Source organism: Cetorhinus maximus, chromosome 9 (assembly GCF_964194155.1).
Source record: "Cetorhinus maximus chromosome 9, sCetMax3.hap1.1, whole genome shotgun sequence".
In the NCBI taxonomy this organism is placed as follows: Eukaryota; Metazoa; Chordata; class Chondrichthyes; order Lamniformes; family Cetorhinidae; genus Cetorhinus; species Cetorhinus maximus.
The window spans coordinates 134,191,123-134,479,480 of record NC_135887.1 but is presented as its reverse complement, the minus strand read 5'-3'; the positions used below and the strand labels follow the sequence as shown (position 1 = coordinate 134,479,480).

The following is a 288,358-nucleotide window of genomic DNA, read 5'->3' as shown; positions in this document are numbered from 1 at the left end:
TTAGTTAAGTGAATGTAGAAGCTGTGAAAATCAAAGGATGTCATAATGAAGGGCTAAAACTTGGCTTCAAACCAGATTGACAATTTCAATATACAAGTGTGCCCTGCTTTTAATGACTAACAAAGTGGATGACTTGTTGCCAGGCTTCTAATAATGCCACCCTAAAGCTAACCATTGGCAGATTCATATTATTTTTCATGTTAAGATTTTATATCCCAGGGTTTTGTTCAATTGCTTTTAGCCTTAGGGTGAAATTTCATCAAGCATTATTTTCTTGGAAGTTGTTATTTACTTCATTCAAGTTGGGTACAACCCCATGAAAATACAAATTGTACATGGTCTGTTGCAAGGAAGAAGCTAAATGGACCCTTTCCTTATTCCATACATTGTCATTCTCATGTCGCCACTTCTATAGAAAGTTCACCGATGTGGTAAAAAAAACACAGCCAATTGAGAACATGCCACATGTTAAATAATAGGACACAGTCTGTCCAACTCTGAAATCAGCTTTTGTGTTTTGAACTGGAATTTAGCATGTTAGCCTGATTTTACATCCTCTGTAAAGCATCTTACAAACTGAACCATGGAATCAAAAAATTGTATAGCACAGGAGGATGTTACTCGACTATAGTGCCCGCATTCTCTGAAAGAGCTGTCCATTTTGCCCCATTTGCCTGGAGCTGGAGATTCGTTTTTAAAAAATTTTTTAATGGGATGTGGGCATCGCTGACAAGGCCAACATTTGTTGCCCCATCCATAACTGCGCTTGAACTGAGTGGCATGTCACACTATTTCAGAGGGTAATTAAGAGTCAACCACATTGTGGTTGTGTATGCGAATGGTCTGGTCTCAATGGCTCTCCTTCAGAATGAACCCAGCCTATATTTTCCTCCTAACTGTGATGACATTGCTGATACATGTGGCTAATTGGGAGTATAAATCTACATCCCTTTTGTCATGGATGAAATGTATTTACTCTCTTAATGCCCATAATCAGTATGTTTTATAAGGAAAGTGTATTTTCTTACTCTTGGAATGTGTATTCCAATTAAATAATTCAGCAGCAGGTTTTTGTGAGTTCAAAATAAGGAAGATTATTTATTCTCACACACTTTTCCTAGTTTATCGTAACGATAAACCGTGTGTGCGCACACACAAAGATTGGATACAGATAAAGATAGCGCACTTTTACAGTTTGCAATTAATTCAGTCTCTGGTTTACAGTTTACGATGTCTCATGTAGCAGGCCTATGGTTTCATGAATGGAATCAATGGTTTAAAGTTGAAGTGAGGGTCTTGTACAGCAAAGGGTTCACAGCAGGTTGTGAGGTTTCTCATCATCCAATATTAGGAGTTCGGCTCTCAGGTAAACGTTGAAACTGGAAGAGGTTAACTACTTTGGCTTGCGGCTAGTTTCAGAGTCTGGCTCTCAGGTAGTCTGATGATTAATGGTTCTCAAAAGGCAAAGATGGCACAGCCTTTCTCTGCAGCAGAACTACAGAACTCCCCCTGACTCCACCAACCCTGAACCCCAACCCCCAGGCTCCCACCTGACCCAACCTGGCTAGCCCCCATCGCCCGACTCCCCCCCAATCCAACCCCACCAACTTACTGCACCCACCCCGCCCCAGCCGAACCAACCTGACTAGCCCTGACCTGACCAGTCCCCACCACTCCATCTACACTACCTGACAACCCCTGCCAACCCACCTACCCGCTCAACTACCTCTCCCCCGACCCACCCTGACCCCTACCCACCTGCCACCATACCCCCTTACCCACTTAACTCACCCATCCCACTACCCCCTTACAGACTTATCTTCACTCCATAGCTTTTGAAAGTAGCTTTGGGACATTTAAACTTACTTACCCGATCAGAGCAGCTAGTGCCGTAAAAAGAGGGCTTGCCTCTTCTTCCTTCGACCCTCCAGTGCTACAAGGAAGCTCTTCAAGGGACCATTTCTGGAGAAGCCAGGATTGGAAGTCCTAGCCAGAAATGCAGGGCTCCGGACTGGTGGAAAAAAATCTAGGAGCAGAGCGGTAATCCGACAGTGATCGCCGCTCTTGGCTAGAGTCAGGCCGTAGAGTCCAGTAGTCCACTGATCTGTGTTTTAAGTGAGCTTTGAACAATGGCAGGTGTAAATTCTGCTGATAACATTCATCTTGGAATGACCATTCCAGGGGGGAGGTTATTCAATTCAGAACTTTCTGGAAACTTGACGGTCTGTGTTGAATAAGGCAAAGGTCACCTGACCCCCTTGGCAGCCATCTTAACAATTCATCAGTGTTCATTTGAAACAAATAAAAGACAGCTCCAGGAGCCTCCATGTGAGCTCAGTCCATGTGTAAAGTGATGAATGTGACATGCCTTTACTGGGCATGACACTTTGTTCTACAAGCATCTGGTGGGCTCTCCGCTCTTAAATGTTGCTTTGGGAGCACATGAGCTGCGCAAATTAAGTGACCATTTAACAAGCTAAATTTACCATAACCCAAATTTACAACATACCTTGCGAGATGAGAATGTAAACCTTGAAACCTGGAGCTCATATAAATAGTTACCTTTATTGTTAGGTAACTGATCCAAGCATAATTCTGAACCCTGTATAAAATTCCAGTGAATAAAACCACTTCCCAGGCAGTAATTATAAAGAATTTATTTTCCAAGCATAATATTTGAATGTTAAATCCTTATAAAAATATAAAATCTTGCTGTATTACCCACTTCCCAACGGCCAGCATATGAAACATCATAAGTCCAGGTTCCGCCCAGACACAGCGGTACGTTCAACAAGTCAAATCCATTGATGTTGGATTAGATGGACTGAGGAAGAAAGATTCTTACGTTGGCTCTTTCACTTCAACTGACCGACGTCCCAATTTGTCAGCGTTGGGTGGAATTTTACGTCAACGGGATTTTACGTTCCCACCGATGTCAATGGGAGTTTAGCACGGCTCGCTGCATTTTACAGCCCCATCCCCACCGTGACAGGGCCGTAAGATTCCGGCCAAAGTTATGTAATTTCACAATGATCTTCCACAGCCTCTTACAAAACGGTCCAAGTTACTTTAAGTTAGACATAAATCCAAGCAATTACGGGCAAGGGGCAGTACAGTACCCTAAAGTAGTCTCACTGGCACAATTTTCATTGTCGATCTCACCATATTATTGCCGCTGCATTCATTGCATTCATTGCTCTGATGTTATTGTCAGGTGGACCTGAGGTGTTTCAAAGAGACAAATGATTCCAGAAAAATGACAATCGTATTGTTTTGATAGATTGCACTGGAGATAGCTGTGATGATTCTGTCCAACGCTATTCCGGAGAATTCTGGCAAGCTGCTTTTTAGTTCAATTGCTGTGGTTGTATCGCACCATAATAAATTCTTTGGCTCCAAGGCTTGAACTGAGGCTTGTCAATTTTCATGCATATTTTATTATTTCGTGCACCCATTCATGCATGTCAGTTATGTCTGTTATAATGGAAATATATCGAAATCAAATGATCTCTTTGTGCATCAATAGAGGCTAAGGATCAACTGTTTCAGATTTAATAGAAACTCAGTAGAAATGTATCCTATAATGGGGGTTATGTGTGTTTCATTTTGGGAATTAGTGCTGAACTGTTTGTGTTCAAATTGATTTTTAGCTTAGATACATCAAATATAAAATTCCATTTTCTGGTTGAGAACAGCTTTCATGATACTCACTGTGAAGGGAGTTAGACTATTAGAATTTAACAGACTGTGGTAAAGCAGTTCCATTCAAATTTATTTATATATAAAAGAGAGAGAGAGAGAGAGAGAGGGGGGGGGCGGTTAATGAGGGATTCATGTTGCCATAAGAGGGAAATGTTTTGGCTGCATTTAGCAGCCAAGAGAAACCACAGCCACTTATCCTCTCACCCCCTCAGTCAGAAGGTCATGGGTTCAAGTCCCACTCCAGAGACTTTTGTGGCGGGGAGGGGGGTGGGGGGTGGGTAGGAGGTAGGGGGTGGGGGGGTAGGAGGTAGGGGGTTGGTGGGGGGGGTAGGCGGTGGAGGGTTAGTGGTAGTGTCACTGGATTAATAACCCCAAAAGCCCACATTTAATTCTCTGGGGACATGGGTTCAAATCCCACCATTGCCAATTTTAATAAATCTGGAACGTCAGTAACGGTAACCATGAAACTGTTATCAATTGTCATGAAAAACCCATCTGGTTCACTAATGGCTTTTAGAGAAGGAAATCTGCCATGTGACTCCAGACCCACAGCAATGTGGTTGACTGTTAACTGCCCTCTGAAATGGCCTAGCAAGCCACTCAGTTCAAGGGCGATTAGGGATGGGCAACAAATGCTGGCCTCACCAGTGACACCCACATCCCATGAAAGAATATATATTTTTTTTAAAAACTGAATTTAAATTCCCTAGCTGCTATGATGGGACTTGAACTCATTGTCTTGGGATCATTAGCTCTTGGCTGTGGATTACTAATACAGTAATATAGCCACTATGCTACAATCCCCTCCATCATAATATAAAGCATTTCAATATAACTTTCCATTTCAGAGCACTGTGGACAAAGAATTACCTTTACACAATACCTTTGACATAGAAAAATGCATCCCAAAACCCTTCACGGTCAAAGATTAGATACCAAGCTAAAGGAGGAATTCATAAGAAGAGGTACTAAGAGTGTGGCCAAAGAGGTTTGGTTATTATAATTGATAGAGTATTATCCCATTATCCTTTCCAGTGTTTTTATAAACATCCATTTTGTATTTCCTGCACGCTTGCAAGCCTAGAAATCCTCTTAAACCCAAAACCAAACGATTTCTTTCTGCCAGCATTTGTTTGTTTTGGACAATATGTTAAACTTAGCTTTTAAAAGTCAAATTACTGGAGTTTGTTTGATGGGCTACTTGATGTGTATGTAGCATTTTATTACTAACTGGCTTTTATTATTTTTGGGTACCTTTCCCGAGATGAGGGTAAGGGAGACTGCTACTGTGGCCCTCTCCAGGAAATTAAATACTGCTGCCAAGTCTTAACCTTCCCTGCACTCTTCTCACTGCCCTCAGATAGCTACCTCCTGAAGAGTTTTTTTCTGCCGATTGTTACGCTCGTGTTAAGCATTTCCTCCTTTCGATGTGAAAGGAGAGGTCAGTGTCTTTTTTTCTGTTGAAAGTGCTAGTATTGTTCTGTGTCCTCTCGAACTACGAATGAACTGTCCTAATTTTAAAACACTGCCTGAAGCCTCATCAGCCTGTATCTGATTACACATTCATGGAAGATCTCTTCCCAAAATATTTCCACTGGTCCCCCCACCCCGTTATGGTACAGCCTTCAGTTTGATTGACCTTTAAGTGCCGAATTTCCGTTTCTGGGTTTTCTACTTGCACATGTTTGGTGCATTCTTTATTCTGTGAAAGACGAACATTTTATAGATGGGTCTGCAATTTTAAATTAGATTATTTCACTCCCCAAAGAAGATGCGGGCACTGAAGCAGCGGGAAATTTGCAATGCCTTGCAAAAACAGCCTTGTATCCTGTGCCTGCCAAACCTTGTCCAAAAGCAGACTTGTCAAGCAGCACCAATAAAGAGCTTTCATATCAAAACCTATGAGTGAAATTAGACTTGGGCAGGAAGTGCAAAGTGGGTGACAGGGAATCAGCCGCCCCTGTTAACACCGGATCTGAGTGTCGTTTCGTTTGCCTTAATAAAATGCCCCTTTTTCATCTCTGTGTCAATTTTTGCCCGACCATGCTTCTGTGTGGCAGAACGTTGTGGTGTTAACTGAAGTAAATCCGGCCGCCAATTCGCTGGTTCTTACCTTACTTCCCAAGGTAAATTTCACACCCCCAGACAGATCTTTGAAAGTGTCCAACCAAAATTGCAGTTGATCCAAGATATCACACCAAATATGCTCATTCTTCCCCAGAAGATGTTTGATAAACAACGCTCTTCTGTTTCACCGGTATCTTGACTTCTTTCGGGGTTGTTTGATTTTTCATCATTTGAAAAGCATATTTACGGAAGTTATGAATGTGATCATTTGAATGACAAATTAGACCAGAGTTCAAAATGAGAAAATCCATTCAAAGATGGTAATGACAGCTGAAGTGGAGTACAAGGAAATTAGATACACAAAACAGGATTAAAGGATTTGCTAAAAGCCTATCCCTGACAATCGGAAGCTGTAGCTGGGATTTTCCGTGCCCTCCAGCTCCGGGCGTGTTCGGTAGCGCGAGCGGACAATATGGCGCGATTGGTTTCACAACGGCGTGAAACCAGTTGCGATCGTCCGCTCAGCCTGCCAATGGTGGGCTCTCCACCACCGGGCATCGGGGATCTCATTGTAATACATCTGCAGACCATTATAAGGCCAGCCCGCCGGGATTGTTCCCTCCTGCAACCGCTGGATCGTCCGCCCACGTCGGTGGGATAACACGCCGACGTGTTTCATAACAGCACATAAGCCACGTGCACCTGACGGGCTGCACTTCACTGAGGAATTCAAGGTTTGTTTGCCTACCTTGCTTCGGGCAGCACTCGCAGCCATCAGCGCCAGGCTTCACAGGCAGCGCCACATCACTTTTAGGGGGGCTGGCGGGCAGGTCTCAGCCTACCAGACCAGCAGTAAGGCCGGGCTGGCTTTTCAGTGGCTGAAGGGCTAGTGCTTGCTTTGGAAAGGAGGAGAGGTGGCCTCAGGCAAAGGAAGAGGCTGCAGGATGAGGGCTGTACTGGGAAAGTGGGGTATCCCACGGTGTGTGTGGGGGCTCATGTTGATCTGTGCAAGTGGCCTCAAGATGGTGAGGGCTGAGGAGGCAGTCTCCAGAGGAGATGAGGCCAGATGGGGTTGTGAGGGTATGTGGGTGAGAATGGGTGGTGATGTCCCTTGAGCTGGCAGTGAGTGAGATCCCAGTGAATGTGTGATGGACTTGATTGTGTGAGTTTAGAGTGATGAGATGGTTGCTGCACAGATGAGATCATTCATCCTCTATCTGCATTGGATGGCCAACCTCTTCTGTGCAGCATTGGCACTGATCACCACTGCCATCGCCTCCCAAGCCTGGTTGGCCACGCCGCTGCCCATCCTGCGGCCAGAACGGGGGTAGAAGATATCGCGTCAGGCCTCCAGGGTGTCCAAAAGGCATTCCAGTGACACGTCACTAATCCTGGGGGCTGAAGTCTTTTTGCCTTTCGTGGACATCTTCCCTGCAGTAGCCCTGGGCTGGAAGCCCTGTGATGTGTGCGGGCAGCTGGGCTTTAAATATGGCGCCTGGTGTGATGAAGCGGCGAGGTGATGGTGTGGCGGGCGAATGAGAGCCTGCCCACCATGGAAACGGCATGTTTCCCGGGAATGCATAACTAATGCATTTGAGTTTGGGAAGATACGGATTTAAAACCCATCATTGCAGCCGGTGAGTGCTACCGCACTTAGGACGGAATTGCCCCAGATTTGCCCTGTGGCTTGAGCTCTTAGGGGATGGAATTTTCTGCTCCCGTTGGTGGTCGGTATGTTTAGCAGTGTGAGTGGACAATATGGCAAGAAGGCAAAATATCAGTTTTACATTGTGGTGAAAGCACTTTGCGATGGTCAATGATGTGCCACATTTCAAGCCGTCCAACATTAGGAACTTAACTTGAATACATTTTCACCTGATCATTGTGCCTGCACGCCATAATCATTGCTCCACATCAAATTTACCCCCCGCATAGATGTCACTTCAGAACAGCGTGATTTACCACTGCCTTTAAAAGGCGTGTACCTGGCGAGCTGAACTTCAAGGGGAACTCAGAGGTGAGTGCACACAACCTTGCACTGCAATGGGGGAGGACTTGCCTGAGGAGGAGATGGAAGAGCTGCACGTCTCCTCCAATGAGGAGGGCATCAAAGAGGATGAGGGTGATGAGGCCCTCGGATGCAAGGATGCGGGCGATGAGGCCATCGCACTAGCCAGCCGAGGCAGGTACGCTCATGAGGCACTTATAGCCACTAGATTCATGGAGGATGATGATGACATGCAGCGAGGACACTCCATAGACCTTCACATTGCCTCTGTGAATGTCTGGCTCCTGTCTGGCTGAGGGCAGCTCGCATGCACTCTGTGATCAGGATCATATCATAGAGAAGCAACTTTAAATGCATCTGATCCTTTGTCTGCGTCCAGCACCTGCTCCCTTCAGGAGCACACCAACACCAGACGCAGATGCTGAAGAGATGGGGGCCAGCCCCACATCAAAGGTGCTGAGAGCACACAGAGAGAATGCCGGAACTCTGTGATATCTGCCCACGACACCCTGGCAACAATGACAAGCACCATCGAGGCGCAGGCATCACTAATGTGTCCAGTGAGTGTGAGGTTGGACCATCACTTTGGTCTGAAGGTTACACATTGCACAGAGAAGAGGCCCTGGACTGAGACACCTGCCCTTAACTTGTGCAGGAACCAAGGTTTCACATCTGAGTGACATAAATACTGCTCATCAGAACAAGGAGCCATAGACAAGGAGACATTCTTGGAAGTTTATTTACAATCGTGAATATTATGTACAAATGGTTAACACCTGTGCCCACACGATGCAATTACATCTCCTTAACCTTCCTAACCCTGCAGCTACGTCCTGGTGCCCCACTGACATCCACAATGGAGGTGGAGGCAGCCTGCTGACTGCTACACCCTGTCTGTGATGACCTTGGCAGGCGTCCTGGGGGGCTGAGACCTGGAGAGCCCCAGCCTGCTTTGAGTGTCCTGCTGTGGGCCAGCTGCACTCTCCTTGGCCTGTGGAGCTGGATATGATGGGGGGTCACAGGAAGAGGGGATGTGCATCAGCCGGACATTCCTGGAGTCACCTGGGTGGATTGCCCTGTGGTGTTGAGCTGCTGATCCTCCTCTCAGTGGGTGCCCAGAGGCCCCTGGCTGACTCCTTGAGGAGAAGGGGAGGCTGGAGTGAGATCAAGCTGCCCCACACCCCTCTCCCATTGACATTGTTGGAGGCCAACTATAACATCAGCAGTAGAGTGCAGCCCACACAGCAGTGCTGGACCGATGTCCTGTACCAAGGTCTCCATGGCAGCCATCATCCTATCAGTGTTGACCCCAATGCATCGGCATGATGGCGCGAATACTTCAGACCTAAGGTGGGAGGGCTCCTCCATTGTCCCTTGCAATCTGAGGAGTGCACCAGGCATCCCTTCCTGATGTTCCCGTGATTGTCTTTGCAGCTCCGACAGCTGAGTGAGGACCGAGTCCAGAGGCTCATCATCTGACTCGGACTCAGCAGATTCCTTGCCTCCAGCAGTCCTCTCCGAGTGCTGGTGACCTCGGATGTCCCTGCCTCCCCTGCTGTGCTCACCAGATTGTGACCCCGAGGCTGCTCTACATCCAGGTCCCTCCGAGGTGTGCATCGCTGCGCTGGGGGAGGGTGTGTGAGCGCTGTGACAAGTCTTCAACGGTGCTGCCCCCAGGGTCCTCATCCGAGGTGCTCTCGGCACTGGGGCCGGGGTCAAGGTTGCCTGAGGGAGACATGGCAGATGTGTCTGGGAGAGAAAGTGGAGATTATTAGTGTTTGGCAGCCACGTTACACATGGATCAGTGGACCCAGAGTAACATTGACAGAACGATAATGTGGTGCAGGATTCTCACGTGGATGTTTGCCACCGACCTCACTGTCACCGCAGGAACGGTCCATGTCCTCTCCACCCAGCTCCAACATGCAACTCTCGAATGGAGTCTGGCACTTCACCACTTCACCAACCACCCCACCCCACCCACCCCACCCTGGAGTCTAGGACCTCTCCTGTTGATTGCACACAATCTTGTCCTGCATAAAGACAGATGGAGAGAGTGAGCAAAGCGCATGTCAGGCCACATGAGAAGGATGCCAGGCGTGCGTGTGCGCTGAGTGGAGCCATGGACAGGATAAGGAGGCAGTCTCCGGAGGAGATGAGGCCAGATGTAGATGTGAGGGTGTGTGTGAGAGAGTGAGTGGTGATGTCCCTTGAGCTGGCAGTGAGTGAGATGCCAGTGGATGTGTGATGGGCTTGTGAGTGCGTGAGTTTAGTTATGAAATGGTTGACTTACCCTGGTGGCATGGATGAGATTATTCATCCTTTTTCTGCACTGGATGGCTGGCATCTTGTGTGCAGCATTGGCACTGACCACCTCTGCTATCATCTCCCAAGCTGGAGTGGTGAGACTGATGGGCCTCCTATAGCCAGAGCGGGAGTAGAGGACATCGTGGCGGGCCTCCATGGCATCCAAAAGGCATCCCAGGGATGCATCACTGAATCGGGGGGGGGGCTGCACTCTTCTTGGCTTTTGGGGCCATGTCTTCACTGGAGCAGCCCTGAGCTGCGAGCATTGAGAACTGTGTGTGGAGCTACAGTTTAAATATGGTGCCCGGAGAGGGGAAGTGGCAAGGTAACGATGTGGCAGGGAAATCAGAGACCACCCGCCAGTGAGTTTCCTGTGACTACATAATTTATGAGGTGGGAAGGGGATGACATGGTGCGAAAATCCGCCATTGTGGCTGGTGGGTAAAATGTCATTTTTCATACCCACTACCACACTTAGTGCAATTCTGGGATGATTCCACCCTTGGTCTATGCTAACACTAAGTCCAGAGAGAGTACTACAAATGGCTGGGATTTCCAGCCCCACCCACTGCCAGGGTCTTCCGGTCCCACCAAAAGTCAGTAGATTGTTGGCTGGGCCACTGTATCCCCCCCGCCAGTCCAGCCAAGGCAGGGCCAAATATCCCAGCCATTGTTTGAGGTGCCTCCTTTCAGTTGAGATGTTAAACTGAGGTCCTATTTGCTTGTTTAGGTGATTGTAACAGATCCCATGATACTACTTGGAAGGTGGTCGAGGAAGGTGTCCTGATCAGCATGTATCTCTCAGCTAAAGTTACCAAAACACATTGGAATATATCTTGACTTTGCGCAAATTTCTATTGGCTTGAATGGAAATGGAAATTGACAGATGTAAGATTGGCTGTTGAGTCATTATCATCCACCTCACACTAATGCAGAACTACAACATCTCATCAGTTATCTAATTGGCCTTTGCAGGAAATTTACTGTATGTAAATTGCCTCCCTGGTTTAGCCACAAACAGTGATTACATTTCATCATCTGTGAATGTGTTTAGGAATGTGAAAAAGCACTGTGTAAATGCAATGCTTTTTTTTCCTTTCTGACAGTTGTTCTATCATTTTCTCTCCCTGCTTCCTTCAATAAAGTTTTGATCCTATTCAGCAAGGTGAGAGCTAATATGTTTGTAAATGAAGAAATCTCAGTGCCCTTACGGTATACGGACAGGTGGGCAATGTGGATTGTTTTCAATACAGATATAGGGCGAATTTTTTCACAATCGAGGAGGAGGGGTTTCAGCCAATTGCGGGCAGTTAAACCCCCTAGAAGTGATGATGTGTTGGTACCTTGACATCATCCCATCCACTTCTGTATTTCAGGGGAGTGGGGAACTTCTTTGAAACTGTCAGGTGTGTTATTTAAACACTTGCCTGTCTGTTATTTTCAATAATGCATACACAATTTTGGTTTTGAAGCTTAAACTGAATTGCCTCCAGTATGAAAGCGCTCATTGAAAAAGTTTGAGAATAACCTCACTAATCTTAACATTACGGGTATTTTAATGTGAAGAAATATTCAATTGGACGATAAAATAATTTAAATTGGCAGGTCATTTGTTTCCTTGGACAGGTAATGTCACCCAAAGAGTGATTACAAACTTTCTCTGTGCTACAGACACCAGCGCATTCTCTGTCCAGTTAAGGAGAGGCTGGAGTAACATACTCTCATTCACCAGACAGTAAACATTACAAAATTCCAACAATGTGAACTGTTTTGGCAACTCCAACAAATCTTCAAACTACAGCAGTCTATAAACATTCTGGAGCTTACAGCAGATGGTAATGATCAAACAAATATTAGTATAAAAATAGAATTACATTTGAGAGCTCATAATTGGTGCACTGGTTTCAAAACAGATCCCAAGCAATAATGTTGGTGGTCATAAGCAGTCTGTGATCTTTGACATAGCTAGAAATTGTTTTGAATATGCCGTCTAGTAGAGTGTGACTAATATTGTAAATCACTGAAGAACAAATGCCCTTCAGCTGCAATTTTATTCTACCCATCACTTGATGGTGCAATTATTCAGTACCTCCGGTTAAAAAGCAATAGTCCTCAATAGAGTACTGTACAAGGCTCAGTGTTAACTTTAACTTCAATACAGAGTCAGCCGACATGCCAGGAGAAAGTCATATAGCTTTTGGTCATTTTGTCTTATGAATTATTGTAAGTTATCTATTAAATAATGGGAGGCTGTTGCTGGCTGTAAAGCTCTTATATAAAGGCATATATAAATGACTGAGATTTTAATCTTATGGCTTAATATAGGCTGAGTCACATTCGTAATGCTGCATCCAAGCTGGTGACTACTGTAAACCATCACCCACAAAGGTGGGTTTATAAAACTGCATTTATCCCAGATTTGGTTTATTTTCCCCATTGCAGGAGCCAACGACTTGCACATATCCCTCTTCAGGCAGAAAAAGGCAAAGTAGTCCAGAGCACAAACTGAATGGCAGTAAGTGGCACCATGTGATGCAGGGTAAACTTGAGGTGAAATAGTGAGGTGAGCGGACTTAAGTCAGTTTTCCCTTTGCTTTGGAAGCTTAGCTGGGGAAAGGGGAAGTGAAGCAACTTGAGTGCCAAATGGCCCTGGCAACCAAATGAAGCTTACCACCACACCAACCCAAGAAGAAGCATGAATTGTCAAAAATTTAAATCAATCTGAATTTAGTCTATTTTAATTTATTCAGAAAAATAACAAGTTTGCTCCAATTTGGAAACCGAGGCACTTGTTGCTTTAAGAAAATCCATGCAAAACCGTTTAGTTTTTTGGCGTTGCAATTCCCATGTATGTGGTTGTCCATCTTGTACAAATCATTGCATGAGTCGTGCGGACTCGAAACGTTAACTGTGTTCCTCTCCGCAGATGCTGCCAGACCTGCTGAGTTTTTCCAGGTATTTTTGTTCTTGTTTTCATTGCATGGTTTGTCTGATAGCGCTGTTGTATTGTAACATGGAACAAAACAATGGTTGGTTAAACTAACGGCTTGACCAATGCGACTAAAGTTCCCTGTAAAAGCCCTTTAAGAAGCTTACAGCTGCTTTCATTGGCATTTTAGGTTGGTCTTTCAGATGTAACCCCCACCCACCCTCCCCATTCACTAGCCATTTGTTTTAAATTCACTTACATTTGTCTTATCCGAGTTCACCTTGATGCTTATTATTAGCTTGTGTAACATATATTTTACTAGCATTAATCCCTATCAAACTACTACTGTACAAAATCAAAACAATATTTTGTTGTTAAAAAGAAATTTGGCATTTTTTAAATCTGCATTGGCTGCGTATGCTTTCAATTTGACTTTAGGTATTGCAATGTAAGGCATTCTTTATTCTTTCATGGGAGGTGTGGGCATCACTGGCAAGATCAGCATTTGATGCCCATCCCTAATTGCCCACGAATTGAGTGGCACATCCTATCATATAACAGTTATTATAATAGGAATCATACTTGTTTAGAAATCAGCCCTCAGTACACAAAGGATTCATTGTATTTCATTTAAAAAAAAGGTCCCATGAGCTGCAGTTGGGCCATCCAAACCTGCCCCTTAGAAACATCATCCAAAAACATGCTGCTTTTCACATGCATACTGACAACACCCAGATCTATTTCTCCGCCACCTTTCTCAACTCCTCCGTCGTCATGAAATTATCAGACTGCTTGTCCGGCACCTAGGGCTGGATGAACAGGAATTTCCTCCAACTGCCATGAACACCTTAATCACAGAAAATGATTCATCTTCAAGGACTAAGAAATTTGGGAAGAATTTGTGTTTTAAAAGTCACTGTCCCTTAAAGGGTTAATGCAGGACACTGATTGCTATTCCTGGAAAAAGCACCCTTTTACAAAAAAGGGTAATTAAGCAGTTAGAAAAAAAAAAGGCTGTAAACTTCTAGATCCTAGTGGACTCTGTACAAAGGAGGGTCACATGGTTTTTTTATGGTTCTGAATAAAAATCATGCCTGGAAGACTGTGTTTTAAAAGTGGGCTTTGGTTTTGCTTTGAGAAGAGAAGGACCAACTGCTTGAGAAGGAAGACAGTCCAGAGCCAGTGTACAGCCGAAAGTGAATATAAGTTGCTCCTAAGATGCCCTATTTACTGTAATATCCCTTGAGTATCCCATGGGTCCATCAGAGTCATTGATTGTTTCAAGGATCAGTGCTGAGAGACCAACTGCATAACCCCGACGCCATCGCCAACTCCACCATCTATCCTTTGCCTTTGAACCATTGACTTTTAATATTTGGCAGAATTCCTCCATTTCTATTTTTATTTCATTTTAGTGTGTGTGTGTGTGTATGTGTGAGAGAGACTTAGGGTATCTCAAAAGAGTAATTAGTATAATTCCATATTCCATACAATATGTTAATAAGCTTTGCCTTTCTATTTGACATGTCTGGTTTTATAATAAACTAATAAGTTTGTTGCTTATTGAAAGAAGCCTGGTTAAAGCCTCATGTATTCTGGGTAACAGTAGTGAAGGTAAACAATTGGCCACATTGGTGAGTAAATTAAACTTTTAAACTAATGGTACAACCTGTGGAGCAGTTGGGCTAGATCAACTACACACCCCTCCCATCCTGATCGTAACACAATTAATATCGGGAATACCGAAGCTATTGTCTTTGGACTCTGTTAGAAATTTTGTTCCCCATCTACTGACTCCATCCCTCTCCTTGGCAATAGTCTGAGGCTGAACCAGCCTGTTCATAACCTCAGTGTCATAGTTGACCCTGAGATGAGCTTCCGACCACATATCCACACTAAGATCGCATATTTCCATCTTCATAACATTGCCTGATTCCGCCTGCCTCAGCTCATCTGTCTCTGGAACCCTCATCCATGCCTTTGTTACATCTACACTTAACTGTTCCAAGTCAGTCCTAGCCAGCCTCCCACATTCTACTTCTGTAGACTTGAGGTCATCCAAAACTCTGTTGTCCATGTCCTTACATGCATCATGGTGTTCACCTATCCACCCTGTGCTTGATTTGCACTGACTCCTGGTTAAACAACATCTTGATTTTAAAATCCTCATCCTTTCTTTATAAGTCTGTCCATGACCTTGCCACTCCCTATCTCAGTAATCTAATCCAACCCCACATACCATTGAGATATCTGTACTCCTTTAATTCCAGCCCCTTGACTATCCCTGATTTTAATCGCTCTACCACCAATGGCCTTGCCTTCGGCTGCCTGGGCTCAAAGCTCTGGATTTCCCTCCCTACACCACTCCACCTCTACTTCTCCTTCCTCCTTTAAGGCGCTCTGGAAAACGCAACTTTTTTGATGAAGTTTTTGGTCATTTGCCCAGATGTCATCTTATGTGGCTCGATGCCAAATTTTTGTTTATAACGCACCTGTGAAGTGCTTTATTCCATTAAAAGGTGCCATTAAAAAATTGTTGTTGTTTTTGTTGTTGTAATTGACAAAACCTCCAACTCAAGGTACGACAGTATGAGAGCAGCTACTGTGTCCGCTGTAATTCGCAAGTATATAATGATGACAGACTCAATGACGACAAATTATCTTTGGACAACCAGGCTTGTCCTTCTGATAGTTTTAAGATTGTTGAAGACTTTTAGAGTCGTAGCCCTCTGAAGAACATTGACATCAGCCTGTTGGTTAACAGTTGACAATAAACATTCTTTAAACTCACCAGTAGCTGGAAAGGCTCCTAATGCTGGAAATGTAAAATCAATTGACTAAAAAACTTGCAAGTACAATACAACCAGCTCTGCATTGGTAACTGGACTCCTATTAAAAATTTGGATTTTTTTTTAAAACAATAGTATCCAATAATGATTAACTATTTCAAGTTATCATAACAATAATTATGATTTTTATGTTATATTTTCTGTTTGGCGTTCGGTAATAGGCTCATTCCAGTCCATGGTTTGAAATTTAGCACATGGGATTAGAAACATGGTCAAATGTTTCAAATGGGAAGATGGTGGAGTGGTGATAATGTCCTGGACTAGAATTCCACACTAGACCCAGGCTAATGCTCTGGATGCATGGGCTCAAATCCCACCGTGTTGGCTGGTGGAACTTAACACAGCGAGTGGGTTAGGGTCTGGAATACGCTGCCTGGGAGTGTGGTGGGTGCTGGTCCAGTTGAGGTGTTTGAGGGGCAATTAGCTGATTATTTGAAAAGAAACAATCTGCAGGGTTAAGGGGAGAAGGTGGGAGAATGGCATCCGGCTCATTTGGAGAGCCGGTGCAGACACCAAATGGCTTCCTTCTCCACCACAGCAATTCTGTAAAATTCAGAATTAAAACAGCTGCCCGAAAATATTCTCCTGTGACGACAATTGCCCTGAACCCGTTAAATATCTTGTGTTTCATTTTGTAATAAGCATTGTGAGCATTTTCTGAACAAAAGTAATCTGAGAAAGGGAAAGTCTTCAATGCTTACCTTGATGAGATTAACGTTTTAATAAAATAAAGCAATGCACCAATTTAAAACACATGCACATTGAAAGCCCAGAATTGAAGATAGATCTGCAGCCAGTAATTAGTTCCAAACCGTAAAATTTTGAAAAACAAACCCAAAGGGAGTATTTTCCAACTCATGTATTGTCTTGGGAATGCACATTCTGACATGCAGTTCTGCTCTGCTTAAGATTCATAAAAAGTCTCATGGATACGACTGGCAGCAGCTTCTGGGTTTTACAATAATTTTCCATGAGGTTTTCACTGTTCGCAGATTGGGTGACCGCTTTTTGGAACACCTCCGCTCAGTCCGCAAGCAAGACCCCGAGCTTCCTGTAGCTTGCCATTTTCATTCACCATCTCTCTCTCAGGCTCATGTGTCTGCCCTCGGCCTGCTGCAGTGTTCCAGTAAAGCTCAATGCAAGCTCGAAGGGCAAGACCTCATCCTCCGATTACGCCCTCTACAGCCTCTGGGCTCAACACTGAGTTCAACAATTTCAGGCCATGAACTTGGTCCCCATTTTGATTCTATTTTATTGCCATGTACTGATCTGAATCTTGGGGCAGAATTTTCTGCCTGTCGGGTGGGTGGGCCTGACCCAATCTCCGGTGGGCGGGGAGCCGATCCCCGCCGGAGAAGTGGGTCCCACCGCCATTTTACGTGGGTGGGCCAATTAAGGCCCGCCCAGCGTGACGTCCAGCGGGAAGCGCTATGCGCTCCCTGTGCGGGCAGGAGGGGGATTCCCCAAAAGCGAGAGTGCACTCTCTCGCACATGCGCATGAAAGAGCGCACATCTCCCTGAGGCTAAGTGCAGCCTCAGGTAAATCGCTTCCACGTTGAACAATATTAAAAATAGAAAAAAAAAATTCTCTAACATGTCCCCCTCATGTGACAATGTCACATGAAATGGGACATGTTCATAATTTACAGATTAACTTTATTAAAATTTTTAAAACCCTGCATGAAACCTCATCCCGCCGGTGGATGAGGTTTCATGTTTTCTCTATTTGCCCGCCGGGGCTCCTGGCCGACCCACCAACCTTAAGGTTGGACGGGCAGGTCCTTTAATTGTTTAAATGATCCTGTCAATGGCCTCAATTGGCCATTGACAGGTCGGCGGGCCTACAGCTGATTTTGCTGAGCCCCCGCCTTCCTGAAAATTTAAATGGGGCGGGATGACATCGGGGGTTCTGCCCAACATCATCCCGCGTCATTTAATGCATCAGCGAGCAGGCCCCGCCCCCTGCTCGCCGACTGCAAAATTCAGCCCTTGGTTTTCATGTTTTTGCTTTTAGACAGAGCTGTTCATTATTCTGGCATTCACGCTTACTCTGGACAAATGTCTTGTTTCTTTACTACAATAATTACTACCCCTTTTCCATAAGACTATAAGACGTGGGAGCAGAAGTGGGCCACTCAGCCCATCAACTCTGCTCCGCCATTCAATGAGATCATGGCTGATCTGATAATCCTCAACTCCACTTTCCTGTCTTTTCCCCAAAACCCTTGATTCCCTTACTGATTAAAAATCTGTCTATCTCAGCCTTGAATATACTTAACAACCCAGCCTCTACAGCCCTCTGCGGTAAAGAATTCCATAGGTTGACTACGCTGTGAGAGAAGAAATTCCTGCTCATCTCTGACTTGGCAGCAAATGGCGAGATAACCAATGAGGGGGAAAAACCTTGTCCTCACCAATCTACCCCAGGCGGATAGATCTACCCCAGTCGGGTAGATGTGTCCAGGTGACATGTTTGAGTCCTGCAGTGCAGTATGAATTTATGACCTTCTGACCTGAAGGCAAGATTGCAACCAACTGGGGTACTTTGATCATTGTTCATAAATAATAATAGTATTTAGCAAAAACTGATTTCCCCTCTGTCTCTCTAACCCAGGGACCACTGGAATTCAAGCCTATTGGGACAGATATTGTTAGTGCCTGAAGACATTGATAATAAATAAAAATAAAAGTAAAATTTTTAAAAATGTTTTCAAAAATTGCATTAAAAAATGGGTAAAAGGGGTGCAGTGGAATTGGGGAGAATAATGCTACACCTCCTGGTTTGATTCATGACATTTCAGTACAGTATGGAGGAAATGCTGATGAGCCACCTTTTGGATTGGGGACATCGGATGAGAAAGATCCCATGCGCTACCTGAAAAAGACAGAGAAATACCCTGGTGCTCCAGGCAACAATCCTCCATCAGCCTACATCACCAGCTGGTTAGTCATCTAATTTCTCAAGGGCAATTGTTGATGGGCAATAAATGCTGGCCTAGACCAGTGAAACCCACATCCCATGAATTTATTTAAAAAAGATCTTGTGTGATAATTGGCTGTTGTGTTTTCTTACCTAGCTTCAGATGTAATTCATTGGGCAGGTGCTTCTGGTCGGTGAGTGGGGGCGGGGCCCGCTCGCCGATGTGCAAGGTGTGTCCTGACGTCACCCCACCTCATGTAGATTGTCAGCCGAATGGGCTGTGCGCCCGCCGAACTGTCAACGGCCTATTAAGGCCATTAAAAGCCCATTAAAAAACAAATTAACATGATTCATGGACCTGCCCGTCCAGCCTTAGGGTTGGCGACCAGGCCGGGAACCCTGGCGGGCTTCGGAAAAAGCATAAACCCTCATCCACAGGCGGGATGAGGTTCCATGAGGATCTTTAAATTTTTACGAAAGGTTTCGATAAAAGTTATGGACATGTCCCAACTCATGTGACAGTGTCACATGAGGGGACATGGCAGGGAAATTTTTCAAACCTCTTTATTTCAAATTTTAAATCAGAGCTGATCTCCCTGAAGCAGCACTTAGCCTCAGGGAGATCTGTGCACTCTTTTGCGCGCATGCACGATGGAGCGCACTCCCGGCTGAGGGAATTCCCCCCCCCTCCACCCGCCCGCCCGTGCAAGGAACGCACAGCGCTTCCTGGCGCACGTCACGCTGGGTGGGCCTTAATGGGCCCGCCCACTTAAAATGGCTGCACGCCCTCTACTGGGGGCACCGATCAGAGGCCCATCCGCTCCCACTCTTCCCCCCCCCCACCACCACAATGGGGGGAAAATGTTGGCCATTGGTTTTAAGCAATTCAGGGTGGCGAATGTAATGTGGTGTTCTAAAAACACAAGTTCTTTCATGGGATCGTAGAATCTTGTAGTACATATTCTATCTCTCTGAGACAGTGATTGACTAGGCCCCCTGCTCGCCTGCCTTATCTTTTTTTTTAAATTTTTAAATAGATATTGTCCAAAAGCAAAAATATATTTTATAACGGCATCAGAACCATTTGGAAATTTAACAGATTGAGGAAAATAAACACTGAAGTACATTTTTTTCCTTTATCTGTTTGTGGGATGGGGGCACCATTGGCAAGGAAAACATTTGCTGCCCATCCCTAATTGTCCTTGAACTGAGTGACAGTGTTAGGCTGTTTCAGAGGGTAATCAAGAGTCAGCTACATAACTGTTGAGCTGGAGTCACATGTAGAGTAAAGATGGTATCTGGGGTCACATGAAGGCTAGACTGGCAGATTTCCTTCCCTCAAGGGCATTAATGTTTTTACAACAATCAATGATGGTTCCATGGTCACCATCATTGATGCTAAACTTTCGATCTGATTTAAATTCCACCAGCTAATATGGGGGGATTTGAACCCATGTTCCCCAGCGCATTAACCTGAGCATCTGGCCCAATGATATTACCATTACGCCACTATCTCCCACATATTGGCTTGATTACTTCCATTTGAGATCAAGGCAAAGAAGTGGCAGACGGAATACAACGTGGAGAAGTGTGAGGTCATGCACTTTGGTAGGAAGAATAGAGGCATAGAATATTTTCTAAATGGGGAGAGAATTCAGAAATCTGGAATGCAAAGGGACTTGGGAGTCCTAGTCCAGGATTCTCTTAAGGTTAACTTGAAGGTTGAGTCGGTAGTTAGGAAGGCAAATGCAATGTTGGCATTTATTTCGAGAGGACTAGAATATAAAAGTAGGGATGTGCTGCTGAGGCTTTATAAGCCTCTGGTCAGACCACATTAAGAATATTGTGAGCAATTTTGGGCCCCGTATCTCAGGAAGGATGTGCTGGCCCTGGAGAGGGTCCAGAGGAGGTTCACGAGAACGATCCCAGGAATGAAAGGCTTAACATATGAGGAACGTTTGAGGACTCTGGGTCTATACTGGATGGAGTTTAGAAGGATGAGGGGGGATTTGATTGAAACTTACAGAATACTGAAAGGCCTGGATAGAGTGGACGAGGGGAAGATGTTTCCATTAGTAGGAGAGACTAGGACCGAGGGCACAACCTCAGAGTAAAGGGAAGACCTTTTAGAACAGAGATGAGGAGAAATTTCTTTAGCCAGAGAGTGGTGAACCTATGGAATTCATTGCCACAGAAGGCTGTGGAGGCCAGGTCACTGAGTGTATTTAAGACGGAGATAGATAGGTTCTTGATTGGTAAGGGGGATCAAAGGTTACGGGGAGAAGGCAGGAGAATGGGGTTGAGAAACTTATCAGCCATGATTGAATGGTGGAGCAGACTCGATGGGGTGAATGGCCTAATTTCTGCTCCTATGTCTTATGATCTTATGGTCTTATGAATTTCATGACATCTTAGCTCAAAAATAGCTGTCAGACCATTCTGATGTTACAGCCCCTTGTTTCCAATGGAGCCTCTCTGGTTTACATGCAGATCACTGATGTCACAGAGCAATTTAGCAAGGAAAGAAACATAATTTGAGATTCTCCATGGCTGGGCATAGAAAAATGATATTTTTTTTTAATGATATTTTTTATATATTACTTTCTACTCTAAAACAGAGGATTGCTTAAATCAACGGCAAATTTACCTCTTTTACTTTACCTCTTCTTTGAACCAATGAACTTTGATAAATGGACAATGGATAAAGGTTATCCGAACTCTAATCCCAATACAGTTATCAGTTATGCAAATTATGCGAATCTAAAACTGTCTACAGAAACAGGCAATGATGTGCAATATAAAAAGCGAAATTAATAACAAGAAACCATAATGCATACCTTCATTTGGCACTAATTATGAATAAAACATGATCATGTCTCCAAATAAAACCCTTACATCCAAAGAAATGCGTCTTTGATTCATGGGGTCGCTGCAATCTGAGTTAGAACCTATATTTTGCATGTTTAAATAAAAGAGAAAAGAAACAATATTTCAAAGTGTAGTTAAGAAAAGTCCCATGGTTTTAAATATTACTAATTCTGTAATCTTATTTAACCTATTTTGCAGATGTGCAATCAGATAAGTGTGTTTTGTGGGCTCCAAAAATTATTATGTACTCAGAGGGTTAAACATAGAAGAGGTTCAGTTACTGAATGGGAAAAGGTATTGGTGAAACTATGTAAAAACAGAAATAAAATGATAAACACTGACTTTTGTTTAAATATAATGATAAATATGCAACAAACAAGCTGTCTAGAAAAACCCAATGCACGCATTGGAAGTGATACCTCAAAAGACACAAGATCATTTAACCCCAAATTGGTATCATGTGGAAATATTGGATTTGATATCAAGGACTTTTCCCCAAAACCAAGGTAAGTGAAGACGAGCCATTGCCAACCACAAATCAATAGGAGGTGGTTAATATATTTAATATTGGAGTGATCTTAGCCAAAAACTTTTGAAGAGCCCCAATATCATTGCAAGTAACATGAAGAGTAATATATTTCCCAGTAAATGAGTGCTGAGTAAATGCCTGTATAATAGTAGTATTGATATCACAAATGTCATCCATCATCAATAATGTGCGCGGGTCAATAATTTGCTTTTTAAGGTCATTGTTTATTATAATACTTTGAATAAAACCCCTATTATTTAGTCCAAACTTGTATTCTTACTTACTGCGCGATAGGAAAATGTCTATCAAATATTCAGATAAAATGTCATTCTGCCCCTCCACCATGGACAGTGGCACTACAGGTAAAACTTAGCTGTTCCAGTGGAAACAACGCACTTTATAAATTAGAGAAAGAGTGGGTTGTGGAAGTGATTAACTTCCAAATAATCTAATTTTCAGATGGCCATCAGCTACCGCAGTTTGGTTTTATGAATCCACCTGAAACTTGCACAATTTTCATACAGAGGTGATGGTAGTGTAATGGTTAGTACTCCAGGGGTCTAGGCTAATTCTCTAGGGGCACTGGTTCAAATCCCGCCATGACAGCTGGTGGAATTTGGATTCAATTGAACGCTGACCTCTGTAATGGCAGCCATGAGGCAATAGTTGATTTTTTTTTTCTGAAATCTGCCATTCTTACTGGTCTGGCTTACATGTGACTCCAGATCCACAACAATGTGGTTGACTCTTCTTAACTTTCCTCTGAAATCGCCTAGCAAGCCATTCAGTTCAAAGGAAATTAGGGGTGGGCAATAAATGCTGGACTTGCCAATGACACCCACATCCCAAAGAATAAAAAAAACAGTCAACCATTATTTTTGATTCATAGTTTGCTTATGACCCTTTACAATGTAAAGGTCTTCTCTGTGATACTGTGCATTAAGACCTGTTGATCTCCATCCCAAACTGCATAGATATAAAAAAAAGTTGTGGGGCAAAGCCATGAGTATTTTTATAAGTATTTTCTTTTATCTTCCTTTCTGATTATTTGTTCTGAAGCAATATTACAAATACATTCATCTTTGTATAATTAACCATCCTCTAGCAACCACTAAAGATAAATGCAAGCAATGGAATACTCGATAAACGGGAAGTTATATCTAACGCTAACTGGAGGAGCAGCGCCTCATCTTCCGATTAGGCACTTTACAGCCTTCCGGACTTAACATTGAGTTCAACAACTTCAGACCATGAACTCTCTCCTCCATCCCCACCCCCTTTTTATCCCCTTTTTTCAATATTCTTTTTCATTTTTATTTTTTATCCACTTATTTTTATTTTTATTTATTTTCATTTTGATTCGTTGTTTTATCCCCACCTTTTGTCCTATTTTCAATCTTTTTTCCCATCACCGTCCCCTCCCCCATCCCACCTCACAAAGGCCATCTGTCACTTGTTCATGTTGTTCTTCCCAGAGTGCTTAACCTTGTCCTGCTATTATCACATTCTGCTTCCTGACCTTAATGCCGCCATTAGCACTTCCTTTAGCCAGTATCACTACCATTAACACCCCTTTGTCCTTTTGTCCATGACATCTCTGGCAATCTCTCCTTTGCCTCCACTTATTACTGGCCTTCTACCCAGCTTCACCTGCTCCACCCCCCTTAAACAGCATAAATTTCATCACATTTTTACTTCTCTTTAGCTCTGAAAAAGAGTCATAAGGACTCGAAACATTAACTCTGTTTTTTGTTTCTCTCCACAGGTGCTATATAGACCTGCTGAGTTTTTCCAGCATTTTCTGCTTTTGTTTCAGATTTCCTGCATCCGCAGTATTTTGCTTTGATTTAAGTTATTGAGAGGGGCTGAGGAAGTGAGAGACCTGGGAGTGCATGTCCACAGGTCCTTGTAGGTGGCAGGACAGGTGGACAAGGTGGTCAAGAAAGCATATGGAATGCTTTCCTTTATTGGGCGAGGTATTGAATACAAAAGCCGGGATGTAATGATGGAACTGTATAAAACGCTGGTTAGGCCACAGCTGGAATTTTGTGTACAATTCTGATCACCACATTACAGAAAGGATATAATTGCTCTGGAGAGAGTGCAGAGGAGATTTACAAGAATGCTGCCAGGGCTTGAAAATTGCAGCTATGAGGAGAGATTGGATAGGCTAGGGTTGTTTTCCTTAGAACAGAAGAAGCTATGGGGGTGACCTAATTGAGATGTACAAAATTATGAGGGGCCTAGATAGGGTAGACAGGAAAGACTTGTTTCCCCTAGCTGAGGGGTCAATTACCGGGGCGGGGATAGGTTCAAGGTGATTGGTAGAAGGGGACATGAGGAAAAGCTTTTTAACCCAGAGGGCATCTGGAATTCACTACCTAAGTTGGCGTTTGAGGCTGAAACGCTCATCTCATTTCGAAGGTACCTGGACCTGCATCTGGAGTGCTGTCACCTGCAAGGCTGTGGACAAGGTGCTGGAAAGTGGGATTAAAATGAGCGACTAGTTTCTTTTTCCTCTTTTTGGCCAGCACAGACACGATGGGCTGAATGGCCTCTTTCTGCACCGTAATCTTTCTGTGGTTCTACGGTTCTTCTATGACTCAGAACGTTGGCTGTACCAACATAACATGTCTCACAAAGGATGTGCACACACCCTGACCCCCCCCATCCCGATTATTCTTGGTGGCGGAAATTCCCAACATCAGCCAGACCAGACTAGTGGAAAGTCTGATTGAAGATCGAGATGAGCAGCCAGTCCCAATGGCAAGAAAGTGACAGGTTTCCTATCTGCAAGCATCCAGCTACGAAGTAGCAAAGGTAGGGGCTGAGCAATAGTCACTTAATATATTAGAGGAGGGAACATAAAGTGGGTAAGAATATGTCATTTTAAATGAGACCATTTTAAGATTGATGGTCATACTACTTCACAGAAATTAAATCTTGTGATTATTGCACAGTTTCTTCAAAGAAATCTGGTTCTATTTACAATTTGCCATGATCAAAAGCTCTTCACATAACCCAAAAAGAAATGAGGTTTTATTAGCAATAAGCTCAATATGTTAACTATAATGTATCCACACAAGAAATACTACACGAGCGTGCCAAGGCAGTTTACTGTTTTTAACTAGGCTGAAACTATAGGCTCAGTTCCACCAGAACGGGTTGCAAAATCAGCAATCTTTCATCCTGGCGTCAAATAACATGAGTTTAGGTTTTCAGTATTTGCTATTAACTAGTCATTTTTGAATCATTGGTACCATCAGGATAATTTCTTTTGAATTATAAAATAGAACTTCAGTTAACTTCCTACTGTAAAACAGCTGTAATTTCTGCACATGTTCAACTTCTCCAGTTTTTATAAAGCTGGAAAATTACTGACATAAATAATAACTTGTCAGAGGCCAGGTACGAACTTATTATAGGAAAGGAAACTGCAGCTTTTCCTGAGCCCAAAGGACTTCCACTTACTTTGACTGGAAAATAACAACGTAACAGTATTGACTCCTGGGAGGCTGTCTCAAGCTAACTCTCAACCACGGCAACTGCAGCATTAGATCCAGCCTATTACAAAATACATTTTTAAAGACCCCCAAGTGGATGCAATTTGTTTTGTTCTAATATTAGGGATTAGCCATAAGATTGGAGAACACTAGCTCAACACCACCTTCTCAAGGGCAGCTAGGGATGGGCAATAATTGCTGGCCCAGCCAGCGACGCCCACAACCTGTGGATGATTTTTTTTAAAGTGTTTTTTTTTCCTTCATGGGATGTGGGCATCACAGGCAAGGCCAGCACTTGTTGCCCATCCCTAATAGCCCTTGAGCTGAATGGCTTGGTAGGCCATTGCTATGGATCTGGGGTCACATTTCCTAAAAAGACATTAGAGAGCCAGTTGGATTTTTACAACAATCAGTGATAGTTTTATGGTTTAACGTTATATTCCAGATTTATTAATTGAATTTAAATTCCACCAGCTGCCATGATGGGATTATGAACCCATGATTCCCAGGGAATTAACCTGGATTTCTAGGTTACTAATTCAGTGACATTACCAGTACTCCACCATCTCCCCAGCTATTGAGAAGTTGACGGACCTGCTTTTGCTGTGTAATTAGTTCAGATTTCCAGCATCTATATTTTTTCTATTTCTCTTCACCTTTAAAATTTAGCCCAGCAGCGTTCTCTGCACATGCATCCAAACACATACAGGAAGAGTCTCTTTGTCACAGACTGTAAATGACCCACGGTAGTGCTTAGTTAGCTAGCACGATAACTCCAATCTCCCAGTTATGTATTAAAATACTGGTAGATTTATACTACAGGCTCAGCATTGATGACAAGTGATTTGAACTCTGCACCTGTTAATTAACTGGCATTGCAAATCTGGAGTCAGTGCCTCCCCAATTTCAGGGCTAAATGGAGTGTGTCTCCCTGGAGAGTAGAGACTCACACTTCTGCTTTGACACTATATAGAGTTTAACTCTAGTGCAGCATGAAATATGGTTTAGGAATATAGGAACAGGAGGAGATCATGAAGCCCATCCCACCATTCAGTCAGATCATTTCTGCTCATTACCTCAATTGTATTTAACTGGTTTTGATCCCAACAAAAAAATTATTGAAGGCAAGTCTTGAAAATTAAATTTTGAACCAGCACCACCAAGGTTGTGAGGGAGAGAGTTTCTGCCCTTTACCTGAAAAGTTACTTCTAATACTAATGGCTCTTGTTCTAAATTTCCCCCATCAATGGAAATATTGTATTTGTATCTACCCTATGGGAACCCTTTATCATTTCAAACACGATGGTGTAGGTGTAGTGGTATTGTCACTGGACTAGCAACCCAGGAACAACAATCTGGGAGCCTGGGTTCAAGTCCTGCCACAGCAGATGGTGGAATTTGAATTCAATAAAAATCTGCAATTAAAAGTCTGATGATGACCATGGAACCATTGTTGATTGTTGGAAGAACCCATCTGGTTCATCAAGGAAGGAAATCTGCTGTCCTTACCTGGCCTGGCCTAGATGTGACTCCAGGTCCACAGCAATGTGGTTAACTTTTAAATGGCCTAGCAAGCCACTCAGTTGTGTCAAATTGCTATTAAGCCTCAAAAAGGAACGAAACCAGCTGTCACTGACAATGGCAGTCTCAACCCTGCAAAGTCCTCCTTACTAACATGTGCAAGCTAGTGCCAAAATTTGGAGAGCTGTCTCACAGACCAGTCAAGCAACAGCCTCATGGAATCATACCTTATAGATAATGTCCCGGACGTCACCGTCTCTGGGTATGTCCTGTCCCACCGGCAGCACAGGCCCAGCAGAGGTGGTGGCACAGTGGTATACAGTCAGGAGGGAGTTGCCCTGGGAGTCCTCAACATCGACTCCAGGCCCCATGAAGCCTCATGGCATCAGGTCAAACATGAACAAGGAAACCTCCTGCTAACTACCACGTACTGCCCTCCCTCAGCTGATGTGCTCCTCCATGTTGAACACTGCTTGGAGGAAGCACTGAGGGTGGCAAGGGCGCAGAATGTACTCTGGGTGGGGGACATCAATGTAGCACCACTACTGACCAAGCTGGCTGAGTCCTAAAAGACATAGCTACTAGACTGGGTCTGCGGCAGGTGGTGAGGGAACCAACAAGAGGGAAAAACATGCTTGACCTCATCCTCACCAATCTGCCTGCCGTAGATGCATCTGTCCATGACAGTATCGGTAGGAGTGAGCACCGCACAGTCGTTGTGGAAACGAAGTCCCGCCTTCACATTGAGGATACCCTCCATCGTGTTGTGTGGCACAACCACTGTACTAAATGGGATAGATTTCGAACAGATAGCAACTCAAGACTGGGCCTCCATGAGGTGCTGTGGGCCATCAGCAGCAGCAGAATTGTGCTCAAGCACAGCCAGTAACCTCATTGCCCACATATCCCCCACTCTACCATTACCATCAAGCCAGGGGATCAACCCTGGTTCAATGAAGAGTGCAGGAGGGCATGCCAGGAGCAGCACCAGGCATACCTTAAAGTGAGATGTCAACTTGGTGAAACTATAACACAGGACTTACTTGCGTGACAAACAGCATAAACAGCAAGTGACAGACAGGGCTAAGCAATCCCACAACCAATTAATCAGATCTAAGCTCTGCAGTCCTGCCACATCCAGTCGTGAATTGTGGTGGACAATTCAACAACTCACTAGAGGAGGATGCTCCACAAATATCCCCAGACTCAAAGATGGGGAAGCCCAGCACATCGGTGGAAAAGATAACAAAAACAAAAATAAAAATAGCTGGAAAAACTCAGCAGCTCTGGCAGCATCTGCGGAGAGGAACACAGTTAACGTTTCGAGTCCGTATGACTCTTCAGCAGAACTAAGTAAAAATAGAAGAGAGGTGAAATATAAGCTAATTTAAGGGGGGGGTGGGACAAGTAGAGCTGGATAGAGGGCCAGTAATAGGTGGAGATAGCCAAAAGATGTCATAGACAAAAGGACAAAGAGGTGTTGAAGGTGGTGATATTATCTAAGGAATGTGCTAATTAAGGGTAGAAAGCAGGACAAGCAAGGTACAGATAGCCCTAGTGGGGGTGGAAAAGATAAAGCTGAAGCATTTGCAACAATCTTCAGCCAGAAGTGCCAAGTGGATGATTCATCTCAGCCTCCTCCGGAGATTCTCAGCATCACGGATGCCAGTCTTCGGTCAATTCGATTCACTCCACGTGACATCAAGAAACGGCTGAAGGCACTGGATACTGCAAAGACTATTGGGTCTGACAATATTCTGGCAGTAGTACCGAAGACTGGTGCTCCAGAACTTGCCGCACCCCTAGCCAAGTTGTTCTAGTACAGCTACAGCACTGGCATCTAACTGGCAATGTGGAAAAATTGCCCAGGTATGTCCTGTACATAAAAAGCAGGATAAATCCAACCCAGCCAATTACTGCATCATCAGTCTACTCTCAATCAACAGTAAAGTAATGGATAGGGTCATCAACAGTGCCATCAAGCGGCACTTGCTTAGCAATAACCTGCTCACTGACGCCCAGTTTGGGTTCCGCCAGGGCCACTCAGCTCCTGATCTCATCACAGCCTTTGTTCAAACATGGACAAAACAGTTGAACTCCAGAGGTGAGGTGAGAGTGACTGCCCTCGACATCAAGGCTGCATTTGACTGAATGTGGCATCAAGGAGCCCTAGCAACACAGCAGTCAATGGAAATCAGGAGGAAAATCTCCATTGGTTGGAGCCAGACCTAGCACAAAGGAAGATGGCTGTGGTTGTTGGAGGTCAGTCACCTCAGCTCCAGGACATCACTGGTAGTTCCTCAGGGTAGTGTCCTCGGCCTAACCATCTTCAGCTGCTTCACCAATGACCTTCCTTCCATCATAAGGTCAGAAGTGGGGATGTTTGCTGATGATTACACAATTTTCAGCACCATTCGCGACTCCTCAGATTCTGAAGCAGTCTATGTCCAAATGCAGCAAGACCTGGACAATATCCAGGCTTGGGCTGACAAGTGACAAGTAACATTCGTGCCACACAAGTGACAAGCAATGACCATCTCCAACAAGAAAGAATCTAACCATCGCCTCTTGACATTCAATGGCATTACCATCACTGAATCCCCAACTATCAACACCTTGGGGGTTACCATTAACCAGAAACTGAACTGGACTAGCCATATAAATACTGTGGCTACAAGAGCAGGTCAGAGGCTAGGAATAGTGTGACGGGTAACTCATCTCCTGACTCCCCAAAGCTTGTCCACCATCTATAAGGCACAAGTCAGGAATCTGATGGAATACTCCCCATTTGTCTGGATGAGTACAGCTCCCACAACATTGAAGATGCTTGACACCACCCAGGACAAAGCAGCCCACTTGATTGGCACCACAAACATTCACTCCCTCCACCACCGATGCACAGTAACAGCAGTGTGTACCATCTACAAGATGCACTGCAGGAGCTCACCAAGGCTCCTTAGACAGCATCTTCCAAACCCATGACCACTACCATCTAGAAGGACAAGGGCAGCAGATAGATGGGAACAACACCACCCGGAAGTTCCCCTCCAAGTCACTCACCATCCTGACTTGGAAATATATCGCCGTTCCTTCCTTCAAAATCCTGTAACTCCCTTCCTAACAGCACGGTGAGTGTACCCACACCACATGGACTGCAGCAATTCAAGAAGGCAGCTCACCACCACCTTCTCAAGGGCAACGAGGGATAGGAAATAAATGCTGGCCCAGCCAGCGAAGCCCACATCCCGTGAATAGATAATTTTTTTTTTAATTAGATTATCCCTCAACCTTCCAAACTGGGGTTTATGTTATTTGTGCTCATAATTTAATCCTTTAAGGCCCGGTATGAATCTGGTAAATCTATGTTGTACCCCTTCCAAGGCCAATACATCTTTCCTGAGATTTAGTGCCCAAAACTGAACATGGTGCTTTGGCTGTCTCTCAAGCAGTGCAGTTGCAATTTCGGCTAGGCAGGAACCAATCAATCAAGGTAAAAATGTTCTTACTGGGACCTAAACTGCAACTACCAAGCTGATAGATTAAATGTAAAAAAATATAGGAGAGAGCGAGAGAATCTTTTGTTACATAGTATGCTGTGAGGATGTGATGTGTACTGCCGGAGGTCATGAATGAGGCTGAAACCTCTTCACCGTTTGGGAATAAGTTAGATAGGTGAATGAATGAAAGGAAGAAAATGGATGTGGGACTAGGGTGGCAGATGAGATTAGAAAACAGCACAATAATAGTTGGATCCAATGGTCTGTTTCAGTTCTGTCATTTGTTTGTGATTCTGATCAATACACCTTTAAGCCTAGCAGTGTGAAACTCTCCAGAAACCTATTTCAGCTTTTTGGTTTACACTGCACCGGTGTAACTCCAGTCTATTTTAAAATTGTGTGTGAAAAGGTCTCTCACTCTGTAGAAATCAGCATAAGACTGGTCATAGAGCCACTACAGCACAGGAGAAGAGCATTCAGCCCAGGTCCATAACAGTTGCCTGGAGAACAGAACAAATCAGTCTCAATCCTGCACTCAATCCCCGTAGACCTACATGTTTATTTCCTTCAAGTGCTTCTCCAATTTCCTTTTGAAATTGTTCATCAATTCCACTTCCAGATTATTACCACTCACTGCGCAAAAATGTTCTTCTTCATATTCCCTCTGTACCTCATGCTCAAAACCTTAAATCTGTGTCCCCTAGTCCAATCAGCTATCGGGAACAGCTACTCTTTGTCTACTTCATCTAAACCTGTCATGCTGTTGTACACCACTATCACATCTCCCATCAACCTCCTTTTCTCCAAGGAGAACAACCCCAGCTTCTCCAGCTGTGTCAGCCCATTCTACTGGCCTAACTATGTCCTGCTACAGCCAATTGGTATCGTCCTCAATCTTTGCCACAATCTTCAATATCATCAGTAAATTGTGAAATTTTGCTCTGTATTCCAATATCCAACTCATTTATGTAAGAACAAAGCAACAACCCTGGCACAGGCCCTTAGGGCCATTTCTGCCTATCATCTTTTAGTCTTAAAATCAGCCATTTGCCACGACTTGTTGTTTTCTGCCTTTAAGCACTTTTTTTTAATTTAAACTAACACTGACCCTCCTATTCCCCATGAGCCTCGGTTTTGTTCACCAGCCTTTTATCTGGTACTTGATCATTCCCTTCATCAACCTGCTTTGTTACTTTATCAACATAAAATCAATTAGCTAAGCACGATCTACCTTTTACAAATCTATACTGGCTCTGTTTCATTAACATATCAGGAACCTGTTGATTCCCCCCACCTTTGCTAGTATTGATCAAATCTTACCCACCACTGAGTGGTCTGTAGTTGCTAGGACTGTCCTTACACCCTTTCTTGATCAAAGGTATCGCTTCTGCCACTCTCCACTCCTCTGGCACTTATCCCATATCCAGGGAAGACTATGCTAAGCCCTTCCAACTGCCTCCACCGTCACTTGCATTGTAAGCCATCCGGAGCAGGTGACTTATCCACTGTAAACACAGCTGGTCTTCCAGTACCTCCCGCCTATCAATCTTCACTCATCCATTACCTCTGCCGACTCCAATTCTACCAACATTTTGTCAGCATCCTCTTCCTTTAGCAAATGCTGATACAACGCACTTGCAAAGTACTCTAGCCTTGTCCTGTGCCTCTAGGCATACATCACTCTGTCCTTTAGAGCCACCTTACCTACCACTCACTCACTATTTACACGCCGCCCAAAGATTTTTTGGCTGATCGGTTGTGTTAACTGCCATTCCACCCTCTCACACTCTCTTCGTCAGCCTTTATTCTCCTCCCAAGTTAGGCTGCAATTCAAAATTGTTTGGCATTCTCATTTTACACGGATAAACCTGGCACAGGGCATATTTCATGGTGCTAAAGGTAGCTTGAAATCAGTCAAATCGCCCGGAACACTAAATAGGTTTTCATTTCAAATGGGCTGCAGAACCAGACCGTGGAGCTGAACATTAATCAAACCATATATCCAGCCAGAAGGGCTTCACACTTTCTAACTGGGCTGATCATTTTACTCAAAAACACTAAAATGAAGCGATACTAAAAGATGGGGTGTCGTTTCAAGCAGTGTCACAATGTCACACGTAATCAACCGGCGTTTTATTAAAATGTGATGGATTTTGTTTTATCTTTGGCCCTTTTGCAACAACTGGGATTAAAACGCCGCAGCTTTGCCTTTGCTGCATCGAGTAAACCGCTGCCTCCCAAAACAAAAATACAGAGAAGATTACAAAGTGAGGGAAAAGTTTGGGCTGCGTGTCTAAATGTTGTTAGTGGCATTTTTGACCTGCATTCCCCCACTGAAAAAACAATACGTTGGATTTTATTATAGAAAAATCGTACTTCTTTTTTTTTGGGAGTGACACCGATCTGAACCTTGAACTAATAAACTCCAAATTCATAGAGGGCTAAAGGTGAAAGTGCCCCTTCTCTCCGGCCACATGGTTTCCACAAGGAGCTGCAGCTTTCTGGGGTCAGTGACGTCAAGGAGCGCCTGACATGCCACAACTGACAGGACATGCCACATACTCACATCTGACTCTCAGCTCCCGAGGTTAATCTGCAACGCAAAGCTGGTTCAGGGTTCAGCATTGTCCACTGAAGTCAGATATGACTATTTATTTGAATGGCCGCCCGCGTCCCCTCTCTGCCTCGCAGACTAGGAAGAAGATGCATGTAATTATCTATTAGGGAGCAGAATGAAAACCACAAGACTTGATTGTTTTCACAGCAGGGCTCGGTACATCTGTCAGTGCTCCCACTGTTCTTTTATCTCCCCCAGTTTCAACACGGCGAAAATTAATAAAAACAAAAAAAAAAACGGGCTCACTTTAAGAAAGTTAAAAATGTAACCCTGGTGTTTATTTATTTTAAACTCTCAGGTTTTAATTTCTCTGTAACTATTCCATGCAGCTTTTCCAAAATGCATTGTTTAAAAAAAAATGCACGCACGCCTTTTTCCAATTCGCCCTGATTGTAGAGTTTTCATTCGTGTGTTTTGTTTTTGCATTATGTTGACCTTATTTCTGGTGTTACTGCTCCGATGAATCGTTACTCAAATCTTTGGATCGATGGATGAGTTCTGGACAATCCGTCGCTTGCAAAGCAAGCTTGAAACATCATGTATGTTTCAGTATACATGATGTTCAAGCCGGCTTCTAGTTTGTTAAAGTTCCAGGTAAAAGAGCTCGGACTGCAATAATTATTTATAGCCAAAGGATTTACGCTCCTGAAATGTTTGTCGGTGGCTTGGGATTTTGACTGTCGTGTGCAATTTATTTAATATTAAATATCATTACATGCCACTAAAACACCATTATTCATTACAAAATAAATGAACGACATTTTCTGCATTTCCAAGCGTTTTGCCTTAACCTATTGTTAGGTTTGCAAGATACATAGACACATGGAGGTGTGCAGATCATGATAGGGTGAGGGTCTTTAAATCATACGCTTTGTTTCCAAAGGCTTGCTCTTTCTGCACACACCCTCAACATTGGAAATTGGGGACATTTCTTGGACAATAACGAAATCACACGAGTTAAATTGACATGACCGTGGAGGGTAATCAGGGAAAAATGTGAAACAAAATTTAACAGCGAGCAAAGCCGTGAAGGGGAAAGACATGAATGGACATTTGAAATTATCCTTATGCTGTCGCCCTGATTGTCCGAGTACAAAGTTTCTTCAGAAATATCCCATTCGTTCTGGTTCAGTTTTGAGGCGGGCGCCGCAGATCCATTTAGTTAATCGGGCACTCGTTAAAACAAAAAAAAAACTATTAATTTAGGGCCTTTCTATTCTTTAGATTGGGCACAGAGGGGTTTATTTGTCCGTATATAATTTAAACAAACCACTTGCACCAAGAGAAACGTGGTGAAAAAAAGCCCACCTTTGGGAAAACCTGATTTTGGGATATGGTCTCTCCATCATTCTCACATTAATATGCAGACAATAATGTCAATTCAGATGTCCCACCATACTGGGTAGCACGGGATTTCATATTGTCTGGAGCTGGATTTCAATATATATATATTATTACATAAATCATAATCATTTTGATTAAAACGAGCGAGTAGCCAAAGCAACAGGGATTATAATTCACCTTAAAAAGTCCAAATAAGATGAAGGAAACTAATATAATAAGCTGGTGCAAAGCACTACTACCTTATAGTATTAGGGCCGCGGCTCGATTGTAAGGTAACTCGATGCTTTACACTAAATGAAGACTATTTGGCAAATACAAATTATTCCAAGCTGCTTTGCATGGCCCAGATTGGATTCCAAAATGCTGGAAAGACTGAAAGTCTAGACTGCCACAGAAAGTCCATGACGTTCACCAATAAAAGGGGATGAAGATGCGATGGTATCTTTAACATTTCAATACGACAATCATATTAAATCACCGTGGCAAGTATCTTATCAGATCTGACAAATGGTTTAAAGTGCAGCCTAAGTCATAAGCAGGGAACGAACGAAAATCCGAAATATCATTATATTAATACAACATTTCCATCGTTCAATATTTTTTTCTGAAAGGCGGCGTAACTACTTTAGTACAAAACGTCCCCAAAGTCGTTCTCTGCAAATTTGTAATTATATATTGTAGGATGCTTGAAATCACGATTTCTCAATTTTGAATTTCACAAATAAACTCAAAAAGCGAATATCCTTGGTTTATTTTTTGGAAAGGTGGTGGGAGAGGGCGGGGAAGGCAGTAATGAAAGGATTCGCCCAACATAAACCACAAAAGTGGCCTGAACACTATAACTAAAGGATAATTTTTTTTTCCAAGAATATTTTTAATCAAAGTTAATCGATGTTCAAATCTCAAAACATGTTTACACCGATGTTGCATGTTGCTTGGCAATAGCAAAGATCAAAGATTATCCAAGTGAACAACATTTGCAGCCTGTGCATCGAAGGCACTGGGACCAATTTTTGATCCTTTTTGAAGATTCTCCTTATTTTCAATTTGGAATTTACAGTTTATTGCTTATGCCCCTTTCAAAGTGGGTGGGTTGCGGGGTGGGGGGTGGGGGCAGTTGGGGGGTGAGGGGAGCATTTGCGAACTCCTAATGATGTTGCGCTTCAGCCAACCTAACTGGACATTTTAACATGAGGAGAGTTTTCAGCCAACAGGCTGACTTCAACTTTACAGCCTTGCTTCGCTGTTCGGGGGGTTTAGCAATGTTTCCATGTGCTCGTTCATATCCTTAGCCGGCAGCTGACTAGTTAATTAGGTGCACCGTGCGGTTCGGAATTGTACGCCCCGATATGAGTAGCATTGGGTTATTTTGTCGTTGTAAAGTTATCCGTCGTTAGCTCCCCTTTCTCTCAAATCACTGTTTGTCGTTTTACCTACATCATCCTACACACTAAAATACCTTTAACGAGTTAAATAAAGTTACCTGTAGCAACTTAGCTATATGTATTAGCAATATATCTGAAATACAAGAACTCACTGTCCAAGGAATAGAAAGAGGTTTTATATATGAGGTTTCAGAAATCTGTGCTCCCTTAGGGCGCATGGGCGTATATGAATGAGAAAACAAGACAATGTTGAATTATGTTCCTGCGCCCATTCTAAAATATGATAAATACATTTCCCTGGCAATTAACTGTAGATAATTGCTCCATATACTTATAGTAACAACCTCACAAATCAGTAATGCTCGTGTGGTCATCACTTACACTAAAGACAGGCAGAAGCATCTGACTTGGCGGCCACTGGCAGCAAATGAGAGCAAAACGAATAAAATCCGTACGGAAAACATTATACCCAAATACAAAATTGTAACTCATTAGAAAATATATCTTAAAAGCTGCAAAAGCAGGTTTGCCAACAAGAAAATAATTTCACACTGTAAACCAGCCTCTGGATTCGGATCAATAGCTAATGTTATCCGAATGATCGCTGTATAAGTATTTTTATTCAATATTCACAATGTCTTGTGGCATTCCTGCATATGTTGTATTTTAATTATCCCATTTATGCTGTAATTCTGTTTTATTTATTATTACATATACTGCACGCTTTATAATCTTCAGATATTGCACCTAACTATGCCAGGGATCGTTTTACTCAATGGATTATGAGTGAGAAGCCGCCATCTTTCCTATATGCCATGCAATTTTCCTTAAATTAGTTTTTGATATGCGCTTCCCAATTTCCTTACTGTTACTACTGTTAAAAGCACGCGTTCGCTATAAGCGCGCATAATGCAAACAAATATATCAAACCATGCTCTCCTGGTGCAAAGGGCTGATGAAATATGAATAAGGCACAAGAATTTCGTAAAAGAAGCTTAACAAGATGTAAGTGAGAAAGGAGCAACAGAGGAAAATTCAGATTTTTTTTTATCTGACTCTTTTCGGGAAGTCCTTTCAAGGGCTTCATAGTCCTTCCTAGGCATGGGATTATCTGTTGAAGTGCAGCCTCGATTGAAATCCAGAGGGAAAAGTGGCGGCCAATTTGCCCGCAAGATCCCTCAAATCACAATGGCACAGGTGACCAGGTAAATGTCTGTTTTTGTGCTGATGGTCCAAAGGGAAATGTTGGCCAAGGCGCCAGGAGAAATCACTTCTTTGGGCAGTGCGGTGGGATTCCTTAACATTCACTTGAGGGGGGACAGGCACGGTTTTAATTTCACCTGCCACGCGATTAATTCCTTTTGATTTAGAATAGCCCTAAAACATCGATAGTTGATTGAAATTGTTGGTCAACTTTGACCGTCTGATGTATGTGCAGGTTAATAATCCAAATTAGCAAGAAAAACGTTCTACATGCTCATAGGGCGTGCCAATGGTCAAATGACCATTTTCTGCAAAGGAAATTAAGTCCGGTAAAATTCCGAACTTTTCACTTCATGAACAGGTCACATGCTCGATCGGGAAAGATAAATGCGAATTCCGCGCTGACGGTATCACATGGTCAACGAGGAAAGCAATTTTGTTTGTTAAATGTCAAGTTCTGTTTACAGCGACTGGTGCCTTTAATGTTTACTGCAACAGATGGAGTAGCTGCCGCTGAATATTGTGTAATATGAATCACTTTCTAGGGACCAGAGTGTATGATTCAGTGATATATTTGATGGGAAACGGGGCTAAGTAAATTAGTGATGTTGACTCTCTACTGACCGTCCCCTCAAACCACATTTTGGGGGAAAAAAAATCTGCTTGTATTAATCCTGTTTAATGTCAGATATAGTTCATCCCATTTAAAGGTCATAGAGTCATTGAGGGCGCAATGGCGGCGATTCGGCCTATCTAGTCCGTGCTAGCTCCCTGTGGAGAAATCCATTCAGTCCCACTACATTCCCCACCCGCTCAAATTTCGTGGTCCTGTAAATTTATGTCCTTCAGGTGCCCAGTTTCCTTTTGAAATCATGCATTGTTTCTGCTTCCTCCACCCTCCTGTAAAAAAAAAACTCTGCCTCAAAGGGTGGGAGGGGAGATGGTGGCGTGGTGGTAATATTATTGGGCTCGTAATCCCAAGGCGCACTCTAGCAACATAGGCTTTTATTATTCGTTCGTGGGATGTGGGCGTCACTGGCTAGGCCAGCATTTATTGCCCACCCCCCAATTGGTCCCCCTTGCTCAGAGGGCATTTAAGAGTCAACCACGTTGCTGTGGGTCTGGAGTCACATGTAGGCCAGACCAGGGCGGCAGGTTTCCTTCCCTAAAGGGCCTTAGTAAATCCGATAGGTTTTTTTGAACAACAATCAGCAATGGTTTCAGAATTTTTAATTCCAGGTTTTTTTTTTCTATTGAATTCAAATTTCACCACCTGCCGTGTTGGGGATTTGAAGCTTGGTCCCCAGAGCAATACCCTGGGTCTCTGGGGTGTTACTCCAGTGACAATGCCAAGGCCTCCTGCTAAGGTAGTTGATGGAATCTAAATTCAATTTTTCAACAAAAAAATATCTGGAATTGAAAACTACAGCTTCCCCCCCACCCCCCTCCTCCCCCCACTCTCCCCCCAGGAACCATGTTGACATGGAGATTGTACCCCGGCCAGTCCCGCAGCAATAAAGCACTGCAGGGCGGATGACCTGCCCTCAGATTGACTGGCAGCCCCACCAGTTCTGGCAGCACCACGAGGGCATTAGTGGCAGCTGCCGGGGCTGCAGGTTTGGGGTGGGGTGGAGGCCAAGGCCTCGGATCCCTGGAGCTGGGTCTTGGGCCGGGGCGGTTTGGAATTGTTAGGGAGGGGGGAGGAGGGGGAGGAGGGGGAGGAGCAGTGGTGCGGGGGGTGGGGGTGAGTTTAAGAGAGGGGGCGGGTAAGGAGGAAGTGGGTGTCCAGCCTAAGGGAGCTTCATGAACGACAAAGGGGCAGCCCCCTGAAGAGCGACCCCCCCCCACCCCCACAACCCCAACCGCACCCCCCAACTTCCATCCCCACCCCCAACCCCCAACCCCAACCCCAACCCCCACCCCCACCCCCAACCCCACCCCCAACCCCCACCTTCCATCCCGCCCTTTAACAATTTCACGTTCAAAATCTGGCTTCCCGCTCCTGCCCTGCTGTCCACACTGTTAGGGTCACCAGGCTTGATCACAAACCTATTGAACCTTAATTGCTCGGTTTAATATGGCGGATGGGCTGCTGATTTGGGCCCCCGCCTGCCCCCCACCCTGTATTATGGGGATGAGCTCCGGGGTGGGTAGGAAGGTAGTGGGATGGGATGGGATGGGATGGGGGCCCACCCCATTATACATGCCCCCCGAGGGAAAAAAGGATTCTTGCATCACCCCTTCCCAAAATCTTTACCCTGTGTCCCCCAGTCCTTGTGCCATCGACTAATGGGTAGTTTTTTTCCATGTCTACTTTATCTAAACCAGTCAGAATCTTGTCCGCCTCATTCAAACCTCCCCTCAACCCCCTTTGCTTCAAAGGGAACAACTGCAGCTTTTCCAACCTACCCCCTCCCCCACCTCCCACCTCCCTCACCCCCACCCCACGTCCCACCTCCCTCCCCCGCACATCCCCCCTCCCTCCCCCCACGTCCCACCTCCCTCTCCCTCCTCCCCGTCCCACCTTCCTCCCCTCCCACGTCCCACCTCCATCCCCCACGTCCCACCTCACTCCTCCCCCCACGTCCCCCCTCCCTCCCCCCCACGTCCCACCTCCCTCACCCCCACCCCACGTCCCACCTCCCTCCCCCCCAAGTCCCACCTCCCTCTCCCTCCTCCCCCCCCAACGTCCCACCTCCCTCCCCACCCCACGTCCCACCTCACGCACCCCCCCCCACGTCCCACCTCACTCCCCCCCCACGTCCCACCTCACTCCCCGCCACGTCCCACCTCCCTCCTCCCCCACGTCCCACCTCCCTCCTCCCCCCACCACCCCAAACAATTCTGGCAAATTTCCTCTACACCCTCACAATGGTCCTCACATCCTTTATGAAATGTGGTGATAAGAACTGGGCTCAGTATTCTAGTTGTGGCCTAACCAGAGCTCAAGGTTCAACATAACATCCCTGCTTTTGTACTTAATGCCCCTATTAATGAAACCCACGATCCCACGCGATTTGCGAACCATATTCCCAACCTGTCCTGCCACTTTCAAAGATTGATGCACCTACACCAGCAAGAACACACCCCTCCCCCACCACCCCCAGCCCCCGGAGACCCTCTGTTCCTGCACATTCTTCAGAATTGTGCTATTCAGTTTACATTGTCCCTCCTTGTCCCTTCTGTCAAATGCATCAGCTCACACTTCTCGGTATTAAATTCCACCTGCCACTCGCCTGCCCATTCTGCTAGCCTATCCATGCCCTGCTGCGGGTAATTAGTCTCATCCTCCCGGTTTCCCACTCCTCCAGGTTTGGTGTCATGAGTGGAAACAGGTGGTTTTAAAAAACGTGTTGTGGGACTGCGCGTCTCTTAATTAGAGTTCCCAGCCTTGTTTTAGAATGAAACACTTTTCCAAAACAATGAAGAGTGAAAAATATATATCCTGAGGATTCATATTAACAATCCCAAATGAGTCCCTCTGAGTTATCTAACGCAGGGTCGGGTAAGGTGTACGAGTAAACTGTTTTTAGCTTAGGCACTTTTACATTTCACTTTGGAAAACTTTTCACCTGTGTTACGAGCAACGAATTCTTAGTTTCTTCTCAGCGTTCCAGAGGTGTGTCAAATTCATTCCCAAACTGCAATCTTTTGAACAGGACTGATGATATTCGAAAAGAGTAATTACACACCTGACCAATACTATGTTTAACTCGTGTGATCTGTGCTCGAATTAACATCCGCACAGGGCAGCCCCACCGAACTAAACCAAGTTGATGTTTGTGCATTCCATTAAAAACCTTGCCATCTGCTTTAATGAGTAATGGGGAGGAGTGATAAACGCGGGACACCAGCACAGTTCAGCACATCATGATAGCAGCACCATTGTCCCTCTCTAGAATGTCATAACATCAACCCCTCAGTATATATATCTTTATATATTTTTTTCTCATACCCCCCCTTGTTTGCTGATTCGTGGGCGAGATTTAACAGCCTTGGTAGTGTTCATTGCCCATTCAGCAATAGGGTAAGAGAGGGACATTACCCTTCTACTCACGTCCACCAGCAGAAACAGCGACCAATTTGCCCCATTGCCCTTACGCACGGCTGAGATCCACACAGGCCAAAAGCCAAACCACCAGGATCTTGCCTGACCGACACAGTTCAGTTAGTCTCGGTCATAAATCTGAGTGGAGTAGGTCTCCCTGAGTGGCAGCTCTGCTGTGTGCCCTGACACTACTTCCAGTCGAGTCTGATAATACTGTCACTGGCTGTACGGCTTCCCTCTTTATATAAAAAGGAGAAGCGGCTAACAGGCCGGTCAGCCTCGGTGGAAGGGCATTTCTTGGCAATCAAGGGATATGGGGCAGGACGGAAAGTGGACTTGATGTAGATGTCTAGGCATAATTTTATCCAATGGTGTGGCAAACTCAAGGGGCCGGGTGGCCTACTCCTGGTCCCATTGCATACGTCCTTGTGCCATTGGATGCAACAGAGTGTAAAATAAAGACCTGGGTGAATGATAATAGGCATAGGACGATCTGATAATCACCTAAGTGCATTTATTGGGCCCAGCCCGAATTGACAACGGAGTGCAGGATGCTGGTTATAGTGTGGTCTAAATGACATTGGGTGCAGCATTTGCCTTGATGACCGCGCTAATTGAGTGCATGTCACTAGGTGTAATAGAGGTGTCAGCTGTGGCTCAGTTCATAGCACCCTCGCCTTTGAATCAGAGGGCTGTGGGTTCATGTCCCACTCCCGGAAACCAAGAACTGTGATTGTACTCAAAAGAGTTGCAATCTGTGACTGTTGGTAACTCGAAAGAGTTTCCCTTTAATGTCAGCCAGCAAGTGGAGGATACTGGTTGCAGTGCTATCTGTTAACTGCGCTGGTTGCTGGGTGTATCACACTGGTGCAGGGCAGACCGAGAGTGTCGATCACATTGTGGAGTGTATGATCCGGGTGCGATGGCTACAGTGTATTACAGTCCAGGATGACAATTCTGATCCATAAATCATGATGTACAGTGAGTATCACGGGTCATGACCTCAACCAGCTGTTCCTCCTAGTGGCAGTTTCCCTTTTTCGCTCTGTGTACTTTCTATATTTCCCCATATAATCTAAGCTTAGCGCTAAAGATCCTCACCTCCCATCACGCAAAAGCTTCGATCTTTTGTATTGGTTTGAAATTAACTCCTCCGTTAGTTTCGGTTGCGGTGCTTGGGAAGAGAGCAGCCTACTTCAATCTGCTATTAAATTTAACTCAGAAATTTTCAATAGGGCGTCATCGACCTCTTCGGTATCACGATAACTAGGTTAACTAAATATAGTGATGCGGTGTTGCAGAGATATGTTGTTAATCTAAATTTCATCATTTCAGCCGCAGCTCTATAAGAAAATAACAGACGAGATGCAGGCTGGAGCGAAAACCTCTCACTCGTTTAAATTATTCACAATGCAAAACATTAAAAAAGGGAATCCCGGCTGCACAGAAAAATCTGATATTTTGATTATTCAATTTTAGCTAATTGATGATCACCGTCCAATTAAATCCGAATTTAAATTGCAGTATATTCCTGTGGAGTGAAGCATTGGAGTGCAAACTGCACAAAATATCTGGTGGTTTATGGAAACGTCAATATCAGCTTGATGTACACTCTGAGTGACTGTAATTATCCATAATTCAGCTTTATTAAAAACAATGCTGTGTAAGATATGTGCAGGAGTTTTTGTTTTTCTCTAAGGGCATTCGCATTCCATTATATACGGGCTTTACCTTTTAAATTCTGACCTCCTACAAGTCCCCGCCGATCTCTAAAACCTAAACGAAATCGATGGTGTTCGAGTCTGATCGCGGATTTTTCCAAAGTTTTTTTTTTGTCTTGTTTGATCAGCGGCTTCAGAGTGAGTGTGTGTGTGTGTGTGTGTGGCGGACCGGTCGCCAGCCGTTCAGCACATAACATTATCACAGCAGCTTCTGCGCCACACACGGCATCAGCATTTGCTCGAAATTCTACCGTCACAGCCACACACTAATGATCGGGTTTCCGTGCCTCACTACCGAGAGAGGGGAAAAACAGAATATAGGAACGTAGTTTACAATACTTGTGAAGTCCCGGGTTAATCAACCCAACCGCATAAACAGGAGAGAGTTTAACTTTCCAGATACTGACTGCAAATTTGGTCTAAGCGAGAGGCAATTTAAGGGCTGCTGACTTGAGATAATAGTATTGGATCCAGTACCACAGAAAATCAAATAGATCCCCAAATATTAATGTATTATTTACAACTAACGAAGCGAAGCCTCAAAAGAATCGGTTAACCTAAAATATGCCGAAACTTTCAAAGTAAAATGTTGAAGTATGTTTTATATGATCCTGTGACCTGTAGGCTACCTGGCTTTTAGCACTGGACTTGAACTTCAGATGACATTGGTGACTAACGTCCAGAAAGGATGATCTCAAGAAAACCGTGAAAGGAACGGTCGCTGTTGAGGCAAATCTGGTTATTACTCGACACAACGTGTATACACACATGATGTATAATCATTGTAGAATTATAATAATTTATAATCGTGCACGGGCAATTAGCTCGGTGACTTTGGCTTTTAATAGTCAGCTGAACAATGGATTCTTGAATAGGTGAAAAGAGGGCGGAATTATTCAATGGTGTAACACCAAGGAGAGTTAATTGATAGCATTAATTTACAGGCATCAACATTTACCAAACGGTGAATATCACGTGCGTTGTTGGGTTTATTGCACTGGCACATTCATGATTTGATGAAAATACATTTTTAGTTAATTGGAAAATCATTCCGGCTTTTTAAGGGTGAGGAATATCCCCCCCACCCCAACCACCAACCGCCGTCGTACGAATGAATAAACGCAGAATGTGTTTTTGCTCTTGAAATTCAACACACTGTGACCAGCAAAAAGGCCCCTTCCTTGCCACCGCCTAGCAATCTGCAGCCCGCAATTCGCTTTTCAATTCGCTCATATCGCTCACTCGACGAGAGCAGCTCGGCATCGAGGCTCAGGTGCGGATTGTGCGGTAAAAGTGCCCCCCGACTCCAAAATCCTACCACACAGCGCGTTTTATGAAATAAAACAGGATGAAAAATAATTTTAGTTGCCAAAAAAATGTGTAATAGAGCCAAGTGATATGCGAACAAATAAGGTCCTACAGTGTGATTGCGTTCAGCGCTGTTCTCAAAATTTTTAAATGTCTATTTGCAATGGGAACACCAATCGGCACACAGTCTATACATTTCATCGCAGGTTATTCTAACAGGTAAATTCCACATTGTTACATATTCCACATTATGTGTTTGGTTTTAAGAGTACATGTGCATTAATAAAGGATCATAATAGCATCAGGACTATATGTCATCTTTCCATATTGACCATCTCCAACTGTCTTGCTGAAATCGCCTGGTAAGTAAATCCTGAAGATTCGATCGATGATTCAAGGTTGTGTAATTTATTCCACCAAAAGTTTAAATCAAAGTTCGCATATTTCTTTGTCTTCTTTGACAACATTTACAACCTCAAACATATCATTAGCCTTTTGAGGACTGTTTTTACTCCTTTGCCAATATAAGTCCAAGCTAAATCAATCTTCTAGGATCTTTTAAATTCTGGTGTCAGCTTCATATTCACCACTGAACATTTAACGAACATAATTTGTGCATCTTTAATATTGGCCCAAGTGCAGCAACATTAAGGGCTTGAGAAATAAAGTGATCAATACTTAAATCATTACCAACGCTTTCTTTAAAGTAGGGAAGGTTTTTTTAAAACACATCTTAACTGTTATTAACTCTGGTATAATCCAGTTTAGCATCCAATGCTTGTTACAAAGGGACAGAAGGATATAACAGACGAGTAAATGTTTCTATTCCATTCGTTGATATGATGAGCTAGTTTAGCAAGATTTATCCTGCTCTATTCTGAAGAATTTAGCTTTATTAGGGTCACATTTCTGTTAAGAGCATTATTCCCCCACCACCCCCCACCCCCCACCCCAGCCTGTTGCAACTGGTGTTATTCAATCCCCGCTACAATAGCGATGTAACTGAAATCTTGAAACTTATATTCGTGGCCCTGATCGTTTAATACCTGCCTGCACCTGATGGAGCAAAAATCAGAAAAAGAATCAAAACTACCACGAGCGTGCGAGGAACTCCAAAGAATATAATTTCAGACACATTTTGTTACTTCTGAATAGTTCTTTTAATAGTATTATCTAACAGTTCAAACACCCACATTTTATCATTTTGACTTAGATAGCCTACATGCAAAACTGTTCAAGTTATAAATTCTAGTTAATAATCTCGTATTGCAGGTTATTTACCTGACTAGGTTGCCGCACAGGATGTACAGTCTCATGTTGATGGTTCATGTGATGGGCATTCATGTTGGATAAACTCGTTGGAAAGGTCACGCTACACAAAAGGTTTTTATTGTGCGCTGTCATTGAACAGAGAGACTCTTGTCACTTCAACATTACTTAAAGTCCTCGGTCCCCACAAATCTGTACCGTGCCTGTACAGAATTAACCCCCGGAGAACTCGTATTCATTTTTAGGTTCACACCATGCCTTTTAATGGTATTTGCTTTTGGGGAAGGTTGTGGAAACTACAGGCCATTGAACTGCGATTCAAAACACACACCAAAAAAAAATCACAGAGACTGTATTTTACCACAGACAAATCTTGGAACAGGTTCTCAGTCTCGCTGTGGCTCGAGGAGAGAACCTGCACTCGTTTCTGGAATGGTCACCGGCCACTGTCCCAGATTACTTATCTAGTGAGGTTCAGACAACGACATTTTAACAAGCATTTTTTTTTAACAAAAGAAAAGTTTAATTTAAGAAATGGGGGAATATTCCTCCGTTAGTCCTCCAAAAATGAAGATTTATTTGAGGTATAACACTACTGTAGCTGCTTCTCCTCGGCAGACATTTGAAAAGGAATGTGTAATTTTTTTTTTAAAAACTGGACTCTATTGTCTTATTCTTTGAAGACAAGAACCCGGTTGGTGATTTTTGGCCTCTTTAATTGGGTTGTATTGCTCTGGTCCTGTTAGTTACATTTAAAACTATTGCTACAGTTTCAACAGGAGCTGCTAAACATCTCCTGAAATGATGCAATGCGGAGACTATAGTTGGGTTTTAAAATGGCTCCCGTTATGAGATTAGCAAAAACCATTTTTTTTTTAAAAAAAAGAACTAATTCCATCATTTGTATCAGCGGCTGTAATTTCATGTGGTGGAGACTGACACATACTGTGGCAATGGAGGGTGAACATATCGCTTAAGTCTAAAAGATGCAGCAAAACACAAAGTGGAAACGTCCAAATAAAACTCCTTCGTGAGGACATTCTCATCTGCGTTGCATTTTCTATCTGTCTCCTTTGCGAGTGTGAATTTATTGACCAGTAAAATAGCCACCAAGATCTTCCGCTGCACTCAGTACTTTAATGATCTGAGAACAATCGTGTGGTGATGCCGCGGACAGTAAATGCATTTCACCAAATCGGGTTACAATATTGAAGTAATGATTTCTTCATTTTTTTATTTTTACGTTATTCTCAATTTTGCATTGTTGGTATATCGCAATGCAACAGCACCGCTATTTTTTCTAAAAAGAAAGTTTCCTGTTTTGTGCCTAGGTCATTACAAATACACAATTTATAACATATTAGTAAAAAAGTGGACGTACAAATTTGTTAAAGATGCTTGCGAACTTCCTCCAAGTGGTTTGTAGAAACGGGCTGTTACACACTAGATTGTCTGGGAAGGGGTGGGGAGGTGGGTGGGTGGGCGATGAGGGAAAAGGAAGTTTAAATCGGAACTTCTGAGTCGGTTTTCATTAGGACTCAGGGTTAACTAAAGGCAACCCCCCCAAAAAAAAATAATTAAAATTGGTGAATAGGCAAGTTCTCCTGGTTCGGCAACGAGAGTTTGAAGGGGTCCCTTAAACAGTTTCAAAGGGGGTTACACGGAAAGACTCAGGCTTGATCTCGGAGCATTAACAGAAGTAGCGTTTTGTTGAAATGATTTACCCTTGGGGCAGTCACGAAAATTGATGTTGGCGCTCGGTTAAAGTAGCTGTTGTAAAGTGTTTGGTCGGGTAGAATGGCGGAGGCGAGGAAAAAATATCCCAATTTCATTTCTCAAATTCTTAATTTGATTGAAGCGTCTTGAAGTCAAATTCCTTCTGATAGTGTGTGTGTCGTTTTTCGAGTCAATATCAGTTCAGAACGTTTTACTATTAATCACTGAGGTATAAACGGCGACCTTTTTACAGAATTAAACGAAATACCATTGGCATGTTCTCTTAGAGGTGTTTCGTGTGTGTACTAGCCCACTATTATAAATGATCGTGAAGTTTATAACTGCGCTGCAAAGTTCAGGCGAAGCAAGTACTTAACAAGGGCGTTACAAATCAAGTACAGCATGCCCATTAAATTGGCCCCGGTTGGGTTTTAAGATAAGAACAGATATATATTCATCCCCTAATTACATTACTGTCATGTGTTTAATTGTCTCTCTTTTGAAGTGTTTTGTGAGCAGATCTGACCTCCCCATTTATCTGATCTACATATTAATTGGGGCGGGGGAGGTGGGGAGGTGGGGGGGGGAGAGAGGTGGGAGACGCTGAGGGTCTGGGATATAGCGAGTTGTTACATCTGCAAGCCCCTGCCTATCACGAAAAACCCACAAAAGGACTCGAGTTCAAGTCGACTCCCTTCTGTGCTCCGCGGTTGCGAACCGTACGCCAAGCCAGCTTTGCTGCCCCGTCGGCCAGAACGCTTCTCTTTTAAGACAGAAAGCGCTCGAAACTTATTTTTAGGAATGAACGGGGAGACTTGCGTGTCTTATTGTGATATAGCGGGTATGGATTCGTATTATAACCCAGCTCCGCAGGGGAGAGAGCATCAACACTCTCCTTTTAGAACATTCCAGCCAAGTGACAAGTTCGGCCCCAACTTCCTGGCCAACAAAGGCCAAAGTTATGGTGACAAGTCGAGGACCCCCTTCCAGCAGGAATGTGAGCCATTGGACAACAGCATTCAAAACCCCACCGGCGACAGTGCCTTTAACAAATATCTGTACATGCAGAGCGCCGGCAGGACGGCCAAGTCCCCGGCGGAGAACAAGATTCAAGAAGGCAGTCACAACGGCGCCTTGATACCCTGCTATGGTGAGTCACCCCGCCGGGAGAACTTGGTTTGGGGACTCTGAAAATATACAAGCTCGTACTTTTATGAAGGGGTTGGGAAAGGGGGAGTGGGGTGGTGGGGGTAAATATTCGTCGTTGAGTGGAACTAAAAGTGCAATTTCATGTAATAGCGCTGTCTTTAAAAGGTTGGTTCTGTTCAGTATCACATTCTTCTCCAATGGCGAATTTATTTCACTATTTCCCCTTTGTTGTTTGGCGAGGTACAGACTATTGGATTTGCGTGTGTGCCTATGTATTTGTGTGTGTATATGTATCTGTGTGCATGTGTGTGTGTATAAGTGTGCATATGTGTGTGTGTATGTACGTGTATGTGCATATATATGTGTGTATGTGTGTATATGTGTGTACGAGTAAGTGCATATATATGTGTGTGTGTGCATGTATGTGTGTATATGTGTGTCTGTGTGTGTATATGTGTGTGTATGTGTGTGTGTGTATGTGTGTGTGTCTGTGTGTGTATATGTGTGTCTATATGTGTGTGTGTGTGTGCTGTCTATCCTTACAGACCATTGAACACATTTTCACTGTCAGCCTTTGTCTCCCGTGTTAAAAACGTTAGGCACTGACGGCGCTTTAAGCCGCTAGAAACGATAACATCTGCAGGCGATATGTGGAGTCTATTCAATAAGTGAAAATAGCTACAATGAAGGAGGTGAGGGTTAGTCCTCAGGAGCTGCCGACGGTTAAAGCGCTGACCTGGGGGACGAGATGTGTGTTGTCGTCGAGGACGCTGAGTTGCTACAAGCGTTTAGAGAGACGAGCCGCACACAATAAAAACCATTCATGTGAGACTACACTGTACAACATATTGTCCCAGAGACACACTCCTGTCCCCCTCACCCCCCAACTAGTTTCCTCCTGGATGCACCTGTGCTGTCTTCCACTTGCCACTAAACTGCCGTGCGAGTAAGGGCAATAACTCAAAAACAAAACCCGAGCTGATGAAGAAGCGGCGCCCCGAGTCGAGAGGGTCCCGGGTTACATTAACAACCCATCCATCAGCCGGGCTGGCCCAGAACAGGACAGGCGGAGGGCGGCCGCACGGCGGCTAACAGCAGCTCCCACATTCTCAACTCAGAGCAAATATCCGGCTCCAGCAACACCCCCCCCTCTACACCACCGCTCCCCACAACCTCACATCAAAAATCCAAAACTGCCCTCTCTCCCAAAACGAGAAGTGCTCGAGAAATAAGGTGACCCTTCTACCACAGCTTTCAAAACAAACACCGCCCGGTACAAGCGAAAGTGAAAGAACTGCGTCCTTTTTGACTGATTTATACCAAAAAGATTAACTTTGTTTTTCTCTTGAAGCGCCTTGATGATGTATTGAGTGACGATCGATCTCCCAATAGGGTCAATGTCACTTTCCATGTAGCCCAGGCTCCATTTCTCTTGTGTTTTTCATTACTGTGAGATACATTGATGTTGACTCCATGCTATTTTGATTATTCAGTAGTTGATTCACAACGACAGAAAAGCATTGGCAAAACATTGTAGCGAAGATTTACCATGAATATGTGTCAGGGACATCCTTCCTACACACTCCTGCCTTGTGATTCTTGATGTGTTCAGTCGGACCTGTTGTGCAACATCTAAAATTAGAGTTCGTTACCAGGAATATTACTAATTAACGACAGAAATGTACAATCAACATTGGGAGCTCATTCCAAACGGTTGCCCGCCAGATTTTGCTCTTGGTCCGGTTCGCTAAATGTCAATGCTCAAGGAATTTTGCAACGAAAACCAACTTAAAATCGGCAGTGTTGTTAATTACCGTCTTTTAATGTCCTAATTTCAGGATCAGGAAAAAAAAAAGAGGGTCGTGTTTATGTTCATTCTAGAAACGTCTGTTAATTCTCCGCTGAAAATTATTTTGCACCCTTTTTCGCGTGTTTTCAAATACTCGAGCGTTTGCTTTACAACAACAACTTGCATTTACATAGCCGTTTTCGATGGAGGGAGGGTGGGGGGGGGGGACGACAAACGGCGCTTCGCCGTGAAGTGCTGAGTGGAAAATCCGCACCCAGGCAAAGGAGGGTCCGATTAGGGGCAGAAGATGGAAGTTTCAGAAGGATCCCAAGTAAGGAGAAAGGTGAAGACGGGGAAAATCGAGAGCTTAAGAGTCTCAAGGCATTTCCCCCCCTCACCCCCTCACCCCTCCCCTACAGCCACACACCTCGCGGGGTGGAGAAAGTGGGGAATGCGTAGGAATTCAGAGCTGGAAGGGATGCAGAGTCTTGGGAGAGCTGGAGGAGGTTATAGAGATAGGGAAGGGAGAGGCCATGAAGGGACAGGAACACAAAGGCGAGATGAGAAATTCGAGGAGTAGCTGATCAGCCGGCCAGTGTAGGAGAATTTTGGACGGTCAAATTTGTAGAGGCACAAAGATGGGAGAATCCCAGGATAGTCCCGTCTGGAGGCAAAAAAAAAACACACAAGGAGGAGGGTTGCAGTAGCAGATAAATGATTGTCAAAGATACATGGTTTAAAATAACTCAATATTGCAATTTCGTATTTTGGGGCGTATTTCCGTGTCACGGAATTAATCATCTAATCAAAATAAACCATCGTTAATTCATCAAATTAGTGTTCACCGTTTGGCTGCCGTTTCACACTGATCTTTGCAACCGGTAGAAATGCTCGAATTAGGCTTTGTCCCCTGCTGAATGTGAGCCGCTCGATAAACCCAGCGCGTAAGACGCGGCTTTACGATTTCGTTACACACTGCGCACACAGGAAATTTCCCCCGTTGCCAGGGTGAAGGCGGCATTTAGCAACCCTAAAGCAATCTCCTTCTCGAACTGTTCTCGACTCTTCGATCTTGCGCGACCCTGTATTTTTGGTCATTTCGAACTAAAGCCGCGAATGTGTAGATCCAAATATCGAACAATCACCAGGTTACGGGCAAATAAAACTTAAAACACTCGGAAGCTGATTTGTGGAGACGGCTCGTTGGATTTTATTGTTGTCACCAACTGGGTAACCAACCGATTTGATACAATCCACTCGCCCACAACATCGCACTTTTGGAAAATTTCAGATTTGGATGCCATGTACTTGTCACCCAACTAGAGCAGGCACGCTCCAACTAAAATATCTTAGGAACGCATTTACCATCCATCGAAGTGAATACTGATTGAGAGCATTGTTTTATTAATGTTTAACTCTAACTGCTCTTTAATCCGAAGTATTCAGTGCAAACTCCTTTTTTTCCCCCCCTGGACTCTTTGCATTTTAGTGTTTATAACAATATCAAATCGGTTCTTTAACCGTTAATCACATTATTACTTCCACCCACAGCAGAACGTATACTAATGTTGAACCTGCCCTCTTTGCCCAACAGTCTGGCTACCGGAATAAGCCCTAAATTTGTTCCTAAATTTAAGTAACGTTAGCGTTTCCCAAAGCAGCGAAAGGGAATTAATATGCAGATACCTTGCGCGGTTTAAAGGGTAAAACACTCTCTCGGATAGACACTATCGGGTCCGTCTTGCTATTGGCTTAAGTTCGGGTTGGTACGGCTGCTACACTACAGAGATAGTCATTAAAAATCACCGGATACCTCGGCCCTGGACTAAAAACCACTGTAGAAAGTGCAAGTTTGTACCACCCAGGCGCTTTCTGTCTTCGTGTGTCGTGGAGTAACCCAAAATTTCTTGGCTCTAGATAGACGAGTATTTCCAACTCCAAACTTTACGCTTTTACGAATTAAGTCTCCTCATCTCTGCGGATGAGCTAAACCAGACATCTTCGTGTCCTGGCGGTATAATGCTTTGGGGATACCGAATGAGGTTTTATTGTTTGAAAGTGAAGAAATACAGAAGGTGGGGTGGGGGGAAAGGGCTTGACACAAGAATGTTAAAATTTTGGTCATATGTCCCCATCAAACCTTGTTACAGGACTGACACGTTACAAGATGCCTTAATAAACTCATGATGGTGCAATGATTCATATAACAAAATTGTCTTGGATGAGGACCAGAGTTCGAAAGCCAAATTATCTGCACAATATTAAGGGAGACATCACAGTACACAAATATTGCGCTAGTGCTTTTCCTAACAGAGCAGCTTCGATTTCACACTCGAAATGATGTGGAAAGAATTGAAAACAAGTAAATCCGTCAAAGCATAAAAGTGACCCCAAGATAACTGCTAAGGCATGTTTGGGTGCGGCCAGAGGCATGGTTTAGGAGGAATCGAACGCTCACAGTGCCCTGATCTTAACCCATTGCCCGGTTCCTCACTCCTGTGACAGATGCCCGAGCCCTCACAAGTGCAGTCAAACAGGAATCCAGGGACAAGGAGAAAATTAAAGCACAAAGTGACCGGCAGCCAAACACTTTAACCAACTCTTCGAGAAATATTGCGAGAATGCTAGATTCCAGTACAGTCTAATGACCCACGACTATCAACTAGTTTGCCCCGTCACTACTTTGTATACTAAAACACACAGTAGGGTAGTGGTAATGTTATTACACTGCTAATCCTGATGCCTAAACTTAATGCTTGAAAGACAGGAGCTCAAATCCCACATCAGGTACTGGGAGAATTTAAATTCAATTATTTAATCTGGAATAAAATGTGAGGGGCATTATTAATAATTGTCCTTTTTTAAAAAAAGACATTTGGGTCACGAGTGACCTTTAAGGAAGGAAATCTGCCGTCCTCGCCCAGTCTGGCCTACACATGACTTCAGGTCCACAGCAACGTAATTGGTTGTCACCGGCCATCTGTAAGGGTCGGGCAAGTTACTCAGTTGTACCGAACAGCTACAGAAAAAAAAACACTGTGGGTGTACCTACAAGGATGGCAGCGGCTCAAGAAGGTGGCTCATCACCACCTTCTCATGGGCAATTACTCTGGAGTTTATCAAGACAATTAAAATAAGCACCATGGGTTTTTTGATAACAGGAAAGAAAAACTGATGGTTCAATTTTCTTAGCGTTCTATCAAAACAGGCAGCTCGGCTCTAAGATTTTTTTGTAGCGCAAAATTACTTAAGTTTTGTAAATTTAGATTTCACCTTCACGATTTACAATGGACCAAGCCTGTGTGACCGAAATCTTTTGCCCCTGTCGGGGTACCACTCCCACACGGGAGCTTAATCAAGTGGGGCCAACCCTTGATTAAAAACTAAAAGCTAAAAGCTACTGCGGATGCTGGAAATCCAAAATTAGGCGCCTCTTGGGGGTTTCCCGTAACTTCACTTGGGTCTGGCTTTAACTTTAATCAGGTTTACTGAAAACCTTTCACAAATAGGATACTGAATTTTCAAAACCATGGATTCAAAGATGAAGGATGAAGAACCACAGAAACCGGGAGACTGAAGTTATACTGCAGAGGGGTGGGACTTGTGGATTAGCGGGTCACGCCGACAGCGGTTCCCTCTGAGGTCCGTGACAGAGGCGCTGTGCATTATTCGTGCGTGGCTCTCGGGTTTGAATTTAAAAGGAGACAGCAGGCACCCCGCCTGTTATTTTGACTCCACATTATAACGTTATCAATAACATAACATGACTAGGTGGTCCGAGAACCGGCGTGGGGTAGGTTGGAAAATGAAACCCTATCTTGAACTGGACTGAATCTGTATCAAAGCCAACTCCGGACCGTGTTGTGTTAGGCACTGGGCGAAACACAGGGACTGTGGGGCCAGAGAAGACCTTTTTTAAATTAATCTAACCGCATTGCTTGCTCCTTTCCAGTGTGCTTGAGAATCTTCCATTTGTGCCCGTTCACACCTGAGCCACTTTACATCCTGAACCCCGAGTCTCAGGCCCGTGACTGGAGAGCGAGGCTAGCAGGTCCATTACGCTGCTGACCAGAGCTCCCACTCTGGGGATGGTTTGCAGTTCGGACAATGGGAGACTATCTGGGAAGAGTGCACTGACAGTTATCGCTCTTCAGTCAAATCCTCACCTTATTCCGATTCATGCCCCCAGATATCCCTTAATGTGCACATAAAACCAGGAACAATAACATAGCTGGCCTTCGAATCATCTTCCCAGGTTAAGCTATTAATTATATATGCCGGCTAATAACATTTGCCAGAAAAAAATTGCTGTGTAAAAGTGCAGTTCCTATAAATAAAGTCTAATTGAATGATGTTTCATCAAGAAGCCCACAATAGTCTTTATCCTACATCACATCGTACAAGCAAATACATCAAGATGTCTGACGTGTGGATTTTTAGGTCACAAAGGGAGAAGTTATACGAAGGAAACCAATTAACCAACTCACATGGATCTAATATTTTGAAGTGACTGTTTAGAAGAACGATCCTCACTGCAGGCTTCACAAAAAGTGCATCCCACATTTTCTAAATGTGAATTAAATGAAGTCATGTAGTATGAAAATGCTTCTTTTTAATCGTTGCTTTTGTAGAAGAACCAACTGAACAACACGGAATGAAGCTAGACAAGGTTAGAAAGTACCTCAGCCCTTATCTTTTCTTTGGTACTATTTGAAGCTGAAGAATGGAACTCTCCCCATGCCAGGCAATTATGGCAGTGTTAGCATCAGGCACTGGCAGGCCAGTTAGGACACAGATACAAAGCAAAGCTCCCTCTACTCTCCCACAGCTGTCTGTTCCACAGAGTCAGAAAATTTCCAGCATGCTGCAATCAGGGTGATATTTTATCTATTAACATCTTCTGACCTCACCAAGTGACAATTAGTGCAAAATTAGGAGTGATTTTGTGCTGCCGGCTCATTAGGAAGGGTATTGGGATCATTCAACTGTCAGCTGTGGCTCAGTTCATAGCACCCTCGCCTTTGAATCAGAGGGTTGTGGGTTCATATCCCACTCCCGGAAACCAAGAATTGTACTCGAAAGAGTTACAATCTGTGACTGTTGGTAACTCGAAAGAGTTTTTTAGCGCACGCAAAATCATTACAGCCCTTCACCGAGGGCTGGCTTTGAACTCAGGCTCTTAAGTGTGAAACCACCTCTGTATTACCAGGCCTGTGTCACCCTGCTCAAACTCTGTCTAGATGCATTTCTCTTATAAGTAACCTGCCATTCATTCGTGCTTCTAATTTAACTGTTCAGTTAGGTCCTACCAGAAAAAAAATATTGAAATCCTTTACAAATTAAACATTAACATGTTACCACGACGCCCATGAGGGTTTGGTGACGTGCATAATTCTATTCACTGGGATGTTAGGAGACCACAGGTGCAAATGGCTCTTTTCCATTTTTATGGAGTATTTTTATTTCATGTTGATATTTCAATGCTTTGTGCAAAAAGAAAACACATTTGGGAAAGTCATGTGGAGAGTCAGTCATGTAGTTGACAAAGCACATGGCTATAAAGCTCTAAATCTGCCTGTTGACTCAGTCCTACTCTAGAGGATACTCACTCTTTGTTCTTCACTTTTAAAGTGTATTGCAATTCTTCAATTTTTTTTTCTCTAAAAGAAGATCTTCCTTAGACTCTCGGGTGATACCAGAGGATGGGAGAATTACAAATGTTCCACCTGTTCAGAAAAAGGGTGTAAAGATAAACCCAGCACACACAGGCTAGTCAGTTTAACCTCTGTATGGACAAGCTTTTAGAAACAATAATTCAGGACAAAATTAAAAGTTACTGAGCAAAGTGGGTTCATTAAGGAAAGCCAGCATGGATTTATTCAGGGAGAATAGCGTTTAACTAACTTGCTCTCAAGTTTTTTGATGAGAGAGAGGGAGAAAGAAAGGGGGAGAGAGAGAGGGGGAGAGACAGGGGGAGAGAGAAGGGGAGAGCGATGGGAGGGGGAGGGGGAGAGAGAGCGAGAGAGAGAGAGAGAGAGAGGGAGAGAGGGAAGGGAGATAGAGGGGAGGGAAGGTAGGGAGAGGGGGGCAGAGAGAGGGGGAGAGTGGGCAGAGAGGGGGTGCAGAGAGAGGTGGACAGAGAGAGTGGGGGAGAGAGAGTGGGAGAGAGAGTGGGAGAGAGAGTGGGAGAGAGGGGGAAAGAGAAAGGGGGAGAGAGGGGGGAAGAGAGTGGGGAGAGGAGGAGAGAGAAGAAGGGAGAGAGGGGTGGGGGGAAAGAGGGAAGGAGAGAAAGAGAGACGGGGAGAGAGAGGAAGGAAGAGCAGAGGAAGGAAGGAGAGAGGAAGAAAGGAGAGAGGGAGAAAGAGAAAGGGAGAAAGAGAAAGAGGGAGAAAGACCTGAAATGGAGGGGAGGTAGATGAGCAGTGTGGTTCAGTGAACAAGAGGGTGGCAATGTAAATATCGTTTTTAGATTTGCTTCATTAGCTAAATATGGATAAACTGAAATGTGACATTTTCCTATGTATTTTAAACTTAAAAATACATCATTGCAACGTTCAAATGTATTTAAAGTTATCCAGAATAATTGTTTTTAAATGTAATTTTTTAAATCAGCAAAACGTTTGATCATCTTTGGACTCCAAAGTAGAACAAAGTTTGACCAGCTTCTCATGCAAAACAATTCAATTCTTTAGGCTCCTCTGGTCCTGCTGAGCTGATTGACAGATGTAAAATAAGCCAACATGTATACAAGGAGCAGACCAGTGAGGGGGATGACACTTTGGGAGAGTGCAGCTTAGAGCAGATCCAGGGAACTGCGGCGCAAAGAACTGCACAGGGGGGCAGAACAAAATGTCGAAATGCTGTGGTCATGGGTGATACAGGTGCTTTGGCAACTGCCCACATAATGTGTTGCCTCCATAGTATCAGGGGAAAGAATATCACCGAGGGTGCATAAGATTGCATGTGGGGCTGGGGCCAGGGGGAAGAGAGATGGGGAAGATCTGGAAGTCATTGTCATCACAGCACATAAGGAGGCTATTCAGCCCAACAAGTCCATGCTGGTGGTCCAAATGGTTACTAATGGCATTGGAAGGAAAGAAGGTTGAGGTTCTGAAGTCAGGAGCTAGGAAGGAAGTTAAAAGGAAGGTCCTCAAAAGGTAGCAATCTCTGGATTAATCCCAGTGGCGAGCATTAGTGAGCATAGGAATTTTAGGATAATACAGATTAAAGTAGCAGGATAAGTGATGCAGCAGGGAAGGTTTTAGATTCCTGGGGCATTGGAACTAGTACTGATGTCAGGGTTGGGGCCAATTCCCTCTTGGGAAGGTTAACTAGTACTGTGGGAGAGGATAAATTTGACAGGTGGATGAACCAAGATGAAGCATTATGTACCTGAGAAAAGCAAATAACACCAGTGTAAAGAATGGTTCAAAAATAGGAGGAGATCAGATAGGCCACAAATGCAAAGCAGTCTAAGATGGGTTTGGAGGGCACGTGTGTAATTGCACAGAACGTGATAAATAAGCAGCAGGTACAAGGCATCACATAGGCTTTGATATAATGGGAATGACAGAGACCTGGCTCAAATGGGAGTATTGGGAACTTAATATTCCTGGCTACAAAAAATTCAGGAAAATGTTTAAAAAGGAGTAGGTAAAGTGACAGTATCGATCAATGAAATTATAGCACTGGAGAGGGATTGGGTAGTTGAGAGTTCAAAGGCAGCACCTATTTGATTAGAATTAAGAAACATTAAAGTTATTAAACTATTCAGGGTATACAAGAAGCTATCAAATAGTTGAAAGGAGATAGAGGAGCAAATTTGCAGACATATTACAGAAAGAAGCAAGAGCTGCAGGGGAATAATAATGGGGGGAACTTCAATTATCCTAATATAGAGTGGGATAGTAACACTTTAAAGGACAAAGCGAGGGGAAATTCCTGAAAGGTGTACAAGAATTTTTTCAATCAATGTGCCCAAACTAACAAGGAAGGGAGCAGTGCCAGACCCAGGCTCAGTTCTGGGGTATAAAGTGATGCAAGTGCAGTTTGAGCAGGAGAACATTTCAGGAGTAGTGACGATAATACCGAGTATAGAATATTTATGAATAAGGACAAGATGTGATCAAGTGTTAAAAAAAAATACTTAACTACTTGAGGGGGGGGGTGGCGGTGGGGCGGTGGTATGCTAACTTGAGGGAGTTAAAAAGGGATCTAGGTCAGGTGGATTGGAATAAGAAATGTGTAAATAAAACAGCAATCAAACAATAGGAGCCTTTCGAAGGAGAGATAGTTCAAGCAAAGAGTAGACACATTCCCATGAGAAGGAAAAGAAGAGAATCCAAAGCTAGAGCTCCCTGGATCAGAAAAGAAGTAGGGGTAACAATGAGACAGGAAAAGGAGGCTTATAGAAATTGTAAGATGAAGAAGATAGTAGGGAACAAAGCTGAATATATAAAGCACGGCAAAAGCATAAAACAAAGAAAGAGAGAGAGGAAATTTGAGGATAGGCTAATGGCTAAAATAAAAGAGAACCTAAAAACAAACAAAAAAGGGTCAAAGGAAAATGGGGACGATTAGGGACAAAAAGAGAGAGGGGGCATGGCTGAGTTATTAGATAAATACTTTATCTTTGATTTCGCTAGAGAAATGCTGCCAATGCAGTGGTAAAGGAGAAGGCAGCAGGGATGTTGAATAGATTACAAATAAAGAGGATGTATTAAGATGTTGGCAATCCTGAAAAGTAGGAAAGTCACCCAGTCCAGGTGGGGTAACTGAGCAAGATAAGGGGTGGGGGTGAAATTGCAGAGACTCTGGCCACAATCTTCCTTGGATACAGAAGGAATTGGGGGTGGGGGGAGGCTGCAAAAAACTGAAGGATTACAAATGTTACACCCATGTTTAAAAAAAAGGAGCAATAAACCTGACCACTACGGACCATTCAGTCTAACATCCATGGCGGGGAAACTTTTAGGAGATAATTATCAAGGACAAAATTATTTAGAATTTGGAACACTATGAGCTAATAAAAGAATGCCTGTCTGAATTTGTTAATTGCAAATTGTGTTTGAATAACTTGATGGAATTCTTTAATGAAGTAATGGAAAGGGCTGATGTTGTCTATATGGATGTTGAAAAGGCGTTTGACAAAAGGCATTTGACAAAAGCTTTGTTATTCTTTCACGGGAGGTAGGTGTTGCTAGCTAGGCCAGCATTTATTGCCTATCCCTAAATGCCCTTGAGCTGGTGGTGAGCCACCTCCTTGAGCTGCTACAGTCCATGTGATGCAGATGTTAGGGGTTGGTTTCCCTGATGTGGCACATACAATTTGGAGTTCACATTTCTAATCCAACTGCAAGAACTAGGAATGCACCATGTGGAGTTAATCCTTCTGGTTATAAATATAAATTCAAGAATGCCATCTAAAGAGGATTGTTTGTGAAATGTGAAATCCTTCACCAAATCCAGGTATCAACGAACATGATCTTCAACACATTTATTGCCATAAATCAGGATTTAAAAAAGTCTCTTCAGAATGTTCTGATCACAGCACATCTGGAGTGCTGAGTACAGTTTTAGTCACAAGGGCAACCAAATCATCTGGGTTCTAGAAAGTCATAGAGTCAATGAGCTATACAGCACAGAAACAGACACTTTGGCCCATTGTGTCCATGCCGGCCATCAAGCACCTATCTAATCTAATCCCATTTTCCAGCACTTGGCCCGTAGCCCTGTGTGAAGAGAGCAAAGAGATGGACTGAGTGTAAGACCATGAAGAATGGAAGTAATCAGCAAGGACCAGATAATGGAAGAGAAGTGTAAACCCAAGCACAGTACTTTTGATTATAATTGGGTAGTAGAATAAAACCTCAAGGTCGTGAAGGACATGTGAGCGGAGAAAATATTTATTTACACAGAGGGTGCTCGACAGCTGAAACAGGCCTTGCCATTATGATTGTTTTCCGCTTGGTACATGGTATGTTTCTAACGGCTTGGAATCTAGTACAGATTAATCAGTGATACATGCAGTCACATCCCAGTTAGGGTTTGGATAGGCTGTAGTTATACTGCCCCACTGATGATTTCACTTGAGCATCCAAAGCTGTTGCTTATTTGGTGGAGAGCAGAACACCAGTATGGGTGGGGGTGTAAATTTAAGGTGTGGAATTAAAGAAGGAGAACACAATGGTTGTTGGCATTTCTAGAAAGCCTTACCAAATTTACACAAGCTTCAATTTAAAAGAAAAACAATTTATCAACGTGTAAAATAACAACATACAAAGTTGCACCCAAACACATGTGATGCAAAGTGGAGTGTAACGACCAGGAAAAAAATACCGGGAAATTGCTGTGCATGGCCCCCACCTCACCCACACCTCACCCCTCTACCCCATGAAAGGAAATTGGCTGGATTTTGTTGGGAGGTACCCGATATCACATACGGTGGGACGGGGTTTGTGGTGGAGTGGGTGAGGGAGGAGGAGGGGGTAGTGAAGAATCAGGCAGTGTGCTGTTCTGTACCTGAAATCAGATAAATATACTACACCCTAGGTGCAGTCGCGATAGTTAAATCCAATATTGTTTCTCCTCCCGTTATCAACGTGCCCAACAGTCAGATTCCTGTGCCTGGGTTTATAATACCACTTCCCAAGGACACAAATTCACGGCCAGGGGGTTTGAGTACAGGAGTAAAGGTGTTTTGCTTCAATCGTCTAGAACCTTGATGGCACCACACCTGGAGTATTGAGTGTACAGTTTTGGTCTCCTTAACTAAGGAAGGATATACTCCCCATAGAGGGAGTGCAATGGAGGATCACCAGATTAATCCCTGGGATGGCAGGGTTGTTTTATGAGGAGAGATCGAGCAAACTGGGCCTGTATTCTCTAGAGTTTTGAAGAGTGAGAGGTGATCTCATTGAAATGTACAGAATTCTTACAGGGTGTGACAGGGTGGATGTGAATGGGATGTTTGCCCTGGCTGGTGAGTCTAGAACCAGGGGACACAGACTCAGAATAAGGGGCCGGCCATTTAGGGCTGAGATGAGGAGGAATTTCTTCACTCAGGGGATGGTGAATCTTTGGAATTCTCTACCCCAGAGGGCTGTGGAGGCTCAATCACTGAGAATGTTCAAGATAGAAATCGATAGATTTCTGGATACTAATGGCATCAAGGGATATGGGGATAGTGGGGAAAAATGGCCTGAGTTCAATGATCAGCCATGATCGAGTTGAATGGCGGAGCAGGCTCGAGGGGCTGAATGGCCTACTCCTGCTCCTATTTCCTATGTTCATCATGCACACAAAATTGATAGGACAGATTACAGCTATACTGTAACCTTTGAGTCAGTTTTGGGTTAGCAATGATGCTGGAGTGAGAGTATAACTGGTGCTGTTAAGCTAACATCTGACTCCCATTGGCACTGATGATGCACAAAGCGAATTGGGGAATGAATTCCTCTCTGCGGATTGATACTGACTTTTCCCAAGCCTTGTCTCGGTTTCTTGTTGCAAAAACTTAATCAAGTAATCGAGGGGTCCTTATTGTACAGGGCTTGTGTGGCAAAAAAAATACCAGCATGGAATCCAAAGCGTTCCAGTTTGCGCATGAACTGTGAAGGGGATCCATCCCTACTGGAGATTTTAAGTTCCTAATGCATTGGAAAACCAGCTGACTATGGTCCAAGTTCAGCCTCCAAGTTTAGAGCCAAGAGAAGCATTTAACATTGGTGTGCTCGGACACCCTTACGCCAGCCATCTTTGATAGGTGGTATCACACCACTTGTGTTTCAAGACTGCAACTCCAGCTCTGGCCAAAGCCATATTTTCAGTGTGCCCAGGCGATTCATTAGACTGCAGGGCAACCCTGTGTACTCACATTTCAATGCCAGAAGAAATTGCCTTGACTCCTTTTTCACTAACATGGAGTGTGGACTCTGTGGATGGGCCAGCAGCACAATGCATCTCACAAGAAGCCTTAAGTATAATACAACTACCGTCCTGGAAAGTCCAGCTTCTGGAAAGTGAAGTCAGTGTCCCTGATATCAACTCGGTTTGAACAGGATAGTTGCAGAAGATTAAACTCATGGGCGAGGTGACAAAGTGCGACTGAATAGCAAAGGTTTATAGTTTAAATTATACAGCATTGGGTTAACTTGAAAGAGCAGAACAGGACGCAGAAGTAATAACTTCCTCTGAAAGTATATTAAAGAAACTGGAGTTCGCAACATGTGCCAAATGTTAATCTAATCGTCGTTGTGAAGGCACATTATATACTGTACAATGGAAATGACAGTTTGCATGGAGCCCCGCACAGATACTGTAGTATATTACCCCAATGTAAGTCGGAAACAAAGCGTGGATCAGCCTTTGCGTTATTTAAGGATTAAACTGAGCATTCATCTTCGCTCGTGGGCGTTTGGAATGAAACCTAGGATTAATTTCCACAAGTTTATTATAGTTAACCACAGGTCCTTGTAACAACTGCACTCGTGTCAAACTCTAGCCAAATGGAGGTGACCGCAGTACCTCCATAGTCCAGCCTAGCTCAGCATCTCATTTACCACGACCGTCCGACGCTGGACATCTGTCCATCTCACTGAAACAGGCACCACTGGTGAAGTGCAGTTTATCTCGGCGAGGTAATGGGTTCACTTAAACCGCCCGCTTAATGTGACCGCAGGTAAGGGGCTTAGGACTCGAGTTTTAGAGAGAAAAGGAAGGGGAGGGGGCGTTCACAGACAAATAGTGTGGTAAATCGTAAATCCTAATCCACCACTATCGCTTGGAGAAGGTAAACCACTGGGCATTGTCTGCATAGAGCGGCATGGCCACAGCATTCATGCTGTGTTTTTTGTTTGAAACACGCCTACAAATCCTTTTTCCCTTTGTAAAATGTTCTGAATGATTGTGTCTCTGACAGTGAAGGACTGGGAGCGGCTGCACGCTCTACGTCCTTCCTGATCTTGCGATGTGTGGGTTTACTTGGGGAGATTGAGGACACATGGGGTAATGACGCATTTTCTTTTGGCATTTTCCGCTCCTTAAATCATAGGCTGAGAGGAGCTGAGCGGAGAGAGAGTTCCCGGCATCACTTTCACTTTAAAAAAAAACGCTGATAAAACCCATATTCACTCTTACTTCTGCCCAGGGATTTCCCTCTCGCTTACCCAGCGTTTGCACCAAAAGGGATTTTCAAACTTCGGCGGAAATTTCTGGCGAGCTGCTCAACTTTGCAAAACATCGCGGAAATTTGATTGTTTTTTTTTTGATTTTTGAGAAGTGCGGCACAGGCTAAAAGGTAAGTAATGGTCCTCATTCTCCAGATAATGTGCAGTTGGTCAGCCGAGGACAGGAGAGGTCGGTGGGCTGGGGAACTCTCTTTTGCAATCAGTTGGTCCTGTGCGATTATCTTTTGACTCCGATAGATATTGTTTAATAAACTATAGGGCCCCAGGGACTAACAGTCAGGAAACTGGAATGAAAAGTTCTGTGAAGTTTGGGCTTTTCGCACGGCCTACGCTATATGTTAGGCTTTTAAAACCACAATCCGGCTGCATGACACTGGCCAGGGTGTTCCAGACCCGTCCTGTCTCTGACGGGACAAGTTGAACGTTCACTGGGAAAATGAAGATTTTTTTTTTGAAAGGGCAGCAGACTCAAGGCTTTGTGATACAGCGGGTATGTAAAGCACAAAAGGGGAGATCTGGAAACTAAACTATTTATTTATTAAAATGTAAGGGGATATATTTCCATACAATGTTCAGATCATTTCGTTTGTAAATGTAACGGCGTTTAAGGAACCAAAGATCATTATGCCAATGTTGCTCAGTGAATGTGAACAATGAGGACCATATTAATGAGGTATCCGTCAGGAAGTAATGCTTTATTACATGGTTAAGGGCACGCATATACTCACTTTGGACCATCAGCATAAATTGCTGCATTCTGTACCTCCCGGGCCTGTAGGCTGGGGGACGGAATGTGAATCGAATGAGTTCGGATTTAGGACTGCACGCACTGGGACTCCAAGAGTCATCCCACAGCTTGTGTTAAAACACATGGGTCCCTACAACCACACTGCAAGGGAATTTACCTTTCTCCATTGGGTAGGGAGGGATGATTTGAAAGTCAGGGACTACTACAAATGTGAACAAAGGCAGTCGAAGGGGGTCTGTTGTGCTCCACAATATTCCTGGTATCTTTCTGTTTCGGTACATTCTCCAAAACTACTTTGGAAACATATTTTGAGTTTAGCAGGAAATGACGTTTCTTGGTAAACAACAAAATTATTCAGACAATAAAACAGGTTGGAAGGTGTTGCCAAGCAGGGAAAACCCAATTCTTTCCCATCCACTGCCCAACTCTTTCAAGTGTGTCAGAAATCCCTAGTTGAAAAATGCTGTGCCCGTGGTTTGAACATCAACGTTTCATATGGCCAACCGGACTTGATCATGGACGAATGCCTAAGTGAATTATATTAAATACAGAATGAGAGACAGCGATAAGGGAGAAATGGAAATTAACTGGTCCTGTTCAGCGCTGGTTGGGTTATGCAATTTTTCGGTTATAGATCCTGTCCAGGGGAGAGAAGCGGCGCCAATACTGATAGCTGGCGGTATTTTCACTGGATAGAAGACAAGGACATTGGTGTACTTACTCAAGAATTAAAATTTGTGTTAATTTTGGGTGGGGTAATGAACAATTTAAGACTGCACCTTGAAGGGCTGGCTCGAAAGAGAATAGACCGAAATTTCTACACATCACCCAAAATAACCTGAGATTGCCAGGCGACAAGATGTGTTATTTTCCAACCTTTTGTAGGATCGTGCATTCTTCCTGTTGAAACTCCAGGAAGGCCCACACCAGGTCAGTCATCATTGTGCAGGGGGGGAGATAAAGATCTTACCTTGTGGAATGAAGACCGAGCCGGCTGTTAAGGACTGGGATGCGTACCTATAAGAAACGGACGTTTGAGAGTACACGATGGTGATGGCTTTGAAGATTTAATCTGTTCTTGGAATAGCACAAAATATCCTACAAGTCATGGGCTACATCACATTTCTGGAGCAATTATATTTACCCCCTCCCGCCCCACACACACACACACAAACACACGTACATTTTGTACAGACATTGCTTTAACTGAAACAAGGTATTAGTCTCATCATTTTACGATTAGAACCCTCTAACTTTCCCACTCGCTGTTTTTCTTTAAACTAACCATGCAAATGAAAGGGCGCAGAATTGCAGCCAAGTTATTATTCTATGTCAAGTGACAATCATAGCCTGAAAGGTCATGTCTTTCCCCCTGCTTGTGTCGTGTTATGTAAGGAAACTTGGTCATGCGTTACTTTTCTCTGGCGTATCAATGAGCTCAGTTTCCAGGTGTAATGTAGAGTGGAGCGGAGCGCTTAGCAAGTTGAAAGTGAAATAATAATGGTCGACATATTCAACAAAGAGCCTTCGCTTCCCAGTAACGAGTAAAGCGGAAGGTGCCCATATGATTTAGGCTCTTTGACCGATGCTGGTTTGTATGGGACCCGCGGGTTTTGCTCACATCTCATTAGCAACACGAACTGGAATCGCGATAAACCCAATACAACCACACAGAGGGACGCAAGTTACCAAATCTCAGTCTTGCGGCCTCGAACAAATTTATGCGTTGGTTAACTCTCCGCACATGTCTCCCATTTCTTAATGAAACCAGTTTTATGATATAATACGCTGTCCACGGCCGCCGGCTCAGCAGTGAGTATTTGCCAGCGGTGTTCAGGTTCCCAGTTAACACTCCCAACAGCAGTGCCGCACGGTACCATTGCGTAGAGTGATACATCTAATCTGATAACGCATTAAAAACAAATGCTAAAGGAAAAAAATCCTGTCGGTGGATGACGGGGTTCAATCGGTTTTATTCGATAAGTATTTTAAAATGATAAATCGGACGTGTCCCTAGTACACAAATGCATGCAATACAGTCTTTATTCCTGTAATTCCAGAACATTAATGAATACAAATTCAGATGATGGCACAATAAGCAGCAAAATCAAGGTTTTACGTTGTTCGATCGCTCGTGTGGAATAGTATGTGCGGATATAGGATCGGGACCCTTTGGGTAAACATTCGCTTTGAGTGGACCTTCACTCTGTGAGCAGGGGACAGGCAACTAGGCCAGTTCCACACAGACCAGGCGCCACTTTGATTAGCATCTAAACTAAGTGAAGGACAAACCCCAGGTAAAACAAAAAAACGGTGAAGACACAAACCTTTGGAAAAAAAATTTTAAGCTGCAAATCAATGAAACGCCTTTTAACATTTTCGGGCAATATTTTCCTGACGAGGTCCCAATTTGTAATGTCTTGGTGATTGTGATTGTTGAGAAGCCCAGTTTCCATTGGGCTTGGAATTCAACACTCGAAAGGGGTGAAAAAGATTCGGGGGGGGGGTGTTATTAAACACTGGATTGCGCCGTCGGATAGGTATCAAATCTCATTTTGGTTTATATTCCCTCTTGCTTTGTGTTCAGCTAAAGACAGCCCTCTGGGAGAGTCGGACCTGCCTCAAAGCCCTGACCCTGCAGTGATGGAAAGTCCGTACCTCAGCGTGAAGGAGGCAGCCATGAAAGGGGTCAACACCGATCTGCCCAATCCCATGGACAAAGGCGAGAGCGACAGCAACAAAGGCAAGAAACGCAGGAACAGGACCACCTTCACCAGTTATCAGCTGGAGGAACTGGAAAAGGTTTTTCAAAAGACTCACTATCCAGACGTTTATGCCAGAGAACAGCTCGCACTAAGAACTGACCTGACCGAAGCTCGAGTGCAGGTAAATAGAAGATTCTCCCTCCCTCTCCCTCTCTCTCTCTCTCTCTCCCCAGGGAGTGAGGTTTATCAATAACATTCGGGAACACAATTGCCCAGTTTCTTTGTGAGTGGGAGGTGGGAATCAGTTACAAAAAGGCTAACGCAGCGAGGAGAAGCTGCGGTTCACTACCACTTATTAAGACCCCCCCGAGTAAACATTTGAAACAACTTTATTAATCACTCCCCACATAACCAATCAATTGGATAAGTTGCCCATATTTACTCGACACGACTCTCGGCAGTCACAGCTGTAGATATTTATAAAATTGCTTACGACATCGGTTGAATTCTAAGTTAATAATTGTGCAGAATCCTTAAAGGATATAACCAACAAAGAGGTTAATGGGACGGTTGTCCTTTGTTTTTTTTACAATTTGTGGATTCAATATAAAACTTGTTGCCTGCCATTGAGAGGGAGGCCACTCCACATCCCAGAATGAGGCAGAGCCTGCTATTTAAGGAGGGTCCAATACTGTCAGCTTTCGCCCAGGTTTTTATTGCTTTTGAAGGGGTCTCCGCAACTTCGTTACGCCAGAGTTTTTTTTTTAAAAAATTACTGCCGTCAGTTTTTGGAAAGTTAAAACAAAGACATTAGATGTTTTAAATTGATTGTCACAGGAGTCGGCTGTATTTGTAAAAGTGGATTTAAAAATCGAAGCGCAGGAATTTTATAAAGCGAAAAATTGAGAGGGGTGCGATGGTGCAAATGCGAATTTCCCGAGCATCCTGGAAGATGAGTGAGACGCTGCTGAGATGACTCAGGAGGGTTGAGGAAGATTAGGGTAACTTGTGTAAACGGTGCTAGGAAGGTAGGACGCCAATGTTTAAACACTGGGTGTGGAGTCAATTTCTGCTCCGTCTTGATGAAGTGTATGATCAGTATTAATGTAAAACACTTTGCTGATGTTAACGTGGTGACATGCACCATAGGGCATGTTGCATTGGACCGGGATCCAAATTGAATCTGGCAGCAAATGGATCCACTGCTGGCGGGAGACCTAAACTCCGGCATTCCAAACAGTATCCAGTAACCAATAGGGTGGCAGCATGTGGAAATGGTCGACAGAAGGCCCATTTTTATAACAGTTAGACATTTAAGTGACTCTCGGCAGCGACCATTAAATAAATTACCTAATCAGGGTTTCGCTTCAGGACTGAGTCTCAAACCAACCTGGAACATTATATATTTATATTTTTTACAAATAAACACATTTTACTTTTGGCCGGGACATTGCTTTGGGAGATTTATTGCATTGCGTTTTATCTTGTTTTTTTTCATGTTAAGATCTCTGCCAATTCCACAACGAAATTAATTTGGATAAAATCCGACCGAGTGTCCCCCACGCCTCTCTCAGAGACCGTACACTGATAAGCATCTTTACTGTAACACCGGCTCCACTCGGCTCTTGAGGCGTTTTCTTGTGAAATCCCATAAAATGCTTTTGAAAGCAAACAAACACACACACACACATACACACAAAATCCCCCCTTTCTGCAGAGACCAATTCACCGAAACAGTCGAAGTCTCTGTTGATCTGTTTGGACAAATTGTAATAATGCAGCCGTGTGAAGACCTATATATAGAACTGCATCAAAACTGGGGAATTAGAGGGAAGTTGGGACAGGAAATTAAACACGCAGTGAAAACATACCCCAGCTTCAGGACTCTCCCTTCAAGTCGTCGTATTTCCGATCTTCTTGGAGATAAAAGGTATCTGCTTTCAGCCTCGAGTTTCATGACTTCGCCTTTTAGATATTCCCCCACCCCCCCAAATCTGAAAAACATCAACCCTTTCACCTTTTCTTACTAAACACCCCCCCCAAAGATCATTGCAGAATAGCTTTTTTTTTAATCTTCATTTTTCCTTTGGTCGCGAGTCTCGGAGCTGGTTCCCAAACTCTTTGCACTGAGGAGTAATCGGAGCACTAACCCGAAATCAAAAGGCCCGGCTGATTATCTGCTGAAGGTTGGCCTTCACTTTACTCCATAATGTAACCCAAACGCCCAGCGCGGGGCTGCTGGAGGTTAACGAGCGTCCTGAAACCGGTGAAGTGAAATAGGCAACATGATCACTTCACTGCACCATCATCTTTTAATGTGAGAAGATAAACACTGAGCCGAGTTTTAAACCACCGCGAAACATTATTACATTTTTTTTAAGTTCCAGGAATATTTGAAAGCTTTTTCTTATTCTTGTTTTGTTTTTTTTATTTCCGAATGGATCAAGTGTTCCGATTATAAACTGATAAAGCTTTAAGGATAGGGCAAGTTCTGGGTTTGAAATGTTTAGACACCGGATGGCGTCCAGTGGGGCAGCGATTGGAAAAGTGTTCACAGCTTTAAACCTCACTGCTGTGCATTATTAAACATAACACCTTACACACACACACACACACACGCCTTACACCCACACACACACCTTCCACACACACCCACCCACCTTACCCACCTTACACACACACACACACACCCACCTTACACACACACACACACCCACCTTACACACACACACACACCCACCTTACACACACACACACACACCTTACACACACACACACACACCCACCTTACACACACACCCTACCCACCTTACACACACACCCTACCCACCTTACACACACACACACACACCCACCTTACACACACACACACACCCACCTTACACCCACACACCCACCCACCTTACACACACACACACACCCACCTTACACACACACACACACCCACCTTACACACACACACACACCCACCTTACACACACACACCCACCCACCTTACACACACCTTACACCCACACACCTTACACCCACACTGCATTGACCCAGTTTACAACTTCCTCTCGAACTGCCCCCTCTCTTCACTTACTGGAATTAAAGGCTGTTCAATCAGAAACTAGAAGCAGGTTTCGAGCAGTTGGATTTCCGTCCGATACATTTGACAAGCCGGCCAGCCGCCGGACTGAATCTGCAGCGATAATTTCTCTTCATTCCTCCCAGATTTCCGTCGCCCTCGGTCCACATTTACCAAACGGGCGGCTGCGAGTCAGCAAAGCTGCGGGATCCTTTTAACCTTGCACAAGCCTTTCTGCCGGTTGTAAATGAATCCTTCCCCTATTCTTTTGCGCGCGAAGATAAAATTGGATTCCCGGCTCTCTCTCTCTCTCTGCCCTTCCCCAGCTCTGCTTCAGATTAACCAGGCGGACGATTAAGTGATAGCGAAAGTAAACGGATGTTATAGTCATCCCGCAATGAAAAGTGCTCGGTTAAAATGGACTCAAGCGTCACATCAAAGGCAACATCCTTCTAGTTAAGTGCCAGGCAAAGCTATTAGGAAGTTTAATAAGCTCCGAGTGGCGTTGGTTCGATATTCAGTTAGAACTAACAGTTGATTAGTTTCCATTTATTTCTTGATAAACTCGGTGAAGAGAATTTGTCCATCTTACAGACACTTGTCAAGTTGTTACTGAATTTAAAAAACTGTTTTAGTTAGTGGGTCTGTTAAAAACTAATTAATCCGAAGTGGCGTTTCAGCCAGCCAAGAAATAAAACCTCTCCCAATTATTTACAACGTTAAACCCTCCGGGTTTAGCACAAAGTTGTCCATTCGAAAATTATTTCGGAGTAGCCAGATCAGTAATTTACAGCGTTAATCGCACCTTTGAAGTATATAATTAATGTACTTTTGAAACTGGAGCCTTTTGTTAAATGTACAGATTCGACTGCGGTACCTCTGGGCAATTAGGGTAAGACCCATAAATCAAGCCGATCGGTTTTTTTTTAGATTTTTCTGCTTGTTGCATTTAATGTGAATAGCCAATACTTCAAAGTAAAGTTGGAAGCTCACGACTGGAAGAAATCCCTGCCGGACGTGTCCCAGGCTGAGGCTGTCGTGCTGGGGTGGAAATGTTTGTCATCTCCCACTTGGCCGCACAGAAAATTATTTACGCCCGTTTCTTCCCTTGGGTTTTAGGTTTGGTTTCAGAACAGAAGAGCCAAGTGGAGGAAAAGAGAGCGTTTCGGACAGATGCAGCAAGTCCGCAGTCACTTCTCCACTGCCTACGAGCTACCCATCTTAACCCGGGAGAACTATGCACAGGTAGGTTTCACGGTTGCTGTCAGAAAGGAGTTTCCGAATCGCACGGTGCACACTCAGACAGCCACCTCAACCGTGGAAGTGAGTTAAGGGTAAAGATGCCCAACTCCATATTCTACGGGGTACCTCAATTCTGCCAATTGCTGCGCTAATTGCCTCGGCTTCCTGCGTTTGACTCTGCACTGGTTTCCAAGTTAAATACAATTGCAGCTAATATAATAACACCAAGTATTGTATTTCCTTTCCAACCAGCCACTTTTCATCATCCCGGAATTTGCAAAACCCTAGCTCCTTCGGAGTTGGGGAAAGCCAGTTGCCATAAGTACATTAAAATCGCAGTTCAGTTTGCCGAAGAGAGAGAGTGAAGTCTGTTCTAGGGAAGGGACACTTCCACTGTCAGCATCAAACAATCCTTCACCAGAAGTAGCACCGGCCAATAACAACAACAGCTTGTACTTATTTAACGCCATTAAGGCAATAAAACATCCCAAAGTGCTTCAGAGGAGCTGTAAAAATAAAATAAAATTTGACACAGAATCACACGAGGAGACATTAGAGCAGCTAACTAATAAGTTTGGCCAAAGAGGTGGATTTTAAGGAGCGTCTCAAAGGAGAGAAGGAGAAGTGTTTCGCGAGGCAATTGCGGTATAGGATCTTGCTAGCTGGAAGGACAGCCACAGAGGGTGGAGCCATTAAAACCAGGAACATGCAAGACACCGTGAAGGAGCACAAGTGTGGGGGCTGGGGGAAATGATCGAGATTGGGAGGGGGCCATGGGGGAATTTGATAAGGCTGGGAATTTTAAAATTGAGGCATTGCAGGACCGTGAGCCATTGTAGGTCACCAAGCACAGAGGTGATGGGTGAATAGGACTTGGTGCAAGTTGGAGCATGGGTAGCCATGTTTTGGATGACCATTAGCTTACTGAGTTAGTTGATGTTATGGCTGTATGTGACGTGTTGTCAGAATCTCATCCCAGGATCAAATGCGACACCAAAATTGGGAATAGTCTTATTTATTTTTTCATGGGATTTGGGCATCACTGGCAAGGCTAATGCTTGAAGCCCATCCCTAATTGCCCTTGAACTGAGTGGCTTGGTGGACTATTTCAGAGGGCAGTTAAGAGTCAACCACATTGCTGTGGGTCTGGAGTCACATGTAGGCCAGACCAGGTAAGCATGGCAGATTTCACTTCCCTAAAGGACATTAGTGAACTAGATGAGCTTTTATGTCAATTGATGATAGTTTCATGGTCACCATTACTGAGACTAGCTTTCAATTCCAGATTGTATTAATTGAATTTAAATTCCAGCAGCTGGAATGGTGGGATTTGAACCCATATCCTCAGAGAATTTGTCTGGGCCTCTGGCTTATTAGTCCAATGACATTATCACTATGCCTCAGACTATTGCCAGTGAGAGTAATGGAATAAAGGGAATAAAGATAATGGCTATTGGGTTCTCAATATTTGGTTGGAAATTGCTGCTTTTGCAGTATTAATAATTTAGTGACAATAGAGGAATCAAGAGAGGTAGTAGTGAGGTAGAGTATTGCTAAAAAGAGAGACTTGTTTGTTGAAGCTTTTTGTCTTGCACTCATCAGGACAATTTGCAAGAATATCAAATGTAAAGGAAACAACAATTTATACTATATGAGAAGAGAGTGATGATTTGTTGGCAAGTGGACTTTGATTGGTAGAGGAAGTTCTGTGGAGAATGTAATTGATGGTGCTGACAGTTAATTGCCAAGCATTGCTTGAAATTTAAACTAGATAGCTTGACAATGATTGGTCAAGGCATTGCCCTGAGGGATGAACCAGTGAATGGCTGTCACTTATTTTGTTTTATTTGCTGAAACAGGCACAGGCACAATGTATGTACACGTCCCTTCTGTTGTTATGATCTCCAGCTGAGATTACCCCTGGACAAGCCTGATCTCAGGGTGGAACCCAGCTTGATATATCCTAACTTTTATTTGTTTGTTTAGAGATGTGGAGAGTAGCTACTGAACAAAGTCACAGGAGTCAGCTGACAAACTTTTAACAAAAGAATAAAACATTTATAAAACAAGAAAATATGAACTATATTACAATGCTCCTTCACCCACAACTATACCTTTACAGATATATACAGACAGATTACAGATTATAAGGACAACACAAGTTACAAAAGCTATCGTATGCGTTAATATTCACAGTACATACACAGTCCACCTAAACAAATAAGCACCCTGTGGTCAGACATACCACAGCCTGAAACCAAGTGACAGATGCCACCTCAACCAGATGCTATGGATCTCTCCTCAACTTTCCCCAGACACTTGTCATAGCATGAGCTAACTGGTCTCACCAGACTCCATCTTTGACACAAGGGTTTCCAATCTCCATTCTCCAATAACTTGCCTTGGAATCTTCTCCCAAATCACGCTTTCTCTCAGACACCTTCAGCAAGGGTTCGCCTCTAGGGTTTCAAACTTTCCTTCCAATGTTCCTCTCTCTTGGGTCACCATAGGCATTCAAGCTGTCTCCCATGCACTCTCTCTCACTGTCTCAGCTGTCAACAGTACCACTGCTTTGCATGCCCAAAGCAAAGAGCGACAGACCTTCAGTTGGCTCTTTGGACTTTCTTGCCTCTTGCAAGCTGTCCTCACTTTAAATCTGCTTTCTGCAGCTTTTGTCTCTTTAAATCTGAAGCTTGGAGCCTTTCTCTCTGCCCCTCACTCTTAACTTCACTTAACGGGACATTTTCCAGGTTCATGTCCTTCCTTTGATGAGAATGTCTGCTTGGGACTTTCTCCTGTTCCACTCCCCTGGATTTTGGGATCCTTTCTTTAGCTATCAGTTCCCTTTGCTCCAGTCTCTCCTGGCAGCTGCTTTCAAAGCCAACTGCACTCGAACAGCTTCCAAAATCAAACTGCTGTTTCTAGCTTTTCCATGTGTGCCTGTGGGAGGGACCTGCCTCTCTGGACCCCCATTGCTAGGCAACAGCTCAATTCTTTGACTCTTATTTGTTTATCTTAGCAGGTAAATCTGGGGAGGGGATGGCATAGTGGTATTGTCGCTGGACTAGTTGGGGATTCGGGTTCAAACCCCACCATGGCAGTTGGTGGAATTTGAATTCAATAAAAATCTGGAATTAAAACTCTAATAATGACCAATGTCGATTGTTGAAAAAACCCATCTGGCCCACAGCAATGTGCTTGACTCTAGAAAGCCACTCAGTTGTATCGAATTGCTACAGTCTCAAAAAAAAGGAATGAAACTGGATGGACCACCCGGCATTGACCTAGGCACTGGAAACAACAACAGCGATCTCAGCCCTGTCAACCCTGCAAAGTCCTCCTTACTAGCATCTGGAGGCTAATAAGGGAGAGCTGTCTCACAGACTAGTCAAGTAACAGCCTTGCATCGTTATCCTCATGGAATCATATCTTACCATGGAATCATATCTTACAGATAATGTCCCAGACACCATCAGCAGGGCAGAGGTGCCACTGGAAGCCCTGGGAGTCTTCAACATTGACTCCGGACCCCATGTAGCCTCATAGGATCATCCCAAACATGGGCAAGGAAACCTCCTGCTGATTACCACATACCACCCTCCCTCAGCTGATGAATCAGTGCTCCTCCATGTTGAACACCACATGGAGGAGGCACTGAGGGTGTGGCAGGTGGTGAGGGAACCAACAAGAGGGAAAAACATATTTGACCTCATCCTCACCAACCTACCTGCTGCAGATGCATCTGTTCACGACAGTATCGATAGGAATGACCATCACACTGTCCTTGGGGAGACAAAGTCCTGCCTTCACATTGAGGATACCCTCCATCGTGTTGTGTGGCATCACCACTGTGCTAAATGGGATAGATTTCAAACAGATCTAGCAACTCAAGACTGGGCATCCAAGAGGCGCTGTGGGCCATCAGCAGTTACAGAATTGTATTCGAACACAATCTGTAACCTCATGGCCCAGCATATCCCCCACTCTACCATTGCCATCAATGAAGAGTCAGGAGGGCATGCCAGGAGCAGCACCAGGCCAGCCTAAAAATGAGGTGTCGACCTGGTGAAGCTACAACACAGGATTACTTGCATGCCAAACAGCAGAAACAGCAAGTGAGAGACAGAGCTAAGCAATCCCACAACCAATGAATCAGATCTAAGCTCTGCAGTCCTGCCACATCCAGTCATGAATAGTGGTGGACAATTAAACAACTCCCTGGAGGAGGAAGCTCCACAAATATCCTCATCCTCAATGTTGGGGGAGCACAGCACATCAGTGCAAAACATAAGACTGAATCATTTTCTACAAGTGGATGATCCATCTAGGCCTCCTCTGGAGGTCCCAGCATCACAGATGTCAGTCCTCAGCCAATTCAATTCATTCCTCATGATATCAAGAAATGGCTGAAGGCACTGGATAGCATAAAGGCTATGGGGCCTGACAATATTCCAGCAATAGTACTGAAGACTTGTGCTCCAGAACTTGCCATGCCACTAGCCAAGCTGTTCCTGTACAGCTGCAACACTGGCATCTACCTGGCTATGTGGAAAATTACTCAGGTATGTCCTGTACACAAAAAGCAGGACAAATCCAACTCATCCAGTTTCCGCCCCATCAGTCTACTCTCGATCATCAATAAAGTAATGAAAGGGGTCATCAACAGTGCTATCAAGCAGTACTTGCTTAGCAATAACCTGCTCACTGATGTTCAGTTTGGGTTCCACCAGGGCCACTCAGTTCCTGATCTCATTACAGCCTTGGTTCAAACATGGACAGAAGAGCTGAACTCTCGAGGTGAGATGACAGTGACTGCCATTGACATCAAGGCTGCATTTTACTGAGTGTGGCATCAAGGAGCCCTAGCAAAACTGGAGTCAATGGGAATCATGGGGAAAACTCTCCACTGGTTGGAGTCATACCTAGCACAAAGGAAGATGGCTGTGGTTGTTGGAGGTCAGTCATCGCAACTCCAGGAAATCACTGTGTCCTCAACCCAACCAACTTCAACTGTTTCATCAATGACCTTCCCTCCAATATAAGGTCAGAAGTGAGGATGTTCACTGATGATTGCACAATGTTCAGCACCATTCGCAAGTCCTCAGGTAGTGAAGCAGCCTATGTCCAAATGCAGCAAGACCTGGACAATATCCAGGCTTGGGCTGACAAGTTGCAAGTAACATTTGTGCCACACAAGTGCCAGGCAATGACCATCTCCAACAAGAAAGAATCTAACCATCGCCCCTTGACATTTAATGACATTACCATTACTGGAATCCCCCACTATCAACATCCTTAGGGTTACCATTGACCAGAAACTGAACTGGACTAGCCATATAAATACTGTGGCTACAAGAGCAGATCAGAGGCTAGGAGTCCTGCAGCGAGTAACTCACCTCCTGACTCCCCAAAGCCTGTCCACCAACTACAAGGCACAAATCAGGAGTGTGATGAAATACTCCCCAATTGCCTAGATGTGTGCAGCTCCCACAACACTCAAGAAGCTTGACGCCATCCAGGAGAAAGCAGCCCGCTTGATTGGCAGCACATCCACAAACATTCACTCCCTCAACCACCGATACACAGTAGCAGCAGTGTGTACCATCTGCAAGATGCACTGCAGGAACTCACCAAGGCTCCTTTGACAGCACCTTCCAAACCCATGAACACTACCATCTAGAAGGACAGAGGCAGCAGATAGATGGGAATACCACCACTTGGAAGTTCCCCCCCCCGCACAATTCACTCACCATCCTGACTTGGAAATATATCACTGCTCCTTCACCATTGCTGAGTTAAAATTCTGGAACTCCCTTCCTATCAGCACTGTGGATGTACCTACACCACATGGACTGCAGCAGTTCAACAAGGCAGCTCTCCACCACCTTCTCAAAGGCAATTAGGAATGGGCAATAAATGCTGGGCCAGCCAGCGAAACCCACATCCCATCTCATGAATGAATAAAAACACTCGTAGAAAACTTCATTAGAAATGCAGGCACCTTTTTAAAGTGAAACTAAAACTCAATTTGACTTTTCTTAACATACAGATACAGGAATATAAATCAAACTTAAACTTTAAAGCTAAAACTCCTTCCTAATACCTACAAATACCAATATAACTTAATTAAACTATCTTTATTTCCTAACACTGCCTGCCAAGAACAGGGCCCTGTGTATTAATATATGTAGCTTCCAGTACACACAAATGCACCACATTGCGAGCCTGACTGACAATTTTAAATTGGTTGTCAGCGTAATGTTTAGCACACAGGATTATTTAGTAAGTGTTGTCCAATCGCGGAATCACACCTAATGTTGGACACTGTGTTTTGAGTCTTGCATGCCCAGGCTGGTCCGCGTATGGTCTGTACCTTACCCATTGTGAACAGCGGCTGGGACATGCTGTTTGATATGATCCACCAGTCTTTGGGACGTACGACCTACATACCTAGCATCACACTGGCACTGAAGTTCATTTACCACGTTACTCATTTGTGTGATAGGCAGAACGTCTTTTTTGGCTTGACGGCAGCATCCTGTAAGTGGCAAATACCCCTCGTGTAGCTACTGCATAGTAGCAGTGCAAAACAGCTAGCTTCACCTGTTGCTTAAGTTTTGAGATACCTCACCCTTCCAGGGTAATCTGAGGCCGAAAGTGACGGCCTTAGGCTGTTCATGAGTATATGTGATATACAGAGCGAAATGATCTCATCAGGGTAGCCATTATCCTGCAGGATGTCTTTAATGTGCCCTATTTCAGCATCAGGCTTGCATGGTGAGCAAATGGCTCGGACCCTATTTAAGAGTTTGCTGATAAGACCAATCTTATAGTGCATGGAGGGAGAGAAATGTCAATGATATCAGTTAACATGGGAGCCAGGAAGGGAATTTGGGTGGTCAACATTTTAGTCTGAATAGAACTCAATGGAGCAGGAGGTGGGTCTCATGGACAAGGTGAGCTTGGAGAGGGAATGAAGGGAGATGGGAGAGAAATTAGAGAAAGATGTGAATTCAGGGCCAGGACAGCATGGCCCAGTGGGCTAGAGGAAAGTTGGGAAGTGGCAGAGGCGGTTGATCGGATGGTTTCAATCTTATTGACAAAGAGACCCATAAATGCCTCACACTTGTTGGAGGTTAAGGTGCAGGAGATGGGGAAAAGGGGTTTAGGAAGATGGTTTGCAGTAGAGAAAAGAAGCCAGGGGGCTGAGTGTTAACTTTGCATTCCAGGGTCATCCTGGGCTAGTGAGCAATTTTGGCAGATGAGAGCAGGACCCAATAATGTTTTATGTGGTCCAGTCAGGTTTGGCGTTGACTGACTAGACTGGTTGTCTACCATATCCAATAAAGTATGTGTCCTTTGGCCTCAAGGAATGGAGATGAAGGCTGTATTGGGGGATACAGCCAGGTTAGAGAGAGTGATGGTTTTAATGGAGACTAGGGCACCAAAGGTGAAGCTGAGGATATGGTTCAGCATATATGCAGCTGCAGAAATGTGGCAAATGGATGCTTAAAGGCTAGACTGTCAGTTGTACAAATAAAGACTCATTTCCTCTGCTGCAATAATTAGCATAAGCTCCAAATTCTGTATCGTAGAGGCCCTTCTGCAACAGAGTAGTTGCTGTTTCCTTAGCCACTCAATCTTTGGCCTGTTGTCTATTGGGATGTGACAATCAAGGTGCTTATATATTGACTATCCTTTAGTTTGGATGACATGAGAATATAAGAACCAGATGGGTAATCATGAAACCATTGCCGATTGTCATAAAAACCCTTCTGGTTCAACTGCTGCCCTTTAGGGAAGGAAATCTGCCGTCCTTACCTGGTCTGGCCTACATATTACTCCAAACCCTCAGTAATGTGGTTGACTCTTAAATGCCCTCTGAATAAGGGCGTTTAGGAATGGGCAATAAATGCTGGCCTAGCCAGCGATGCCCACATCCCATGAACAAATAAGAAAAAATAAGAAAAGGAGTAGGTCATTTGGCCCCTCAAGCCTGCCTCACCATTTGGTAAGGTCATGTCTGATCTTTAACCTCAACTTCATTTTCCTGCCCGACCTCTGTATTCCTCGATTCCCTTAAAGTCCAAAAATCTACCTATCTCAATCTTGAATATTCTTAATAACTGTGCATCTGCAGCCCAGTGGGTAGAGAATTGTAAAAATTCACAACTCTCCAAGGTAAGAAATTTCCCCCTCATCTCTGTTTTAAATAATTGACTCCTTATCCTGAAATGATGCCACCTAGCTTTGGTCTTCACATTCTCCAGCCAGGGGGAACAACCACTTAGTACCTACTCTTGTCAAGCCCTAAACATAGGCCCATTCTACTCAACCTCTCATCACAGGACAAGCCCCTCATTCCATAAATCAATCTAGTAGACCTTCACTGCACTGCCTCTAAGGCAAACATATCCTTCCACAGAGCAGGAGTTCAAAACTGTGCACTGTAATCTGTGTGTGAAAACAGCAACAATGTCAAGGTTTCTTCAGTTCATATCCTAATTGCAAATTTTCCCTGTGTTTATGTTCCAAAACCAATCCTTTACCTGCATACTAAAATAGCTGATCTCTGTTTTCATGGATTTATATTTCTGCTGTTGGAGCTAGTTTTAGCACTGTATGGGGCAAAATTCACCTTGGTTAGTGGAGTAAAACAGGTGATAGTGCAGTGGTACCCTAATTAACTCTCTGCACTACTTTCTTTACCATAATTGAGTGGAGTATAAAATGGGTCAGCACCGCCCCATCACCTGTTTTGTGCTATTAAACAAGGCGAAAAGGTGACTCTGTTATTCTGATGCCAAAATTGTAAATCCATGCAGATGTGGGAACCCAGTGCAAGGACGTCACTATTTCATGGTATAAATTGCAGAAGTGCCAAATAATAAGAACAGCCTGATATTGGAGTTATACATTAGCTACTGTTTGACACATCTGAGTGGTGAGAAATGAAAGCAGCAAGTAACAACGTCTTGTTATACTAAATATTCCGGGCAAGTAGAGCACTGTGCACTCTAAATTAATGTGGAGAAGTACAGGACTGGGAAGTAGAACAACTTATGTCACCTTTAATGTATTGAAATGTGTTTTAAGGCACTTCACAGGAGCATTAAAAACAAGTATGTCACCGAGCTACATAAGCAGATATTAGGTCAGATGACCAAAAGCTTGGTCAAAGAAGTAGGTTTCAGGAAATGCCCTAAAGGAAGAAAGTGAGGTAGAGAGGTGGAGAGGTGTAGGGAGGGAATTCCAGAGGTTGGGGCGCAGGCGAGTGAAGGCGCAGCCATCAGTGGTGGAGCAATTATAATTGGGAATGCACAAGAGGCCAGAATTAGAGGAGCGCAGGGAGGGTGTGGTGTTCAGAGAGATTACAAAGATAGGGGCAAGGCCTTGAAGGGATTTTCAAACAACGTGAGAATTTTAAAATCAAGATGTTGCTTGAGTGAGAGTCAGTGAGCACAGGGGTGATTGGCGAATGGGACTTGCTGTGAGTCAAGACGTGAGCAGCAGAGTTTTGGATGACCTCAAGTTTACGGAGGGCAGAATGTGGGAGAGCAACCAGGAGTCTGTCAGAATAGTTGAGTCTAGGGGTAATATAGGCATGGATGAGGGTTTTGGCAGCAGATGAAAACTCTAATTAATCTGGAAAGCCCCCAAAACTGCACTGCTCAGTTACCTATCCTCATATTACTTCAGGTATTGCTGAAAAAAAGAGACACGCCAAAGCTTTTTGTCTTGCACTCATCAGGACACTATGCAAGAATACCAATATAGTATCCTATTAACAATTCACTATTTTTCCACATTATCTGCCCAAGGAGTTTGGAGGTATATCTGCACTGTTTTCTGCATGAAGCAGTTAAATTAAAAAGGTTTGTACACCTTCCTTATAAGCTGCAGTGTGGAGTACCCCCTGCCCCACTCCCTGCCTCTCCACCACCATCATCTTCTGGAGTAGTAGCCTGCAACATACTAGGGTTCAAGTTTTCCGTCCCACCCCTTCCCCACAGCCTCCTCTCCTCCCCCCACTTAAACCCCGCCCCCCCACCCAACCACCACCACCACCACCACCCCACAGGGATGTTGAATGCTTAAATATCTCCCCTGAGTCTTGCTTTTGCCAAAATAAATGATAGCAGACTTTTCAATTCATCCCTCCCCCACCCAACCCTCATCTCCTCACAACTGAGGTGCTTTCAGCCTGGTAGTTAAATGCATGTGCAGATGTCTGGTCACCAACATTGAACTACCAGAGAAATATTTAAGCTTAGAGAAGAGTTGAGAGAGCTTTAATGGTTAACAAAAAATGAAAAAAACGGCTTCTTGAGATTGTGGTTACACAGATACTAATGTGAAGCTGAAGTAATGTAGTCCAGGTGGTTCCCACACCCTAAGCCAAATGCTGAATGGAACATGTTGGGCCTGGACTTTGATGAGTCTTTACCCAAACTTTAGCATGAAAGTCAAATGATTGGCAGCAGCTGGGAAGTTGTGGAGTGGAAGCCAGAGTTTCTTTGCACAGTGTAAACGCAGTCTTTGGGATTTAAGGATCTGGACTGAAATGCAGCATTGCAATAACATCACACTAACCTCAAACATGAGTGGAGTGGAAATAGTTCCAGTGCCTGACTCAGTGATCTTGGTGGAAATGGGCACTATTTATACTGGCACTCATTTTAAAAGAAAACCTGCTCCCGGTCCCCTTGGTACAATATACCTGCATCCCGAAAGCCCGGTTCTCGTGTTTCTGCAGAGGTTTCTGCTTCAGAGCAGTGTAGTAAAACTGGTGGTCACTGTGAACACTGTAGAGCGTTGCTTTAAACAAAATGCTACGGCAGGGCATTGAAGCAGAGTTAGTGTCAACCCAATATTCCATAACTCCATATCGGAGGATGATTGACAAACCCAGGCGATGGATGTGCCAAGTTTAGACTGAATCCCACCAATCAATGTCAGTAAAGTAAAAGCAAAGTACTGCGGATGCTGGGAATCTGAAAAAAAAAACTCAGCAGGTTTGGCAGCATCTGTGGAGGGAGGAATCAATGTGTCTGCATTGTTGAAGTTTTCATGATTACTAGTTGCCATTTTAATGAGTAATAAAATAAATTCTATTGCATGCCATTAGAAAAGATTTATTTGCACAAATAAACGAACATCATGAAAGATTACTAAAATGCAGATCAGCGTTCATCCTAAGACATTTGACTCCTAGGATGATATTCTTCACAAACCTAACAACTGGCGACAGAAATAACTGAATCAAATTTATTTTGAGTGACCTTTGCTCAGTACATTATAACTGAACATATGCATATACACTGTAGCTTCCAGTCTTGGATTAATAGCTGCGGTTTGAGTTCCAGTCAGAACTTTGCTTGGTTTATGCCTTGCTGGAACTCCTATTTAGGAGCGCCCTGGGAACACAAGTCTCCCAAAAGTTTGGAATTTAAATGTCAAGAGCAAATGCTCTGTAAACACTTAAATTAAGATCAGATATGTTTACAAAACTGTTTGAGGGGCCCAAAAGGCCCCAAGCACTTTGTCAAACAGGATAGACACTGCACTGAATTAATACTCTGGTGCAAAGTTCAAACTGCTTGAACTGATGCTAAACTGTGACAGTCAGGTATCAGGCGCAACTTGCTCCACAAAGACTACTTTCTCCAGGAGGTTTCACTCTTTCACTCCAGTGTTGGTCAAACCCAGACACTAAATTTGGTCTCCAATTACACTAACTGCAAGGTTGACAAGCAATATTGCATTGTGCTGATACTACAGATGCAGTTAAACGCACCTTAGCAATTTGGGTCGTGTCTGACTAGTGTAGTGCAGAGCAATTCCCTCCAAAGAATGTCATGCTATCAGTAAAAAGTAGGGTTGCTACATACCACTGCAGCAGCTCCAGTGTAACAGAAGCCAAAATGAGTCACATCCTTACTAGTCATCAGAACAAAGTGGACCAAGAGCCCTTGGAGGATGGAGTCTAATCTGTCTTGGTGTCAGTTTGAACTTCAACACCTGATTTGCACGACACAAGTTTATTGTAAGTGCAAATCTGAAGCTGTTTCATGCCAATGTTGAACTTGTAGGATTACTGAAGCCTTAACACTGCATTGATGTGAAGTTATCATGAGTGCTTCTTTATATTCCATATGATATCAAAGTCAAGCAGTGCAAGACTCTGCCCTCCAAGGAGTCTCACAGCTTCACTCTGCCTTCATTGAGTTCCAACTCCGAATCAAGTGTGCATTTTTGGTGCAAAGTGAAACCACTTGAACGAATGGTGCAGTTTATTGGGAACTTTTTTTGCCCCATGAATGGGACCATGCAGCATTAGGTAGCTCATCAGAGAATCACGATTGCACTCCCTGCAATTTTCTTTCATTGAAATCAATGGGTCAAAATCACAGGCCATCTGCTTGAATTTTACAATCTTTCTCATCCTTCAAGGTGACGATGACCCTGTTCATCGTCTAGGGTGTTTGGTAAGGTTCTGATGGGTAGGTAGGTGACTACTTAAGGTCGATCTGCTCCATGAACGTCCTGCTGAAAATAGGACAGGATACTGCAGACAATTGGGTTTTGAATGAGTTGCTGGCTCTTGATTTCCTCTCCTTGTGTTTTCTCTCTGCCTCTGGTATGTGCTTGCTTTCAAAGGAGGCTGCAACATTTTTTATTTGGTTGCGCCAGGTGCAGCTAACCTGGGTGAGCTTCTCCCAGGGCTCAAAGTCACTATCAGAACTCTTAAGTGAAGCCTTTAGAGTGTCCTTGTAGCACTTCCTTTGACAGCCATGAGAGTGCACCCCAGACTCGAGCTTTCCTTAGAAGATTTGCTTTGCTAAAAGCAAGTGTCAGGCATTCTGGATACGTGACCAGCTCTCCAATTAGCCATCTGCTGGAATCAAGGCCACACGGAGGAATAGGGCCTCTGAAACTTTGAGCATTGTGTAAATACAATTTGAATCTGCAATCAGAGGCTGACCTAAAATCGGAGCAAAATGGAACATGACTCTCGAGTCTTATTGTACACTGGAGTCAGTTCAGGTTTCGAAACAATTTACATTACACAAATTTATCAGGTGAATATAATTCCATTTTGCACCAATTAACAGTATAAATGCACTGTGACGGAACTGTTTACAATAAAATACAATCTGAATGGATCAAAATTCATTCACAGTGATTTGTGATAGGATAGCATGCACACGTGTTAACATTATTATCCCATGAGAGGGAATTCAATGATGAAGGGTTTTGGGTGCATTCAAAATGTTATCCTCCATGGCCTTGCTGAACATTGATCTACGATACACCAACTGCAAAAGCCGCACATACATTGTAGTTTGAGAACTGCAGTTCAGGTTTGAACTACCACGTGCTGGGGTTAGTCAGTCAAGTCTGGAGATCAAATCCATTTGCCACAGACCATGGTCACACGCATGGAGTAGAGTTTCTGTCAGCTTGCACTAGTGTGCAAAATAGGCGAAATCAGCGGAGCCAGCGTAAAAGAGCAGGGAATTTTAAATTCACGCTACATCAAGTATAAATCGTGTTTCCGCATTCTTTACTGTAGTTTAAAAATCGTTTCATCAAAGCCGCGTCACCCACAAAACAGGTCACGCCCTCAGATTGTAATAATGGGCATGACAAGTTTCCACCAATTTGAGGACTTTGGAGGAGGCTCTTTAAATTGAGCTTTTTTTTTTCCCCCTTGGGGTACACAGGCACCAGTAGGCATGGTTTATAAGCGTCTACATGTTAAAAAAATGTTCTAAAACTGACTAATGTGCAGCAATGAAACCAGTAAATATTCAACATTGTTTTGGAGCAATTTTCAGTGATTTAAAATCATGTCACTCACAGCTGGAGGCTTAGACACTTAATAAACCGCTTTTTTGTGCGAAACCCATTTTCTCAACTGTATCAATAAGCTGCACAAGGTCTTAAACATATCAATTTTTTCAAAGTGAGGAAAAACACGGTCACATTTTATTACACCTGGTTCATAGAAGGTCTTACATTTATTATGCACGAGTTTAAAGGGCAGAAACTGAAACCGCAAACTCACTTCAGACAAATGACACAATTTGTACCCAGTTTTTCCAATGGAATTCCACCCCATCATCTTTAGCGTTGCTGCATTGGGGTGTGACTGTCTAAGAGAACTCTGCTGCAACTATGTTGGGCGAGGAAGAGACTCGGTTGCCTGAAACCGTTGTGCTTTCAAGTCAGTGCATCCAAAACAGGACACACTCATGTAGAATTTCAATAAACCCAACATCTTGTGGCTAGTTAGAAGCTAGCTGAAAAATTAAAGAAAATAGCTGCGTTGGCAAATGTGACACGAGGGAAAAATGTATTCACACAACGTGTGGTTCAGGATTGGAATGCACTGCTTGGAAGTGTGGTGGAGGCAGGTTCATTCGAAGCATTCAAGAGGGCATTGGATGATTATTTGAATAGAAACAATGTGCAGGGGTACAGGGAAAAGGCAGGGCAATGGCACCAGGTCATAACGCTCATTTGGAGGGCCGGTGCAGACACGGTGGGCCGAATGGCCTCCTCCTGTGCCATTAAGATTCTGTGATTCTATTGGGCAGCTGATAACTTGTGAGCTTTACAGCTTCTTTTGCAATATGGGGGATTTAGCGTGTAGCATTCCCATGTCAACGCTGATCATGAAATGTATCATTTCAAACCAAATACAATATATTTGAATACACTCCTGATTTTTGTTTAACTTGCTAACACCAGTCCAACTTAAATTCTAACATTTTTTCTAATTCCATAATAGGAGTCAATATTTCTAAATGGTTGATAGTTTTATGCTGCTGCCAAATATCTGGGCAGTACAAATAGACTAAATTGCGGAAAATGGAAGGATGTTATTAAAATATTCTAAAGATTGGCTCCTCGGGGAATGGCTAAAAATTCTGCAGCTAATTCATGCCAAAAAGGATAGATATGCATTTGTAGATATTGGGTATAGATATAGTGTAGATATTTGTAGATCTAATTTTCCTGGATAATATGATACATCATTTTTTTGTGTTTAATGAACTGCAGCACTTTACGATCGGATCCAATTTTGAAGAACATCACTCTGATGCAATCTGAGTGCTCTTAGCAACGGGTAGTTTAAGATCCGAAACAGCAGAGCCAATACAATAATGGGAGCAGATTTTTGAAAATAAATGAACACAACGTTAAACACATGTGAAAGGGATGAGACTCCATAGTTCAGTAGGGATTTTAAATATCGTCTGTCTGGGTGTTACTAGAAAAAAAATAATGCATGGTCCATTTATGTTTTATAGATTAGAATCTTTGTAAATCTGAAATAGATTCCCGAACTCTGAATTCAAAGTTTTTTTTCTCAAATGTGCGGGATTCTTAGGATACTCTTTTTTTTTTAAATTGAAGAACTAACTTCTAAGGCTGTGCATAAAACATAAAGAAACCCGTGATGAAGAGAGCGTTTATAGTTTCTGATGTGCAGGAAAAGAACCCAAGAATTCCAATCAAATGCATTAGCAGCCATCAAACTGCAAATACTTAATCCTTTCAAGATGCGCATTGGCCTGATTGACAGTCATGTCCCGGGGTTGGTGAAGATAGCAACCATTGTATCGAGGGTTTTATTTTGGAGCACGGGAGCTTGACATGTCCAGCGTGGCGACAGTGGCTATTTTAGAAACAACATCTACCATTGGAGAAAGGATCTAAACAGCAAATCCCACTTAAGATGCCTGAAGATCGAGAATAGCAAATTCTGCAGCTATAAACAGAAATATATATATAATATATATATATATATAAATCCAAGTGGGAAAAGCCGGCCACATTTTCAGATTAAAGTGCGATTAAAATCACCGGAGTTCAATAAACACCTGCTAATGACCTTATTTATTTATTTAGTTTAAAGTTTATTTAGTGCCGAGTTGAGAGGAGTGTGTTTGAAATGAGCTAAATTGAGACTGATTACAAACACTTTAAAATGTGCGAAGGATGCTTGTTTATTTTTCCAGAAATATTCTTAAAGCAGGTTAATGTTCTGCAGTATAATGACCGGCGCTTGTAGAATGTGTACGAAACATGATCTAATGCTTAAAAAACGCAAGGCTTAGTTCGTTTGACTACAAAACACTTCGGTTTATTCTCCCTCCCTCTCCCCGCCCCGATTGCCGATCCCACTCTATCATAATAAATAGTTTTAAAATAAATTGACAACATTTGTACAATTTGGCGTGTCTACTGATCGCTCAAACACCATTTATTAAAATCAAACTTATATTGAGGGGTTTCATTTCGCCTGTTTTATTTATTTACATATATATATAAATATATATAAAAACACCGTCAGTCACAGGTACATGTCCAACCCCCGTGACATGAAAGGCATCTATTTTGTTGCTCATCATCAATTACACAGAACGGGATCACTGAGGTTAGAAGACGGTTTTACCACCAGTGTATCGAGAAGGGAAAAGTGCATCTAAGCCAGCTAGGAACCAAGCAAAATACTATTGTTAAATCATTAGTCCCACCAATACACAGCACACTTAAACTTTGACCTGAAAGGAATCAATTTTACAATGGGAACAAAAGCCAAATGCAGAGGGAATTGCGAGGAATGCAAAAAGACCTTCAAACATGACTAGCAAGCCGAAATTGCATTCCTTTGCAGCTCAGTCTGGCTGCACTTTACTCCCCTGCAAAGGCCCCATTTTTTTTTTCCAGAGAATTGCTGCAATAATAATTAAGTCTTTCCACTGACATATGCTGGTCAAAATATTGTATAAGTGTTATTCTGTAAAAATCATTTTATTTTACTTCAGTGGTGACCTACTCGTGACCAAAGTCAAATAATCTGGGTTGAAGATTAATCCATGATTTCCATTAGCACCACCCTCTTGGAAAAAAAAATCGATAAAGGGGGGGCATGTGGAGCTAAGTGATCTGGAAGGATTGAACACACATGACTACCGAGGCAAAAGCTGTATGGTTTAAAAGGGAAGTAGACAAAAGGACCATTAAAAAGTAGAAAGAGCAAGGGGCTTGGGTTGAAGGTGCCAGGTGAAGGTCTTGCTCATAGGACAGGTGGGATTGACCACTTCTGTACTGGAAATTTCACTGCCCAAGGTAGATTTCAGCTACAGGCCCCAGTTTGTAAACCTCTGTTAGCTCTTCCATTTTAATACTTTTGAGAAAGGAAATGCATTGCAAGAAATCATTGAATTTAGCATGTAACTGAGTACCATCAGGATAATTTGCTAATACATCAGGCACCAAGTCTGACACAACGTGAAACAAAAACAGAAAACGCTAGAGAAACTCAGCAGGTCTAACAGCATCTGTGGAGAGAAAAAAAAAAGTTAATGTTTCGAAAATTTCGAAAACTCTTGGAGTTTTTGTTTCAGATTTCCAACATCCGCAGTATTTTGCTTTTATCTGACACAACGTGAATTCCTTGTGAAAGGTGATTTGCATGATGATAGACATTACGAAATATTCCGGTGCTATGTTCCCCAGCTACGACTTCCAATATCTACCTGAGCGAGGCCAAATCTTTGTTTACTTTGCCGTTTCCAGTTCCTGTCCCTCAGAGGGATTAGTCCTGCCTTCAGAAAACAAGCCATCATCCACTCTTCTTTGGTTTTGCTTTTATTATCATGATTTAAAGAGCTCCACCACACATTACCAACCTTACCTTCACCTGTTAACTGCCTTGCGGTGTACCAACTGGCTTCAAAAAATAAACTCTAGTTTTTTTTAAGTTGTCAAATGAAATCCCTTATTAAATAATATGCTATTTTCTGTCTCATTTATCCTAATAATTCCACATCAACCAATACTAGAGCCAAAGAGGTGCATCGATCAATTAATTCACAGAATCACACAGTGCAGAAGAGGCCCTTCGGCCCATCGAGTCTGCACCAACACGTGAGAAACACCTGACCTAATTGAAATTGAATAATTTCAAAGTAAAGCTAAATTGGTAATTACAGCCTTATTTTTCTAACAGCCAAAACAAAATAGACAGAATACTCCAGTTACCAGTAAAATTTTAATGACTGCGTGGCTTCCCCACATATCACATAAATTTGATTTTCTAGTTACCTAATTGATTTTTCAAGTGAGGATCTGATGATTTAAATATTAAACTATTAACTCACTGATGTGAATTCTTGCATAAATGTTGACAAAGGTGCGAATGAAACAGACTAAACTGAAAAACACGTACATTTCAGTTTGTTACTAACAAGGGTTTTAAGGACTAGGGAACCAAGGGAGTTATTATGCATATCAGCCAGGGTTGAATTGAATGGCGCAACAATCTTCAGGAGCTAAATGGGCTAATCTTGTTTCCTATGTAAAATTCATCAAGACTTTCGGAAGCTTATTGTGGGGAAATCCAACATATGCTGCCTCCATTCCCCCATTATTGAAATGTTGCTCCTCCTCTTTTTTTGGATAGGCTAATACCAACAAGGCCACTTGCTTTTCTGCAGCTATGTTGCATAAAATTCATAACATTTTTCTTATTAAGGCTAGATGGTATAGTGCTGTCTAACAGTGCCTTTTAATTCTTGGGATCATTTCTTGGTTCCAGTCCAGATTGTGGGGATGAAACTTTTTCCTCCAGTTTCTATGAGGTACATATAACATAGCACAAATTCCAACACAATGTGGCAGGAATTGTGACTACATTTAATGGAACATTTTTTTAAAAAAAAGGGTATTGCACCGGTAGGTCCTATATTACAGTTCAAGTTAAGGAACAATACATGGTTAGAGTAGAAAGACCTCGTCCAGCCCCATAATACTGACCACATGTATGAAAGGCAAGTGGAATAGCACTCTATGCACTAAATGCAAGTCTTTTTTCCCATTCTCAATGCCCTAACCTCTCATCATGCTAAATACAAAACTTTACGCTTTTTAACTTGGCTCCTTAAAAATGTCAGGTATCGTACACAAAATGGACCGCTCACAGAGCCAGTGTAATGCTTTAGGCTATATTCTCCACAATGCACCAGCAATAATTCTCAAAACATGATGCAAAGAGATGTCAAATTATTTGAATGCAATACACCTGATGAGCAATTTCTTATTCATTCAAGGAATGGGAGTGTCAGAGTCAGCATTTATTGCCCATCAATAATTGCCCATGAGAAGGTAGTGGTGAGTCATCTTTTTGAACCACTGCAATCCATGTGGTGATGGTACTCCCATAGTGCTATAAGGGATGATTTTGATCCAGTTCAAGTACAATAATAGTCAAGAAGCTCAACATCAGAGACCAAGCAGCCCCCTTGATTGGTATCCCATCCACCACCTTAAACATTCAATTCCTCCATCACCGATGCAGCATGTCTGCATGTGTACCATCTACGATGCACTGCAGAAACTTGTCAAGACTTTGGCAACATCTCCCAAACCTACAACCTCTAGAACAAGGGCAACAGAGGCAAAGGAACACCACTAATTGCAAATTCCTCTCCAAGTCACACATTATCCTGGCTTGCGAATACATTGTTCCAATGCCATTATTGTACTTGAACTGATCCAGGCAATTGGGGAATATCATATTCCTGACTTGTGCCCTGTATATGGTGAAAAAGCTTTGAGGAGTCAGCAACTGAGTCACTTGTTGCAGAATACCCAGCCTCTGATATGCTATTGCAATCACAGTACAAGTGTGTCTGGTCCCTTCTGGTCAATGGCCATCCTCAGGATGCTGATGGTGGTAATATTATTGAACATTATGGGGAAGTGTTTAGACTTTCTCTTTTTGGAGATAGTTATTGCCTGGCACTTGTGTGGCATGAATGCTACTTATCAGCATAAGCCTGAATGTTGTCCAGGTTTTGCTGCATGTGGGGATTGAGGATAGAATGACAGAACAGTATTGGTCATTAGATTTCTACGGTTCTTTTGGGCGCAGGACACACTGGGCTAATGTTCATGGTGATGTTGCAGCTATCCTGGAACAGCTTGGCTGGAGGTGGTGGATAGTTCTGGAGCGTGAATCTTCAGCACTACAGCAGAATGTTATCGGGACCTGCAGCCTTTCTTGTATCCAGCACCTGCAGTCATTTCTTGATGTTCACTTGGAATTTATTAAATGGCTGAAGGCTGACTTCTGTAATTGTGGGGCCCTTAAATGTAGGCCAAAAAATCCACTCAGCATTTCTGGCTGAAGATTAGTACAAATGTTTCAAGTCTCGTCTTCAGCAATCATGTGCTGGGCTCTGCTATTATTGAGGATGTCTATATTCATGGAGCTTCCTCCCCCTGCTAATCGCTGATCACCATTCACAACTGGATGAGGCAGAACTGCAGAGCTTAAATCTGATCTGTCTGTAGGGTGCTGCTCCACTATGTATGCACGTAGTCCTGAGTTGTAGCTTCACCAGGTTGGCACCTCATTTTCAGGGTGTACCTGCTGCTACTCTGACATGCATGCTACAGTTTTTGATACCTAGTTCGATGATGGTGGTGGACAAAAATATGCTGAGTTAACATTGTGGTGGAATATAATTCTGCTGCTGCTAATGATCCACAGTGGCTCACAGATGCCCACCTTTTTGTTGCTAGATCTGTGCTGAATTCAGCCCATTTAGCACGGAGATAGTATCACACAGGTTTCCACAAGGACTGTGCAGTGGTCACTCCTTCCAACAGTCATAGATTAATTCATCTGCAACACGTAGATGGTGAGGACAAGGCCAAGTGGATTTTTCCCTGATGTTGGTTCTTTCACCACCTGCTGCAGGCCCACTCTATACCCTTCAGGACTCAGCCAGTTACTGAGCCACTCTTAGTGATAGATATGAAAGTCCCTCACCCAGAGTATATTGTGCCCTTACTTGAAGGTAATTATATAAACTGTACAAGATTCATTTGTCTTTCAAGACTATTAATGGTAGAATTTTGCACTTGCATAGAGTAAGCAGACTCTTAAACTAATGTTGGAAGTCTTCCTTTACAATGGACATACTGCACATTGACTGTGATCCTTTACTAACAGGATATCGAATGATTAGTCTTAATGGATTAAAATAGAGCACTTAAAACAAGCAAGAAAAATAAGTGAAAAAAGAAAATGTAGTGTGCATATTTGCAGGTTGATTAATGTTTGGTCTGTTCATTTTTCTTCCAGATACAAAACCCATCTTGGATTGGCAACAATGGTGCATCCTCTCCAGTGCCAGCTTGTGTTGTGCCCTGTGAAACGGTAACATCCTGCATGTCTCCACATGCACACGCACATGCACCAGGTGGGGTGTCTGACTTCCTGGGTGTTTCTGCCCCTGGGAGCCATGTGGGACAGACACATATGGGTGGTCTCTTTGGCACCACTGGGCTAGGAGCTGCCATCAACGCATTTGACATCAGTAATGAACCAGATCGAAAATCATCCAGCATTGCAGCCTTAAGAATGAAAGCCAAAGAGCACAGCGCTGCCATATCTTGGGCCACATGACCGACATAACAATAGATATTCAAACACTGAAAATAATACAATATTACATAATGCTGGACTAAGGACATAACGCAACATGGAGATTTATAAGCAGCACTTTTTCTATTATAGGTTGGTAGGATTAGAAATAAGGTTTACTTCATCTTCAAAATATTTATATTATACCCCTTAATGTAAAAGAGCTATCCTGAAAAATATTCAAAATCCAAAATTTGAAATTGATATCCTACTTAGATTTTAGGCAAGCTTGTAAAAGTCTAGCGTAAAATGGCAGCTTTTTTTCTTAAGGCCAAATGTGTAATTAGAATTCAGCCAGCTGAAAGACATTGCAGAGAATTCTCAGTATAAAACTGTGTATAAGTGCAATCATCATTGGCTATGAAGTTTAAAGCAGATGAAAAAAATCTTATTTTATAGAAAAGCTTGTAAACTAACTTAAATGACTCTCCCACAATAGATTAGCAAGTCATTGTTCGACAAGATCTTAGTGACAAAAGGTAAATACATCTATACTACAGTACCAAGCAGTTGGGAGGCAAGAGGAAAACAACTCTTGACTTATCCCAAACAGGTTTGTTATACTTAACGCCTCGGCAACGTCTTGCAACTTTATACATTGATTAATTCTAATTTTCATAAATTAGTGAAGTTTTTGTTTTTGAAGGCTTCTGTGTAGATTGTAACAGCTCGTTGTGTGTTTTTGCCAAATTACTTTGATTTAAGTGACATTGGCTATAGGGTCTTGTTAGTGCCCCATATTAGTTGTGGTCTAGAGTTTAATTGGGTTCCTTGCCCTACTGCCACTATGGATCTAGAAGTTCATTTTCTTTTAATAAAATATTTTTAAAGTAAACTGGATATCAAGTTCAAATCAATTGTTAAGTAGTTAATCCTTCAAAAATATTTACTTGACCATAAATATTAAAAACCTGTGTCTAGTCCTGGGCACTGACCTATAGTAGCAACAGTAGTTTAAGATCTTGCAAAGTTTACACAATTTAAAAAAAAGACAAGAAAATGTCTTACAAATAAACAAAAAAAAAATCTTTGTGTAATATGCTAGATATACCAAAAGTGAAATGTTATACCATTTTTAAATGTCATTTTCTTTTGCAACAATCACGCCCATTGCTATTACTTATACTACTGAAGTAGAAGGTTGAAGTTCAGAGTAATATATCTGTTTGGGTGTGTTGTGTACTTTTGCTGAGAGGAAATCTCGAATATTACTGTATTAATTTGTTGTAAAATATTTTAACCTTGTAAACTCCTTTAGCTTTAATTGCCTTGTTTTAAATATAATTGTAGGAAAGGGTGCAATTAGATTACGTTCAATAAAAAATGTTACTGCATCCAAAGTAGTGTTCTTCATTACTGAGAGAATTTAACAAACTCAATTTGCCTGTGTTGTACTGTTTTATGAGTAAGTTATTGCACTTGGAACAATTTTTTTCATAGATGTAATTTCTTAGGAAACTGTAACAGTGGGTCAGAATGGCGTGTATTGTTTTGACAGGTATAACCAATAATCCAATAAAGAATTTGTCTTTTTCCTACTGAAGAAAAAACTATTTTCTTTGTAAGGAATGGTGATGAAATGCGATATTGATAGCTCTGAAGTCTCACATTAATTGGAGTGGACAAAAATACCAACACTGCCCTTCTGAACTGCTGACAGAGTACAGAAAGGATTACAGAACTTATATTAACAACAGGTGTCAGAAGATGTACAGCGGTAACCCTAAATGTAGTCGCTTACAAAAACAGGCCATCTCCAAAGAAAGTTAAAATAGTACCTGCACCTTTAGTATTCCTTCTACATTGTTCACTTTTTAATAAACATTTGAAAGAAAATATTCCTCTTCAACTGTACACTTTAAAGATTATCAATTTAATAATTAAGACATCATTCAAATTTGTCAACAATGCTGCAAACTGCATTACATATAAAAACGAAAATGAACATTTTTTATTATTCTCTGCTTCAGAAATTAAGGAAAGATAGTTTCTTGTCAACACATCTGGAGCTGGGCTACAAATTGTGTCAGCTATGGCATTAATGCAAAGTAACATCTTGGTCGGGTTAGATTAGAAAATATTTACAGGCTTGTAATCATCTTACGGTAAATGCATCCATTAGCTGGTCTAATTATCACAGGACTAACTTAATTACCGGGTGTGATATTAAATGAATTGATTTAATAAATGATTTACAGCTGGTCATTCAATGATTTCCATTTAACAGTACTGTTCATTTATGAAATACACTAGTAATTTGTTATTAACTGACAGGCAACAATCACAAGTATATTACAATTACGATATTTGACAAAAAACCCCCCAGCAAAATACAGACTAAAAATAATAAGGGATCATATATACTGGAGATAGATTTTGCCATTTGAGTGCACAGACTGCAGAAAAGTGTCAATGGCAGCAATGGATGAACCATATGCTTTGAAACCTAAATTTCAAATTTTGTATATCTATTCAGTTTTCCCAGAAAAAAAACCCCATCTAAACCACGAAATAATCTATTCTGTAAATAATGAGCGTATCACTTAGTCTTAGTCTCATTCTTCTAACTGAACAACTATTGAGAATTGCTTACGAGAGAATTTTTTTTTTTTTTGCCTATCTGACACATCGAACTGCAGTTGGATGACATTCTATTTCACTGCGCACCCCCACCCCCCCGCCACCCCCCCAGCAAAGTTTGCCAATTCTGACAAGTGACAGGTGCAATTGTACATTCCTCATTGGCAACATCAGTGTTTCTGATTGAACGCAGGATTAAATCATGTCTTCACAAGACAGCTACAGCTGAGAAAAAACATTTGACCAATTTTAGCTCACCCACCCACCCACCCGCCCGCCCAGAAAAAGACTGCCTTTTCCGCTATCATAACTATCTTATCCACAAGTCAATTCCACGAATTAATCATTTGTGTGGAACGAATTCTGACATCAACGCTACATTTACCTTACATTAGTTCAAGCCAATGCCTCCGTCCTAAAATAAAATAAAAGAAAATGCTTGGCAGCTTAGGCAGCATCTACGGAGGGTGAAAGAGAGTTAATGTTTCAGGTCAATGACCTCGCCTCAGAACTGGAAAGATTTAGAGAAAAGGGATGGTTGGGGTGGGGGGGGGGGGGTGGGTGGGGAGAGAGGAGAACCAAAGGGAAGGTCTGTAATGGGGGTGGAAGACAGAAATTTGTGCCAAATTATTAAACTGAAAATTTTTAGAAGACAGTTTCAGTCGACGATTTTAGAGCCAATGTTTGTACAATCTGCTCAGTGCAAAATGTTTTAATAGGACTGTTAGATGCCATACAAATCCAAAAATATGGGATTGTCAAAACATCAACTTTTTAAAAAAAAAACTGTATCTCCTCCCACCCCAAAGGTGGCTACAGTCGTACCAAACACCTTTTGTTATAATGTGACCAGCTGGCAATCCTGAACATGGACAATGGGGATCAGTGGGCCATATGAACTGGCAGGCCTCTCAACAAGATCCAAATATGTTTTCCAGCAAAAATCAATAGACCTGAACTCTGACTGATTTCTCCTCTCTCCAGCCTAGAACAAATTTGTAATACCCTAATTATTCTTCTGGCTCAAAAGCAGCTACAGGAATCAAAACTGCAACCATTTGGCCAGGGTGACTTTTGTACTATACCAGATAGTAATGCACTGGCTCATTGGGGGAGCTTTTTATGTCCATCAATTGTTGCCCGCTGTAGAATGCATGTACCTGTGGCTGAGATTTTACAAACATAGAGGTTCAATCTTATGGCAATTCAACCACCTTATGCACATTCTGATAAAGGGGCTAAAGTGCCCAAACCAGAGTATGAAATTCAGCATTCAAGGATATTCAAGATTTTATTGAACAATAACTACAGTTCTTCAATAGGATTCAGGAAATAAAAGAGTAACTGTAATAATCTAGTATATAACATGATTTTAGCAAGACATGTAGCAGAATAAAATGACATTAAAAACAGATTCTTATAATTTGGCTTTGGTTTGGTGAGGAGTCAATTTTTATTACAATTCTGGAACAAATTCCTGTAAATGCAATTAGTTTTGTAATCAAAAACTTGTAAACAGTGTCAGCAACTTTGTAAATATTTGTGTCTTCTAGCCAACATTTCTCCTTTAACTGCTGCCACCTAGAAACAGATGGGATGTTAGAGTGAGGAATAGCAGTTGTGTTTCCCTACATAAACAACTGTACTTCAAAAAGTAGTTCATCTATGTAAAGTATTCTGGTGTGAATATGAAGGGAGATGTATAAATGCAAGATTTTAATGCTACAAAAAAATGGAGATGCATATGGTTTATTAAAATTTTGCGCAACTCACAATGCTGTTCCATCAGCATTTTTTTCAACATTGTTGCTACCCAACATTAATAATATATCCACTATATAGTTATGAGGTACCTGTACTGCTGGTCACAGACAGTGGGAAAACATGAAAATATCAACAACTGACAAAAGTTGTCTGATGCAAGAATAACATTCTTAGAGCCGGTATAAAAACATCAAAAGCTGAGCACCAGTTTGACTCCCAACATTTTGATCCTTGTAATGCATGGTACTGATGGTATTGTCCCTTATTTGCCTTCAATGATTTATATCCATTAATTGTCTCAGAAATACTGTGCACTATCCTGTCCTGTGACAGAAGCATATCCTGCCTTGACATTACAAGACAACTTTGAAGCAAAAAAAAAGAAACTCAGATCCTTAATAGCTTCCTGTATTGTTCCTCATCTCAAACTATCGCAGAATACACTCCTGGGGTTAGACAATTAATAGTCGAATTTTGTAGTGTTAAAATGGAATAACGCAGCTGCTGGCAAATCATGAACATTCTTGGTTTCTAACAATGAAATCTATAACAGTCACCATTAAAAAAAATAACAAACATTGTAACTGGAGTGCTGTTCAATAGGCAGCTCTTTGGAAGAAAATATCAATTAAAAATATGTGCAAAAAGCTTCACTAGTCTAAAGTTGCTGGATGCCTATATTGTCTCAGGAAGACTTGATTGCACGAGATGTTCAATGTAATTCTCAAATTTGCTAAATCCCTCATTTAATTGCATGCTGTACAATACAGTACGGTCAGTATCTTAAGCTTTAAGGTGCTTTTATATGTAGTGGGGGACTTTTCATTACACAGGTCTCATGCAACTGCTTAAATGCCAAATGTAAAACTGCCTGACTTACTAACACCAGTAGCCTGGGAGATATGCTAAGAACAGGCAACTAGCCTACTGAATCCCAAACAACTTTATATTTGATTTGCAGTCAGTTGTGTAAGGCCCGTGTTTTGAGAATTGCAGGGCTTTAGTGTGGGTCCTGTGCAATATCAGACACCTTTACAGTAACTGTTGGTCAACAAAACTTGATTCTCACTTTTAAATTATGTTTTGTTCCCACCTCTAGGCAATAATTCATGCTGAAGCATAGTTAACAGCAGCCTTTCAGCACCTCACATAAACACTGGGAGCATATCTGACTTGGGCGGGGGGTGGTGGGGGTGGGGGGGGTGGAAGAAGGAAAGAAAGGCAGTCAATCATGCCCCCTACTCAATGTCTAATGGCTGTACATTTTATCAAGGGCCTCTGGATAATGATTGGGAGCAGCTTTGCCTGATTTCCTTAACCCTCACCCTTAATTTAAGAACGCTTAAGAATTCTTCCCGCATACCTCCTCTCCTCATTTCCTTCCTCTGCTCCCATTTTGTTAGCATCATTGCTTGTACAGCTCATTGTCAAACTATACAGCCAATGGCTCACTGAGCCACTGGGAAAACTTAACTACTCTTTTCGACAAGATAGCAATTATTAACTCGTGACAAAATGCTACCTAATATAGGTTAAATACATTATTTAAAATATATCATCTCCGTATCCCTAATAAAATAACACGCTCAAAGCCATTATTCCATACTGCTATAATGATGAGAAAATAAAATATCAACACTGAAGATAAGGAATTGTTATCATCAGCAACAATTATTAGGAAGTTTGAGGAGGACATGGTATGTTTTTAGGAGAGTGTTGTAGTTACAACGTTGAAAATTACCAGTGAAGACTGAAAACATGGTAATGTTTCATCTGTAAGTAAGTTCACTTGAAGCATTACTGAGTGCTATACCAGGGGAATAACCAACTTGGACATACATGGCAGAGCAAACATGTAGTACTATGACTGTAGGCACATTAAAAATAGAGCAGTCAGTACATGGTCCAACGTTAGCAAGTTTGAAAACATAATAGTCAACAAATTCTTTTGATGTCTGAACCAAGAAGAGGAAGTTTTCATTATGTTGTCATTGGTGAGGAGTTGCGTTTGAGTTTTTGATCTCCGATAGTCTTCATAACACACAATGCATTTTCATTTAAAAACAGGAAACCATTTTCTGTGATGAAGAACCATTACAATTTGGTAACATTCAACACTTAAAAAAAAAGGTCACATTGTTCCTTTGCAGTTGCATCCTTTTAAGTTAATAAACTCCATTAAAGAGGCAGGAGAAGATTCTGAATTCCAGATCAATGCTTTCAAATCATGCAGCTACTGGTCCTTGCTTAAACTCTAGTCTTTCAGCATAGAGATGGTGCCCTTGACGGGACCACAGTTTTGAATGCCAGCATTTCATAAACTGCCAATGTTGGGGAAACTCTTCAACTTCTCCGGGAAATCATCCTTGTACAAGACTGGGTCAGCTCGGTGCTCCACCACCTTCAGTGGCATGATCCCAAACACAGATGCAAATTTATTGATGCATTCTGACCTGCAATTACATTCCCATGGTGTTAAATATGTACTTAATGATATCTAATAAAACACTGTCAGAACAACATCTACACAACCAGAAGTCATCACAAAGTCAATATGGTAACCATAAAATTGGAAGCATTCCTTAAGTTCTAAGTTTTAAAAAGGTAAACAGGACAGCATGGTAACACTAACACCACCGAAGAGATGCCGAAAAGGGAAATGCTCATAAGTTTCCAGTTGAATGAATGGACTTGAGTTTCTGCTAAATTATTTTACAGTGGTTTTAAGAGTTATATTTTATTCTCCAGTAAGACTTGTAGTAAAGAAAGGAGTTGACATTTAACTGCTAATGGAATTGATGACTTTAAGACGTTCTCAGGCATGCACAGCACAGTACAGTACGGTACGGAAGCAGCAGTACAAGCGCTGGACTCTCCAGTAATCCCATCTTGAAATAAAATAAAACTGGGGTATCAGTCCCCAAAATGGTTCTGACAATTCTAATTGTCACATTACAATACAAAATGAATCTTTTTGATGTTTACCTGCTCATCTAAACGACATAAGGCGTTTTGAAACTTAGGACACTATGACATACAAACGTGAATGGGTTCAAACAATTCCTGCATCATTAATTATGTAAGCTCGGACAGAACTTTCCTTTCTACAGAAGGCAGTGACTAACATTTTCCAAGTGGGTTGTAAATCTGGAACCAGTCATGCATGTTTTTCTTGGGCACTTCTGAAATGGCAGACACAAGCTGTTAAATACATGGGAGGAATGGAGCACTTACCGTTCCACCATATGGGTCTGGTCCAGTGACAGTCCATCAATTGCTGTGCACTCCGGGCACTTGAACTTTTTACGCGGGGTCACCTGTGTGTCACAATAATTCCAACAATATTAATGGCATGTTTAATCCAGCTAGATGTTCAAGCACGCCTGCTGCGTAATGTGAGAGCACCATCCTTTCAGAACATTTTGCTCAAGTTCCATCTGGCTCGGTAAGGCATATTTCAACTCACAAGAGGTCAATAAAATTACTAGAATGGTTTCACATTCATTGAAAGTGTGTGATGACAACCCATTAAAACTCATTTAATGATTGTTTTCACACTTCTAGGTGCCTTGTACAAGCACTGGTTGCCTGTACGATCATAAGGTGATGAAATGCTGCTTCCCCTACTTTGAAAGGGTCTTATTAACCTGTGTCTGTTTTCTCATTAAGTTGACTGACAGATTCTATGAATATTTAGAGACTGTAAAGGCGACAAAGTTTATAGCACCCAAGTGGCTTTGTATAAACCTAAATTGCAATACTTTTAATACTGACCATACAAAGCAAGTCCCCTTTCAACAGTTGTTATTTGCAAAGCAATACTAAAAACGCAAAAAAATAAGATTTTAAATATTTTATGATAAAGACATAACATCAATAATTTCTACATTTATGCAATTAGAATTTAAATTTAAATAATCAATTTATAAGATACATAAAATTCTAAATTTATTTTAGATTTATATCCATTTTAATTAGTCACATTATACCAAGGACAACAAACATAACACCTTTGCATGATTTCTCTTTGTGCACACTTTTCTGGCACTCAAGAAAACTTACCTTAATAGGAGCTTTCCCAGTCATGTTAGCTACCAGAAAGTTCATAGCAATGTCCTCACAGTTCATATGTGCATCCACCCAATTTTTAATATCTCCTGGCATCTTGTAGGTATATAAATAATTAAAATACTATAAAGATAAAAGGCATTACAGAAGTGCATTAGAAACTATCATCGTTAAATGTGTAAATTATTAACAGTGTTTATGATTCTTGAACACTTGAAATATAGAGTTGTTACAATATTAATATTTGAAATGTTCTTTGAGCTATAATTTTGAAAAGTAGCGATGAAGAATATGACCAAGCTTATTTAACTTTGTATGGTTACTGTCCATGTGTGTGTGTGTGTGTGTGTTAAGTGATTTAGATCAGTCTAGATTTAAAATAACCCTGGTAGCTATGTCCTCCCAAACCAGCAATATAAAATTAATGCAAGGAAAGATGCTTAAGGGCAAAAAAAATTGGCAAATAAAGGTAGTTAAAAAGAATGGAAGTGCTGAAAGAAAATAAATGAACAAAAATAATGAAAAAAAACACATGGCTAATGAATAACAAGGGGTGAAGGAGGAGGTGAGATGGAGAAGGTAGTAAAGAACAAAAGAATCAAGTTCCGACAGTAAAGAACTGCTGAGTGGCATTTAGTTGAAGTGTACATGCTTCATCGAGGCCATTAATAGCCTGGATTTTGTGGCAGTAATGACGACAAGACTGTCAGCGTTTGCGTCATTGCTCCTGTAAAATTGACAGCAACTTCTGGAGTCTGCATGTGCACAGTTAAATGCGGAAATCCAGTAGTCGCTGTCAGTGATTCTAAACTCCCTGATAGGTTGAGCTGTTGAAGTCTCCACAGACTGCAATCAATTAGTAATCACTGAACTGATGATAACTTCCATGCTTTTACACTATTGTCTCGCTGTAAAAACCCTTGGAAAAGTTACAACTTATCGAATGAGGCTTTTAACAGCATAAGAAGTTCATAATTAGTGCTAAACACGGATTGCAGAGGTTCAAGAAGGCAGCTACTCGAGGGTAATTAGGGATGGGAAATAAATGCTGGCCCAGCCAACGATGCCCACAACCCATGAATGGATATATTTTAAAAATCCCCTCTGCCTCTGAAAAACTAATTTTTTTTATTTGTGTAATGTGAAATTTCTCCATTATGATCAAAAAATTTCACATATTTTAAAAATATTATTTTAAAAAATTTGTTCATGGTATTTCTATCTTAATCCCAACTGTTTGTCCGATTCTTTACTTCCCTATCTGTAAAATTATATTAAAAACCAAACGATAATCAGTATTTTGAACTTTCTGGTTTTTTGTCTAGGAGAGTTCTTCAATGTGATTGGCTGCTTACTCTGGTTGATGACATCGCTGATGTTGGATGCATGGATATCTCCTTGACTTGGCCCAGATTCAAATTAACATTAGGAAGGGTGAAATCCATATCACAGAGATCGCTAGATCTTGTGGGAGCTTTCTTTAAGGTTCATCACTGATTGCAAAATCAAGGTCATTAACACATAATCTCAGATTTAACTTTAGACTTTAATCTCTCTCTTTTTCCCCATTGCAACCTTTCTACCTATTCATTATTTTATCCATCTATCTTTTATCAATCTATATTAATGACTTGGATTAAAGGACTGTTATTGCTGAGAATGCACAGATAGGTAGGAAAGTAAGTTGTGAAGATGACACAAAGAGTCTGCAAGATTTAGATAGGTTAAGTAAGTGGGCAAAAAAATTGGTAGATGGGGTGTAATGTGGGAAAATGTGTGGTTGTCTCCTTTGGCAGAAAGAATAGAAAAACATAATATTATTTAAATGGAGAGAGACTTCATTATGCTATGGTAGACAGAGATCTGGGTGTCCTGGTACATGAATCACAAAAAGTTAGCATGCAGGTACAGCAAGTAATTAGGAAGGCAAATGGAATATTGGCTTTTATTGCAAGGGGGATGGAATATATAAGGGAAATCTTACTACAACTGTATAGGGCATTGGTGAGACCACACCTAGGGTACTGTGTACAGTTTGGTCTCCTTACTTAAGGAAGGAAAAAGGCATTACAGAAGTCCATTAGAAAGTATTATCTTCAAATGGATAGCATTTAGTGTTCCATTTGGAAGCAGCTCAGAGAAGGCTCACTAGGCTGCTTCCTGTGATGGCGGAGTTGTCTTATGGAGGAAAGGTTGAGCAGGTTGGGTCTATACTCATTGGAGTTTAGAAGAATGAGAGGTGATCGTATTGAAAGGTATAAGATTCTGAGGGGGCTTGACAGGGTAGATGCTGAAAGGATGTAGGGACACAGTTTTAAAATAAGGGGTCTCCCTTTTAAGATGGAGATGAGAAGAAACTTCTTCTCTTGGGGTGGGGGTCATTAGTCTTTGGAATTCTCTTCCCCAGAGAGCACTGGAGGCAAGGCCATTGAATATATTCAAGACTGAGTTAGTCAAAATTTTTGATCTACAAGGGAGTCAGGGGTTTTCGGGGTCAGGCAGATAAGTGAAGTTAAGGCTACAATCCAATCAGCCATGATCTTTTTAAATGGCGGAGCAGGCTCGAGGGGGCCAAATGGCCTACTGCTCCTATTTCTTATGATCAATATTACTCTGTTACTGCTCCTTTAACTTTGCTGCTTTTAACATTTTCTCACCCCTCCCTACATTTATCAAGTATTGAAATCAGGACTGATTTCACAGTCTGCAATTTTCATTAATTCTTTCTCAGTACTGTAAAGCAGAGACTCTTTTCTTCTAACAATCTTTCTTTCAGTTGCATAATCTTCAGACTTTAAACATCTAAGTTTGGCATCACCTAATCAATTGTTCGTGATTTATCGCATCTGTTTTATTCATTTCAACATACGTGGTGTCCTGCACCAGGGGCTATGATACCTTGATTCTCTCAGAAATTCTTGCTGATATTCTACTTTTAGTATGTTCATCATGCCATCTATCAAAATTATAAACAGCAGTCTCCAGTGCTGTTCCTTAGATACTCCGCTGGTCATAATTATCTATTTTGATTAGGACTACGACCACAGTTCATGACCCTTTTCTCTTACCATTTAACTAATCTAGATTTCAACATCTGCCTTTAATGACTTGTAAAAAAAAAAACCAGACACAGTTCACCTTGAACTTCAGTCACTCAACTATTCCTGGATTAATTTAATTTTGTGCCATTATCTAATGGATATTTGAACATTGCAGTTTTTATTAAATTAACCATTTCCTAGAAAATCAACTTCCCCAAGTTCTTCATGGACACACCTCCAAAAATCCCTTCAATTTATAGAAACAAATGCAATATTTCCTATTATAGAAGGCAGTGTTACGAGAAGTCACTTTTTCCCTATCCTATTACCTTGAAGGGCATGTGTTGTTTTTAAATACTTTCATCTATTCTGAATTTATCTAAAGAACTCAATTCTGCCTAATAGCCCTGCATATTGCATTACACAAGAAATAGGAGCAGGGGTAGGGCATGTGGCCTTTCTAGCTTGCTCTGTCATCTAATAAGATCCTGGCTGATCTTTTACCTCAGCTACACCTTCCACACTATCCGCATACCCCTGGACTTGGTCACAACATGTTGTGAATAGGTTGTCTTGCATTTGTTCATGAACTTAACTCTGAATGATCCTTTCACTGCCCGTGATGGCAACAGCATTTCTCTCGTAACTATTGTTCTCCATTTTCTTGCTGCCCTTTAAAATTGTTAAAACGTTTGCTCTACATCTACTTCTCTCATCTTGGTGGTCACTTTCCAGTTAGTACTTTCCCTTCCTTGGTATCACAGATTTCCCAGCAAACTGACTCACACTTGCCTTCATCCAAAATTAAATAGACTGTTTTGTCGAATTTCAGATCTTCTCTCAGAAGCCAGGCAAACTGTACCTTAATTTTAATATTTTGGCAAACCAGATTTTTCTCACATTATTGTAAAGACTGTAGGAAGGATTTTTGTGTAAGACATGGTACAATGCATTTGAAATTCTGTTTCTTCCAGTTACTCAATGATACCAATATAGTAGGAACTAAATATAACAAGTGTATTAACTCCAGCATTAATGGTTTAAAACTTATTTGTACCTTGTGGTAAAAGGCAGCTCCAGTTAATACCATTGAGACCTCATTCGTCCATTCAGACTCGTATTTCCATTTGCTAGTCTCGTGGTCCCACAAATGAAGTCGTCCTGGATATCCCACCAGCCGGTCAGGAAACTCACGCCACACCTACACACAACCAGAAATTCCAAAAAATTGTTGCTGGCTTTATCTAGATAGAAAAATCTATTAATCTAGTCATTAACCTTAATTATCCATTGTTAATTATTAACCAGTCTTCTGAATTTACCAACTCTACAAGTTAAATAAACATCGTAATCAGATCTTACCTTCACTTCTGCTATTTTTACATTTCAACATTAGAATTAAAATTAATCACATTTACTGAATACCAATTTTTGCAATCCATTAGCTTTTGGAGCTTCTATATGCAAGCCATCCTACTCAGGTAGGAGTGTAGCACAGACTAATTCATTGCCACTTCCAGGTATAATGTATGCATTCTTCCTTCTAAAAATAACAAGCCATTATTTATGCATCCACTTCCTTTTGTACATTTCAGTCTTAAAGATGGTGACTCACGTTGGGGTATGGCTGCACAGGCCAAGTCTGCCTTCTAGCACTTCACCCAATTGCTCTGTCTTCATATTTGAGTCTGATGTCAAATATCATCAAGCCATTTAACTATAAGGGATAAAATAGTTGAGCCTGTACCATCTTTGTCCAAAGTCTACACGCTAAGTACTTTCCATCAGGAGATATTGAGTAACAATCAGCAGAGAACCATCAAAAATTCCTCTCACCTCCAGCCCAAGAACACTGAACCAACTGCACTGCTTCACCATCACCCATTCTAGTTGAGGTCAACAAACTTAGAACAGACCAGTATCAAACTGGAGATCTTATTGGTGTGCAAAACTCAGTACCGCACCAAACATTGCACTGATGCACCAATTCTCCTTTCAGATTTGCAAACTCATGAAGGCAAAGTCCATGTGTATAAAGAATTAATCATACAGCAGATTTTCTGTTGCATATGTGACTTTCAAATTTCACCAAGACATAATATACATTATAAATAGTTTACATCAAATTCATTGTTGCTAAAAAAGAAATGCGACGTGCTGTCAATGTTTTTCATTTTGCACTCACCAGGATAGACTTAAGAATACCAAATTTCAAAGGAAGCAACAGTTTATACTGTAAGAGAAAAGGGTGCTTACTGGTCAAGGCATTGCCATCGAGTATGCATGGTAGTTTTCCATCTGTCCTGATGAGTAAGACTAAAGGTTTGACAGCAAGCCTCTCTTTCCAGCAATTCTCAAGTTCTACACTACTAAGCAACTATTGAAATTCATTGTTGTTCAGATCGTTCATCAGTAGCACTAAGTGAGAACATAACATTGCAAGAGGAAAGGTAAAACCTGCTTATTCACAATGGTTATTGGTACAGAAACATAGCTTCAGTATCATTTCAAGACCACCACCATTTGAAACTGGGGTTATTGCCAGGCTATGCTCTAGTCGATAACTGATTGCTAAACTCGAAACGCATTAAAAAAAAATATGTATGCTTCATGGCCTAGATTTTGCAGTCAGCAGCGAAGCAATGGTGCTTGCCGCTGATCTCAGCAAAAAGGTGCTTACAAAGATTTAGCAATTTTTGTTCTGCAGACTTCCCCTTTCCTGACGGCAGCTGAAATCCAAGTCAAGGGAATCTCCATGGGAGAATTTTTTCCCTGTCAGTGGGGTTGGGCGGGAGCGAGCGGATGCGCAGCCGGTCGCTACCTGCGATCAGCTGCGCGCTGCCATTTTATGTGGGTGGGCCAATTAAGGTGTGACGCGCACCCAGAAGCGCTGAGCACTCCCTGTGCGGGTGGGGGGAGTACGCCGAGTCAGGGCCTGTGCGCGAAAGAGCGCAGAAATCTGCCTGAGGCACAGAGCTACCTCAGGGAGAATGGTTTGATTTTTTAAAATTTTAATAAGGAAAAAAAATTTTTTTTAAGACATGTCACCTCATGTGAGCTGGGACATGTCAATGAATTTTAATAAAATGTTTTATTCAATTTATAAACACTTCATGAAACCTCATCCCACCTATGGATGAGGTTTTAATGTGAAAGCCGGCTGGGCTCTTCGCCTGCCCACCAACCTTAAGAAAACTTCAATTGATACTTAAATGGCCATAATAGGCCTTTTAATGGCCTTAATAGAACTTCTGTTCGGCAGGCACGAAGCCGACTCTGGTGCGCGCCTGCCGAACTGAAAAATTGGAATGACGCACGGTGATATCAGGATGCCCACTTGACGTCACTGTGCCCCATTTTACGTGTTGGCGAGCGGGGCCTGCTCCCACTCGCCGACCCGGAGATTCTGGCCCATGTGTATAACAGCAGTGACGTCAGCAAGCAGGGTAAGCAGCCAACCAAACTGAAACTTTCTCACTGACAGCAAACTAGCAAGTTTAATTTACATTTTCTGACAGCAAAATAAATTATTTTAATTGTATTTAGATAGAAGCTAAAATACTAATATAACCAAACTTCAAAAAATTAAAAATGTGGGATTTTATCATGGGGAAAATTGACATTCTATGAAATGTGTGTGAAGTAAAACTTGTTTTTTTTCTGGGCTGTGTGTTTAGAGATCATTATGAAGTCAGCAGGCTGCTAAAAACAAGGAACACCTCTTCAACAACGTGGAACTTTTTCAAGGGTTTTTACAGCAAGGTGAACAGTGTAAACATGAAAGTTTTTGACAATTAACAAACTGCTTAGAAGGGAGGAGGACCTCAACAGCACATCCTCTGGAGAGGCGTAGAATCACTGATAGCAACTTCTGGATTTCTGCATATTCGGCACACATGTGGACACCCGAAGTTGCTGTCAGCTTCAATGTAGTAATAATGGTGAATGCTGATAGTGTCACCATTGTTACCACTGTAAAATCCAGTCCAAAGATCAACAAAGCATGATTTAAAAAAAACAAAATTGTTAATGCCCCAAAAAAGCTGGATTCACCTCTGAAATTTCAATTTGGAATGTTTCAGAAGTAAATTCAAAATACCTTTGCCAAAATGAATTAAGAACAGAGTCCAATGGAGAGAGAAAATGACATGACTCAACACATGGGCTTGACTGCAACTACAAAGTGAACAAAGTTTGCCGTGCACTGACAGAGTTCATTTAAAGGTGCAGTTCCATTTCCTCTCTCAGTGGTACTAACACTCCACTAATAACACTTCCCTACTCCCATTTAAAGAGAAACGTCACTGAGACTTGAGGAGCTTGGGCTCAAAGCCAATAGAATACTTGTCTACTGAAAAGTGCTGGTCTCATTATGAAATTAATAGGGGGAATAAGGAAGTGGCAGATTCTAACTGACTTTGCAACACCAACAGTTGAATACTTAAATTATAAGTTCATATAAAAGCAGTTCAATATCAAAGGCAAAGTACATATGTCATTAGCAGCTGCATACAATTAGACTTGTACACCAACACTTCATTTGTAAAACGTTAAGTGATGAGAGGTCTATGCAAAGATTACAGCATTTGTTTAGCATTATCATGAATGTTTTTTTTAAAAAAGTACAGCTAAATAGAAAACAAGCACATGAACCAAATCAAAGCACTGTTTAATGAACTCTTAATTGCTTCAAAGACTACTGTGCAGATTAAAAGGATCAGTTTATGATTAGAAACATAGGCTGCACCATGACAGACCGGATCATAATTACCCAGTCAACTGCCCTTCAATGAGTATCTGTAATTAACTGGCTTTTGTCAATGTTTCTTCGCATGCAGCTTCCCACTAATTTTCATTTCATACACAGAGCCACATTATGAAAGGTTCACAAGGATTTATTAGTCAAGTAACTAGAAACATTAACTTGAAAAAGGGATCCTGCAGAAAAGGGTGTTCATGGACAGTTGAATGGCTGTTAGGCTTCTTCAGGGATCATTAAGAGCAAAGCACATAGCGTGTGACATTCAGTTGTTTAAAAAAAGAAAGGAACTTTACAAAACTGCAGCGGCCCAAGATGGTGGTCCACCACCACCATCTTTATAGGACAACTAGAGATGAGCAATAAATATCCAGCATCTACATTCTCAAAATAACTAAAAATATCTACTTTATGGACAAATTAGTAAATCTTCATTGATTTTGCCTGAGGTTAAAAAAAATGCAGTATTGATAAAGAATGTAACTATGCATTCTGTGTTAACACGGATGATTAATATGTTCGTTTATCACCTGTCTGCTTTTGAACTAGACTGTTCTGTTTCCGGTGGAAGGTGGTCTCTGTCCTGTAAATTTGTTAATCAAAAGTAGGACAGAAAAAAAGAATTTATTTTCAATTGCTGCTAAATTGCCTGAGTGTTTCTCTTTGGTTTCCTGAATGAACACAGCATTAAGGCTTTAAAATAATGGCTCCTTTTCCCTAAATCCAGAACCCTGGAACCCATCATCTGATTTTAGAATAGAAAAAGAAAGCGGTCTAACACGCAAGCTGGATCTCTACAGGTGAACAGAAGGTTCCTTTCTAAAATCTGCACCCTCAAGTTCACAGGTTTCGAGTCATAAGCATTCACTTACTTCTTTTTCAAGGCAATAAAATCTGTTTTTACTTTTTGATTTCAAAATTGGCTTTGTAACATGCAACTCAAGTCAGAAGCAACTGTCCTCCCCCCCAAGACTTCAATAAACTTTAAAACCCTGGAATCCTCTGACAAGATCATTCAGTGTTTGTCTATGCTGACAAAACTCAGACCAGGGGTTCTGTCACATCAGAATACATTTCTGTTTGTCACACAATAAACTCAGAGCTCTTAACAACTGCTAGACGAATTACAACTTAACGAGAAATTTGTTAATTAGAATTATCATTTCAAGGGAAAATTTGTGCAAGTGCCTGTATTTAAACAATTGCCCAGCAGTTGTTTAGAAGCACAAGTGCATGGTTTAGTCTCATAAAGCAAATTGAAATGATTTCATGTTACGATTTACCAGCACACATATAGAGATCAGTACAATCTATCAGTTGGCTATCCTACATTCAACAGATTCATTCTAACAGAAGGAAGATCTTTTGAATACCTCTGTAATTGATTAGTTATCTCCGAATGTACAACACAATGCCATTCACAGCTTTGCAAGTAGAGATTATTAAAGTGAGTTAGATAGGAGGGGGAATTTTTCTTGATGAATTTCCGAGATGATATCACTTAAGTAGGAATGCAAAAAATGTTAATGTTGATTTGTGCCTGCAATAAAAGATTAAATGAAGTTATCTTACTGCTTGAGCAGGTTTTTCACAATCTTCCACTACTATTGTCATACTACAGACTTAGCCTCAAAACGCCCAAAAGCTAGCTTTAAGTCTTCAGAACTCTTCTTCAAAAGGCACTGGAAGCAAAGTATTTGAATATTTTTAAGGCAGAGGTAGATAGATTCTTGATAAGCAAAGGGGGTGAAAGGTTATATGGGGTAGGTGGGAATGTGGAGTTGAGGTTACAATCAGATCAGCCATGATCTTATTAAGTGGTGAAGCGGGCTCGAGGGGCCGAGCGGCCTACTCCTGCTCCTAATTCGTATGTTTTAAATTCTCTTCGAATAGAGCACAAGCCTGTGATTGCCAATTCAGTTCTTTGTTATGGATGGCTAAACAGGCTGAATGCAGATTCAATTGTGTTTAGGAGTAAAATGGGGTAGTGGTTCTCAAAGACTGTCAAGAGACAACACTTGACAGTGACTGGAATAAAGCAGGATATATAGTTGCATGGTTACATTTTTTTTGTACATTTGCATACTTCCTTTTCAAACTCATTTTCTGTATCATTGCAGTAAAAAGGAGGCTATGGTTCTTCCCTCCTGCATGCGAGTCTGAGAGAAGTCTATAGTAAGTAAACCCAGACACAATGCCATTTTAGAGCGCACTTTAAATTTGTGATTTTGGTGTCATTCAAGTATAACATGACGCAGTGGTTCCAAAACATCCAATCTGTTACTTGTTCCATGTTGTTCTTTCGTAGAGTGCTTACCCTTGTTCTGCTATTAACACATTCTGCTTTCTTACCTTTATGCCACTATGTAGTAACCTGATGTGTAATATACCTTTAAGACAAACGTTGTAATGAGAGATCACCAATAGCAGAGTAGCGTGGGCTACCTTTGTAGTCAGTAGTCTTGAGTTAGAGTCTGAAGTGTAAAGGCAAGAGTTTTGAGGTGTAAGCACACAAGTGTAGCTGCTGAGTTCCTTTTGTAAATAAACAGAATGTGTTTCTTCTAAGAACGATCTACTGATCTTCTCTGTCTTTGGTACCAACTCGGTCACCCCAAAACAAATGCGCAACCCGGATCCAAGAGTCCCAACAAACCAGGGTACAGGATCCAACAAACTGGCGACGAGATAAAAAGTAAAAACAAGGACACGAAAGGATGAGAAAAAGCAAGAAAGAACAAAGGAAATCAAGAGAACTGAAATCGGGCACGGTAATTGTAGGTAAAGAAACATTTCCATCCTGATCGTCGAAACAACCCACTCAGAGCATGCCGCAATTTGGAAGGGTTGAAACTTTCGATCCAGCCTCAGACGATTGGTCTCAATTTGTTGAATGACGTTTTGGGGGGAGAGAAGCAGCGTGCAATCCTCTTATCCATGTGTGGGAGTAAGGCATATGGATTAATTCGAAAATTGTTGACACCCAGTGCCCCAGATTCAAAAAGTTTTGATGACTTAGTGAACCTCAAATAATCATTACCAGCCAAAGCCTTCAGTTCAAATTTAACTCAACAAATAGAGCCATGCGGGAGACAGTTGCTTGTGATGTGGAAATCTGAAACAATGAACAGAATATTGCGAGTTTGATACATCTGTCAATGATATGCTTAGAGATCGTTTGGTGTGCGGTACAAATGAAGATGCGATTCAGAAGAGATTATTGTCTGAAACAAATTTGGATTTTCAGAAGGCATTGGAAATTGCTCTGGCAATGGAAGGTGCAGTACATGACTCGAAAGCCATACTGGGAGCACAAAATGTCCTCCACGTTAGGGGGGGAGCCTCAGCCAAAAAGAGCGTGAAAGTGCAAACCTTTACTCAGAAGCAGGAAGCAGCCAGCACTAGCAGACAAATAAAAAGAGGCAGCCTTGCAGTGAAAACATGGCATAATGGGAACAGAGGTGGAAACAGACAACCTTCTAATGAATCTCAGTTTAAAAAAATTGAATGTTTTTTTCTGTCATCGAAACAGACACCGCATGAGACTTTGTAAAGATACAATTGGGCAGACTTTCAAGCAAAAGCAAAAACCCAATGAGATCTACAGTGTTGAAAAACCTGAAGTAATAGATTCAGATATTTATTCATTTAAAGGTAGGAAGAATAGAACCTATGTAACCATGAGAGTGAATGAGAAGCCAATCAGAATGGATGTGGATACAGGAGCATCCACTATGGTGATAGATGAGCATACTTATAAATACCTGAATCATGGGGAAGGTAAACTAAATTTGGAAGAAACAGATGGCAAAGTAAAACTTACACAGGAGAAGACATAGAAGTCAATGGCATAAGTAAAGTCTCAGTACACTACGAAGGTCAAACAGTGAAATTATCTTTAATGATGGTAGCAGGCGAGGGACCTAGCCTTGGACAAAACTGGCTGAAAGAAATCAAATTGGAATGGGCTGAAATCTTCCAACTGAAAACTAATGGGCTATCAGAGCTACTACAAAAATATGCCTCAGCCTTCAAGGATAAACTTGGAAGGATCGAGGAGCTACAAGCAAAAATTAATGTGGATCCAGAGGCAACACCCTGATTCAAGAAGGCAAGACCAGTATCTTATGTAATGTGGGAAAAGGTAGACGCCAAATTGGACAGATTAGAAAAACTGGGAGTGATACAACCAGTGCAGTTTTCAGAACGGGCAGCACCAATTGTACCTGTTCTCAAACCTCACCAAAGTGTTCGAATTTGTGGAGACTACAAATTAACAGTTAATAAAGTGGTTAAGTCGGACAGGCACCTTATACCAAAAATTGTACGTGAGACTGGCAGGTGCAACGGCCTACACGCAGCTTGATATAAGTCATACTCATCAACAATTGGAATTAAAGGAAGCCTCTGGAAGTTTGTCACCATTTATACACACAAAGGGTTGTACCAATATACCTGTTTACCTTTTGGCATATCTTCAACTTGCATCATATTCCAAAGAACCATGGAAAGATTATTACAGGGACTGCCCCATGTTGTAATTTATTTAGATGACGTTCTGTGACAGGACTCACTGAAATGGAACACTTGGTAAACTTGGAAGAAGTTTTGAAACGTTTTTCATAGGTTGGGAGTGCGTTTGAAAAAAGAAAAGTGCACGTGCCAAGCGAAAGAGGCAACTTACCTCGGTCGCAAGGCCTGCACCCAGTTGAGGAAAAAGTGGAAGCCATTATAGAGGCATTAAAGAATACATCCAAATTTTCATAATTCTTGGGGATTATCAATTACTATGGACGCTTCTTGCCTAATTTGTTGACAGAACTGGCACCCCCTGCATTACTTTGTCAAGAGAAGCTAATGATAATCTTGCCAAACACCACAGGAAGAAGCTTTCACAAAAATAAAACAGTTGTTGCAATCATCTACCCTACTATTACATTTTGACCTGAAGAAAGAGTTGGTATTGACATGTGACACATCTCCCTATGGAGCGGGAGCAGTGCTCTCTCATCCATTGGATGATGGATCAGAACGGCCTTTAGGATATGTATCGAGAACACTCAATACAGCAGAAAAGGGACACTCACAGATAGAAAAAGAAGGCATGTCAATCATCTTTGGTGTTAAGAAATTTCACCAGTATGTACACGATTGTCATTTTACTATCATACTGGACCACAAGCCATTGCTGGGATTGTTCAGCGAAGACAAGGCTATAGCCTCAGCAAAAATACAAAGATGGGCATTGACCTTGGCAGCGTATGAGTACACTTTCATTCATAGACCTGGAAGTCAAATTGCAAATGCTGATGCACTTAAGTCGTTTGACCATGCAAGTAAATGATGAGGATGTTCCAATTCCTCAAGAATTCCTTTTATTATTGAACTTCCTGGATTCACCACTGATATGTGCTAGACAGATTAGAAATTGGACAAGTGGAGACCCAGTCTTATGCAAAGTATGAGAACAAGTTCTTCATGGTTGGTCACAAGAACAGGAATCTGACGAAATGAAACCGTAATTCCAGAGAAGATACGAGATAACCAGCCAAGAAGGTATCTTATTGTGGGGAGGATGAGTGATTGTTCCTCCAAAAAGACGAAAGCCATTGTTGTCTGAGCATCACAGTGCACATCCAGGTATTTCCCAAATGAAAGCAATAGCTCACAGCTATCTATGGTGGCGTGGGATGGATGGAGAGAGAACTTAATGAGAAGTTGTGTGCAGTGTCAGCAAGTGCAAAAGTTACCTTCAACAGCTCTGTTACCCTTGGGAGTGACCAGGAAGGCCATGGGTGCGATTACACATCGACGATGTGGGACCTTTTATGGGAACAATGTTTCTACTTATTGTCGATGCTCACGCAAAATAGATGGACATATATGAAGTGAAGTCGTTGACATCTGCCACAATTGACAAGCTACGTCAAAATTTCACAATCAATGGACTACCAGAAGTGGTCATGTCAGACAATGGAAGGGCATTTACGAGTGCCGAATTTCACCGATTTATCAGCCTCAACGGTATTACTCATGTAAAAACTTCACTGTACCACCCTTCTTCAAATGCACTGGCCAAGAGAGCAGTTAGACGTTCAAGTCTGGTATTAAGAAATTGCCTGGAGATTCTATAGCGACTAAACTAGCACGTTTTATTTTCATTATAGGACCACCCCTCATACAACAACTGGTATCACACCTGTAGAATTGTTGATGAAACGCCGTCTCCAATTGAGACTGAGCCTAATTATGCCAAACTTGGCGGCGGGGGGGGTGTGTGTGTGCAGAAGGTGGGAAATCAGAAAACTGGACATGACTGGCACAGTAGGGACAGAACGTTTAATGTAGGAGGGAAGGTATATGTGAAAAATTTTAGAGAAGGACCAACATGGTCTTGGTGAGATAAGCGCAATAACTCGATCTCTTTCCTACCACATGAAAGCGGTAGATTGAGTCATACTGAGACATATGGATCATATAAGAAAAGGAGAAACAAAATACCCAGAAATGATTCTACCAGTGTTCGTGACTGAGTCAATGTCTCCTGTTGAAAGAATTCAACTGAGTACAGATGTGTCTGAAGGGTTGACTGTACCTGAAAGAGTTGAGGAAAGAGGCCAATGTAACACCCTTTTTCAAAAAGGGAGGGAAACAAAAAACAGGTAACTATTGGCCAGTTAGCTTAACACCTGTCATTGGGAAAATGTTGGAGTCTATTATAAAGGATGTAATAGTAGAGCATTTAGAAATGCATAATCTAATCAAGCAGAGTCAGCATGGCTTCATGAAGGGGAAATCATGCCTAACAAATTTATTAGAATTCTTTGAGGGCGTAACAAGCAGGATAGATAAAGGGGAACCAGTAGACATAATATATTTGGATTTCCAAAAGGTGTTTGATAAGGTACCGCATATAAGGCTACTTAATAAGATAAGAGCCCATGGTGTTGGGGTAGTATATTAGCATGGATAGAGGATTCGCTAACTAATAGAAGACAGAGTTGGGATAAGGGGGCATTTTCGGGATGGCAACCTGTAACTAGTGGAGTGCCACAAGGATCAGTGCTGGGGCCTCAATTATTTACAATATATATATATATATATTAAGGACTTAGATGAGGGAGGTAAATGTACTATCACCAAATTTGCAGATGACACAAAAATAGGTGGGAAGGCAAGTGGTGAGGAGTCTACGGAGGGATAAAGGCAGGTTAAGTGAGCGGGCAAAAACTTGGCAGATGGAATAAAATGTGGAAAAATGTGAGGTTATGCACTTTGGCAGGAAGAATAGAGGAGCTGAAAATTATTTAAATGGAGAAAGACTGCAGGAGGTTGCAGCACAGAGGGATTTGGGAGTCCTTGTACATGAATCCCAAAAAGCTAACATACAAGATCAACAGGTAATATGGGCAGGCAAATGGAATGTTGGCCTTTATTTCAAAGGGAATGGCGTATAAAAATAGTGAAGTCTTGCTAAAACTGTACAAGGCACCAGTTAGACCACACCAAGAATACTGTCAACAATTTTGGTCCCCTTAGCTAAGGTAAGATATACTGGCATTGGAGGCAGTTCAGAGAAGGTTCACTAGGTTGATCCTGGGTATGGAGGGATTTTCTTATGAGGAGAGGTTGAGTAGGTTGGGCCTGTACTCATTGGAATTTAGAAGAATGAGGGGCGACCTTATTGAAACATAAGCTTCTTAGGGGACTTGACAGGGTAGATGCTGAGAGGTTGTTTCCCCTTGTGGGAGAGTCTAGGACCAGAGGGCATAATCTCAGGGTAAGGGGGCGCCCATTTAAAACAGAGATGAGGAGGAATTTCTTCTCTCAGGGAGTAGTCAATCTGTGGAATTCTTTACCGCAGAGGGCTGTAGAAGCTGGGTCGTTAAGTATATTCAAAGCTGAGATTTTTAATCAGTAAGGGAATCGAGGATCATGGGGGAAAAGGCAGGAAAGCGGAGTTGAGGGTTATCAGATCAGCCATGATCTCATTGAATGACAGAGACTCGATGGGCCGAATGGCCTACTTCTTCTCCTATGTCTTATGGTCGTATTTTCAGGTTCCTTCCGAAGAGCCAGATGCATAGACAACTCCAGCGAAGGACGTTCTGGATAAAACATCAGAAGCTGTAGAGCTGAGGCATTCTACACGCATAAGGAAACCCCCAGAAAGACTGGTTTTGTAAACTACTTATCTGCGTGAAAAACTTGATATTTCAAGAAAAATTGTCAAATGTATTTCCGAGTAAAGGGGTAGGGATGTAGTAATCTGTGTAATGTGTAATATACCTTCAAGACAAATGTTGTAATGAAAGATCACATGATCTTGGTATCCAACAGCAGAGTAGCATGAGCTACCTCTGCAGTCAGTAGTCTCGAATTAGAGTCTGAAGTGTAAAGACAGAGTTTTGAGTTGTAAGCACACAAGTGTAGCTGCTGAGTACCTTTTGTAAATAAAAAGAGTGCATTTCTTCTAAGAACGATCCACTGATCTTCTCTGTCTTTGGTACCAACTTGGTCACCCTGATACAAGTGAGCAACCAGGGTCCTTTAGCCCCAACAAACCAGGATAAAGGATCCAACACACTATCAGCACCTCCTTTAGCTCTTACCACTACCATTAACACTCCCTTTGTCTTTTTGCCCATGACAACTTTGTCAATCTCTCCTTGGCCCCCACCTATCGCTGGTCTTCTATTCAGCTTCATCCGCTCCACCCCCCTTTAAACAGTATAAGTTTCATCACATTTCCACTTCTCTTTAGCTCTAATGAAGGGTCATACATACTCGAAACGTTAATTCTGTTTCTCTCTCCACAGATGCTGTCAGGCCTGCTGAGTTTTTCTAGCACTTTCTGTTTTTAGTTCCAAAACATGGTCCGTTTTTTTCAAATTTATGAATGAGAGGTCCACACCAGCATAAGCCACATTTATTTAAATAATATCACACAATATGATCTAATTTGAGACCTCTGCCAAATTTATCAAAATCAAAGTACTGTACCCTGAGTTAACTCTGCTATAAACTAATTCAGAATAAAACATAAAAGGACAACAAATGCTGTTAGATTGCAAAGCATGAAGATTTTCATTTTACATAGCATATTATTATCCCTCTTAGAAACATCTCATTATGATACTGTGCACATGCAGTGAAAGATTGCACTGAATTACTAATGAAGCGTAGTCACTGTTGTCTTGTATGTAAGGTCAAACAAACGGCAATGACAGGATTGAGCAGTTAATGTGTTTTCCATGTGACTAGTTGAGGGACTCAGAGCTCCCTACAAGAATCAGAACCACTGAGATGCTGAGTTAAACTCTGTTGTACCTGTGGCTGACAGTACAAATTACTGGATGTAGACCTAAGCAGTCCTCATCGGATCCCTACGAAGCAGTGGGCAGCTACAGCTTCCTCACCCTTCTCGGTCTTCTTAATCTCAAGGGGTTTATGCTCACTCATACTCTCATTTCCTGAAGATCCATCACTGCAATGGAAGCAGGGGGTAGAGGATGATGAAATGAAGGAAGATGCTGATGAGTAGGTGAGATTGGGAGGGGGGGGCGCGGGGTGCAGGGGAATGTTTTTTCCCTAGCAGATTATAATGTTGACAATAATGATATACCCAAGAGCTGGCACAGCATGATGGTTCGAATGGCCTCGTTCAGTGCTGTATCGCTTTAGGATGAGAAGAATGAGGAGGGCCTGCCATACAAGCCCCTACATTCCTCTGAACCAATGACATTCCCTGCATTTTGCTTTCTCACTCCTACACACCAGCTCAGAATTCTTTCATGGGGATAAGTAAGGGGCAAGGGTAGAGCTGGTTGTGTTAGTGAGGATGTGGCACTGGGTGATTCGCAGAGCACTAGGGAACTGGAGGGGTGAGATAGACTACTAAACAGATGAGAACTCTAAATTTTATGAGTTAATTTTGGAAGGCCCTGGCAGCTTTCACCCCCATATTCCTCCCAGGTGAGAATCTTCCTGATCACTCTCTCCACTCCATGTTCCTCTACCTCCACAAAGTAGTCAGGGCCACCCTCTTCTGTAATCTTCATATCCAGGTCTTCCTGAATACAAAGTTGTGCAAAGCACAGCAAACTGCAATTATGCAGGATACATGTTTGAATGATGTATGTATATTGACAGATGATGATGGGTGAAACTCCTTGAAAGGCCCCTTTGAGTCTCCCCATCACCACTCTGGTAGAAGTATTTTGCAGTAGGGCCCCTCAACTGCTGCTCTTCCCACGTAAACAGGGGTTATTATCCATGACAACAAACTGTATGCCATATCACCCACAAGCTATTTGTTCAATGACTAGTTTCCTGAAGGAACATATGCATATCAAAATTCCTGAAACCAAAGGCAACTTCCTACAAAATCTGGCATGGAGGTGGAGCATTCTTTGGTCACAAGAAGCTTAGACAGCTAGAGGTTACCCTTTCCATTAAGCGAGTTTATGGTGTTCCCTGGAGAAGTGCTCAATGCTATGTATGCATCATCTACTGTATTTACATTTTGGGCAAGACAGCAATATGACTGTTGAGTTGCTAATTTCCCAGCTCTCTTAAAAAGGCAAGCCAGTTACCTGCCGAACGCATATGGTGCACAGGTTGACGCTGTAGAAATTCCTCTGGTTGCGTGACATAAGCTGCCTGGATCAACAATTTTAGCTGTATGTCTTTATAGAGAAACAAGCACATCTTTCCTACTGTGTAAAAAGCACAATCTTCTCATTCTCCTTGCATGCTGCCTTTCCATTCCCCCATCCTGAATGACTCCCCTATCTCCATTAAAATAGAGAACAAAGGATTACCCAGGGCACCTTACGTGGCTTTTACTGTATTTTTAAAGAATGATTGACCCAGTAAGATGCTTTGAGTTAGTCATGGGGTCTCTCATGGGTAGGATGGGCTGTTGTGCCCTGTACCATATTATGAGTTAAATTTCATGAGAACAAAGCTTGGGCTGTGAAACTATGACACAGTATTGTGGCAGTCAGTAAAATACTTCAATTTAAATAGGACTCAGATATTTTGCAAGAAGGAACAGTTTATACTGGATCATATGCCTGACAGCAAGATTTATAATTTAGGTGTATTTTGATTATTTTCCATTAACTACAACAGCAACAGATAAAGGGCTAACTTTTTAAATATGTCACTCAATATATGATTTAAAAAAAAATCACTTCACTGATTTATTTCCAAAATTAGAAAAATGGTCTCAACAGCATTTAAATGCCTCCAGGTGAATGCACAGATGTAGTTAAACCAGCATAAAGTTTGCCAGAACATATGCTTATGATTCAGGAACTCTAGCTTGAGGGTAGAATATATTTTCCTGTAGCTGTAATTGACATTGGTATAATCAGGAATATAAATAATATGCCAATTTACAAGACAACAGTTTGTTTTTGCATTTGTGTTTGAGAATGTTTCATTCATGCATCGAGTTACAATTTTATACAAATCACATCCTGGTGACACAATGAGCACCCAGCTCACCATGTTTCAAGAAAAGATCTGCTGTTATAGTTCAGGAAATCTAAGACTCTCTCCAGCCATATTACTCAAAATTACATAGAATTATATAAAACTTGCAGCACAGAAACAGGTCATTTGGCCCAACTAGTCTATGCTAGAGATTCTACTTCATATGAGTCTCTTCCCGTTCCATCAAAATTACGTACGCCTTTAAGCATATCTTTCTATTCCTTTTTCTCTCATGTTCAATGAAGCGTTTTTTTTTAATAATTCGTTCATGAGATATGGGTGTCGCTAGCTGGGCCAGCATTTATTGCCCACCCCTAAGTGCCCTTGAGAAGGTGTCGGTGTTCTGCCTCCTTGAACCGCTGCAGTCTGCGTGTTGTAGGAACGCCCACAGTGCTGTTAGGAAGGGACTTCCAGGATTCAAATCCAGTATTCCATCACACTCCTGACTTGTGCCTTGTAGATGGTGGACGGGCTCTGGGGAATCAGGTGAGTTAATCTCCACAGGATTCCCAGCCTCTGACCTGCTCTTGTAGCCACAGTGTTTATATGGCTGGTCCAGTTCAGTTTCTGGTCAATGGTAACCCCCCAGGATGCTGACAGTGGAGGAATTCAGTGATGGTAATACCATTGAATGTCAAGGGTATATGGTTAGATTCTCTCTTGCTGGAGATGATGATTGCCTGGCACTTGCATGGCACAGATGTTACTTGCTGCATACGAACATGTAGTATGTCAGTACCTGAGGAGTTGGGAATGGTGCTGAACATTGGGCAATCATCCGCAAACATCCCCTTTTCTGACCTGATGATGGAGGGAAGGTCATTGATGAAACAGCAGAAGATGGTTGGGCCTAGTGCAGGAGGGCATGCCAGGAGCAGCACCAGGCATAAATAAAAATGAGGTGTCAATCTGGTGAAGATACAACACAGGACTAGTTGCATTTCAAACAGTGAATACAGCAAGTGATAGACAGAGATAAGCAATCCCACAACCATCAGATCAGATCTAAGCTCTGCAGTCCTGCTACATTCAGTCATGAATGGTGGTGGATAATTAAACAACTAACTGGAGGAGGAGGCTTCTAAATATCTCCATCCTCAATGTTGGGGGAGCCCAGCACATCAGTGCAAAAGATAAGGCTGAAGCATTTGCAATAATCTTCAGCCAGAAGTGTTGAGTGGATGATCCATCTCAGCCTCCTCGGGAGGTCCCCAGCATCACAGATGCCAGACTTCAGCCAATTTAATTCACTCCACATGATATCAAGAAACAACTGAAGGCACTGGATACTGCAAAGGTTATGGGCCCTGACAATATTCCAGCAATAATACTGAAGTCTTGTGCTCCAGAACTAGCCGTTTCCTTAGCCAAGCTGTGCCAGTACAGCTAGAACACTGGCATCTACCTGGAAATGTGCAAAATTGTCCACGTATGTCCTGTCTACAAAAAGCAGGACAAATCCAACCCAGCCAATTACCGCCCCATCAGTCTACTCTCGATCACCAGCAGTGATGGAAGGGGTCGTCAACAATGCTATCAAGCGGCACTTACTCAGCAACAATCTACTCACTGATGTTCAATTTGGGTTCCACTAGGGCCACTCAGCTCCTGACTTCATTACAGCCTTGGTCCAAACATGGACAAAAGAGCTGGACTCAAGAGGTGTGGTGAGAGGGACTGCCCTTGACATCAAGGCAGCTTTTGATCAAGTGTGGCATCAAAGAGCACTAGCAAAATTGGAGTCAATTGGAATCAGAGGGAAAATTCTCCAAAGGTTGGAGTCATGCCTAGCAAAAAGGAAAATGGTTATGATTGTTGGAGGTCAATCATTTCAGTCCCAACATATCACTGCAGGTGTTCCTCAGGTAGTATCCTTGGCCCAACCATCTTCAGTTGTTTCATCAATGACCTTCCTTCCATCATAAGGTCAGAAGTGGGGATGTTCACAGATGATTGCACAGTGTTCAGCACGATTCCTCACCATTCAGATACTGAAGCAGTCGGTATCCATGTGCAGCAAGATCTGGACATGATGCAGGCTTGGGCTGTTAAGCGGCAAGTAACATTTGTGACACACAAGTGCCCGGCAATGACCATCTCCAACAAGGGAAAATCTAACCATCGCCCCTTGACATTCAACGGCATTATCATCGCTGAATCCCCTACTATCAACATCCTGGGGTCATCATTGACCAGAAACTTAACTGGACTAACCATATAAATACTGTGGCTACAAGAGCAGGTCAGAGGCTGGGAATTCAGTGGTGAGTAACTCACCTCCTGACTCCCCAGAGCTTGTACACCATCTACAAGGCACAAGTGAGGAGTGTGATGGAATACTCTCCACTTGCCTGGATGAGTGAAGCTCCAACAACACTCAAGAAGCTTAATACCATCCAGGACAAAGAAGCCCGCTTGACTGACGACCTATCCACCACCTTCACCTTTCACTCCCTCCACCAGTGACACCATGGAAGCAGTGTGTACCATCTACAAGATGCAGTGCAGAAACTCACCAAGGTTCCTTCGACAGCACCTTGTAAACCTGAGACCTCTATCTTCTAGAAGGGCAAGAGCAGCATAAGCATGGGATCATCATCACCTGCAAGTTTCCCTCTAAACCGCAAGCTTTCCTGACTTGGAAACATATCACTGTTCCTTCACTGTCACTGGATCAAAAACCTGGAACTCCCTCCTTTACAGCACTGTGGGTGTACCTACACTACATAGAGTGCAGCAGTTCAAGAAGGTGTCTCACCTCCACCTCTCAAGGACAATTAGCGATGGGGGACAAATGCTGGGCTTGCCAGCGATGTTCGCATCCCACGAAAAGATTTTTTAAAATCTGCTCTCTCAAATCATTTAAATAATTTCTACTTAAGTGTATAAAGTTACCAGGAGTACAATGCACTAGCTGAGCAATTATTTTCAACTGCAGCTTGACAATGCACTGTATACTCAATATTGTGACCTGCCTAAGTGATGTGAGTCATCCTCCTCCGAGGGTGCCTGGCTGCTGCAATCAGTCTTTGAAGTTCTACTGTCATTGTACTGAGAAATAGGGGTGTTGGGGGGCAGCAGCACCAGAGTAATCCTGGGGCATGGGAGTACTCAAAGGGCAGCAGTATTTAGGGCAAGTTGCTGGGTGTGGCAAGAACAAGGTGGGTGCAAACAGTAAACACAGAGTTGAATTGGGGACTCCTGCCAAAATAATCAGTGATTAGGGTAATCTCAGTGGTTTGATTGCAGTGGTGAGACGAGGTAATGGCATGAGAGCTCAGCATCAGTATGTGCGAGCATCAAGAAGTATGTTAATGTGCAAGGTCAAGGGAGTGAGGAAACACACCAGCACTCAAGCTGTGGGTGAGTGGCAAATGGCCAAAACTTTGTGGTGGGGCCGGGGGGAAGATTTCCCCAAGTCACTGTTGGAGCAATCCATCCACCCACTGTTGTTCTCGCCAGTGCTGCTGAACACCTCCTCCCCCTTCCCTAATCACCAAGGCCTGACCTAAGCTCATGAACGCCCTTTATAATGATCATAGTCAATTTACTGGCAATACTAATCATCTGTCCATTCCTCTTTTTCTGGGTTTGGCTTTCGATCGCAGCTAGACTCTCTCAGAAACAAAATAAATAAATAAATAGCTTAAATAAATAATAGTTTAAAATGTATTCTCCAGCTTGTTTTCAAATAATTTGTAGAACCCTGAGGTGATCATGCTTGCTGCAGTGACAGAATCATATTGTTGCATGCTGGCAAGTAATGGTCAGATTGAGGCACAAGGTGACAGGCTGGGAGAAAAATATTAACTGCCAGTCTTGGCTTTTGAAAGATGTTGAAGCCTCCAAGTACAAACATTAATGAGAGTACAAAAAGATGAAGGAATTTTATAGTCAAGTTTAATCATGTCACTGATATTTTTTTCAGTTTTGTTACATAAACCTTATTCTGAACCTTAATTGGCTGTTTGAGGGGAAAATACAAGACAAGCCATATTTTTCACTGGTTTGCCTTCTCCTTTATTTTATTGGTAACTGTTGCTGACTGTCTATTTCTCATTTGTAATTTTTTTTAAGTACACAATTCCTACTTGCTACTTGCTGTTCTGCATGTCTACCTGTATATATACATGCCCGTTATACAGCCTTAAGAATACTGTATGTACACATGATAGAAACAAACGGTAAGTGACATAGGAGCAGAGTTTACAAAGTTTTAACAATGCAGTTCGAATTTCTAGGCTTCAACATCTTTTGTGATACATTGCTCCATCTGATTTTCCAACTGGCTGAAAACATTCTGTAGTTGCTGCTGAGTGTTTCATGAATTGCATTTGAAACTAGCCTTAAAAAATTGAACGGTAAGAGGGTTAAATCAAATTAAAATCAAATCCGAGTGGCAAGTCGTCCTGAGCTTCTCCCATGCTTTAGCAGCTAGTTGATGAGTAGCACTGGTAGAGATTTCTAATACATTGCTTACCTTGATTGAAGAATGCAATCAATGTCACGCAGAGCTATTTTAAACGATAGAGAAAATAATTTTCCTTGCTGCTATTTGTATAAATCCACCTGAATGTCATTACTGTACAAAACCAAAGTAAATAATTTAGGTTTCACAGAGGCAACAGGTGTCTTGCAGTGAAATGTTAGATTATCTAACTTTGATGCAATCTTCCTCATTCACGTTTTCTATACAAAGATTGCAATTGAGTTAAATGTTGTTAAACGAGAATTAAAAAGAACTCTGATTCTTAGCCACACTTCTGAAAGTTCCAAGTGTTGATGTACTGAATTATAAGTAGCTGCACCACACCCGTTGGCATGGAACCCCAAAAGGTGAAGAATACATCTATCACCAGGGTGAGAAATGACAGTGGAGTGCACAAGGGCATTTCACTAATTGAATGCAAGTGCTTCACAGCTGATCTCATAACGCAAGAAGTTATAATTCATTAATCACAATGAAGATGACACACATGTCAAGAGTAGTACCACAGCTACGTTCTGCATCCTTCCTGTGAGAGATCGAAGTTTCAAGGGTCAAAGGCGTTACGGAAGCTATGTTCAGAGGTATCCAGAGCTGGGCATGTATGACAGAGGGGCACTATGCTGGCTGTAACCAAGATTTCCTCTGGCTTCTGGGAAATCTCAGCATTCCTAGAATATGCTGCCTTTTTTTTTTCGTTCATGGGATGTGTGCTGCGCTGGCTAGGTCAACATTTGTTGCCCATCCCTAATTGTCCTTGTTCGAGGGCAGATAAGAATCAACCACATTGCTGCGTGTCTGGAGTCACATGTAGACGAGACCAGGTAAGGACAGCAGATTTCCTTCCCCAAAGGACATTAGTGAACCAGATGGGTTTTTACGACAATCGACAATGTTTCCTGATCATCATCAGACTTTTAATGAATTCAAACTTCACCATCTGCCGTGATGGGATTCGAACCTGGGTCCCCAGGTCATTGCATCTCTGGAATACTAGTCCAGTGACAATACCACTATGCCACCACCTCCCCACTGCTGCTGGCTTTTGTCTTTGTGAAAATCTGAGTGATAACTTGGATAAACTGGTTGCGCAAGTAAAAGCAGATGAAAAAATGGTTTAACCAATGAATATTTGGCAAACAAGTTGCATTCATAGCTTATTTCCTCGAGTTTGCATTTCCAGAAGTACATACACAATCTCCTGGAAATATGACATTAATGACATTAAATGTTCTCATTTTGAACTACTCCTTGCAGATAAACCCCCTCAAGCTCCTTAAGTACCATATTTGTCAGAAATAAGTTTATGTAAAAATGAAGGAACCAATCCTCTTTGCTAGCTTTTCACCCATACACTTAACGTGATGAGGTTTCACTCCACAAATATCAGATCCTATTCTCACTGGCAAGCTCACCAGCACTGGGTGAGGCAACCACAAAGTGTCACTGTTGGGGCATAGCAATGAAGGTGTGGATAGATATGCACATAGATGGTTCCATTTTCTATGCTATTTTATAGGTCACTTTAGACTATGCAAACCTTACTCATGGAAGAAAACCAGTTAAAGTTGAATAATATAGACTGTAAAGTTAAGATTGGTAGGTGGGGTTTTTGCTTAAATATATTGAATTCAGAAAGCTATTGGCATTTTCTTCAAAGTTTTACCTGTAATGAATCGCCTCCTTCAGCAGTTAGCTGCAGTGTATCCATCAGAACACATTGTGCATAATCTAGCTGAAGAAGCCAGCTACATTAGAAAAACAATCCTATTTTTCCTCATACTTCATGTTCCTATGCAACTGGTGATTAAAAGTGCAAAATACAGGAATAGAATATTCTTATGAAGAGAGGGAGGAGCTCTATGTTCCTGCAATAAATGTGTCAAAACAGACTTGTACTTGTGACATCCTGTAATACGAGTATAGGCGAAATCTGGTGCAAACAATGCTTGCGCTTGTACAAATCTTGCGCTTATACCCAATTTTATTTGAAGTGTTATTTCATAATTTATAAATTGAACTTATAAAAAAAAAACATTATTTCGTTTCTAGTCTATGTCCAATGGAGAAAATAAACTGTAACATAGCAGCATGATATTCCTGCAAACTACTAGTTTCCTACACCGTCAAAGGTGCAGCTACTTGCTTTTGCTACCCTGCATCCGTTATATCAATCACTTTAGGAAATGATATTCTTTGTAATGCAATATCTTTGAGAGTCCAGCTCGAGAAACAACAGCTTACATAGGTACAAAGGAAGCCTTTATTACCTTGTTAAAACACAGTTGTCCATGGGCAACAGGGAAAAAAGTGATCAAATGCAAATTAAAAATATATTTACTATATATTTAGTCAAGCTTATTAACACCATCCACTAACTCCTGCTGGTTGAGGGAAAGCCAGAATATATGATGATCGAGTTCAACCAGTAGATTTCTACTGTAGTACTGTATATTTCTTCATGTTCCTTTTATAACAAGGAAACTTATTTGTCCTTTTTTTTCAAAACTGGAAGTTTTTTTTTCTCAGAGTTGTGCCAAATGACTTATGTAATTTTTAACCAATTGAAATAAATCAGGGAAGGTTGAAATTGAACAGTTGGTTGGCTAATTTTCTAAAGGGAAAGAAAATTCGGTTTCAGGCAGCTTTCAACTTTCAATTTTTAGCATTTTTATTTCTTGGGGTTTTTTTTTTAAGCATTCACACATAAGCTATTAATTTTATTCTGCACATTTGCCACTGGCTATAGTACTGTAGAACACGTTTTCTGTTAGCCAACCACACATAAAATATAACACAGAAATGTAATTTACTTTTCTGATTGTTCCTATATTTTCTTACAATTTTGAAGTTAAAACTACTAATTTGACAAATAGAGGCAGAAGTATAGATTTAAAATGAACTAGATTTAAAAATAATTTTCTGCAACTCCTTATTAAGGCATTTTAAAATCGTATTCTGTTAACCTTCTTAAAATCTTGGAAATATAAATATCGACTGTATCCTGCTTTGCATTAATTTTCTTTTCCCCTTTTGAGAAACAATAGAACTATTATTCTATATTAGGGTACTTCTTGCTACTACACCACTTTAAACTTTGCCTCTCAATAAATCTAATTTAACGTGAGCATGGTTGCACCTCAAACTTGACTAAGGCTCTCAATGCTCGCTCTAAAGATACTCCTAATACCAACACACATTAGAAGCTCATAATGAAACAAATACCATCGCATTAGGCTGAATATCTTGTCAATGTTGGAGCTATTACAGAAATGTAACTGAGTGAACATCAGGTTCCCCCATAAGCGACATCAGTACAGCAAAGTATTTTATGTTGCTTCAACCTGAATGCTAGCTGGAAGGAAGAAAGTAGGTCCTTACACACAATAAAAGCAAACACTTCTGACTATTCACCATACCTTGGAACAAGCTGTACGACACGGATCTCCAAAATGTGAAAAATGTGAATCCCCAAAATATATGAGATATGATTCTCTCTGTGCTCTTTTTCTTGAACTCACCTATGTTCAATTTGCTCCACATCCTCTATCCCTCCATTTCAACCAGTCTTCTCTAGTAATACCTCCCTTCCTTTAGTCCCCTTACTTTATCTTTCTCTAATCCTCTTTGCCTCCATCGTCCTGCTCACTCTCCATCACTCACCCATTTCTTTTTCCCCAACTGACTCTGTTGTCTCTAATTCCAATCTGCTCCATTATATGGAACTGAAGATTTTCTTAGATTCACCAATTTCTTATAGAACAAATGACTTTAAATACTTTATAAAACAAGCACTTTATTTATTTCATGAATGCATCTCCTATTTCTCTCTTAAAAATATTGCAGCACGTTTTAATGCTGACAATCCCAGCAATTATGAGTCTATCATTGCAGCCGATTGATGAGATTTATGGAAATAAGCGGATTTGCAGTTAGCTTGTACGATAATTGTTCATTAGTTTCATGAAATCATCAAGCCCAGCATTTGGATCGGGGAAGACTGCAACTGTTTTAGCTATTGGATTGCATCTATCTAAAGCCAAATTAATTTCTAGTGAATGCTGGAGCTTCAGATTACATTTTGAATTCAGCATAATGCAATCTTAATCCATTTCCGACTTGTCATTTCCTTCCCATTGTCCCTACTTCTGCTCCCCTCCGCCCACCACCAACGACCCACCTCTATAGCATGTTGTTATATTCAGTTCTCGGCCATTTTCTCTTCTCCTCTGAAAGGACAAGTAGCCTGATGTCATGTATGGTCAGTGATAAACAGGAAAGAGGGAATTAGCGTCAAGTCACCAACTGAAGTAAGATGAAGGTGGAACATGCTAAAGTCTCTCCAAGCACTAGTTTAGGCTCATCTATGTATTGCAGGGGCCACTGGCAGCTGCAGTTCAGCTGCATCTCTCCCAATGTATGGGGGAAGGTGCAAGTGTATATCCTGATCATCATTTTCAGTCTCTGCCCGAAGGCAGGTCCTTGGCAATTACTTGCCAAACCACAGCAAGTGCCGTGATTTCCTTACTATGGGCAGAGCGAGGAGGCAGGCCCCGAATCTGCCTTAGCCGGAATGAGGATCAAACCATGTGCTGTTGGCGTTCATTCGATCCACACCCTAGCTGTTTAGCCAACTGCGCTTATGTCCTCCACCTCCCATATATCTTGATAGGGTACTGAGAATACTTTTTTTTGCATGAAACATGTTGACTTTTACCAGAATTGCACTAATTTTCCTATATTTGTAAACTATATGGTTAAGTATGAGTATTAGCCATTTCACGAATACCACAAATGTACTGCAAGTTAATTAAATTCTATGTAGGAGTAGTCATTTAAGGGTAGAATAGGATTGTGGAGAGCAGGAAAAGCTGTTTGGTAATGGAAAAAATAACAAGCTTCCTAAGTCCTATGTCATCACAAGTTGATGCAAAAAGCAGATTCTCTATATATTTTATGTTACCTATGTATGCATATTATTTTTTATGCTGAATCATACATAATAACAATAACGTGATACAAGAAACATATTTCCATTGGTTTCATACTGAGAGAAAGCACAAATATTATACTGATTTGTTACCTGAACCAAGCTTGTAGATGGGGATGAGAACATTTCCATGCTAAACACCATGCACTTACCTCATAGCCAAACTGCAATTCATCAGAAGTCAACATGATGATATCATCATCAATCGCCAAGACAGCTTCTGTTTCAATCTCATCATAAGGAAAGAACCTATTACTCAGTTTGTTTTCTTTGGTTCTTACAACCTTCAAGGGTACTCCAATCTTGGGCCATAGTGACTCTGGAATAAGAAATAAATTAAAATTCTAAATTATATTTTCTTATTTAACATCACAAGATAAATAAACCACCTGCATGTGCCTATAGCTTTACTATTTATAAACCACATGTTCCCTTTGTCTGTTCAATTGATGGCCTTAGTATCTAACTTAAAACTTTGGTGAATCTTACCTTGAGTCATGAAACAACACTCATGGAGAATTCTAATATTCTTAAGGGACTGCACTGCTTTAAGTTAGTCACAAGTGGCAGCTACTGTATAGTTACAGACGCTTTGCAAATTCCAGACTCATTTCCTGCCATGGGTTATTGCCTGGGGATAGAGTTTGTAAAAATCTTTTCATAAAGATATTTCAGCAATGACTTGGGCAGCGCCTTTCATATCAAATCCCTATTTAACCAAGGAAAGCCAGGGGATATCAGGCTGTCACATGCCTCTATGGCTGAATTCAGCATGTGACAGAAAGAACTCTCATTTCACAACTCACTAAATGTAACGTTTTCGGCATCTTGTAACTGTGTACCCTCTTTCAATCTCAATTCCCTAGGCTTTCAGGGCTTTAATCGCTGAGGTATGACTCTTCCCGGCAGGGCAGTAAGCATTTAGAAACAGCAAGTGTGCAAAACCTAAATGGCAGTAGCCATGTGAAAATTTTATGGGCACTGACCAACCCCATCAGTCATTAACGCATTCACACTAACAAAGTGGAATCGCCCTTTACCATCTAAAGTCTGAGGTTTGTTGCAGTTAATAAGATCAAGGATCAAACCAGGAGGACTGACCAAGTGGGTACACAGTATAGGCAAATGAGCAAAAAATATCACAGCACTACATTTGGATTGCTTCCAGTCCAATTTTTTTGTAGGTTTTCTTGTAGAGGATGTCTAACCACTTTGTCACTGCTGTTTGTTTTCTCTGCCCATCCTCCATTTATGGCAAAAACTGGCCCAACTGAAAATAGACAATTTAACAGCTATTCATCTTTCCAAGTAAAACAGCATTTTTTTTTTTTGTATTCGTTGGGATCATTTATTGCCCATCCCTAATTGCCCTTGAGAACGGAGTGGCTTGCTAGGCCATTTAAGAATCAACCACATTGCTGTCGGTCTGGAGTCACATGTAGACCAGACCAGGTAAGGATGGCAAATAAAGGACATTGGTGAACCAGATGGGCTTTTACGACAATCGACAATCATGGTTATCATTAGACTTTTTTTAAATTGAATTCAAATTTCACCGTCTGCTGTGGTGGGATTCGAACCCAGGTTCCCACAGCATTACCCTGGGTATCTGGAGTACTAGTCCAGTGACAATATCACGATGCCACCACCTGCTCTTGTGAACAATAAAATATCAGAGTCAGATAACTTTTAATTTCCTTACCTAAAATAAAGTCACTTGAGTGAGGCTCACAAATATGACTTCTGAAAGCCTCGAGTATATTTCTTTGAAATACTTTAACCAAATGCCACTAGTATCACCCCTCTGAAAAATTACAAAGAATCTTCTTCAATTTTTTCTTCATTTCTGTCTTTTACTAATTTTCTGGCAGTTTGTGTCTAACACTTGGGTAGCGAGGCAATATTAAAACTAAATTTCATATTTCCACTTGTAAGATATCACACATACTTTCAACTTATTGCCTGGGTTACAAGAATATCTTAAAATTATTTTTCCCACTAAAATCATACATAAATTATGGTAAATATACCCATTCCTCCATGCCATGTTCTCTCAGTGAGGTGTTCACTGTCCGAAAGACCCAGGAGAAAAATGCGCCACTTTACCTTGTATTAATCTATACAGATCAAGAAGTTGTCAGATTCCATTATGATTTGTGCTAAATCAGTTGCTCTCTAACTGGCTTTCAGTTTCAGGGAAATCATGTTCGGCAAATTGGCTGGAGTATTTTTGAGAATGCAACTATCAATCAGTAGGATAAATCAAGGAGAACCAGGGAATGTAGTATATTTGGATTTCCAAAAATCATTCAATAGAGTTTTACATAAAAGATTATTAAGGTGGGGGGGCAATAGGTTAACATAGATAGAAGATTGGTTTCAAGGACAGAAAGCAAAGAGTAGGGATAAACAGGCTGTAACTGGTGGGATGCCACAAAGATCAGTGCTGGGGTCTTGGAACTTAAAATCTATATTAGTGACTTAGAAAGCAATGTATCCATGTTTACTGATGATACAAAACTAGGTGAGACAATAGGTTATGAGGAGGTCACCAAGTGGCTGAAAGGGATAGAAACAGGTTAAGTGAGTCGGCAATAAGGTGGTAGGTGAAGTATAATGTGGGGAAATGTGAGACTATTCACTTTGGCAGCAAGAATCAGAATATTCTTCTGAATACCGAGCTGCTTTCAAATGTTGGTCTTCAAAGAGATTTGGGTGTCCGCTTACCATAAACACAAAGCTGGCAAGCGAGCAACTAGAAGGCAAGAGGCATGTTGGCCTTTACTGCAAATGGTTTGGAGTACAAGATAAAGGAATTGCTACAACTGTAATTTTCATAATTTCTTCACTTAGAGGGTTGCAAATCTTTGGAACTCTCCCCCCCCCAGAGGGCTGTGAATGCTCATCGAGTATATTCAAAGCCGAGATAGTCTTTTCGGACTCTTAGGGCGGTGTTGTCCAATAGGATTTTGATGCTAGCCAAACCTGCGACGATTCGGTTGCCATATTCACCACGATACAAAATATATGCAATATTAATAAAATAAACGTGCAATCTTTTGAAAATAGCTTTGAGGTTTAAAACTGTCAAACAATCAAGACTAATACACTTATAGCCAGAGCGAGGAGAACAGCTTCAAAAGTGCTCAACTGTTCAGCAAAGTGAGCCTGCTGTATTTGCTCCCAAAGGATGGTGATAATTTCTTAACTGAAACATTCTGTTTCTGACAATGTGCTCCAGTTCCCGCCAATCCTGCCCTCTAATATGGCAACATGGCAGCAAGAAGGATCAAGAGGTAGATACACAGCCCAGTTCAAACTTAAAGCCATTAAGATTTCAGATTAGACAAATAATTGTGCAGTAGCTAGAGAACTGAAGATATCGGAGAAGAGTGTTAAAAGAATGGAGGAAGCTCTCCACACAGCTTAGGCAGATGCCTAAGAATAAATGTGAAAACAGAGGAAAGTCTAGCGTATGGCCACAACTGGAAGGCAAAGTTGCAAAATACATCATTGAAAATCGCCAGAATGGACTCTTAGTTTCTTGACGGTCTACCGAATCTTTGCCATGAGACAAGCAAGAGAATTAAGCATTGCAGATTTCAAAGCCAGTCCAGGATGGTGTACCAGGTTTACGAAGGGAAACAATCTTGTACTGTGACAAAAGACCAAAATTGCACAGCAGAATTTGATGACAGGCTTACTGCATTTCAGCAGTTCATAACCAAACATCGAGAAAAGAATGGACACAGATTGGCCTGTATTGGGAACATGGATGAGACTCCCATGAATTTAGACATGCCAGCCAGTCAAATGGTGAGCAAAGTTGGAGAGAAAACAGCGTTAATGAAGACAACTGGCCATGAAAAGGGAAGATTTGCTGTTGTGCTGTCCAACAGGACAAAGCTTCAGCCAATGGTGATATTCAGGAGAAAAACCCTCCCAAAGCAGCAGTTCCCAAAAGGAGTAGCCGTCCGTGTGCATAATAAAGGACTGGTGGATGAAGGTGGTTTGAAAATATGGCTGAGTAAAGGCTGGAGTTTTCGACCAGTTGGATTATGTAAAGAAAACAGTCTTCTTTCTCATTTGGGACAGACCACACCCTGTCAATGATGTTGTTGAGGTTAGATCAACAAAACAGTGATATTGCAATGATTCCTAGTGGTCTAACAAGCCTTGTTCAACCACTGGATGCTTCTTTAAACAAGCCCTTCAAGGATAGCATGAGAAAAAAAAGTGGAATGACTGGATAGTGGAAGGAGAGAAGACATTCACCAAGGGATGCAGCACATGGGTTCTGACATTAGCAATCCTGTATGAACGGGCTGTAGAGGCCTGGGATGAAATCAGAAAAGAGACTGTCGTCAGGTCATTCAAGAAACATATGTTACCCAATGCATTTGATGGCACAGATGATGATTATTTGTAGAATGATATGGCCAATGATGACATGATTACTGAAGGTGATGATGTTATTGATCCATATGAGGATGCCATGCAAGAAACAGATTGGGATGAATTATTTGGCTCTGAAGATGAGGAGGGGAGTGATTTTTATGGATTTTAATCCATGTTCAGTGCAAGGTCTGCTGCTATGTAGTAATATTTTCTATATTGTGAAAAAACTGAGTGAAATTGTATTAATTTGTATATATGCTTTTGATGAATTTGATAAATTTAGTCAACAGAAATTAATGTCTGCCTCCATCAAGATTTTTTAATGCTAAATTATTTATAAATAAAAATCCTTTTGATTCCTTTTGCGCTTACTTTGGGGGGTGGTGGGGTGGGGGAGAGAGGTGGGAGGAGTTGGCCGGAGCAATCTATGAGCTGGCAACTCTGCAATAGCGAATTGATGGGAGAGATTGGATTTCTCCATTTCTAAAATGTTACTCGTGTAAAAGTTGACTCCCTACTTTTTAACTAAAACTTTAGTCTTAGAAACTCAACTTTTACATGAGTATATACAATAAATGTATTGTCTTTTAGAGGCAACCAGAGGAAACAGAAACAGATAAGGTAACAAATGGTGGACTATTTTTCTTGTTTCATTGAGACAGTGGCCCTTCAGCTTCCAGGCCATTAGAAACCCGACAACTGAATTATATTCCGATAAACACTGCCACACTCTGACAGATTTGTGACCCAGCAAAGTGTTTGATTCTTCCTCGCTCAATTAGGGATGGGTGACAAATAGCTGTCAAGTGAGTGACACCCATACTCATGCTCACTGCTGCAGTTTCAACACAACTCACAATTGTGTGGCTCTAAAAATGAACACCATCAATTTGCCACATGTCTGATTTGCCCAATGTGGTGAGCATATTGGGAAACACTGTCCCGGGGAATTAAGGGATAGAGAGATTGGGTGGGAAAGTGGAATTGAGGTCAAAGGTCAGCCGTGAACTTACTGAATGGCAGAAAGGATTTAGGGACCACGTGGCCTACTCCTGCTCCAATTCCTTATGCTCGTACTGGTTCTAAAATAACAACCTGTATTCGTTTCACATATCCCAAGGCACTTCACAAAAGTATAATCAGCCAAAAACAGGGTGCCAAAGTCTCAGTCATATATTTTAAAGAGTCTTAAAGGAGGAGAGGAGAGGAAAGGTTTACGGATGGAAGTTCAGAGCTGAGGACCATTAAGGCTCAATGTACAGCCCCCAGTGGTGAAAAGGGAGTGAGGAATACACAAAAGTCCACAAGTTGGAGGAGTACAGACTTCTTGGGAGGGTTGTAAGGCTGCAGCAGGTTCTGGAGAGCAGGAGCAGGTGAGACCTAGCAGGGATACAAATCATTTGATAAACTCAGCATCACTGTCAAAAAGTTCAGAGAGGAGGAGTGGAGAAAAATAATCTACTTTCTTGCTCTAGGGCGGTGCTTCCCAAGCTGTGGGTCATAACCCCACTTGGGGTCGCGAGATCAGACTTTGGGGTCGCAAGCTCCAAGGCAGCATTGGATGCTGTGGAGCTCGGACTGGTTTCTCTCAGCTGTGAGGTCTCTTTAAATCCTCTGGTTTGTTTTTCTATTGGTGGGCATCAACTGATGGACTGCTTTCTGAAGCCTGATTGCTGCTGCTGCAAAAATGTAGTTTTTTTAAGAAACTCTGCTTTTTCATCAACTCCCCCAACACTCAGCTCCTGTTCCCCACCTCCCTCTGCTCAACAACTGAAGTCTCCCCCAACAGCCCTGTGCAATCCCAAATTTCACTCTGTGGTCATACGAAGCCTAAAGCATTAAAATGGGGTCACACCAGGATAAAGTTTGGGAAGGACTCCTCTAGGGAATGTCTAATGGCCAGCGAACAATATGCTCAATGGCTGAACAGTCTACTTATACTTATATATCATGAATTGGGCAAGATACTGTGACTCGTAAGAAGAGGCATAGGCCATTCATCCCCTCAAGCTTCGGCACCATTCAATTAGAACATAAGAACATAAGACATCATAGTTGATGTGTAGTTATCTCTAATTAATTGTCTTTGTTCCATAACATATTACCTAATAAAAATCAATCTCAATCTTAAATTTCAATTGCCCAGTATCCATAGACTTTTGAGGGGGAGGGTATTCCAGATTTCCATGACCCATTGTGTGGTGCAGTAGTGCCTGACCTCACTTCATTATTTTCTTTATCTTAATAGATTTACAAACATATTTGCCGGTCGTGTCATGAAGCTATTAATGTATATAATATTTTGGAAAATATTTTTCTTTTAAAATAGAGGTTTGCCTGTGGGTGTGCCTTAATTGAATTAAAGCCAGCTAGTCTGGGTGCTTTGATTTGTACTAGTTTTGATATGGAAGGGAGATAGCGTGCATTTGCATTTTTTGAATAGAGCATTCAAGAAGTGGGGTGAAAACTTGACATCTTTCTAGCAGCTACCAAGCAATATGTTTATATTACTAATAAAATTGGGTCTATGAAAGGGGTTTCATTATTGAAAGGTGAAGTTCAAAGAGGCTGGTGACACAATGAGAATTTGAATTCAAATCAGTGGTGGTAGGTCTAACTTCAGCAGTTTTCCAATGTGCAGGGCAGAGGCAATGTAAGATCAAAAGGCAGCTGTAAACCTCCAACTGGCTCCACAGTGAAAAGAACCTAATTTTGAATTTGTAAGGTGAAAATGCTGGCGTCTGGTTAAGTCTATGGGTTGCTGTTGCCTTAATGGAAATTAGTTTGGGAATTTGTTAAAAGTTATGATAGTAATTTGTAGCCATGGGTATATATATTTTAACCTGTGTAAATTAATAAAACGTTTCATGTAGTTTAATATAAAACTTCGAGAACTGGTGGTCTGATTCCTGAATTTAGAGTTACATCTCAGACATAACACTTAAAATTATAGGTTATGACAGCTGTTTAAAGTTTCCTTCTGGGATTTTTAAAATAACTTCGCTTTACCAACTGCATCGGTCATAACATGTTGCAAATTATTTTTCATATTCCATTTTGCATCTCATTATTTTCTTTGCATCCTTGTTGCTTTTTATAGCTCCTGCCTACTGGGTTTCCACTTTTTCTTGTATTTGTGCAAGCTTTCTTCTAAATTTAGATGCTGTCACGTACATTATTTGCTGACAATGGTTGCATAGTTAACACAAATTGAACCTGTCTTTTAGAGTATGTATTGGTTTTGTATTGTGCCATTCACTTCTTTGAACATTTACCACTGATTGTCTGTAGGTTCAGCCCAGTTTACTGTGGTCAATTCATTGGTTAATAAGGACCACATTATATCTTGTAAAATGGCATGTATTCTTCTACTGCTAAGATGAAATAGTGTCCCTTTAAGGCCACAACATCTAACTGTCATTAAGTGCACATGGGCCAAGATATTAATTTAATTGTTCTTCTAGCTTCATCTTACAATTCTGGCTTTGATTGTACTTAGGACTTGGACATTCTGACTCTTGCACCAACTGACAAAAGGATAAGCCTCACATTTGAGTGCAATACTGTGTGGACAAGAAATGCATTCTGGATTAATTATTTTTATAATATTAGCAGTAAGTTCATCATTAAAGTACTCATGGAAATCAGAGGATGCATTTTTAGGGGTGTCGTAAAACTATCCTGTTTCAAAGGCTACAAAGTTTAATTGATGTAAAGTAAACGCTGTACGAAAGGTTAATTGCTATTTAAGCTGGAGATCAAAACCTTAACTATATTTGAGAGAACATCTTGATTTGATCCTGTATTCCGTGCTCCTGGAGAGTTTTTTTTGCATAATGCAAACAAATGTCTTTGGTTTTTTAAATTATATTTCTTTAAAAAGATGTTTTGGCAGCAATTTGCTTTAGAGTGTGATGGCTGAAGTGTGATAGACAGGAAGTGTATATATATGTAAAGTTTTATAATAGCTCACATACTGTGACGCTACACAATAAGCCAGAAATTTTATAAGCACATTGGCAATTTTATTAAGTAATATTACATTAATTTATCTGTGTTGTGCCAGCCCTGGGTTTTAAGAACATGGGAAATGGGCCCAAGGTTAGGATGTATTAGGATTGGGCTTCAGAGTCTAGCAGTGCTTTGATGGGGGTCCTGGGGTCTGGCAGTGCTGGGAGCAGACCCAGTAGTCTAGGAATACTGCCAAGTCAAACTCTGGGAGTACTTCCATCATTTTCTGTTCTTATCTCAGATTACAACATTGACAGTACTTTGTTTTTGTTCCAGGTCTATTGGGGTAAATCCTGGGATCTAAAATCACTGGGAAAGGAGAGAGATTTCTGCTTTTTAGGAACACTGGGAGGAATGGTCCAAGGGTTTGGGAGATCCAGAAGGTATGTCATGGAATCTGGTGCAAGTTTTGGGGATGGAAAGTTCTGGGGCCCAAGAGAACTGAGCAGGAACTGGGAAAACGAGGGTGGCCTACAATCTAATGTATTGAGGAAGCAGGATCATGCAGCTTTGAGAGAGAAGATGGGTAGGATAAGATTCAGAGGCCAGGAAGGAGAGAGAGATGTTGTTGGGTGAAGAAACAGAGAAACTATTGCTGTGAGAGCAGGATGCCTGTAAGAGTTAGTTTTCCGTTTGGAAGGAAGACGACGGAACAGGTGGGACTTTTGGAAAGTTAAGAAATGAAGAGTCGCCAGAGCGGACCTTGCTGCTGGAAGTTGATTCAAAGATACTCAGAAGGACAGAAGACGACTCACCCTGGCGTGGCAGGCTGAAGGGAGCCCGCTGAAAAGCCAGGAGGAGTTTGGGTGCTAATCTTCAAGGCATAATGTGCAATCATGACGTTAAGTATTTTTAGTTGAGTTAATTAGTTAATGGGGAAGTACCTTTTCAGTAGTTTGATGTATTAGTTGCCTATTAAGTAATGGTTATTCTATGTTGATTTTATTTTTTCTGTTACAGTAGAAGTATTAAAAAGTGACATCTTGTCATGCGATTTTTTCCGTCAGTTGCTAGGAAATTAACATCCCTTTTTGAAGGTTGTTGGTCTCTACAGGGATTGCAACAAGGTGGTAGAACATATTGAGAGAGTGGTTAGCAAAGCATGTGGGTCATTGGGCTTCATAAGTAGAGGCATTGAGTGCAAAAGCAGGGAAGTTGTGTAGAATCTTTGCAAAGCTCTGGTTAGGCCACAACTGGAGTACTGTGTTACCAACCTTTGGGAAGGATGCGAGGGTCCTTGAGAGGGTGCAGAGGCGCTTTATCAGAATTATTTCAGGGAAAGAGAATTTAAGCTACAAGGTCAGGTTGGAGAAGCTGGAGTTGTTCTCCTTGGAGGAAAGGAGGATGAGGGGATATATCATAGGGGTGTATAAAATTATGACAGGTTTGCATATGGTAGATAACGAAAATCTGTTCCCATTAACTAATCAATCAAAGATTATGGGATACTAATTTAAGGTTCGGCAAGAGATGTAGGGGGGCACGTGAGCAAGAACTTCTTTACATTGCAAGTGGTAATGACCTGGAAACTGCTGCCCAAGGGTGGTTGAAGTAGAAACAGTCAATAATTTCAAAAGAGAACTGAATGGGCACTTGAAAGAAATGAGGCTACGGGAATGAACCAGAGGAATAGAATTGACTGAATTGCTCCATGGAGAGTAGGCGTGGACTTGATGGGCTGAATGGCTTCCTTCTGTGCCATAAATGATGCTATAACTCTGTATCACCAGTAGATTTTCTGTGGCACTGATCAAGGAAAGATGGTTGATATGTTTTAACTCTTACCTGTCTACTCCTTTTGTTTTCTTCCCTCTTATCTTTCTTACTTCTGTGTTTACCCTAGCTCCTCTCTTCTCTCCTGAGTGGGAGATGAGGTGGCAGGAAAAACAGGGCTTTGCGGTGTTGGCTATGGGATGTAGGTTGGTGGAGCAATAGCAGGGGCTGGAAAAGGGTCTTGGGATGCTGGGGGAAAGATGCTGTAGAAAAGAGATGGAAATGGCTCAGGGTGAACAGGGACTTAGGGTGTGCAATGCTTGACACAGTGAAGGAATAACGGGGTGTCAGATAGGGGAGGGAACAGGGCAGTGCTGCAAGCCAGCAGATAACTATACTTTTGGATCACTGGTTGTGGCTGAGGGTGCAGCGGATGGATCTCAGTCACAGGGTGCATTTTCTGGTGGTGAATGCAGGAAGCCAACAGGGGAACGGTGGCCAGGACTGATAACAATACAAGGAATGGAAAAAGGATGAGGGGGATACGAAGAAACAGGTATTGAGGTTGGGAGGGATGACCAGGGATTCAGGACTAGGTGTAATAAGAGCGTAAGTAAAAAAGAAAGTTTGGGAGAGTGAACAAATGCTCTTGCAGGAAGGGAATTGAAATGTTCAATTTCCCTATTAGTCTCAGATTTGGGGAATGCCTAGTTACTAAATAATTTTCCAGTTAAATAACCTGGGCTTCTCAAAATCACTGGGAAGCCTTTGGGAAATCCAGCCTCTGTGCATGAAGAGCGATTTCCCAGTTAAAGAAGTGTTTTTTTTCAAACTCTGTGGCTTTAAAATAGAGCCTCCTCCTAAGTTATAGAGAAGCCCTTTGGGGATTCCCTGTTTGTAGATCAAAAACTACTTCTGACCAAAACTGAGAACGAGCTTTTGATGTGAGACTGTAGAATTCCCTCTGACTTTGGGAAAGGCTCTATTAAAACTGGAAATGCATTAACTAACACATCCCATCCCAAAGTCGTGGGGAGGCCAGTTGGAAATTCTGCCTGCAACGCAAAAGGTCGCTCCCAGTAAGGTCAGAACCAGTTTTTAAAGCGTGGATTGGGACTGGGAGGGGAAAAAAAAAGGCCAGAGGCTGCATGAAAAGTGGTAAGCAGAGCTGAAGAGAGCAGGCCAGAGACAGGGTAGTGGGCCAAGGAACTGGCGGAAGGCTGGGGATACCAAAGAGCATGGAGCTGAGTATTAAAGTTCTTTTGATCTAAGATGTCAGCCATCTGCATCGGAAGATCAAAAGAACATATGGAATCTGCTCATAAGTAGCACATTATTTTAAGAAAGTTGCTTCCCCAATATAGAAAAGGCACCACCTGTGCAATGTATCGAAACCACTGAACAGAAGCTCCCACGCAGGTCTCTGCCTGATAAAATATTCATACAGGGCTGTATTGATATAACATTCAGTCCATGAGTCATATGAATGCCATACCACACAGAAATTCTGGCAATGTTTTAAAAAAGCTATGAGAAAATAGCTTATAAAGAAAAATATGGGGAATTGACCTGCTATTTAGGTAGTAAGTGGTGTTGCAAAAAGGATGATTGCCTCAAAGTAGTTCCTGACATAGATTCCATCATACTGCCTAATAGAATATTGACACTTTAGAACATGACCTTTCATCCCAGTAGTTAGAATTGGACAGCACCAGTTTTAGGGGCAAGAACCAGAGCTATTGCCCTGGGCTCTAAATCATGAATGGGTGGCAGGGAGTGGGGCAGTGGACAAGGCTAAGTAGTAGGAGTCATCCAGAATGTTGCTGGATGGCGAAGGGGTTGTAATGTCTTAGCCTCTGCCTGTAGGGCCCCAATGCGTAACACTGGTGTTGAACTGAAACACTGGTCTGGATTTTCGTCACCAAGGCAGAAAGCGCGAGTTGGGAAATTTCACAGCTTGCCGCACCAGCCTCGGTAGAAAGGCCTCATCTGCCGGGGGGCAGGGTGTGGGATAGGGGGGCAGGGAGTGGGATAGGGTTAGGCCCACTGCCCTTGAAAACAGATTGGAGGCGGCCACAGGGATGGCCAAGTGATGCGATGGGCTGGTTAGAAGGCCCGTTCCAGTTCTCTGCCACTTTGTCCCAATTTATTGGTTACATTTCAGGTCCTCTTGCCCTCACCCCCCCATCACTCAGTCATCCACTCCCTATGTCACCTCCATCGCCCCATGCCAACTCAATGCCAACCCACCACCTTTGGCCCTTACATCCTCCATGCCAACTCAACCTGTATCTACCATGGGCAGACCTCAGGAGCCATGTTGAGATGAAATAAAATAAAGTTCTAAAAATGTATCACAGCCTTTGCTATATTTTTAAAAACTCCCATTCCTGATAGCCCATTTAAATCTTTTAAATCTCAAGTAGTTAATCGCTTATAAAAACAAACTTTTATTCATAACTCCACATCAAAGACAGCTAATCATTGAGACAGAGAGAGAGAGAGAGTCAGACACACAATGCGAGGGGGAGAGGGGGACAGTGTGAGCCAGAAAGAGAGAGGGAGAGACCGAGAGACAGTGGGATGGGGAGAGAGAGAGAGAGAGACAGTATTTATCCAATTCCTTTTTGATAGCTACTATTGAATTTGCTTCTGGCAACTTATCAGACAGTGCATTCCAAATCCCAATCAGTCATTGTGTAAAAAGGTTTACCCTCATGTCACCTCTGGTTCTTTTGTCAATCGCTTTAAAGGGCCTCTTCGTGTATTTATAAACTTTTTATAATATGATGACCAGATCTTCTCCTTCCTTTCATCAAGCACCTCCCATCTATTGCCTCCTCTTTAAATCCTCCCCCTCTACCATCCAACCACAAATGTCATTAAGTCCTCCATCAGCATTGCAGAATGAATCCTTAGTCAACTTGATTTTGCAATCTTTCTGCTCCCACGGTTTTGCTCACGGACATGGCCATTTCAGTCTATTCCCTTGTAGGCTTTGTCACTCACCTCCCCTCACCTCAATCTAATCCCAACCCACCCTATCTACCCCACATCCCCATCAGATAGATCTTTCAAGGTTGTTCTGCAACCGTCAGCATGACTTAGATGATATCTAAATCTCCCAACTACGAACCAACACTAAACACATTAAAACTGATTAAATAAACTTAAGCGGGCCTGAGGGGCAAACCACAATTCGTTATGCCTTTAAAGCTTTCACAAATACAGTCACAATTCAATTTTTAAGCTTTGAGAACATTTGTGTAATGTTTATCTAATAAAGATTAAATCAACCACATACAAACATGTTTAAATAAGGAAATAAGAACTACAAGTAGCAGATTTTAGTCAACAGCCCCATCATCAGGAAAAGTGTCCAAAAGGAATCTTCATACAGCACTCTTGTATCTATTATATAACAATGCGTCATATTTCCCAATACCCACTTTTGCCATTAACTGACAATTATAACCTTATTCTAATGCAATACAATATTCATTCTCTCTCACAGCAGATATTTGGCAATGAAGAAAATTTTACTATCCTACAATTTACAATTAATTGGTTAAATCTTACAGATTTTAGACAGAAATGATTTCAACTTCATCCCAAAGGGCAACGCAGCCTATTAATCTGCAAAAACATTAAATCATCAAACTGACCAGCAATTTCTACCAGCAACTAGTTTTCAAGACTATGCATTACAAAGAAATCAGATGAGATAGTAAGCCAACATCCCATCTAACTTTACAGGTGGATGAAGAGAATCCCAAGGTGCTATTCAAAGAACGTTCATTGAGCTCTCTGATGGCCTGGCCAATATTTATCCCCAAACATCACTAAAACAGATTATCTGGCTATTAATCCCTGCTGTTTGTGGGAATGTGTTGTGCGAATTGGCTAACACATTTTCCTACATTATAACAATGACTGCACTTAAGTGCTTCATTGGCTGTAAAGCGCTTTGGGACATCGGAGGTTATGAAAAGCCACATATAAATGCAAGTTCTTTTGTTAATGGATTTGTGTTCACATTTGCTAGTATTAAATATATTTACAGGGAAATGTCAACTGCTTGCCTGAGGCTTGGATCTGAGGGAGGTGATAGCAAGCAGAACTTCACTGCCACGATGGCAATAAGGTGCACCAGGCTACTGGTCAAAAGTTGATTCTGATGAGACTCAGACTTTAAAAGAATTGTAGCTATTACAGATATGATTTAAAAATTGCATCACACAAAAAGTTGGACGAGGAGTAGTCATGCTTTCTCTGTGCATGTGGTATAATAGAGTCAATACTGCTAAGCCTTACAATAGTGTTTGGGAAGCATGCAATACATATTTTCGCGTACAGACAAAAAGAAAAATCTGGTAAAAAGCATACTAGAATTATACAACAGGTTCATCAGCATTTGAAAGGGTAAACAGTTCAATGTTTGGGTGTGGACACATCCCTTTTTCTCTTTGTTCCTGAGCCATGTTACAGTTAAATAATGATTTACTGTAGGCACAAGGTTAGGCTTAGACCATAAATCTCTTTTACTACTTTTGTCAAAGTCTTGGTTTAATTTTGGAGTGCCTAGCTTGTTTTGGTTTGTGGGGGAGGAGGCTGGGAATACCAGAACTGCAATTGTGTGCGCTAATCCAGACTACTGTACAGGCAAGCAATTTGGGAACCAAACAATTGCTGCACTGTTTGCAATAAAGAACATCGTCAAAAATTAGTGACATTTTACATTATTTAACTGCACAGTAAAAGCTTGTAAACTACCACATTTCATATTACAGAACTACTTCTGCTTATCAGCTAGAATACCACATATTACTGAGATGTGTATACTTCACTTTGCTTCATTACTCTAAATCTTCAATAACTTCCTGAGCTTAATTGGCTATAAATTACATTTTTTTTTTGCAAAAAAGCTTGCATTGCTTGCAGTAATTGAGTGTTTTAAGTTAGACCAAGAAGGTTAGAGCTTACTGGCAGACCTTAAAACCAGGTGGTGCTGATTTTCTTATCTGCACAACCACCAGCTCACAAACTCGATTCTTCCGGAAAGGGATTATTATTTTAAAAGGCAATGATTATGTTTTATGTTTCGTATTTCACAGTGGAATTGAAATATTTATTCCAGGAAAGTGAATGTGGTTTTACCATCATTAACTTTTTAAACTAGCAAAAGCACAGAACTTAAAATATCTTCCAGTGGTGCAAACCTATTTGTAGGCATGGGCTGATATTCCATTTAATGTAATCAATAAAACTTTTCTGTTCTTCAAAGAATGCAGAACACATGCAACCGATGATTTCAACAGAATGGAAAGGGTCAGTGGAAAAGAGAAAGAGTAGCTGGAGTGACTTAATTCTAAGTCCTTTCATTGCTCAATTTTGGAGTCCAACAAAGTGTTCTAATGAGGAAGCCACTGTTCTTAGCCCCTGCCATGAACTCCATCCCCTAACCACCAACTCCATTGTTACTGCGAGGCTGAACCGAGCTGTTTGCAACCTCAGCACCCTATATGACCCTCCACCAAGCTTCAGACCCCATATCTGCTTGAAACGTTAACTCTGCTTCTCTCCACAGAAGCTGCCTGACTCACTGAATATTTCCAGCAATTTTTGTTTTTATTTCAGATTTCCAGCACCTGCAGTGTCTTGCTTTGTGTTAAAATTATCATCTTTGTGTTCAGGTTCCTCCATGTACTTGCTCCTCCCTATTTCTGTAGCCCCTGCCTCCTCTACAGCCCTCCAAGATCTCTGCATCCCTCCAATTCTAGTTGCTTGCATATCCCCACCATCACTCCACCACTGGTGGCTGAGCATTTAGTTGTCTAGGCCTTTAGCTCCGAAATCCCCATCCTATTCCTCTCCTTTTCTCATTCCTCCATTAAGCTACTCCTTAAAGCCTACCTCTTCAACCAAGCTGTTGGACACTAGTCCTAATATCTCCACGAGGCTTGGAGTTAAATTTTGTCCGATATTGTTCCCATGTGGCACCTTGTGAAATTTTTACTATGTTAAAGATGCTATATAAATGCAAGTTGTTGTTCTAGATTGACATGCATGGTCTTTTCTATTAACATGGATTTCTCAAAACTGTGTCCTCACTGCCACTCTTCATATCCTATTAATGACCTCCCCAATCATCGTCCAATCCAATCTAGGCTTTTGCGAATGATTCTGCTCAGCTGTCTTCAGGGTCAAGAACCCTTCGTATTCACTGCACTTGATGATCTCTACAGCTTGATCTCTCATGCCCTTCAATGAGAATAAAAATCTTCTGCAAAGTCAGTCTCTCACAAGTCTAACCAACTACCTACACCTCTTATGTGTGATGGCCCCAACTGTACTCCTGCATCATCCATCTACACTGCTGACCTCAGTTTCTCCTGTCTTGCATCAGCACTCCCATATCTTATCCACTGGTACAGCTCCCTCCAAAAAGTTCTCTCTTGCATGCCAAACACTTTCATCTTAAACAACTCCTGAGTCGATAAATTTCAAGTCCCTTCAACATTCCAATACTGTTTCCATCTCTGTGGCGGGGAAGGATTTCTGACTCAAAATTTCCACTATATTGAATCCATTATGGTCTCCTACTCATTTTTTCGCTGGATCTCAAAACTGCGGAACTGTAGCTTTCAGTTTTTCTCTTACATGATCTCTGAAACTTCTCAATCCCAAGCTTAGTCTCCTCTATTCAGTAATTTTTTGATGTACTTCATTCTGTTTACTTTTTTCAGCCTTGTTAGCATGTTCATTTTTTCTGCCTTGCTGGCACCCTGAATTAAGTCAATGGCCCTCAACCCTAATTTCCTAACTAATAAAGACAGACATTCATTTAGTGCCACTAGCTTCTCATGTGGCAAGTTTCTGATCCCAACCCAAGCTTTGGGAAAATGGATGCAAATGCTTCTAAACCAACTTGCATATCTGTTGTGTCTTTGGTGTAGCAAAATGTCCCAATGCATTTCCTAGAGGCATAATCATGTAAAACTGGATGCCAAGATAAAGGAGAAGATATTGGTAAGGATGACCAAACACAGTCGGAGAGGTGGGTTTATGGAGGCCCTTAGAGAAAGCCAAGGAGGTGCGGAGGCAGAGGAGTTCATAGTTGAAATTCCAGTTGCTGGAATAACAAAAGTACGTTTTGAGAAAGTTTGAAAACCCGTAATATTAGGAATTAAAAATACAAACCATGCACACTGGTTGAACTTCCTCCGTTCAGTTTATATCATATGGCTATTTAGTGTTATTACTTTCCAATAATTCCTTTCCCCCCATATTTATTCATAGCATTTATTCATGCTGAATTAGCATCTTACCTTCAGGTGGGCTTTTATTCTGGTTGTTCCACACAACTAGCAACTTGGAAAGGCTGGGCACCTTAGAAATTTCTGTGATCACTCTGAATAGACTCTCGACACGGTCATATGTGAGAACAACAGCAGTGAAACCTTGTGACCGAGGTGGGATGAGTGGGAGGAAGAGAGGGTTGTTCACACTCACCACTTTCTGAATTAAAATATATATAAAGATAGAAAAGTATCATCAGTAACAGAACAGGTTAATATAAATTAAAGTTTGACTGACATGTATTTGGAATGGCCCAAAGCTACTTTGCAAAATCCCCCAAAGCCTTAATCTAACATACCTCACATGCCATATGTATCTAGTGCGAGCAAATATTTTATTCAAAGCTTACTACAGGGGAATTGTAACATTTCAACATGAAAGCATTAGCCTACACTTGAATAGTCAATCAGATCCCATCCGATTTTTCTCATTCCAAACTATGTGAGATTGGCTCAATCATAGCAAGTGTAAGGGTATCATCTGAAGAGGTCAAACACATACCAAGGCCTTGAAAGCTCCAAGAAAAATCTGTTTCTGAGATCACTATCTTATGCACCAGAAAAAAAAAACAAGAACATCTATGGAACTGCATACTTAAAGCAATGCACAAGCCATTTCAACAAATTTTATTGATAGCCCCTGAATCCAACTTTATGTCAGGATTATTTTTCATTAAAACAGAATTGTCTTAAAATATGCTTTACATAGAGTGCTCAAACTAATCAAATAACAATTAATTAAATTTGATCAATCTACAAATAGATTTGCTCCAATGCAAAATGTCAAGATAAACACATATATTGATATTAAGTTTGTTTGTATTATTAGGCTACAAATAGCTTTTTGTATTTCTCCATCTTAATGACCTGAGCACTTGAGTTCTCATTTATCCCAGTCAAATCAAGTCCAAATGAACATATCAAAATGCTCAAGAATTTGAGCATTTCAAACACAATGTAAAAACAGTTGTCTACATTTTTGCTTGATGTTCATTTTTTGGTGGATGCCCAATCTCTGTAAATAACTTCAAGTTTTTTTTGTGTGGTCACGTGTTCTTATTTGGGGTTACCATAATGAGAATTATGGTTTGTCCAACGACCCAGCAGAGGGAAATGATTCAAACAAAGCTACAGGAAGGTCAGTGCCAAATTTGTCTTGAAGCTGCTAATCTCAGGGCTAGTGTAAATCACTACAGCTCTAATAGGGATAATGCAAAGGGAAAATCAGTTATTGCACTAGAAATAATAGATCATTCTATGCATGTATAATTCACCCTTCCTCCATTAGAAAAATGCATCTGGAGCAAAATAAAAATTTGTTTTTCCGAATTGAATTTTTATAGAAGCGCTTGTTCCAGACATTTAAACCTCAAAGTCTGGTAAGTGCCAGCAATTCACAATATCCAGAACACTCCTCATATGACATGGAGGCAAAAGAACAGAGACACTGACTGCTGACATGGTCCTTTTTTATCGAAATGTACGAAATAGCAAATTAAATATTACTATATGTTTACTTTTGAAAAAGAGCAATTGTGGCAGAGGAACATTTGAACAAGAATTATAAAGAAGGGATATGTTTCCAGCTTTGACAAACAAAAGAATTGGAGGACATTTAGAAGAATAAAATGTCTGTAACACCCATCCCCCCCACCACCTCCCACCAAAAAAAATGCCAGGACTAAATCAGTGTACACCAGCTGTAGATAATTGCTTTCTAAAAACTTAAAAAGATCACCAGTCCAAGTGATTTCAAAGATGTGTGATATAATGCCTGATATCAATGCTGAAAGTGATGCAGGAAGTAGTTGAGTCAGCATCTGAAAGTAAAAGGGTTCGCCTTAAATGATAAATTTTTCTCTTTCAGTCCATCTTGCGCGTTTGCAGATTTTTCTGTGTTGTAATTAAAAAACACAAATGTGAACTCAAAAGGAAGTAATTTTCGTCCTTGAAAAGTTTAACTGCACGAGTTGGGTGTGCAGTGCACAGTAGGTTGGAGTCGAACTCTAACTCGTTATTGGAAGACATTTGGAGGTACAGTCTGTGGCATGACATTGCCTTATTTTTTTCTCTTTTATTGGGGCTAGCAGTCTCACTGCACTTTGCGACCATTTTCTGTTTTAATTTCAGACCTCCTCCATCTGCAGCTCTTTCTTCTCCATCTAAATTCCCCCATTTTCTTGTCACTCTTGCAGGCCCTTCCCTTGCCTTTTCATTTTAAGCAATTGCAAGTTGTTTTGTTTCAAATTTAAATCTGTCACCTCACTGATGATCTTTATTATCTAGCTGTTTTCCATTAAGCATTCAATCAACCTGTTGGAGTTTCTGTATCTCTTTTCTCCAAGTGCACTGAAATATTAGCAATTTTTTCAGCTTATAGTTTTGATAAAGCATATAAAAAGTCTACTGGTTTTACCTCTTTATAGGCACTTAGTAAACTGTATTTTCAGTGTTTTTAGTTTTTATTTATCAGTAAAATTATGCTGCATTAGATAATTTCAGAAATGCAGTGACGACATATGAACGTTAAAATTTATATCTATACCGTGTCATATTACTTAACCATTAATGCAAAAGCAGAATTCCTGCTGTTACCATTTCTCCAATTTTAAAAATATATTCATTCACTGGACGTGGGCTTCGCTGGCTGGGCCAGCATTTATTGCCCATCCCTAATTATATTTGAACTAGTAAATGCCACACAATTTCTTTAGTCCAGAACTTTTAGAATTTCTAACCTAAATTAACTACTCTGAACCTGGCTAACCAAATAATCAGAATTCTATAAAAGCAGCATCAACTACCAAACAAAATCTACAACCATTGAAATAATCTCATTTAAGATCGAGTGCAAAAAATATTGATTTTACATGCTTACAGCATGAAGCAGATATTTCTGTAAATAGTTGCACATAGGTATGATTATACTATGGCTACTTCAGCACTTCCATTCACAAGTCAACATTATCACAGCTAATTTATTAACCAACATTCCAGTTGAAAAGACTAAGGAGGCATAATTACTTGGTTGGAGGAGGGTACATCTCATGTGGGGCGAAGAGCAAGGAATTTGAGGTGGAACTTGGATAACAGAAAGTTAGTTTAGGTCCCATACTGGGCCTCAAAATATCCTGACATTGCAAACGAGAAAAATAACCGTTCCCAGAGGGAATTTATTAACTTATTTTAAGTAATTTCCTTTTGCTTCCTTAGTGTTGTGCTATTTTTCATAGGCCTTTCCCAAGACTCTGTTTCCCTCCAACGACCACCAGCTCATCAATACAGGAAGCAGTCGTGTGCTTTGATAGGCCCTGGCTATTGAAATATCTGCTTCCTGCGATTTGGAACAGAACTAATGTCCTGTGCCAGCAATAGCTTCTCCAAATCACTTTGACACTTGTCTGGAAGGTAACTCAATATTACATTTAAATTTTCAAGTACCCCCTCATTATCCAATTTGATTAGAGAAAAATCAATTTCTGAGTCCTGCATTTCTACCTCTTGCTCTTTATCCACCACCACTAATATCTCCTTTTGGTCCTCTTCCCTGTCAAAGTACTTTTTAAGCATATTTACATGACAGACCCTCTGCTTCTTTCTTCTATCTGGAGTATTTATTAAATAATTTACTTGACTCAGTTTTTTTCCCCAATCCTGTAAGGCCCACAAAACCTTGCCTTTAGCGAGTCACCCAGTACTGGTAACAAATCTAGCACTTTCTCCTCAGCAACAAAACTACGAGCTGTAGCTTTCCTGTCTACCTTCACTTTCATCACTTGCTGTGGTATCTTTAAATGTTCCCTAGCTAACGCACATGCTCTGCCCAATCTTGCTCTAAAGTTTGATACATAATCCAGGAGAGTAGTTTCTGAATTTTGACCAACCAATTTCTCATGAATCAATTTCAGTGGTCCTCTTACCTCATGACCACAGACTAATTCGAAAGGACTAAATTCAGTCGATGCATTAGGAACATCCCTAATAGCAAATAACAAGAATGGAATTCCCATATCCCAATCCTGTGGATAGTCCTGACCTCATCATAGTTTTTAAAGTTTGATGCCATCTTTCCAAAGCCCCTTGTGACTCAGGATGATAAGCTGTTGACTTCTATTGTTTTATCCCCAAACTGTTCATTACTTCCTTAAACAGCTGTGACATGATATTTGAGCCCTGATCTGATTGTATTTCTTTTGGTAAACCGTATCTTGCAAAAGATTTAGTCAACTCTTCCACAATTCGCTTTGTTGTCATATTTTTCAAAGGTATCGCATCAGGAAACCTTGTAGACACATCCAATATTGTAAGTACTGATTTTCACTTTTAGTCTTAGGGAGGGGTCCTACACAATCAATCATGACTCTAGTAAAAGGTTCACCAAATGCTGGAATTGGAATTAAAGGTGCCGGCTTAATCACCATTTGTGGTTTCCCTATCACCTGACATGAGACATATTCTACAGAACTTGACATCTCTATGCAATCCAGGCCAGTAAAAATGTTTTTGTATTTTCACCTGTGTCTTTCTAATTCCTAAATGTCCCCCCATTGGAATTTCAAGAGTTATGCACAGGATCTCCTTTCTATATCCAAATGATATATCAATTTGATGTACTTCCCTCCAGCTTTCATCTGCTGAAATATGATATGGCCGCCACTTTCTCGTTAAAACATTGCCATTAAGGTAGTAACATTCTGGAATACATTCTGCCTCTATTTCTGAGTTAGCTGTTTGATATAACTGTCTTATTTGTGTATCCTTTTTCTGTAACTCTACTAACTGCCTTGAGCTAAATACCTCCATTCTTTCTTCCTGAACAATCTTATCAAAAACAGTGTCAGCTAATTGGATTTGCTATCACACAATTTGGAAACAATCCAGGATGCTCTTGCTGCATCAATTCTGTTGAAAATACTTCTACAGGCTGCTTAACTACCGTAGGAATCACCCACATCTGTGACCCAGCTATATAATTACCTAAAATACATTGAACCCCTGCATTGGGCAATTTTTCCACTACTACAACAATCACCTCACCTGTTTTCCACGTACTCTTTAAATTTACCTTCCACAATGGAATAGGTTTAGCATCTCCATGAACCCCACTTATATTCACCTGTTCCTGCAATACTCCCTCTGAACAACAAATATCACTATCCCACAACATTAAGGATTGACCAGCCTGTCTCTTATAATTTTAATATCTTTACCCACTCCACCCTGTACACATGGAAGGACTTTCCCATCACACACAAAATCTTTATACGTTTCTGAAACCTGCTCCTCAAAACTCCCCTGGGTAAATTGTGAACACATTCCCACTTCTTTACCTCTCTGATTCTTCCTGCTTTAACTGTACACAAACCAACTGTTTTTTTCCTGTACCTGAACCTCAGAACCCACAGTACTTTTAATTCCAGAACTTTTCTGCATCCCAATAATCCCAACAGATTTCCCCTGTAATTTCCAACACACGGACTTTGTGTGCCCAACTTTATTGCAATGAAAACACCTCAATTTTCGAATGTCACTTCTACCCTCAGCACCTTTCTTTTTATTCTGAGAAAAAAAACTTCCTGCAAATTCCCACCTACTCCTTCTCTTCCCTGACTACCCACCTTCCTTTCACCTTCCCACTTTCTATCCTCCTCTGATTTAACAAAGTTAAAAAAAAGGTTAAGCTCTATGAACTAACTCATAATCATCAGCTATCTCGACTGCTTGCCTTACAGTTTGAGCTCTCTGTTCCTCCACATGAGTTCTCACTACTGAAGGAATTAAATCTTTAAATTCTTCCAAAAGAATTACTTCCCTAAGAGCTGCATATGTTGTCTCCATCTTTAATACCTATATCCACTGGTCAAAATTGTTTTACTCTCTCAATATAAGTTTACCCAGGCTGTTTTCTCATATTCCTAAATTTCTGCATGTATGCCTCAGGAACCAACTCACATGCACTCAAAATAGCCTTCTTTACCACATCATAGTTCACTGACATTTCTTTTGATGGTGACACATAAACCTCATGTGCTCTACCCATCAACCGAGGCTGTAACAACAATGTCCAGTTTTCCTGTGGCCATTTCATCTGTTTAGCTATCTTCTCAAATAAAATAAAGAACGCCTCCACATCTCTTTCCTCGAACTTCAGAAAAACTTGCGCAAATTTTAACATCTCCCCACTAGGTTTTAGGTTAAAGGTTTTCTCATCATCAGAACTTTCCTCAGTGTCTGATGTGTCCTTTTTAAAATACAGCTTTTTAAGCCGGTACTCTCTGTTTCCTTCCTTCTGTCTTTCTGCCTTTTCTAACTTCACCATCTCAAATTCCCTTTCTTGTCTTTTTTCTTTCTCCTGCCTTTCCACCAGTTCTCTTTCTCTGCTCTTTCTCTTTCCTTTCCTTCTCTGCCTTTCTTTTTCTGCAACCTCTAGTTCCAGTTTTCTCATTTCTAATTCTTTTTCCTTTTCTTTTGCCTCCAATTCAAGTTTTCTCAGTTCCTTTGTTTGTTCAAATTCAAGCCTCTTCATTTCTAACTGAAGTCCCACTACCTCCATCTGTGACTCACCAGTGGCAGGTATCACTTCCAACTTTAAATGCTGTGCTATCACTTCAGCTATACTTTCTTTGCCTCTGCAGGTAACCACAACTACACCTTATCTGCCAACTCTGTTAACTTTCCCGTAGATACATTTTATAACCCAATCAGTTATATCTTCTACTTCCAAAAAGGTTTTAGCCATAAATACAACCATTTCCGCAGTCTCACTACTTTAAAAATACCTCACACCAACTCCTGAATTCAAAGTGCCTCTTGTACTCGTAACCTTAAGATTCACCAATTCCAAACAATTCAAGGAATTTTAAATATATCCCACAAAGAGTCCCCAATTTTGTTATGACATGGCAGATGATATGTGCCAGGCGGATCAAATCCAGGGGGGGCAACTTGATCATGTGGTCACAACTGTTTTGCAATTTGTTTTGCATTTTAAGATGCGTGCCCTGAATTCAGAAGTGATAAGACTATCACAACTTCAGAGGTTTTTAGAAAACTAAATTAAACATTAACAAAAGAAATGATTTCAAGCACATACATAGGTCTACAAATTACTGCTAGAACAACTCCGAAAACCCCTAATTAATCTGGCTCCCAATTACACCTCCGTTAAGGCAACAGTAGAAAAACAAATAGATTTAAACAGATCCAGGCAAAGCAACACACCATGGACAGTCGAATTCAAAGTCAGTTTTCTCAGCTTCGGTTCCTGTAGACAGCAACTTGATGCACAGAGGTTGGTGGCTTTTCACATTTGTGTTAGATCTTAGAATACCTTCTTCCCCTGACACATAGCCTTATCTCTTTTAAACATTTTCTCTCCTTTTAATGAAAATTCCATTGTTCCGATATGTCTTTGGAGCTTTACCTTTCACATAATATAAATCTTTTCATAGTGTTCATATTATCAGTAACCTTTGGGAAAAATAAACACACTGTTTGGCTTAGCTTCTTCTAGCTAGGTGTAACATCTTACCATCTCTTTGAAATTCAAATGACCCTAATTTATCCAAAAATGCAAATTTTCCTTACACCTCAGATTCTAAAGCTTCAGCCATGTTTACATAATTAGCATTTCAAACCTAGCTTCTTTTTTGATGCAAAGGCTCCAGACCAGCTGTCTCCAATTCAATTACATCCCACACACAGAGAGACACAGAGAAACTATCCAAACCCCACTATTAACCTACCTTTACAATAAATCCACGATAATATTGAGAATTATTATATTTTCATGACAGGCGTCAAGCTTCTCAGGTGTTGTGGGAGCTGCATTCATCCAGACAAGTGGGGAGTATTCCATCACACTCCTGACTTCTGCCTTGTAGATGGTGAACAGGCTTTGGGAAGTCAGGAAGTGAGTTATTTGTCACAGGGTTCCGAGCCTCTGACCTGCTCTTGTAGCCACAGTATTTATATGGCTAGTCCAGCTCAGTTTCTGGTCAATGGTAACTGCCAGGATGTTGATGGTGGGGGATTCAGTGATGGAAATGCCATTGAACGTCAAGGGGCGATGGTTAGATTCTCTCTTGTTGGAGATGGTCATTGCTTGGCACTTGTGTGGCACAAATGTTACTTGCCACTTGTCAGCCCAAGCCTGGATATTGTCCAGGTCTTGCTGCATTTGGACATGGGCTACTTCAGTATCTGAAGTGTCACAAGTGGTGCTGAAGATTGTGCAATCATCAGCAAACATCCCCACTTCTGACCTTATGATTTCAGGAAGGTCATTGATGAAGCAGCTGAAGATGGTTGGGAAGAGGACACTACCCTGAGGCACTTCTGCAGTGATGTCCTGGAGCTGAGATTACTCACCTCAAACAACCACAACCATCTTCCTTTGTGCTAGCTATGACTCCAACCAGTGGAGCGTTTTCCCCCCAATTCCCATTGACTCCGGTTTTTCTCGGGCTCCTTGTTGCCTCGCTCGGTCAAATGCTGCCTTGATGTCAAGGGCAGTCACTTTCACCTCACTTCTACCTGCACGAGTATTTCAGCCACAAAATATAAGTGAGCCTCAATGATTCAACTTGAAATAATGATCTAAAACTTGAGAAAGAGTTCAAGGAGAAAGAATTAAAAACTGTTTGATCACTTCTCAACAGTATGTCTGAATTATGTAATTTTTCAAACAAGAATGTGGTTTTCTAGAATAAATGCATTAATGATGTAAACAATGAAAATATGTATTGGTTGGGGTCATTTTAGGGTTATGACAGGACAGAATTTCTGATTGGAGAGACTCAGACATTTCTGCTACAAAGTTCTTGTCACCTCCAAGGTTTGTGCTCACCTCTGTGTGAATTCTGGCAATTAGTTTCTACCCTTCCCAGAGGATGAAAGTGACCCACACCAAAGTCACGGATGGCACTTTCTGAGACTGTGACCATGGCATGTTATCCCTTATCTTTGATACAACTGAATGCAGCATCTACCTCTATTGTCAAGCATATTGAGCTTGCCCTAGCTCGATTCTAATCTTGCTCACCATTGCTATCTTGACTACTTTAACTCTCTCTTGGCAGGCTCCCATCATCTACCCTCTATAAATTGAGCTCATCCAAAACTCTGATGCCCATATCCTAACATGCACCATATCCCATTAACCCTGAGCTCAATGACCTACATAGGTTTGCAAGTCTGGCAAACCTACCTCTTTGACAAAGCATGGCTTGAAATCTCAAAGCATCAATCATTATTCTGCCCACCAGTATTATACATGCCTGTTGTTTGAGTGACTGTCTTTCACTCTGCCTGGCATTTCCTTGAAAATAGTTTCTCACATAAGGAAAAGGCAGTGATGAGGATGGGGCAGGGTGTTTTAAGAAGTATTTACTCAGCTTATGACCCCCACGATGAGATAGCTGAGGGAATTCTGCGGAGACCGTTTATGAAGAGATAGTGAAGTGGGAAGGCCTCTGTCTGCTGAAAATTAATTTCCATGTTCTGCAGAAATAATTCTAGACCAAAACTGATGGGTATTGCTGGTGGAAACACCAAAGAAATTAGTCGTCAATGTTGTGTTCAGCCACATCCCCTTCCATCAATTCCTGTCCAATATCTGCCTGAACTCTATGGTGCAACAAAAAAATCTGGGACAATATGTACAAAATATTTTCAATGCAAGGCACATCTCTCCATTTCAGACAATATCCAAAAGGCTTTTCGTTAGTGGCTTCCCTCCTTTCGTAATTGTGTCACTTCAGATCTCCATGTCTTAAAATTCAGCCACCTGACATGAACTACAGGATAGTGAGTGGAGGCTTCATAAGAAGTCTCAAGTACAGAGAGGGGGGACTGGCCTGCAGAATATGCTGTATTCTTGTGTGCATCAGCTGTGCATGATAGATGAGTACATTGTAAGTACTTGAAGTATTGTCCCTATTCTTATCTTCCCCTTTAACATTTATAAAACAAATTTTTAAGTATTTCAGTTATCATGTCTCAATATCTTTCCTCCATCTTCTCCTCAACAGTCTAGCTTTAATACAGTTCGAGACCTTCAGTATTTTACCTGAGGCGACCAGCATACCTAAACCAAAATAGTGAATGGAGGACATCTGTACCCAATGCTGTCCACGCACAAATACGCCCAGGTTTTTTTGCAGGGAGGGTGCGCCAATTTTAGTGACGCATTAACATGTCAACTGAGATCAGTGTACTCAATCACGGCTTGAATTTGGAACTTTCTTGGGGCTTGACACCAGCAGCTGCAAGTTCTCCTCCAAGTCACACCCTTCCTCCCAATCTGAAAACATACCACTAGCCGCTCATTGTTGCTCTGCTTAATCCTGGAACTCCCTAACAGCACTGTGGTTTTACCTACACCACATGGACTGCAGCAGTGCAGGAAGGTGGTTCACCACCACCTTCTCAAGGGCAATTAGGGGTGGACAATAAATGCTGGCCTAGTCAGCGACGCCCACATCCCCATGAATGAATAAAAGAAAAACTTTGTGGTTCAGTAACTCACCAGGCAGCAAATTTACACACTGAGCTACTGTGGAGCTCTCTTAATTCTGCTAAAGGAAATCTAGCGTAGTTTAAAAAAAAACATTATAAATTTAAAGGATATTTCTAATAATATTTACCTGGCATTAGTGTAACTACTGTATAATTCTAATTACATTTTTAATGATCTATAACTTCGATATTAATTGTGAATGTAGATTTACTCATTCTATACATCTACTTGGGCAGAATTCTGATGCACCATCTGGCCTGGCCCAGCCTGGTAACATGAAACCTCTCCTACCCGGCCTCAACTGATACTGTGCATTAGATGCAAGTGGTTTTAAAGTCTGGAGTTTTTCAAATGAGTGGCTTAACTCTTGTGCATCAGATTAAGTGTAGCTGACATGCCATGTCCATCTTACATTGAGCAGCCGGATTAGTTTGCTGAAAATCACTGGATGGATTTAATAACTAGAATCCAAAGTATTATATAAAAGTTCCAACATACCAAAATGGAATAAAATGAAAAATTTAATGCGCCCCATTCTTTATACTCCTAAAAAAAAGGCTTCAAGACAAAAATGGTAGTATTGGAAACAGTGCGTGCTGTGTCAATTCATTGGATGTCTTTAAATTGTTCAAAAGGATTATTGTTCAATCTACAGATATGAAAAACCGTAAAACAATATTGCTTCCCAAAATTCAAACATTTCAGGATCAAAGAAAGGATGATATTGTTAGAAACAGAGATTGGCATTTTTACTCATGTTGCGTGAACAATATTTTAAGTCTCCGGAAGCTGGCATTTCTCAGTTTCATGCTGTCCATAAATCCAAAGTAAATAACTATGATGTTATAGTGCTGACTTGCGCTATATGAGATACTTTTTCCTTTGCCTAAAACGTTACAGACATGCACGACAAGCAACACAGTCAGAAAGAACTGGCTTTATTGAACCGATCAGATTACAACTTAAGAGACATGCTGTGTTGGACAGACAGTGGAACAATAAAGGCTGCTTGTTAACACAGCAGCATCTATACAACCCATCGTTCTGTAAAACCAAAGGCAGCCTTTTAAGATGCACAAATGTTTGTCAGAAGGGGAGTGGACACATTTACAATCATGGATTCCTGCATCTTTGGCCTGTGCAAGACTGAGGAGACAAGCACATCACTCTATGATGTCTTTTAAATTACATCCAAACACAATGTGGTTTCAATTACAGCTTTTGGATAAAAACACTTGATTTATTCAATGCTTCAGTCCAATTACCCTAGATGTGTTTCCAGTGAATACTTTGAGAAAGTATTCCAAGTTGCTTCTCATCCTGTAGTGGTCAAAAGGCCAAAAACAGCCTCTGGAAGTGTTAACTCTTTAGGTTCTTTCCACAGCTATGCTCTCCAAATGTTTCTGCATTCTAAACTGGTTTTGTCTATAGTGATAAAATACACTTGAACTTGACAGGTCATTGATGGTCTGGGAACTCAGCTCAGGGAAGAATAAGGATTGCATGCAGTGAAATATTAAGATAGAAGGAACCACTAGGTGGAGTAATACAGATAAGCACTGCTTTCCATCTTGGGCAGAAGTGAAATGAAAAACCAACATCAATGATTCTGCTTTTCTCGAAGGCAATTAACAGAGCAGCACTGGAAATATCCACAGTTCATACTGAGAAGATAAGGTAGCAGCGAACATGTAACAAAAATGAGAAGCCTGCAATAAAACTGGAGCATTATAGCATTTTTGCCATGGCATGAAGGTCACCATGGGAATCAGGGACACCAAGCACTTATAGCTGCAAGGGAAAAGAGTTGTGTAATGAATCTGAAAACTCACTGTATCCATCTCTGATTCACAGACAATTACAAAGAAAGTGCTCTACGTTCTGCACTTTCCAGTTATGAACTAAACGCTCACTGGACAATTTTTTGTTTAAAAAAAAGTATTGCGTCCATTGCAGCTTCCTGTAGCTTAAGTGAAAAGTGCAATGATGAGATGCTGCCAGGCACTGACCATTATTTTCCACTGATCTATAGTTCACATTCCTTTGAAACTTTAGCTTCTTCTGGGCAAAGGAATTGAGTAGTAGTATCAGGCTTGAGTGAAAGTGATTTCTATATGATCATTAGAATTCAATTTAGTTATGTGACTTTTGATTTTATGCATGCTCAGTAAAATTAATTCCATCATTCTGGCTTGTTCAAAATGTTGACCAGTTAAAACACCTTAGCTTTCACAAGGCTTTAGACTTCTGACATATTACATTATCAAGAGAGTTAATTTTGAGTTCGTTTTTGCAACCCTAACTTTTAAAATAAATCAAGCAGAAATTCAGAATAAAACGTATTGAGCCTTGATAATTTTGTTGCCGTGGGAATGTTGTACTGAACAACTATGGCTATGATACAACACTGCGTTTTCAACTATTGTTATTTTTGGCCAGTAAAATATTTTATACCTACTGTGCAAGAGAGATGAGCCTGCAGTAAAACAATGAGTGTAAACAAAGAAATAAAGTCAGGTGAAAGTCTCGGTTAGTTTCCTGATGCGATGGCACATTTTTTCTCAAAATAGTGCTTCAAACATGCTTCAGACAACCTCTAAGACAATATGACTATTACTTCAATTTTTCAGAAACAGAAATTATAAACTCTGAGAGCTAATGATAAATCTGACTGATTCAGTAAAATCTGTAGTCAGACAACGAGAAGAAAGGTATGGTGCATTTTCTCTGCATGATTGAATAAGCCATTGTTAACTGCCAATCACCATTTCATTTAGCCATGTAGTGGTGAACTATTGGTTGAGCTTTAACAGAGGAGCCTGATTTTAATTAACCGATGGAGCTCAAGCAGGAGAAAGGAGAACAAACAGGTAAACACATGCTGGAAAAATATAGATTCAAACTTTTTATTGTAAGAGGTTCCAGAAGAATAAATGCACAAAGGGGAGGACAAATTAACAGCCCATGCAGCTAGCCTTCCAAAGTTTGGGGGCCACACACTTACCACGGCAGTTGGATCGTTCCAATCCTCATATGATTTGGCAGCATATGGATAGATTCTGTCATTGATAATTTGTAGAGTAGCAAGTGCAATGGCTTTCATAGACTTAAAATAAGCTTCCCAGAACCACCTTGCCTGTAACAAAAACAAAACAGGATTTAAATATTTTTCTAACTTTGCAAGGTTGTTCTCATCTTAATACAATTATTGATTGTATTTATTTTGTGTTGATTTCATCCCAACAAGTCTTTCATAAATAGACACAATGGAACTATGCAGAATGTGGAAAGACACCAGTCCACAATAATCCCCAAGTACACTTTTTGGCACCAGTTTAACAATACAAAGGACATATCTTTACAGGTCTGTATGGTACAAATCCCTATGCAGGGATCTGCCAAAATCATACCCGCTTAGACTAAGATTTCACCTGGATAATTCTATATTATAGGAAAATGATGGTAAGTGGGAACCATGCCATGCATAATTAGATAAGAAAGGCCATTCGACCCATCTATTCAGAACTATCTATCATCCATTTAGAAAGGCCCTACATTCCCCAGCCGACCCCCCTCCAACCAACTGTGGCATAGAATAGAACCATTTTTAAAAATTCATTCATGGGATATGAGCATCTCTGGCTAGGCCAGCATTTACCGCCCATCCCTAATTGTCCCCGAGAAGGTACTTATCCAATTCCCTTTTAAAAGCCGTGACTGTATCTGCCTCCACCACACTCAGGTTGTGCATTCCAGATCCTAACCACTTGCAGTGTAAAAGATCTTTTTCTCATGTCACCAATGGCTCTTTTGTCAATCACTTTATATCACTGTCCTCTGGTACTCGATCCTTCTGCCAATGGGAACAGTTTCTCTATCTAGACTCCTCCTGATTTTGAGCACTTATCAAATATTCTCTCAACCTTTTCTTCTCTAAGGGGAACAACCCCAGCTTCACAAATCTTTCCATTTAACTGAACTCCCTCATCCCTGGAACTATTCTCTTAGATATTTTCTGCAACCTTTCTAATGCCTTCACATCCTTCCTAAAGCATGGTGTCCAGAAGTGGATGCAATACTGCAGTTAAGGCCGAATCAGAATTTTACAAAAGTTCATCATAATTTCCTTGATTTTGTCCTCTATTCATAAAGTCCACAGTCTTGTATGCCTTTTTAACCACTTTCTCAATCTGTTCTGCCACTTTCAACTATTTATGCACACATACCCCCCAGTGTATCTCTGTTCCTGCACCAATTTTAGAACTGTGTCCTTTAGTTTATATTTCCTTTCCTCATTCTTCCTGACAAGATTTTTCACTTTACACTTCTGCGTTAATTTCATCTGCCTTGTGCTGTCTTTTCCACTAGCCTATGTCCTCATGAAGTCTACAAACTAACCCCTGCACAGTTCATACTACTTCCAATTATGCAAATTTTAAAATGGTGCTCTTCACACCCAAGTCTAGGTCATTAACATGGATCAAGAAAAGCAGAGGTCCCAATATCAACCCCTGAGGAACCCCATTTTATACCTCTCTCCAGTCCAAAAAATAACCGTCCACCGATATTCTCGCTTTCTTGTCACAGAGCCAACGCTTATCTATGCAGCTACTTTCCTTTTTATTCCGTTGGTTTCAACTTTGCTGGCAAGTCTATTAAGTGGCAGTTTAGACCACTACAGACCACATCAACTGCACTACCCTCATCAAATATCTACTACCTCAAAAACTCAATCAAGTTAGTTAAACACAAATCCATATCAGCTTTCCCTACTTAATTAGTACTTGTCCACGTGACTGTTAATTTGGCCCCGTATTATCATCACTAAAAGCTTTCCCACCACCAAGTTAAACTGACTGTCCTTGGTTGCTGGATTTATCCCTACTCCCTTTTTTTGAATTTGGGTGCAACATTCACAATTATCCAGTCCTCTGACATCACCCCGTCATCTAATTATTTATTAAATGATTCCATGGTTTTCATCTCCACTACTCTATCTGGAAGTCCATTCAAAGCATTAATTATTCTTGCTGTAAAGAATTTCATTGTATTAGTACGAATTTACTTCATCTTGCCCTACTCTCACAATTTGAAACAATATTTTGGATTTACTCTTTTGATTTTCATAAATCTCTTGCATACCTCTTGATATAAATATATATGTATTATATATGTAATGTATACTAACTAATTCATTAGAAAAGGGAATAGCGCTGGGGGTTTGGTGGATAGCTAATGTGATTCCTATAGATAAAAAGGGAGCTAGAACAATCCCAGAGAACAACAGGGCAATTAACATGTCAATGGTGGGAAAGCTAATGGAATCCCTAATCAAAGGCAAAATTGAAACAGATCTAGTAACTGAAAATGTAATAAAAAAGTAGTCAACGCACATTCTAAAAGGAAAGGTCATGCTTGACCAACTTTATTGAATTCTTTGAAGAAGTAACAGAAAAAGTAGGCATCATATATTTGGATTTCCAAAAAAGCCTTCCAAAGCATTTGTAAACCCATGATTCAAGACAGAATATGTGCAGACAGAGGACATGTACCAGAATGGATAGAAAGTAAAGGGCAAACTAATTACTCAGATTGGCAAATGGTAGGAAGTGGTGTTCCACAAACATCAGTGATGGGTGATTGCTCATCATTTACATAAATGGTTTGGACTCGAGAATCAGAAATACAATTTCAAAATTTGCAGATGAAGTCAAATTGTGGGCTTGCAGTGAAAACACAGGACAAAATACAGGAAGATATTAATAAACTTGCAGAATTGCAAACAGACTTCAGTAAGTGCAAGGTAATGCATTTTGGTGGGAAGAATATGGAAGACATATAGTCATTGGGTTAGAGGAATAGTGTGACCTGGGGTGTACAGATATACAGATCACTAAAAGTAGTGATGCAGGTTAGGAAGGCCATAAACAGAGCAAACAAGGCACTGGAGTTCATATCTAGAGGACAGAATTTAAAATCTTGGTTAAACCACACTTAGGAATATGCTGAACAATTCAGATCTCAGCATTATAAAAATCATCTACAGGCACAGGAGGAAATGCAAAAGCATTTACTAGAATTATTGCAGAACTGAGAGATTAAACCTATCAGGAAAGATTGGGCAGGCTGGGGTTGTTTTCTTCAGAAAAGAGGTGACTGAGGGCAAGAAAAAAGAACAGGAGGAAAGAACAGACGTAGGAAGAACGATTTCAATTTTCATTTTTACCAAAACAATAAGACAGATAGAACTACCTCTGTACTTGGTTTTACATTTTATAGGTACACTCTTTAGCATTTTAAACAGAGAGCATCTACTTACACACATGCACGTTGCACATGTTGCTTTAGAAGAACAGTCCAAGGACCTTTTGTCAAAGCATCTCTAAATGAGTCATCAACCCACTTTTTAGCTCTTCAGATACCGAAGAACTTGTGTATTTCCAGTGCTTTGCATTTTTTATTTCAAATGAATAAATAGTGTGTAGTGTCCAGAGTTAGGTGATGAATATAGGGCAGGATTTTCCCTTCGTCGGGCGGGCGCAGCACGCAGGCCTAGGAATGGCTGCGAAACGGAACAATTAACAGCCAGCCAGCGTGAAACACATGCTGAGAGCCTCAGCATTGCTGGGGTAGGGACGTGAGGAGCGCATGCGCTGAAGTCTGCGCATGTGCGGGGGAGCGCAAACTGAAAGCTCCCTGAAGGCACAGAGCTGCCTCAGGGAGCTGAAGAACTTTAAAATGAAAAATGAAGATTTTAAAAATAAGGAAAACATGTCCCCAAATGTGACTCAAGTCACATGAACAGGGACATATTAAAAATGATGTTTCAAAATGTTTATGTTTTTAAAATTTCGGTTGGAAACGTCATCCCGCCCACGGATGAGGTTTCCTCAAGAATGCAAGGGCTGCCTGGCCTATTTGTCTGCCCGCCAACTGTAAGGTTGTACGCATAGGATTAAATTAATTGTCGGCGAGTGTGCTGCCGACTCTCACACGAGTGCGTAATGACGTCGGGACGCTCACCTGGCATCATCGCGCACTATTTTATTCCCGATCTGGTTGGACATGCGCCCGCCCGCGGGATATAAAATTCTGCCCATACGCTTTTTTTATTTTACGGTCTTTAAATTTACAAGGTAGGTGCGTGAGAGAAATTAGCTTCACAGAGCCATCTAGTGGCAAGATGTTGTAATAACATTGTGACATTTGACATAGAATTAAATGGCTAATTTCAACATTTCCTCTGTTTCCACTAAGTTGCACTTTTATCCACCACTAAGTTGCACTGGTTTCAAACTAATTGAGGAATTTGGAGTACAAGTTGTATTCAGTGTAAATTGAGTTCCTGTGATCTTTTGCACTGGTTTAAACAATATTGCATCGCAAGTTGGGCCCGCCCATAAAACTGGCCTGCTCTGGATCAAGTTAATCACTAGGACCCCCATAACCCTTGACTCCCTTGTCTAACTAAAATTTGTCTAACTCAGCCTTGAATAAATTCAATGGCCTTGGCTCCACTACTTTGTGAGGAAGAGAATTCCAAATACTAACAACCCTCAGGGAAAAAATTTCTCCTCATCTCCATCTTAAACGGCAGACCTCTTATTTTTAAACTGTGTCCCTAGGTCCAGTCTCTGGCATAGATGGAAACATCCCCCCCAGTATCTACCCAATCAAGTCCCTTCAGGATCTTGTGTGTTTCAATACTATCCCCTCTCATTCTTCTAAACTCCAATGGGTATAGGCCCAACCGGTTCAACCTTTCTTCATAACATAAGCCCCTCATCCCAGCCATGAGTTGAGTGAACCTTCTCTGAAATGCTTCTAAAGCAATATCTTTTCTCAAATAAGGAGACCAAAACTGTGCACAGTATTCTAGATGTAGTCTCACCAAGACCCTGTACAGCTTCAGTAAAACTTCCCTATTTTGATATTCCATTCCTCTTGCAATAAATGCCAAAAAATTCCTTTTGCCTTCCTAATCACTTGCCACACCTGCATACTAACGTTTTGTGATTCATGTACCAGGATACCCAGTTCCCTTTGTACCACTGAGTTCTGCACTCTCTCTCCATTTCAATAGTATATTGCTTTTCTATTCTTCCTGGCCATAGACTGCTTCAACTAATATATTCACAATCCCCAGTTCATAAAAAGATGGTCTTGTAAAACAAAAACAATCTCTCACTTGCACAGGTCAAAAGAATATCTCGGTTATATCAGACTAGATTTCCATCAATAGCTGCACTGAGCCAACAATATGGCTTTATGCAACATTTTCCTTGATATATTTATGCTGTCTACCCAGTTTTAAGCATCTCACAAAGCTTAGGTAAGAGATTTGTTCCAGGAGAAAAGCTCTTTGCCTCCCACAGTACATATAACAATATCAAAGACAGTATTTTGGCAATATTGGATATTTCAAAATCCTGAATCATAATTTGTACACTCACTCTAAATTTTTCTCCCATGAGATGGATATTGAGACAGCATAATGTTGTGAAATATAAGTTATTTTTTCTTTATTCTTTCATGGGCATCGTTTGTTGCCCATCCCTAGTTGCCCTCGAATGGAGTTGCTTACTAGGCCATTTTAGAGGCTCAGGAGTCGGAATTCATGCAAGCATTTCTTTATTGCTTAAATGGAGAGGAGATATTACCAGGTAATCAAATAAAAAATTGACACCGAGTCAAAAAAGTTAGGAGGGGTGACAAAAAAGTTTTGTCAAAGGGATGGATTTTAAGGAGGGTCTTAAAAGAAGAAATGAAGATGCAGAGGGATATAATATAGAACTGCCAACCACAGCCACCTATGAGGGTGGGTGGGAAGAGTAGGGTTTTGTTGGGTGCATAAAAGTTCAGACATGGTAGATGCTGAGAGGTTATTTCCCCTTGTGGGAGAGTCTAGGACCACAGGGCATAATCTCACAGTAAGGGGTCGCCCATTTAAGGCAGAGATGAGGAGGAATTTCTTCTCTCAGAAGGTAGTGAATCTGTGGAACTCACTACCACAGGCGGCTGTAGAGGCTGGGTTGTTAAGTATATTCAAGGCTGAGATAGACAAATTTTTAATCAGTAAGCGAATCAAGGGTTATGGGGACAAGATGAGAAAGTGGAGTTGAAGATTATCAGAACAGCCATGATCTCATTGAATGGCGGAGCAGACTCGATGGGCCGAATGACCTACTTCTGCTCCTATGTCTTATGGTACAACACAGAAATCTTGGAGGGTTGTAAAGCAGAGATAGGGAGCAGTGAAGCCATGAGGGATCAGCAAGCACAGGGGTGATGAGTGAGTGAAAAACATAGCAGCAGAAATTTGGATGAGTTATTCTATGGAGCGTGAAGATGGGAGGCTAGCCATGGGAGCATTGAATAGTCACGTATGGAATGAACAAACATATAAATGAGGATTTCAGCAGAAGGTAAGCTGAGACAAAACAGAGACAGATGATACTACGGATGCAGAAGTGGTGTTCTAAACTCAGCTGATGGTAAGACACTGCGGGTGCGAATTGTCCGGTTTAGTCTGAGGGGGTAGTCAGGGAGGTGGTGTAGAATCGGTGGCATGGGATTGCAGTTTGTGTTGGAGCCATAGAAAATTGTTTCAGTCTTCTCAGTGTTTTATTGAAGGAAAACATGGTTCATTCAGGATTGGATGTCAAACAAGCAGTCTGATGACACAGTATGTAGGTGAGAAATAGGAAGGGACCAAGGATGTATCCTTGAGGGACTCCAGAGGGAATAATGTGAGGAAGAGAAGAATAGGAGATTCTAAAATGGTAGTGCCATTGCAAGGTTAGAATTTAACTTTTGCGCCCCTAACATTTAAGATACTTTGCTTAAAACAGGCAGAATCTGTGGAAACCATGGATATTGCTTTGGGAAATTCCTCTTACCTTTGGAGAGTAGGAAGATGAAAAATAGTTTTTGAACCATGAACTCAGGCAGGTATGGATGCATCGAGCTCTGGAGCCATGCAAGTCCAAGGTTCCTGGATGCATCTGGTCATGTCAATCAATTCAAATCGCTACAAAAGTTTTTAAGTAAATTAGGGTGCAGAGGCTTTTCCTCTTTCCCTTTCATCCCCCACCACCTTTACTGTTAAAATCCTAATTGCGCTGCTATACAAACACCTAGGAATTGAAGAGACTTAATATAATAAACATCTTGTTAAATGTCAGTAATGTTAATCGAAGCACTGTTAAACTTAAAAGTTTTTTTTAAACTTACCCTAACACTATCTCAAATTTGCATTAAGCATTACTTGCAAGTACACGGCAGAAAGAGCTTTCTAATGTTATAGTGAAGAAAGTTTCATGATTACAGCACTGGCATTGTCCAGCACCTATTATATAAATAGCTGTGTAAACTAACCATGTTAAATTATTATTGAATAGATAAATCTATAAAACCTATATGAACATCATGTATGATACTAATTTCATACAACTGAAGAACCAGGATGGATTTAAACGTTTTCTTTTTAATTGGACAGAAAAAAAACCTTAGGTCCACCTCACTGGCGCCACAACATTATGGACTTTTACAGCCATGCAGGATGCATTTCCTTCTGGACACTATTTCAAAGTTTAACAAGGAACCAAGGGTTCAGCATATGGTCAATTACAACTGGAAATTGCTTATAAGATAACACATGCGTCAATGCTCGAACTGGCTGCAAGCAGCTTGGAGGTATTTTGAATATTCCTTTTTTTACATATACGAAACAGCAGACACCCTAACTTTTTTTTAAAAATCAATAAAAGTAGCATACAATAGTTTGATGTAAACATATAAAGGCAAACTTAAATTTGAAATAAATCCATAATTCCCAGGTGAACCTTAACTTTGTCCAGCCCTTCATCGGAAAGACCAAAGTCACTGTCTTTGCCCCCCACCCACTCTCTCCAGGCTGAAAGGCATCCGTTTGACCAAAAATCAAGCTTTCAGCTGCACTCTATTTGCAATTACTTTCCTTAGCCTCCATTGAACTGCTTGCCTCAGTCTCTTTGCTGCAGAAAACCTTACACACACATCACTTCCAGATTTGACTACATCAATGCACTCTTGGTGGCCTTACAGCTGAAACTCTACACGTACTGGGTCCAATGCTAAGTCTTTGTCCTAGTCCATAAATACCTCCATCATTTTTTTCACCCGCTCTTTGTAATTTTCTGTAGCTCTATATCGCCTTCTGTGCACCTACCTCCCTTCAACTCCCAGTAGGGGCACTCCTACTTTTGTGAATCTTGTCCCTAAACCTACCTCTTTCAATCTACCTTTAAACCTCCACAAAGCCCACTTCGGACGAGCATTCAAACATCTAGAAATATAGGCTAGTTACACAAGTACCTTAATAAATACATAAGGTACTCAAGATAAGCAAAGTTTATATAGCATGAAATCATGATGATGTAAAAGGGGGTCTTTCTAAAACGAGCAGTGTTATCAAAAGCAAGCTAAATTTTAAGCCCTAGTTTTAGGAATTTTCCAAATTTGAATTGAAGAAATTGTGCCATGTTCTGACACATGATGGACAGTGTCTGAAACTCAATGCGACTCGTTTCAACACTCTAGGGTATCATCTTTAAATATGTCAGTGTTTGGGACTCATATCAGCTTCCCTTACAACAGTCACCCTGCCGTGAGTGTGTTCCAAGAAAAATATACGGATTTAATTGCAAAGCTTTGCCCAAGCAGCCACAGAAGAGAGTTCAAAGGCAAAATAAGGTGCTTTCTAGCACCTCAGAGTGCTGTAAGGTCTAAAGGTTACTAAAGCAGGAGCCACTGCCCAATAAAAATCTGTTTTGAGAGTCCACTTGCAAAGCATATAATGGATCCTTTTACAACTTTCCCTTCATTTTGAGTCAGAGTGCTGGTTCCTATGGTGATGGCCTATATCAGCTGCTGTCTGCCCTTTCCTTCAAAGCCACCCCAAAGCAGAGTGTCTGTTTTACCTCTATTCACTTCACAGATAATCGATGATATAGCAATTTTGTAGAAGCTGAAGTATTTGTTCAAGAGGGATTGATTTTGTCCACAGAAGTTAGTTGTAGTTAAAGCCCTGCAGTCAATCTCAGATGAACTAGATCATGTAGCAATCCCCTTAAAGAATGGATTTGAAACTTGTACATGAGAGAGCAAGCTCTTGAACACTTTTAGGCCTGTTGTATCTATGAGAATAGGCCTCTCTTCTGCAGAGGATGGTGGCAGGTTTGGTGGGGGCGGGGGGGATGCTGGTGGATGGGAGAGAAGAATGGGTAGTGCTACAATTTAATTTAGCATAGCATTGCACATCTCACACCATACACTCATGGATTTGAGATCTAGAGTTGCCTGGTCCTCAAATCTGTCAACCAGAATTGAATAAATTTCCTCGGTTCTCAGATACAACGTGGGGCATGCGACTGAAAACTGCATCACAAAAATACGCTCATGGTTCGTGCTGCCAAGGATGGAGCTTCCCTAAATACAGTTAGATTGCAATATTGTGAGAAATGAAAGTAACTCCAAGAGCCTGAGATTTACGGAATAAAAATATCATGGAGTTAACCTGGTTCAGAGACTGTCTTATCCCAGGATTAACAGTTTAACTCTAACCCCACCCATTTTAGTATTAGTTCGCCTATGGCTGTACACATAATGTCACTGTCAGTTTGAAGTTGCTTCCCCCTTACAACCAGGGCAATATCAATCTGCAGTCAGGCCCAGACCTGGATCTGGGAAGAATAGGCCACTATGAAGAATAGAATATCCTCGCTGCTTTACTCTTCGACATCACACAATATAAACCATGACTAAGATAATTGTAGGTATAAGCAACCTTACAGAGACACAGGAGTTACGTACAGTCACAGGTGAACTTACACTGAAATGAGGGCTGGCGTTAAACTGGCATGTTAATTCTGGGCTAAGACAGTCTTTCTGATCCAAAAGAACTCTAACGCAGTGCCAAACGATGGTTTACTCAGACCAATCTCCTCGAAAATTTTTAAAATCTACCTGCAATGGATTTTATTTTAAAAGTGTGCCCATATTCTCTAAATATTTATAGCCAGACAGCCTGGGGAGAGGTGCTTTATGCACATGTAATCTCACACAGGCAGACTTATCCTCTGGGCAGGGCAATCAGAATTAAAATCAGGCAGTGTAAAACAGGGTCAGAAACTAGTAGTGCAATATTAGTGCAGCATACAACACATTTTGCAGATCAAAATCTGCCACTTATGACTGCAAATGTAGCTAGCCATGAACCTTTTTAATGGATCTGTTCTGCTTTTAGGTCAGATTTGTTTTTAACATTACATGCTCTCAGCCTCTCTCTCAGTTCAATGTTGTCTGTTTAAACTAGCGGTTAATATCTTTTCAATTTCTAGATAATTGTTTTAGGATGATAAAGAAAAATGTCCTGATCTTCATTTATTTCCTGTCACAATTCTGTGAAACCTGCAACTATTTGCGATTGAGGATAGTCACAGTATTGCACATCAGGGACAAATTGTTGATAAAAATAACATGTCTTTAGTAAAGTTACCAACTAACATACACACATGAAAGATTTTGGATGATTTATTTGTTCAATTACATTCTTGCACTTTAAGTGGAATGCTTTAGCTGCACTCTATAAATTAGGTATGTAATAAATTCCTGGGTAAACCTCAAATACCCAGGACAAAATATAGCTGTAATTTTGTAGTATTTGATAAATAAAAATGCCTTTTATAGTGTATGAAATGTTTGACTTTAAAATTACATTTAATTTCCATCAACTTATTAACTATTTTAAAATTCTCTCCATAAGATTTAATGCACAAAGGAAAAATAGTATAGTGCTCGACAATGTCTTGGCCAGTTTCCAATAAAGGACTTGAAGAAGGAATTACCGGAACTCTTGTTAGAAACATGTTATTTAGTTTGTTCCAGGTAGTGAATAACAGTGACTGATTGGAATTTAAAATAAGACCATATAAAAGGATATTGCAGACATGTATGAAGCAAGTTCAATTTAAAAATTACACTAAGTAGCAACTTTAAAAATATTGTCAAAACAGAAATACTTGAGTGCTTGCGAACTGTAATTAACGATTGCTCTACCAACTAGGAACCATTGTTTTTCTGACAAAATCATGTTCATTGCCTGATGCCTTCAGCTACAACTGAACTTTTGAGCTTGGTAGGATGAAAAAAATCATGGCTTCTAGTTTTGATTGGTATCCAGTGACACCAGCTAAAAGGTGAGTGAGGACAGGATCAGAATTAGCTGCAATGCCTATCATGATAAAGCAGCCTGCCAACATAGATTGCCTAGGTTGAACAGATGAAGAACTCAGCTGTTGCTGTGAAGTATCGGAAGGCAGCTATCACCTTTGCAACTGCACCCTTATAAATTCAGAAGAGAGAGAAAAAATTGTATAAAAAAAGGGACCACAAAACCACACAGAACAGTGCTGCTTGCATTTGGTTGATCATTTTCAGTTTCAATCTGCTTTTTTAAAAATTTATTTCATTTAGCGGAGTTGAGTTTTAAACTTTAAATATTTAAATAAACACTTGTAAACTGTTGCTGCACATATAGCACTACAAGCAGTTAATGGCAACAGTGATCAAAATTAGACAGAAGTGCAAAGAAATCTCACCCACTAATGTCTTCTTAAAGATGTGTTTGGATCCATAATTTTATGTGCACAGAACCTTTCCGGATGAGCTTTTTTTTCATCTGGCCTTATCAGCTGAAATGGATTGGATGGCAGCCAGATGGTATGTTTTCCATCATAGGTGATAAGGGCATAAGAGAGAACCTAAACTAAGAGATAATATTAACTGTGTACTCCCCCATTTCTTAACTGTTTTGTTTTAATGTGTTTTTGTTCATTCTCTTTAATTTACTACTGGCAAAAATAGATAGCAGTGATATTTCAAGCACTTGAAGGTAGAAAAATGTTTTTGAATTTGCTTTGACATCCAGCAGGCTAGACAAAGTAACCCAAACTCACAGAAGCATTCCTGGCTTACTCAGAAGAGATACAACCTGAGCTAGGATTTCCACGGAAGTACCACATATCTCTTTCCATATAAACACAATTGATTAGACTTTGAAGTATATACAAGCAATTCACAGACATTAATTTAAATGCAGCCATTAGGTATTCTACTTTACAAAGAGATACAAAGTGATACAAAGAGTAATAAAATGACTGAACTTTGTTTAGGGTATAAGCAGAAACATTCATTCGATCTTAGTAGCATTATTCTTACAAATTAACCCTTTGCGAATAAAGTGAATAGACAATCTGAGTCTCTCAATCACTTGGGCTGTCAATGTGGGTTGAAATGTTCCCTCCTCACACACAAAATGCCAATGTCAAGATGTCCCAAAAAGTAAAAATAGGTTGTGCTGATAGATACCAGCCATTTTTCATTCTCTCTTCAAATGGACATTTCTAACCCTGTCACATGATAAATGTATTACACCACTACACTTTGACTTGAGACCGAAACGTTTTTCCAAAGCACAATCCACTTGAGGATTTATGAAGTACTGTCAGAGCACAATACATCATCAGTAGACATGCAAAATCTGTTTTCAGTCAGAGAGAGAAATTCTTGCAATTCATATTTCTTACTATTCATCTTGCAACTGTTCCTCCCTGGAGCTCCCAATAACCAACAGACTGGCATTAAACTCAAGAACTTGCATTCACATATTGTGCTTTAATTTAATCTGTATACTTTTTAAAAAGACATTCTAGCTCTTCCTGTAGTGTAGGAGGATACAGCAGCTAAGCAATAATTGTATGCTAAAAAAGAACAAAGCAACAAATTTGAATAGCTGCAATATGTCCATGATAATCATTAAAATAGATGCTAATTGAAATGAGAAAAGGCAATCCCCTACACCAAGATAAAGCCATCTTTTGCAAATGTTTTTAAATCTGATTTTGATTCACTTTTTGACAAATTTGTCAAACTATCAGGCAGGTTACTGGTCAGGTTGAAGATATACTTTAAAATCTTGTTTTAATTTGTATTCAAACACCAAGATTCCAGGCATCTAGGTCAAACTTAACTAAGTTATGCTTAATAATTGAAAAAAAGTTGGATGGGGAAATAGTGCAAAAGCAAAAGATTGTTGCTGCTGGAAATCTGAAATAAAAAACAGGAAATGCTGCAAATACTCAGCAGGTCAGGCAGCAGCTAGGCAGAGAAACAGGGCTAACGTTTCAGGTTGATGACCCTTCATCAGAACTGAGGAGTGATAGGAATGTAATAGATTTTGAGCAAGGAAAAGTGGGCGGGGGGGGGGTAAAGAACAACAAATGGGAAGGTCTGTGATAGATGGAGGGCAGGACAGATTAAATGACAAAAGGTTTCATGGTGCTAAAGGCCAAAGGGAATGGTAATGGGTATAGTAAAGGAAACAAAAGTGTCCAGGTGAGGTGTGAATGGCTGCATAGCAGCCATCTGCATGCAACGTGAAGGAATAAAGAAAGAAATGAGAATAAACCGAACCAGCAAAAAAAAAGTGTTTCCTGCCAGCTCACGATGGCTGCCGGCACCCATTGTGCACACGCAGAAAACCAAAAGCTGAATCTTCCTGACAATGGAAAGCAGATGCACAAATTTAAATTACTACTCACTTTGAGGCTGGATAAAACATGGTCTATTTATTTAGTGTTCTCTATGAATTTTTTTAAAAATTGAAGATTTTTTTGTGACCTAACTTGGGCATACTGAATCATCCAGATGTATAGAGCATCAAGAAAAATCAGGTGAGGAGGATCACATACCCAAAAAGGAGCCAGCCAATTTCCCAACCCATTTTTAATCTTTGTGGCTGTGTCCAGCTCTTTCAGTAGCTTCAGAAGCAGGAATGTGAAATTCTGGTCTATTACGTTTTAAAGGGAGTTTGAAGTCTCCAGCATCTATATACATGCTCGCTTGTTTGAAATGGGTGCATGCCATAGAAAAAGATAAAGCTAAAGGAAATTACCCAGGCAAAAATAGGTATTGTATTTTGTCCCAGACAAAATAGCCCTTTCTGGTTCCAAAATCGTAAAAAAATGAGAAACTAAACGGAGAGCACGCTGAGGTTAGGGAATGAGTAGAGTTCTGATCTCCATCCCTTGCAATGACATCACGGAGTGAAGCAGTATCAACTGTGCATGCATTGTGTTGGCAGCAAACGCAGCCCAAAAAAAACATGAAACAAATGGAGATTGGGAATGACGCCTCAAAGAGTTAGGTCTGAGGGGTTGTAGAGTGCCTTTGTGGAATGAGATAGTGACGAGTTGGATGTGGAAGAGCAATTCTTAAGACATGAACAATTTCACGCAGAAGACGACCGTTGTTGCATCTATCCACAGTGTTCCAATGGTGCATTTTTAATAACCCTGGAACTGATGACAAAAACCTGTTTCGCTCTTTCTTGAAACCTGTTAAGAAACTTCTTCACCCAGAGAGTGGTGAGCCTGTGGAATTCGCTACCACAGAAAGTAGTTGAGGCCATAACATTGTATGTTTTCAAGAAGGAGCTAGATATAGCTCTTGGGACGAAAGGGATCAAAGATTATGGGGAGAAAGCGGGAGCAGGTTATTGAGTTGGATGATCAGCCATGATCATAATGAATGGTAGAGCAGACTCGAAGGGCCAAATGGCCTACTCCCTGCTCCTATTTTCTATGTACGTTTCTGTTTATGTTTCTTGTTCCGGCACCTTGCCAGCAATGAGTTCCAGAAAACTTAATAACTTCTTAGCAAAAAATAACTCTTGCATTTCCTATTTCCTTTTGTTGTCCTTAATTTGCAAATATAAACACTTTAGTTTAAATTCTGCACATTGTAAAAAAGCTTATTTGGATCTAATTTGTCCAAAGATTTTTTAACTCAAAACACCTCTATCATATCTCCCCTTAATCTTTTCCTTTTGAGAGAGAAAAGGCCCAGGGTAGTCAATCTTTTCTCTACTATCATTTTCCCTTAATTTCTGGGATTACTGTATAGCTCTTCTTGTACCCACCGTAAAACTTAAGTTCCTTTTTAAAATAGGGACACCAAAAATGCACACAGTATGTCAGATGTGGTACGGTGAATATCCAATTGTCACTTAAAGCACAAATAATAATCGGCTAAATGCGCATTCTAGTGAAAGGTGATTCTTATACATGATGAAGAGCTGACAATATAAAAAAAAGTACAATGGTTAATGCCTCTTGATCTTTGAGTAATATGCCGCCATCAAGGTGCTTTCATTTTGATTTTTCCTTCAGAATTCCATGAACTGAAGTATCTTTGCCTACAAGTGAAGGAAAGTATGTATACCTAGTGAGGTTAACAGCTTGTGTCATTAATTACATGTTTTCACATGCCAGGTCTGTTCTCCAGTTATCAGCTTTTGAGGGAGGAGCGGGTTGTTTTTCTTTTAGAAAACACTGGATAGCATTTGCTGTAATTCTAGATTGGCATAATGTCTCTACACATGTCTGTATAAATGCATGTGTCGTGGGTTTGCCTTGAACTCCGTTTAGTTTGCTAAATTGCAAAAGTAGAATTAAGAGTCACTTACTGAAACAAGTTTTCTGTAGCATGCACCAGTCCATGGAGGGACTTTGACCTTAGTCCATAGTAACCCCAATACAATTTTTTTAAAAAAAAGGTTTTTGTGATCTCAGTCAACTCCAGGTCAATTCTGTGAGGTGGTTGCATTCAACTCATGACAAAGTGGTGGAGCACATCCATCAGTTTGAAAATCACAAGAGAAAAAAAATGAGGCAGGCCAAAATGCAGTGATCAGATGATAGCAATACAGCAAAGACTGAGGGAGGTAAAGGGAGTTCAGCTGTTGGATGGTGGGAAAGAATGAGTTAAAAGTAAGAGATAGTGTAAGGAATCTTGATTTTACACAGCTGAAGATGCAAGGAGGAGGAACAGTGCGTCGGATGGAATAGTTTGAGTATCAGGACAAAGAGAAGGGAGTATCAGGACGAAGAGAAGGGAGTATCAGGATGAAGAGGGAAGTTCAGAAGAGCACTGACCGTACTATTATCAATCAAATGAGGCAGATAAGAAAGATTGGGAAAGAAAGATTGATTGGAGGTTAGAAGTGACCATAAGCACAAGGAGTCAGAGTTCATTCCCACTTCAGATCAGATTTAGAACTCTGATCTGAAGAATGCACAAACTAATTTAGAACCTGATATTATTATTCATATATAAAATGAAATAGCTAAAATGGAGGACGTTGTAATCGAAATAAATCCAATTCATAAAATAAATCATAAATGTTCGAAAACAGTGGGGAGAAAAAAATTGAAATTTGCATCTCACTTACTGATCTTGTTTACTGTTCTGTGTCTATAATGGAGGGCAGAGGAAGTGAAGTGTTAGTCAGCCAAATGTTTAGGATTATTGCGCGCCAAAGCACAGTAGGGGTTAAAGATTCAACAATTTTGTTATAAAATTATGCCCTTGGATACGAGTATGTAACTCATCAAATTTCTGTCCATCATTTTAAAAGCAAAGTCAATCAATTTAATATAAATGAGTTCACACCTTTGCCAAAATAACAGAGGAATATCAGATAAGCATGTTGAGCGTTCATGTGTTAATATACCACAGAATAATTTTTGGGCTCTCAGAATTATAAATAGAGGGCCAAAGTTGAGAGAAGACAAGCAACTGCAAGTAGACTTCAAACACATTTCGTAAAGTGTTTGAAATATATCTGTATCTTAAACAGTCAGGGGTTCAAATTCCTTTAGGCCCATTTAAAGGCCTGAAATGAATGGCACACATGAAGCACATGCCCCAACTGGGAGGCCTGAGGCCAGGCAGCAATTGAATCTCTATCCTCATTAACATTACTTGGGTGAACTGCCAGCACCAGTCATGCCTCTACAGACAGCTCGTCCATTTTAAAAATGAATGCCAGCTCACTTGCCTTGCCTCCCACGGCACCTTCCCATGCAGCTGCAGAAGGTGCAACACCTGCCCTTTTACTTCCCCCCTCCTCACCATCCAAGGGCCCAAACACTCCTTTCAAGTGAAGCAGCATTTCACTTGCACTTCCCTCAATTTAGTCTACTGTATTCGCTGCTCCCAAGGCGGTCTCCCCTACATTGGAGAGACCAAACGCAGACTGGGTGACCGCTTTGCGGAACACCTTCGGTCTGTCCACAAGCATGACCAAGGCCTCCCTGTCACTTGCCATTTCAACACTCCACCCTGCTCTCATGCCCATCCTTGGCCTGCTGCAATGTTCCAGTGAAGCTCAACGCAAACTGGAGGAACAGCATCTCATCTTCCGACTAGGCACTTTAAAGCCTTCCGGACTTATCATTGAGTTCAACAAATTCAGATCATGAACTCTCTCCTCCATCCCCACCCCATTTCTGATCCCCCCTTTTCCAATAATTTATCATTTTTAATATATTTTTCTTTTCCTACCTATTTTTAAATTTATTTTGATTTATCGTTTTATCTCCACCTTCGATCCCTTCCCCCCACCCCCTCTAGGGCCATCTGTCACTTGCTTGTCCTGCTTTCTACCCTTAATGTCACCATTAGCACATTCTTTAGATAATATCACCACCGTCAACACCCCTTTGACTTTTGTCTATGATATCTTTGGCAATCTCTCCTTTGCCTCCGCATATCACTGGCCTTCTATCCAGCTTATTCTGTCCCACCCCCACTTAAGCAGTATATATTTCACCACATTTCTACTTCTCTTTAGTTCTGAAGATAGACGGACTCGAAACGTTAACTCTGTCTTTCTCTCCACAGATGCTGTCAGACCTGCTGAGGTTTTCCAGCAATTTTTGTATTTGCTAAATAATCCTCAGTGTGCTAAGAATTACGCTGACAACCAATTTAAAATTGTCAATCGGGCTCACCGTGTGGCACATTTAAGTGTACTGGAAGCTACATATATACACAGGGCCCTGTTCTTTGCAGATGGAAGAGCATGTATACACATTGCACCTGTTTCAGCTAAACAAAGTAAGTGACAGCCGTTTGCTGACTCATTCCTCAGGGCAATGCCTTGACCAATCAGGGTCAAGCAGCCTAGTTTAAATTTCAATGCTTGGCAGTTAATTGTCAGACACCATCACTGGTGCATTCTCCCTAGCAACGCCTCTACCAGAGTCCACTTGCCAACTAATCAGCACTCTCTTCGCATACAGTATAAATTGTTGTTTTCCCCTTATATTGGTATTCTTGCGAAGTGGCCTGATGAGTGCAAGATGAAAAGCTTCGACATGTCTCTTTTTTCAGCAGTACTCAAGTTCTATCACCTTTATTGGCCACTGTCTTTGAAAATCAGACTGTTCATAACTTTAGGGTCCTATTTATGACACCATATTCTCTCATCACAAATGCAGCCTCTAACATCGCCTACTTGTACCCCCTACATCATCTAATCTGCCACTGAGACTCTCATCCATGCTTTTGTTACCTCTGTTGTCAGTTTCCCTTTGTTATTGAAGATGGCTGCTTCTTGTATGCATAGTCAGCTGTTGTGTTCTCTAACGTGACTGTGGAGCCAGACTGCAGACCTGCATAGCTATCCACAGTGTGGACAATGATGAACTGTCTGATTTTGTTGGGGCCGCCTGGTCTTTCTAGCTTGCAGTTTTCCTTAGCTACTTGTATTCTCCATTGTTTGAAGGAAAGAATGTCAATATTTAGGGTTGCTCTCCAGGTAGTTCTTTCTTGTGCATTTTTCTCCCAGTTTGTGGCGGACATGCCACATTCCCTGAGGTTTGCCTTCAAGGAGTCCTTGAACTTTAATTTTGGCTTGCCTTGCTGGCAATGTCTAAGTTCAAGTTGTGAAACATTACTGCCTTAGGGAGTTATGTCAGTCATATGTACTACATGCCCAATCCATCCGAGCTGGGCTTTGATGATGAGTGCTTCAGTTCCAGATATTTCTGTTCTTTGAAGCACCTCGGAGGGTTGGGGATTTTGTCCTCCCATTTGATGCTCATGATGTTCCAAATACATCTCATGCGGAGCTGCTCGATGTGTCTGGAGTAAATAGTCCATGTCTCACAAGCATATAGGAGGGTAGGTAGTACCACAGCTTTGTACACATTAAGTTTTGTTGTAAGCTTGATGCCACGCTTCCTCCACAGTCTCCCTTGTGTAAACGGGCAAATGCTGAACTTGCTCTGGCAATTCTATTTGCCATCTCGCTTTCAATGCAGACATTTCTGGAGATTGTGCTTCCAAGATAGGTGAAGTTACCTACAGCCTTCAGGGTTGTGTCGTTGATCGTTATAGTAGATAGGGTATGGTCAGAGTTTGGTGGTGATTGGTGGAGTATCTCTGTCTTACTTAAGCTGATGGTTAGCCCATAGTTGTCAGCCTCTTTTAAAAAAACAGTCCAAGATCCTTTAAAGGCCATGTTTACTGTGCAACATGAGGGGACAATCATTAGCAAACAACATTTCCTGTATCATCATCATCTCTGATACCTTATTTGAGGATTTCAGTCGTCTTGGCTTGAAGAGATTGCCATCTGTTTTGAATTGGATATATATTCCTTCAGCATTTCTATCAAATGTTACAGCCAGACTTGTCTATTACAATCATTTCTTGGTCAGCCTCCTCATCATTAACACGAGCTTATCCAAACCTTTGTTGCGTGCATTCTATCCTGCACCAAGTCTCACTCATGCAACACCCCTATGCTCACTGGCATGTATTGGCTCGCAGTGCACCAATGTCTCTATTTTAAAATGCTCATCCTTCATGTTCAAATCTCTCATTGGTCTTGGACCTCCTCATCTCCTTAATATCCTCCAGCCCTCTAACCCTCTGAAATCTATGCATTCCTCTAAATCTGGATTCCAGTTCATCCACCACTTCTTTCATACCACTAATGTAGCCAAAACAGCAGCTGTCCAGGCCCTAAATCCCTCACTAAATTTCTCAGTCCCTCAGTTGGTTTCCCTTCTCCTTTAAGACCCTCCTTAAAATGCACCTCTTTGGCCAAACTTTAAGTCACCTTTCCTAATATCTCCTTCTTGGCTCAGTATCAACCTTTGTCATATTACTTACATCTGAAGTGGCTTGGGACATTTTCCTGTATTAAAAATGCTTTATAAATACAAGTTCTGGTTTTCATGTGGCTCCGCAAGGGAAAAAATGACAAAAAAAAAACACAGTAGCATTGTAAGTGATAAGATCTACTCAAGTTAACTGATATGAAACTGTTCAGAGAGAAAATTATACAGAAGCTTTGAATTATAACAGGGAATTGTTACTGGTATGTTAATTTGCCACATGTACGTCCATTCTACAAGTTTCTTGGTTTTGTGTTTTATTTGGGGAGGGGGATGTGGGGAGTCTTCCTCAGCATTGTTTACAACCTCCAGTTTGGTGCCATCTGTAAATTTCAGCATACTTTAGACAAAGCTAGATAAGTAGGTGAGAAAGAAATGAATAGGAGGATATGCTGATAGGGTTACATATTGTAGGGTGGGAGAACGCTCATGTGGAGCATAAACTCCAGCCGACCAGCTTAATTCTGTTTTGTAGTCTCAAGTCAATAGGGGACATGTGTCCTATTCAATTGCAGTTTTCAAAGTCTTTCTGGGGCTAGCAAACTTGTCCCACATGTATAATCCAATGCTAGGTCTTTCACAATAGAATGACACTGGAATATCTTATTCATACATATATACGGATAAGTTTCTCAAGCACACCAATAATAATACTCCAAAGATTAAAAACAGATGGACAACCTCAAAGAGGGAAGGCACAAAATGCATAACACTCAAACACCTATGCATCTGTTGCCCATGTAGGCCAAACTAAGCCAATGTGGTACAAATTATTCTGTAGTAAAGCATATCCAGTAAAACTGTAATTACTGTATTGTAGCACTGGAAAGCATACTTACAAATTCTCCAAGTTAACAATCTACTAATCTCTTGTCCCTACAGTCAAAAACTGGGTTTTAGTGCAAATTGAGTAGAGTCATAAAATCAGCCAAAAATGGAAGGATTTTGGTTCATTGCTATTTGTTCTAAAATCATGAGAAAAAACTACTGGCTGCAAGTTAATTGTTAGAGAAGGTTCCAGCTATCTGATCTCACGCTCTATTGGTCTCTCTCACCAAGACTTCTTAAACAAAAGGTATAATCCACCATCTTAAACAGGCTTTTGCATGCTCCCGAAGACCAAAAAAATGCATCTCTTCTTTCTTGCAGATATTAAAGAATACACGCACACACACCAATTCTCACTACTATGCTATGCTATATAGGGGATGTGCATTTTCCGAATCTAATCAACACAATGATGTTTGTAGACATATTTCTCGCCAAAGGCACTAAAAGGTTGAGATACAATACAGCATCGAGAAATAGGACAAAGGAGGAAGAGGAGAAATGAGAATCCCCTTACAGCAACGGATGGATAGGTCAATGAGAAGGGCTGTCCAGGTTCTTCTAATGCCTTCCTGGAGGTCTTCACACAGAATATACATCTCCTTTCTTGGTCAGGGGCAATATTTGTCATGAGGATGTTAAAGATGGCAATACCATTTAAAAATGAATCTCAGAAACAAAGCTAAAAAATTCCTTTTTGTTCTGCTTTTAATGAATCGAAGGTTCAACCATAGAAAGTGTACAATATCCCTTCTCTAATGTGCATAATCATATAGTTCAAACACCTGCTCTAGGGAATGCTAAAAAAGCTAACTGATCAACCTGATAGTTACAATGGGTTATTTTTCTCGTCTTTCCTCTCAAACTGCATACAACACCAGCACAGAACATCAATGGGCCATATTTTGCTGTCAAAATAAAGTGGGACTAATAGCGCTCTATGTTATTTATGCCTAACTGGTGCGGCATCATCAGGCAAGGAGCAAATGTATGGTTGTAACTATCCAAAAGTTGCTGCCTGAGTTGTGTTACTCAGTCATTAACTTTACGAAAATGGCATCTTGCTGTCTGCTTCACATCGACATGCATTGAATGGTGTGAGACATTGCTGTTTCCTTGCGATAGAAAGAAATTCAACTCACCTCAAAGTTACATATTGTCATTATAAACGTCGCCATCCTTTTAACAGCAGTAATCAACAATTTCAAATCAACCCACTTCTCTAGCACTGAAAATTAGTAGAGTTTTATTTCTTCAGTTATTAATTGTTGGAGATTTTTAAAAAGTCACAATTAAAATTTAAAACTTTTTAAACTTTTGATTGTTTCTTTTTTCTCTCTCAATCCAATCTACCTTCTCTCTGGTCCTGATTTGACATGGAATTGACTCACTCTAATTTGCACTTCCTTCTCAGTTCTTGCACTGTTAATTTCATAATCCTTCAACCTGACTGGGCAAGAGATACACAATTAGTTGCCTCGCTCACTCAGGTCCCAGATACCCCCTTTCCCTCACTGCACTGTTATCAGCACACACTTTCAAAAATGTTTCCAGCTGAAGTGTGCAGGTCTCAGTCTAACTGAGAGATGACGCTTACAGTAAAATCTGGCTCAGGCTCTCTGACCCTAAATTGGAAAAGTTGAAAACACACAGCAGGTCAATTATCATCTGTGAAACAACAAATTCCAACGGTTCAGGTGTAGACCCTTTGGCAGAAGTGAAATGGGACAGACGGGGATGGGTATGTTTAAAGAGCTAAAGGTGAAACGTAGAGAAAACAAAAATCCCAAAGGAAGCATTAATGGAAAGATGTAACAGAGACATTAAATAAATAAAAAGATATCTAAATACCCAAGGAAGTGAGAACCTTAAAGAAAATGTGAGAAAATGAGAGATTGGTGAGACTGAAAACTGTGTAGGTATGAACTGAAAAGTTTGCAACTATTTTCTCAATTTCCTCAGTCATGCATCCTTTGTTTCTGTAGTGCCTCTTTTTCCTTTAATGCTTTCATTCATTTCTTCAGAGGTGATCTGTTGCATCATTCTACTGAGACTTCCTCTGTTCTTGTTAACCTCCCACTTTTCTATTATAGGCTTGCTATCTCTTATTTTCAGGTCTGAAGGCTATGGATCTGAAAAGTAAACTGTCCTTTTTGCAGATGCTGACTGACCCTGCTGCACATTCCCAGCTTTTTTTTTTGTTTTTTTTTGTTTCAGACTTCTTACATCTGCAAGACTTGCATTTTAATATCTGACTTTATGTTCAGCGTTTTCTGTATTTCATATAATTTCACACCAATGCATGTATTGCAGTGTGCGTTTTTTCCCAATATTATTTTTAATCGATAGCAACCCCTTAGGAATAACAATTCAGTCGATCGCAGTTTTCTGCAGGAGGGATGTTGACGGTTAATAGAGTTGTGCTGAAAAATACAAAAGGTACCTGGGGACATTTTAAATTCTTCAAAACTTCTCTTCAGAAGTATTTTGAAGACTGAGCTCAGATACTGACACTGTCTGACAGGCCACTGCACACCGCTTTGAATTTGTCATTAAATGACAGTTCTGCTGCTCACAGAGCCGAAATGTGGTCCAAAGACACTCAACAATATACTCCAGCTGCCTATGGCACCAGAGATATGTAAACAACTAGTAAAACACAGCTGGCAAATGAAACAATAAGAGGGGCCCGTGCTCATCTAGGCTTCTTTACTTTAGTGAACATCAGAAAAAGAGAATAATCTTGCTCTACACCGCATGCTTTTAAAAAGGAAACATCACTTAAACCCTTTGCTTTAAAAAATTATAAAATTTATAAAAGCATTTATGTGGCCTCTTTCATGAACACTGGACATATCGAAGAGCTTCACAATCAATGAAGAACTTTTAAAGCGGAGTTATTCTTGTAATGTAGGCATGAAATAATAACCTGTTTCAGGAGCCTTTTAAGGCTCAATTGGATAAAGTGTCATTGCAAATTTTAAGAACCTAGTTTTGATACTAGATAAATGCCAGCTTGGCACAGTGGTAGCACTCCAATCTCTGAATCAGAAGCTTGGCAGTCTATGGAGTTGAACATTTGGTCTGACACTTCTATAAGTTATGAAGGGAGAGCTGCATTTTTGGAGGTACCATCATACTGATGAAAATGTGTTTAAGTGAGGTCCTATCTGCTACTACATGTATATGTGAACAATCTTGCATTATTTCAGAAGGTACAAGGAGATCACCATGGTCCTAACTAACAATCTTCCCTCAACACCAAAAAAATTGATTCATTTGCAGCTTGTGGGATCTTTCACTGCATTTATTTATTTATTTTTTATTCATTCACAGGATGTGGGCTTCGCTGGCTAGGCAAGTATTTATTGCCCGTCCCTAGTTGCCCTTGACAAGGTGGTGGTGAGCTGCCTTCTTGAACCGCTGCAGTCCACGTGGTGTAGGTACACCCACAGTGCTGTTAGGGAGGGAGTTCCAGGGTTTTGACCCAGCGACAGTGAAGGAACAGCAATATATTTCCAAGTCAGGTGAGTGGTTTGGAGGGGAACTTCCAGGTGGTGGTGTTCCCATGTCTCTGCTGCCCTTGTCTTTCTAGATGGTAGTGGTCATGGGTTTGGAAGGTGCTGTCTAAGGAGGTTCAGTGAGTTCTTGCAGTGCATCTTGTAGATGGTACACACTGCTGCCACTGTGCGTCAGTGGTGGAAGGATTGAATGTTTGTGGATGGGGTGCCAATCATCAGGCTGCTTTGCCTCGGATGGTGTCAAGCTTCTTGAGTGTTGTTGGAGCTGCACTCATCCAGGCAAGTGGAGTGTATTCCATCACATCCCTGACCTGTGCCTTGCAGATGATGGACAGGCTTCAGGGAGTCAGGAGATGAGTTACTTGCCGGAGGATTCCTAGCCTCTGACCTGCTCTCGTAGCCACAGTATTTATATGGCTAGTTCAGTTCAGTTTCTGGTCAATAGTAACACCCCCCAGGATGTTGATTCTTCTGAATCTAAACACTAAAACAGGAGTTGGTAGTTGTCTTTCTCTGATGCAAAGATTGCACAACACTTTTTGTAAGAACTGAAGATAAATCCCATTATAATTAAACAAGTTTATTCTATGCTTTAAAATACTGGAGAAGAAGAGGGTGTTGTGCTCAAACAAAAGTCACGGTGGTAAAGAAACAATGGGAAATTTTTGTTTTTATCTTCAAATTTGTGAGAAAATAGTTTTCACTTATTCACTAAAAGTTATTTTGTACTTTAGTGGAAATTGGTAAAAATTGAATTTTATCACCCCTAATAATACTCATACATTCTATTCACCTATTTATACTCTCACATTTTCTAATTATCATTCAAAGTTGGACTTCAACTTGTGTGTATTCACAAGTGCTTGTTGATAGACAAAAATAAAAATTGACGTCAAGGATTGGACTGAAGATATTGTAGCCGATAAAGGATTTATATGCGAGTACAATCAAATCTAATTTCAACTGACATCATCTTTAGTGAATGTATTCACTTTGCCATACCCGTTTCTGCATGTCTTCAACTTGTTGCTGAGGAATAGTCTTTAGGATACTGTACATTTCCGAAAGCTTGTCTTCAGGTATGACCACAGAGGCTCTGGAAAATAAACACACAGAGAAAGTAATGGTTAGGTTTATACAAATGAAGACGGAAGGATTATCCCAGGTTTTTCTCTTCACTTCTGAAACTGCAGACATGTGCTGGTGTATGATTGCATGGAAACCAGCAGTATTGCAACACCTTGGCAACAAGCAAATCGTCACACATGAAGTTTTAGCATCAACTGTTTATATCTGCGCAATATAATTATGCAAGCATCAAATCCTGAATATGAGCATGGACTTGCATATGCATTAATATCACTGAGAACTGGGAATCTTCTCACTCAGCTTCAGTTATGTTTGATAAACAAAGACCTAATGGGTGATGTAGTTCTAGCCCAGTGATCTTCACTATTTTTTAAGCAAGGGCCACTTTAGGAAAAAACCTGCAATGTGAGAGCCATATCGACGACTATAATAGAGGCCATTGTCTGATTCGCTCCTGCTTGCAATAACGCAAAGGAAGAAAGGACATTAATTGAAAAGCAGAATACATTTTTCTTTCGGGGAAATGCAGGCTTAAAGTGGACTGACTTGGCAGTGCCTCAGTGCCAGGGTGAGGGATTGACATGCAGAATGTGCTTCTCTCTCCCAGTGAGCTGTTGGCACACTCCTGTCTGCCATTTCCCACTGCGATGGCAGCTACCTCTTGAACACTTCCAGTAGGCAACTGCATCAAAATGCCAGGTTGCGTCTCCCCGGGTGGAGGCCGCTGTCAGGGTTGGCTGACTCCTGAAGGGCTGGGCCCATTTCCTGGATACAAACGGATCTCACACACACACACACACACTCTTTCTCTGTCACACATACACAGGCATACACCCACTCCCACACACACACTCAGCAGTCAGTCTCTTCCTCCTCCTTCCACCCCACCCATCCCCCCAAACACAACGTGGGGCTCCGCTCAGCAACAGCTCACTCCCAGACCTCGCAGCCAGCCTCTCCTTCCCAAGGCCCCGGACCTCGCAGCCAGCCTCCCCTCCCCGGGACCCCGGCACTCCACTCCATCACACTCTGTTCTCCGGGCCCTGATTGGAGTTACCGGGGCGGAGCACCATTGGGCAGGGAGACGCACTTAGCGCCAATGGGAGCTGCCACTGGCTCACGGGCTTTGCAATGAAGAATGCTGTCCTAGCCGGACAAGCAACAGGAAACATAGCAGCTGTGTGCATACAGTGTATAGTTTTCTCTAATTAAACTTTACCAATATACACATTAGGGAGTCCCTAAGCCTTGGTTCTTGCCAACCTGCATTTAAACTGTGGTAACTGCAGTTAATTTCCGAGGAGGAAATCTACATTCTGCATTAGACTAATAAAATCTCAGTTGGTTATTCAAGTTTGTAGACTCATAAGAATGATAAAGATATTCTATGCGCATGGTTGACCAGGGGAGGAAAAAACTTCCTCCTGCACAAAACTAAACAATGGCCATTAGCGGATTATAATATTCAAATACACAAACCTTCACAACTGCACATCATCCTGTCCCCACCAAATATCCAGCTACAGTATAGTGATGAAAATTGGAATCCTGAGCTGATTTCAAATGTCCCCTCCCCAATTTGGTGAAAATGAAGCTGATTCTACTATTCCCACTGACACCATGGTTGAGATCAGCTAAGTCAAACACAGGCCAGGGACTGAACCTGGAATCTTGCTGGCTTGCATGACTCAATACCATTCTATATAAGATTCTCTGGATTATTAATAGTGCCTTGTGGACAACAGTAAACAAAGCAACCCACTTTCATTCACTTCACCACGTCAGTCCTCATTCTAGCATAAAGTGGATCGGAATAAAAAACTTAGCGTGGTTTGCTTTTTAGAATCTGATTTGTGAGCCTGTGTAAAGAAACATTAAAAAGATTTCTGAAAAAAATATAACAAAGTGGAAATTGTGCTTATTGACTTTCAGCTTGACTCTCAACCATGAAGGAAATCAACCTAAATCATTGAAGGTCTGAGAAACAACAGGTATACTTTTAACGGTTCAATCACAGAACCGCACAGGAGGCCGCCATTTTGCCTAACATTGCTCACTGAAGTAAATTAGGCAGCTCTTTCAATGGTGAAATCATGCATTTTTTTCATGAAAATTAATGTACTCTCACACAGGGATTTGAAAACTTGAAGAGTATATACATTTGCAATGGCAAGAAGGGAAAATCAGCACCCAGAAATCAGTGTGTTCGGCAGTGGTTGGTGGGGGAGAGAGGAGCACACACAAGAGTGCAGAAAAAGGGGAAATTAAAATTAAATACCACGCTGTTAAAGCACATCAACATGGAAACAGATTAGTGAAACTAGTTAACTTTAAAATCTGAACTGATTTTCATGAAAGACTTAAATTCATTTTTAATAACATTTCACCCACCATGAATCCTCTGCCATTTAAAACCTTGCCCGGCATTCAAATATTCGAAAATATAAAAGCTTAGAATTTTTAAAATAATTGTTACTTTATAAATTAAAGATCACAGTACAAGTTGTGACAAATTCAATAAGCAAAAGGGCTCAGACAACGAAAAATAATTCTGAACTCATTCATACAGCTTGTACCAGCAGGTGTACGCGTTCTGCTGGAGAAAATAAGCTGGCGAAATCCCAGCACACCGCATACCTTTTCCAGTCCAGTACTTCTGAAAACGGGAGGATGTAAGAATCCCCAACGATCACAGGAACGCAGCCTGCTTGAAGGACATCACTTAATATAGCTTGCCCAAGGCGTGCTCCACGCAACACAATGCAAAACATGGCTTCCTGTCATCAAAGAGACAATACACGTCAGTTTCATTAACAGTCTCATTGGGGCTTTAGAAGTTATAAATTTTGCATAAAGTTTAAAAATACTTAATACGTAAATTAGAGAAATGTGAAAAACCTGGAAAAGTCAACATAAAAGTCAAACTTAAAGGGAGACTGTCCTACTCTTCAGCTGACCTCTTGTAAGAAATGCTTTATCCACCACGACTGTACTTCACAGAACTCCCAATCTCGCTACCTTTAAAAGGTTTCTTAAAACTTCTCATTCCGACAAAGGCTTTGGCCACTTCTCTTGTGATGGGAGAAACTCTCCCATCCCAGCTCAGTGTCTGTTCACTCCCTCAACAGTTCTGCAACACACATTTTTTTTTTCCCTACATTAAATGCTGCTGTATAAAATGAAAATGGTTGTTGTCAAATTTTGTTTATAACGCTCCTGTGAAATGTTTTGGGGTGTTTTATTTTGTTAACCTACCCGCATTCTCAGAAAAAGACTGAGGTCTATTTGGTGGAGGTGGATGATATTAAAACCAAAAGTTGGGGATAAAACAAAATATACAGCAACAAGTGAACAGCTTGTACAAAGAATCAGATGGTGTCATGGACCACTGCAGTACAGTTTAAACAGGTTCTATTAGCCATCTAAACATAGAGATGGAAGAACATCCTGAAGCTAAAATAATAAAGAAGCTCTAAAGTGGTAGTGGCTTGATTATTGTAATATTAAGCCTAGATAGTACAAAAGTAGTAGAATTCTTTGAAATTATAATGTAACAATTTATTGTAAGTACCAGCTGACTACTGACAAGTGAAGGAGGAAAGCTAGCAGATGGAAGTTCAGAGGCTTTGGTCAGTGTGGGGAATGTTTCATATCCAGACAACAACAACAACTTGTATTTATAAAAAAACCTTACATTTATATGCAGCTTTTTACAACCTTAGGATAGCCCAACATGCTTCACAACCAGTGAAGTACTTGTGAAGTCTAGCCACTGTAACATAGGAAATGCAGCAGGCCAATTTGCACACAGCAAGCCTCCACAAAGATAATTTGTTTTTAATGGTGTTAACTGGGGAATAAATGTTGACCAGTGATAACTCCCATACTCTTATATAAAGTCTTTAATGTAATAAAACATCCCAAAGTGTTTCACAGGAGCGTTATCAAACAAAATTTGACACCTAGTCATGTAAGAAAATGAGGACAGATGGCCAAACGCTTGGTCAAAGAGGTAGCTCTTAAGCAGCACCTTAAATGAGGAAAGCGAGGAACATGGAGAGGTTTAGGGAGGGAATTCTAAATATTTCATCTGGTTATTGCAGTTATCATTTAAAACATTCTAGTGGAAAAATGTGATCAAAATATTTACAGTTGTATGCAGTTTCTATTTAGAAAATTTAGAAGATCAATTAGATAGCACATACGACAAATGAGCTAGAATTTTAAAAGGAGTGTTGTGACTCAGTTTCATACCCTTACGCCCTCACTTCAATGAATTCCGGGCTTGGCACGATGCTGAACTCTTCTTCCGCTGCCTTCGTCTCTGTGCTCACTTCTTTGGGCAGGAATCCTCCCCCCGTTCAACAGATCCTTTTACCCGCCTCCAATATTCTCCCTCCACCTGGACCCCTCCCTCTGGAGTCTTACCTGCTCTTGATCTTTTCATTGAGAACTGTCGGCGTGACATCAATTTCTCTGCTCCTCTCACCCACTCTAACTTGTCTCTTTCTGAACTTGCCGCACTCTGTTCTCTCATGACGAACCCTGACTTTGTCATCAAACCTGCTGACAAGGGTGGTGCTGTTGTTGTCTGGCGCACTGACCTCTACCTCGCAGAGGCTGAGCGCCAGCTCGCAGACACTTCCTCCTACCTCCCCCTGGACCATGACCCCACCATGAACATCAAGCCATTGTTTCCAGGACTGTCACTGACCTCATCTCCTCTGGAGATCTTCCCTCCACAGCTTCCAACCTGATAGTCTCCCAGCCACGGACAGCCCGCTTCTACCTCCTACCCAAAATCCACAAACAGGACTGTCCCAGCAGATCGATCGTGTCAGCCTGTTCCTGCCCCACGGAACTCATTTCTTGCTATCTTGACTCCATTCTCTCTTCCCTTGTCCAGTCTTTTCCCACCTACATCCGCAATTCCTCTGACATCCTACATCATATCAACAATTTCCAGTTCCCAGGTCCCAACCACCTCCTCTTCACCATGGACGTCCAAACCCTCTACACCTCCATCCCCCACTGGGATGGTCTGAGGGCTCTCTGCTTCTTCCTTGAACAGAGGCCCGAACAATCCCCATCCACCACTACTCTCCTCCGTCTGGCTGAACTTGTTCTCTCATTGAACAATTTCTCCTCGCTTCCTCCAAATAAAAGGTGTGGCTATGGGTACCCGCATGGGCCCCAGTTATGCCTGTCTCTTCTTGGGGTATGTGGAACATTCCTTGTTCCAGTTCGACTCAGGCCCCCTCCCACAACTCTTTCTCCAGTACGTCGATGACTGCTTCGGTGCCGCTTCATGCTCTCGTCTGGACCTGGAAAAATGTATTCATTTTGCTTGCAATTTCCACCCCTCCATCATTTTCACATGGTCCATCACTGACACTTCCCTTCCCTTCCTTGACCTCTCTGTCTCAATTTCTGGTGATAGACTGTCCACCAATATTCATTACAAGCCTACCGACTCCCACAGCTACCTCGACTACAGCTCCTCACACCCCGCTTCCTGTAAGGACTCCATCCCATTCTCTCAGTTCCTTCGCCTCCATCACATCTGTTCCGATGATACCACTTTCCAAAACAGTTCTTCTGACATGTCTTCCTTCTTCCTTAACCGAGGTTTTCCATGCACGGTGGTTGACAGGGCCCTCAACCGTGTCCGGCCCATCTCCCACGCATCCGCCCTCACACCTTCCTGTCCCTCCCAGAACCATGATAGGGTCCCCCTTGTCCTCACTTATCACCCCACCAGCCTCCGCATTCAAAGGATCATCCTCCACCATTTCCGCCAACTCCAGCATGATGCCATCACCAAACATATCTTCCCTTCACCCCCCCGTCGGCATTCCATAGGGACCGTTCCCTCCAGGACACCCTGGTCCACTCCTCCATCACCCCCTACAGCTCAACCCCCTCCCACGGCATCTTCCCATGCAACCGCAGAAGATGCAACACCTGCCCTTTTACTTCCCCCCTCCTCACTGTCCAAGGGCCCAAACACTCCTTTCAAGTGAAGCAGCACTTCACTTGCACCTTCCCTTAATTTAGTCTACTGCATTCACTGCTCCCAATGCGGTCTCCTCTACATCGGAGAGACCAAACGCAGGCTGGGTGATCGCTTTACGGAACACCTTCGGTCAGTCCGCAAGCATGACCCAGACCTCCCTGTCGCTTGCCATTTCAACACACCACCCTGCTCTCATGCCCTCATGTCCGTTCTTGGCCTGCTGCAATGTTCTAGTGAAGCTCAACGCAAACTGGAGGAACAGCACCTCATCTTCCGATTAGGCACTTTACAGCCTTCCGGACTTAACATTGAGTTCAACAACTTCAGATCATGAACTCTCTCCTCCATCCCCACCCCCTTTCCGATCCTTTTTCTAATAATTATAATATATTTTTTAATATATTTTTCTTTTCCCACCTATTTCCATTATTATTTTAAAATTTATTTCCATCCATTGTTTTATCTGCACCTTTTAGCCTATTTTGATCCCTTCCCCCCCATCCCACCCCCACTAGGGCTATCTGTCAGTTGCTCATTCTACCCTTCATGTCACCAGTAGCACATCCTTTAGCTAATATCACCTCCATCAACACCCCTTTGTCCTTTTGTCTATGACATCTTTGGCAATCTCTCCTTTGCCTCCACCTATCACTGGCTCTCTATCCAGCTCCACCCGTCCCACACCCCCTTAAACAGCTTATATTTCACCTCATTTCTATTTCTCTTCATTTCTGACGAAGAGTCATACGGACTCGAAACGTTAACTCTGTCTTCCACTCCACAGATGCTATCAAACCTGCTGAGTTTTTCCAGCTATTTTTGTTACAGAATTTTAAAAGACTAGGGATAAGCAGTTGAACATTTAGATAATTACCAGTGGTAAGTATGACTATCTGTTCTCTACAAAACATTGCTTTTCAGAGCCACACAAGTATATATCACAAGACGATTAAGCTCCTTTTCCAACTGAAATTCAGTGGAAGGATTTGTGTTGATTTAGATTTTAACATTCATAAATATATTGATTAATTGGCTAGCTGGACACATACATAATAGTCTGACTTGTGATCCACCTAAAGGCTAAAATTCTTTAACTGGTATTGTACCATCAAGACCGCTAGCTGGATGAAGTAAAGAAACCAATTGGTACAATTGTGTGCACCAATAAAAGGTTTCCACGGTGCCTCTATAGGCAATGCCTCTCCCGAGAAGAACAAATAGAAACTGGTGAAAGCCTGTACAGGTAAACTAATTTTGTTCTGTAATCTGTATTAAATTCAGCCTCCACAGCATGCTTCATGCAGTGGTTTTGCAAAATAGACAGACAAATAAACAAAGAGAATGTCAGAGTCAACATGCCTGCACATGATTAATATGAAGCTCTAATATTTCAACATCACTATGTTTAGCTAACATTACTGGTAAAATTTGAATTAAAAAAAATCTCGGGTTAAAAGTCTAATGATGTCCATGAAACCATTGTCGATTGTTGTAAAAACCCATCTGGTTCACTAATGTCTTTTAGGGAAGGAAGTCTGCCATCCTTACCTGGCCTATCTGTGACTCCAGACCCACAACAATGGGATTGACTCTTAAATGCATTCTGAACAAGGACATTCAGAGATGGACAACAAATGCTGGCCTAGGCAATGACGCCCACATCCCATGAACAAATTTTTAAAAAGCCCCAAAAGTCAATGCTGGTGTATATGCTCCACTCAAGCCTCCTCCCATCTTTCCTCGTGACTCTCTATTCCCTTCTCCCTCATGTGCGTTTCTAGCTTCCCCATAAATGCAGCTCTAATATTCGCTTCAACCACTCCCTATGGCAGCAAGTTCCAAAGTTTCTCCACTCTGTGGTTAATTGTATAAGCATCATTTTGGCAGTTATGCACTTGAAAGTGTGGATGGCCATTTCTCTGCTAAGGATATATAAAGGTGGGAGAGGTTCACCTAAGTGCCACATGAAAGGTACTGTCTGAGAAAAGGCTAAGTAAAATCATGGTAAAAGTGGTCAAAGTGTCACCGGAATGAAATGCACACAAGCAACTGTGAAACAAAATGATCCACGTTTGAAAAACGTAACACTGGCCAGGATTTTATGTTCGGCGTGAGGGCGCATGTCCCAATGTCATTGCGCACTCACGCGATACTTCGTCCGGCGGGCACGCGACAGAGTTGGCTGCGCACCCGCCGATAATGGAAAGGCCTATTAAGGCCATTAATGAGCTCATTAAGTTGAAATTTACACTGCCCATCCAACCTAACGGTTGGCGGGCAGGCAAAAAAGCTAAGCGGCCTTTGAATTTTTTAGGAAACCTCATCCATGAGCGGGATGAGGTTTCCTAAAGCTAATACGAATTAAATAAAAACATTATTTTGAAATTAAAAACATGTCCTGTCTCATGTGACACAGTCACATGAGGGGACGCGTTTCATAAGTTTTTAATGATTTATTTTAAAAGTGCTTCAATCTCCCTGAGGCAGCTCCGTGCCTCAGGGAGATTGAAGCGCTCTTTCATGCGCATGCGCGAACTGCACGCCAGGCCCACTCTCCCTCCTCCCCCCGCCCGCACAGGTAGCGCTCGTAACCGCTCACGATCCACGCAGGACAGGCCTTAATTGTCCTGCCCGCATGAGATCACGGTGCGGAACCGATCGTGGGCAGCGGTCAGCTCCCCAGTGGGAAAAATTCAGGCCACTGTTTCAGTAGCACAATTCTTTTGCATACCCAGATACCATCTTTAATAGTTTTACTGGGCTAGCACTCTATTTTTTTTATTATTTGTTCATGGGGTATGGGCGTCACTGGGTAGGCCAGCATTTATTGCCCATCCCTAATTGCCCTTGAGAAGGTGGTGGTGAGCTTTCCCCCAGTATTAGCAGATTTAAAAAAATATTTTATAGACGGATGGAGTACAAACTATAGATACCAATATATGGTAAATTTTCTAATTTCTGCATATTCATTATAGGAAATACCTAATTTGTCCAATATTTTAAGTGTAATTTCTATTTTAATAGCAGCAAGCCCTAGTCTCAAAGTGACAAAACTCCTCTGACGTCCACATAAAGTCTGCATTTTATTACAGATTAATGTGGAGTAGGGAAGGAGAGGCCAATCAAAAGATGTGAGGACCGATTTTAGAGACAGTCTCAGTATTATTCTGTCCTTTTGCCAGATGAGACTGGGGTATTTCATGGCTAAATCATATAGATCAGTCACCCTCCTAACATTGAAGACATAAGAACTTAATGGCATATGAAACCACTAGTTCAAATGAAGGGCACCAAATACAGATACTACTTTGGAATGAAAGGTCATATGGCAGCAAAGTTTTCTAAGTACCCATCATAAATCTGGAGACTAAAGGGTGTATTTTTCCTACTAACTGGCGTTCACCCCCCACCCCCACATCCCCATAAGGAGGATTGAAATAATGATAAAGTTTCTGCGTGTATTTTGTCTTAAGTAGGTTTTGAATACCACATGTAGGAGAGTACCTTTGGGATTGCACATATGCCGAGGTACTCCTTATCTAGACACCGGACAGAAAATCTTTTCCATCTGGCTTATAAGCCTTTTGAAACAATAGATTTTTTGAATGGTGCATAATAGTAAGCTGCATTTGTAGCAGTGGCAACCTGGTCAGCCCCTTTCAGATGCCATGCCACCAGATGAAATTTGGGTAAAACAGGCTACAAAACTCCTTCTCCTCTCCCATTCATGTGTCATTAAAATAGGAGAGCTATTAGTGTAGATGCAAAATCATCCAAATGTCTAATAATAAAAGTGAAAGAAAATCCCCCATGTGTCTAATATTCTACTACATTGAAAACTTGTTTATTGAACTATATTTCTCCATGTTTTATTTCAAATTCTAATATGCAGTTTTATTCCTTTCTTGCTCCTCAAAATTCTCAAGATGTTCCAGAGGGTCAAGAAAGCACCTTATAATGAACTTTGCTACCTTGACACAGTTGTTCCTCACCCAATTTTATGCTGTTGTTAAAATGATTTCTGATCATTACTTCCTCTCCTTACATCATGCCTGTCTGTCTGTTCCACTCTCTTTTTCTCTTCATGCTAGGTCCTTCCATTGTTTAATATTATTAAAAAAGGTTTGATAAAAATGCATCATTCACTTAATTCTAAAATCTTATGCATATGGAAGGCAAAAACGTTTCCTACATTTACAACTCCAGGTAATTTACAACCTGAAACAAAATACTTTTTTCTTCATATAAAGTGCTTCACAATGCAATTGTTAGAATCTTGCTATAGATACTGTGCCAGATTGCCTCACATGGTAGCACTCTTGGCTGATTCAGAAAGTTGTGGGATCTACCTCTCTCCAGGTCTCTAGGAACTGAACACACAATCTAAAAACACTTGGGAGTCAATTTGAAGAAGTGCTATATTACAGGGGATGTCTTCCTTCAGCCCAGGTGTTAGGAAATAGAGATGGTTTAAGTAAGTTATATTTGTATTTGAGAGTGTTAGGAATGAGTTTTAGCTTTAAAGTTTAAGTCTGATTTGTATTTCTGTATCTGTGTTAAGAAAGGTCAAATGGAGTTTTAATTTCACTTAAAAAATGTCCTTGCATTTCTAATGAGAGTTTACGACTTATGAATTTAAACAAACACAAGAGTAGGAAATCAGTTATATTGCCTAGCAATATGGGTCCAGAGAGGCAGGTTCTTCTCACAGACACACACAGCAAAGCTAAGAACAGCAACTTTGTTTTGGAAGCTGTTCAAGTTCAGCTGGTTTGGAAGATAGCTGTCAAACAGAAGCCACCTAGAAGGGAAAGATAGCCAGCTCCAAGCTAAAGTTGGTTGAAAGTAGCTGCCAGAGAGAGACTGAAGCAAAAGGGGACAGACAGTCCCAAGCTAAGGAAAAAAAACAAAAATCCAGGGTAATGGAAGAGGGGAAAGTCCAAAGGCCACCTTCTAGTCAAAGGAAGGACAGGAACCTGGAAAAGGTCCTGTTAATGAAGTTAAGAGTGAGGGACAGAGAGAAAGGCTCCAAGTTTCAGATTTAAAGAGACAAAAGCTGCAGGAAGCAGATGTAAAGCAAGAACAGCTTGCAAGAGGCAAGAAAGTCCAAAGAGATGGCTGAGGGTCTAACTCTTTGCTATGGGCACGTGAAACAGTGGTGTGCTGCTGACGCTGAGTCGGTGAGAGTACGTGGAAGACAGCTTGAATGTATGTGGTGACTCAGGGGAGAGGAACATCGCAAGAAGAGTTTGAAACTCTGGAGGTGAATCCTTGCAGAAGGAGTATGAGAATAAGCATTGGTTTGGAAGAAGATTCCAAAGCGAGGTCTTGGAGAGCGGAGGTGAGAAACCCTCGTGTGAAAGACAGAGTGCAGCGAGACCGGTTGGCTCACAGTGCGACAAGCTTCTGAGGGGAGTTGAGGAGAGACCCATAGCATCTGGTTGAGGTGGTATCTATAATCTGGAATACAGTGAGGTATATTTGACCACAGGGTGCCTATTGGTATATGGACTGTGTACTTATTATGGACATTAGAGTATAAGATATCTTTTGTAACTTGTGTTATCCGTACAAATCTGTAAGTCTGTAAAAGCATAGTTGTGGGTGAAGGAGTATTGTAATATAGGTCATCTTTTCTTGCTTAATAAATATTTTATTCTTTTGTTAAAAGTTCATCAGCTGACTCCTGTAACTCTGTTCAGTAGCTACTTTCCATGTATCTAAATAAACAAATAAAAGCTAGGATCTATCAAGCTGGGCTCCACTCTGGGATCAGGCTTGTCCAGGGGTAATCTCAGCTGGGGATCATAACACCAGGCATAAAATCAAGGCCCATTTGCTATTTGGTTAGTTCCAGTGGATGTTAAAGATCCAATGGCACTAAGCAACAAGGTTAGCACCAACTACCACATGACTGCAGCAGTCCAAGAAGACGGCTCACTGCCACTTTTTCAAAACCAATTAGAGAATGGCATGAAAAATGAAAAAAAAATAGCCAAGAGCAGCAGGAAACTTTCTTGGTGCCCTAGCCAACATTCTTCTCTCAATGATGACTGCACTTCAAAGTAATTTGTTGCAATATTAAGCACTTCATAATTTTGAAAATAAAATGAGAAACTCAACTTGTGAGTCTATTCAAGAGTAATTTATAAAATTATTTTTAACTGTATCTAAGGTCCAATAATATTGCATATTAAATCTATACTAAATTAAAAAAATCAATGACAGTAGCTGAAGTACTCATCCTAAAGGTCAGACAGGATTGAAGGTTAGACAGATACTCAAATATTTTCCAACTTTCCCAGGTCCTCAGATGAACAATGAACTCAGGTAATTATGTAGGGGGACTGCAAGCAGGCATAATAGTTAGTTTTAAAGGCAGCACTTATGAGCAGCACATAGCTGGCTGTTTAGACTTGAGATGAGGACATGAGGAGGAAAATCCTGGAACCGCAAAGTATCAAGGTTGCATATACATGCACGGAGTAACAAATGATTGAACTTGATAAGTTAGCTACATCTTTTAATTTACACAGGAAGAAAATATTTTTGGAAGATATAATTCCAGAGGGCAGTCACCCTACAACAACTTGCATTTATATATCACCTCTCCACCACCAGTCACTCACCATCCTGACTTGGAAGTACATCAGCGTTCCTTCATTGTCGCTGGGTCAAAAACCTGGAACTCCCTTCCTAACAGCACTGTGGCAGTACCTACATGACATGGACTGCAGCGGTTCAAGAAGGCAGCTCACCACCACCTTTTCAAGGGCAATTAGGGATGGACAATAAATGCTGGCCCAGCCAGTGAAGCCCACAACCCATGAACGAATAAAAAAAAAACTATAATAGTAAAACATCACAAGACATTTTAATAATCAGACATAAACTGCCACTGAGTTAAAAAGCGAAATATTAAGACAGATGACAAAAGCTTGTTCAAAGAGACAGGTGTTAAGGATTGTCTTAAAGGAGGAAAGAGAGGAGAAGAGTCAGAGAGGTTCAAATTCCCAGGTTTAGAACCTGGACAATTGACTACATATGCAATATACTGGAGCAAAGAAAGTGGGGGAATGCACGAGAAACGGCAGAGTTGGCAAAATGCAGAGTTCTTAGAGGATTTTAGGGCAAGAGGGAGTTATCATGTTGTGTGGCACTATAACACCCTTCTAAATGGGATAGATACAGATCTAGCAGCTCAAGGTTGGGCATCCATGCGGCACTGTGGACCAGCAGCAGAATTGTATTCAACTCCAATCTATGATGTCACAGCCAAGCGTATCCCTCACTCCAGCATTACCATCAAGCAAGGGGACCAACACTGGTTCAATGAGGAGTACAGGGGACCATGCCAGGTACAGCACGAGGCATGCCTAAAAATGGGGTGTCAACCTGGTGAAACTACAACACAGGGCTACATGTATGCTAAACAGCAGAGGCAGCATGCAATAGACAGGGCTAAGTGATCCCACAATTAATGGATCAGGTCAAAACTCTGCAGTCCTGCCACATCCAGTCATGAATGGTGGTGGACTATTAAATAACTAACAAGACATCACAAACATCCCCATCCTCAATGATGGGGGAGCCTGACACATAAGTACAAAAGATAAGCCTGAACTATTTGCAATCATCATTAGCCAAAAGTGCCAAGTGGATGATCCATCTTAGCCTCCTCCCAAGGTCCCCAGCATCAGCGATGCTAATCTTCAGCCAATTTGATTCACTTCACTTGATATCAAGAAAAGGCTAAAGGCACTGGATACTACAATGCCTATGGGCCCTGACAATATTCCAGCTGTCATACTGAAGGTTTGTGCACCAGAATTAGCCGCACTCATTGTCAAGAAGATATAATAATGTCCAAAATGTTATTGCAAATTATTTTAAAATAAGTTCAGTGGTGTCTGTGTCTTTGTGCGTGTGTCTTAACTGGATTAAAGCCAGCTGTTCTAGAGGCTTTGATATATAGAAGAGAAATAGCTTTGAAATGGTAATTAGGTAAACATAGGAAAATAGAAGGCGAGATGTAAAAGGGGCAATTTGCATTTTTAAACAGACCATTCTAAAGAGCAGTGAAATATTACACCTAACCAGGTGAAGCTCAGAAACAATGTGCCAATTTTTTTTTTAGAAGCTTACTAGTAAAGTGGCTATTATGAAAGGGTTTTATTGTTGGAAGCTATAAAGTTAAAAAAACCTAGTAACAATGAGAATTTGCATTGAAAGAGGAAAATACGTATACAGGAAGAGAAGGCTGTTGGTAAAAAGAGGAGGGTTTCTAAGATCTAAAGCCTCCAGCCTGTAAGCCTCAAGTCTGTCTGCAAGGACCCAGAGCTGAAAGAAACTCATTTTGAATGTGACTGTCCAGAGTGTGTTTTGCCAGGGGTTTGTTTAAATCTATGTATTTTACTATTGCCTTACCGGTGGTCTAACTGCGAGTCAAGTTAATTAGGGGATTTTTGTAGTTATTATAGTTGTAATTTTGTAGACATATGTACGTGCTTACAATCTTTTTTGTATTAATAAAGGTTTAATTTAGTTTTATAAAAAACCTCTTGAGGCTTGGTGGTCTTATTATTACTGAATTCAAAGCCTGCATCTTGAAAAATGCAAATTGCCCCCTTTACACCTCACCTTCTATTTCCCTATGTTTATCTAATTACCATTTCAAACCTACTTCTCTTCTATACATAAAAACCTCTAGACCAGCTGGCTTTAATCCAATTAAGATACACACAGACACCACTGAACTCTAATTTAAAATAATTTCCAATAACATTATAGACATTATTTATCTTCTTGACACCCATAGCCAAGTTGCTCCAGTACAGCTACAACACTGGAATCTACCCAGCAATGTGGAAAATTGCCCAGGTATGTCCTGCCCACAAACAAAACTGGGCAAATCCAATCCGGCCAATTTACTCCCCCAGTCTACTCTCAATCACCAGCAAAGTGATAAAAGGTGTCTCTTCTGCTGCTATTTCTTATATAATCTATCCATCTCTCCTTGATGTTCAACGGCATTACCCTCGCTGAACCCGCCACCATCAAAATCCTGGGGTTTACCATTGAGCAGAAATTGAACTGGACCAGCCATATAAATACAAGGCTACAAGTGCAGGTTAAAGGCTGGGAATTCTGAAGTGGGTAACTCACCTCCTAACTCCCAAAAGCCCATCCACCATCTACAAGGCACAAGTCAGGAGTGTGATGGAATGCTCTCCACTTGCCTGGATGAATGCAGCTCCAACAACACTCAAGAAGTTTGACATCATCCAGAACAAAGCAGCTTGCTTGATCAGCACTCACATACTGCCTTAAACCTGGCACAGTAGTCAAAACTTGGAATTCCTTTCGTAACAGCATTGTGGGTCTACGAGCACGACATGGACTCTAGTGGTTCTAGAAGGCAACTTGCCACCATTTTCTTAAGGGCAGTTAGGGATGAACAAAAAATGTTGACCCTGCCAGTGACACTCGCATCCCATGTAAGAATTTAAAAATACAGATAGGGAGGGATGAGGCCATTCTGGGAATCAAATACAAGAAACAAGACCATTACATTACTGCATGCATTATATAGGCTACCACAAGTATAGGAAAGATATAGAGGAGCAAATTTGCAAGGAAATTACAGAGGTGCAAAAACTAAAGTAGTGACAATGAGTGACTTTGATTATCCTAAAGTAGACTGGCAGGAATACAGAGAAAGCATTTTTGAAGTGTGTTTGGGAGAATTTTCTTTATCAGTACATTTCTTGTCTGATGAGGAAGGAGGCGTTGCTGGATCTGGTCCTGGGGAATGAGATAGGTCAAGTGGATCAAGTATCAGTAGGGGGACATTTAAGGAACATTGATCATAGTATCATAAGACTTAGACTAGTTATGAAAAGGCAAAGCAGCAATCCAGAGTAAAAATACTTAATTGGAAAAGGGTAAATTTCAGTTGGACAAATCAAAGATTCCAAATTACAAGCAAAACGGAAATGAAACAATGGGGCTGCCTTTAAAAATAAGATAGTTAGGGTACAGCTGTGAGGGGGAAAGGTAGGGCAAACAAATACTTGGCAGGACAGGCAACACCTGTTCTAATAGCTCTGTACATTTTTAGCCCATCCAGTGTCTCAACTACCTCCTCTTTCACTATGATTCAGCAACATCTTCCTTTGTAAAGACAAATGCAAAATAATCATTTAGTAGTTCAATCACAGACTGCCTCCATGAGGGGGAAAGGTAGGGCAAACAAACCCAGAGCTCAATGGATGATGAAAGATATAGAGAGTAAGATGAAGCAGAAAAAGAACGCATATGATAGATGTCAGGTTGATAATACAAATAAGAGCCAAGCTGAATATAGAAAATTCAGAGGGGAAGTGAAAACATCCTATGGGTTGCCATTGACCAAAAGCTGAACGGGACCAGCCATATAAAGACTGCAGCTACAAAAGCAGGTCAGAGCCTGGGAATTCTGTGGACAGTAACTAATTTCCTGACTCCCCAAAGCCTGTCCACCATCTACAAGGCACAAGTCAGGAGTGTGATGGAATACTCTCCACTTGCCTGGATAGGTGCAGCTCCCACAACATTTGAGAAGCTCAACCCCATCCAGGACAAAGCAGTCTGCTTGATTGGCACCCCATCCACCACCTTCAACATTCAATCCCTCCACCACCAATGCACTGTGGCAGCAGTATGTACCATCTACAAGATGTACTGCAGCAACTCACTATGGCTCCTTCGACAGCACGTTCCAAACTTGTGACCTCTACAACCTCAGTTGACAAAGGCAGCAGATGCATAGGCACACCACCACCTGCAAGTTCCCTTCCAAGTCACACACCAGCCTGACCTGGAAATATATTGGCCGTTCCTTCAATGTCGCTGGGTCAGAATCCTGGAACTCCTTTCGGAACAGCACTGTGGGTGTTCCTATACCACATGGACTGGAGCAGTTGAAGATGATGGTTCACCAGCACCTTCTCAAGGGCAATTAGGGATGGGCAATAAATGCTGACCTTGCCAGCGATGCCCGCATCCCATGAACAAATAAATTTTTAAAAAGGAAATAAGAGAGGCAAAGATAGAATGAGAATAGACTGATAGCCAACATATAAGGGGATCCAAAAGTCTTCTATAAAAATATAATAATAATAAAGGGGGGGGGTCAAAAGGAGGGGCGAGGTCAATTAGGGACCAAAAAGGGGATTTAAGAATGGAGGCAGTCTGTGATTGAACTACTAAATGATTATTTTGCATTTGTCTTTACAAAGGAAGATGTTGCTGAATCATAGTGAAAGAGGAGGTAGTTGAGACACTGGATGGGCTAAAAATGTATAGAGCTATTAGAACAGGTGTTGCCTGACCTGCCGAGTATTTCCAGCATTTTCTGTTTCTATTTCAGATGTCCAGTATTTTGCACTGGTATTACAGCTTGGTGACATCATGTCACTGGATGATATTGTATAAGAGCAATGTGTAGATGAGAAATGGAAGGTGGCCAAATTTAGATCCTGGAGGAACTCAAGGTAATGGTGCAGAAACGAGAAGAGAAGCCATTGCAGGGGTTGCTCTGGCTATGACTGGATAGTGAAACCAGGCAAGGTCACTCCCATTCAACTGGACAATGCAAATAGAGAGGATAAGTGAAATAGAGGAGAGGAAGTGGGTGAACGTCTGCTGTAAGGAGGTAACAGAAAGAACCAGCACAGGAAAACAGAGTTTGGATTTATCAATATGTATACTATTCTTGACATCTGCGATGTACACAAAATCAGAAGCACAGGCAAGATTATTCATGTCCACCACAGGTTAAGTGAAATTCTTGATAAGAACAGGCATCTTAGCGGGAAACTCAATAATTAGAGGGATAGTCAACATAATTTTCAGCTGTGACAAGCAATCACAAATGTGTTTCTTCTCTAGTGCCAGGGTAAGTTATGTAACAGGTGGGAAAACCAGGCAGAAGTCATATTGGAAAGGGTAGAACTGAGGTTTTACAGTAGCAATTTAAAGTGTTAGAATTTAGACTGATGGGCAAAGCCTCAAAAGTAATAATCTCAAAATTTCTCTCAGTGCCACATGTTGGACTGGTCGAACAGAAACATGTCAGATAAATCAAAACATAGCTAGTGAGATGGCACAGAAGTATGAGTTTTAAATTACTTGTACACCAAAACAAGGACAAGTTGCTCAGAAAGATGGACTTCACCCAAATTTCATTGCAAACGGCATAAACAAGAGTGGGGAAGATTTCAACTAGTAAGATGGCAGTATGGGATAAATAAAACAGAACAAGGAAGAAAATGAACAAACATAGGCCAACTGACCTAGCGTGTGTATCCAGCATTTTCTGTTTTTATTTCTTCTTGCCAAGAGTCTGGGCAGTCAACCAGCTCTCAGCTTCTCACGCTGCCAGTTCACAGCAGCTAGAACATGCGACAGTTCCGAATAAATCTTATTCCAGCAACCACTGAATATTGTCCCAAAGTGCCAAAAGAAAATATAAGGACATAAGAAATAGGAGCAGGAGTAAGCCATTTGGCCCATCGAACCTGTTACGCCATTCTATAAGATCTTAGTTAATCTGATCACTGCCTCATGTCCCAATAACCCTTGATTCTCTTGTTGATTAAAAATGCCTCACTCAGTATTGAATATATTCAGTGACCCAGCCTCCACTGCTCTTTGGGGTGGACAATTCCAAAGATCAATGACCCTCAGGGGGAAGAAATTCTTCCTCATCTCATCTTAAATGGGAGACCCCTTATTTTGAAACTATTCCCCCAGTTCTAGGTTCCCTGAGGGGTAGCATCCTCCCAGCATCTACCCTGTCAAGTCTTCCCCATGCACCCCAGAATCTTTTATGTTCTAATAAGGTCACCTTTCATTCTTCAAAACTCCATTGAGTATAGGCCCAAACTGCTCAACTTTTCCTCATAAGGCAACTCCCTCATCCCAGGAATCAACTCACTGAATTTCCTTGGAACTGCCTCCAATGTACGTTCCTCCCTAAAAAAGGAGACCAAAACTGTATGCAGTATGCTAGGGCGTGGTCTCGCCAACCCCCTGTACAGTTAAAACAAGACTCTCCTAGTTTCATACTCCTTCTGCTTCACAATAAAGACCAATATCACATTTGCCTTCTTAATTATTTGCTGTACATGCACGCTAACTTTTTGTGATTCATGAATGAGGGCACCCTGATCCCACTGCACCACAGCATTCTGTAGTCTCCCTCCATTTAAATAATATTCTGCTTTTCTATTCTTCCCACCAAAGTAGACAACCTCACATATAACACTCCATCTGCTAAATTTTTGCCTACTCAATAAATCTATATCCCTGTGCAGACTCTGTGTCCTCCTCACAACTTGCTTTCCCACCTACCTTTGTATCATCAGCAAACTTGGCTACAATACACTCTGCCCCTTCCATCCTAGTCATTGATATAGATAGTAAATAGTTGAGGCCCCAGTACTGATCTCTCCATTAGTTACTGTTTGCCAACCTGAAAATGACCCATTTATCTCAACTCTCTGTTTACTCTTAGTTAGCCAATCCTCTGTACACGCTATTATCCCAACACCATGAGCTCTTATATTGTGCAGTAGCCATTTAGGTGGCACTTTATTGAATGCCTTTTGAAAATCTAAAAGCACTACATCTACTGGTTCCCTTTTATCCACCCTGCTTGTTACATCCTCAGGGAACTCTAATTTGTCAAACACTATTGCCCTTTCATTAAATCATGTTGACTTTGCTTGGTTGTATTATGATTTTTTTTAAATGTCCTACTACTACTTCCTTAGATTCCAGCATTTGCCTAATGACAGATGTTAGGCTAAATGATATATAGTTTCCTGCTTTCTGTCTCCCTCCTTTCTTGAGTAGGGGAGTTACTTTTGTGGTTTTCTGACCTGCTGGGATCTTTCCAGAATCTAGGGAATTTTGGAAGATTACAGCCAATACATCCACTATTACTGCAGCCACTTCTTTTAAGACCCTAGCATACAGGCCATCAGTTGTCAGCCTTTAGGCCTATGTTCTTTTTCTCTAGTGATAATAATTGTTTAAGTTCCTCCCTCCTGCTCCTTGATTTTTGACTATACTAGGATGTTTTTAGTATCTTCTACCCTGAACAAATATTTTATAATGTCTTCAAAGTCTCTGCTATATCCTTGTTTTCCTTTATTAATTCTCCAGTCTTATTCTCTAAGGGCCCGATGTTTATTTAGTTATTCTCTCCCTTTTTATGTACCCACAGAAGCTCTTATTATCTGTTTTCCTATTTCTTGCTGGTTTATTCTTATATGCTATTTTCTCCCCCTTATTTATTTTTAATTCACCCTTTGTTGGTTTCTAAAATGTTCTCAATTTTCTGGCCCACCACTAATCTTCACAGCATTGTACATCTTTTATTTAGTTTGATACCATCCTTAACTTCATTAGTTAGCCACGGATAGTACATCCTTCTGAGTCTTCCTTTCTCAATGGAATATACCTTTGTTGAGAGTTATGAAATATCTACACAAATGTCTGCCACTGCTTCTCTACTGCCTTACATGTTAACCCATTTTCCCATTCCACTTCAGCCAAATCTGTCTTCATACCATTGTAACTGCTTTTATTTAAGTTTAAAGGCACTAATTTCAGACCCAAGTTTCATATCCTCAAACTGAATGTGAAATTCTATCATGTTATGATTACACTTGTCTAGAGGGTCCTTTATTATGAGGTAATTGATTAATCCTGTCTTATTACGCATTACCAAGTCTAAAATAGTCTGTTGCCTGGCTGGTTTTACAATGTATTATTCTAAGAAACTGTCCCGAATATACTATGAACTCATCTTCAACTCTACTTTTGCAAATTTGATTTGTCCAATCTATAAGATTATTAAAAATCGCCCATGATTATTGCAATACCTTTCTTAAAAAAAACCCATTATTGCTTGATTTATACTGTCCTACAGTGCAGCTACTGTTAGGGTGCCTATAAACTATTCCACCAGTGACGTCTTTCCCTTATTTCTTACCTCTACCCAAACTGATTCTACATCTTAATCTTTTGAGCCAAGGTAGTTTTCACTGCTGTACTGATCTTATCCTTTATTAACAAAGCTACCCCACCTCCTTTTCCTTTCTTCTTATCCTTCTGAAATGTCAAATACTCTTGAATATTCAGTTCCCAGTCTTGATCATCTTTCACTCACATCTCTGTAATGGCTATCATAATCATGCACATTTATTTCCATTTGTGCCAATAATTTGTCTATCTTGTTACAAATGTTGTGAGCATTCAGATAAGAGCCTTTAATTCTGTCTCTTTACCATTTTTTACTACTCTAACCCTATTTTCTGGTGCACTCATGTCTGTATGCTTTTTTGCTTCCTGCCACATTCTGATTATCATTAACTGCATGGCAAACTTCAGCATAACCTTGCCCTTTCTCATTAATTTTCTACATTTCCCCTTACCGGAATCCTCCACATCCATTATTTAGTTTAGAGCCATCTCTATAGCCTAGTAATTTGATTCACCAGAACACTGGTCCCAGAGCGATTCGAGTGAAGCCTACACCAAAGGAACAGTGCCCTCTTTCCCAAGTATTGGTGCCAGGGCCCCATGAATTGAAATCCATTTCTCCCATAGCAATCTCTAAGCCAAACATTCAATTCTCTGATCTTGTATTTACCCTATGCCAATTTGCTTGTGGCTCAGGTAGTGGTCCAGAGATTACATCTGTGATTCTGCCTTTTAATTTAGCCCCTAACAGTTCATATTCCCTTAACAGAACCTCTTTCTTAGTCCTACTACCTATGTCACTGGTACCCACATGGACCATGACAACTGGATCCTTCACCTCCTCTTCAGCCCACAGGAGATATCCTTAACTTTAGCAACAGGCAGCAACACAGCCTTCAGGACTCTCACTCCCAGTTGTACAGAAGAGTATCGATCCCCTAACTGTACTGTCCCCTACTACTACACAATCCTTTATATTCCCCCATCTTGAATGGCCCCCTATTCCACAGTGCTGTGGTCAGTTTGCTCATTCTCCCTGCAGTCTCTGCTCTCATCCACACAGGCTACAAGAACTTCATACCTGTTGGACAATTATTGGGGCTGAGGCTTCTTCAGTGCTACTTTCTGGATCCCCATACCTACATCACTCAGTCACACCTTCCTGTCCCTGACCACAGACCAAATCTGAAGTACTTAGCCTAAGGGGGTGTGACTGCTGCCTGGAATAAAGTGTCCAAGCAACTTCCTTCCTTCCTAATACATTACAGTGTCTGAAGCTTGGACTCCAGTTCATCAACTCTAAGCTGAAATTCCTCAAACTTCAGACATTTACTCTTGACCTGGTTGCTGTGGATCACACTGGTGCCCTCATGCTACAGCTGCAAAATTACCTTACCCACCATCCCCATTGTATTTTGTTTAACTAAATAGTGTTTCAAGTTCTGAAATATCATGCAACGATATGTAGTTATATTTAGTTTAACTAGTTAAGCTATAAATTGAATACAGTATTGATATCATCGTGGTCCTAGTTTAGACTACTGCTCTAGTTTAAAGAGAAAAAAGTAAAATTCATCAATTAATTGCCTACCTGCTCACCTGACTAACGCCTCTAGACCTCAGCTCTCAGGTCTCACTGCCTCCTGCTCCCTCTCTTGGATCGCTCCTTGTTTTGTAAAAGGCAGAACTCCATCTCTTCCCTTGCTCAACAAGTTCCTGAGTTAAGTACTCTGTAGAAGCTGCACTCCATGAAGCTGACCAGCATGCTACTTATTCCGTGCGTAATCAAAAGCCTCCTGTACTTATACTATCAGGAATTCCAAAGACCCGAGTCAGTCTGTGCTGACCAGGTAATCAATTTCAACGAGTCATCTAATTAACTGTGCTGCTGCCACAAGCAGGGAGCTTGTTTATCACTCACTAACACTGTGAAAGAAACTGAGAAAGAAACCATAAGTTAAGGTTAAAGTTAAATGTTAAATGTAAAACTTTACTGGATTTTAGAAAGAGATCAGCCCTTAAACACTTAGAATTCCCTCTCTCACCAAATTCGTGAGTTAAGTACACTGTTGAGCTGGCCTCTATGCTATTTATTTCATCTTAGTGGAAATCCATCTTGTTCCCTTTCCCTGAAAAGGCCAATCTAGAAAACTAGCAAAAGCTGAATAGCAGTTTCAAAGTAGCCCTGCATTAAACTTCTGAGGTGGGTACATTGCAAATGCAGCATGACATGGACTTCAAAGATAGCAAAATAGTGATGGAAGAGGAAGGCCATTTGGCTCAGCTCAATTCATCCACCCCCAAGGATGTAATGTGCAGCATCCATCGACTCCAGTGTTTCTACCTCTGCTATCTGGGTGTCCAATTGATACATTAATCACTCCGTGTTAAGAAGGATATTTTGATGCCAGTCCTCAATTTATCTTTTTACCAGTTTCAATTTATACACCCTTGTTCTACTCTCTTAATTTATGATGAAGCTGTGATAACTTAAACTATAGATGCCCCTTACATTCCACTCATGTAATGGAAGACTGTGGCAACCATTGCAGGAATATTCCTTCAGTTCTGTGAAGACGTTACTGGTTTTTGTAGAACTATACTGAAATTCTCCACCTCCAAGATCTGGTAGGTTGTCAGTACGTGATATGAAGGCACTCTTCTCTCATGTCACAGGCCTCTTGTCCACTCCTTGTCCAGGCCGGATTTCTCTCAAATCATTTTTACCAAACAGGAATTGCCACCTATCGCACAGTCGCACCCTTTGGAGTAGTATTATTTATAAGCTGGGAGCAATGATGAGGGTGGAACTTGTAGGTGTACTAATTTCTATTTGTAAACAGACACTAGTTTCAAAGTATGGACAGTCAGCATGAATATTTCCATTATATATTTTTTTACTTTAATTTTTCACTTTCCCTTTTCCAATCTTTTTTTCTTTTCTTTCACTCACGTGAATTTCTCCCTTCGTACCCATGTCCTAGGCCCACACATTCTGCAACTAGACACTGCCTCTATATTAAACAAAAACAGAATTACCTGGAAAAACTCAGCAGGTCTGGCAGCATCGGTGGAGAAGAAATCAGTTAACGTTTCGAGCCTTCACAGCCCTTCGGCAGAACTGAAGCATAGTTAGGAGAAAGGAGAAATATAAGCTGGTTTAAGGTGGGGCGGCGGGGGGGGAGAGAGAAGTTGAGGGTGTGGTGATTGTGGAGATAAGCAAGCAGTGATAGGAGCAGATAATCAAAAGATGTCACAGACAAAAGGATCAAAGAGGTGTTGAAGGTGGTGATATTTGTCTAAGAAAAGTGCTAATTAAGAATGGAAGACAGGACACTCAAAGTACAGCTCTAGTGGGGGTGGGGTGGAAAGACTAACAAGGTTTTAGTTTTAGATTTAAAAATAATGGAAATAGGTGGGGAAAAAAGAATCTATATAAATTATTGAAAAAAAAAAGGGGAGGGGGGAGAAACGGGGTGGGGATGGGGGGAGGGGGAGTTTAAGATCTAAAGTTGTTGAATTCAATATTCAGCCCGGAAGGCTGTAAAGTGCCTAGTCGGAAGATGAGGTGCTGTTCCTCCAGTTTGCGTTGGGCTTCACTGGAACAATGCAGCAAGCCAAGGACAGACATGTGGGCAAGAGAACAGGGTGGAGTGTTAAAATGGCAAGCGACAGGGAGGTTTGGGTCTTTCTTGTGGACAGACTGCAGGTGTTCTGCAAAACGGTCGCCCAGTTTGCGTTTGGTCTCTCCAATGTAGAGGAGACCGCATTGGGAGCAACGAATGCAGTAGACTAAGTTAGGGGAAATGCAAGTGAAATGCTGCTTCACTTGAAAGGAGTGTTTGGGCCCTTGGACGGTGAGGAGAGAGGAAGTGAAGGGGCAGGTGTTGCATCTTCTGCGTGGGCATGGGGAGGTGCCATAGGTGGGGGTTGAGGAGTAGGGGGTGATGGAGGAGTGGACCAGGGTGTCCAGGAGAGAACGATCCCTACGGAATGCCGTCAGGGGGGGTGAAGGGAAGATGTGTTTGGTGGTGGCATCATGCTGGAGTTGGCGGAAATGGCGGAGGATGATCCTTTGAATGCGGAGGCTGGTGGGGTGATAAGTGAGGACAAGGGGGACCCTATCATGTTTCTGGGAAGGAGGAGAAGGCGTGAGGGAGGATGCGCGGGATATGGGCCGGACACGGTTGAGGGCCCTGTCAACGACCGTGGATGGAAAACCTCGGTTAAGGAAGAAGGAGGACATGTCAGAGGAGCTGTTTTTGAAGGTAGCGTCATCAGAACAGATGCGACGGAGGCGAAGGAACTGAGAGAATGGGATGGAGTCTTTACAGGAAGCGGGGTGTGAGGAGCTGTAGTCGAGGTAGCTGTGGGAGTCGGTAGGCTTGTAATGGATATTGGTGGACAGTCTATCATCTATATTCCTTGTTCTAATGCTAGCTCATTCTTAGTCCCTATCCTAGGTCACCTCTCCCCTCCTTCTTTACCCTGTGGCTGGGGCTGATCTTCAATTCCTTCTGATAGGTAAAATAGAGAAGCAGGATGTTGCTTAAATGGTGAGAAACTTTTAAATGTTCTGTGAGATCTGGGGGTCCTCATACATGAAACACAAGAAAGCCATCATGAAGGCGCAGCAAGAAATTAGGAAGGCAAATGGAATGTTGGCCTTTATTACAAGACAACTGGAGTTCAAGACCAAGGAGGTCTTGTTACAATTGTATGGGGCTTTGGCGAGACCATACCTGGAGTACTGTGCACAGCTCTAGTCTCCTTATCAAAGGAAGGATATATTAAACTTGGAGGCAGTCACTAGATTGATTCCCGATGAGAGAGTTGTTCTATCATGGGAGGTTGAGTACACTGGGCCCACACTGTCTGGCGTTTAGAAGAATGAGAGATGATCTCACTGAAATTTATAAGCTTCTGAGGGGGCTTGGCTGGGCAGACGCTGAGAGGCTGTTTCTCCCGGCTGGAGAATCAAGAACTAGAGGGCACAGTCTCAGGACAAGAGGCTGATCAATTAAAAGTGAGATGAGGAGGAACTTCTTTGCTCAGATGGCTGTGAATCTTTGGAATTCTTTACCCCAGAGTTTAGAGACGCTGAGTATATTCAAAGCTGAGATAGACTGATTTTCGGACTCTAGGGAAATCATGGGTTATGAGGATCAGGCAGGAAAATGGAGTTGAGGTTAAAGATTAGCCCTTATCTTATTGAATGGTGGAGAAGGCTGAAGGGGCTGTATGGCCTACTCCAGCTTCTATTTCTTATGTTATGTACAACTGGTTATGTGCAAAATTCTGCCCTTTTCTCTTGACCAGCATTGCAGCTACGAACAAAACAACAAACTTGACCAAATGGATGATGCACAGAGCGTTCTCAGCAACTGGACAGAGGGCTTTTTCTCATGTTAAATGATGGATATCATTTGCCATTCAGTACTTGTTCCCTTGGGTAGTTCAATTTCTCCCAGTCAAAGAAGCTGGGAATAGTGCCAATGTTTGTCCACCAACAAAGGCAAAAAGACCTTAAAATAGTGACTGTGAAACACCAATAGTTGGCACGTATGCCCCTCTGTTTCTCCCCTCCCTCATCATGGCCCTGCAGTCATATTCCAACACACTGTCACTAGATGAGTCTAGCTCAAAACGGTTACTGATAGAAAGTCTTCTCCCATCTCAAAATCACAGCTGAAAGTCAAAGTTATGTGTGAGCTTCACTGTAAATTAATAATTGTCTTCAGACATATAAATATATCATACCTGTAGAATCTGTGGGTAGTCAAAGACTTGATGTTTGTGGCAGCGTTTCCTTGTGGAAGGCACACCCTCTGATAAATTGGTACATTTGTCTAGGATTAGCAAAGCGTCTCCATGTTCTGCTTCCATGGCCTCCAATTCAGAGCGGTATTCTGAATGGATAGCAGTTTGTGTAGACAAGATAAAATACATCCTGTAACTGAAAAGTGATATTATGAACATTGAAATAGGATTAGTATTATTTTTCACATTTAAAAATATTTTTAAAAATATCTTTGACATCCTGTAAATCTGCTAAATCGACTTTACACTTTCTGGATTTCTCAGTGAAACTGGTTGTCACTGAAAGGAAGCAAACACACAAGTGGCTTCAGCCTTTTGGGCTAAAGTACTGCCAGGCAGCAAGTCCAATACACCGCTAACAGCAGATTGTAAAAATTCTCCTTCCTCAGAATTTTTCTTTTGCATTAACATACTCCATGCTAGAATTTACCTGCATATCAGTAAAGTGGCAGAGCAGGAGGTCTAGTTCTGTTTTGCGCAACACCAGTCCATTATTGCATCCAAGATCTAGCCTGCATTGAGTCCAATGAATGTTTATCACCACTTCTTGTTACATTCCTGCATGTGCTCTCATTCAGTACTACAGCAACAATTTGCTTGACAAATTTGTTAAAATACAAACAGAAAATTAGTTATACTAAGCTGTCAGCTCAGTTTGAAACTCCTGGATTCTCGGTATTTTCAAACATATTGTAAATTCAAGTGCATTACAACTTAGTTTGCAATAAGTTTCTTATTTTGCAGAAAAATACTGCTCTTGAAAGAGTTTCTTGTAGCTGAACTTAATCAAATGCAATGAGAAGCATGAATAAAAGACTCAGTGCTTTATGACTGAGGGAGCCAGTTTCCAATAATCTGTGAGGTCCTTTCTAGTGATCATTATAAGCCAAACTACACCGATCTCAAATCAGCTCAGATCTACACCGCAAGCTGGTAGTAATTTCACTGCAACAGCAGTTTTATTCCTTTCAATTACATACTAAGTGAATTGCAACATTGGAATGTTTTCGGTATAGGTTTCCCACAATCAAGTTCATTTTGCTGGGGTGGGGGAAGGGGGCATACTTGGCTTTTCCCAAATGCAACAATGCAGGAGATTTTATAAAATCCTTAAAGTAGACTTCTAGCCTGCTGTGGAAATTGTTGTGGTCTTCTAAGGTGTGTTGCAATCATATATGTTGAGGATCTCAATGTGAACCTCAAGGGCTCTGCCTCTATCTATGCTAAGCAAGATATTGAGGCTGACAAGGGTTCTGGTCGAACACAATTACATGAAGTTTATTACTAGCAATTATATACAGCTCTATAAATGCCTTAATCTAGCCTGGGTCCTGACAGTTACACAGGCTGATTACTTGACTATATGCTTGACTCATAAGGTATACATTAAGTCTTACTGATAGAGTCACAGACATTAGTGAACATCTGCAGTAGAGATCACAGGCAATAATGAACATCTAACATGGAGGCTGTACCTTTTATCCTCCAGCCTTACATATGGTGATATCATAGTGATGTCACTATGCAGCTTCTTAAAGATACATGTCATTGTCTGCATTGGCATGCATACAATATCACAGCAAAAACGATCTACCTTAATCTTAATGCGGTACATTTGGAGTCTTTTAAGCACATTTATTCTGATTTCATCCTTACAAATTCTTATACAAACAGAAACTTAACAATTTACTTTGGCTGTAAGCAATTAGCAATATACAGCTCAATCTCCAGTAATGAAGTTGGTGACTCTTACCCAGGTAGTTTCTCAGGTAGATTAACATCTGCTGACAATGGACTAAAAACTGGAATGCTAACATCATAACCTTGTCGATAGGTCCATGTAGAGAAGCCTCCACCTGCAAGGAGGGCTCTTAAAAAAAAGAGAACTAAGTTACAAATATAATCTGAAATTTAGATCCCTAAAACATATTGGGTATAGAAATGTCTCAGGTAATAGAGAACAGATTCTAAACATGAGAGAGAAAAGGGAAGAGGGTCAGAAGTGGTAAAACCAGTCAGAGAGAAGGATTTTAGAGTACTTTTGAAGACAGAGCCATGACAAGGTACCAAGTAAAAGCAGTTTTAAAGAAAACAACTCAACTTTTGAAACATTTGTATTCCTGGTAAGCATCTTAGAAACAAAGGAAAATATGCAAAAAAAATCCTACTTGTTAGTAATCTACTGCCTTGTATTTTGTGATTTACACTACACTTTCCCATCATTCACCCTAGATTATGCATATTTATAGCAAATGGTATGGCTGTGCAGCAATCTGCTGACCAGGTGGTCAAATGCCTGGTTTAATTACTTATTCAGAATAAAGTAGATAGATAATATAACTTTATAGGATTATGCTCAATGTATTGCAGAAAAGGGCTAAAACCATCATGTTAATTTTAAGCCATGAGCACAGTTCAGTCCTCATACAAAGGGAAAAAACTGGTACGGTTCAGCAAACACATGGCTGTTGGAATTTATATTACTTTTGGCTTAAACATTCCGCTTGCAGCATAGTGTCTTCCACTTACGTAAGTTGTAACTGTTCAGAACAAACTTGCAAATTTTGATAAAGGAAACTTTTTACAATGCAAGAAGCAACAAAAATCATGGCTGGTGGAGTGCATACAACAACTTTTGTCTAAATTTCATACATCTTATCACATGGGTGAATATGGTTATAAAATCTTTGAACACTCGTCTCAATTGCAATTGTAAAGTGCAATTGGTTGGTGTTCTGCTAACCAACGTGGCAACAGTTCTTTAGTCCATGCAGGTTTGTGATTCTCTACTTTCTCACCGCAGTTTTTGTAAACAAGGTTGTCTCTCATTTTAGCAGTGTAAGAACGCAGTGGTTAGATGTTGTGGCAGCCCAGATCCAGCAGGCTGCACAGTGGGGTCTGTTTCTGGCTGCAGACCACCAGCTCAATGCAAAGAAGGTCCAGTCCACAAAATGGTTGGAACTTCCATTGGGCCTAGCAGGCAGGTGAAATGTAGTCAGCCATCTGGAATTGATCCTGGAAAAAAATATCCCTGTCATAGCTCTATACTTGCCTTTGAAATTTCTCCAGTTAAATAATGGGAAGGTGAAGCCATTGTCACAAACTTAATTCCCTAACCACTGACTTCATCCCTCTCCCTGGCAACTGGTCTGAGGCTGAATCATACCTATTGCAATCTCAGTGTCAAATTTTGATCCCGAGATGAGCTTTCAAATGCATGTCTACACCCATCACTAAGACTGCCTATTCGCACCTACATAATTTTGCCCGACTCTGCTCCTGCCTCTGGTCATCTGTTGCTGAAAGCATCATTTTTAACCTCCATACATGACTACTCTGACACCTCCCAACTTCTACCCCCCACAAACTTGGTCATCCAAAATTCTGCTGCCCGTCCTTGTTGTAATTTGCACCAAATTCCATTCACCCATCACCCCTGACTTACACTTGCTCCCAGTTAAGCAATGCCCTGATTTTAATATTCTCATCCTTGTTTTCAAATCCCTCAAAGGTCTCTCCCCTTCCATCTCTGTAAACTCCTCCAGCCCCACAATCCTCCAAGGACTCTCAAGGAGGTGCTCCTGTAATTCTGGCCTCTAGAGCATCCCTGATTGGAATTGCTCCACCACTGTTAATCATGCCTTCAGTTGTCCAGGCCCTAAATTCTGGAATTTCCACCCTATACCTCTCTGCCTCTCTACATTGTTTTCCTTCTTTAAGACACTCTTTAAAACTTACCTATTGACCTATTTGAAATTCTACTTATAGGTGGCTCGGTGTTATATTTTGTTTTATAATGCCCCTGCAAAGTACCTCAGGGCCTTTTTTTTTAAACCTAAAAGGTGCTACATAAATGTAATTTGTTGCTGTTGTTGAAATGGTGAATACGACAATAAAACAGAACACGAAAACACCCATCAGTATCCCAAGAGATACCATCACTTATTAGAATAAAAGCAAAATACTGTAGATGCTGGAGATCTGAAATAAAAACTTAAAAGCGCTGGAAAAACTCAGCCAGTGTGGCAGCGACTGTGGAAACAGAAAAAGAGTTAACTTTGAGTTCAATATGATTCTCTGATGAGCAGTCATATTGGACTCAAAACGTTAACACTTTCTCTCTCCACAGATGCTGCTAGACCAACTGAGTTTTTCCAGCACTTTTGTTTTTATATCCCTTATTATAACCTTAACTCAGTCCAATTTTTGTTAGAGAAACTTGTAAAATCAGAACACCTAAAGTACTCAAATCCTTTATTTTCAGGTGACCTTTTCAAAACAGTCATTGTATATAGAGTGAAAGGGATAAGCCAAAAATCCCAGGGTCGGCTGTATCTCCTGCAGTGTTTCTCTTTTTATCGCCTGAGATTGTCTCTCATTCTGAAGCCCTGTCATCAGGATGGGATTTCAGTTCATTTTCTGTTTGTTGGGTTTCTGAGTTCATTGCCATCCCAAGTCCTTTTCCACTAATGGAGGGGTGTCCCGATTCTGGATCTGCTACATTGGCAGCCTGGATAGGGCAAGGCGGCTGCTATAGGGACATAGCGCCTGGAGAGCCCAGCTAAATTGGGGATTTATATTTTACAGACCTCTATCTTGGATCCTCTCACCCATCGGTGTGCTGCAGCTGCTAATATTTGAAATGCTGGTGGTGGTGGTGGTGGCGGACAGAAACTGGATTTCATTCCGGATGTGCCGGTGGACTGGGGCATGTAGGGTTGCCAACGCTGGGTGGAGGTATTCCTGGAGCTTTGACCACATGATGTCCTGGCCACAAGCCCCAATTCTCCAGTTTCTCCTCAGGCATCCGTTTCCTTACTCTGCCCACAAGCCCTCATTCCCCAGTCTCCACCTCTAGGCTGAGCTCCCAGTCTCCATTTCCCCCAAGACCCCACCTCCCTCTCCCATCAAAACCCAACTTCTGAGTACCCACTGACTGCCAATCTCCAACAACCCCCAATTCCCGGCTTCACGTGCCACCTCCCATCCCCAATGATTTCTGAGCTCCCCGACACCCAATTGTTCCAGGCGCCAGTTTTTGTGTAGCTTGTTATTTGTCAGAGTCTGTAACTGGGCAGCTGCTCTCTCGCTCCCTACAGTGGTGAAAGTCATGTCACAAGGCTAGGGGCAGGAACTGTAGTGAGGCCCACAACAACAGGCAGTTGAATGCAAACTGAAGGTGAGAGAGAATGGGGAGTTCTTCACCCAGAATCCATTGAGGGACAGAAAACCCTCTATCCCTGCTACAGAGCCATGCAAATATCCAATCCCAGAGATAGAGCGGTTTCTTTGTCACTATTGATGCTGGGTAAAGAGATCTCCATTGTACAAAAGCCATTTTTCACCTATTGCCACACTTACTTGCATGTCCCATGTTTTAAGCTGAAAATGGACTTCACATAATTTACTATGAACAGCTTTCAATGCAAATGTATGGTTTCAACGCACAGCTTGAATTTATTATAACGCAAGTTATTTGGGGCTATCAAGAAGTATCTGTTTTTTGAGAGAATCCATTTGTGTAGGGTTTCACTGTGCTTATAGACTAAAACTGGCAAAAAACCTCCCTCTGGCTTAATATATAACATTTGCTTTAAAACTTGAAATAAACAATGAAGTAGTTTCATAATCATTTTTGTTGTCAAGCTCTAAATGAGCTAATATGCATAAGTAAGAACCTGCAACAGTATTGCATGAAGGGAAGATTTCCTTTGCGTGCTATGCACAGCAACACAGAAATACATCATACTCATTTTTGCCACATATTGGGGTTACCAAACCTCATCCCTAAATGCCAACAGACATTACGCACTAAGTGGTTTTCGAATAAAATTGCATGGTTTTATGAAGGAATTTGAGTATTTGTGCCTTCTACATGAATCTTCATACTTTCCTTATGTGGTTGAAATACAGGATACCTTATTAGGGAACCAACTGCTAACACTTGTCTCAATTATTAGCAAAGAAATCTAAATATAAAACTTTCCTGCACTTGTGTGGTTAAGTGAGTCAACCTGCACATAAAACACCACAGCCTTTAGATCAAGTTTTATTATCTTTCTTTCTATGCATAATGCTTAGAGCAGCTAACGCACACAGCTTCCTACTCCTGAAAATGTTCATGATGTGCTGGTATTGAAGCATATTCAACACTGAAGGAAAATTCTTCCAGCACAGATTGAGCAAAAGCATATATTATAATACCTTCACTGGTTTTTTTTCACATACAAATGCAAAAATGAATTTAAAGGGAGTGAGAGGGCCATTATATCACTGCTAACTCTGTTCCCCCCCTCCCCACCTTCTAACCAAGGCAGAAGATCAGATTTAAACTGGCACTTAAAAAATGCACATTATTAAGAGCAAGCCATTTCAATTCTTCCAACTGGAACTTTCTAAAAAAAAGTGTACATCTTTCTTTCAGAAAGCTACAACTGGACTACTTGAGATCTGCTCATTATGAATTTCAAAAGGGAAAAATCAACCTGTGAAAAATATTACAATATGAATATATGAGACAGCTTTCTGTCTCAGGAAACAGTGTTCTGCACCGTAGTGGTCAACTTTATTAAATATTGCCTAATGCGGCTCAGGAGCTCCACTCTGGTACGGCAGTCTCTGTCACATTTGTGGAGACAGTGGACTGAGAAGGTGCATGATTCACTGGCCACTGTTTTCTCTGGGCCCTCCCCTCAGCCAGCTGGTGTTTTCCATTTCTGCTTGTCTCTTCCAATGTTCTTCCAAATAGTCAGCTTCCAGAGGTCATGGCTGTCAGCGACTGCCTCCCAGTTGTCAGTGCCAATATCCACCATCTTCATATCTCACTTGCAGGTGTCCTTGCAGTGGTGGTACGAATGCCCAGGAGGTTGTGACCCAGTGACCAGTTCACCGTAAAGAGGTTTTTGGGTATAGGGCTGTCATCCTTCCAATGAACCAGTGCAGATGTCATTGGCTTAGCAATGAGTGTATGCTGATAGAATTAGCACAATTCAGGACCTCCAAGTTGGTGACCTTGTCCTGCCAAGAGATGACGAAGATAGGCCTGAAGCTATTTAGCTTTTTCTCCCGCCTAGCATATGTTGTGCAGGTCTCACTACTGTAGAGGAGTACACTGAGGACGCAGGCTTGGCAGTGTCACATTTTGGTGTTCTCAGTCGGGTTGCTGTTGTTTCACACTCTCTTCCTCAGCTTGGACATAACAGTTGCTACTTTTGCGATGCTGGTCTTGATATTAGCATCAACTAACAGATTGCTGGTGATTATGTGAAACTATCAAAAACCTCCAGTATCACATTGTCAGTGGCAGTATGGCAACATCCTGGACCATGTCATTTGTCTTCCTGATGCTGATGGTCAAACCAAACACTTCACAGGCATAAATGTGTGCTACTAAAGTACTCATACACAAACTATAATACTTCCAGCTGAATTCAAAGCAACACATTTACAGCAGTTAAGTTTTATTTGCAATTTTTCTTCCCTTTAAATGGGATTCATTTTGATCCCCTTCCATTCCCAATCATAAAGAGCATGCAATCCATTTGCTAATCTACTGCTGCAAGTTTTAAAATGAAACCATTAAGGGTCTAGTTACAAGAAGATGGTGTTCTATGGGAAGCTTAGGGGAAGAACTGGACATGGCATGCTCTGCACCAATGTACAAAGAGTTTACAGTAAAATGTTCATGGAACAAATGGCTCAGTTATCAATATATATTTGTTCCCTCACACTGTGCTCTATCACCTCTCAGTAATCATAGGTACTTCTGTTCCCACTTGTCTCTACCTTAAAAATGGAATTCAATTTCTCACTTTCCATGTTTAGAAGAAACATCTATCCTTCAAACTACATATCTATTGAGCCACATTTTTGTCAATTTGGGCATCCGTTTCATTTGTTTTTAAAACTTCCTATTTGAAAGTCCAGTGCTACAAGTAGAAGAAATTTTCAAATATGAAATAATCTAACCAATTAGAACAGGGGCAAATCATACGGCCTACTGGGACATCAAGTTCACACACTCAAGCCAAGGGCAGGACTGGGAGGGTTAGGGTCTTAAGGTTTATCCTGCCAATAACTTAAGTAGAGAATACAAGTAAAATATAGCATGTTTACAACCTATACTTGGACAATATGCTCAATTGGGGGATATACCTCCAGATGCTCCAAAACAAACAAAAAAATCATAGCATGAAATGCACGTTCAAAAGTATGTAGATTGCACCACTGACTGCTGGACTGATGGAGCTAAATATCCGTCCTTCATTGTGCAAGGCCTGTAGGTGGTATAATATTTGCACAAAGATATGGCTAAGTCTGAATCTCAGTCACCACTGGAAGTGAGCGAGATTCACATTACGTTTACAACATACTTGAAGTGAACATTTGAACAAAGCTTGAAATACTGTCAAAACACAAGACTCAAGGAATCCACTTAACAGCCAGGACATCCTTGCAAGCAGCTGGGATTCAGTGGTAAAATTTATAAACTGGCTATCTGAAAGTGCATTTTGTGGTATTAGATTAGCTAAAATGGATTCACCAGCCACCTTGCAAGTTGCATGAACAAGCTCATTGCAATAATTCTCTTATGGAGGATTTGATTTCAAAGAACTCTAGTGCCTGCCACAAGTTTCTTAGGTGGAATTGTAAAACACTGAGGCAGCCATTCGAAAGAAATGTATTCTTTTAGAATTCTAAAATCTGCTCACGCAAAAAGCAAGTGTTACAGCTGTATTTCTTCAGGTTTACTAAAGTCTCAGTGTAGTAAAGGATTAAAATGGCCACCTGCATCATCCTGAAATACCCTAAAATAGGCAAAAAATGAGCATTACAGTCCCCTTGGTCAGATCAAGCAACTTCTCTTCGTATCTGCCAGGTCTTGCATTCAGTGCTAATGACTGTATAGCAATAGTTTCAAAAAAGACTACAGTGTATATATAATGGCACAACGGGCTGCCCTTATAGCTTTCCACTAATCCTTGCCTAACCACTAACTATGAGTAATTCAAAAAACTTAATTTCACTTGCATCTGTTCCTCAAAGAGAGGGTCAAAAGTAACTTCAGAATAATCCAGTTATGCAATTCCCAATACAGGGTATGTTTGCAGAATTGAAACGTTACATAAAGCCAAAAAGTAATAACGGGAATCTATCCCACATGCCTTCTTAAGGATGTAAACTAATTTTATCAAGTAGTAGGTGCACAAGGTTATCAAAACAAGTTGTGTGAAGGAACTCTGTCCAAGCTTTCTGAATTGCTATGAATATTTATTTGGCCAGTAATGAGAGAATATGATTGTTTAGTCTTTTTAATTAAATTTCAGAACTGGCTTCAGCTAGTTTGTGTTTAGAGACTTTTGAAGCATTGTTTAACATCAGTTCTTAAAGCAGTACTTTGTGAGGTTGTTTAAAACTCAGTTATAAGTTTGGGGGGTAGCAAATTTGAACATTTTTAAGAAAAAGGCAAAGAGCAGCACATCCGGAAATTTCAGTCAGGACACAACCATAGAACTTCACAGTAACCAAGGCGGCCATTAAAACCATTATGCCTGTGCTAGTTCTCAGAGAGACAAATCCACTTAGTGTCATTCCTCTCCCTTTTTCACATACCCTTCAAATTTTTTCTTTTTCAAATATTAATCCACTTTCATTTTAAAATTTATGATAGGTTCTGTTTCGACCACCGCTTCTGGTAGGACATTGCAGGGTAAAATCAGGGTGGTAGCACAATACACTGGTGGCGAAGTGGCAGTCATTTTATACCTGCCCGATCTTCTTTGCATGACTTCTCTTGGGCATTATATAAAACAGGCTGTCAAATTACGATCGCCTGTTTTTTGCTACCAAAGATGATCAATTTCATCCCGTGTCCAAGGCTTGACATTCCCCTGCAAAAAAAATTCTAACCTGTCTTTGTTCCTTCAGTGATCATAAATTTATGCTCTCGTTACTGACTCAAATCTGTTTTTCCTCAATTACCTCATAAAAAACATTCAATTTTAATCAAATTGCTATCTACGGTTTGTTATTTCCACAAAGGCCTTTATTAAATTTGTCAAGCATGACTTGCCTTTCAGAAATATACACCAGCTGCCTTTAAGCAATGCTTCTCGAGGTGAGTATTCATTCTATCTGTATTGTGGCCTCAAAGTTTATTACAGGTCGAGTATCCTTATCTGAAACTCCTGGGGCCAATTGTGTTTCAGGTAATTTCGGTTTTCGGATACCGCCTATAGGCCTAAGCCTACGCATTATAATGGTCGAAGCCTAGGCTAGCTATAGTCTAAAGTAAATAAAATGACTAGAAAAGGAAGATGTATCGCTGAATAAAATTACAGGTTATCTGCAATAAGTTCACACCCATGGCACCATCTCCGATTCTGCTTGTAGCAGAGGGTTCACAAAGTAAACCTGTTGGGCCCCGTATCTCAGGAAGGATGTGCTGGCCGTGGAGAGGGTCCAGAGGAGGTTCACGAGAATGATCCCAGGAATGAAAGGCTTAACATATGAGGAACGTTTGAGGACTCTGGGTCTACACTCGATGGAGTTTAGAAGGATGAGGGGGGATCTGATTGAAACTTACAGAATACTGAAAGGCCTGGATAGAGTGGACATGGGGAAGATGTTTCCATTAGTAGGAGAGACTGGGACCTGAGGGCACAGCCTCAGAGTAAAGGGAAGACCTTTTAGAACAGAGATGAGAAGAAACTTCTTTAGCCAGAGAGTGGTGAATCTATGGAATTCATTGCCACAGAAGGCTGTGGAGGCCAGGTCATTGAGTGTATTTAAGACGGAGATAGATAGGTTCTTGATTGGTAAGGGGATCAAAGGTTACGGGGAGAAGGCGGGAGAATGGAGTTGAGAAACTATCAGCCATGATTGAATGGCGGAGCAGACTCGATGGGCCGAATGGCCTAATTTCTGCTCCTATGTCTTATGGTCTAAACAGTGCAGACAAAAATCGCAAGGTAAACAGTGTAGACAAACAACTAGACTTTCTGCGCTAAAGGTCGGGTGCAGTCAGCGAGGTTCGCGTCAGCTCGGGTCATATCGGCTCAGGTCAGAGACTTCCCGCGCTATAGGTTGGGTGCAGTTGGAGAGGGTCGTGTTGGCTCTGGTCACGTCGGCTTGGGTCACAGACTTCCTGTGCTAAAGGTTGAGGAGGTTCATAAGAAGTCTGGTTTTTGGATATGTTCAGTTTTCGGATTTACAGTTAAAGGACACACAGCCTGTATTGACATTAAAGTGAATGGTCTATTGCTTCTCAATTTATTCCTTTCTCCCCCTGTTGAAGAGAGATACCACATTGGCAACCCTCCAGTTCTCTGGCATACTTAACATGCAAGCACGTTTAAATGATTATAGTCAGAGCCTCTACTTCTTGCGCATGAACACCATTGAAATCCGACAGCACTACAGGACATGTAGGGCCCAGTACCTTTTTCACTTTTGCATTCCAGCATGTTTCCAGTACTGCTTCCTCATCCACAGTGATCCTATTGAAATGCTGCACCACCTTCTAATTTTCATTACCATACCCTTCTGTGAACATCAGGGTAAAGCGCTCAGTATCTCCACCATTCCTTCATCCTTAATCAGCCTAAAATGTCACCCATGCTTCTCAAATGACTCATTTACTATTTTCCTCCATTAGTCTTTCTTCACATTGGATCAGCTATGGAAAGGTTAGTTTACTCCACAGCAGCCCACCAGTGGAGGAAGAGGTAGCAAGAGCAAAAAAATAGTGCTAGGCGAGCAAACCCTTGATGTTGGTATGCCCTAAGTGGCTGTATATAATAAAATGATATTCCGGCTTGTTAACCAACTGGAATAAAATTCTTCCTCAATCAAGACTACGCAGGGAAATAATCGAAGTAAAATAATGCGGATGCTGGAGATCCAAATAACAACAAAATGCTGGAAAAACTCAGCAGGTCTGGCAGCATTTATGGAGAGAAAAACAGAGTTAACACTTTAAGTCCAATAAAACTCTTTTGCGGAAATCATTATGCAGGACCATGCCTCATTTACACAGGCAGTGCAATCTGTGTTTCAACCGCAGCTGCCCCTCCCCCACCCCCTCCATCAGAACTGCATAGTTTGTTAAATGTTAATGGTCAAAGCTAGAAGGAGGAAACCTTATAACTATTATGTCCTATTGCAACAGACATTCTCTTGCTTCATCTACTGGCACAATTTGTTATAGGGATGAAGCACTTAACGAGCAAAACCAAGCAGACTACGTAAGAAAACATTCAGTCCTTCCACCACCGAGCAGCAGCAGTGTGTCCCATCTACAAGATGCACTGCAGGAACTCACCAAGGCTCCTTAGGCAGCACCTTCCAAACCCACGACCAGCGAGAAGGACAAGGGCAGCAGATACTTGGGAACACCACCACCTGGAAGATCCCCTCCAAGCCACTCACTATCCTGACTTGGAAATATATCGCCATTCCTTCATGGTCACTGGAACTCCCTCCCTAACACCACTGTGGGTGTACCTACACCACATGGACTGCAGCAGTTCAAGAAGGCAGCTCACCACCACTTTCTCAAGGGCAATTAGGGATGGGCAATAAATGCTGGCCTAGTCAGCAACACCCACATCCCGTAAATGAATAAAAGAAATTAAGCCAATAATAGTTCCGAACTGCGCCAACATGTGTTTCCATGAATCATCATCAAGTGAAAATGATTTTCACTTCTAGTCATTTAGAAGTGAAAACATTTTGAGTAAATAATAATAGCCTTACTGTGGCTCAGTATTATATTTTGTTTGATAAAATTTGATAAGCACCTTAAGGTGTTTGACTATGCCAAAGGCACCATATAAATGCAAGTCAGTGGTATTGATCAAGGTTTAAAAAACTGCTCTCAGATGCTCCAGTTTAAAAAACACGCCATGCTAAAAATGCTCATGTTACCGTTCTGAACAAAGACACGCAAAATAGAAACATTAATTCTAAGCTCGTTACAAACGTTGCAAATATTTATTTTGCAACCTTCTAAAAGACCTGAATTAGTCATGCCTGTGTTACTGTCAGTGTTACAAAGATACCCACTACCCTTTCCTGCTGTTGGTGAACGCTCCACAAACACATCAGATCTAAGCAGTTCTGAAATGTACAAAATCCACTATCATAAAAAAAATATAATTAGATAAAACTGTACAGAGATTTCATATTGAAAAATGAGACAACACAAAATCAGTTCATGGCGTTAGACAATGGTTCCTTGGCTCTCTTATACAAGAGAATATTCAAAACGGGCAGAGAAAAGGAACCAAGTGAACATGTTTCTCAGAGAATCTACATGCGTGCAAGAGGCCAAATGGCCTATATCTGTACTGTAAAATTGACTGATTCCTTGGCTTGGTGTTGGATATATTATTGTGCTGTAAGTGGGAGAAATTAAATTCTGGGGATCGAGTAAAGCTTTCTAGAAAGGTTAAGATATAAGTTAGAAATAGGATACCCAGATTGTTGGAAAGTTAGACTTTTTTCCTTCATTTGTACACAGTATTATTTGGTATTTATATTGTACAAATATAGCTCACTGTTCTTATTTTTTTATGATCACTTAACCACAATGTGTGCCAAAATGTGAATTTAATTGATTCCAAACTGTCTTTTCAAAAAAAAACGGTTGAATTATGCATTCATTTCCCACACTTGAAAATGTGGAAATCTGAATTTGATCTGCGTTGCATGCATAATTCCATTTGCACCAAGCCATATGAATTAAAATGACACGTTAACAGTTTGTGCTTCAGTGAAGTTTTTCATGTCAAATGTTTCACATTGTAAATATTGAAAATTAATAAATTAGTTCTGTCAATTCTCAAAAAATAACCAGCAATGGGAAATGGTAGAATATAAATTGTGGGAAAGGTTAATATATCAATACTATATTTTTAAGGACCACGGATAATAAGCAATTATGGGGTTAAATGATACTGGATTTTTATTCCAAGGAAAAGCAACTTAAAAAAAAAGCTTCTTTAAAACCTGGATATAAATATCAACTTATCTGCCTTGATCCCATGGATTAAAAAAAAACCCTGCTTCACATATAACAGCATTCTTCTGTTTGCGACAAAAATAGGAATAGCAGCAATTGTAGCCAGACAGCAGAATTTCTCTCCCTGTCCCCTCGTCTCCTGAGGGCACTGAAAACTGACAACTTCACTACCCCCCTAGTTGCAGTTTTTCCATGTTTATGTCTAATTGTGTAGTAATCTCGTGACTTCATGATGTGCCGACGTGCTGACTTTAATAAATAAAATGGAAAACTGTGATTGGTTGCAAGATTTTTTTTAAACAATCACAAAGCTCCTGAAGCGTTTTAAAACCAATTTGTTTTCCTTTTTTAAGAGAATGAAACTACTCTATTACTCAACAGACAAGAAACTGAATTAAATTGCAAGTGCCATCACTTGATCTTTCACCCATTTAATAGGTATTGTGGTTATTACACACTGAAGTTATTCCTTTTATGTTACCCTGCATGACCATCTGAAGATGCACACATATTTATGGAAGAAAATGACTAACAGATGCAGTTGCATAGAAAATGTCTTACAGGCCTGTTTTTGGCATATCAGTGAAAAATGCCCCAACTTTCACGTAGAACTAAAATACTGAAAACACTACATATTCAAGAGCAACCATCATAATGCTACTAAACACACTGATGGTTTTTAATCCTGCTAAAGGGATAATCATAAATTGAAAATCTTCTCAACTCCAGAAAAAGGTCATGCTGACACTGAAAAACGTGTATGGAAACACATGGGTCCATATTTTACTACAGTCAAAACCTGACAAGATTACGAACTTATGACTTTGAAAAATAAAAAAGAACACACGTCAAATACTTAGGAACACCTACCACTGTAGTAGGCTGACACAATCAGAAGGTCAATTATTCCACAAGCAAAATTAGCAAGAGCACAATCGTATAATTAACTCCTCTTGATCTTGTCACCTTCAATTACATGATGACTGAATACATATGTGACAGGAAGAGATCTGCAGAGCTTATGGCCAAAATAGTACGTTTGCCCAGGACTGCCAGACCTCAAAATTTATCATCTTACATTTCAATGTAGGGCAGTGATGAAGTGGTGAAAGATGAAAGGGAAATGCCATGGCTGCACACCGAACAGGATCTGGCACCCCCACAAAAAAACAAAGCATCCAATTATTATAAAAGCACAAACCAAAAAATGAAAAATGATTATTTTGAACATCTGGTCAAGCAGAATTACAGTTAAGATGCACTTCCAATGCTTATACCTTCATGAGTCAGACGCATTAAGACGACAACAGGATAAGAATGTCTACGCTTGAGGTTTCTTAACCAATATAAAATGAAAAATCACTTCTAGCTTGATGTCAATTTTCGATTCATCAAGGTTTAGTTCAGGAATGGAACAAGTACCTCTCAACAACTGGTGAGTTCATCATTTAACCCCAAGTCAAGTCAAATATAGAACAAATGCCCTACAGCTTTTTCGGTATTGTTTTAATATCATAGATGACATATTCAATCATTTTGTGACAATATGTAAACTTTCACCATTTTAGGCAATACCATTTGTACCTTTAAAACAGATGAGGGTTGGGGGGAAGGAATTATCTCCACTACCACAAAATATAAAGAATGACCCAGATGTGCCTGTGCATCTAATGGCATGTGCTGTTAGCCTGCCCTTGCATGTTTACATTTTTACACTTTATGCACAGCAAGTTACTGAAAGTGCAAGCTGATAAGACCATAAGACATAGGGGCAGAAGTAGGCCATTCGGCGCATCGAGTCTGCTCCACCATTCAATGAGATCACGGCTGATCTGATAATCTTCAACTCCATTTTCCTGCCTTTTCCCCATAACCCTCGATTCCCTTACTGATTAAAAATATGTCTATCTCAGCCTTGAATATACTTAATGACCCAGCCTCTACGGTAAAGAATTCCACAGGTTCACTACCGTCTGAGAGTAGAAATTCCTCCTCATCTCTGTCTTAAATGGGCGATCCCTTGCTCTGAGATTATGCCCTCTGGTCCTAGACTCTCCCACAAGGGGAGACAACCTCTCAGCATCTATCCTGTCAAGCCCCCTAAGAATTTTATATGTTTCAATAAGGTCGTCTCTCATTCTTCTAAACTCCAATGAGTACAGGTCCAACCTACTCAACCTCTCCTCATAAGAAAATCCCTCCATACCTGGGATCAACCTAGTGAACCTTCTCTGGACAGCCTCCAAATCTTTCTTTAGATAAGGCGGCCAAAACTGTTCACAGTATTCTAGGTGTGGTCTAACTAGTGCCTTGTATAGTTTTAGCAAGACTTCACTATTTTTATACTCCATCCCCTTTGAAATAAAGGCCAACTTTCCATTTGCCTTCCCTATTACCTGCTGAGCTTGTATGCTAACTTTTTGTGATTCATGCATGAGAACCCCCAAATCCCTCTATGCTTCAGCTTTCTGCAGTCTTTCTCCATTTAAATATTCAGCTCCTCTATTCTTGCTGCCAAAGTGCATAACCTCACATTTTCCCACATTATATCGCATCTTCCAAGTTTTTGTCCATTCACTTAACCTGTCTATATCCCTCTGTAGACTCTTTGTGCCATCCTCACTGCTTGCCTTCTCATCTATTTTTGTCATCTGTAAACTTGGCGATAGTACATTCACTTCCCTCATCCAAGACATCAATATATATTGTAAATAATTGTGGCCCGAGCACCAATCCCTGTGGCACTCCACTAGTTACAGGTTGGCGTCGTGAACATGCCTCCCTTATCCCAACTCTCTGCCTTCTATCAGTTAGCCACTCCTCTATCCATGCCAATATGCTACCCCCAACACCATGGGCTCTTACCTTATTAAGTATCCTCAAGTGTCGTACCTTATCAACTTGGAAATCCAAATATATTACATCTACTGGTTCCCCTTTATCTATCCTGCCTGTTACCCCCTCAAAGAATGCTAATAAATTTGTCAGGCATAATTCCCCTTTCATGAAGCCATGCTGGCTCTGCTTGATTATATTATGCATTTCTAAATGCTCCGCAATTACATCCTTTATAATAGATTCTAACATTTTCCCAATGATGGATGTCAAGCTAACTGGCCTATAGTTACCTGTTCTTTGTCTCCCTCCCATTTTGAAAAAGGTTTTTACATTGGCAGTTTCCAATTCTCTGGGACTTTTCCAGAATCTAAGGATTCTTGGATTGCAACCCGTGCATCCACTATTTGTGCAGCTGCTTCCTTTAATATCCTAGGATGCAACCCATCAGGTCCATTAGTCCCATTAGTTTCCCTGGAACTTTTTCTCTAGTGATAGTTATTGTATTTATTTCCTCCCCCACTTTTTCCACTTGATTATTTAGTACTTTTAGAATGCTATTAGTGTCTTCTTCCATGAAGATTGGTGCAGTGTTTATTCAACTCCTCTGCGATTTCCTGGTTCCCCATTATTATTTCTCCAGACTCATTCTCTAAGGGGCTCACTTTGGCCTCTCTGTTCCTTTTTAAATATTTAAAGAAGCTCTTAATATCTGTTTTTATATTACTTGCTAGTTTACCCTCAAAGTTTATTTTCCTCTTTATTATTTTTTTGGTCATCTTCTGTTGGTTTTTAAAACTTTCCCAATCCTCTGGCTTACCTTTGCCACGTTGTGTGTTTTTTCTTTCAATTTGATACTATTCTTAACTTCCTTGATTAACCATGGTTGGTTTATCCCCTTCCTAGGATCCTTCTTCCTCACTGGGATATACCTTTGTTGCAAGTCAAACTATTTTCTTAACCATCTGCCATTGTTCATCAACCATCTTTTCTGCTGAGCTACTTTCCCAGTCCACTCCAGCCAAGTCTACCCTCATTCCTTTGTAATTACTCTTATTTACGTTTAGCAAAATTGTTTCCAACCCAAGTTTCTCATTCTCAAATTGAATGCCAAATTCTACCATGTTATGGTTACTGTTTCCTAGGGGATGTTTTACTCAGGCCATTTATTAAACCTGCCTTATTACACATTACCAGAGCCAAAATAGCCTGATCCCTGGTTGGATCCACAACATATTGTTCTAGGAAACTGTCCTGAATACACTCTATGAATTCTTGCTTGTGGCTGCCTCTGCCAATTTGATTTTCCAAATCCACATGAAGATTAAAGTCACCCATGATTAACATACTGCCTTTTGATATTGTTGCAGTTATTGAAACTGGGCAACCAGGCATCCAGGACCTGAGTGAACAGGGTGAGCAGACTGAAAGATTGTGAAATAATAGGCGCAAGAACTGAGAAAGAAGTGTAAATCAGAGTTATACAGTTCAATCTCAAATCAGGCACAGAAAGAGAAATAGAGGCGGGAAGAAAGTTTGCATTAAGAGAGAGGGACAAAGGAAAGTTATTTTAATTTTTGTTATATACATCTCCAATAATATGTACCTGAAAGAATGAGACTCCACACTTATAATAGATCATTTTCAGTGCCAGAAAGGTTGATTACTGATAACTAACACTTCTTCCATCATTAAAAGGAAACTTAGAATTGAAATCATAAGACTTTCCGTGGAGAGTTTAATTGTATCTACTGTATAAATACAACAACCTCACTCCATTAATGCAGAAATCAGAAAGAGTTTCGTTTCTTCAAAGATGTCAAATGTTTATATTTTATTTTTCAAGGTCTAGTTGCCAGGAAGCTGGAGCTCAGATTCTGCCAGCTGTCAAACATATATTTCTTCACTGAATATTAAATAGCAGAATTCTGAAAAAACATTAAATATAAACTTACCATTAGTCTCTCATATTATTATTTGCAAAAGAGTCAAGATATTTTGCAAGTTTAGGATTGATTTTTAAAAAAAATTATGGTAAGCCTAAAATGTAACGTTACAAACATCAGATAAGCACTTTGCTTGATTTTTGCTTAACAAATAAACAACGGTTCAATTGGTGAATGTAGCCTACTGTTGGCTTTGGACTTAGTCTTTCAGCTTGGACTAGTAGAACTCCTCAGCTGGTTAAATAAGTGGGATGGAAGGGCTATTCATTAGGGCTTAGAATCCATTAGGGCTATTCATAACACCATTAGCTTTCATTCTTTAAAACACAGTTATTGACTATTTGCAGCAAGTGGACATATCACAACGCTCAACCATCTGGAATAACTTCCATTTGCAAGTCCAGAGTTTTCCATAGTGCTTCAATATTACAGTCCAGTCTTCATTTATGAGCCTAGATAGTGATTATCAGCAGTCTGTTACACTACGGAAAGCATCACCACAGTCAAGCTGATATCTGTTCTCACCCAGTGCATATACATATGGTCTTCTGAGCATGGGTCACTGAAGACAAGTCAAAAGTAGTGACCCTCTGATTTTCCATCCACACCCCAACCAAATGACATGGAGGCCAATTGCTCAGCTGGTTGATCAGCAAAAGTAGCCTAGACTAGAATTGAAACTGCAATTTTCTGAGCTATAATTTGTAGGTGCCTTTATCTGCTAGGGCAGTGGTTTACAACCTTCTTGCTTCCGAGGCCCCTCATACCCAAACCCCCACCCCCGACAAATGCAACCAATCTCCTGTAACACAAGTATTTTTCTGTATAACAATTAATTATACAATTACTAAAAATTAACATTGATTATCCATCCATTTTCACACCGTTTCTTCGGGCGAGGGTCGCGGTGGCATTAAGCTGAGCAGGGCCTACCAGGCTTCCCTTTCCTCAGCCACAGATTCCAGCTCCTCCTGGGGGATTCCCAGGCGTTCCCAGGCCAGCTGAGAGATGTAATTCCTCCAGCATGTCCTGGGTGGGCCAAGGTTTCCACCCAGTGGGCTGTGCCCAGCGCAGCTCCAGCAGGGAGCCTACCAGGGGGCATCCTAACCAGATGCCTTATCAGGTGTTCGCCGGCAAGCGCCTTAACATTGATTAACATTATACATTTAATGCTTGGTAATTTCCTGCTTTTCAATGATTTATTGGACATTGGATTCTATGACACTATGAGTACTTGCGCACAAATTACACAGAGGATGAAATATATCCCCACTTCCAGTAAAAGTATAAAACCAAAATTAAAGTCGTTGTCTTCATATTTCCTTAATTTTGCAGGGTTAATGGCAGCTTTGTGATTTTTTAACTCACACCTCCTTCTCCTCGATGTTCTTCAGCCTTTATGGTTGAACTTAATTCTGCAAAATTGCTCTGTGGATTTTGAGGTTTTGAAACTGATGGTCGAATTCAAAAATTTATCCATATCTGGCACTGATCGCACATTTACAATTTTTCCTGTTCTTTGCTATTTATTTTGCCCCCACTAGAATAGCTCGATTACACCTTACATAAAGAAGGTATTACATAACCTAGATCATGGTCATTTCTATGTTTTCAACATGCAATAAAGGCACACTAACTAGGGATGGGCATAAACACCAGCCTTGCCCATATCCCAAGAATCAAAACATATCGTAAAAATATCCCGGCCCTCACCCAAATAGTGTATATCGTATGATACCTCAATCTCAAATGGGCAAACAGATCATCAGATACCGCACATGGATGAACAAAGCATCAGATAACCCAATCCCTTCTGAAGAAATGTTGCCCACACATCCTGTCGTTATTGGCTGACCTGCTGCTTTTCAGTATGTGTACTGTTGCTTACCTAGAAGTCACAGCAGCACTGCCTACTGGTGAGTTGCTAGGACTATCCCAATGTAGCATTGTCTTCAGGTGCATTCTCCACCTCTGCAGGCTTTTTCACCTTTTTCAAACATCGCACAACTACTGATAAGTTTCAATTGCTGTCTATTTTCCAGTGGCCTCATTACATGGTAATAATGGGGCTGTGCAGATTTGAGAAGGGGTGCCACAATATTTTGTTAAGAGTATGCTGACATATTGACAGACTCCTTGAAGTTTTCTCGCAGACCCCCAGGTGGCTGGCCCTATCCAAAGCAGTGCAGAAGCAAATTCATTTTATTTATTGACTATTTCCTACTTGGCACGACAAAAAACTTAGCCAATCACAATGCATTTTCCAGAATGATGAATGCCCCTGTTGGCACCTATACCATTAAAGTTTTTCCACTTAAAAAGTAAGTCGTGAGCCTACTCTGCCATTCAACAAGATCATGGCTGATCTGATTGTGGTCTCATTTCCACTCTCCTGTCTGCTCCCCATAACCCTCAGCTCCCTTGTCTATAAAAAAATTTATTTAATTCACCCTTGAACAAATTCAATGGCCCAGCCTCCACTGCTTTCCAGGGAAGGGAACTGAACAGAATAATGACCCTGAGAGAAAAAAATTTCTCCCCACCTTATTTTTAAGTTGTGTACCCTAGATCTAGTCTCCCTTACAAGAGGATCAAGTCTCCTTTAGGATCTTACATGTTTCAATAAGATCACCTCTTATTCTTCTAAAACTCCCAATGGTTATAGGCCCAACCTGTTCCAACCATCCTGTCTGCACCAGCTCTCTGGGCGAGCAATTCACTTAGTGCCCTTCTCTTGCCTTCTGCCCAAAACCCTGCACATTCTTCATTTTCGGATAACAGTCTAATTCCCTTTTGAATATTTAACTGAACCGGCTTCCACCACACTCACAGGCAGTGTATTCCAGGCCTTAACCATTCGCTGTGTGAAAAAGTTTTTCCCCCCATGTTGCTTTTGCTTCTTTTACCAATTACTTTAAATCTGTGCCCTCTCATTCTTGATCCTTTCACGAGTGAGAACAGTTTCTCTCTATCGACTCTGTCTAGATCCCTCATGATTTTGAATACCTTTGTCAAGTCCCTTCTTGGCCTTCTTTGCTCCAACGAAAACAGTCCTAAGTTTTCCAATCTACCTTCATAACTGAAGTCATTCATCCCTGGAACCATTCTCATGAATCTTTTCTGCACTCTCTCCAATGCCTTCACATCCTTCCTAAAGTGCGGTGCCCAGAACTGAACACAATACCCTAGCTAAGGCCAAAATAGTGTCTTATACAAATTCAACATAACCTCCTTGCTCTTGTACTTTGTGACTCTATTAATAACACCTAGGATACTAAGTGCTTTATTAACCACTCTCTCAACCTGCCCTGCCTCCTTCAATGATTTATGCACATATACATCCAGGTACCTCTGCTCCTGCACATCCTTCAGAGTTGTATCCTTTATTTTATCTTGTCTCTCCATATTCCTCTTACAAAAATGAATCACTTCACATTTCTCTACATTGAACTTCATTTGCCACCTGCTGGCCCATTCCACCAACTTGTCTATTTTCTTTTGAAGTTATACACTATCCCCCTCACAGTTCACATTGTTTCCAAGTTTCATATCATCTGCAAAGTTTGAAATTGTGTCCTGTATCCCAAGGTCTAGGTCATTAATATATATCAGGAAAAGCAAGGGTCCCAACACTGATCCCTAGGGAACTTGATTACAAACCTTCCTCTAACCTGCAAAACATCAGGTTTAACCATTACTGTGTCATGTCACCCAGCCAATTTTGTATTCATATTGCTACTGTCCCTTTTATTCCCATGAGCTATAACTTTGCTCACAAGTCTGTTGTGTGGCACTGTATCAAGCACCTTTTGGAAGTCCATGTACACCACATCAACAGCGTTACGCTCATCAACCCACTGTTACCTCTTCTCAAAGCTCCAGCAAGTTAGTTAAATGCAATTTTCCCCTAAGAAATCCATGCTGGCTTTCTTTAATCCACCTGAATTTGTCCATGTGTCTATTAATTTTGTCCCAGACTACTGTTTCTAGAAATTTCCCAATACCAAAGTTTAACTGATTGGCCTGGAGTTTCTGGGCTTATCTTTATGCTTTTCTTTGACCATGGGTATAATGTTTGAAATTCTCCAATCCTCTGGCACCACCTTCAAGTCTAAGGAAGGCTGAATTATGACTAGTGCCACTCTCACTTCCCTCAGCATCCCTGGATGCATCTCATCCGGTCCTGGTGCCTTATCAACTTTAAGTACGGACAGCCTATCCAATACCTCCTCCTTGTTAATTTTAAATCCTTCTGCTGTCTGAAATACCTCTTCTTTTACCGTGGCCTGGGTAGCATCTTCCTCCTTGATAAAGAAAGGTGCAAAGTATTTATTTAACACCTCAGCTATACCCTCTGCTTCCATGCGTAAATCCCCTTTTTAGTCCCTAATCAGCCCTACTCCTCCTTTAACCACGTTTTTACTATTTACATGTTTATAGAAGACTTTGGGATTCTCCTTTATGTTGGCTGCCAGTTTCTTTTCAAACTCCTTCTCTGCTTCTCTTATTTGCTTTTACACCTGCCCTCTGAACCTTCTATATTCAGTCTGGTTCTCAATTGCATTTTCTACCTGACATCGGTCAGAAGCACACTTTTTCTTCATTTAATTTCTCTCTTTTGTCCTCCAGGGAGCTCTGGCTTTGTTTGCCTTACCAATTTTCAATTGTTCCTGCCAATATAGACAAGTTTATATTTTCCCACATTATGCTTTATCTGCCAAATTTTTTGCCCACTCACTCAACCCATCTAGGTCCTTCCGTAGACTCTTTACCTCCTCTTGACAGCTTACTTTCCTACCTATCTGTGTGTCATCTGCAAATTTTGCTACCATACATTTGGTCACCTCATCCAAGATATTGGTACAGACTGTAAGTACTTGAGACCCTAGCACTGATCTCTATGGCACCCTAACCCAAAAGCTTACCAACCCAAAAAAGACCCATCTATCCCTACTCTCTGCTTCCTGTTAGCTAATCAATCCTTTGTCCATTCTAATCTGTTACCCTCTACACCATATGCTCTTATCTTGTGTAATAACCTTTGATATGGCACCTTTTCAAATGACATTTGGAAATCTAAGTACACCACATCTACAGATTCCCCTCTATCCACCTTGCTTGTTACTTTCTCAAAGGTCTCTAATAAATTAGATAAACACAATTTCCCTTTCACAAAAACATGTTGATTCTGACTGATCACAATATGGTTTTCTAAGTATAACCTTCTTAATAATGGATTCTAACAATTTCCCTCTGACAGATGTTAGGCTAACTGGCCTATAGTTCCCTGCTTTCCGTCTCCCTCTTTTCTTGAATTAAGGTCTAAAATTTGCTATTTTCCAATCTGTTGGGGCCTTTCCAGAATCCAAGAAATTTTGGAAGATTATAACCAATGCCTCTCCACATCTGCACTTCCATTAAGACCCCAGGATGCAGGTCATCTGGTCCTAGGGATTTGTCAGCCTTTAGATCTAATAGATTTCCAAGCAACTTATCCCTGGTTATGGTGATTGTTTTAAGTTCCTCCCTCCCTTTCGCCTCTTGATTTTCAAGTATCTTTGGAAAGCTAAGTCCACAACGAGGACAGACACAAAATATCTGTTCAACACATTGTTTTCCATTATCAATTCCCCAGCCTCTCTCTCTCTGGAGGACCAACACCAGCTGTAGCTACTATTTTCCTATTTAAATACTTGTAGAAACTCTTACCATCTGCTGTTAAATTACTAGCTTCCTTTCTGTAAAGTATACTGTACTTTCTCCCTCTTAGGTCTTTGGTCATTTTTGCTGGTTCTTAAAATCTTTCCAATCTTCTGACCCACTGTGAATCTTTGCAGATTTGTACAGTGTTTCTTCCAATTTGAAACTATTCATAAGTTCCTTATTTAGCCACGGATGATGCATCCTTCTCAAAGAACCATTTTTCTCACTGGGATAAATCTTTGCTGAGAGTTATTAAATATCTCCCTGCATCTCTACTGTCCTACCTTTTAACCTAGTTTCCCAGTTCACTTTAGCCAGCTCTGCCTTCATACCCTTATAATTACCTTTATTTAGGTTTAAAACACTAATCTTGGACCCACACTTCCCCCCTTCAAACGGAACACAAAATTTTATCATGTTACGATCGCTGTCACCTACAGCCTCCTTTACCATGAGGTTATTGATTAATCCTGTCGCATTGCACATTAACAGCTCTAGAACAGCCTGCCCCCTGGTTGGCCCTAGAACATACTGCTCTTAGAAGTTGTCCTGAATACACTCTATGAACTAATTTTCCAGGCTATCTTTGCCAATCTGATACACCCAATCCACATTTAGATTAAAGTCACTCATCATTATTGCTGTACCTTGCTTACATGCCCCATCTACTTATTACTGTCCAACTGTGTAACGAATGTTAGGGGACCTATAAACTATTCCCACAAAGTGACCTCTTACCTTTCTTATTTATCTCTACACAAACTGATTTGACATCTTGCTCTTTCAAGCTAAGGTCACCTCTCACCACTATACTAATAACATGCTTAATTAACAGAGCTAACCCATCACTTTTTCCTAGCTTCCTGTCATTTCAGGTGGTCAAATACCCTTCAAAATTCAGGTCCCAGCCTTGGTCACCTTGCAACAATGGAATATTCTGGTCCTGCCAGCAGCAGATTTCATAGTGGGCGGGAGCAGAAAATTCAGAGGCATCAAAAATGGGATGTCCGCTGGCCGGAAATCAGCTCGAAATCTTCCCCTCACCACAATTTTCCCACTGGTCCATGTCAGGATTTCCATTTTTATGCATTACCATGTCATGAATGCTCATTAAAAACACTACTTGCTGGAATCACATTCCCCCTGCAAATCCTGTGCCACATCAGTGGGAAATTAGACTAATCCAAAATCACATTTGGAAATCACGTGCAGCTGTCCACTAAACTTTGCTCGTAAACTTTGAGTGAATGCAGCATTCAAAGCCTAACTGCAACAGCGCAGCCCCGGTTTCTCAGCAACGGCAGTGTAACGTCACACTGGTGGGGGTGCAGGGTTGGTCTGCTCATGGTGGGTGCCTCCGGACTCCAGGAGGGGCAGCAATCAGTGTGCGCTGCGGGTCTTAGGCAGGGTTGCACTCTGAAACAGGGACCAGCATTGTAACCGTGGGGTGGGGGAAGGAAGAATGACAAAGATATGGGGGGGTGCAATGGGGTATGGTGAGGTTTGAGGTTTGGGGTGGGGGGGAGGTGGTGCCAAGTCGTTCTCAGGTGCCTCATATATTCAAAGGTCTTCAGCAATTAAATGGTTGACTGCTTGGAGATAAGGAATACCCACTCAAATGGGGGCTCATGACACCCTCCCTCAGAGGAGAAATACAACGCAGACCTTTGGCATCCTGAAGATGGGCTCCCAATGTTTGGACCTTTCAGGTGGGATGCTGCAGTACTCTCCACAGAGAGTTTCTGCATAATCGTAGTCTGTTGCACACTTCACAACTTGGCCCTTCAAGGGGGAATTCCTTGCCAGGGGGAGACATGGAGGGCGCTGAGAGCTCCTCCTATGATGAAGAGCAGGAAGGGCAGGAACCTGAAGAGGTTGATGAGGGTCAGCTTCCATGCGAGGATGCCATCAAAAAAGCACAACATGGAAGACATGTCTGTGTCACACTGATAACCACAAGATTCCAGGGGGAGTAAGGTGCAGGCAATGGGACATGGCCACATTCCTCCTGTCCCTTAGTGCCATGCCAGTACTCTAAGGCCTTTACACCAGTAACATAGTGAGCAAGCTCAGCATTGGGCTGACACCTTCAACCCTCATGATTCATCAGGGTCCTAATCTTTGTAAAGGTTAGCAGTGAACCCTGTATCCGTGCGCTCTGGGAAGTAAAAGTTGGCACAACAGCGCAAACATCGCATCAAAGCACTTGATGCAGTCGTTGCCACTTTAATGAGAAACCTTTAGCGGACACTGAGATGTGCACATGGTTGGAGAGACCATCATGGCTGCAGGTCTTGTGCTATGGCACTACCAACGAAGACAGCCATCTTATTTTGAGACACAAATACAGCTAACCCTCCAAGGCTAGTGAGCACACCTAACTCCATGTTGTCTTGTCAGGCGTGGAGGTTACTAACGCATTTTGCAAACGCTTCCAGTAAAGAGTTTGCCACATCTCCTTGACATAACTATCATGAGTCAGCTACACATCACATGAATGTGAGGCTTACAAAGGGAGGTGATCACTGACTGGGAACATGGCTCACCCTCGCAATAAGAGGGCACAGAGATGCATATGCATGATGCTTTCAAATGACGAGGCCATTCTCATGAACAGCAAATGTATTTACAAAGGTGCGTGTTAGAGACAGTGATTGAACACCCGTGACCCAGAAGTGTGTCAAAGTTTCTTAATTTTTCTAACCCTACCGCTATGTGTTGGTGCATCCCCGACATCCGCAGCAGAGGTGGAGGCAACCTGCTGACTGCTACGCCCTGTTATCTTTGATGACTTTGCCGGGCGTCCTCTAGGAGGGCCGAGACCTGGAGGGCCCCAGCCTGCTTTGTGTCTCCTGCTGTGGCCCAGGTGCACCCTCCTTGGCCTGCACAGCTGGAGATGATGGGGTCACAGGCAGATTGGAGGGACACTGAGTCACATGGGTGGATGGCCCAGGGGTCTCCAGTTGCTGGTCTTCCTCCCAATGATTGCTCAAGGGCCCCTGCCCGACTCCCTGAGAAGGAGCTCCTGGAGGGAGGTTAAGGTGCCCTCCACTCTCCCTCTTGCCTAGCTACTGATGGATCTCACCAAGGCCTATAGCATTGGAGTGCAAGCCCAAACACAAATCCGGCAGGACGTGCTGGGCTAAGGTCTCCAAAGCGGCCACCACCCTTCCCATGGAGACCTCTAGGCGCTCACATGTAGGAGCCATGGCATCAGTCAGAATGCGAACAGACATCTCTATTCTTCGCTCTAGTCTGTTGACTGCCTCTTACGACACTACCTGATTTTCCGTTGCCCTGCCGTTGCATCTCCAGGATGTTAGAGAGGGCCATTTCCAGAAGCTCATCATCTGACTCAGACTCAGTGAGTGCCTGATGTCCTGCAGTCCTCAAGAGTGCCAGGCACCTGGGCTGTCACTGCCTCTGACTGCAGCTGAGATATGTCTGTGAGGTGTTCTCTAGAAAGTGACCCTGAGCCTAATCTAGAGCTATGACCCACTGGGGTGTTTGTCTCTGCGCTGGGGAAAAGGCAGGAAAGTGGAATTGAGGATTATCAGATCAGCCATGATCTCAATGAATGGCAGAGCCGATACCAATGAGCCAAATAGCCTACTTCTGCTCCATCTTATGATGAAGGGTGTCGGCTGTCCCTCCACCAGTCTGGGATCTCTCCCTCTCGTTGTGGGCAAGTTTGGCCTGCATGTAGACAAATGGATGGAATGTAATGAGAAGGGATGGAGCAGAAGTCAGGTAGTATGAATGCTTCCTGTGTGTGCTGAGCCCTCCCTAGTGAGGGCTGAGGATGGAGCTTGTGGAGCATGATAGGTGACATTGTCTCTGAGGCCATCAGTGCTGATGTGCGTGCGATCCCACTAATGTTGTGTGAGATCCCTGAAGAGTGTAGCCCTTTGAGTGCATGATGTCATTATGAGAAGTTTTTTAAAAATTTATTTTTTAGGGGATGTGGGCATCGCTGGCCAGCATTTATTGCCCTTGAGAAGCTGCTTTCTTGAACCGCTGCAGTCCATGTGGTACAGGTACACCCACAGTGCTGTTAGGGAGGGAGTTCCAGGATTTTGACCCAGCGACAGTGAAGGAACGGCGATATATTTCCAAGTCAGGGTGGTGAGTGGCTTGGAGAGGAACTTCAAGTGGTGGTATTTCCATGTATCTGACCCCTTTGTCCTTCTAGGTAGTAGTGGTCATAGGTTTGGAATTTGCTGCCCAAAGAGCCTTGATGATTTCCTGCAGTGCATCTTGTACATGGTGCACACTGCTGCTACTGTACATCAGTAGTGGACGGAATGAATGTTTGTGGAAGGGGTGTCAATCAAGCGGGCTGCTTTGTCCTGGATGGTGTCAAGCTTCAGTGTTGTTGGAGCTGCACCCATCCAGGAAAGTGGAGAGTATTCCATCACACTCCTGGCCTGTGCCTTGCAGATGATGGACAGGCTTTGGGGAGCCAGGAGGTGAGTTACTTGCTGCAGGATTCCTAGCCTCTGATCTCCACTTGCAGTCACAGTATTTATAAGCCTAGCCCAGTTCAATTTCTGATCAATGACAATCTCCAGGATGCTGATAGTGGGGAATTTCATCGATAGTAATGCCATTGAATGTCAAGGGGCGATGGTTAGATTCTCTCTTGTTGGAGATGGTCATTGCCTGGCACTTGTGTGGCACGAATGTTACTTGCCACTTGTCAGCCCAAGCCTGGATATTGTCCAGGTCTTGCTGCATTTGAACATGGACTGCTTCAGTATCTGAGGAGTCGCGAATGGTGCTGAACATTGTGCAATCGTCAGTGAACATCCCCACTTCTGACCTTATGACAGAAGGAAGGTCATTGATGAAGCAGCTGAAGATGGCTTAGCCTAGGACACTACCCTGAGGAACTCCTGCAGTGATGTCCTGGAACTGAGATGATTGACCTCCAACAACCACAAGAGTGAGAGGCTGGAGTGAGCTGAAGTTTGACTTAACCTGGCAGAGCGGATGAGATCATTCATCCTCTTCCTGCACTAGATAGTGTTTCTCGAGCAGGTGCCTGACGAGCTGACCTCCCTCACAAGCACCTCCCAGGTCAGCAAGGCAAGGCCTGTGGGCCTCTTGGAGCCATTCCTTGGGTACAGGACATCCCAGGGCTGGCGGACTCCACGGATGAGGGCCTCAAGGGGGTCATTGATGAACCTTGGTGCAGCTATTTTCTTGGGTGCAGCCATAGAGACGTTTCCTCCACACAGCTGGGCTGGAGAGAGTGAATGTGTGTGTTTGGGTGGTATTTCAATGTGGCGCCTGGACCGTCGACCCCAAGAGGTAACGGCGGGGCAGTTAAATCAGTGCCCACCCCGCCATGCGATTCGGAGAACCACTCGCTGATGCATAATTAATTAGCTTCTGAGCATGAAATCAGGCGCGAGTTCCCACCCACGCCCCGCCCAGCTGGAAACATGCTGCAAAACCCACTCGCCACCACACAGTCTCCAAAATGGAAAATTCCACCCCATGTCTCTATAATGGTTGTATTTATTTCTATCTAACAATTCATCCATTTTGTTATTAATACTCCACACATTCAGATACATAGTCTTTAACTCTGCATTTTTATTACTTTTGCAATCTCTGGCCTTATCTGCTAGAGCACTCTTAGACTTGTCTGTCTCTTCCTTCCACTCCCTGGTTATCATTACGCAAATCGCTACCCTGCTTTATTACCTCTTTGTTTCCTTTCAATTTACCATATCTCCTCTCACATGATCCCTTCCCCCTCACTATTTAGTTTATAGCCCTCTCTACCGCCTTGTTATATGACTTTGAGTTCAACAATTTTAGATCTTGAACTCCCTCCTCCATCCCCACCCCCTTTCCGTTTCTTCCCCCCTCCTTTTTGTTTTTTCCAATAATTTATATAGATTTTTCTTTTCCCACCTTTTCCCATTATTTTTAAATGTATTTCCACCCATCGTTTATCTATACCTTTTATGCCCTTTTAGTCTTATTTCAACCCACCCCCACTAGAGCTATCTGTACCTTGCTTGTCCTGCTCTCCACACTTAATTAGTACAATCTTTTAGATAATATCACCACCTTCAACACCTCTTTGTTATTTTGTCTGTGACATCTTTTGGTTATCTCCTCTTATCACTGCTTGCTTGTCCCAACAACACCTCCCACCCCCCCAACCTTAAATTTCACCCCTTTCCTATTTTTACTTAGCTCTGTTGAAGGGTCATGAGGGCTCGAAATGTCAACTGTGCTCTTCTCCGCCGATGCTGCCAGACCTGCTGAGTTTTTCCAGGTATTTCTGTTTTTGTTTTGTTATATGACTTGCCAGAACACTGCTCCAGCACGGTCCAAGGTACAGCTCCCACTTTCCCCAGTACTGGTGAGTGCCCCAAGAATGAAAACCCATTTCTTCCACATCAGTCTTTGAGAAATGCATTAATCTCCCTAATCTTATTTACCCTATGCCAATTTGCTCATGGCTCAGATAATAATCCAGAGATAATCTAAATATGACAACGTGATTCATCAGAAGAGTGAGGCTGGGTAGCAGAAAATTCTGACATAGTTGAATTATTTGCAGTAACTATAAAGTTTTTCTTACAGATAAAAACATAATAATAGAAAGTGGAAGCATTTCAGAGACAGAACGAGAACGAAAAAAGAACAATGCACAATACAGTTGGTAAACTAGACCAGACCACCGGAATATTATTTCCTCTGGAATGATGAATGAAATGAGTTCGGGTAATCTTGGCCCAGTTCCTTAAAAGTACATCTATAAGTGCAAACTTTCTTACAAATGGGCACTCGTCAAACAGTCTTGGTTTTTGATAGCAACGGCTGCAATGGGCCATAGAATTCAACCTATGCATAATCAATGCAGAAGAAGTAAAAAAAGATGAAACAATATTCCATGTCCCAAAACCTAATGTCGTTTATTGAATATTACTATAGAAAATCAAACAATGGAAATGCTTTATGTAGTTTTATGCACTGCAGTCTGTTATCTTTTCTTTACTAATTCAAAATATCGCATAGTAAAGGAAGCTTACATCTTTGTGATGATTTCCAGGCAGATGGTAAATATAAAATTGAGAGATTGAGAAACAAAAAAAAAAAAGTGTTTTGGAAAAAGTAAGCAAAGTATCCACATCATGAATCAGTCGTGCGGATCTGCGTGTAATCAATTCCAGAACGCAGCCTCAGAAGAACACTAACCAGAAGGGCATTTGCGTTCCACTTCTGTTTCAAATTCATGGCTATCATTGGACAGTCAGTCCCGAGGTATGGGCAACGGAATCTGCCACAGGCCCGTGATCACGACCCATCAGTTTATTTGCTGCCGCAGAATTCAGATTCCTAATGGCAACAAAACCCGCTTCACCACTGCATCTCACTCTTACTTTCTTTGCTTACTTGGCAAGGCGATGGGAGGGAAGGAAAGAAACTGCAACCAAGCCCTACCATACGTAACATCACAATTGAGATCAGAATTGCAGCTTTCACCAGTTTGTTTAACCTTAATCCAGTGGTAATAATACATCAAGGCCAAGAAAAATATTGAAATACAAAAATTATTAGCATTTTGTGGCTATGAGCAGAATTAAAAATACTTAGTAGTTCATGCAAAATCGGAGCTAAGGGATGTGAAGATTTAGAAAGCAAAACAAAATTGAAGGACTAGGTATAGAAAGATGGAGTGGTTAACGATCAGTTGGCTTTACTCCCTGGCAATACTCTACATTGGCCTAGATTCCAGAGATTATATTTCAAAAACTAAACCAACCCATCATTCTCTATTACAAAAATAGCAGTATTTTGGAAAAATACAAGGTATATGATATACTGTAGGTTTATGTAACAGTAACATTAAAAAATACTGCTTTTTAATGACATGGTAAAAATGACATGTAATATTTAAACTGAATTTTGAAAGAAACCACATGGAACAGTTAGCAATGGCTAAACAATGTTACGACGCAAAACGTTTTTATAGTTCTGAAATGCAATACAAATACTGTGGAACATCAAGGAAAAGGCCTTACTCAAAAAAAAGGTTTCTCTACTAAAATCACTATAAAACTTCAGAATATTTAGTGGTGTGGCGCTGAAGAGGCATACAATGCACGACATGGGACAGACAACTTCTAGTAATATACAAAGGAATATTACAATTGCCTGGTAAACTTGGGTTCAGTGTTCTGTCAGTTGGATGTAAAGGATCTATGGCACTGTTTGTAAAAAGGGCAGGGAATTCTTCCTGCATCCCTCAACCAACATTGCTAAGGCAGATATTCTGATCATTTATTTATCTTACTGCTCTTTCAAAAATCAGATTTCTAACGATCCCCTCAAAAGGACAATTCCAAAAAGTCGCTCAAATTTATAAATAACTACTTAAGTTTAACTAGAAAATTCAAGCTTTGTTATAGACATTTAAATAGCCTGAAGTAAGATCACATTTGAAATATTACAATCTAACCTCAGTTATAAGGAAGAAAAAAATGTATTTCCATATTGCCTTTCATGACCCACAGAATGGCTCAAAATGCTTTACAGCCCATAAATTACTCGGCAACAGTGACTACACTTCAGAATGTAGAAAAATGGCAGCCAATTTGCGCACAGCAAGTTCCTACAATCAGAATCGTGATAATGACCAGATGATCTGTTTTTATTTTTGTAAATGAGGATAAATACTGGCCAGGACACCAGAGATAATTTCCTTTCTCTTCTTTGAAACAATGCCATGGGTTCTTTCATGTCCACCTGAGGGGACAGACAGGGCCTCAGTTTAACGTCTCATCCACCTCCAACAATACAACACTCTTTTAGTACAGCAGCAGAGTGTCAGCCTTGCCTCAAGCCCTGGAGTGAGACTTGAGAGTGCTACAACTGAAGCATAAAAAGATGGCTTTAAATTACAATTGAATGTACATTATCTACACTCCATTAATATCTTATCAATCATCCACTGGAATTTTCATGACTTCCTTTAAAACCACTTAATGCTTAGTTGTTATCTTTCCTGTGGAATGAGCCACACATGCAAGCTATCAAAATATTTGGGACTCCCAATTATTCGGTAATTTAATAATTTGATAATAAGCAATTCTTTTGTTAGGGTGGGTAACAGACCTGTACATAAAGGCAATTCATAAACTACTTCTAAGCTACTTCCAGCACAGGAAATTTTTGAACGGGAATTGCAAAACTAGATACAAATGACAAATATGCAAAGCAAAAATTCCCCCAAAGAAAAGTTTAATATCCAGGATACTGACAGAAGTTCAGCAGTGGTGAGATATATCAAGTCATCAATATTCGTGGAACCACAGACTCGCAGACTCTTCTTTCACCTAGTGACCAGGGAGAGATTCTGTCCTGTGTCCTGGCCAATATTAATCCTTCAACCAACATTATTAAAACAGGTTATCTGCTCATTATCGCATTGCCTTATGTGGGACCTTGCTGTCACAAAATGGTTACTGAGTTTCCTACATTACAACAGTAGGTACACTTCAATAGTACTTCACTGGCGATCGAGTGCGATGAGACGTTCTGAGGTGCTACATAAATGCAAGTGTTCCTTGCTTTGAAAGAGTCACTAAGGCTCTGATTTACTTGGTAAGAACAACAAAGTTAGTTCCATGAGCTTAATTTGAGGGAAAGGTTAATGAGTGAAAAACTGGCTTGCAGGTGTACTTGAACCAGTATTTCTCTCCCAGCCTTAAAAAATATGAAAGTATGAAGTTTATAATAAACAAACAAGTCGTGCATACCCTGAATCCTGTAGATATATGGTATCTTTTAATAACACTGCTAAAATGCATCAGTTTTTTTTTTACCCTCCCCTTGACTGACAAGTTCACTAAAAAGCTTCTGGAATAAAATTTTGTTTTACCCATAATTTATTTTACCTACAAAATATACAATGAGAATGTTACTTCTGTTAACCCAGACTCCAACTGGCATTTTTAGGTGCAGATTAGCTGTATTTATTAGAAGACTGATAAAGGAAACTATACACAAACTTGAAGGAAGAGTAACAAATACACTGATTAACAAGTGTGACGAGAAAACATAGAAAGCAAAATAAAATTTTGGGGTGTGAAAAACACAGGAATAAAACTGCGAAAAAGGAGCAAAAATGCAGCAAGTAGTGGAGAAACCTAGCTTTCTCTGGCAATCGCACCACATGAAGCAATGTCTGGATGTCAATACTTCCAATTTAACTTTTAAACGCATATTGGTTCCGGACCAATGAGCAAAGAAAGGGGAGTGAACAGTTCTACGCTTGCACAAGTGCTCAAACATAAACATGTCTTTGGAATCTACTTGCAAACCTACAATGATCTTGCAAAGGCGCGCACATAACTCCACTTCTGCAAATATTATTTCGCGCCTCATCAAAACACCAACGCACTCTTAAAATAACCTGAAAAGCAGTAGTGCTTTTTTTTATAAATCACAAGTTGAATCAAGTATATTATAAAGATAACAGGGTGCAGAATAAAGTCTTCAATTTAGAAGTCAGATGATATTTCTAACAGGATTTGCTGGTGACTTCTGTCATCTGATCTGTCAGTCACATACCTGTAACTTACTAGGTATCCATTGTTTTCCACTGCAGTTGACAAAGGTTTTTGTTATTGTACCGTTATATTGCTCAGCTAAGACTTCAAGCTGGAAGTTTGCTGCCCCCTTGTGGATTGCAGTAAAATTAACCAAATACTTAAAAAAAAACAAGTAATTCTAAATATGAGCTCAGATTTTGCAGTCAACAGTGAACAAACAGCATTTGCTGTTCATTACTCTGATGCGTGGCAACTTAATGTCATCGGGTGTCCAATATAGCACAGTGCCCTCTACAGGGAATCTGAGTCCTGTCTGAACAGGAAAATCAACTGTATGTCTATCGATCAGATTGAAGAATCCTTAAAGAGGCATTGGGGAGTCTCAACCAGGAAGTATAAGGTAGAATATTTAATTCAATGCAAAATTATGTACAGCAAATAAAATTAAGAGCGGGAAAGATATATGGGTTTAAGGGAGCGATAAAGAAAAAGTAAGTAACTGTTTTAATTTTTAATCTTTTTAAAATCTCTAACAATAATTCAGATCTAACGGATGAGACTCACTTATAGAAGTAAATATTCAACGCAAGAGAGGTTGTTTGGCAGCAATTAAAGCTCATCATACAACACAGTTAAAATTCACTTACGTTTGAATGAGTAGGCCCTAACCTTTTTTTAGGGTGTTTGAGTGGGTGAATATCACAATTTCAAGCCATTTGCATGATTTAAAGCAGCATCACTCAATGGAGCTTGAGGAGAAGAGGAGCAAATCAAACAGCAACGTGCTGATTAGTAAGAAGTTGCTGTTTGATTTACTCCTTATTAAGGACGAACGCTGATAGTCTCACCATTCCTATCACAAAATCCAGGTCAAAATATTTAAAAGAGTGAAGGGGAACACAAAAAGAAACTAAACTTTTTTTTAAAAAGTCCATTTACAAGTCAAACTGCACTATTGTTCTGTTGAAGAGTCATACGGACTCGAAACGTTAACTGTGTTCCTCTCCGCAAATGCTGTCAGACCTACTGAGCTTTTCCAGGTATTTTTATTTTTGTTTCAAACTGCACTATGGTCTCTTAAAAATGCATATTCTAATGATCAGATCCTCTTCTGAACTACTTTCATGTAGAGTTCCAAACTGTTTGATTCTGATAACATTATTGCTATAAAAAAGTGCTGTGATTAAACATGGAACTGTTGGCGGTCGAACTTAAACAATTCAATCACTTTACATTACATTTCAAAGTCTTATCCTCCTTCTGAAAGAATTAAAATGAGAGCTGCACAATCAACTAATGGTTTTCGTAGTTTGCAAAACCATGTGCATCTCCCAAAGTGCATTATGACATTCTACTGCAATCTATTGTCTGCAGAAAGTCAAAACAGCCTCCTCACCAGCAAAACCCGGAGGGCAGAGACTAGGAGCACTGATTGGTTTGAAATTGTGCCACTAGATATATGCCAAAATGCATTAAAAGCTAATAGTTGCATGAGGGACAGGAATAATAATATAATCTGATGAAACACAAATAGGACATAGTTCAGTAAAACTTAATTTTAACAAGACATGAAAAAGGTTACTAGAGGTCAACAATGCATTGAACATTTATTTACAGTAATTATACATTTCTAGTGTGTGAAGAGGCTTCAAAACCCAATAGATTGTCTGCTAATCTAGTCAAACTACGCATATGGTTGGGTCATATGACAACATTATATCATTCTTCACCAAGACTCACCACCTCTACAAGAGGTACCTGATCAGCCTGAATTTAACTCTCTTTAGTAGATAGAGAAGCATCTTAAGTCATATCTAGCACAAAGCAATTCTGAATTTACCTTTTGCACTCTTGGACAATAAGTTCATGAAGTTCAAACTTTAGTTCAGTAATCGAACAATCATTAACTGAAAAGCATGGTTCGTAGTACAGCAACATTTTGTCAATCAGATAAGGACAAATTGGAGTAACTCATGAATTTGCCTCGTCGAGTTGGGAGCGTCACTAGCCGCCCTGCCCTCTGCAGATCAATACAAAGGTATCTACTCTTCAATAAAAATATTACCTATTCTCTCCTCCTCCAAGCGACACTTTGTGCTAAGCAAATCAGGTTGGCTACTTGTTTAAGAGCAGAGATTAACAGGAGAACTCAGGGAGCAGTGGAAACAGTTTTTTGGTGCAGGACTACAAACTTACCTGTCACGTGGAACATCGAGTGCAGTATTATAATCAGGAGGGCCTCCTGGAAGCATATTAAACAGCAAGTGGTTTGTCCCTCTATCCCATCTAAAAATGGTAAAGACATACACGTTTTAGAATACAATGGTACAACATTTTTATACGGCCAAGTTGAACAGAGAAAGCATGCACTAAATGTACAACTGCACTGTCAGGAAGATATGATAATGTTATTGGAATTTATTGTAATATAGTGGTGTCTGTGTCTGTGAGACTTAATTGGATTAAAAGCAGCTGGTTCGATGTAAACATGGGGGAAGTTTAGAATGTAAGGTGTAAAAGGATATTTTCAGTTTTAAATAAACCAGGCCAGATTGTTTTCAAAACAGGGAGTGAAATATTACACCGAGCCAGGTAGAGCTCAGAAACAGTGTGTTTATTTTTTCCAAAGATTACTGGTAAAACTTAGTACTATGAGAGATTTTTATTATCAGAAAGGTAAAGTCCAAAGGCTTAGTGAAACAATGGGAATTTGTATTCAATGGGGATTATATGTATAAAGGAGCGAAGGCTGTGTGCAAGGGTAGGCATTTTAGGATCTAACAAGTGTGAAAAGCCTTCAGCTTCAACATCTCAAGCTGCTGGCTACACGAACTGATGTGAAGGAAACTCACTTTGCATTTGACTGGTTCAGGGTATTGTGTGTCACCTTGCCTGGGTCTTTTAAAATCTGTGTCTTACCGTTGCCTGAACAAAAGTGTAACTGGGAGTCAGATTAAGTAGGGGGGGTTAGAAGTTATTATAGCAGTAATTTGTAGACATGTGTGTGTGCTTAAAAATCATTTTTCTTGTTAATAAATGTTCAATCTAGTTTTGTAAAAACCTATAAGACTTGGTGGTCTTATTACTACTGAATTCAAGGCACACATCTCAATATTTATACAAATTGCAAAACAAGTCGTAGCAGTTGTTCCAAGTATCCCTTTGGAATTTGAACAGCTCAGCATTTACCATCGGCTGTGCCATAACATAGCTTTTTGCAGGATATATTTGAAATTTGAAATCGATTGGTTTGCAGTTGGTGAATCTTACAAGTACGAGAAGCACTTTGAATTTAGGAGTTGGTGTGAGGTTTTTAAGTGGTGATACTGCAATATGGCTTTGGCAGTTGCTCAGACTTGTTTGGGAGTGGAAGTTATAACTTTGGTTGGTTTACAAAGGGTAAATAAAGTCAAGTTAATGGAATTGGAAAACAAATTACAATTGGGGTTACATGCAGGGGCAAAGGAAGCAGGTTTAAAGTTGGAAGTGATACCTGGCACTGGTGAGTCACAGCAGGAGGTAGTGAGGCTTCAGTTAGAAATGAAGAAGCTTGAACTTCAACAAGCAGAGGAAATGAAAAAACTTGAGCTAGAGGCAGGAGAAAAGGACAGAAAAATAAAAAGGAAAGACCTTTCAAAGGGAGCAAACAGAAAGGCAGGAGAAAGAAAGGAAACTGGAACTGGAATTTCAGGCAAGAGAGAAGGATAAAGAAAGAAAGGCAAGGCAAAGAGAGAAGGAAAGAGAAAGGGCATGCCAGCTTAAAAGGCTGGAAGTTAAAAAAGAGATCTCAGATTCTGAGGAAAGTTCTGATGAGGAAAAAACCTTTAACCTAAAAACCAATGGTTCGATGTTTAAATTTGTACAAGCTCTTCCAAAGTTTGAGGAAAGAGATGTGGAAGCATTCTTTATTTGAGAAGATAGCTAAACAGATAAATGGCCACAGGAAAACTGGACATTGTTGTTACAATCCAGGTTGGTGGGTAGAGCACATGAGGTTTATGCTTCACTGTCAGAAGAGATGTCGGTGAACTATGATGTGGTTAAAAAAAAGGCTATTTTGAGTGTATAGGAGATGGTTCCTGAGGGATACAGGCAGAAATTTAGGAATATGAGAAAACAGCGTGGGCAAACTTGAAAGAGTAAAACAAAGTAATTTTGACCAGTGGATACGGGCATTAAAGATAGAAACAACAAATGCAACTTAGAGAAGAAATTCTTTTGGAAGAATTTAGAGATTCAATTCCTTCAGTAGTGAGAACTCATGTGGAGGAACAGAGGGTTCAAATGGTAAGACAAGCAGCTGAGATAGTTGATGTTTATGAGTTAGTTCATAGAGCTAAACCTTTCTTTCGTCACCTTTTTAAATCAGAAAAGGATAGAAAGTGGGAAGGTGGATAGTCATGGAACAGGAGGAGTAGGTGGAAACTCGCAGGAAGCTTTTTCTCAGAATAAACAGGAAAGTGCTGAGGGTAGAAGTGACTTTCAAAAATTGTGATGTTTTCATTGTAATAAAGTTGGACACACGAAACGTGTGTGCTGGAAATTACAGGGAAAATCTGTTGGAATTATAGGGGTGCAGAAAAGTACTGAAAGTAAAATTACTGTGGGTTCTAAGGTTCAGGTACGGGAAAAATCATTGATTTGTGTACAGGTAAAACAGGGAGAATCAGTGATAGTTAAAGAAGTAGGAATGTGTTCACAATTTACCCAAGAGAATTCTGAGGAGCAAGTTGCAGAAATGTTTAAAGGTTTTGTGTGCGAAGGGAAAGTCTTTCCATGTGTACACGGTGGAGTAGGTAAAGATGTTAAAATTTTAAGAGACACAGGGGCTAGTCTATCATTAATGTTGTGGGATAGTGTCATTTGTTGTTCAGAGGGAGTATTGCAGGAACAGGTGAATATAAGTGGGGTTCATGGAGATGCTAAACCTATTCCATTGTGGAAGGTAAATTTAAAGAGCAAGTGGAAAACAGGTGAGGTGATTGTTGGAGTAATGGAAAAATTGCCCATTGCAGTGGTTCAATTTATTCTGGGAAATGATATAGCTGGATCACAAATATGGGTGATGCCTATGGAAGTTGAGCAGCCTGTAGAAGTGTTTTCAACAGAAGTGTTGCAGGGAGAGCATCCTGAATTGTTTCCAGATTAAGAGATAATGAGATCACAGGCTCATATGTTGAAACAAGAAGAATCGGAAGTTCAAAGGCAGGGAGAAGGTGTGGAAATCCAATTAGCTGACGCTGTGTTTGATAACATTGTTCAGGAAGAAAGACAAGAGGACAATTCAGCTGAAGTGTTTAACTCAAGGGTGTTAGTGGAGTTATAGAAAAAAGATTTGCAAATAAAACATTTATATCAGACAGTTTACTCAGAAACAGAGGCAAAATATATTTCAATGGAAAATCAATCTCAGAATTCTGCATTTCTACTTCTTTCTCATTATTTATCACCTCTAACACCTCCTTTTGGTCCTCTTTCCTGTCAAGGTACTTTTAAAGCATATTTACATGACATATTTACACCCTCTGCTTCTTTCTTCTATCTGGAGTATTTATTAAATAATTCACTTCGCTCAGCTTCTTTTCAATCCTGTAAGGCCCATTAAACCATGCCTTTAACGAGTCACCCAGTACAGGTAACAGAACTAATACTTTCTCCCCAGCAACCAAACTACAAGCTGTAGCCTTCCTGTCTGCTTTCACTTTCATCACTTGCTGTGATGAATTTTTCAGCATGTTATTAACTTAAGGATAATGTTTTAATGAGAAAATGGAGGCCTTATCAAGTTTCAGCGAATGAAAGCTGGAGGGAGGTGCATCAGATTGTTCTACCATTTGGATATAGCAATGAGATTCTGAGGATAGCTCATGAAATTCCAATGGGGGGGATATATAGGAATTGGAAAGACAGAGGCGAAGATACAAAAACATTTTTATTGGCCTGAATTGCATAGTATTGTCAAATTCTATAGAACATGTTACACATGTCAGGTGATAGGGAAACCACAAGCAGTGATTAAGCCGGCACCTTTAATTCCCATTCCCATTCCAGCATTTGAAGAACCTTTTACCAAGGTCATGATTAATTGTGTAGGACCCCCTCCCTAAGACTAAATGTGGAAATCAGTACTTACTGACAATAATGGATGTATGTCTACACTAGGTTTCCTGAAACAATTCCTTTGACAAATATTACAACATTGCGGAAGAGTTAACTACATTTTTTACAAGCTATGGTTTACCTAAAGAAATACAATCAGATCATGGTTCAAGTTTCATGTCACAGCTGTTTAAGGAAGTAATGAACAGTTTGGGGATAAAACAGCTGAATTCAACAGCTTATCGTCCCGAATCCCAAGGGGCTTTGGAAAGATGGCATCAAATTCTTAAAAACTATGATGAGAGCGTATAGTCAAGATTATCCACAGGATTGGGATACGGTAAGTCCATTCTTGTTGTTTGCTATTAGGGGTGCTCCTAGTGCATCAGTCCTTTTGAACTAGTTTATGGTCATGATGTGAAAGGGCAACTGAAATTGATTCATGAGAAATTGGTGGGTCAAAATTCAGAAACTACTCTCCTGGATTCTGCATCAAACTTCAGAGAGAGGACAGAGCTTGAGTTGGTTAGGGAACATTTAAAGATATCACAGGAAGTGACGAAAGTGAAAGCAGACAGGAAAGCTACAGCTTGTAGTTTGGTTACTGGGGGGAAAATATTAGTCCTGTTGCCAGAACTGGGTGACTCATTAAAGGCATGGTTTAGTGGGCCTTACAGGATTGAAAAAAAGCTGAGTGAAGTGAATTATTTAATAAACACTCCAGATAGAAGAAAGAAGCAGAGGGTGTGTCATGTAAATATGCTTAAAAAGTACTTTGACAGGGAAGAGGACCAAAAGGAGGTGTTAGTGGTGGTAGACAATGAGAAAGAAGAAATAATGCAGGATTCTGAAATTCATTTTCCTCTTATCAAATTGGATAATGAGTGGATACTTGAAAATTTAAATGTAATATTGAGTTATCTTCAAGACCAGTGTCAAAGTGATTTGGAAAATCTATTGTGGTCACACAAAGATATTTGTGGAAATAAGCTGGGAAGGACGATCTTAACTATACATGATATGTCTGTAGACATTTCATCTTCAATAAGGCAATATCCTTGTAGATTATGTCTGGCAAAGTTATCACAAGTACAGAAAGAAATTGAATTCAGGCTTCAAAATGATATAATTGAGCCTACTTGCAGTAACCGGAGTTTGCCTATTGTGCTGGTACCGAAACCAGGTGGAACACAAAGACTGTCTGTGGACTATCGAAAGGTGAATGTGGTGACCAAAGTGGATTCATATCCTATACCATGGTCGGAAGATCATATTGAGAAAGTGGGACAATCAAAGTTTATCACAAAGATTGACTTGCTAAAAGGATATTGGCACGTACCGTTATCGGAGACAGCAAAGGAGATATCAGCTTTTGGGACGCCAGATGGACTATATCAGTTTAAAGTCATGCCGTTTTTTAACAAAAAATACACCTGCGACATTTCAAAGACTGACAAACAAAGTAACTCCAGGTATGAGGAATTGCACTGTTCATATTGATGATTTAATAGTTTTCAGTCAGGCGTTGGAAGAGCATTTACAACATATGAAAGAATTATTTACTCGATTACAAGAAGCTAATTTGGTGATGGACTTGGCTAAAAGTGAACTTGCAAAAGCGCAAGTTACGTATCTAGGCCGTACCACTGGACATAGTAATGTGGCTCCAAGAGATGTGAAAGTCAAGGCTATCATGGATTTCCCCTTGCCCGCAACAAAAGGACAAGTTTTGAGATTTCTGGGCATGAGTGGGTTTTATGGGAAATTTGTACCAAATTTTAGCAGTGTGGTTGCTCCACTGACTGAACTATTAAAAAAGAACAAGAAGTGTTAATGGATACTGGAGTGTCAGAAGGCATTTGACAACTTGAAAACCTGAATTTGCATTCAAAGGGGAAAATATGTATAAAAGGGTGAAGGCTCTATGTAAGGGTAGGCATTTTAGGATCTAACCATTGTGAAAAGCCTTCAGCATCTACGCCTCAAGCTGCTGTCTACAACGAACTGAAGTTAAGGAAACTCACTTTGCGTTTGACGGATTGAGGGTGTTGTGTGTCACCTTGGCTGAGTCTTTTAAAATCTGTGTGTCTTACTGTTGCCTTAACAAAAGTGTAACTGGCAGTCAGACTAAGTAGGGGATTTAGAAGTTATTATAGTAGCAATTTGTAGACATATGTATGTGCTTAGAAATCATTTTTCTTGTTTATTAATGCTTAATCTAGTTTTTAAAAAACCTATAAGACTTGGTCTTATTACGACTGAATTCAAGGCACGCATCTCAAAATTCATACAAATTGCAAAACAAGTTGTGACAGTTGATTCACGTTTCCCTTTGGGATTTGGACAGTTCAGCATTTACCATCGGCTGTGCCATACCATGCACTTTTAAAAGTTCTTTTTTAAGATGAATCAACATATTCAAAAAGCGCAGCAAGATGGTTGAGACATTCTAACATCGGAGGTTTATGACATTGTGTTTCATCTCAGCGATGCTGTTGTTGGGAAAGGGCCACCTGACTGGACAGATGTTCCCTCAATGGAAGAGAGAGCCACACAGGAGCTTATGGGCAGGAATTTACGCCGGTGAAAATTTATGGTCCCACCAAAGTCAATGGGCTTTTGAACGACTTGCTGCATTTCACGGCCCCGCCCCTGCCGCGACTGGGCTGTAAAATTGCACCCTAGGTGACACAATTGCAACTGAGCACCTTCAATGCAGCACTGGCAAAGTCCTTATCCACTACCTCGTGCATGGATGGTAAGCAATGTGGAAAAATCACACATTGACAGTTTGCGATTCAAAAGGATTGTGATTCCACAGCAGTCACACAAAATACTAAAGACAGCAAAAAGAAGTGGGTGGAAGGATAGAGGAAGAGCACTTAGCAAGTGTGCAGCTTAGCAGATTATTTTTTAAAACAATGTTACACTAATTTTGTGCTTACAATACAGTATTGGAAACAAAATACAGGTTTCTTTCATCGAAACATAACTGGTTATTTTTCTGTCTGTGCTCAGAGAAAATAGTGTTGAAGGATATCGTACTTTGATCATCAGTACTTACCAGGTTTGAGAACAATTGAAAATCTTCATCCATATGAAGGAATGAATGGGAATACACATCTATGTTCTAATCATGCTTTGGAGAGGTACGCAATCGCTTAGTGCATTCGTACAAATGCAGTTCAGACTGATGAAACTTCCCCCTCTCTGCTGGCTACAAGGGCCCAATAGTCTCACAAGGATTTCAGCGAAGTGCGTCGGTGGGCTTGTGAAGTTTACAAATTGCGTACATTTGAAATTTTAAAGAAATCCAGCAACATAATGATAGATTTTGCTCTTCTAAATGTGTGTCGAAAGTAGTATTTTGTTGACAAAATACTGGAGTTACATGTCTTTCCAGTCCATGAAGTAAAATTTTTTTTAAAAAGGAACACACATCTACCTGATCTTTAGAAACCAATTTGTATATGTTGTACCATTGATTACATTGCAGCAGACAGAGCAAGAAAAATGCACATGCAGTTATTTAAGCTTCAATTGCCTCTTTATTTCACCCTTCCAGTTGTTAACAACTCCAAATGGCAGCTTCAACTAACTTGTAAGTCCCTCTAAACCAGTCACCTGCAGACAGCCACACTGTAATTTATTTTACTGTGCTAGAAAAATTGTCAAATCATACAACCGCTTGTCTGCAGGTGGTTTGTATAAATGCAAACTAGTCCATTAGTTGCTTGCACTTCTTGGATTCATTTTTTTCAAGATAAGGGAGCAAAGAGAGAACAAATATTCTGTGAAATATGGGATTGAAGAATAATATTTTTATTCATTTTATGGAATGAGAGTATTTCTGGCTCGGCCAATATTTATTGCCCATCTCTAATTGCCCTTGAGAAGGTGGTGATGGTGAGCGGCCTTCTTGAACATCTGCAGTCTAATACCGAAGGAGCTTCATTCCAAAGCTTGCAACTAAAAGGTTAAGACGGCAGTCAGTGTAGTTGATCCTTTTGGGGCGTTAAAACAAAGTTAAGGAGGAGTGGCTGCAAGATGCACTGGCTAAGATCGGGTAAGTCAGACCGAGGGCAGTCCCATGGAGCTGGACCAGAAGTTTGGGGGGGTGGGGGCGGTGGCACAGAATGCTGTCAAAGGCTGCAGAGAGATAAGAAGGATGAGGAAGGATAATACGTTATAGTCACTGATGTTGCCATCTGTGTGATTGTTTACCACCGATTGATGCAAGTCTAAACACCTACTTCAGTCCTCCTTTGCCCAGCGCATCCTGGGCCTAATCATTTCAAATGAAACTAACACAACCTTTCCTCTTGTTAAACATATGAAACAGGAACAAGAAGAAACCGTTTAGCCCCTCAAGCTTGTTCTGTCATTCTATTAGACCATGGCTGATCTGTATCTCAACTCCACTTACCCACCTTTGAACCACATCCATTGATACCCTGATCTAATAAAACAGTTGGCCCCAGTATTGAAAATTTCAATTGGCCAAGCCACCAGGTCCTTTTGGGGGAATTAATTCTAGATTGTCACTATCCTGTGTGTTGTAAAATCTTTGCTCATTTCACTTCTGAATGGCCTAGTGCTATTCTCAAGATTGTGCCACCTTGCTCTGGATTCCCCACAAGAGGAAATTACTTCTCTCTATCTACCCAACCAAATTCTTTCATCATTTTAAACACCACTCAACGTTCTAACTGAAAGGAATACAAGCCAAATTTATGCATCCTGTCCTCATGTGAAAGTGAATGAGAGTGCTTGTTGGTGTGTGGGGGTGAATGAAAACTTTGAGATTGGGAGTGATCAGACACACACCCTTTCTCACTCACCCCCCCACACCCACCCACTCAGCCGGCCACCCCCTCCCTCACGATCAGTCAGTCACTCACCCGCCCTCGATCCGTCGCTCGCCCGCCCTCATCGTCACTCACTCGCTCGCCCGCCCTCACCGTCACTCACTCGCTCGCCCACCCTCACCGTCATTCACTTGCCCGCCCACCCTCACCGTCACTCGCTCGCCCTCACCGTCACTCACTCGCCCGCCCACCCTCACCGTCACTCAGTCGCCCGCCCACCCTCAGTCAGTCGCTCGCCCTCACCGTCACTTGCTCGCCCTCACCGTCACTCGCTCGCCCGCCCTCACCGTCACTCACTTGCCCGCCCGCCCTCACCGTCACTCACTCGCCCGCCCACCCTCACCGTCACTCACTCGCCCGCCCGCCCTCACCGTCACTCACTCGCCCGCCCTCACCGTCACTCACTCGCCCGCCCGCCCTCACCGTCACTCACTCGCCCGCCCGCCCTCCCTCACCGTCACTCACTCGCCCGCCCTCCCTCACCGTCACTCACTCGCCCGCCCGCCCTCACCGTCACTCACTCGCCCGCCCGCCCTCACCGTCACTCACTCGCCCGCCCGCCCTCACCGTCACTCACTCGCCCGCCCGCCCTCACCGTCACTCACTCGCCCGCCCGCCCTCACCGTCACTCACTCAAGCACCCTCACTAAATCGGCTTGGGGGTGGAGAGGGAAGAGCGGAAGAGAACCTGTAGTGAAATCTGAGGCCTAGTGGCACCCGAATGTGGATGTTCCCTGAGAACCAGGGAGGAACCAGGGAAACATGGCCGGAGCCTGACCAAAGCACTGGGAGCCAGGCCAGACAACTGAGAGCAGGGCGAGTGCTGCCAGAGCACCAGGAGCATGGGGAAAATGGCCAGAACCAGGCCAGAGTGCCTGTAGCGGGGTGATTGTGTGATGAGCTTGTTCCAGAGTTTCTCTATCTTCACATACTCCTAGTTGCTACTCCTCCAATCACAGCCTGTTTTTCGCCCGTGTTTGCTGCTTATAATCTTTAGAATGATGTCCTAAACTGAGTTGGTGTATTTGGTGACTGCTTTCGTGCCTTTGGAGACAGCGTGTTTGGCCAGTTCCCCTGGCGGGTGGTGCACTGAATCTCCCTAGCCGAGATGGTGTGGCTCTTGTTATAGTGAATGAGGTGTGAGGCCTCGGATGCAATGCACTCGAAAAGGAGTTCATGACACTCAGTTACTTGGGCGAGATCCTTATGGAAGGGTGGACCTGGGTCAACACCCTGTACACCTAAGTGGAATAGCTTTGCTTGCAAGATTTCCACCGCTTCTTGGACAGCTTCTTGGTGACTTTAGTCAGAAAGTGCTTCAATGTCTTGCGGGATGCACCGCCCTTAACCACAGCCGCCACCTCAGGCACCCTATCAGCAGCAAACGCAAGTGGGAAACACACCATCATCGGAGGTGCAGTCCCCTGCAGAAACCTTCAAACTCACTGACCCGTCTTACCGGCATTTTCAACAATTGCTCCGCAGACCACATTGAGGGGCTTCACAGGCCGCAGGTTGGATAAGCCTTCTCTATACAAGTGAAGCGTAACTCTGTCCGGTTTGCATTCCAGCACCCCTTGATATAAAGGTCAACACTGCATTGGCGTTTATGATCCCTTTTTTTGGATTCTATGCATTAGTTTTGAGTGATTTATTACGTGGGCACCCACATCTCTTTGCTCCTCCACTATTCCAAGCCTTTGCCATGAAGGAACTATTCCAACTTTTAACTCTTGGATACAAAATGAATCACCTGAGACTTCATGTTGAACTCCATATCCCACAGTTTTGCCCTTTTAGTCTATGTCCAACTGTAGCATCCTGCTCTCATCTACATAATTTACTGTGACTCCTAACTTAGTGGCATCTACAAACATGGATATACAACTCTACTCCTTCAACTACGTTATTGATATATGTGGTGAAAAGCACAAATCCGTGGGAAACACCACTTGTCACATCCCACTGCTCAGCAGACATTCCCTTTCTCCCTAACTGTCTACCTCCTAACCCGTCATAAGACTAAACATCTGAGAAGCTCAGTTTCCTCTTTTTATGGTAAACAGAGGAGGCAGTAGGTGCTGAGTCATTCAATATATCTAACGCTGAGTTAGACAGAATTTGATCTAAAAGGGAGTCAAAGGTTATGGAGAGGAGTGGGTGCGTGTAGGAAAGTGGAGTTAAGGCCACAATCAGATCATCCATGATCTTATTGAAGCAAGCTTGAGGGGTCAAATTACCTATTCATGCTCCCGCTCCTATTTCTTATGTTCTTATATCTTTCCCCCGTAACTCTCTAAGACCAAAGTCTACCCTAGGCTAGAATATTTCCTCTGTACCAATGAAGCTTTTTCTAACACCTTCCTCACACATCACGGGCAAGTTAAGAGGAAAAACTTACTGTCCAATAGGTAAGCCCTCTTTTACCTCTAAGGTCCAAAGCCTTTTCAGCGGCCTTTAATTCTATCCACATGTTCTGACTCTAAATATAAGCCGTGCCTCTATGATAGTTCTTCTTTTACCCTCCCAATCTGAAACACGCCATCCTCAACAAACCTATTCCTAGTATCTTCAACATGTCACAATTAAACTGTGTCCTGCTCAAACTCATTCTTTCCCAGGATTACAAAACTGTGGAACTCCATACAACTTTCAATCAGCCTTCTCCTGCAGCCTACAGGATATTAAAACCCAAGTTTTATGTTCCCCCACCACTATTTCCCTCACCTTACTTTGTTGCCTTTTCAGATTTGTTGACTTACTACATGGCTTTTCACGAATATTAAATGGTGACTGCATAGTTTATGAGTTCTTTCGAAAAGCACAAATATTTTTTTCTGGCTCCGTGAAAAAAGAGCATGATTTAAAACTGCAATTTATAAAATCATGAAAGCTGATGAGTATACATAAGCAACATAACTTACAACAGCTGAAAGCCATAAGAAAGTCCAGGATTGTATATTTTCACCTGAAACAGGAATGCTAAATCAGCAGGAAACAATAAAATGCAACTCTTTGCGACATACCTGGATAGCTGGGCCAACGCCTGTGCAGTTTCCTTTATCCTGAGGTTATTCTGATTAAGCACATCAATGGACGGAATAAACAAACACGCCCTGTTAAGATCATCTGTGTAGAAATCACTTTCTGAAATGGCAGTCAACAATTCATTATATTCTTTGGAGATGGTATTACTAAGCACAGTGCCGTACTCATCAACATACTTTTTCAGGGGATAGATGTAGACTTTTATTCTGTTCTTGGGGTTATACCCACAACGGTATACATCAAAACAAGTGTGCATTCTACAACTCAAGTCCCCTCGTTCAGGAATAGGGCTGTCTTCAGCTAGCTTGACTTCTGGAACATCGTGGATGCTGCGCTTTTCAAACGTCCACTCATTGGTTGCTTCGATTGTATGTGGCCAGAACTGAAACATTCCTGTGGCCACGAGTCCAAGGAGCACAATTGAAAACAGGACTATGTAGTAAATTCGGTGTTTAGTTTTCATCCTGGGAATAAGGTTAGGGCCCCGACTGCTGTACTTGGTTGAAGCATACATAATGCTATTTCCTTCCTATGGGTTCTGGGAGTAAGAAAATTGCAAGTGATTATAAATACATTAATAACAAGGCTGCAGTTTTCAAAGTCATTGTTCAATCATCATTAAACTGTTGAAATCAACATTATGTACTTGCCTACGTACATAGCTCCAGCAATCAAAATTAAATCTGAAATCCAAGATATGAAAGTGGAAAGGCTGAACTTACAGCAATTGTAATTTTGTTTCTGTTCCAGTCACGCACCAACCTGCCAATTATCACATCACTGCACGCTCAGAGTCAGATCTTTTGAAAACATCTGTTTTCAATTTTGCAGTAATCTTTATTTTAATTTAAAAGGATGGTCTAGGTCAAGGAACATTAAAATCATTAATGCTGATTAACCATTGCAGTGCTCGGTAATGAATTCCTTTGAATTATAAATACCATCTACGGCACTCAAAGTAGATTCAAGCCTATGCTTGGATTAGTAGAATACCTATGCAGGAATGAAGGAATTCAGTGATATGTCAAGACTTGAGGAGCTGGGATGGTTCTCCTTAGAGCAGAGGAGGTTAAGGGGAGATTTCACAGAGGTATTCAAAATTATGAGGAGTTTTGATGGATTAAATAAGGAGCAACCATACTTCAATTTTCTGGATCATTGAAAAGCCTTGAATGGAGTGAGGTTGTTGTATTTATGCAGTAGATACGAATTAAACTCACCACAGAAATTCTTATGATTTCAATTCTAAGTTTCCTTTTAATGATGGAAGAAGTGTTAGTTACTGCCAATCAACCTTTCTGGCATTGAAAATGAACTATTATAAGTGTGAAGTCTTATTCTTTGAGGTACATATTATTGGAGATGTATATAACAAAAATTAAAATAAATTTCCTTTGTCCCTCTCTCTCTGTCTTAATGCAAACTTTCTTTCCGCCTCTATTTCTCTTGCTGTACCTGATTTGAGGTTGAACTCTATAACTCTGATTTACACTTCTTTCTCAACTCATGCGCCTTTTACTTCACAATCCTTCAATCTGCTCACCCTGTTCACTCAGGTCCTGGATGCCCGGTTGCCCAGTTTCAATAACTGCAATTATATCAAAAAGCAGTACATTAATCACAGGTGACTTTAATCTTCATGTAGATTGGCAAAATCAAATTGGCAGAGGCAGCCACGAGCAAGAATTCATAGCGTGTATTCAGGACAGTTTCCTAGAACAATATGTTATCGATCCAACCAGGGATCAGGCGATTTTGGATCTGGTGATGTGTAATGGGGCAGGTTTAATAAATGATCTCAGAGTAAAAGATCCCCTAGGAAACAATGACCATAACATGGTAGAATTTAGCATTCATTCAGTTTGAGAGTGAGAAACTTGTGTTGAAAACAACTGTGCTAAACTTAAATAAGGGTAATTACAGGAATGAGGGCAGAGTCAGCTGGAGTGGACTGGGAAAGGAGTTTAGCAGAAAAGACAGTTGATGAACAATGGCAGATGATTAAGCAAATAGCTCATGACTCGCAACAAGGGTATATCCCAATGAGGAAGAAGGATTCTAGGAAGAGGATAAACCAACCATGGTTAACCAAGGAAGTTAAGGATAGTATCAAATTGAAATAAAAAGCATACAATGTGGCAAAGATTAGTGGTAACCCAGATGATTGGGAAAGTTTTAAAAACCAACAAAAGGTGACTAAAAAAATAATAAAGAGGGAGAAAATAAACTTTGAGGGTAAACAAGCAAGTAATATAAAAACGGACAGTAAGAGCTTCTTTAAATATATAAAAAGGAGCAGAGAGGCCAAAGTGAACATAGGCCCCTTAGAGAACGAGGCTGGGGAAATAATAATGGGGAACCAGGGAATCGCAGAGAAGTTGAATAAATACTTTGCATCAGCCTTCACGATAGAAGACACTAATAGCATTCCAAAAGTACTACATAATCAAGGGGCAAAAAAGAGGGAGGAAATAAATACAAAAACCATCACTAGAGAAAAAGTACTAGGGAAAATAATGGGGCTAAAAGCCGATAAGTCCCCTGGACCTAATAGGTTGCATCCCAGGATATTTTGAAATAGCTACACAAATAGTGGATGCACTGGTAGTAATCCAAGAATTCTTAGATTCTGGAAAAGTCCCAGAGGACTAGAAAACTGCCAATGTAACATTCAAAAAAGGAGGGAGACAAAACACAGGTAACAATAGGCCTGTTAGCTGAACAAGGGGGAAATCATTTAGGGATGGGCAATAAATGCTGGGGGAACAATAAATGTTGGCCTAGCCAGTGATGCCCACATCCCATGAACGAATAAAAAAAAAATCATGCCGTACAAATTTATTAGATTAGGCAAGATAGATAAAGGGAACCAGTAGATGTAATATATTTGGATTTCCAAAAGGCGTTCGATAAGTTACTGCACATAAGGCTACTTAATAAGGTAAGGTGTTGGGGGTAGTATATTAGCATGGATAGAGGAGTGGCTAACTAATAGAAGCTGGTATAAAAGGGGCATGTTCAGGATGGTAACCTGTTACAAGTGGAGTGCCACAGGGATCAATGCTGGGGCCATAATTATTTACAATATATACTAATGACTTGGATGAGGGAAGTGAATGTACTATCGCCAAGTTTGCGGGTGACGCAAAAATAGGTGGGAAGGCAAGCAGTGAGGATGGCACAAAGAGTCTACAGAGGGATATAGACAGGTTAAGTGAGTGGGCAAAAACTTGGCAGATGGAATATAATGTGGGAAAACATGAGGTTATGCACTTTGGCAGCAAGAATAGAGGAGCTGAATGTTATTTAAATGGAGAAAGACTGCAGAAAGCTGCAGCACATAGGGATTTGGGTGTCCTCATGCATGAATCACAAAAAGCTAGCATGTAAGTTCAGCAGGTAATAGGGAAGGCAAAAGGAATGTTGGCCTTTAAAGGGAATATAGTATAAAAAGAGAAGTCTTGCTAAAACTATACAAGGCACTAAGGAAAGATATACTGGCATTGGAGGCAGTCCAGAGAAGGTTCACTAGGTTGTTCCCGGGTATGGAGGGATTTTCTTATGAGGAGAGTTTCAGTAGGTTGGGCCTATACTCATTGGTGTCTAGAAGAATGAGAGGCGACCTTATTGAAACACAAGATTCTTATGGGGCTTGACAGGGTAGGTGTTGAGAGGTTGTTTCCCCTTGCGGGAGAGTCTAGGACCAGAGGGCCTAATCTCAGAGTAAGGGGCCGCCCATTTAAGACAGAGATGAGAAGGAATTTTTTTCTCTGAGGGTAGTGAATCTGTGGAGTTCTTTACCACAGAGGGTTTTAGAGGATGTGTTATTAAGTATATTCAAGGCTGAGATAGACAGATTTCTAATCAGTATGGGGATCAAGGATTATGGAGAAAGGCAGGAAACTGGAGTTGAGGATTATCTCATGAATGGTAGAATAGACTTAGTGGGCCAAATGGCCTATTTCTGCTCCTATGTCTTATGGTCTTATGGATAGCAATTCCACTATACATTGCATTTTGAACATGCCTTGAATAGCATTTCAAAAATCTCCAAATACCTTGAAGCACACCAACAGCATACAAAATAAGATGATGTTAATGTAAGGTGCAAGTGAAAGGTTTCCGATAGATTATCGGGGTCTTAAAATGATGTGGATTAAGTTTCCAAACTGTGGATTCTAGACAGATTTGTGGTAGGGCACAATTTTTTCAGTATTGTTATCCTCACATCTGTAAGATACCAATACATGATGAGGAATGGCTCTACAGGAGCACAGACCCTAGGTTCACATTTCATCCAAGTGACCACTCTTCCCCCATGTGCCTTAAACTGCACTGGCTACTAACTACTGACACTGATTTCTAAATTCTTGTTTTAGTCCACAAATCCCTCCATGATCTCACCCTTCATACCCCTGGAATCCCCTATGTGCCCATGGAAAGAAAAGGAAGTGGTGTAGCTTTGTTAGTAAAGGAAGAGATCAGTGCTATAGTGAGGAATGATAGAGGCACTGGAGAGCAAGACGTAGAGTCAGTCTGGGTAGGAATAAGAAATAGCAAGGGAAAGAAGTCCTTGTTGGGAGTAATCTATAGGTCCCCAGTTTAGCAGTAGGGCACAGTATAAACCAGGAAATATTGGGAGCATGTAAGAAAGGCATGGCAATAATCATGGATGATTTTAATATGCACATAGGCTGGACTAATCAAATTGGCAAGGGTAGCCTTGAGGGAGAGTTCATAGAGTGTATTAGAGATTGTTTCTTGGAGCAATATGTTGTGGAATCAACCAGGGAGCAGGCTATTCTGGATTTGGTTTTGTGTAATGAGATGGGATTAATTAATGATCTCATAGTAAAGGGTCCTCTAGGAAAGAGTGATCATAGCATGATAGAATTTCAAGTTTAGTTTGAGAGTGAGAAACTTGACTCCCACACTAGTGTTCTGGAGTTAAACAAAGGTAACTACATAGGCATGAGGGCAGATTTGGCCCTAGTGGATTGGGCAGGAAGACTACAAGGTAGGACAGTTGATGAGCAGGTGTTTAAGGAGATATTCCATTCCTCCCAAGTAAAATATATCCCAACGAGGAAGAAAGATGGTAAGAGGGGGAAAAAGCATCCATGGCTAAGCAAGGAAGTTAATGATAACTTAAAGGCAAAAACTAAGGCATACCAAATTGCAAAGGTCAGTGGCAGGCTGGAAGATTGGGAAACTTTTAAAGATCAACAAAGGGTTACTAAAAAAAAATAAAAAGAGCAAAGGTAAATTAGAAAAAAAATTAGCGCAAAATGTAAAAATTGATAGCAAAAGCTTCTACAAGTATATAAGAGGAAAGAGAGTAACTAAAGTGAATGTTGGTCCCTTGGAGGATGAGACTGGGGGGGTAATAGTGGGGAACACAGAAATAACAGAGATGCTGAATCAATATTTTGCCTCAGTTTTCACAGTGGAGGACACTAGTACCACCCCAATAGTAACAGGTAGTGCAGAGGATATAGAGAAGGAGGAACTTAGAACAATCACCATCACTAGAGAAAATTGCAAAGGTCAGTGGCAGGCTGGAAGATTGGGAAACTTACCAGCAGGTAATAAAATAAGAAAAAGTACTGAGCAAACTATTGGGGTTAAAGGGTGACAAGTCCCCAGGGCCTGATGGCCTACATCCCAGGGTCTTAAAGGAAGTGGCAGCGGAGATAGTGGATGCATTGACTATAATATTCCAAAATTCCCTGATTCTTGAAAGCTTCCAGGGGAAGTGGGGTGAGGCAGAAGGTAGGAAACTATAGACCAGTTAGTTTAACGTCTGCCGTTGGGAAATTGTTGGAATCCATTATTAAGGAAGTAGTAATGGGGGCATTTGGAAAGTCAAAATGCAATCCATCAGAGTCAGCATGGTTTTATAAAGAGTAAATCGTGTTTGACTAATTTGCCAGAGTTCTTTGAAGATGTGACAAGCAAAGTGGATAATGGGGATCCTGTAGATGTAGTATATCTGGACTTCCAGAAGGCCTTTGATAAGGTGCCGCACAAAAGATTAATACACAAGATAAGATCACACGGAGTTAGGGGTAATATATTAGCTTGGATAGAGGATTGGCTAACCAACAGAAAGCAGAGAGTCTGGATAAATGGGTCTTTTTCTGGATGGCAAGCTGTAACTAGTGGGGTGCCACAGGGTTCGGTCCTTGGGCCCCAATTATTTACAATCTATATTAATGACTTGGATTCAGGGATAGAAGGTACTGTAGCTAAATTTGCAGATGACACCAAAATAGGTGGGAAAGTAAGTTGCAGTGAAGAAATAAGAAATTTACAAATGGATATGGACAGGTTAGGTGAAAGGGCCAAAATTTGGCAGATGGAGTTTAACGTGGGTAAGTGTGAGGTTATCCATTTTGGTCAGAAGAATAAAAAGGCGACTTATTATTTAAATGGAGAGAAACTTCAGAATGCTTCAGTGCAGAGGGATCTGGGTGTCCCCGTGCATGAATCACTGAAAGCTAGTATGCAGGTACAGCAGGTAATAAGGAAGGCAAATGGAATTTTGGCATTTATTGCTAAAGGAATAGAATATAAAAATAGGAAAGTGTTGTTGCAACTGTACAAGGCATTGGTGAGACCGCATCTGGGGTACTGTGCACAGTTTTGATCCCCTTACTTGAGAAAGGATGTAGTTGCACTGGAGGCAGTTCAGAGGAGGTTCAATAGATTTATTCCAGAGATGTGGGGCTTGTCTTATGAGGAGAGATTGAGTAGTTTAGGCCTATACTCGCAAGAGTTTAGAAGGATGAGAGGAGATCTAATTGAGGTATATAAGATGCTAAAGGGGATAGACAAAGTAGACGTGGAGCAGATGTTTCCCATTCTGGGGCATTCTAGAACGAGCGGCCATAGTTTTAGGCTAAGGGGTGGTAGATTTAAATCAGAGATGAGGAGGAATTACTTTTCTCAAAGGGTCGTGAATCTGTGGAATTCACTACCTCAAGAGTGTAGTGGATGCCGGGACGCTGAATAAATTTAAGTAGGAGATAGATTTTTAATTCGTAATGGGTTGAAAGGTTATGGGGAGAGGGCGGGAAATTGGAGTTGAGGCCAAAGTGAGATCAGCCATGACCGTAATGAATGGCAGGGCAGGCTCAAGTGGCTGAATTGCCTACTCCTGCTCCTAGTTCTTATGTTCCTGATTGCACTGTCTCTCTTCAGATTCTGGCTTCTTTTGCACTGCCACTACTCTTCATTTCACTTTCAGCAGTATAATCTGCAGTTGTTTCAGCCCCACACTCTGAGCACCTTCCCCAAGTTTCTCCGCCTTGCTCTCCTCCCCTTTCTTCATCAACCTCACACATTTATTTACTTATCACCACCCCTATTTTGAGTATGCGTGTCAGCTGATGTTCCGTTTAACTTAATGGAAGCAATGAGAAGAGGGAAGTCCAGGCAATTTTCACCTGCCCTAGCTCAGACTTGAGTACATGTAAGGGATCCTAACCAACAACTTGCATTTATATAGCGCAGTAAAACATCTGAAGATACTTCACAGGAGCATCAAACAAAACGTGACACCAAGCCACATAAGGAGATATTAGAGCCGATGACCAAAAACTTGGTCAAAGGGAGGTTTTAAGGAGCTGAAATAAGCATGAATGATCAAATTACAGGCCTATTTGGCTGCTATTTTTCTTTAAATGTGAAAACATTTTATTTTTATTACAATGTTGAACCCCTTCCTTTCCAATTTAAAGTGAATCACTCTCACTTTAACAAACTTTAAGCTTAAATTTTAGTCTTAATCTTGGAAGGGGTATATCACTGGTACTATAAGTGACCTATTTAAAAAGATCACTCCTAACAAACAAATGCACTTGCATTTAAGTGTTTAATCAGCTGTGCACACCTTCATTTTAAATGCTAAACCTGTGCCAATAAACCCAGGACGTTACAAGTCACATCATTTGATGCAGTTCATACTAATTTGTGAAAATTTAATAAAATTACAGCTACAGTACAAGCTACCTTGTCTGTTACAAAAAAAACGTTCATGATGCAATACCAACAATTAATTGGGACTGCTGACAGTTTTATGAAGCTGGCAAAATTACATATATAAATTCAGTAACAGTAAGAGGTCTTTAACTTAAGATAGTAAGAAATCCAATAGGAATTCAGGAGAAATATCTTTTCTCAGAGAACAGTGAGGACATGGAACTCAATACCGCAAGGAGCGGTTGAGACAAATAAGATACATTTAAGGAAGAAAGGAATAGAAGGATATGTTGATAGGATAAGACAAAACTCATGTAAAGCATAAACACCAGCGGAGACCCGTTGGACCAAATATGCTGTAAAATTCTGTGATTGTATGGAACTCAGTTTAATAATTTTCAGGAGTTACTGAATTCTCAGATTTACTGTTTCCTAGAGTTTAAATAAAATGAAGGCTTTTAAAAAGTGTAAATATAAGAATTAGCTAAACTAGAATGAAGAGGAAAAGACTCTTATAAGATTCGCCTATATGTATTACTAAAAATTAAAAACTCAATTTCTGTCTAGAATTCCTTCCTAGGTTTCTCTGTCTCACTACCTCTATCTCTTATTAAATACTCCTTAAAAAGGAGTATCCAATCGACCAAGATTTTGGTCAAATGTCCTGGTATCTGCTTCTGGCTTGGCATCAAATTTTGTTTGATAATTGTTCCTGTGAAGCTCGTCGAGACGGTTTGCTATGTTAAAGGCGCTATATAAATTCAGTTGATTTTTATCATTCATGCCCCAAGCATTTTGGCAATGTAGCTTTTGGCGATAGCTCTACTCAATCATAAAATGAGACAGGGCTGGGATCAGGATTGACCTCACTATCACAGGAATCCCTTCTGGGCTGCAATATCTACGATTGTACATCAGATAGGAGAAAAGCTCAGGATGCCAGTGGAAATTCTAAATTGGTGGGTCTTCAGGGAATGAAAAGTAGCTGCAAACTGGAGCTCTTCTCATCCCAGATGGAGGATAATGATACAAAGGGGTAAGAGATTGAAAGTACCCCTCCTGAAGCTCACCATCTCATCCAAGAGCTAAAACAATGGAAAATGAGTGTCGATATATTTACTACCAAGTAGAAAGTAATTTAATTACAATAGGAGTCTTATTCCAGTTAGTTACATGGCAAGCGAAGAAGAACAGTAACATTCTTTGTTTCAGACTTCACCAAAGTCAGATTTTCAAACTGGGATTCCCAGGCTCTTGTGCGCTGCACTATGGAACCTCAGGGGCCTTCGCAATCAGACAGCTGTCTATCTGATTTCTGCACGTACTAACTTCTGAGGGCATTATTTTCCGCCGCTGGATCACAATAAAAAAAGTTTTCTGCAATCATAGCATCGCTTTTCCTTCTTTCAGATATTACAACAGGATAGACACAAACATACACATACAAATATATATATATAATACACACACACACAAATGTTTCTGTTGTGGACTTTTCACTTACCCAAACTGAATCCTACAAACAAATTAGACCCTTTGAGTCAATCAGATGTTAAGAAAGGGTGAAGAGAACTGCAATAGGCTGCAAAGGATCAGAGGCTGCAGAAAAAATAAAGAGGGAAGCTTGCAAATAGAGAGGTAAAAGTAATACACAAGGCAGACAGTTGCTTCACTTTACTATGTTAGAACAGGAAAGTTACTGCACAGATGAGAAAGTAAGTGGATCTTCCCTGTAATTCTAGCAAGATATTAAAGCAGTGTTAACTTTAGCTTGAAAAACATTGCCATATCTATTAAGTATTTCATGCAATAATTCTTTGCCTTCATCCTCCTCCCATTCCCAACTATTTTGATGCTATTTTGCTACTGCAAAGACTTATTTCTCCATCATCAAAAACATTAAACAATGACTCGGTAGCAGTGAACGAGACATAAGGTCGGAGGTTCAAGCATCACTCCAGAGTCTAGAGCTGACACTACAGTGCAGTGCTGAAGGGAAAGCTGCACTGTCAAAGGGGCCATCGTCTGGATGGAACATTAAGCAAGGCTTTGTTTTTAGGGACTGTAAGAGGTTCCAATATACTATGCAAAGGTGAAGAGGGGAATTCTCCTGATGCCCTGACCAACATTTTCTGCATTACAACAGTGACTACATTTCAAAACTACTTCAACCAACATCATTAAAAAGATTACATCAACAACTTTTATTTATATAGCATCTTTACCACCATAAAACATCCCAAGGTGCTTCACAGAAGCATTATAAAACAAAATATGACACCAGGCCACATAAGGTACTAGAACAAGTGAAAAAACTTGGTCAAAGAGGTAGGTTTTAAGGAGCATCTTAAAGGAGGAAAGCAGGGTAGAGAGGCAGGAAGGCTTAGGGAGTGAAATCCAGAGCAGTCTTTGGCAGCTGAAGGCAATGCAACCGATGGTGGAGCAATTAAAATCAGGGATGCTCAAGAGGCCCGAATTAGAGCAGCACAGAGAACTTTGCGGGTTGTGGGGCTGGAGGAGAATACAGAGATAAGGGGTGAAGCTACAGAGGGATTTGAAATCAAGGATGAAAATTTTACGATCAGGGTGGTGCTCAACAGAAAGTCAATCAAAGTCAGGGAACACAGGATTGATGGGTGAACAGGGCTTGATATTAGGGCAGCAGAGTTTTGGATGACATTTATGGAGGGCAGATTGTGGGAGGCCAACCAAGAGTGCACTGAAATAGTCACGCCATATGTAAGGATTTCAGCAGCTGATCAGCCAAGGTAGGGGTGGAAAAAGCAAGGTTAGAGGTGAAAATAGGCAGCCTTAGTGATGGTTTGTGATGATTATATGGAGACACATGAAGATTCCAGTTCAAGATCTCTTTATTCCACTGACACCAAACAGAGCAAGTAAAACAAATTATCTTAAGGAGACAAAAAAACATTATTCAAAAGCAGAACTCCAAAACCCAACAGTTGTGAACTAGCCCCCATTGTCTGCTCCGTACCCACAGCACTGGCCCCGCAACCCACACCACCACCACCCACAAGCCTACTGAAACTGCCCCAGGAACAGAAAGATTCACCAACCCCACACCCTCCACCACCACTGCCATCAGCCCATGGTGCTGCACCGGGCCCAGCCGACAGGAGCCAGAGCAACCACAAGGTCCAGCATCCAAGCCAACCTCTCCAACCTCATCTGCATAGCAATGCCACACAGAATTTGGGGAAACAGCACGACTTCCCCGCTCCGGGAGAAGCGAAGACGAGAGACTACCTAGACGAGGGTTTGAAAGTGCAGTTGTAAGCGATTTATGGGGGACCTTTTCCAAAAAAAGAGAAAAACAGGTGCAGTTTCAGAAGGAAATGGGGTTAGAAGGAAATGCAGTATATGAGTGGTAAAGAAAGTGGTCAAGAGACAGATCCTCACTTGTGATTGATATGAACCTAAGTCCATCAGTACATGTACCTAGAGATAAAAACAAAAAACTGCGGATGCTGGAAATCCAAAACAAAAACAGGATTACCTGGAAAAATTCAGCAGGTCTGGCAGCATCGGCGGAGAAGAAAAGAGTTGACGTTTCGAGTCCTATTCTGTTGAAGGGTCATGAGGACTCGAAACGTCAACTCTTTTCTTCTCCGCCGATGCTGCCAGACCTGCTGAGTTTTTCCAGGTAATTCTGTTTTTGTGTTGTAAATGTACCTACCCTGTCTGCCTCTGATGGATTGGCATTACAGATTAAGAAGGAGTTTGCAAAGAAGAGTCACATTAGATTTAAGGGATATGGGGAGCAGACAGGAAAATGGAGTTGAAGCCCGAGATCAGCCATGATCATATTAAATAGCGGGGCAGGCTTGACAAGCCATATGCCCTCATCCTGCTCCTACGTCTTGTGGTGACCCAGAACATGAACTCTGTTTCTCTCTCCACAGGTGTAGCCTGGCCTGAGGAGTTTTTTTCCCCAACACGTTTTTGACCATAGACTAAAATCTGTTTTCCGCCAATATTTGCGGATGTTTTTTTTTTAAAAAATGATGTTGATTGAGGGCAAAGTATTGGCCAGGCGACCGGGGAAAGCTCCCTGCTCTTCCTTCAAATCGGTGCCAATGGATCTTTCACCATCCAGCCGGGCAGGCAGAGGGGACCTTTCGGTTTAACCTCTCTTGACCGTGCAGTGCTCGTTCTGGGTCCTGGGTCTGCAGCGCCAGCTTTGATATTTTTTAGCTTATATTTCGTCTCATTTCTATATTTATTAGTTCTGTTGAAGGGTCACACGGACTCGAAACGTTAACCGTGTCCCTCTCCGCAGATGCTGTCAGACCTGCTGAGTTTTTCCAGGTATTTTTGTTTTTGTTCCAGATTTCCAGCATCCCCAGTGTTTTTGCTTTTATCTGAGATATTTATTTCCAATGTGCTCAAGCCCTCTGGAGTGGGACTGGAAGCCGGAAACCTTGTGGTTCAGGGGGCCAGAGGGCTGACCACAAAGCTGACCATCTCCCACTGACACCGGTGGAAGGGGCTGTAAAGCCAGGGGGGGGGAGGTAAAGAGAAGCAGGGCCATCAAACTCCCGCTGCCCCGAGGTGGTCATTCCCCGGCTAATGGATGCTGAGGAGAGAGGAGGCCCAGTCAATCCTCGGGCTCGCCGGCTTCACTCACCCACCCCCTAACCCCACACCGACCCGCCCAGGCCCCAGCCCCAGGCCCAGGCCCCGGCCGAGACATTCATTTACCTGGACGGGGAGGCGCTCCCTCCGCTGCTGCTACAGCTCAAACTCCATCTCCGGGCGGGGAGGATCCCCGGAGTTAAAATCCCCGCAGAGGAGCCCCCACTGTGAACGATCACCCGGGAAACAGCCCAGGCCTCCGCCTCCTCCTCCTCCTCCGCCCCTCCCCCCCCAGTCAGACAGTCAGTCAGTCAACGCACCCTCCACCGCCACCGCCCCCTGGAGCTCAGCGGCATCTACTGCAGCCCTCAGGCTGACCGCGTCCAGACAGAGCAACTTGGGGGCTGGGAGTGGGGGGGGAATGAGGGTATTGCAAATACTTCAGCAGCATTGCAAAAGTAAGTTTTTTTTTTAAAGGGGGTATCTTTGATTGTATTTTCAGCATTTTGTGTTCTTGTTTCAGATTTTAAGCTTTTTTGCAGCTTTCAGTTTTTTTTAACAGTTTTACGATCACTCGCTCGCAGAACTTGAATGTTGCTGAAAAGAGCGACGCGACGCGCAGTTTTTCATCTTGCACTCATCGGGACAAATGCAAGAAAGCCAAATTTCAAAAGGCGGCAACAATTTACACTCCTGGAGAAAAGGGTGCTGATTGGTTGGCAAGTCGGCTCTGATTGGCTGAGGTGTTTCCGTGGCGAAGGCAACAGGGAACAATCAGCTCCCCATCCAGCTGGGTAGTTCAATAAAGGTGCGAGGCTTGAACATGTTCCTTGTTTGCAGAGTACAGTCCCAGCGCTTGAACGTATGTCTCTTCTAGCAAGCATAAATGAGCCATGTTATGAGCCTGGCTGATTATCTTAAATTGGTTGTTAGTGTAGCTATTAGCACACTCAGGATTGTTCAGCAAGGCCTGTCCAATTGCAGAATCGCATCTAACAATAGATATTTTGTTTTGGGATTTGCAAATGAGGGCTGGTTGAGTACGCTCTGCACTCTGTCTATTACAAATAACTGAAGGAGAACCCATTTTGATTCGATCAGCCAACTGCTGGGATGTACGCCCTATACTCAGCAACAAAGCTTCGGCAACATGTTTCTTTTCAGCAAGATAACATTTTTAGTTAATAGTAAGCAACAAATAGAAAAAAATCGCAATTTTCTAAAGGACATATCCAATTTAGGATGTCTTAAATTTTTTTAAAATGCTTGTTTGACAAAAAAAATGGGTAATGCTATTCATAACTAATACCTCCTGAGCCCCTCTCCCCACCACCTGCCTTCTCAGGAAACTGTAAAAGATCCTATGGCACTATTCAAAGAAGAGTAGGGAATTCTCTTGGTGTCAAGGCCAACATTTATCTTGGAATCAACAAGGTCAAAAAGTTTGTGGGCCCTTGCCATGTGAAACTTGGCTGCCCCAGGTACCCACATTGCAACAAGGAGCTTTCCTTCCAACGTACTTCATTAGCTGATGGTGTGCCTTTGGACATCCCAGGGTCATGAAAGTCACTATATAAATGCAAGGGCCAAGAGTTTCCACTCTAGTCACAATTGGTGTTCCAGGCACAAATTGCACTTGAATTGCGCTACTTTTGCAAGGCTCCGTTCAAACTAATTTGCTCAGCGCTGAACATAAAATGTTCCTTGAACCTGTGCAAGCGTTTTAGAATATAATTTTAAAAGAAAAAAATATTAAAAATATTCCTTGATGTATTTAATTGGTAATCTGGTTTGATGAATACAGTGGAACATGTGTTTATCACAAATAACAACAACACATATTAATATAGCACCTTTTTGATAGAATGGCATTTCACAGAAGCGTTTATAGAACAAAGCATTAAACCAAGTCACTGAAGGAGATATTAGATCAGATGACTAAAAGCTTGGCCAAAGAGGTAGGGCTGCTTCATATCCTGCCTCAGCTCTGTTGCTGCTGAAACCCTTCACCATATGAAGGAACAATTTCTAAAATGTACTATTTCACAAACTTCAGCTAACCCATAACCATGTTATCCGAATCCTGCTCCCATACAGACAGAATCACAGAATCACAGAATTATTACATTGCAGAAGGAGGCCATTCAGCCCATCGTGTCTGCACCGGCTCTCCGAATGAGCAGCATGACTTCGTGCCATTCTCCTGCTTTTTCCCCATACCCTTGCACTTTGTTTCTATTCAAACAATCATCTATTGCCCTTTTGAATGCCTCAATTGAACCTGCCTCCACCACACTTCCAGACAGTGCATTCCAGACTCGCTGAGTGAAAAAGTTTTTTCTCATATCACATTTGCTTATTTTACAAATCGCTTTAAATCTGTGCCCTCGTTCTCAATCATTTGAGGAGCAGAAACAGTTTCTCCCTATCTACTCTATCCAGCCCCCTCATGATTTTGAACACCTCTATCAAATCTCCTCTTAGCCTTCTCCTCTCCAAGGAGGACAGTCTCAACCTCTCCAATCTATCTTCATAACTCAAGTTTCTCATTCCTGGAACCATTCTTGTAAACCTCTTCTGCACTCTGTCAGGAAGATATAATAATTTTCATAATGTTATTGGAATTTATTGTAAAGTAGAGTAACAGTGGGGTCTGTGTCTATGTGTGTGTGTGTCTTAATTGAATTAAAAGCAGCTGGTCTGAAGGCTTTGATGTATCAGAAGATAAGCTAGGTTTGAAATGTTAAGTAGATAAACAGGGAAGTTAGAATGTAAGGTGTAAAGAGAACATTTGCATTTTTAAATAAATCAGACTAGCTTGAATTCAAAGGAGGGGTGAAATGTGCCACCCAGCCAGGAAAAGTTAAGAAACAGTGTGTTTATTTTTCTCAAAGATTACTGGTAAAATTGGTACTATGATAGATGTGGACTGGTGGTCATTCCAAGTGCAGGGGTGGTGTTCTGTGAGTTCACACGCACCCTCTCCCCTCCTCCTTTCCAGACTTGAACCCACCACATTGGCTTGAACATGTTCCAGACGAATGTTGGGTCTTAAGAGGCCCATTAATTGCGTTAACTTGATTTAAATTGATAACCCGCCACTTACAGGTGGATAGCATCTTGTGACCTGACCTGGACTCTCTGAAAATAGCTAGAGGTTTGAATCGCGGAGCCTCACTGACACAACAGCCAATGGCACCAAGCTGCCAGTCCAATCTGGATCTTCTTTGAGAATGCATTCCTCTGCTTCTGATCTCTAGCATTCTCTTTTAAATGATATTTCCCCATTACTACTCTCCCTGCCTTCAAAAAAAGCTTCCTAAAATATAACATATATATATATGTGTGTGTGTGTACATATATATGTATATATATATATATGTACACACACACACACATATATATATATATATATATATAATATATATATCTTTTTACCATTCTTTGGTCTTCCTCCATTTCCCTTAGTTCTTGCTCCCCATGTAAAGTGCTACCAGCTATTCCAAGACATGAGAGGTGCTAGATAAACTAACGTTAGATGTGATTCAGCAATTGGGCTTGCTGAAAAATCCTGAGTCTGCTAACAGCCCCACTAATAACCAATTTGAAATTATCAGTTGAACTTGTGATGTGGCTCATTTACACTTGCTAGAAGTAACACACATTCAAACGCACGGACCTGTTCGCTGCCAACAAAAGAAATATGTTCAAGCTTTGCGCCATTTTGAATTACCCGGGAGCCTGGGGGGGTCAATAGCGTCACGTTGCTTCCTCCATGGCAGGGCCTCAGCCAATCAGAGTCGGCTTACCAACCAATCAGCATCCTTTTCACCTCAGGTATAAATTGTTGTGACTGCTTGAAATTTTCCGTTCTTGCATTTGTCCTGATGAACGCAAACAAAAAGCTCTTTCTTCAACAATATTTAAATTAGAGTTGCTGAGTGAAAGGAGGGGTCGGGCCTCCGGAACCAGGCTCCGTTGACAGAACCAGGTCTTCAGGAGAAGAGGGGAGAAAATTGGAGAGCATCTTGACCCATGATGGGTGATAATTAAAATGTAATTATGTATTTTCGGGGTGAAGACGGGGGAATGGCAATAGGTCAATTGCTTATTCGGAGAGCTGGACATGACGCCTGAATTTCCTCCTTCTGTGCTGTAACAGCTCTGTGATTCTATTTTAACACTATCACCAGTCATTAATGATAGGATAACATTCCTGAGTTTATATTTGAAAGTGCTGGAGCAAAAGGAAGCATATTCATCCAGTCTGAAATCTTTTGAAATACTCACAAAATTGAGTTTCTCAAATCTTTTGATCCCTGCAAGGAAATGACTGTACATCTGCAACGCTATGCAAATTGTTTCCTTCCCAAAATCCTCAGATAATTTATCCAGGTTGCCATGACAGTTCACCACAATTGTACGCCTACGGCTTGCTCATCGTATCAGTGCGACCCGGTTAGTAGTACTCTGGCTTCTGAATTAGAAGATTGAGGACTCAGGTTTCATTTCAGGATGTGAGTGAATAATCTAGCCTGACACTTCAGGACTGCATTGTTGTAAACTGAGGTCACATGTACACCTTCAGGTGGATGTTAAAGATTCCTCATGGCTCTGTGCTTCCAAAATCCTAGAATCATAGAATGATGACAGTACAGAATGAGGCCATTCAGCCCGTTGTGTCTGTGCTGGCCCTCTACAGCAGCATCTCTGTGGGTTCCACTCCCCCACCATTTTCCCATAGCTCTGAAAATGTTTTCTCTTCATGTCCTCATCCAACGGGGTTGAAAACCATGATTGAACCCACCTCGCTCTCAGGTAATGCTTTTCCAGGTTCCGCACTTGGCTAAATAGATTGGATAGCCACCGTTACTATGGACAATTGGTCATGAAAATTAGTGTTAACTCCAGAGGAAAACCAGCCTGTCTTCATTCTTACATCATGGGCAGAATTTTCTGCCTGTCGCTTGCGATCGGGTCCGCGCCGCCATTTTACGCGGGTGGACCAATTAAGGCCCACCCAGCGTGAAACACGGCTCCTGAGGACAGCGGGAGTGGGCGGGCGGCGGCAGGACTGCTATGGCTGCCGGGTCCCACGGTCTGTTTAAAGGAGCTCCTCCTGCAGCCTTGTGGAGGCTGTGAATCACGGCCAGTGGAAGGGCTCCCCAGAGCGCTGCTGGTGAGCAGGCCAGGCAGGAGGGTAGGACGGGGGGCACTATGCCCCTTGTTTCTCAGATGATTGCCTTGCTGCCCTCCTGGAGGAGGTGGCAGCACAGCGGGAAGTCCTCCCTCCCAGGAATGGGAGGAGGAAGCCCCCCCACATGACCAAATGTGGCTGGGCAGAGGTGGAGGTGGTGAACTCCCGCGACGTGGTGCGGCACACCTGGATCCAGTGCCACAAGTGTTTCAATGACCTTTTGCGCTCGGGAAGGGTGAGTACCACGTTGGCATTGGTCACTTAATCCAGCAGGTAGCCTTTCCCCCCGACCACCCTCCCAACTCTGAGTGTCGTTACTGCATTGAACCATTGACGACATGTGTCCTTCGCTGGGTGGGCCAGCAGATATTGCCCATGCTGAGCTCACCCTGCGAGGGTGGTGAAGAGATGGGTTCTGTACCTGCAGCATGTGGAACACTGAGACCCACATGACTGCTTTGGGGGCAACCTGGAGGAGCTGCCCCCAGGCGCAGAGCTGGAACTCCAGGACATGTCAAAGTCAGGGTGATGACATGCTGGGAGGGGAGATTCCAGGTGGCATTGGCACTGATCGATCTGCTGCCCTTTGCGCTCCACATGCTTGTGCCTCCTTGCTTTGCAAGGTTGGACCGTGTGGTGCCAAATGTGATGTAGGCTGCATTTGGCCAAGGTGGGGGAACAGGCCTGGCGTCTTTGTGTGAGTGTGCAGCAGCTGTGGGGTGAGGAGGCACTGGAGCCCTGCAATGTCCCACTCTGGTTAGGGTGGGATGGCAGCGAAGAGATTCCAGGTACAAGTTGCGCCAATCAATGCTCTTCTCTCCTTTTCAGCAGAAGAATGCACATAATGCCACCGAGCGGGTGAGGACTGGCACAGGGCCGGCCGGCCCAGTCGGCCATCATTACCAGGTTTGAGCAGGAGGCCCTCGATCTGGAGAGGCGCCATGTGCCCAGGTCCACCGGTGTTGGTGAGGCTGGGATGCCACGGGCAGGTATGTCTGCCCAGCAGTGAGGTCACCATTAGTGCCCCAGCAACCATGGCAGTGCTGAATGTTCAGTGATTGAAGTTTGCAATTTAGCTTAACCATTGCTTATGGAAGGATGAGCGCATAATGATCCGGGGGACAGGGATACACATTGGCATTGTCTCCACATTAACTAATCAAATGTCCTTGTTCTTCCTTTCAGCATCAGTGGATCAGGGTCAGGAGGAGGAGGCACAGGGGCCCCTTCTCACACCTGAGGGCCCTGAAGTCTCTGACCCACCAGCAACACACCATCTCTGCCAGGCAGGCACCAGCGCAGATACTAGCACCTCGGTGGGAATTAGATCATCGGCTAGTGTCCTGGGGCACAACGGTGAGGGCACTTCACAGTCACTGGAAGAGCTGGCGGAGACAGAGTGCCCATAGCACCAGCATTCGGAGAACTGCAAGAGACCAGGCACATGCTGATGATGGGCCTCTGGAGTTGTCCATGAGGCAGCAAATGATGGAAGTCCAGCCGGGTGTGCTGGAGGATCTGGTGGAGATACATGATGCTCTGCTTGGCTTGGTGTCCGTGGTGGAGGAGTCCACGTGGACCATCGCCGAAGCAATGAGCCTCATGGCCGAGCGCCGTGTGTCCTCCATGGAGAGAGTGGCCACTCTCGTGGAGAAGCTCCTCCAGGGCTTCCTGGGGATGCACTCGGACCAGCAAGCCCTCACATCGGCATTGACCTCACCTGGTCAGTGCCAGTGTGGGAGATGGTCTGGGCGCCAATTTTCTCAGCTTGGTGCCCATCCATCCACGTTGAGCAGGGAGGTCCGAAGCGACCTCACATCAGCACAGCAGCTGCCTGTCGTCTCTGCGGCCTCCTCTCAGGGCGCTCCGGATGAGGGCAGCAGCTCCTGAGCCCCTCTGTCAGTGACCATTGCATCTGATGAGGCTGCGACGACTGGGGAGATGCCAGCTGTGGAACTGGCAGTTCCCTCCCAGGCAGGGCCAGCACAGGCTCCACGGGCCAGAGGACGGCCGCCAAGGTCATCGAGGCCAACAGGACAGCAGAGTCAGCAGGCTGGCTCAGGTGCCAGTGCCGGCGAGGGGGGAGCACCTAGACATAGCACCCGGAAGCATAAATTTAAGGCACCTGAGACACACCACAGGTTTCTCACTGGTGCTTTTGTGTTGCCCCGCAATGAGGTCATGATTAGTTGGTTTGCTGTTTAACACCTTTGTCATTTTGCTTCCTTAAGTTGATTTTGTTGTATCATTAAATTTAGACATGTGACCATGGCTGAGGGTGCCTCTTTTCCTCTGCAGGTGGATGGTTACCCATGATGTTATGAGTGAATTGTGTCACATTGAGTTTTATTGACAAGGCCCTTAGTTAATGTTCCTATCCAGGCAGATTTAGCACTCAGTTATCGAGTATGGAGCCTGCAGCACAGGCTTTTGTTGGAAGTCCATCTGTGGTGATCCAGCTGAAGGTTCATTGGATTAAAGCCTCCCGGGTGTCCCTGCCTCCCTGGAGTATGCCCGGGTCAGTGTCTATCCCCTCAGCATTTCCCTGTGCCTGCTCATCCTCGGACTCACTGCTGGACTCATCGTGTGCAGCTGCAGCAACTGCTTCTACATCTTCTTCGTCCACAGCGTCGCCCCTTTCCAGCGCAAGATTGTGGAGAGCGCAGCATGCAACCACTATCAGTGACACACGTTCTGGGGGTACTGGAGTGTGCCTTCTGAGCGGTCCAGGCATCGGAAGTTCATCTTGAGAAGACCGATGGTTCTCTCCACCACAGCCCTTGTGGAGGCGTGTCTCCTATTGTAGCGCTGCTCAGCTTCTGTTCTTGGATGGCGGAGAGGCGTCATGAGCCACCTTCTGAGGGGATAGCCCTTGTCACCCAGCAGCCATCCATCCAGCCGGGCTGGAGCACTGAAGATCCCCGGCACCTGGGAATGTCTGAGTATTTAGACGTCGTGGGAGCTGCCTGGGTACCTTGCACAGACTTGTAGAATCTGCATCCTGTGATCACACACTATCTGCACGTTCATGGAGTGGAAGCCCTTCCTGTTAATGAAGGCACCCAGCTCACCTGCTGGTGCCTTGATGGCCACATGTGTACAGTCTCTAGCACCCTGGGCACAGGGGAAGCCAGCAATGGCCACGAAGCATCTGGCTCACTGTGTCTGGCTGGCTTGGTACCAACGGTAGTGGATGAAGGTCAATGCGCACCTGAACAGAGTGTCTGTAACCTGCTTGACACAAGTGTGGACAGCTGATTGGGAGACAACGCAAAGATCACCCACCGAGACCTGGAAAGAGCAGGAGGCATAGAAGATGAGGGCAGCTGTGACCTTTAGAGCCACTGGCATGGGGTGTCCACCCAGACAGTTAGCGGAGATCTCAGGCCCAATCATCTGACAGATAGAGTTGACTGTCTCCCTTGAGAGATGGAGCCTCCTTTGGCACTGCACCTCAGACATATTGAGGTAGCAGCTTCGCTGCCTGTAAACCCTGGCAGCAGGATAGTGGCATCTTCTCTAGCCCCTTCCGTTTTGGACTTCCTCTTGGCCCTGCGCCCCTTGTGCCTGGGCCTGACCTCCCAAAGGTGGCTCCCCTGGAGGCTGAATGTGCACTCCTAGCCTCCTCCCCTTCTGGCCCTCCCTTCCTTCTCAGAGGAGGTGCCTCCAGTGGAGAGTTCAACTCCCATTCCCAGGCTAAGGGAAGGCTTCCTGAAACCTGCAGGCCCCAAAATAGAATCTTCACTGTAGAGCGCTGACCTGAAGGCTGTGAGTCCTGTCCAAGCAGCTGGTGTATGAGTCTTGAAGTATTTCTGCTCACAGAGGCAAGTATCATAACTTTCCAAATTAAATATCTGACTGAGCACATTCATGACCCCACTGACCCCTCTTATCCCGCCCATGGATGAGGCTTATACAAATGTGTCCGACCCGCCTGCCCATTGTGCCCGTGCGACGACCTGAAGATCGCACGGGCCCCGGATAATCACCATCAATTGGTGCCTCAAGGGCCTTAAGTGGCCCATTAATTAATGGCAGGTGCGCATCCGAGATCATCACACGCCCGCCCGCTGAAATACCGCGATGGCGCACCATCAGCGCGCATCATTTTACGCGTCGGTGTGCAGGGCCCACCCCCGCATGCCAACGGGACAATTCTGCCCCGTTTCTATTAAATATCCCTCTGTTCTGTTTCATAATTATTCAACCAGGCTCATCAATTCAAACTAGTAACCCGATTTTCTGTTCCTGGTTCTTATTTGGCGACCCTGCCTGGAAGAAAACATGTGCGAAAACTGGGTGAGGACAGGATTAAGATCAATGGTGATGCTCAAATAATCTGTGACGAGCGCTGTGAGGAATGGACACTTTGGCAAGATATTGGAAATTTCTAGTGCCTGTGGACCACACCTCAGCATGAGTCACCACGCTCAGAAGAGGTTTAAGATGGACTAACTGAAGTAGGAAAACACGTAATTTTGAACAATTTTGAACTTGCCCACAATAAATTATGTGTCAATGTACACATGGGAGCGGCTTAATTCATCGGAAAAATGAGCCTCCTTTAAGGTTTGCTTTTTTATATAAAGATGGAAGAAGAAAATTCAATTTGTGTAACGCCTTTCAGCTGCTCAATAAGTGCCAGAGTGATTTATAGGCAATTAATTTGTTTCTAAGTAGAGTCACTGTTGTTATATTGGCAAATGCCGTTAATTGGTGCACAAAAAGATCTCAGAAAATGTTATAGGTGATAAACAACCAGTTAACCTATTTTGCTCCAGCCTTGTCTTTTGCACTGACGTTGTTGTGTCATTATGAAATTAAATGTTCCATCACAATAACATTGTGTGACATAAAGGAGAAACATGTTTCTGGCACACCTCCCTCCCTGGCAGTAGACACATCCATTATTAAGTTGGAAACTGATTCTATATAATTTGCTCCAAGACAAAAGTTGATTAAACAAAGGGATTACTCGTGCTGATTCAAAATTGGACAACTGCATAACGAACGTTTGAGGACAACAGAAAATAACAAAGATGCAGTTTAAAATATAAAACATACATAAGCAGAACATTGCGTTCAGGCTTCATATATTCCTGTAGATCTAAGTTGTAATAATTTCCTTTTTTAATTCATTCTTGGGATGTGGGTGTCGCTGGCTGGGCCAGCATTTATTGCCCATCCCTAATTGCCCTTGAGAAAGTGGTGGTGGTGGTGAGCTGCCTTCTTGAACTGCCACAGTCTATGTGGTACAGGTACACCCACAGCGCTGTTAGGGAGGGAGTTCCAGGATTTTGATCCAGCGACAGTGAAGGAACGGCCAATATATTTCCAAGTCAGGATGGCAAGTGGCTTGGAGGGGAACTTGCAGATGGTGGTGTTCCCGTGTGTCTGCTGCCCTTTGCGATGGTAGTGGTTGTGGGTTTAATCAACAATTCAAATTCACTTTTTCCTGATGAAAACAACCTGGGGAAAGATATTCTGCGGTCAAAAAAATTAAAGTGGCCACTTGTACCAATCCCATGAATAAATCCAGAAATACTCTTAGCTGAGACACCGGGCATGAATTTGTTTTTGAAGGGCATCTAATGGCATCTGTCTATATTCAGATTTGCCTCTGTATCTTTCAACCCAAGAAATGTTTGGCCACAAAGTCACCGGAAGGTGTGAGCTGGTGAAACCACGGGAAGAGAAACGTGGGGCTGAATTTACAGGCTGCCATTTTTGCCGTCACCACCGCATCCTCATCCCATCTAAAAGGTCAAAGGGAAGCCTTCCCCCCACAATACTGACGGCTGCCTCGCAGCAATTTATTGCCGGCAGCAGCATTAATTGCCTTAAGGCAAGATTTTTCTCCCCTCGTGGGGGGAATCTAGAACCAGGTGGCACAAAAGGTCTCCCACTTAAGACAGAGACGAGGGAGAATTTCTTCTCTCAGAGGGTCATTAGTGTTTGGAATTCCCTCCCCCAGCAAGCAGTGAAGGCTCGGTTATTGAATATTTGCAAGGCTGAGTTAGACAGATTTTTGATCGACAAGGGAGTCAAGGGTTCTGAGGGAAAGGCAGGAAATTGGAGTTAAGCCACAATAAGATCAGCCATGATCTTATTTAATGGCGGCACAGGCCCGAGGGGCCAAATGCCCTACTCCTGCTCCTATTTCCTATGTCCTTATGTTCCACACTGTTTGGGTTTTGAAATGCAACAGTACAACATGTCCTATCTGACGCCATAGTCATGTGACCTTTGCCATGAGCCATTCTCTCCGTAAGCTGCCATTTTACACCAGTTCAATAAAGATACCAGACTGGGAAGCATTGCAATGTTTGAACCTGAAACATGATGTCAGGAGTGGATTTAAAATAGAGTTTTGAAAACCTGGAAATTCTGCAGAGAAGCCACAGCTCAGAAAGGTATAAACGTTCAAATCTGCTAAAAGCTGTTGAAAAAGGAAAAGGAAAAGCAGACACAAACCGAAGGCTGCAAGTAAAACACTGGGTGAGTTAACATGGCTGTAAACACTTTCCTTCCTGATCTGGTAGGAATGAAATCCGACATGTGGCAGAACTGGCAGTTTTCCCACTTGCAATGGCAAAACTACGAGCTTGCAACAGATTTAATTAACAAGCTGGAGCCGATACAAGTAGCCACACTTCCAACACTGCTGGGGAAGGGACTGCTATAAATTGTATTCCATCCTAAACCTAACTGATGAACAAAGAAAACAGACATTTTAAAAACAGAAATTTTAAAAGCCTTGAACGCAAGCTTTGAACCCCGAGTAAACATCATAACTTCTGAACACTATGTATTCAATACTAGAGCTCAAGAGGGAAAAGGACCCATTGAACAGTATGTGACTGCAGTAACACAGCTTTCAGAATCATGCGAATTTGGATAGCTAAAAGATGATCTGATTAAAGATGGAATAGTCTTAGGAATACACGACCCCTCAGTGAGAGCAAGTCTACTGAGAGAGGAACACATGCTCAGGAAAGCAATAGCTGTGTGTAGAAATGTGGAGCTTGTGAAACGTCAGTTAGAGCACATGTATGGCAAGGCAGACCTAGAGATACATTATGCTGAGAGATATAACAGGCTGAAAGAGCAGAGCAATCGCAGATAATAGGCAGGATGCAAATACTGCAGAGGACGTCATACCAAGGAAAAGAAGGATTGCCCAGTGCGGGGAAAGCACACTGTTTTAACTGCAAGAAGCCGAATGATTTTGCACACAAGTGTTTGGCTATAAAAGAGGGAAACCAGCCTCTACGGATGGCCGCTGGAGAGTTATCAGCCGAAGAGTCTGATGAAGCACTGTACATCATACAACAGGTTGGTTCCGTCAAGTCTACAGGTGATAAATGGTTTGTGACTGTTACAATGATGATCGCAGAAGGAAAGTACCAAGCAAACAAGAAGTGTCAAATGGACACTGGTGCGTCACGCAACATCATGACCCTCACAGATCTGTGCAAAGTGGCTCAACAAGGGTGATCCAAAAATGAAGCCCTTGAAAGCAAGGCTGAGGTTATATGATGTCACCATGCTCATACCAAGAGGACACGTTAGTCTGAGAGCCCAATGCAATGGCCTGAAGGATGATCTAGAGTTCCAGATCAAAGATAGGATGCAACAGCCACTCATCTCGGCTGAAGCAAGTCCAAAGCTTGGACTGCTAACCCTGGATGTGCCAACAAAGATTTACAATGTGTCGCAGCACACAAGACCATTGCTTGCCGAATGGGCCCCAGAGGAATACAAAGATATGTTTACAGGGTTTGGATGTCTACCAGGAGAATATCATCTAGAAGTAGATGAGAGCTTAAGACCAATTCAGCATCTGCCTTGAAGAGTTCCAGCTGCCCTAAAGTCAAGGCTAAAAGATAAGATAAAAGAGCTGGAAAAGAAGGGAGCAATCAAGAAAGTGACAACTCCCACAGACAGGATTAGCAGCATGGTAGCAGTGAAAGTAACTGTGGAAAGCTTGAGAGTGTGCTTAGACCCAAAGGATCTAAATAAAGCGCTGAAGAGATCTCACTACTCCGTTCCAACCATCAAAGGAATTTTGCTGCAAACTGCCAAGATGAGAAGGATGGTTACTGGCAGATGAAACTGGATGAATGCAGCAGCTTTCTAACTACGTTCTGGACACCGTTCAGGAGATACAGATGGCTGAGCATTTCCACGGCTCCAGAAGAGAATC

General features: G+C 41.7%; 2 protein-coding genes across 4 annotated transcripts; one reads left to right on the top strand and one right to left on the bottom strand.

The window, feature by feature from the left end:
* The first annotated feature begins 48,070 nt into the window (after positions 1-48,070).
* alx4a (ALX homeobox 4a) lies at positions 48,071-94,046 on the top strand. Its single transcript, XM_078549555.1, has 4 exons — positions 48,071-48,461; positions 66,772-67,070; positions 71,079-71,204; positions 92,371-94,046. Exons 1-4 carry the CDS (start codon positions 48,113-48,115, stop codon positions 92,692-92,694), a joined length of 1,098 nt encoding a protein of 365 aa, XP_078405681.1. The 5' UTR covers positions 48,071-48,112; the 3' UTR covers positions 92,695-94,046.
* A 2,976-nt stretch (positions 94,047-97,022) lies between these two features.
* Positions 97,023-275,234, bottom strand: ext2 (exostosin glycosyltransferase 2). Of its 3 annotated transcripts, XM_078549553.1 has the most exons (15): positions 275,082-275,219; positions 271,864-271,958; positions 262,355-262,914; positions 250,558-250,647; positions 215,028-215,144; positions 213,215-213,410; positions 189,043-189,182; positions 186,319-186,412; positions 160,903-161,034; positions 147,350-147,539; positions 130,052-130,218; positions 105,223-105,366; positions 101,119-101,247; positions 100,291-100,373; positions 97,023-99,509 (listed from the first exon to the last, which is right to left on the bottom strand). In XM_078549553.1, the coding sequence occupies exons 3-15, from the start codon at positions 262,888-262,890 to the stop codon at positions 99,371-99,373; spliced, it is 2,157 nt and encodes a 718-aa protein (XP_078405679.1). In that variant the 5' UTR covers positions 262,891-262,914; positions 271,864-271,958; positions 275,082-275,219; the 3' UTR covers positions 97,023-99,370. The 3 variants fall into 3 exon arrangements, with proteins under 3 accessions (XP_078405679.1, XP_078405678.1, XP_078405680.1); XM_078549552.1 differs by lacking the exon at positions 271,864-271,958 and having other exon boundaries at positions 275,082-275,234; XM_078549554.1 differs by lacking the exons at positions 101,119-101,247; positions 271,864-271,958 and having other exon boundaries at positions 98,759-99,509; positions 275,082-275,234.
* Positions 275,235-288,358: the final 13,124 nt, after the last annotated feature.

What these genes read in the sequence shown, in the direction of transcription:
- alx4a (XM_078549555.1), top strand. Translation starts at nt 48,113, where the DNA reads ATGAACGGGGAGACTTGCGTGTCTTATTGTGATATAGCGGGTATGGAT. An exon ending in CGCCTTGATACCCTGCTATG is followed by an intron (nt 48,462 to 66,771) that starts GTGAGTCACCCC and finishes CTTTGTGTTCAG; the next exon opens with CTAAAGACAGCCCTCTGGGA. An exon ending in CCCGGGAGAACTATGCACAG is followed by an intron (nt 71,205 to 92,370) that starts GTAGGTTTCACG and finishes TTTTTCTTCCAG; the next exon opens with ATACAAAACCCATCTTGGAT.
- ext2 (XM_078549552.1), bottom strand. Translation starts at nt 262,890, where the DNA reads ATGTATGCTTCAACCAAGTACAGCAGTCGGGGCCCTAACCTTATTCCC. An exon ending in CTACCTGAGAAACTACCTGG is followed by an intron (nt 213,411 to 215,027) that starts GTAAGAGTCACC and finishes ATCACTTTTCAG; the next exon opens with TTACAGGATGTATTTTATCT. An exon ending in TTGAAGACATGCAGAAACGG is followed by an intron (nt 161,035 to 186,318) that starts GTATGGCAAAGT and finishes TTTTTGTTACAG; the next exon opens with GCAAGGTGGTTCTGGGAAGC.